The 259,950-nt window shown below is 36.4% G+C and overlaps 61 protein-coding genes, 1 long non-coding RNA gene, 1 other non-coding gene and 1 pseudogene across 76 annotated transcripts; 35 read left to right on the top strand and 29 right to left on the bottom strand.

The window, feature by feature from the left end:
* Positions 1–396: 396 nt before the first annotated feature.
* On the bottom strand, positions 397–4,200 carry LOC9309855 (protein TIC 40, chloroplastic). Its single transcript, XM_002871681.2, has 14 exons — positions 3,892–4,200; positions 3,524–3,641; positions 3,385–3,442; positions 3,257–3,274; positions 2,535–2,844; positions 2,309–2,415; positions 2,144–2,207; positions 1,611–1,695; positions 1,474–1,514; positions 1,263–1,308; positions 1,063–1,157; positions 870–973; positions 720–767; positions 397–631 (listed from the first exon to the last, which is right to left on the bottom strand). Exons 1-14 carry the CDS (start codon positions 4,085–4,087, stop codon positions 578–580), a joined length of 1,344 nt encoding a protein of 447 aa, XP_002871727.1. The 5' UTR covers positions 4,088–4,200; the 3' UTR covers positions 397–577.
* A 3,949-nt stretch (positions 4,201–8,149) lies between these two features.
* Positions 8,150–11,760, top strand: LOC9307796. Its single transcript, XM_021021664.1, has 12 exons — positions 8,150–8,363; positions 8,481–8,871; positions 8,960–9,023; positions 9,097–9,329; positions 9,420–9,453; positions 9,545–10,317; positions 10,414–10,462; positions 10,556–10,681; positions 10,765–10,869; positions 10,948–11,039; positions 11,111–11,264; positions 11,362–11,760. The coding sequence occupies exons 2-12, from the start codon at positions 8,717–8,719 to the stop codon at positions 11,638–11,640; spliced, it is 2,064 nt and encodes a 687-aa protein (XP_020877323.1). The 5' UTR covers positions 8,150–8,363; positions 8,481–8,716; the 3' UTR covers positions 11,641–11,760.
* Positions 11,761–15,297: 3,537 nt separating this feature from the next.
* On the bottom strand, positions 15,298–17,572 carry LOC9309854 (protein ODORANT1). Its single transcript, XM_002871680.2, has 3 exons — positions 17,204–17,572; positions 16,495–16,624; positions 15,298–16,148 (listed from the first exon to the last, which is right to left on the bottom strand). The coding sequence occupies exons 1-3, from the start codon at positions 17,334–17,336 to the stop codon at positions 15,449–15,451; spliced, it is 963 nt and encodes a 320-aa protein (XP_002871726.1). The 5' UTR covers positions 17,337–17,572; the 3' UTR covers positions 15,298–15,448.
* An 18,312-nt stretch (positions 17,573–35,884) lies between these two features.
* LOC9309853 (putative beta-glucosidase 2) lies at positions 35,885–38,717 on the top strand. 3 transcript variants are annotated; one of them, XM_002873739.2, is made up of 12 exons: positions 35,885–36,144; positions 36,238–36,301; positions 36,442–36,491; positions 36,583–36,658; positions 36,744–36,903; positions 37,001–37,241; positions 37,325–37,443; positions 37,516–37,739; positions 37,835–37,860; positions 37,980–38,067; positions 38,161–38,257; positions 38,345–38,717. In XM_002873739.2, the coding sequence occupies exons 1-12, from the start codon at positions 36,016–36,018 to the stop codon at positions 38,580–38,582; spliced, it is 1,512 nt and encodes a 503-aa protein (XP_002873785.1). In that variant the 5' UTR covers positions 35,885–36,015; the 3' UTR covers positions 38,583–38,717. The 3 variants fall into 3 exon arrangements, with proteins under 3 accessions (XP_002873785.1, XP_020877324.1, XP_020877325.1); XM_021021665.1 differs by having other exon boundaries at positions 36,238–36,303; positions 36,458–36,491; XM_021021666.1 differs by lacking the exons at positions 35,885–36,144; positions 36,238–36,301; positions 36,442–36,491; positions 36,583–36,658 and having other exon boundaries at positions 36,828–36,903; positions 37,006–37,241.
* A 684-nt stretch (positions 38,718–39,401) lies between these two features.
* Positions 39,402–42,777, top strand: LOC9307795 (glutamine synthetase cytosolic isozyme 1-4). 2 transcript variants are annotated; one of them, XM_021021673.1, is made up of 12 exons: positions 39,409–39,706; positions 39,949–39,988; positions 40,115–40,218; positions 40,316–40,364; positions 40,489–40,595; positions 41,344–41,431; positions 41,520–41,648; positions 41,747–41,821; positions 41,914–41,967; positions 42,066–42,103; positions 42,181–42,340; positions 42,452–42,777. In XM_021021673.1, exons 1-12 carry the CDS (start codon positions 39,633–39,635, stop codon positions 42,602–42,604), a joined length of 1,071 nt encoding a protein of 356 aa, XP_020877332.1. In that variant the 5' UTR covers positions 39,409–39,632; the 3' UTR covers positions 42,605–42,777. The 2 variants fall into 2 exon arrangements, with proteins under 2 accessions (XP_020877333.1, XP_020877332.1); XM_021021674.1 differs by lacking the exon at positions 42,181–42,340 and having other exon boundaries at positions 39,402–39,706; positions 42,503–42,563.
* Positions 42,778–51,105: 8,328 nt separating this feature from the next.
* Positions 51,106–51,554, bottom strand: LOC110227188. The gene is made up of 2 exons (XR_002330971.1): positions 51,401–51,554; positions 51,106–51,305 (listed from the first exon to the last, which is right to left on the bottom strand). It is a non-coding gene; the product is annotated as an uncharacterized LOC110227188 (long non-coding RNA).
* Positions 51,555–58,119: 6,565 nt separating this feature from the next.
* On the top strand, positions 58,120–63,127 carry LOC9307794 (transcription repressor KAN1). Of its 2 annotated transcripts, none has more exons than XM_021022419.1 (6): positions 58,120–59,517; positions 59,639–59,715; positions 60,663–60,708; positions 61,521–61,671; positions 62,305–62,413; positions 62,513–63,125. In XM_021022419.1, the coding sequence occupies exons 1-6, from the start codon at positions 58,761–58,763 to the stop codon at positions 62,612–62,614; spliced, it is 1,242 nt and encodes a 413-aa protein (XP_020878078.1). In that variant the 5' UTR covers positions 58,120–58,760; the 3' UTR covers positions 62,615–63,125. The 2 variants fall into 2 exon arrangements, with proteins under 2 accessions (XP_020878078.1, XP_020878077.1); XM_021022418.1 differs by having other exon boundaries at positions 58,121–59,517; positions 62,510–63,127.
* LOC9309851 lies at positions 63,120–64,613 on the bottom strand. The gene is made up of 3 exons (XM_021022420.1): positions 64,087–64,613; positions 63,605–63,842; positions 63,120–63,509 (listed from the first exon to the last, which is right to left on the bottom strand). Exons 1-3 carry the CDS (start codon positions 64,435–64,437, stop codon positions 63,352–63,354), a joined length of 747 nt encoding a protein of 248 aa, XP_020878079.1. The 5' UTR covers positions 64,438–64,613; the 3' UTR covers positions 63,120–63,351.
* A 584-nt stretch (positions 64,614–65,197) lies between these two features.
* Positions 65,198–67,551, bottom strand: LOC9307792 (zinc finger CCCH domain-containing protein 57). Its single transcript, XM_021022797.1, has 7 exons — positions 67,272–67,551; positions 67,009–67,169; positions 66,825–66,887; positions 66,583–66,702; positions 66,222–66,506; positions 65,815–66,129; positions 65,198–65,712 (listed from the first exon to the last, which is right to left on the bottom strand). The coding sequence occupies exons 1-7, from the start codon at positions 67,336–67,338 to the stop codon at positions 65,443–65,445; spliced, it is 1,281 nt and encodes a 426-aa protein (XP_020878456.1). The 5' UTR covers positions 67,339–67,551; the 3' UTR covers positions 65,198–65,442.
* Positions 67,552–67,990: 439 nt separating this feature from the next.
* On the bottom strand, positions 67,991–69,960 carry LOC9309850 (auxin efflux carrier component 5). Its single transcript, XM_002871676.2, has 5 exons — positions 69,126–69,960; positions 68,858–68,943; positions 68,607–68,764; positions 68,362–68,438; positions 67,991–68,270 (listed from the first exon to the last, which is right to left on the bottom strand). The coding sequence occupies exons 1-5, from the start codon at positions 69,788–69,790 to the stop codon at positions 68,198–68,200; spliced, it is 1,059 nt and encodes a 352-aa protein (XP_002871722.1). The 5' UTR covers positions 69,791–69,960; the 3' UTR covers positions 67,991–68,197.
* Positions 69,961–73,959: 3,999 nt separating this feature from the next.
* LOC9307791 lies at positions 73,960–76,958 on the top strand. The gene is made up of 8 exons (XM_002873735.2): positions 73,960–74,386; positions 74,469–74,560; positions 74,644–75,344; positions 75,534–75,604; positions 75,798–75,887; positions 75,977–76,150; positions 76,227–76,377; positions 76,638–76,958. The coding sequence occupies exons 1-8, from the start codon at positions 74,021–74,023 to the stop codon at positions 76,814–76,816; spliced, it is 1,824 nt and encodes a 607-aa protein (XP_002873781.1). The 5' UTR covers positions 73,960–74,020; the 3' UTR covers positions 76,817–76,958.
* Positions 76,959–76,985: 27 nt separating this feature from the next.
* Positions 76,986–78,949, bottom strand: LOC9309849 (probable UDP-arabinopyranose mutase 5). Its single transcript, XM_021023272.1, has 2 exons — positions 78,801–78,949; positions 76,986–78,334 (listed from the first exon to the last, which is right to left on the bottom strand). Exon 2 carries the CDS (start codon positions 78,260–78,262, stop codon positions 77,216–77,218), a length of 1,047 nt encoding a protein of 348 aa, XP_020878931.1. The 5' UTR covers positions 78,263–78,334; positions 78,801–78,949; the 3' UTR covers positions 76,986–77,215.
* A 330-nt stretch (positions 78,950–79,279) lies between these two features.
* On the bottom strand, positions 79,280–81,697 carry LOC110227762. Its single transcript, XM_021023271.1, has 2 exons — positions 81,496–81,697; positions 79,280–81,307 (listed from the first exon to the last, which is right to left on the bottom strand). The coding sequence occupies exon 2, from the start codon at positions 81,230–81,232 to the stop codon at positions 79,442–79,444; it is 1,791 nt and encodes a 596-aa protein (XP_020878930.1). The 5' UTR covers positions 81,233–81,307; positions 81,496–81,697; the 3' UTR covers positions 79,280–79,441.
* Positions 81,698–83,777: 2,080 nt separating this feature from the next.
* Positions 83,778–86,600, top strand: LOC9309848 (receptor-like kinase LIP1). The gene is made up of 5 exons (XM_002873734.2): positions 83,778–84,270; positions 84,412–84,581; positions 84,703–84,892; positions 84,981–85,375; positions 85,464–86,600. Exons 1-5 carry the CDS (start codon positions 84,156–84,158, stop codon positions 86,499–86,501), a joined length of 1,908 nt encoding a protein of 635 aa, XP_002873780.1. The 5' UTR covers positions 83,778–84,155; the 3' UTR covers positions 86,502–86,600.
* Positions 86,601–87,861: 1,261 nt separating this feature from the next.
* On the top strand, positions 87,862–88,703 carry LOC9309847 (CRIB domain-containing protein RIC4). Its single transcript, XM_002873733.2, has 3 exons — positions 87,862–88,032; positions 88,157–88,285; positions 88,370–88,703. The coding sequence occupies exons 1-3, from the start codon at positions 87,915–87,917 to the stop codon at positions 88,582–88,584; spliced, it is 462 nt and encodes a 153-aa protein (XP_002873779.1). The 5' UTR covers positions 87,862–87,914; the 3' UTR covers positions 88,585–88,703.
* Positions 88,704–88,768: 65 nt separating this feature from the next.
* On the top strand, positions 88,769–91,021 carry LOC9307790 (probable tyrosine-protein phosphatase At1g05000). 2 transcript variants are annotated; one of them, XM_021022634.1, is made up of 5 exons: positions 88,769–89,476; positions 89,743–89,836; positions 90,083–90,140; positions 90,227–90,270; positions 90,365–91,021. In XM_021022634.1, the coding sequence occupies exons 1-5, from the start codon at positions 89,331–89,333 to the stop codon at positions 90,632–90,634; spliced, it is 612 nt and encodes a 203-aa protein (XP_020878293.1). In that variant the 5' UTR covers positions 88,769–89,330; the 3' UTR covers positions 90,635–91,021. The 2 variants fall into 2 exon arrangements, with proteins under 2 accessions (XP_020878293.1, XP_020878294.1); XM_021022635.1 differs by lacking the exon at positions 90,083–90,140 and having other exon boundaries at positions 90,365–90,496.
* Positions 91,022–91,898: 877 nt separating this feature from the next.
* Positions 91,899–92,569, bottom strand: LOC9309846. Its single transcript, XM_002871674.2, has one exon. The coding sequence runs from the start codon at positions 92,402–92,404 to the stop codon at positions 92,090–92,092; it is 315 nt and encodes a 104-aa protein (XP_002871720.1). The 5' UTR covers positions 92,405–92,569; the 3' UTR covers positions 91,899–92,089.
* Positions 92,570–93,268: 699 nt separating this feature from the next.
* Positions 93,269–94,863, top strand: LOC9309845 (seipin-1). The gene is made up of 2 exons (XM_021022967.1): positions 93,269–93,875; positions 94,211–94,863. Exons 1-2 carry the CDS (start codon positions 93,354–93,356, stop codon positions 94,766–94,768), a joined length of 1,080 nt encoding a protein of 359 aa, XP_020878626.1. The 5' UTR covers positions 93,269–93,353; the 3' UTR covers positions 94,769–94,863.
* Positions 94,864–96,111: 1,248 nt separating this feature from the next.
* LOC9307789 (defensin-like protein 24) lies at positions 96,112–96,604 on the top strand. The gene is made up of 2 exons (XM_021022692.1): positions 96,112–96,221; positions 96,313–96,604. Exons 1-2 carry the CDS (start codon positions 96,164–96,166, stop codon positions 96,519–96,521), a joined length of 267 nt encoding a protein of 88 aa, XP_020878351.1. The 5' UTR covers positions 96,112–96,163; the 3' UTR covers positions 96,522–96,604.
* Positions 96,594–98,125, bottom strand: LOC9307788 (putative 4-hydroxy-4-methyl-2-oxoglutarate aldolase 2). 2 transcript variants are annotated; one of them, XM_021022691.1, is made up of 3 exons: positions 97,864–98,125; positions 97,461–97,656; positions 96,594–97,039 (listed from the first exon to the last, which is right to left on the bottom strand). In XM_021022691.1, the coding sequence occupies exons 2-3, from the start codon at positions 97,642–97,644 to the stop codon at positions 96,723–96,725; spliced, it is 501 nt and encodes a 166-aa protein (XP_020878350.1). In that variant the 5' UTR covers positions 97,645–97,656; positions 97,864–98,125; the 3' UTR covers positions 96,594–96,722. The 2 variants fall into 2 exon arrangements, with proteins under 2 accessions (XP_020878350.1, XP_020878349.1); XM_021022690.1 differs by having other exon boundaries at positions 96,598–97,039; positions 97,461–97,666; positions 97,864–98,091.
* Positions 98,126–98,189: 64 nt separating this feature from the next.
* Positions 98,190–100,100, bottom strand: LOC9307787 (isopentenyl-diphosphate Delta-isomerase I, chloroplastic). The gene is made up of 6 exons (XM_002871672.2): positions 99,841–100,100; positions 99,545–99,600; positions 99,225–99,316; positions 98,915–99,017; positions 98,685–98,822; positions 98,190–98,601 (listed from the first exon to the last, which is right to left on the bottom strand). The coding sequence occupies exons 1-6, from the start codon at positions 100,068–100,070 to the stop codon at positions 98,351–98,353; spliced, it is 870 nt and encodes a 289-aa protein (XP_002871718.1). The 5' UTR covers positions 100,071–100,100; the 3' UTR covers positions 98,190–98,350.
* A 2,344-nt stretch (positions 100,101–102,444) lies between these two features.
* LOC9309844 (pentatricopeptide repeat-containing protein At5g16420, mitochondrial) lies at positions 102,445–104,648 on the bottom strand. The gene is made up of 2 exons (XM_002871671.2): positions 102,850–104,648; positions 102,445–102,770 (listed from the first exon to the last, which is right to left on the bottom strand). Exon 1 carries the CDS (start codon positions 104,512–104,514, stop codon positions 102,913–102,915), a length of 1,602 nt encoding a protein of 533 aa, XP_002871717.1. The 5' UTR covers positions 104,515–104,648; the 3' UTR covers positions 102,445–102,770; positions 102,850–102,912.
* A 555-nt stretch (positions 104,649–105,203) lies between these two features.
* Positions 105,204–106,753, top strand: LOC9309843 ((Z)-3-hexen-1-ol acetyltransferase). Its single transcript, XM_021023887.1, is given in 6 exon segments — positions 105,204–105,734; positions 106,008–106,061; positions 106,063–106,089; positions 106,091–106,138; positions 106,140–106,184; positions 106,187–106,753. Coding segments are annotated over 6 exon segments (1,236 nt in total). The 5' UTR covers positions 105,204–105,239.
* Positions 106,754–107,731: 978 nt separating this feature from the next.
* LOC9309842 (thioredoxin F2, chloroplastic) lies at positions 107,732–109,471 on the top strand. Its single transcript, XM_002873728.2, has 3 exons — positions 107,732–108,210; positions 108,971–109,070; positions 109,148–109,471. The coding sequence occupies exons 1-3, from the start codon at positions 107,885–107,887 to the stop codon at positions 109,280–109,282; spliced, it is 561 nt and encodes a 186-aa protein (XP_002873774.1). The 5' UTR covers positions 107,732–107,884; the 3' UTR covers positions 109,283–109,471.
* A 1,487-nt stretch (positions 109,472–110,958) lies between these two features.
* On the top strand, positions 110,959–113,489 carry LOC9309841 (biotin carboxyl carrier protein of acetyl-CoA carboxylase 1, chloroplastic). The gene is made up of 7 exons (XM_002873727.2): positions 110,959–111,369; positions 111,665–111,709; positions 111,794–111,963; positions 112,036–112,357; positions 112,607–112,678; positions 112,949–113,014; positions 113,181–113,489. Exons 1-7 carry the CDS (start codon positions 111,220–111,222, stop codon positions 113,202–113,204), a joined length of 849 nt encoding a protein of 282 aa, XP_002873773.1. The 5' UTR covers positions 110,959–111,219; the 3' UTR covers positions 113,205–113,489.
* A 93-nt stretch (positions 113,490–113,582) lies between these two features.
* On the top strand, positions 113,583–114,975 carry LOC9309840. 2 transcript variants are annotated; one of them, XM_021022990.1, is made up of 2 exons: positions 113,583–114,190; positions 114,540–114,975. In XM_021022990.1, exons 1-2 carry the CDS (start codon positions 113,699–113,701, stop codon positions 114,603–114,605), a joined length of 558 nt encoding a protein of 185 aa, XP_020878649.1. In that variant the 5' UTR covers positions 113,583–113,698; the 3' UTR covers positions 114,606–114,975. The 2 variants fall into 2 exon arrangements, with proteins under 2 accessions (XP_020878649.1, XP_002873772.1); XM_002873726.2 differs by having other exon boundaries at positions 113,585–114,190; positions 114,507–114,975.
* A 431-nt stretch (positions 114,976–115,406) lies between these two features.
* TRNAS-AGA lies at positions 115,407–115,488 on the bottom strand. The gene has a single exon. It is a non-coding gene; the product is annotated as a tRNA-Ser (tRNA).
* A 349-nt stretch (positions 115,489–115,837) lies between these two features.
* LOC9309839 (probable acyl-activating enzyme 5, peroxisomal) lies at positions 115,838–117,748 on the top strand. The gene has a single exon (XM_021022988.1). The coding sequence runs from the start codon at positions 115,918–115,920 to the stop codon at positions 117,574–117,576; it is 1,659 nt and encodes a 552-aa protein (XP_020878647.1). The 5' UTR covers positions 115,838–115,917; the 3' UTR covers positions 117,577–117,748.
* A 375-nt stretch (positions 117,749–118,123) lies between these two features.
* LOC9307786 lies at positions 118,124–119,361 on the top strand. Its single transcript, XM_002873724.2, has 2 exons — positions 118,124–118,331; positions 118,448–119,361. Exons 1-2 carry the CDS (start codon positions 118,238–118,240, stop codon positions 119,200–119,202), a joined length of 849 nt encoding a protein of 282 aa, XP_002873770.1. The 5' UTR covers positions 118,124–118,237; the 3' UTR covers positions 119,203–119,361.
* LOC9309838 (O-acyltransferase WSD1) lies at positions 119,328–126,916 on the bottom strand. Its single transcript, XM_021022989.1, has 8 exons — positions 126,750–126,916; positions 121,554–121,574; positions 120,666–121,250; positions 120,506–120,572; positions 120,209–120,327; positions 119,909–120,118; positions 119,701–119,838; positions 119,328–119,622 (listed from the first exon to the last, which is right to left on the bottom strand). Exons 1-8 carry the CDS (start codon positions 126,900–126,902, stop codon positions 119,467–119,469), a joined length of 1,449 nt encoding a protein of 482 aa, XP_020878648.1. The 5' UTR covers positions 126,903–126,916; the 3' UTR covers positions 119,328–119,466.
* A 4,350-nt stretch (positions 126,917–131,266) lies between these two features.
* LOC9309837 (conserved oligomeric Golgi complex subunit 8) lies at positions 131,267–133,198 on the top strand. Of its 2 annotated transcripts, XM_021022462.1 has the most exons (3): positions 131,267–131,579; positions 131,790–132,574; positions 132,869–133,198. In XM_021022462.1, the coding sequence occupies exons 1-3, from the start codon at positions 131,483–131,485 to the stop codon at positions 133,076–133,078; spliced, it is 1,092 nt and encodes a 363-aa protein (XP_020878121.1). In that variant the 5' UTR covers positions 131,267–131,482; the 3' UTR covers positions 133,079–133,198. The 2 variants fall into 2 exon arrangements, with proteins under 2 accessions (XP_020878121.1, XP_020878120.1); XM_021022461.1 differs by having other exon boundaries at positions 131,282–131,579; positions 131,790–133,198.
* Positions 133,199–133,312: 114 nt separating this feature from the next.
* Positions 133,313–134,822, top strand: LOC9307785. Its single transcript, XM_002873722.2, has 2 exons — positions 133,313–133,925; positions 134,011–134,822. The coding sequence occupies exons 1-2, from the start codon at positions 133,808–133,810 to the stop codon at positions 134,619–134,621; spliced, it is 729 nt and encodes a 242-aa protein (XP_002873768.1). The 5' UTR covers positions 133,313–133,807; the 3' UTR covers positions 134,622–134,822.
* On the bottom strand, positions 134,517–136,355 carry LOC9309836 (FRIGIDA-like protein 1). Its single transcript, XM_021022460.1, has 2 exons — positions 134,893–136,355; positions 134,517–134,604 (listed from the first exon to the last, which is right to left on the bottom strand). Exon 1 carries the CDS (start codon positions 136,312–136,314, stop codon positions 134,911–134,913), a length of 1,404 nt encoding a protein of 467 aa, XP_020878119.1. The 5' UTR covers positions 136,315–136,355; the 3' UTR covers positions 134,517–134,604; positions 134,893–134,910.
* A 151-nt stretch (positions 136,356–136,506) lies between these two features.
* On the top strand, positions 136,507–138,371 carry LOC9307784 (ubiquitin carboxyl-terminal hydrolase). The gene is made up of 4 exons (XM_021022463.1): positions 136,507–136,690; positions 137,061–137,154; positions 137,245–137,347; positions 137,428–138,371. The coding sequence occupies exons 1-4, from the start codon at positions 136,660–136,662 to the stop codon at positions 138,202–138,204; spliced, it is 1,005 nt and encodes a 334-aa protein (XP_020878122.1). The 5' UTR covers positions 136,507–136,659; the 3' UTR covers positions 138,205–138,371.
* On the bottom strand, positions 138,330–142,839 carry LOC9307783 (conserved oligomeric Golgi complex subunit 1). 2 transcript variants are annotated; one of them, XM_021022457.1, is made up of 7 exons: positions 140,392–142,819; positions 139,914–140,105; positions 139,430–139,710; positions 139,101–139,280; positions 138,832–139,000; positions 138,590–138,746; positions 138,330–138,550 (listed from the first exon to the last, which is right to left on the bottom strand). In XM_021022457.1, exons 1-6 carry the CDS (start codon positions 142,624–142,626, stop codon positions 138,594–138,596), a joined length of 3,210 nt encoding a protein of 1,069 aa, XP_020878116.1. In that variant the 5' UTR covers positions 142,627–142,819; the 3' UTR covers positions 138,330–138,550; positions 138,590–138,593. The 2 variants fall into 2 exon arrangements, with proteins under 2 accessions (XP_020878116.1, XP_002871714.2); XM_002871668.2 differs by having other exon boundaries at positions 138,342–138,746; positions 140,392–142,839.
* Positions 142,840–142,927: 88 nt separating this feature from the next.
* On the bottom strand, positions 142,928–147,141 carry LOC9309835 (acetolactate synthase small subunit 1, chloroplastic). Its single transcript, XM_021022459.1, has 13 exons — positions 146,822–147,141; positions 145,996–146,209; positions 145,758–145,841; positions 145,292–145,360; positions 145,126–145,209; positions 144,513–144,668; positions 144,345–144,425; positions 144,126–144,230; positions 143,903–144,025; positions 143,660–143,812; positions 143,485–143,550; positions 143,290–143,381; positions 142,928–143,212 (listed from the first exon to the last, which is right to left on the bottom strand). Exons 1-12 carry the CDS (start codon positions 147,031–147,033, stop codon positions 143,298–143,300), a joined length of 1,431 nt encoding a protein of 476 aa, XP_020878118.1. The 5' UTR covers positions 147,034–147,141; the 3' UTR covers positions 142,928–143,212; positions 143,290–143,297.
* A 607-nt stretch (positions 147,142–147,748) lies between these two features.
* On the top strand, positions 147,749–149,216 carry LOC9309834 (annotated as a pseudogene).
* A 542-nt stretch (positions 149,217–149,758) lies between these two features.
* On the top strand, positions 149,759–158,151 carry LOC9307782 (trafficking protein particle complex subunit 8). 3 transcript variants are annotated; one of them, XM_021022229.1, is made up of 28 exons: positions 149,759–150,271; positions 150,368–150,462; positions 150,699–150,798; positions 150,953–151,057; positions 151,180–151,333; positions 151,435–151,555; positions 151,662–151,721; positions 151,848–151,928; positions 152,028–152,122; positions 152,207–152,357; positions 152,613–152,699; positions 152,873–152,992; positions 153,061–153,189; positions 153,271–153,368; positions 153,456–153,579; positions 153,723–153,830; positions 154,060–154,201; positions 154,660–154,770; positions 154,872–154,926; positions 155,021–155,096; positions 155,514–155,699; positions 155,775–155,885; positions 156,097–156,255; positions 156,344–156,502; positions 156,616–156,849; positions 156,934–157,104; positions 157,249–157,361; positions 157,441–158,151. In XM_021022229.1, exons 1-28 carry the CDS (start codon positions 150,109–150,111, stop codon positions 157,952–157,954), a joined length of 3,822 nt encoding a protein of 1,273 aa, XP_020877888.1. In that variant the 5' UTR covers positions 149,759–150,108; the 3' UTR covers positions 157,955–158,151. The 3 variants fall into 3 exon arrangements, with proteins under 3 accessions (XP_020877888.1, XP_020877887.1, XP_020877889.1); XM_021022228.1 differs by having other exon boundaries at positions 154,869–154,926; XM_021022230.1 differs by lacking the exons at positions 149,759–150,271; positions 150,368–150,462; positions 150,699–150,798; positions 150,953–151,057 and having other exon boundaries at positions 151,241–151,333; positions 151,670–151,721; positions 154,869–154,926; positions 157,441–158,092.
* A 487-nt stretch (positions 158,152–158,638) lies between these two features.
* Positions 158,639–165,009, bottom strand: LOC9307781 (sister chromatid cohesion 1 protein 4). Its single transcript, XM_002871666.2, has 16 exons — positions 164,717–165,009; positions 164,295–164,444; positions 163,862–164,123; positions 163,664–163,761; positions 163,529–163,578; positions 163,103–163,155; positions 162,552–162,651; positions 161,836–162,313; positions 161,337–161,756; positions 161,099–161,237; positions 160,707–160,843; positions 159,750–160,606; positions 159,641–159,674; positions 159,323–159,434; positions 159,093–159,222; positions 158,639–159,014 (listed from the first exon to the last, which is right to left on the bottom strand). Exons 2-16 carry the CDS (start codon positions 164,416–164,418, stop codon positions 158,916–158,918), a joined length of 3,093 nt encoding a protein of 1,030 aa, XP_002871712.1. The 5' UTR covers positions 164,419–164,444; positions 164,717–165,009; the 3' UTR covers positions 158,639–158,915.
* A 421-nt stretch (positions 165,010–165,430) lies between these two features.
* On the bottom strand, positions 165,431–170,302 carry LOC9307780 (splicing factor U2AF-associated protein 2). 2 transcript variants are annotated; one of them, XM_021023159.1, is made up of 15 exons: positions 170,042–170,302; positions 169,614–169,703; positions 169,191–169,325; positions 169,035–169,097; positions 168,738–168,958; positions 168,228–168,455; positions 167,723–167,815; positions 167,604–167,642; positions 167,428–167,514; positions 167,221–167,323; positions 167,001–167,081; positions 166,295–166,371; positions 166,127–166,207; positions 165,929–166,020; positions 165,431–165,826 (listed from the first exon to the last, which is right to left on the bottom strand). In XM_021023159.1, the coding sequence occupies exons 1-15, from the start codon at positions 170,082–170,084 to the stop codon at positions 165,700–165,702; spliced, it is 1,560 nt and encodes a 519-aa protein (XP_020878818.1). In that variant the 5' UTR covers positions 170,085–170,302; the 3' UTR covers positions 165,431–165,699. The 2 variants fall into 2 exon arrangements, with proteins under 2 accessions (XP_020878818.1, XP_020878819.1); XM_021023160.1 differs by having other exon boundaries at positions 165,443–165,826; positions 169,614–169,694; positions 170,042–170,232.
* Positions 170,303–170,438: 136 nt separating this feature from the next.
* On the top strand, positions 170,439–171,275 carry LOC110227522. Its single transcript, XM_021021916.1, has one exon. The coding sequence runs from the start codon at positions 170,564–170,566 to the stop codon at positions 171,113–171,115; it is 552 nt and encodes a 183-aa protein (XP_020877575.1). The 5' UTR covers positions 170,439–170,563; the 3' UTR covers positions 171,116–171,275.
* A 144-nt stretch (positions 171,276–171,419) lies between these two features.
* LOC9307779 (stearoyl-[acyl-carrier-protein] 9-desaturase 1, chloroplastic) lies at positions 171,420–174,538 on the bottom strand. Its single transcript, XM_002871664.2, has 4 exons — positions 174,189–174,538; positions 172,605–173,109; positions 172,066–172,506; positions 171,420–171,826 (listed from the first exon to the last, which is right to left on the bottom strand). The coding sequence occupies exons 1-4, from the start codon at positions 174,314–174,316 to the stop codon at positions 171,704–171,706; spliced, it is 1,197 nt and encodes a 398-aa protein (XP_002871710.1). The 5' UTR covers positions 174,317–174,538; the 3' UTR covers positions 171,420–171,703.
* Positions 174,539–175,521: 983 nt separating this feature from the next.
* On the bottom strand, positions 175,522–178,657 carry LOC9309833 (stearoyl-[acyl-carrier-protein] 9-desaturase 3, chloroplastic). Its single transcript, XM_021021915.1, has 3 exons — positions 178,111–178,657; positions 176,237–176,747; positions 175,522–176,146 (listed from the first exon to the last, which is right to left on the bottom strand). The coding sequence occupies exons 1-3, from the start codon at positions 178,218–178,220 to the stop codon at positions 175,577–175,579; spliced, it is 1,191 nt and encodes a 396-aa protein (XP_020877574.1). The 5' UTR covers positions 178,221–178,657; the 3' UTR covers positions 175,522–175,576.
* Positions 178,658–180,655: 1,998 nt separating this feature from the next.
* On the top strand, positions 180,656–183,397 carry LOC9307778. The gene is made up of 2 exons (XM_002873718.2): positions 180,656–181,876; positions 182,465–183,397. The coding sequence occupies exons 1-2, from the start codon at positions 181,074–181,076 to the stop codon at positions 183,075–183,077; spliced, it is 1,416 nt and encodes a 471-aa protein (XP_002873764.1). The 5' UTR covers positions 180,656–181,073; the 3' UTR covers positions 183,078–183,397.
* Positions 183,398–184,697: 1,300 nt separating this feature from the next.
* Positions 184,698–192,345, top strand: LOC9309831 (lisH domain and HEAT repeat-containing protein KIAA1468 homolog). Its single transcript, XM_021021914.1, has 20 exons — positions 184,698–185,287; positions 185,828–185,980; positions 186,379–186,557; positions 187,143–187,250; positions 187,600–187,770; positions 187,863–188,384; positions 188,613–188,687; positions 188,764–188,892; positions 188,983–189,057; positions 189,160–189,369; positions 189,501–189,653; positions 189,742–189,956; positions 190,069–190,186; positions 190,291–190,426; positions 190,514–190,715; positions 190,798–190,903; positions 190,987–191,127; positions 191,208–191,448; positions 191,539–191,968; positions 192,099–192,345. Exons 1-19 carry the CDS (start codon positions 185,089–185,091, stop codon positions 191,943–191,945), a joined length of 3,540 nt encoding a protein of 1,179 aa, XP_020877573.1. The 5' UTR covers positions 184,698–185,088; the 3' UTR covers positions 191,946–191,968; positions 192,099–192,345.
* A 279-nt stretch (positions 192,346–192,624) lies between these two features.
* Positions 192,625–193,483, top strand: LOC9309830. The gene is made up of 2 exons (XM_002873716.2): positions 192,625–192,646; positions 192,758–193,483. Exon 2 carries the CDS (start codon positions 192,834–192,836, stop codon positions 193,332–193,334), a length of 501 nt encoding a protein of 166 aa, XP_002873762.1. The 5' UTR covers positions 192,625–192,646; positions 192,758–192,833; the 3' UTR covers positions 193,335–193,483.
* A 4,294-nt stretch (positions 193,484–197,777) lies between these two features.
* On the top strand, positions 197,778–201,265 carry LOC9307777 (probable mannan synthase 11). Its single transcript, XM_021021449.1, has 9 exons — positions 197,778–198,292; positions 198,383–198,481; positions 198,798–199,050; positions 199,169–199,279; positions 199,642–199,778; positions 200,049–200,162; positions 200,387–200,586; positions 200,714–200,905; positions 200,996–201,265. The coding sequence occupies exons 1-9, from the start codon at positions 198,032–198,034 to the stop codon at positions 201,141–201,143; spliced, it is 1,515 nt and encodes a 504-aa protein (XP_020877108.1). The 5' UTR covers positions 197,778–198,031; the 3' UTR covers positions 201,144–201,265.
* Positions 201,266–201,957: 692 nt separating this feature from the next.
* Positions 201,958–205,228, bottom strand: LOC9307776 (chloroplastic group IIA intron splicing facilitator CRS1, chloroplastic). The gene is made up of 8 exons (XM_021023881.1): positions 205,224–205,228; positions 204,263–205,091; positions 203,838–204,183; positions 203,388–203,518; positions 202,949–203,293; positions 202,694–202,850; positions 202,296–202,591; positions 201,958–202,184 (listed from the first exon to the last, which is right to left on the bottom strand). Exons 1-8 carry the CDS (start codon positions 205,226–205,228, stop codon positions 202,098–202,100), a joined length of 2,196 nt encoding a protein of 731 aa, XP_020879540.1. The 3' UTR covers positions 201,958–202,097.
* On the bottom strand, positions 205,226–207,175 carry LOC9309829. Its single transcript, XM_002871660.2, has 2 exons — positions 206,436–207,175; positions 205,226–205,917 (listed from the first exon to the last, which is right to left on the bottom strand). Exons 1-2 carry the CDS (start codon positions 206,994–206,996, stop codon positions 205,258–205,260), a joined length of 1,221 nt encoding a protein of 406 aa, XP_002871706.1. The 5' UTR covers positions 206,997–207,175; the 3' UTR covers positions 205,226–205,257.
* Positions 207,176–208,510: 1,335 nt separating this feature from the next.
* LOC9307775 lies at positions 208,511–209,406 on the top strand. The gene is made up of 4 exons (XM_002873714.2): positions 208,511–208,700; positions 208,882–208,942; positions 209,016–209,157; positions 209,242–209,406. Exons 1-4 carry the CDS (start codon positions 208,536–208,538, stop codon positions 209,282–209,284), a joined length of 411 nt encoding a protein of 136 aa, XP_002873760.2. The 5' UTR covers positions 208,511–208,535; the 3' UTR covers positions 209,285–209,406.
* On the bottom strand, positions 209,282–212,478 carry LOC9309828 (plastidic glucose transporter 4). Its single transcript, XM_002871659.2, has 13 exons — positions 212,377–212,478; positions 211,721–212,097; positions 211,572–211,639; positions 211,322–211,454; positions 211,137–211,236; positions 210,939–211,051; positions 210,741–210,834; positions 210,512–210,665; positions 210,237–210,383; positions 210,088–210,161; positions 209,896–209,984; positions 209,698–209,812; positions 209,282–209,607 (listed from the first exon to the last, which is right to left on the bottom strand). Exons 2-13 carry the CDS (start codon positions 212,086–212,088, stop codon positions 209,425–209,427), a joined length of 1,638 nt encoding a protein of 545 aa, XP_002871705.1. The 5' UTR covers positions 212,089–212,097; positions 212,377–212,478; the 3' UTR covers positions 209,282–209,424.
* Positions 212,479–213,108: 630 nt separating this feature from the next.
* Positions 213,109–215,066, top strand: LOC9307774 (chloroplastic group IIB intron splicing facilitator CRS2-B, chloroplastic). The gene is made up of 8 exons (XM_021022879.1): positions 213,109–213,218; positions 213,659–213,851; positions 213,940–214,024; positions 214,108–214,175; positions 214,280–214,330; positions 214,406–214,479; positions 214,556–214,614; positions 214,700–215,066. The coding sequence occupies exons 2-8, from the start codon at positions 213,663–213,665 to the stop codon at positions 214,891–214,893; spliced, it is 720 nt and encodes a 239-aa protein (XP_020878538.1). The 5' UTR covers positions 213,109–213,218; positions 213,659–213,662; the 3' UTR covers positions 214,894–215,066.
* A 195-nt stretch (positions 215,067–215,261) lies between these two features.
* LOC9307773 (40S ribosomal protein S7-3) lies at positions 215,262–217,004 on the bottom strand. The gene is made up of 6 exons (XM_021022880.1): positions 216,889–217,004; positions 216,332–216,416; positions 216,161–216,234; positions 215,939–216,062; positions 215,659–215,841; positions 215,262–215,565 (listed from the first exon to the last, which is right to left on the bottom strand). The coding sequence occupies exons 2-6, from the start codon at positions 216,404–216,406 to the stop codon at positions 215,449–215,451; spliced, it is 573 nt and encodes a 190-aa protein (XP_020878539.1). The 5' UTR covers positions 216,407–216,416; positions 216,889–217,004; the 3' UTR covers positions 215,262–215,448.
* A 10,630-nt stretch (positions 217,005–227,634) lies between these two features.
* Positions 227,635–228,763, bottom strand: LOC110227155. The gene is made up of 3 exons (XM_021020518.1): positions 228,709–228,763; positions 228,328–228,631; positions 227,635–228,234 (listed from the first exon to the last, which is right to left on the bottom strand). The coding sequence occupies exons 2-3, from the start codon at positions 228,607–228,609 to the stop codon at positions 227,920–227,922; spliced, it is 597 nt and encodes a 198-aa protein (XP_020876177.1). The 5' UTR covers positions 228,610–228,631; positions 228,709–228,763; the 3' UTR covers positions 227,635–227,919.
* A 20-nt stretch (positions 228,764–228,783) lies between these two features.
* Positions 228,784–229,534, bottom strand: LOC110227900. The gene is made up of 5 exons (XM_021023878.1): positions 229,481–229,534; positions 229,274–229,398; positions 228,963–229,180; positions 228,829–228,881; positions 228,784–228,790 (listed from the first exon to the last, which is right to left on the bottom strand). Exons 2-5 carry the CDS (start codon positions 229,317–229,319, stop codon positions 228,784–228,786), a joined length of 324 nt encoding a protein of 107 aa, XP_020879537.1. The 5' UTR covers positions 229,320–229,398; positions 229,481–229,534.
* Positions 229,535–230,975: 1,441 nt separating this feature from the next.
* LOC9309827 (caffeoylshikimate esterase) lies at positions 230,976–233,474 on the bottom strand. Of its 2 annotated transcripts, none has more exons than XM_021023218.1 (9): positions 233,193–233,322; positions 232,789–232,976; positions 232,579–232,608; positions 232,353–232,479; positions 232,126–232,272; positions 231,916–232,046; positions 231,679–231,816; positions 231,487–231,585; positions 230,976–231,411 (listed from the first exon to the last, which is right to left on the bottom strand). In XM_021023218.1, exons 1-9 carry the CDS (start codon positions 233,236–233,238, stop codon positions 231,169–231,171), a joined length of 1,149 nt encoding a protein of 382 aa, XP_020878877.1. In that variant the 5' UTR covers positions 233,239–233,322; the 3' UTR covers positions 230,976–231,168. The 2 variants fall into 2 exon arrangements, with proteins under 2 accessions (XP_020878877.1, XP_020878878.1); XM_021023219.1 differs by lacking the exon at positions 233,193–233,322 and adding an exon at positions 233,390–233,474 and having other exon boundaries at positions 231,068–231,411.
* A 4,173-nt stretch (positions 233,475–237,647) lies between these two features.
* Positions 237,648–239,963, top strand: LOC9309826. The gene is made up of 4 exons (XM_021022776.1): positions 237,648–237,976; positions 238,561–238,739; positions 238,827–238,893; positions 239,067–239,963. The coding sequence occupies exons 2-4, from the start codon at positions 238,591–238,593 to the stop codon at positions 239,382–239,384; spliced, it is 534 nt and encodes a 177-aa protein (XP_020878435.1). The 5' UTR covers positions 237,648–237,976; positions 238,561–238,590; the 3' UTR covers positions 239,385–239,963.
* Positions 239,964–240,878: 915 nt separating this feature from the next.
* LOC9309825 lies at positions 240,879–243,126 on the top strand. Its single transcript, XM_002873711.2, has 4 exons — positions 240,879–241,711; positions 241,803–242,233; positions 242,633–242,782; positions 242,883–243,126. The coding sequence occupies exons 1-4, from the start codon at positions 241,144–241,146 to the stop codon at positions 243,030–243,032; spliced, it is 1,299 nt and encodes a 432-aa protein (XP_002873757.2). The 5' UTR covers positions 240,879–241,143; the 3' UTR covers positions 243,033–243,126.
* A 2,473-nt stretch (positions 243,127–245,599) lies between these two features.
* Positions 245,600–246,554, top strand: LOC9309824 (ubiquitin receptor RAD23c). Its single transcript, XM_021020671.1, has 4 exons — positions 245,600–245,679; positions 245,888–246,000; positions 246,081–246,165; positions 246,264–246,554. The coding sequence occupies exons 1-4, from the start codon at positions 245,668–245,670 to the stop codon at positions 246,366–246,368; spliced, it is 315 nt and encodes a 104-aa protein (XP_020876330.1). The 5' UTR covers positions 245,600–245,667; the 3' UTR covers positions 246,369–246,554.
* Positions 246,555–248,459: 1,905 nt separating this feature from the next.
* Positions 248,460–249,892, top strand: LOC9309823 (probable carboxylesterase 17). Its single transcript, XM_021020244.1, has one exon. The coding sequence runs from the start codon at positions 248,559–248,561 to the stop codon at positions 249,660–249,662; it is 1,104 nt and encodes a 367-aa protein (XP_020875903.1). The 5' UTR covers positions 248,460–248,558; the 3' UTR covers positions 249,663–249,892.
* A 1,158-nt stretch (positions 249,893–251,050) lies between these two features.
* On the top strand, positions 251,051–254,978 carry LOC9307771 (T-complex protein 1 subunit zeta 2). The gene is made up of 15 exons (XM_002873708.2): positions 251,051–251,299; positions 251,380–251,443; positions 251,853–251,988; positions 252,114–252,265; positions 252,355–252,402; positions 252,540–252,632; positions 252,818–252,924; positions 253,020–253,134; positions 253,214–253,297; positions 253,593–253,797; positions 253,894–253,988; positions 254,155–254,223; positions 254,316–254,423; positions 254,519–254,637; positions 254,728–254,978. The coding sequence occupies exons 1-15, from the start codon at positions 251,166–251,168 to the stop codon at positions 254,804–254,806; spliced, it is 1,608 nt and encodes a 535-aa protein (XP_002873754.1). The 5' UTR covers positions 251,051–251,165; the 3' UTR covers positions 254,807–254,978.
* LOC9309822 (COX assembly mitochondrial protein 2) lies at positions 254,971–256,236 on the bottom strand. The gene is made up of 3 exons (XM_021021573.1): positions 256,103–256,236; positions 255,649–255,796; positions 254,971–255,227 (listed from the first exon to the last, which is right to left on the bottom strand). The coding sequence occupies exons 1-3, from the start codon at positions 256,158–256,160 to the stop codon at positions 255,146–255,148; spliced, it is 288 nt and encodes a 95-aa protein (XP_020877232.1). The 5' UTR covers positions 256,161–256,236; the 3' UTR covers positions 254,971–255,145.
* Positions 256,231–257,388, top strand: LOC110227899. The gene is made up of 3 exons (XM_021023877.1): positions 256,231–256,241; positions 256,362–256,564; positions 256,883–257,388. Exons 1-3 carry the CDS (start codon positions 256,231–256,233, stop codon positions 257,296–257,298), a joined length of 630 nt encoding a protein of 209 aa, XP_020879536.1. The 3' UTR covers positions 257,299–257,388.
* Positions 257,389–257,485: 97 nt separating this feature from the next.
* On the top strand, positions 257,486–259,618 carry LOC9309821 (14-3-3-like protein GF14 upsilon). The gene is made up of 5 exons (XM_002873707.2): positions 257,486–257,596; positions 257,924–258,421; positions 258,509–258,631; positions 259,031–259,147; positions 259,266–259,618. Exons 1-5 carry the CDS (start codon positions 257,504–257,506, stop codon positions 259,347–259,349), a joined length of 915 nt encoding a protein of 304 aa, XP_002873753.2. The 5' UTR covers positions 257,486–257,503; the 3' UTR covers positions 259,350–259,618.
* The last annotated feature ends 332 nt before the right edge of the window (positions 259,619–259,950 follow it).

Here is a 259,950-nt window from a genome sequence, read left to right as displayed (position 1 = left end):
TGTTGAAGATAAATACCTTATGGATGTGGCTCTCCGTCCCGATGCATGGCCCTCTTTTAAGTCTCAGTCAGAGTCCCTTGCATTTGCACTCAGTCACATTCCTTTTTGGAAAATTCAGTTTGAAGAGAGAAGTGCTAACAAAGGAGCCTTCCTTATTGCTCAAAGTGTGACAAGAGAGGATCGTCGACAATCATACGTAGCTTCGGGCTACCCTTTTTGGTTACATGATTTGTTCAATGAAGAGATGTCTACTACTTAGTTGTGGTTGCTTTTGTATTCTCTTCAGTGTAGGTGATTGTCTTGGATCCTCATCTTTTTGATCGGATTGTAATCTGATTTCCTCAAGTTATCAATATATTGAATCATTCAGTCGAAAAAAAAAAAAAATCATAGTCATACTGAACAACACCAACGTCGTTTTACACGACTCGAATTCGCGATCGCGTTTAAGATTAACATGGTACACAATTCTCTGATCTGAACAAAACTGAAGATCCTTTTTTAAAAAAAACATAATTTTCTCCTACAAAAAGCTAAAGACAATGTGACATTTTTTATCCAAAAGACGTGAACTTTTTCAACCCGTCATTCCTGGGAAGAGCTGCGATATCTTGTTGAACACATCCATTACCTGCAATCAATGTATAACCTCAAATTTCTTACAAAAGTAATTGCCTTTTCAGGCAATCGAGAAACGGCAGAAGATCAAGTATTATTACCTCTTTGTCGTTTTGGTACTTCATGATGTTCATTGGGTTCTCTGAGCACTGCAACAACAACAAGAATCAAAATTGGTTTCTGTTTTGTATGAAGAAGGGAGCGAGATAAAATCAAAGCAATTCTCTGTTTCAGGTTAAAAGAAAACGTACCTCCATTAATGCTGCTTGGACTCTAGGATTCTGGAATGCCATGGCAACATCAGGGTTCTCCATGATCTTAGATATGACTTCTTCTGGAGTCAGTCCTATTTGATCTGTGATGTATGGTTTCGGTCAATGAGTATCATTCCTATTTAACGTCACAAAGATTTAAGTATAACCTTGGTAGGTAGAAATTGCTTACTGAATTGTTGCTTCACTTCAGGACTATTCAGGTCAAAATTCTTCAATGTATCTGTCATTCGCTTGTCCCATTCACCACTCCCACTCATATTATTCCTAAATCCATGAAAACAAACAAACAAGAGTATTTCTTTATTATTTAGTTTAGACATTCTTAAAAGCAATGGACTCGAATAAATTTGTTCATAAACTGGAGCTTACAACATGTCCTGTAGCTGTTGACGGTACTGAGGATTTTTAAGCATCCCTGCAAAATTCCAAGTGGAGACAATAACAATCAAACTCAATGTCAATTAGATCATTCTTTCAAGAGTGGGTAGGTAAAATATTTTTTATTATGACTAGTTCAAGTTTTCATGCAAAAATCCAAATTTGAAAATAAGCAAACAGGATTAAATATTAACAGACTTACATTTGAAAGTTTCTGGGTTTCTCATCTCCTCAGGCAAGTATCTGCATTTATACATGCAATGTTACACTAAGCAACCAGTTTTAAAGATCAACTTAATAGAAGCATTTAAAGACAATGCGATAGGGAAGGTGAGTTACGGGTAAACCATCTTCTGGACTGTTGGATCTTCCATCATTTTCTCTAAAGCTTCTACAGACAAACCCGCCCCTCCTTTCCCACCGCCTGTGTAAACAAGAGACAGACTAAGGATTCAGTTTTGAAACTTGGAAGAAGAAAAGAGAGACTATTATGTAAGCAGATGAGAAAAAAGGAATCATAACAAATGAGATATCGCTAGGCTAATATGCCAGTATACCAAAATCATATATCTGAAGAAACAATCCTTATGCACTGTTCTTTTACTGAGAAAATTATGTATACCTAATAAGCATTCCATACTGTTGCAAGTCTTATATGGTTATACCAATACATATCAACGACTAGAAGAAGGACACATGTAACAGAGTAGATCTTTTAGAAGCCAAGTCATTCCTCTTTATCACCAATTTAATATCTTCCTTTGTTTATAGTTGTTGGCATAGGCTATAAAATAAAATGAAAATCTCTAGCCTTAATCATGAATCAAGCACAGTGCTCTGATAGTGATGAAAAATGCAATCCATTAACTCACCCAAAGATTGAAAAACCTCTGAAGCAGTGGCACCATTTGCCGGACCAGCTCCATTTTGCAAAACCTTCACCCAAGGATCAATAAGGGAGCACAGAAACCTCCTAGTTTAGCAAAATCATGTCACGTTTTCAAATCTGTGCAAATAGAAAAGAAAACGAAACTTACATCCTCAAACAAGCGAGTTTCTTTGGGGGAACTAGTTTCAGAGACTTCAGCATAGTTGCTAAATGGGCTTTCTTTTGTGGTTTCCTCGGGTGAAATGTCTTCAAAGGCTGCATCCAAAATTAAATCAGCTTCCAAGTTAGAAGCTTACAAAATGAGAAAGGAAGAAAGTCAAAATTGAGGATACAAATGAAAAGAGGTTGATTTCTGAAACAGAAAAAGAATCTACCATAGTTCTTTTCTTCTTTCTTCTCTTTGCTTGCCTCTAAGACAACACTTGGCTTATCCACTTCTATATCCTTTGCAGGTGTAGGTTTCGGTTTAGTTGAAGGAGGTGTATCTACTTTTGTAGCCGTCACATCAACAGTTGCACCTGAAGACTGGGATTGAGATTGGAAGGGCGAGGAGGCAGGACTTGTTTGAGGAGGGAATGGAAACGGAAAAGGTGATCCTGATGGGAATCCAGGATTATTAAACTGGCTATTTTGCGTATTCATCTGGTTCATCATCGTCTTCATAGCTGTTTGCATTGCATATTTCTGAAATCAATGCAAAAAAATAATCCAGAGAGAGTAATAGCCAGTTAAAGAATAATGATAGAAAGCAATGAGAACTTGTGAAATATTTATCAATCAAATACTGGAGTTATGAAATGACTATAGGTCTGAATACCTGAATTGCATCACTAAAACCATAATGGTATGTAGGTTACCACCTATGAATCAAGTGACTACCCAAAAAAAAAAGAGGCAAATGTTCCATGCTTAAATATATGGTTCAAAAAGTGTGAGCAAACAGTGCACCTTGTTAAGATAAGGTGTCTAGTGAATAAAATTATCTCAGATACATGAGCACTATACACTAGAGATAACATGAAGCATAAAATCGTGGTTCTGCAAAAGACTAGCGAGAACCAAAGTCCCGCAAAACCACAGGGCCTAGTATTTGTACCTTTAAATTTGAAGTTACCTGCAATGCCATCAGAAAAAATAAAAGTCAGGCACTTATTAATAAATATTGAATCAAGAAAGAATATATTTATAGAGGAAAAACAATTAGGAAGGAATCTTGATACTCACCAATGAGAACAAAGCTGATAGCCCAACTCCAACACCAATCCAGAAAAGTGGTGATCCTCTACAAGAAAAAACTAGCAGGAATCAAACAATATACAAACTAAACACATTGTCGAAAACCAGGAAAATGATTGAAAATTACATGGTTGATGAAGATGGTGGTGGCACAGGCACACTAGGGGAAGCAACAGAAGTTGTCTGTTGATCACGACTCGATGAAAATATACTTGCAAAAGCTTTGCTTCTCTGTTTCACAACCACTGCAAATCGAACAGAAAATTAAAAGTCAACAATACTAACAATGAACGGCTTCTACAAGAATTCGAATTGCAGATTTCACAAAGTCTGGATTTTTTCAAAGAGATAAAGCAATTCATAAGCTCATCATTCACCAGTCGAAAAGGGTTCAAAATTTGAGTTTCAAATAGACAGATAAAAGTAAGAAACTGGAAAATTTCCCGCATTTTCTATCAAGAGTAATTGAGTGTCGAGTGGAATTTGCAAACTAACCGATTTCTCCAGTGTTATCAGGACGCGAAGAGGGAGATTGAGATTGAGCAGAAGCAGAGATTTTGGAGCAGCGGAGGACAATTCTAGGAGTCCGACGAGAAAACCCAGTAGGGTTTTTAAGCGAGGAAGTGAAATTGCATCCAATTAACAGCTTTGGAGAAGAAGCTGAGCAAGAAACTAGGGTTAGGTTCTCCATTTCTAATTGTTTCTTTGGAGAAAAAGAAACAGAAGAAGAAGAGCCTGAAACGATTCTGGTGAAGAGGAGGAAAGATATGATGAGGAAGAAGAAGAAGAATGAAAAACGAACAAGAGATTTTGGTCTAAAACCACCAGGTTTGAGTTACTTTTACTACTACTAGTCTTGGATCCAGTGTAGGTAAGTGTACTGAAACCTTTCATATATTAACAGGTGGCGATCTTATGACCGTCAAGATCAATGAACCGAGAGTGTGATGTGAGTGAGAAAGTCTTTCGTGGTTATTGCAAAAGCCACCCCTCCACCTTTGCTTTTTTGTTATGTTATAACCCGTATCTATTTTTTAGAATCAGTTTACACCTCGTTTTCTATCATAAAAGAAAATCATGATCTAGGTGATTCAGAGTTTCTCAAATACAGTATTGTGTTCTATTAGTTGTGTTTTTCGGATTGTCCAAAAAGTTGAATACACTGGCTACCAAACTTCTCCTAGTAGGGCCGACTCGAACCCAGGATGGGTGTGTAAGGGAAAACTGTCTTTACCACTAGACCATGGAACAGCTTTTGTACTAAAAGGCTGCCTCTAATATATAAAAAATATTTTGGCGCCTAAAGCCCTTGCTTCATGGGCTTTAGCCCAGGGCCGTCTCCTAGTCTCGGGACTCCGGAGAACCATAGGCTCTAGAATGCTTACCAAGGTTTGGGAAGATCCTTGGATTCCCACAATCCCAGCTAGAGTATTCTTGCCACAAGCAAATTTAAAAGATAGAACTCCTGAAGAACCCCCGCCCTCTTGGTAACTGCCCCACTTCCTCCCCTCATGATCTCGGAATGTCAGTTTGATGCTTCTTGGCATGGGGAAGCTTCCCTAAGTGGGCACGGATGGGTGTTAGTAGAACAAGATAAAGTTTGTCACCTAGGACTAAAGAGTGCTCGAAGAAGCCTATCACCGCTCCATGCGGAAGTCGACTCCCTGTTTTGGGCTATGGAATGTATGATCTCGATTGGCAACCCCTCGGGCGTCTTTGCATCCGATTGTTTCGACCTGATTTTCCTCCTTGATAACCAAGATGAGTGACCTACATTCACAGTAAAGTTGGCCTCTTTTCGGTTCCTTATTTGTTTTTTTTTCCGTCTTTTAACATTAGATTTATTCCTAGCAAGTTTAATTGTCGGGCTGATTGTTTAGCCAAAAAAACTTGGGCCCCTAAATAGCCTATTTTCCCATGTAAACTCGTCAATTCCTAATTGGAAATCCCTAGTGGAGAGTCTCTTTCCGAGGTATTGGATGAAAGACTATAATAGAATTCAGTTGGATAGAATTAGAGACGTAAGCTACAGATTTTTAAGGAATTATATAATTCTAACTATTGTAATTCTCAACATTTTAATAGAATTTACTAGAAATTATAAACCGAAACTTTTAAGAAAATAGAAAGAGAATGTCAAAAATCAATTGTATCTAACCCATCTATCCAATCTATACTATTCATCTTCTTCCTCTATTGGTTGGGTTCATAATCTGGTCATGAACAGAGGAGGCATCATCATCTCTCTTTCGTCACATAATTCTTACACTCCCTGATTCAATCCTCCCAGAGATAATTTTGTCTCCTTCAAAACATAATCGTACCTAGTTTCCGGCCACAGTATCGATGTCAGTCCCGGAGATGCTCCCACCTCCACCGTCAAGACGCTAACTGCACCATTCTCTGGTGAAAGTCTCCATGTCTCCCCCTAATTTCTCTGTTTCTAATTTCAATTTTGCTAACAGTCGAACCTATTTCTTCTCCGCAGTCTCCACTTCTCTAATCACACGTTTCAGAATCTGCAACGTTTCCTCCTTCTTCTTCGTCTCAGCACCACTCTCAATCCCTGCTAAGTTTTACAGATCGCATAGCTTCTCCGCTTTCCTCCCTAAATCCTCTCTGATCATTGCAGATTTCGAAACATCTCCATTGTATTCTTCTCGGAGTTCACGTCGATAACGAGAGCTATCGCCGCAGCTAATGGCGTCGAAGATGATTCTGCCCAATGACGATCCCAAACAGGCGTTACCGAAGGTGGAGGAAGAAGAAGAAGTGGAGGGTATACATGAAGGATGAGAGGATCGAGATACCAACGTTAGGCTTAATCGTGTAATTAGCAGTTTAGCCTTTCCATTAGATCGAGCAGACCCTTCCTTATACGAGCCATTTGAGACCCCTTCCAAATATCCATCCAAATCACACCTAAAAAGCTAAGAATTTGTTCTTTACATTTTGCACTAATATTTCTATTAAATTCTTGTCAAATGACATTGTCATACAAAACTACATATTATTGAATAACACTTGAATTTAATAGAATTACGAAATTGAAAAATTGAATAACGTTAGAATTTAAAAGAATTTATAAATTGACTAATTGAATAATACTAGAATCTAACATTTTATAAAATTCCGTCAAATTCATTCCCCCAATACCCCCCCCTTAATATAAATGGTGTTTGATAAAAATGAACATGTTCGAGAGATTTTTATGCCTGTAACGAAGAGAGTCTAGAACGTTTGCCAATTTAACAAAGTTCACACATATTTCATATTTGAACTAAGTTTTATTACACTAAACATTAATAAAGATACACTTTCATATAGTTTCTAACTATTTTTATGAAAGTGTATATAGTTTCTAAATATTTTTATGAAAGTGTAAAATGTTTCTCCTATGTCGTCAGATAACATCACTTCCGAGTTGGTAATAAAAAGTCAAGGCTCGTATGCAATTCGTACACCATCATCAAATTTGAAGAAACATGGATTATCCTGAGTCTCATTCATTCCCACAGTTCATTGTTCTGTCATATCCCATTAGGTAAAACACTGAATCATTTTTTCTTCTCCTTCTCTAAATTTAGTGAATTAAATGGTAACTCGATATCGTTGTAAGGAGAAACCCACTCTTGTTTGTAAACCAATCTTTAGAAATCAAAGACAATAACAATAATGAAGACAAAAAAAAAAAAAAAAACAGATTTCATAGCTGCTTCTCAGACAATGGGCACAAAGATTCCACATATGAGTGCATGAGAACATGGTAAGCTTCTTCAAGTTTTAAAATAAGAAAATATCTAACAAGATCTCTACACTGCTCTCTTCCTCGATCTAAAACAAATCCCCTTCAAGTATTTTAGATCGAAGTGTCATCAAGCAATACAGAGCTCAAGCTCTTTCTGTGGTTTAAATCAAGAAGAACCACACCATGTTCTCAGCCCATCTTTTCAGTGTGGTTAAAGCAATAAAATCATCATTGAGCAGCCAAAAACCAAACCAAAAAAATTCAATAAACAACAAATCTAGAAAACTGATTATGAGAAAAAAGCTGCTTCTCAGACAATGGCCAAGGTTGTCCACAGGAGCGAGCTTGAAAACGTGTATGTTCTTCAAGCGTCAAACCAGGAAAAATATCTATAAGAGCTCAACATTACTCTCTACCTTAATCTAAACCACAAAGGAGAAAAAAAAAAAAATCCCCTTCAAGCAACTTAGATCAAAGTGTCATCAAGAAACGCCGAGATCAAATCGAATCTTTCTCTAGTTTGAATCAAGAAGAGCAAGACCACATTCTCAAGTCCATCTTTTCAGTGTGGTTAAAGCAAAAAGAATCATCATAGAGCAGCAAAAAAAAAAAAACAAATTTCACAAAACCAAAGGTGTTAATTTGAGAAAAGGCTAACACTTTATCATAGAAAGTCGAAGATCTAAAACACCCAAACATAAAATCAGACATAAGTTGTCGAATCTCGAGAAAATGATAGAATCCACGGGAGAAAAAAAAATCCCAGAATTCCACATGTCCAGAGATTCCAAACCATCAATGAAGATGTTTGATTTCGCATCAGAACGTACGATTCTTTTAAGCTATACAAGAATGATAAGCTTAAAGACTCTTATCAGAAATCTGTTCCTTATATGCTACTTCTTAACCTAAAATTTCTTGGCAAAAATTTCGGATTTTAACAAAACAGAAAAATCGAATCTTTCTGGATATTCGTGATGATAGATAATCTTGCGGCGAAAGTCTTTTATTTATAGCTTAGGGTTTACATCGTTTTTATGGGCCTTTAGGTTCTATTTTTATTAGCCCATTAGCCCAAATAAAAGTACCTTTCTCTTCGCTGCTTCTTGGTTCCTCCCTGTTTTATTGATAAACAAAAAAAAAAAAAAAAACGATTTCTTTCTCAACTTGTCGATCAGTGAGAGCGTCTCAATTTCAGTGTTTCATCGAATTTGTAGAGGTAAGGTTTCCGTTTCTCTGGTTATGTTTCAATTCCGCTTTAAAACAAAACAAAAAAAAAAAAACTTTTTAAAAGTGAGTGAGTGACAAAAGCAAGCTTCTTCATGTTTATTACCAGGGTTTCGAGTTTCGACAATCTGAGATTCTCCTAGTGAATTAATGTCCAAAGGAGATTACTTTCGTCATTCTCCTAACCTTCTCAACAAACCCTTCTCTCTTATTATCTAGTTCGCTTTTGTAGTTATTATCTAGTTCGCTTTTCGAGTTAGGAAATTTTGGGAAATCGAAATCTCTATCATATCAAATTTCTTCAGTCTCCATGTACTTATTATCCTCTGTATTACACTGATCCGAATGTATAATAAGATGTGCCATGAACCTACCAACATCTCTTCGTCGGAGTCTGATTTTATATTCCCTGACGAAGACCACCTCCCCTTGACGTCACGCCGGAGTTTATTGCTATCGAGTGAAAGAGTCTCTCAACGTATCGCTGCTTCTGTACCTGCGTGAGTACTGTCTCTGGCTTACGTTTTTTTAAATTTCACTTTTCGTTTTTGTTTCACATACGTTTTCTTTTGTGTCTTCTGTTTGTAGATCGAATGTTGATAGTATCTTGAAAAGAGAAGGAGAAGAAGAAGAAAGCTGCGTCAATGAGCTGGTAATGAAGTCTTTCACTTTGTTACATTCAGTTTCACTTATTAAGTTTAGAGAACTGATTATGTTGTTTTCAGGGAGTAGTGTCAAATTGTGATGCTACGGAATCTGTAAACACAGAAATATTGGAATCTACGAGCATTGGTTGTAGTCAAGGTCTTAACGAGTCTGGAAACCTAAGACCACAGAACAACATTCTAGTATGCTGTAGTAATGCCGAAGAGAATTTCAAAAGAGTCGAAGAAACTGAAAGGAGTGATGATCTTGAACATCTCACACTGAAGGAGCGGCGCAAAATGCTTCTTGAAAGGTGTTTTATTGAATGGTTTTCCGCATCTTTTCAGTCACCTGCGTTCATTTAGTGTCTAATGGCTCTTATCTACCATACTTGTTGTTGCAGGGTGGCTATAAGGTTGCCAGAATCTAACCTAGAGGTAATCAAAGTGACAAGTTCCCTTGGGTTTTGAAGTTTTTTTTGTTTGGGATCTATTAGGGCTAACTAGGTATTTTGCATTACAAGTGCAGGATAATACTATAGATTGCGATGAAACTGATCTTTATAAAATAAAAGCTGAGATTTCATGCGAAAATGGGATAGCTTCGTCATCTGGGGTCCAATTCAGCGGCTTTCTAGAGAAAATCGATTCTGTCCTCTGTAAAAATTATAGTATAGGTTCAAAATCTGGAAGTCAGCTTAATGGAATTCAAGAGAGTGATATTCCAATTTCTCATGAACGGTCGTTTGGTTTGTCACCTGAAGCCAGTTTACCTGAGGTATCCAGTAGAGATGACGAACACTCTCCCTTAGGTAGCAACGAAAATCCGAGAAAAAGTGTGAAAAGAGTCAAAAGGAATCCTCCGCCTTTGAATGTGTATGAACTACAGTCTACTCAAGTTAAAGCTGATCCTTTGGGTGATTGTGTCATGGAGAACAATGACGAGAAAAACCCTGTTACCTCAGAGCAGATACCGGTCAAAATAGAGGTAGAAACGCATGGTGAAGCTCTTGATGAAAATGAGCTAGATTCTGTGAAATTGAGCTTTCGCTTGAATCGTTGTACATCTGCTCCGAAACCGTCTAGGTGTATGAAAAACGAGGCAGAGACCGCTAGTGAATTGGATGAAGATGAGATAGACCACATGAAATTAATTGATCGATTAAAGCTTCGATCTTTTCATGGTTCAGGTCATCATGAAGATCTTAATTCTCCGTCCTCAGGGTTTAGCTTCTGTACATCTGATGAATACGTTAAACCTTCAAGGGTATTTCGTCCTTGGAAGCATAAGAAAACCGCTACGTGAGTCTCTCTGCTGTATCCTTCGTATCGTGTGTCTGTATCTTTTGATTATCTCTGTTTCTTTTGTGATCTTATAATGTGAAATAACCATTACAGGGACTCAATTGAGACGGCTCTGGAGGAAGATGCTCCTGGTCTTTTGCAGGTATCATGGTTTTCTTCTCAAAAAATAGAATTTAATGGAACTTCTTCAAATTAGATTTCTTAAAGCACATATGTTTGTATCTGTTGTTTGTAGGTACTGATTCAACAAGGAGTATCAGTTGAAGAACTTAGGCTTTATGGGAACGAAGGTGGTGATGCTTCCTCAGATGATTCACTTCTCGACGAGAGTTTCTCGGAGCTCGAAGATGTGATCTCGCAGGTAAAACTATCCCTTTATTTTGCTGCAAAGTTAACTTTTTTCCGCTATGTGTCAAATGATTGAATCTTCTTGAAATTTATCAGCTTTTCTTCAAACGCGAGACGGGCACAAAACTTCTTAATTCAAGTTTCTCAAAAGTTTCAAGAACTAGCTATTGCTTGACCTGTCTGTTCTCCCTCATCGAACAGGTAAAAGTCCTCATACCCGTCTTCTCAGATATTTATACATTTCTCTTTCTTCCTAACTTGTTTCCTCTTGTTTTCAAGGCGCGGTATTTACAGTTCCGCAAATGGCCTGTTGAGTGGGGCTGGTGCCGCGATCTCCAGTCTTTCATATTTGTTTTCGAGAGACATAACCGGTAAATTAACTCTCTTCCCTTTGTCATTGCTACTAAACTGGAAATTTCATGGATCTTTTTGCTTGATACAGTATAGTAATGGAACGACCTGAATATGGCTACGCAACATACTTCTTCGAGCTCAGCAACACTGCATCAATCAGATGGCAGATCAAACGGTTAGTCTTGGCCATGAAACTAGCAAGCTGTGGCCGATATCAGCTGATTGAAAACAAGCCGTTACTGGTAAATTCTTCTCTCTCACCGGTTAATTTGATCCTTTATTCTTTTCTAAGGTTTATTATTCTGAACTCTCTATGTAATTCGGGGTGGGGATAACAAGGTAGGAGAAGATATGACTGAAGGCGAAGCAGAAGTGCTGATGAAGTACGGCTGGGTAGCAAACACGGGACTAGGGACGATGGTAAATTACCGCGATAGAGTCTACCATGACAGGAAGACTCAAAAACAGACATCAGTATGGAGATGTAAGATTTCTGAGCTTCTTGTCGATGGTTATAACAGTGGAACCATCGTCTCAACTTTCATTGCCCCCCATGATGATGATGATGTTGATGATGCCGGACTTGGGATGGGAGATGTTAAGCTTGAGCCTTATTGAAGCTGTGAATCTGTTATAGAGTCTTCAACTGTTGATTGTTTATTTACTTGGTCAACTAAATTTAATCGAACCATTAACTTCAATAAGCATGCTCAAAATTTTCCATGCTTTCTTTTATCACCACAAGCTCCAGATTTTGCTGCACTTGTCACTATAGTTTTGTCTAGTCGTGGTTAACTTTAGCGTATAAAAAACGAGCCCCGTGTAGGCAATATAGAGGATCTTACTTTGACGCGTGAGACAATAAAAAACTAATTTTTCTTTTTTTTTTGTTAGCCCAAAAATGAATGAAGATTTGATCCCATTTTGAGACTTTATCCATTTGTATTGGCATATCTATATCTAAAGATTCTTTTCAACCACGTTAAAAGATTAATACAAGTATACAACATTGTTTTCTCATAAACTAGAGTTAAATTCATATTTTTGATGTTATTTTAATAATAGTTAAGCACATAAAAATAAAGTATCGCAAAAGAGGTATTTTGTTTATTCATATTGATGAAAATCATAGAATGTATTACTATTAGGATTATGTATAAACACAAGAAACCACTTAATTACTACAGAATTTTTGTATCAATTGCACGAAGAAAGACTGAATAATTTATAGGAAATTTATATATATATCGTTGGGTAACTTTGTAAAAGCCAAAAGGGATTGTACTTTTGTTGTTAAGGGTGTAAAGTTTTAGCCAATGTGTCACAACAATAAGTAGGAGAACGAAACTATACTCATTCACCAACTTCAAATGTATTACAATCATTGTTGTCGTTACCAAATTTTCTTTTTCTATAATTCATTATAAAATATATATATCCACCAACCTAACAATTTATTATTTAAAAGTTTTAAGAAACTAATAAATTCCCTTATCTTCTTCTTTTCTCTTCTCTTTAGTCCATCATTCACAGTTCCACTATAATCTCTTTTGCTCTTCTTTGTGACAAGTCATGCCTAAGCAATGATCATATTTGTTATGAGAAAGGTTCATATACATGCACTCTTTTCTCCACTTTCTTTGTATTTTATAATTCTTATTTCCTTAAGAAAACATATTATACACTTTATGGTATAAAAGGCATTCATGGTTTTTTATTCAACCAAAAAAAAAATATCACTTTTCTACATTATTTTTCCAAAATATAATTAAAGTCATGTTTCATACGCATAATTTTTTTATAATTAGGATAATGTAACGGTTGTGGCCTTAATTTACGTAACTTTTGATAGATTTATAATTGTAATCGATGTTTAACTAGCGTCAGCAGCATATATATTAATTTCGATCATGAATTTGATCGGGGAAAAAAACTAATGTTATACTGTGATAACCAAAAGTACAAAATGTCGATCTTTCTTTATGAAAAGATGGTTTGGTGAAGGTAGTTACCACTTGTCTATCAATCCCATTCACGCGTGGTCCATTGTCTTAAACTTCATACACATACAAATACATAATTCACAACAGGACCGGTCATATGAGCACAGCCTTATGAAGAAGCCACCGCAGCCTCCAATTTATGGGGTCCTATATAAATATACTCTACATATTTGTTTCTTTACTAATAAAAGTAAGATTACAGGTTACGGCCACGTGTCTTTTTTGGATTTAAGGATTAGTCCACTTACAATCTTAACACTCAAATGTATGAAAATACTGGTTAAGGACAACAAACGCTACTAATAAAAAAAAACATGTTTAAAATATATTGAAATTATACATTGAAAAAGACAAGATAATGAAATTTACTTGACTAAAAAATATAATTTATTTCCAAATTTTAGATTTGCTTAAAAATATCGTATTATGACAAAAATATTTGTTATCTGTTACGTCAAGGTCAATCATCATATTTAATTGAAAATTTTAACATATTACAAAATATCATTTTACTATCAACAACAGACAACTTTTAGTACTTAATTGTTTTTGTTAAACCTTTTTTGGAAATTAATTGTTGTACAAACATATTCAAAACTAGGACATATGATTCTAGCTATATGCATTACAACAACAAAAAAATCCTAAATTTTGCAGTTGTTATCTATAAGAACATATTAGTTCTGACATGCAAATTAGTGATCTTAAGAACTTTCATCTTTTGAGTTTTCAGCTAATACACATATTAAGCTACCAATACCATATATTTAAACATATTTTTAACAACCACAAATTTGTTATTTTGAATATTTTTAAAAGACACCATTTTCTTTTTTATTTCGTGTAGCGACCTGCATATGTCACCATCGAGACAGACATGTGTTAAAGAAAAAAAGACACACATGTGTCCTCACCACTGTATGTAATATGTACGTAAGTATAGCTAATATGCATAAGTGTAGTGCGGACTGATACATGCGTGGGTCGGTGTATTTTCGTACTTTATGAAATATTTTTGATTAATCATATGATCACTTATGAAAATTATACCAAAACGACTATCTTTGAGTTTTACAGATCCGATTTTGGATAATCATTAGATGAAAAATTGATCCTACCTGAAATTATTTCCTACTCTTAATTTGTTCATAATTTAATTTTATAATAACGGACCAATCTAATTATATTGGGGAACATATATATGAATCGAATTAGCATATTCCTAGTATATAGTTTGGTAATTACATCTTTGTATCTAGGTCTAATCATTTGTATACTAGGAATATGCTAATTACATAGTAAGTCCATATATTCCTCAATAAATTAAAACAGCTTTAACCAGGTTCGGAATAAAATGTTAAAACGTTAATTAACGTGAACCATATAATCTTGGTTCCTTTTGAGTTCGGTATAGATTGGCAGCATCGTCTAAAAACATGATTATTATTCTTATTGCATATTTGCAGTGTGATTACAGATTTTTAGAAGGAACAACAAAAAACACGAAACATATATATGAAATGTAAGAAAACGAGTATAGACAAGTATGTGTCATAAGATAATAATCCAAAATGTATTTGCCACTCTTTTACCTTTTACATTCTTTTGTATCACATTATAGATCAAATTAAACCTTGTTAGTGACAGATCAACAGTATATTAATGCTAACCGCTAGAATATGAAAGTTCATATTTAAGTTTGTTGGAAAGAAAAGTATATTTATGCAGTGAGTGTAGGAGTTGATATCGATGGAGTGAGATTGAGAATATTAGGTAGGTGGAGTTTATTAATAAATCCTAAGAGATTTCAATCATGATTGTATTGTGACGTTGTTTTGTCGAAGTCTATCATATATAGCAATGGATTCATCACCATGACGCCATCATTGTATCATCATTTAGTATTTTCCACTTTTATCCGAATAATTTTACGTATCTATAAGCAAATTCCAACATTTTTTCTGTGTATAAGTGGAACTAAAGGTTGTTAAAAATGGGACTAATTAGGTAGTTAGTATATAAGTAGCCAAGAAAAATAAAAAGTTTTTTTGGATAAATCGTAAAAGCTTAAGATTTAAGAATTTCCATTATATAATCGTAAAAAGTTAAATGAAGCTGTTGATCTAATGGTTTTAGATTTTGGGCATAATTAATTTAAATTTGGAATGAAATTTAAGTAATATCAATTGGTATATATTAGGTTAAACTGTAATGGTGTTTTATACTGTATTATATTTTTCCTATGAAAATATTTCATCAGTGAATGAAAAAACAGAGAAACGAATGTCCACAGTTGCAATCTTTATTACATGTATTGTACATAATAATCCACTAAACTGCAACACCAAGGCCAAACCCAAATCCCCCACTTTAAGAACAAAGAAAAAAATCTACTTAAAAAAACATCAAGAAAAAACTGAAAGCTAGAGGAGATCAAATGTCCATGAATCTTGATCTAACACCATTCTTGAACATCCATTACCATTACCAACAAAACCATCATCATGGTCATTCATAAACATATCCAAGCTGCCCAAATCATTGATGTCCCACAAGTTTATCGTATCAACAGTGTTGTTGAACTTGCCGTCTTTGCTATTATTATCCCCCGACGAAAGCCACTTGAGGTCAAGAATCTCCATTTCATCAAAAAACTTGGAGAACTCATCACCCGGTACTACTGCTGATATACAAGACGAGGTAGAAGAGGAAGAGGAAGAAGGAGAAGTAAATTTACTAGTGTTGATATTGACGTTATCATCATTAGAATGATGATGATGAGAAGAAGAGATGTCGATCAAGATCTCATGTGGATTGAGCAATGGGACTTCATCAATGCAAAACCCATCACTAGAAACTGATGTGTTGTTCTTCTCCAAATCTTGCTCTTGTTCGCCTTTGGTTTGTTGATCTTCTTGATCTTGTTTTGGGTTCTTGTCATCATGAGGCCCGAAGCTTTTCTTGCTCCCTTGAGCTTGTTGTAAAGCTTCATGTTCCGAGAGAGGCTTATGGGTCAAAGGGTCAATACCCATCTTCCTTAGCTTTTTCTTTATGTGTGTATTCCAATGGTTCTTTATTTCATTATCAGTTCTTCCTGGTAGATGAGAGGCAATCTTTGACCATCTGCACACAAAAAAAAAAATTAAAGATTCAAAATCATACAAGCTAAAAAAATTTAACTAAAGATTTCGACTGTTCAGTCATTTTCATCAGACCAACTAAATTAAACTACTCGGTTTAAAAATATACGACTAAATAAATATGTGCAAGGTTATTTTTTGCCATGCGAAAGAAGAGATAAAGTTTGAGTTTTAGTGACTTTTGTGTTTCTCACATAACTTAAAAATATTGTAATCTAATATGGTCATAACTTTATATATAACTTATATTATGAGTTAGTTAGAATGTCATAGTTAAGGTAAGTAAATTGTTTGTAGAAATAATTGTTTTCAAGAGAAAGAGAATGAACCTATTGCCAAGTTGGGCATGGAGATCAATGACCATTTGTTCTTCATATTCTGATAAAAGGCCTCTTTTTAAATCAGGTCTTAAATAATTTATCCATCTTAATCTGCAGCTTTTGCCACACCTCAATAGTCCTGCATTTAGTTTATCAACCAATAAAAGTGATTAAATTAACGATCAAATTAATTGAAACTTAAACTATACAATTAAAATTGATTGGAAACCAAATAATAGCGTGTGAGGACCACGAAATTAAACACTGATTGTTTCAGCCAAACACTATGATTAACAATCTAATCATATGTTTTGAGTTTTTGAAGTCCGGACCATTCCAAAAAGTAAGGTAAAATTTATATGATTTTGCGTTGAAAATATTTATAAAATTAAAATTATATATGTTTAATATATATGATAACTAATGAACAAAAAAAAGGTAAATAAAATAGTAATCAGTAGGAGTGAGATTTTTTTTTTTTTTTTTTTTTGTCAACAATCAGTAGGAGTGAGATTATAACTGAAAAATCGGAAACTTGAAATAAACTTTTTTCAAAAGTGTCAAGAAATTAACTTTTTGGAAAAACAAAGAAAGTGGTATAGTTTTCGTCGGTATAAGAGAAAGGGTAAAGAAAAAGTGTTTGGTAAAACTGAAAATTTTGAACATTAACTATCCAAACAGTGTCGTTTTGAAGTTTAGAGAAAGAGTAAGAATAAACCAGAAAGCTTGGGAAGAGCTCTCCAACAGCAATGGCCATTGGTGAGGATGAAGTTGATGAGCTTCTTGTCTTCTTCAATAGTCCATGGCCCTTTCTTTAACCCTACTTTATCACAACATGGTTGCCTCCCCATCACTGTCTCTCTCTAAATATATCTACTTTATAGAGAGCTATGTTTAATTTTTTTTTTTTTTTTTTTTTTTTTTGAACAAAAGAGAGCTATGTTTAAATAAGTTACCTAATATACTTATAATGTTGTATTTCCAAGACTAAAGAAGCTACACAACAACCTATATATAGAGAGTGAGAGATGTCAAAACCATGTTTGTGGTTCGGGGACCTACATTTCTTCTCGTATCTTCTTTTAATTATAAATCTATCCAACCTCTTAATTAATTATTATTATTATCCAACCTCTTAATTAATTATTATTATTATCCAACCTCTTAATTTATATTTTCCATATTGTCATAAGATATTTTTATCGAAAATTAAATCATATATGATCGGATTTGTATCTACATAACATATTAATTGAAAACCCAGTAAATTGAAAAATGGCCGATACATAAGTATTTAAGATGATGCAATTAACTATGGATGCAATTTGTATAATTCTTTTATTAAAAGTCGTCCAATTTCTGTCTATACCTTAGAGAGAAAGAAAATAAAACACACACATTTATTTGAAAGTCAAATAATTTTCTTGCAACATTTTCGTGTCACTATTATTGGAGTGAAATTAAAACAAATAATATGAGATGTTATTTGTCATAATGGTATAAGAGAAACACCTCATCAGCCAATGTTGTCTTCTTCGCTTACTCAAATCTCATAATTGAAAAAATAAGAGTTCAGTTTTTCTCAAACAAGAAGAAATTACTTTTGTAATTAAGTATAATGTGATTGGCCGGCTTTTGTTAGCACTAAGTGGGTGGGTTTTGTATTGTTTGCTCGTTATTGTTGGTGGTGTGCCAACACAAACTTACGATACCCATGACGTCATCATAGTGTTACGTTTCCCAAAATATTAATCTTTCGATTGGTAAAGTTTAGGATCACGGAATAAAATAATGTAAAATGGAATGACATCATTGAGAAGCCCAAAATTATTCAAGTGCTAAGTTCGTAGAAATATATTTTATTATTCTTATTGTTAATTCTTGTAAAATTACAAGATGCATAAATGGTGTTTCCAAATTTTTTGATAAATATTAAAACCCAGTTAATTTTATATATTTTTGATAAATTTTGGACGATATCGCTGGGGGCTTCTATTGATTTCGATTTCTATACAAAAAAAATACGATATATATTTATTATTGAAAAAAAGAAAAACAAATAAGTGTCAACCATTGCAACAACTTGGGTCTTATTATCAGTAAAATGGTCCAGTTCAACAAAATGGCCAACATTTACAAAATGGCCCATAAATAAATTTAATATAGTTGGACCGGCCTGAAACTTAACTTACATATAAAACTCCAAGAAACTTAATATAGACTGATAGACATATAGTTGCTTTGTTTATTCAAAAAAAAAAAAAAAGACATATAGTTTGCTTTATTTTTCTTTTAAAAGAAAAGAGATATGGAAACTCAAAGGTAAGACAAAACCGATATGGAAAGAGATAAATAAACCTGACAACAACAATATGTCAAGAAATTTTCAATTGATACTATGTAAATCAATTGATGTTACATGAAATTAGTAGAGATCGTTAATTACAGTTTCTAGAGTGTTCTACAGAGTCATATTTATATGATTGTGATCTCATCTTTGTAAGGTAAGTGAAACAGAGAGTAATAATACAAAAGTTTCATCTTTGTATCTTCTTTCTTTGGCGCCTTTCTCTTTTACAGGTACAGAGGAGCTGTTCTCTGTCTTGTTCTGCTTTTGACTAATGGGCTTCACGTCTGGGCCTTTCACTTCTTGTGTTGATGGGTTTGTTTGGTAGCTCAAGCCTCAATCGATCGAACTTACAGCAGATTTTGAGTGAGTCGGGCCAGATCTTGAGTTCAAACGTTGCAAATAGACTCTACTTTGATTTTGGGCCCGAAAAGATGTATGTGTTTTGATCCGTAATTTCTCAAGACATTTGGAAAAAAAAAAAACAATTACTTTGCCTTATTGTTTTCTTTTTGTGGTTGTCAACAAATTTTATCAGTTTGTATTGTTGGCATAATCATTGGCATTGGAGGAGAAACCGCGTCCAATACTGCCTTAGTGAGGTTCCCATGTTCTATACCCTGTCGGTCTCAAACAAACTTATCATATTTTTCTCACAAACTAGTAATATAATTTATAAATCTCACGAGAAAATATTTCTCCAAACATAACTATTTTTATCCACATATATGCATCTTATTTATATGTTGATGCAATAAACTAAAATATTAATTTATTGGAAGCCCCTTTTTATTTCATGGACAACAATACTACTCAGTCTGCTGTCTACTCTACAAGCATTTTTCTTTATTCGATGAATGAGTAGCATAAATTGACGTTACAAAGTTTTTAAATGGTTTTTCTTATGTCATGCAATCTTTTTTTTCTTTTCGTGATATACTTTTTCCCACTTTCCATTCATATATTGAGAAATCTTTATGTAATTTAAATTTATATTTGCCGTGTGAGAATTGTTTTGTGATATTACTTAGCGTTTGCGTATTACCAATCATATTACACACTATCCGTTTTTAATAAGTTTAACTAATATTTTATATTTATGTCATCTTAAGTTTATAACCAAGTTGATGTTTGTTTCTTCATTCACATGCATACTCCTCTTAAAATGTTTAAAACAACTATGTCCACTGAAGTAGCGGAAGCTTTAAGGATAGAACTAGAGATCCGTTGATTCCTCGGAATACCGGAAAACTAGGGTTTCTCGGATCTGTTGATTCCTCGGAATACCAGAAACGAGAGAACGTGAGGAATTCGTTGATTCTCTGCGAATACCGAATCCTACGTCTTCTTATAATCGTTGAGATCTCTCGAGATATACCGAAAACAAGGATTAGAGAATACTCTTCTCTGAAAAGCTAAAAGCTCTTTAATTTTATTAATCAATCAACTGTCTACAAAAGGAGGCCTTAATGGCTTATTTATAATAAAACATAAGAAAACCCTAGAATATTCTAGAAACACTAAAAGATAAAGACTAAAATAAATAATATAATTAAAATATAAATAAATGGGAATTATCATAATTCTACGCTGCATCAGGTCTCGCCGGCCAAGAAAAGATTCGTCCTCGAATCTTGTAACTGCGCTGCATCAGCTCTCGCCGGCCAAGAAAGATTCGACCTCGAATCTTCAGCAGGGTTTTCAGCATTGGAGATCTTGGAAGATTCAGCTTTATCTCCATCTTTTGATTCTGTCCAATTTTTGCACGAACTGGATCTGACCCGAAATTTGCACGAATCTGATTTGACCCAGAATTTGCACGAATCAGATATGACCCGAAAATTGCACAGATCAGATCTTCAATGATTTCTGCAGGAAACCCGAATTTTGCACAGATCTGACTACGCCCGGATTTTGCACGAAGAGTATCTTGCCTGAATTCTGCACAGATTTTCTCGAACGCACCATCGCTGAACACAAAATCGACATGATCAATAACTAAGACATCATCATCTTCATAGATATCGTAGATAGGATCACCGTAGATTTCTCTGTAACCATCTTCAAACAAACTTTCTTCTGCAAAGGGATAAAAGTTACCACTCAACATGATCACCATAATCGTTCTTCGATTGAGAAATCAAAGAGACGCAGCTCTGATACCAACTGAAGTAGCGGAAGCTTTAAGGATAGAACTAGAGATCCGTTGATTCCTCGGAATACCGGAAAACTAGGGTTTCTCGGATCTATTGATTCCTCGGAATACCAGAAATGAGAGAACGTGAGGAATTCGTTGATTCTCCGCGAATACCGAATCCTACGTCTTCTTATAATCGTTGAGATCTCTTGAGATCTACCGAAAACAAGGATTAGAGAATACTCTTCTCTGAAAAGCTAAAAGCTCTTTAATTTTATTAATCAATCAACTGTCTACAAAAGGAGGCCTTAATGGCTTATTTATAATAAAACATAAGAAAACCCTAGAATATTCTAGAAACACTAAAAGATAAAGACTAAAATAAATAATATAATTAAAATATAAATAAATGGGAATTATCCTAATTCTACGCTGCATCAGGTCTCGCCGGCCAAGAAAGATTCGTCCTCGAATCTTGTAACTGCGCTGCATCAGCTCTCGCCGGCCAAGAAAGATTCGACCTCGAATCTTCAGCAGGGTTTTCAGCATTGGAGATCTTGGAAGATTCAGCTTTATCTCCATCTTTTGATTCTGCCCAATTTTTGCACGAACTGGATTTGACCCAAAATTTGCACGAATCTGATTTGACCCAGAATTGCACGAATCAGATATGACCCGAAAATTGCACAGATCAAATCTGTTGGTGTCGGATCCCGCACCAGAAGTACGAGACCAACCAAAGATTGCCACGTAGTCAAGATAATAGGCCTATAAAGAATGAAGCCCATCGGACCCAGGAGTCGAAGGGACGGTCGAAGTGGTTGTCACCACTTCGACCATCCGAAGTGATTACATTACGACATGAGTTCGATGAAGAAGGCATGGGTAAGATGGTTCAAGGATATTTGGGCCAGAAAGGCGAGGCCCGCGAAGGTCAGAGTCAACTCAAATTCAAACGTTGAGCATTAAAGTCGAAGAATCAAAACGGACACATTTAAGAGGGAATAATTGTACTTAATTATTCATTTTAATGACAATTCTCTATGTATAAATATAAAGGCCAATGGCCATGTAAAGGGGGACTTCCTCTCAAGAGAGAAAAATAATAGAGCAATTTTCGTATCAATTTATAAGTTTTTATATATTCATTTTTGTCCCTCAAGAATAAACTTTCCCACTTAACAAAAATACTTGAGTGTGTGAATCCGACATCCACATTTTGGCGCCGCCTGTGGGGAAATCAGGATTCTTGAGTGGTCAGATTTCTTCTTTTCTACATTTCCGAGATAAGCGACAATGTCCGGAGGAGACGCCGTTGAGACATCATTGGCCGAAACCCTCAAAGCTATGCAGCAAACCATGTTGGACATATCACAAAAGTTCTCGGATGTGGAGAAGGCCGTCGATACGTTGCAAACATCCCATGTATCTCTTAGTCAAAATTTCAATAATATACAAACTCGTGTTCGCTCTTTAAGTGCAGGAAACCCGGTGGGAACCCGAAGAGGGATATTCAACTCGCCAAGTTCCGCTGCACGAAATGAAACCAGCGGACAAACAACTCCCGGTGCTACTAATAATGTAGCTCAGACGTCGGAAGAAGAGACGCAGCTCGGGGATGAAGAACAACTTGCAGCTCAGTACGAGCAGGAGAACCTCGACCAGTTCGAGACCATGAGGAAAGTTAGCCAGGAATTAAAAGAAATGAAATCAAAATTTCATCAGGCTACAAGTTCGGAGCCAGACATCAATCGAGTCATTGAAGAAGCTAGGCGAACCCCTTTTATCCCGCGAATTGCAAGTTTGAGGATCAAAGATTCCCGGAAGCTCAAGTTGGACCCTTACAGCGGATTGGAGGATCCAAAAAGCTATCTTGCAGCCTTTCTGATCGCTGCAGGAAGAGTCGAGTTGGATGAAGCTGAAGAGGACGCAGGCTATTGCAAGCTGTTTTCGGAAAATCTATGTGGCCAAGCTCTAATGTGGTTCACCCAATTAGAGCCGGGTTCGATCAGCAATTTCGACGAACTATCAGCCGTATTCTTAAAACAATATTCTATCCTTATGGATAAAAGCGTCTCGGATGCCGATCTTTGGAACTTAACGCAAGGATCTAATGAGTCACTCCGAGTTTTCATCACCAAATTCAAAGGAGTGCTGTCAAAACTCCCAAGAATATCCCAGCAATCGGCTTTATCCGCCCTACGGAAAGGATTGCGACATGATTCAAGGTTTAAAGAAGACTTAATACTTCATAAACCAGACACAATTCATGATGCACTCTTCCGCGCAAACAATTGGATGGAGGTAGAAGACGAAAAAGAAAGTTTTGCCAAACGGAATAAACAAGAAAAGCCGGCAATCACCGTCCCTACCAAGAAGTTCGAGCCTAAAGAGAGCAAAGGACCAAGGAAGTTTGGGTCGCAACCCTTCAACAATTCCGTCGGGAAGCAATTCCAAGGAAAAGGAAGATCAAACACTTGGGTCCGTGATGAAAGTCTATATTGCGACATTCATAAAGTAACCGGACATTTAACCAAGGATTGCAGCGTTCTTAAAAAGCACCTCGCAGAGCTTTGGGCTAGTGGTGATCTTTCTAAATTCGATATAAAAGATTTTGTGAAGGAATACCACGAAGCAAAGGAAAACTCCAAAGATCAAGATTCCAAAAGACCAAGGTTATCCAACGAGGAAGAACCAAGAAGTTCGAAGGGGAGGATCAATGTGATTCTAGGAGGTTCCAGATTTTGCGGAGATTCAATAAGTTCCATCAAAAAACATAGACGAAATGTCTTACTCAAAGCAAGCTTGAGTGAAGAAATTGATTTTCAAGGTGCTTCAATATCATTTAACGAAGAAGAAACGCGGCATCTCGAAAGACCGCATGACGATGCTCTAGTCATTACTCTTGACGTCGCAAACTTCGAAGTATCAAGGATCCTTATAGATACAGGCAGTTCGGTCGACTTGATCTTTTTAAGTACTCTAGAAAAAATGGGAATCAGCCGAGGTGACATAGTAGGACCCCCATCTCCGTTAGTTGCATTCACAAGCGAGTCAGCCATGTCTCTCGGAACAATCAAGCTACCGGTCCTTGCCAAGAAGGTATCGAAGATCGTGGACTTCGTTGTCTTCGATAAGCCCGCTGCTTACAACATCATCCTCGGGACTCCCTGGATTTATCGGATGAAAGCAGTCCCCTCTACATATCATCAATGTATCAAATTTCCAACATCAAATGGGGTGGAAACAATTCGGGGAGATCAAGAAGCTTCACAGACTTGTTACTTAGCTAGCCACCGTATGAAGATTCAATAGCAATTAACGAAGCCCGCAAAAGAAGGACTAAAAACAAAGTTTCCTAGTGGGCAGAAGAAAGCGGATGTAGTAGTCGAAGTGGTACTGGAAGAAGACAAGCCGGACCGGAAAATTAGAATTGGAGCAACTTTGACTGGCCAAATAAAAGAAGCTTTGATCGAATTCTTAAGGAAAAACAAAGCATCATTTGCATGGTCAGCAGCGGACATGCCGGGCATAAATCCGAGTATAATTTGTCATGAACTAAACGTAGATCCAAGCTTCAAACCGGTGAAACAAAAAAGAAAAAAGCTTGGAGTGGAGCGGGCAAAAATAGTAAACGACGAAGTGGATAAACTCTTGAAGATAGGGTCCATAAGAGAAGTGCAATATCCGGAGTTGGTAGCAAACACTGTCGTTGTCAAGAAAAAGAATGGGAAAGATAGGGTTTGCATCGACTTTACAGACCTAAATAAAGCATGTCCCAAAGATAGTTTCCCGCTCCCGCATATAGATCGACTTGTAGAGTCCACCGCTGGAAATGAGCTGTTAACGTTCATGGACGCCTTCTCGGGTTATAATCAGATAATGATGAACCCCGACGATCAAGAAAAGACGTCATTTATCACAGATAGAGGTATCTACTGTTACAAGGTAATGCCTTTTGGTTTGAAAAATGCAGGAGCGACTTACCAACGGTTGGTGAACAAAATGTTTCACAATCACCTCGGGAAGACTATGGAAGTCTACATAGATGATATGTTGGTTAAATCGTTGAAGAAAGGAGATCATGTTAAGCACTTGGAGGAATGTTTTGATATTCTCAATAAATATCAAATGAAGCTGAACCCGGCGAAGTGCACATTTGGAGTCCCATCCGGGGAATTCCTTGGTTATATCGTGACAGAAAGAGGGATTGAAGCCAATCCAAATCAAATTAACGCCTTTCTAAACATGCCATCTCCGAAAAACTTCAAAGAAGTACAACGGTTGACTGGGCGGATTGCGGCCTTGAATCGTTTTATCTCGAGGTCAACAGATAAGTCGTTGCCTTTCTACCAAATTCTAAAAGGGAACAAAGGATTCCTTTGGGATGAGAAGTGTGAAGAAGCTTTTGGGCAGCTTAAGGCATACTTAACCACTCCACCTATACTGTCAAAACCGGAAGTGGATGAAAAACTCTACTTGTACGTTTCAGTTTCAAACCACGCGGTTAGTGGAGTCTTGGTTCAGGAAGACCGTGGGGAGCAAAAACCAATTTACTACGTGAGCAAGTCAATGACGGATCCGGAAACCAGATACACAATGATGGAAAAACTTGCACTCGCGGTGGTAACTTCGGCTCGGAAGCTGCGTCCATATTTTCAGTCCCATCCGGTTGAGGTATTAACTAACCAACCACTCAGAACAATACTTCATAGTCCAAGTCAATCCGGACGTTTGGCGAAATGGGCGGTGGAATTAAGCGAGTACGACATAGAGTTTAAAAGCCGGATCAGTATGAAGGCTCAGGTCTTAGCAGACTTCCTGACCGAACTACCAATACCTGGAACGATAGATCAACAGGAGAACCAAACTTGGAAATTACACGTAGATGGGTCTTCAACAAAGCAAGGATCCGGAGTGGGAATTAGGTTGGAATCTCCGACATCAGAAATTCTAGAACAATCATTCCGGTTGTTATTCAATGCCTCCAACAACGAGGCAGAATACGAAGCCCTTATTGCCGGACTTCGACTAGCACAAGGAGTTGGAGCTAAGGAAATATTGGCTTATTGCGATTCGCAATTAGTAGTTAACCAATTTAATGGAGACTATGAAGCCAAAGATTCAAGAATGGAAGCTTACCTCGAAGTGGTGAAGGATCTATCTAAAAATTTCTCGAAATTCGAGTTAATCCGCATACCTCGGGGAGAGAATACAACTGTAGATGCACTTGCCGCTTTGGCGTCAACATCAGATCCTGAGTTAAAGAGAGTTATTCCAGTAGAGTGCATCTCGGAGCGAAGCATTCAAGACAGCAAGGAAACCCTCGTCGTTACAAGGTCTCGAGCAGCGGCACGCGACCGTGGCGAACCAGAGATCGAGCCGCCACCCAACAAACGCAGGAAGTCAAAAGGATCAAATACATCTAACAAGGAACCCGTTGTCTTAGCTGAAGAAATGATTCCAGAAACGATGTTAGAAACCGAGCCATTACTCGAGGAAAATATTCTTGAACCACACGAACATCCCGAACCAGAGCCGCGGATATTTCACAAAGTTGATCAAATTCCGGCTAAAGACTGGGGGGCTGACTGGAGGGAGCCAATAAAGCAATACATCATGACAGGTGAGCTCCCAAAGAATAAATGGCAGGCCAGGAAAATGAAAGTCGTTAGCGCGAAATTTTGTCTGTCGAAGGATGCGTTATATAGACGAGGTGTCAGTGACCCTTACCTATTATGCATTTTTGGGCCCGAAGTCGAAATCGTCATGAGCGAAGTGCATGAAGGATTATGTGGGAGTCATTCATCAGGAAGAGCTATGGCTTTTAAAGTTAAAAGAATGGGGTATTTTTGGCCCACTATGATCACAGATTGTGTTAAGTTCGCCCAAAGATGCAAGCGCTGCCAACTCCATGCACCATTGATCCATCAACCGTCGGAATTATTCTCCTCCATTTCCGCCCCATACCCGTTTATGAGATGGTCAATGGACATCATTGGGCCATTGCACAAATCAACTCGAGGTGTACAGTACCTTTTAGTCCTTACGGACTACTTTTCAAAATGGATTGAAGCTGAGGCGTATGTTGGTATCAAGGATTCGGCGGTGAAGACCTTTATTTGGAAAAACATTATATGTCGACATGGAGTTCCATACGAAATAGTCACTGATAACGGGCCACAATTCATTTCACACGAGTTTGATGCTTTTTGTGCGGATTGGGGAATCAAAGTTAGTTATTCTACTCCACGATATCCGCAAGGGAACGGACAAGCCGAAGCCGCGAACAAGACGATATTAAGCAATCTCAAGAAACGCTTAAGTCATCTAAAGGGAGGATGGTATGAAGAACTCCAACCCGTCCTGTGGGCTTATCGTACAACCCCTAGGCGACCTACAGGAGAAACTCCATTCTCTTTGGTTTATGGCATGGAAGCGGTAGTACCAGCTGAACTCAATGTGCCCGGACTTCGTCGAACAGAAGCACCGTTAAATGAGGAAGAAAATTCAGCAATGCTTAACGATTCACTGGATACCATAAATGAAAGGCGTGATCAAGCTCTAATTCGGATCCAGAATTACCAACAGGCAGCAGCCCGGTATTACAATTCTAAAGTTAAAAGTAGGCCGTTCTTCGTGGGAGATTACGTATTAAGACGCGTCTTTGACAATAAAAAAGAAGAAGGTGCTGGGAAACTTGGTATTAATTGGGAGGGACCTTACATTATTACCGAGGTGGTTCGAAACGGCGTTTATAGGTTAAAAGACCTAGAAGACAATCCAGTCAAGCGACCTTGGAATGTGATCAACTTAAAGAAGTTTTATGTTTAGAAGCTACATGCATTGTTTATGTACATGAACTACGATTTGGCTTGATCCCGAAATGGGTACGTAGGCAGCTCGAAAACGAGTTCAGCTATTAATAAAGTTTTTGTTTTTTTTCTTTATTAAAGGAAGAAGGTTCGCCTATGCGAACATACAAGAAATTGGAAATAAAGCGTTTATTCAAAAAAAAAAGGCGAAGTGTCCCTCATCGTACACTTCGAACTACGAAATCCTCGTTGACGAGCAGAACACTTCAATTCCTTGACCCGCAAGATCGAGGATTGACATCATGCAGTCCGGAATTCGAGCAAAGTCAGAGATTCCAAGCTCAATCCATTCTCCGGGGTGAGATTCAAGGATGTGAAGATTTCTTGACACCGTAGTAAGCCTGCGTTGCATCCGGTTAATCCTCTTCCGAAGTCTCCTCTTTTCCGACATAAGCTTCCGGTGTTGAAGCTCGAGTGCCTCTATGAACGCCGTCGCCGTTCCTTGGTCTCTGATTGAGAGATCCCTGATCAAAGCACATGGGGCCCGGATCTGAGATCTTAAGAAGCCGCGAGGTGGAGGAGGCTGCCTGTTTGGCTCATTCGGAACATCTTCGCTCATCATTCCGATTCTGGAGAAGTCAGGCATAGATTCTGAACAGCGAAGATTGAACTCCATACCTGCTAAAATAAAAAGAGTGGTGAGGAGTAAAGGGAAATTGAGACTATAATTTATAGTAACGTCATATCCTTAGTGAGCTGCAGATTCTATCCTAGGAATGGAGTGATTCGCGGAGAAGATTAATCCCTAAAACCGATCCTGCATTAAAAATCGTATCACCAAGAATATTTTAAGGAAAGTTGCAAGTGTTTCCATAAATAAAAGGGGGCCGAAGCCCATTACGAGTTTTTTCAAAAAAAAAAAAAAAAAAAGAGAGCAGAATTAGGGAACATTTAAGGAAGGGGCTCAGGAACAGGCTCCTTCATCGCCGGTTTAACTTCCGAAGTGGACACCTTGTCCTTGGAGTTCACTTCGGAACGATCCCGAATGCGTTTCCGACAGTTGCTGGCCTCCTCCTCCAAATCTTCTTCCTCATTATCAGATGGAACGGGGAAGACCGGGGCGTTCACAGGACCCGGAACCCCCTTAGCACGGAGGTACATCCGAAGCATCCTCGGGATCTCAGCAACGGAGTCGAAATTCCGCCATTCCCACTGAAAGGGATCACTTTCCAAAGCCCTGATCTTCCTCTCCACCCGAGAAATACGAGCCTCGAGTGTCTAACTTTTGAGGCCCAGCCGTTGCCTCTCTTCACACAAGCGACGGTGCTTGTCGGCAACCTAGCATAAAGATGAATGAATAAGATGAAACAAAGAGTTTTTAATCAAAAAACTTCAAATACTTACCCTGTCAATGAAGTCGCAAGCCTCTTTTTTCTCCTTTGAAGGAAAGTGAAAGACGGCATGAGGGAAGAGAACGCCGGCCGGCTCAAAGCCGTCGCCGGACAAGAAGAGTGGGCTGCCGGGATCAACGGGGGCTACTGTTTCGCTTTCCATTCTTAAAATATTTCTCAAGTGAGACTCTAGAGTCATGTTTAATAAAGCCTAGAGGTAGGTAAGTCTTTATTTATAATGATTTAGGGTTTGTCTTGGAACTATAAATTCATTAATGGTAGCGTTTCCCAGTGGGTTAAACCATTTTTGGAAAATCGAGAAAATGCAATTATTGCATTAAAAGACGAGCCGTTTTCTTTAAGAAGGGAAAGAGCAACCGTCGCATTAACTGCAAAAGTTTCTAAGGCCCAAGCCTAACAAGTTTACCGAGTTGACTAAACCCGAAGTGGGGAACTCGCGTTAAGCCGAGCTCAGCTCTCGCATTCTAAAGAGAAAGGTCTGATCAGCCTACAAAAATCTCGAAAGCATTGCCACAAGGCCACAAAAGGTTAAAAACGGACTTTGCAAACCCGCATATAATTTTAACCAAACCCCCTTGGGTCACAACCTAGAAAGGTTTAAAAGCCTCCTCAGGCAAATATCTTGTTCAAAAGAAAATAAAGCCTCCTTAGGCAAAAATAAATTCGAGATTAAGTCTTAAAATAAAAAGGGACAATCCCCAATTTAAAGTGGACACAGCCACTACGGAGCGATCTCCACCTCGGGCTCCTGCTCAGCAATCAGAGTTTCATTCACCTCCTTGACTGGTGCTTGATCAGATGAAGCTCCCTGACCACCCTCCGCGGGACAACCAACCTCCGGAGTAACCTCCGATACCACAGGAGCTACGGGCGGGACAATGCCCTCCGTCTCACTTGAACCTGGAAATAATAATTCCAGTCAATCAGAGGTACAAGGTAAGAAAAAGTAAGCCTTAGGAGCCAAGCGTTACCTGCCCAGTCTAAACCCGATTCACTTATTGGAGGTGATTCAGTAAAGAATGCCTCGAAGTCAAGCGGGTTGAAGGCCGAAGTGGGAAGAGCTGCCAAGCGACTCCGTTTTTCAGAAAGGTTAGTCGACAGCTCGGTCCTTTCTTGCTCTTCGGAGAAATCTGCTTCATGGATTTGATCCAGCAGAATCAGGTTACTTTCGTGCTCCTTGATGTCTGACTCCAAGTCCGACCTAGCCTTCTCAATCTGCATGAATCGGATGGCCCCTTGGATCAACTCCATCCCGCGTCCCTTGACCTCTTTTCTGGCTTTTGATGCCGACCTCGCCAACTCAGAATCACGCAACTTGGCTAGCGCCTTGTATTTTGCGTCAAGCTCGATAAGCTGGTTGTTCAGGGTGTCGGCGGCTGATTCGGATTCATGAAGTCTACCCTGAACACCAGAAAGTTCGTCCTGGAGCTTGTAATTCCGGTCGTAGTAGTCTTGCAGCTCCCCCTTTACTTGCGCCAGCTCGGATGTTAACCTGTCGACCTTATCCTCCAGATCGTGCTTGGAGCCAGCAGAAGAATTAAGTTCAGTCTCAAGAGCTGAGAATTTCTTCTTCCACATATCAATCTCCTTCTCCCGTCCAATGACCAACCCTTCGTAATGTTCGACCATGTCGTTGAGTTCGCTATGAGCCTGGCGTCATACATGAACCCGGGATGGCGAGTCAGTTCGTAGAATGACAATACAATAAAAACAAAAAAAAAGGGGACGAAGAAAACGGAACTAACCCGAGATGAATGATAAGCGTGAAGCAAATAGCGTTCACGAATTGCAGGGCGCCATTTGTTGAAATCTGGCAAGATCGAACCCGAACGGGTCTTGAAGCATCGGAAGACGCTGCCTTCTGTCTCCATAGCTGCGAAGAATGAAGAATTGTGAAAAATGGAATTTTAATAAAGGCAAAAAGTTTAAGCATGTGTAAATCACCAAACCTGAAAGCGATTTGACTTGAGGGACAAGAGCAGGCTTCAGCCTCGAGGAAGCATCTCGAGATTCAGAATCTCCACTTTTAGGGGATGCACTCCGAGCAGTCTTTTCGCTGACGGGCTGGGAAGAAGAAGACATGTCAACAGGACGGGGAGGACCCATTGGTTCAGTAGGAGGGGAGGATCGAGGTGAACGGTCAGTCCGAGGCCTTGATTTCTCCCTTCGCGGAGACAAGTCATCACGGGACGACTTGTCCCTCTTCTTACGAACCAAATTCTTAAGAGGTTCGTTGCTAAAATCGTCTCGGGGAGGACGAGGAGAATCACGACGAGGAGACCGCTCTCTCCGAGGAGACCGCTCTCTCCGAGGAGAACGTTCGTCGCGGCGCTCACGGCGAGGTGTTAACCTATAAGCAGCAACAGATCTGGCCCCCTCGGAGCTGTTGTCATCAACCAGCAGGGTTCTGCTGTAATCTTTTTTGTCAATGGCTGTCGCAAGGAACGCCTTGTTTTCATCACAAGCCTCTGCTATCGGCTTGGAGAGCTTCTTACGCTGGGCAGCGAGGGCCCGAGCTGACATTCCCTGAGTGGGGGGAGGAGGCGGAAGACGATGAAGTAGATTGGGAGGACTCATCCTGAGTTTCCGGTTGGCCTCGACAAACCGGTCGAGGGTGAAAGAATTCCAAAGGGTTTTCCCTTCAAGGATTGTTTTGAAGAACTTGACAAATTCTTCGGTCGGGAGAGTTGGAGCGATGAAAGCTGCGAAATGAAACAACGAATTCGGTCAGTAAAAAATAATAATAAACAATAAAGGAATATGCGACCTAGTCTCTACCAGGTTTCGCAGACCACTTCGATGGGAGTACATCGGAAAGATTCCCAATCGAAGCGGGAGTTTTCTTAATTAGGAACCAAGGATGGTGCCAGTTCTCATCCTTGTTCGGGAGGTGCGAGATGACGTTTCTATTGGCATTTGGATACGCTGAGAAGTACCCAGTTTTCTTTGATGAACTCCTTACGCTTAGGAGTTCATTCAGCTCGGGGACTCCAATGACGTAGCCGGCCTCCGCCGCAACGGTTATAATCCCGAGGATGGTTCGGAGGAGATTGGGGGTTAATTGAGGTAAAGCGATCTCGAGAGCCGCCAAGAATCGAACTAGGGCTTCAGGAAGGGGGAAGGTCAATCCGCAGCCCTTGAAGTAAATTTCGTAGACGCAAAAATAGCCGGCACGGTGGTTCTCAGGAGATTCCGTAGGGTCAGCTATTTGCGCCTCCGCTATAATTCCAGGAGGAATTTGACAAAGCCCCTTCAATCGCTCAAGGGATTGAAGAGTACAGGTGGATTTGTAATGAGGACCGGCGATGTCGTTAGGACGAGTGCATTCGTCATTACTAGAACGCCTCTCGTCGTAAGACGGAGATTCAGGTCTTTCAGAGTCAGAAGACATCGAATAAAAATGAAAAATTCAAGATCCGGCGAAGAAAGATTTTTTGTGAAGAAGAAAAGAGAGAGTTTTTTGATTAAAGTACAAAAGAAAAAGAAGAGAGTAATGGTGAAAAGAAGTTACCTCAAGCTAATGATGAAACCGCCTCGGAAGTCGTGTGGGAAGTGGGAAGGTTTTCCCGTTTTAATAGTAATTAAACAATATACGGTCATAATGATGACAGATGTCACTCAGTTAAAAAAGGCTAATGCCGAAATTAAAGGAGTGATGAGATTTTCGGCGGGAAATCAGAAAGATTCTCGAGCGCAATCTTTGGCTATTTGAGCATTTAAAGTCCTCCGAATTGGAATAGTATTTCGAAGAACTTTGGGGGCTAATTGTTGGTGTCGGATCCCGCACCAGAAGTACGAGACCAACCAAAGATTGCCACGTAGTCAAGATAATAGGCCTATAAAGAATGAAGCCCATCGGACCCAGGAGTCGAAGGGACGGTCGAAGTGGTTGTCACCACTTCGACCATCCGAAGTGATTACATTGCGACATGAGTTCGATGAAGAAGGCATGGGTAAGATGGTTCAAGGATATTTGGGCCAGAAAGGCGAGGCCCGCGAAGGTCAGAGTCAACTCAAATTCAAACGTTGAGCATTAAAGTCGAAGATTCAAAACGGACACATTTAAGAGGGAATAATTGTACTTAATTATTCATTTTAATGACAATTCTCTATGTATAAATATAAAGGCCAATGGCCATGTAAAGGGGGACTTCCTCTCAAGAGAGAAAAATAATAGAGCAATTTTCGTATCAATTTATAAGTTTTTATATATTCATTTTTGTCCCTCAAGAATAAACTTTCCCACTTAACAAAAATACTTGAGTGTGTGAATCCGACATCCACAAAATCTTCAATGATTTCTGCAGGAAACCCGAATTTTGCGCAGATCTGACTACGCCCGGATTTTGCACGAAGAGTATCTTGCCTGAATTCTGCACAGATTTTCTCGAACCCACCATCGCTAAACACAAAATCGACATGATCAATAACTAAGACATCATCATCTTCATAGATATCGTAGATAGGATCACCATAGATTTCTCTGTAACCATCTTCAAACAAACTTTCTTCTGCAAAGGGATAAAAGTTACCACTCAACATGATCACCATAATCGTTCTTCGATTGAGAAATCAAAGAGACGCAGCTCTGATACCAACTGAAGTAGCGGAAGCTTTAAGGATAGAACTAGAGATCTGTTGATTCCTCGGAATACCGGAAAACTAGGGTTTCTCGGATCTGTTGATTCCTCGGAATACCAGAAACGAGAGAACGTGAGGAATTCGTTGATTCTCCGCGAATACCGAATCCTACGTCTTCTTATAATCGTTGAGATCTCTCGAGATCTACCGAAAACAAGGTTTAGAGAATACTCTTCTCTGAAAAGCTAAAAGCTCTTTAATTTTATTAATCAATCAACTGTCTACAAAAGGAGGCCTTAATGGCTTATTTATAATAAAACATAAGAAAACCCTAGAATATTCTAGAAACACTTGGCCTCCAAAAAAGGGAATTGGAAAGAAATCTCTTATCTCTTATCTCCCTAGTTCTACCAAAAATAAAGACTAAAATAAATAATATAATTAAAATATAAATAAATGGAAATTATCCTAATTTTACGCTGCATCATCGACCAAAAAACTCTCTGACCATGTATAAGTAAAACATGACCATCAAGTTGCCATCGCCAGAAAATTTGATATTTAATAACTGTCGATTTCAAAAGCTTTTTATTTTCGGATCTATACCACTAAACCAATAACTTATATATAATGTACTCCACTAATTATGGCATTCAAGTACGTCAAAAATAAAGCTCTCTATCATTGTATAAAAACAGTAAAATCCAGACTGTTCGGTAACCAATTATGTATAGTTGCATAATACATGATTTGAGTAATAGTTTTTGGTTCTAAAATGAATAATAGTTGGAAGATATGAACAAAATCAAATCTCGATTGATACAACAACCCGTCTGTCCAACTTGGTTATTAGTTTATTACTATTTTTAAAAAAAACAAGTTGGGACGATACGTGATGAGATGATTATGACTCTCCCACCAATGAAAATAAAGAGTTTCGAATTTTTATATATCGACATTTTAGAATAAGATAGAAAAAAGTGTTGACATTAATACAAAATAGCCCAGAGTCACGGCATCACGGTCACGGGAACATAATGACCCACCAACAATAACATGGTGGTCCGGTTCAACCCTGCTACTTCAGACTTTAAAATATATATTTTCAGAAAAAAATCGCTCTTTGCAGACTCATTTACACTACAAAAAATCTTAGACCACTTAACAAGAAAATAGTAATACTAGATCAAATATTGAAAATAATGAGAATCTTTTTAAGTGTGATTATTCTCTGTATACAATAATACAAGACTTTAACAAGAAAGAAAAATAATGTCGAAGACCATATTACATCCTCGCTGAAGATACTTTACTGGTGAGGCTAAAAAAGCAGGAATTTCACAATTAAGAAACTCAAAATTAAACCTTAAGAGTTTAAATGACTACGTATATAATTAATTATGTATGATATTTGTTTTACCATTTGTTACACGGAAATACATATATTTGTTAAACTATTTGACATTTTTTGTACATTAAGAAGTAATTTTAAAATATCCTAATATATCTTCTTTCTTGGACAAACATATGTCTATTATATATCTTATTCTCGGTTTAGCTAGTAAACGTACGAAGACTTCAGCCGTAATTGAGAATGTACAAAAATGAAAATGCAACGAGTTGCTTTATGTCACCAAATGCAACGACGACTGCATCAACTAGTTTTTTTGGTAGGCGACTGCATCAACTAGTTTATAGGACATGTCTAGATCATATTCACTTTATAGTACAATACTACAATGAAAATACTATTGTACATTAATATATTTGTTTAACCATTTGACTAAAAAATCTAGATAAATAAAATTAAGTAGTAGTACGATCGATGAAGAAAAAAAAAATTAAAACAAGAAATGGAGTAACTATATATATATATATATATTTTTTTTCCAGTAAGTAACTATTCTATACTCTTTAGTGGGGAACAATGGAACACCCGTCGGCAGAGAGATACATGGTCTTGGTTGCAAAACGTCTTGCAGTTTATGCCCATAGATTGGAATTGGACTATATTTTTGATAATTTTAAACGTGTTCCAATTGTAATTGGACCCTCTTTATATTTTATTCGTCCAAATGTGACTTTTTTGACATTATTTTTGAGGGTTTTTTTTTTTTTTAAATAAATGTTTCCGAGTTCTCCACACTAAACAGTAAACACAGCAGGGGGTAGGTTTGTGAAAGTCTTATTAGCTTAAATGGAGCGAACGAAGACAGACTGCGAGAGAACAGAGACGTAATGAGAGTGATATTGTCTGTGATTTACATTTTTCTGCTTCTTGCATTGTCTGGTAGATGCAGCGATGTTTATAGTAGGAGAGATTTCCCCGAAGGCTTCACTTTTGGATCTGCCACTTCTGCTTATCAGGTGAGAGAGCAAATTTTGTTATCAAAAAGAACAAAGTAAAACTTTTCGATTATTTTCTGAAATATCTTTGATTTGCTCTGCTTTCTCTCAAAGTGGGAAGGAGCTGTTGATGAAGATGGGAAAAAGCCTAGCGTTTGGGATACTTTCCTTCACTCTCGTAAACTTCTTTTGCTCTTTGGATTTTTTTTTTTTTTTGGAATTTAGTAAGATAACTCAAATTAATTAGTGTGTTTCTTGACTCTTAGTTGATATCCAATTTTGGTATGTTTTTTTTTTTTTTTTTTTTTTTTGTGATAGGTAACTTAGCAAACGGAGACATAGCTTGTGATGGGTACCACAAATACAAGGTTTTTGTTTTTTCTCTATCTCTCTATAGATGTTATTCACCAAACAAGAGTTGATTTACATCAAAACCTTTTTATTTTTCTCATTGTGCAGGAAGATGTGAAACTAATGGTGGAAACTGGCTTAGATGCATTCAGGTTCTCTATCTCTTGGTCTAGGCTTATACCAAGTAAGTCTTCTCAAACAAACATGCTCTTGTGTGTGTTTTTATTTTAACTTCAAAGGATCAAACTTTATAACATGAGCTCATCTAGATGGAAGAGGTCCTGTTAACCCAAAAGGTCTACAATTCTATAAGAACTTCATTCAACAACTTGTCAGCCATGGAATCGAACCACATGTTACATTGCACCACTACGATCTTCCTCAGTATCTCGAGGATGACTATGGAGGATGGATCAACCGCAGAATCATGTAAGCTAGCTATAACCAAAAGAAAACAAGAACGCGGCATTTACTTAATTACCTCTAGAGAAAAGTTGATAAAACTTGCTATTATTTGCCATTGCAGCAAAGACTTTACTGCTTATGCAGATGTTTGTTTCAGAGAGTTTGGGAACCACGTCAAATTCTGGACCACGATCAACGAGGCTAATGTATTCACTATCGGAGGTTACAACGATGGGACTTCCCCCCCTGGTCGTTGTTCTAACTGCTCATCAGGGAACTCGTCCACTGAAACATACATTGTAGGCCATAACTTGCTTCTTGCACACGCCTCTGTTTCAAGACTGTATAAGCAAAAGTACAAGGTTTATATAAGTATATTACATAACCTTATAATGGATGTGTGAATTGATCATGACTAACGAGCAACATGTTATACAATGTGCAGGATAAGCAAGGTGGTTCTGTAGGCTTTAGCTTATATGCATTTGAATTTGTTCCTTATACAAGCTCCTCTAAGGATGATGAAATTGCAATTCAAAGAGCCAAAGATTTCTTCTACGGCTGGTGAGTGTAGGCACATAAAAGTGATATTTTCAAATTGGGAAACATATCTAAGGCTTTAAACATATAACTTAGGATACTTGGGCCTCTTACATTTGGAGACTATCCCGTTGAAATGAAAAGAGCTGTGGGATCAAGACTGCCAATTTTCTCGAAGGAAGAATCTGAACTAGTTAAAGGCTCGTCTGACTTCATAGGGATCATGCACTATTTTCCAGCTTCTGTCAAAAACATAAAAATCGAACCTTCTCTTCCAAGAAACCCGGATTTCTACTCAGACATGGGGGTATCTTTGATTTGTAAGAATCAAACTCAAACCTCTTTTAAATAACAAAACAAACTCTTTTGCTCTTTTGTGTTTACTAATCATCTCTTTTCTGCTTGTGGGGGACAGATCTTGGGAATTTTTCAGGTTTCGGGGTAAGAGTTTTTTGAGGCTATCAAATTCAGATATTAAACTATTAATATTCCTTATACATTCAAACACACAAGTTTTCCCAATCATTCTTTCTGAGTTGTTTTGCTTTTGTTTGGACAAGTATGATATTGTTCCATGGGCTATGGAAAGTGTCCTGGAACATATTAAGCAGGCCTATGGCAATCCTCCTGTCTACATTCTTGAGAATGGTCTCCCTCTCTCTATTCTGATCTCTCCCCCTCTTGTTTTTTTTTTTTTTTTGTATAAGTCTTCTCAATTCTCTTGCCAATGCAAACGAATAGGTACACCTATGAAGCCAGACTTGCAGCTGCAACAGAAGGACACACGTAGGATTGAGTACTTGCGTGCTTACATTGGTGCTGTACTCAAAGCCGTTAGGTAATTAGTAAAGTGTTTCTTACTGTGATCTTCTCTCCTCTGCTCTTGTCTGTGTAATAAAGAAAAAAAAAACATTATTACGTGTAGGAATGGATCAGACACGAGAGGATACTTCGTATGGTCATTTATGGATTTGTACGAGTTACTAAGTGGATACGAGCTTAGTTTTGGATTATACTCTGTCAATTTCAGTGATCCTCATCGAAAGAGATCTCCCAAACTCTCTGCTCACTGGTACTCTGATTTTCTCAAAGGCAAAACCACTTTTTTTGGTTCCCAAGGCATCACACAATTGCATAGAACCTTCTCTTCTTCCTCGTTATAGTGAATTGCATTTCTGATGATTCCGACCCAGTTTGATAAAGTCCGGTTATGTAATGAATAAAAAATACCAAGTTTATGTTTACCTAAGAACAACAATCGTTTAATCTATTATAATTGTGAGAGATTCCTTAAAATAGTACAAGAATCTCTAAAAGATAAAAGTTTGGATCTCGAAATTAGTGGAAGCTTATTGCTCAGCACTCAAAATGTTTGAGCCCCACGACTTTGAGAAAATATTGGTCAAAAGTTATAAGTATCATAAATAAAATAAAATAAAAATCAGATTAAAAAATAATACTTGAAGAGAAAATTTCATAAGCAAACAAATAGGGTGTCCACAATAACCGGATTATCTTTTGATAAAAATAAACTAAATCTTGGACTTATTTTGTTTTCTTCCGATTTACATAAACTAGGTACTGTATATAAGAACGCACTCTTCCAAAATGCTCTAAAATATCTCAATTCCCCACTTAGGAAAAGAATTAGTGCACGAACCTAATTTATTTTAGTTCCCATATTAAACTCTCTCTCAAAAGATTCGTCAATTGTCCCGTTAGCTTTCCTATTTTCGATATAAATGATTCTAATCCATTTATTATTTCCGTTGGAATTTACATATTCCAACCAAAGTTTGGTAATTGTGTATTGAACGAGAACTAGGGTTAGGTGAAAAACTTTATACGGTGCTCGAACATCAGGTCAACATTTTATTTTTTATAACAAAATCATGTTTATTTATATGGAAACTAATGTGATAATAGAAAAACGGCAAAACAAAAAAAGATTCTGCAAATGATGTTAAGAAAAAAAAGATTCTGCAAATATAGAATCTTATAAAGCCAGAATCTCCTGATAATTCGCATTTCCAATAATAGCCCGATATTTTCGCATCCTCCGTTTTTTTTTACCAAAAACAATTTCCAAAGCATAGCAGCAAAGTCAAGCACACACCTACTACCCCCACCTCCCTCCCTATATATCAATACTCGCAGGAAACTCTTTAGTGTTACCAAAAAAAACGTCTATTATTCTTTCAGATTCCTACAAAATGTCTTCACTTGCAGATTTAATCAATCTCGATCTCTCCGATTCCACTGACCAGATCATCGCCGAGTACATATGGTTCGTAAATTTCTTCCTTGATCTCTGTCAATTTCAGCGTTTGAAGTTCAGTTTGCGTATTAAAAACATAGTATCTTTATGATTTTCATTTATAATAATAGATCAAAAAGTTTGCTTTGAGTTTGTGTTTGTGTCTAAAAAAAATATCATATTCTTGAGGTTTTTTCTTAAACATGAGTCAAAAGTTTAAACCTTTGTCTCATCTACTACGTTGAAAGATTTTGTGTGTGTTTGGTGAATAGGATTGGTGGATCGGGCTTGGATATGAGAAGCAAAGCAAGGGTAACTATAAAAATATAAATTTTACTTTTTTTTTGTTTTTTAAACAAAAAAAAAATGTTATTGCAGACTTTGTAAATGTTTTTTAAAAAGAGTTAAGAAAAGGAAATCATTATATTGTTATTGCAGACTTTGCCAGGACCAGTGAAGGATCCATCAGAGTTACCGAAATGGAACTACGACGGTTCAAGCACCGGCCAAGCTCCCGGCGATGACAGTGAAGTCATCATCTAGTACGTTTAAAATTTTAATTATCAATTAATAATTAATGAAATTTGTAAATCGTGAATTAATATTAGTTTGGGTTTTTTTTTGTTTTTGTTGTTTTAGCCCTCAAGCTATCTTCAAAGACCCCTTCAGAAGAGGCAACAACATCCTTGTAAATGAAATCTCAATAACACAATCTCTTTATGAAATTTTCTTTTAAACTCAATCCTTGTGTAGTTTTTAAATTTTGTTTAAATTTTTATATATTTTATTCTTGGGATTGATTTGGGTATTAGGTGATGTGTGACGCATATACACCGGCCGGAGAGCCGATTCCGACGAACAAAAGGCATGCGGCCGCTAAGATCTTTAGCGACCCTAGTGTTGTCGCCGAAGAAACATGGTAAATATTTTAAAATGAAATGATAATCTAATTATCGTTCCAAAACTATAGTTTTGCATAGTTTATATATTTCTTAGAACCAAAAATTATAAACATATAAACAATTTGACCTATATAATATAAGAATAAAACTGTCAACGTATTCGTTCGTCTGTCTCTGTACTAAGTACTTTAAAAATCGTACCTAAAATAAAATACAATAATGAATGGTATATATATTTTTTATGAAATGTAATGGTTTACCATCTTTTGAAGTATTTGTTTTTTTACCATTTAAAATATATTTTCAAAATTGTAAGTTTTTTTTTTTTCCGTCAAACACCATTTTATTAAGTAATCGGATGGAGACTTTCTTCTAAAGAGAGCCAATCTAGAGCCGATGTGCTTACATGGGAGAATAAAGAACCTCGTGCACTTGCCTTTTTTGCGAGGCAATCTGCAAAAGTTATAATTCTACTGTTAAGGTAGGCTATTCAGATGGGTTATCAAAGTGGAAATTAGCTCGGAGCAATCTGTGGCGAAGTCAAAACTCGTCTTGGATTCTGAGATGAGGCAGAAAATGTTTCCCTTAGTTGCACGATTTATGATTATCATGTGAACACTCCACCTAGATAAAGTTTTTTCTTACTAGGAAAAAGCGTTATACGATTGATCATGTGCGATAATATTTTCATGTTTGGTTTAATCGACTATTTATTTTTTTCAATATTATCAAGGTGTTTAAAAAAATTCAAATATTGAAATTCAGGTACGGAATTGAGCAAGAGTACACTTTGCTGCAAAAGGATATTAAGTGGCCGGTAGGTTGGCCGGTCGGCGGTTTCCCAGGTCCTCAGGTAAAGCTTTTTCCGGCGATCAATCTAAAAATTTATATCGACCTCAAAATCAAACTAAGAAAAAAAAGATCTTCCTCAACAAAAACAGGGACCGTACTACTGTGGAGTTGGAGCAGACAAAGCCTTTGGAAGAGCCATCGTAGATTCTCATTACAAAGCTTGTCTTTACGCCGGAATCGATGTCAGTGGCACTAACGGTGAAGTTATGCCCGGCCAGGTTTACTTTTACCCTTTTGTTCTTCTGATTCAATATCGAGTTTATCAATTTCAGAACAAGAAATCAAATCCTTGAAACTAATTTTGTGTGGGTTTCAGTGGGAGTTCCAAGTCGGTCCTACCGTTGGAATCGCTGCCGCTGATCAGGTCTGGGTCGCTCGTTACATCCTCGAGGTATATATACTCATGGCGATTCATACACACTTTCTCTCTGTTTCTTATATACCTCTGTTTTATGACTTTGTTTCTTGGATATGTGAAAACAGAGGATCACAGAATTGGCTGGAGTTGTTCTGTCTCTAGACCCTAAACCAATTCCGGTTTGTTTTCTTGTTTTCTACCAAACAGTAAAAAATAAACAAAAATATTTGGTACAGTAAAATTCACTCAATTACTCTGTTTTTGTTTTCTACTTCAGGGAGATTGGAATGGTGCAGGAGCACACACAAATTACAGGTCTGCTCTGGTTCTTGTTTTTATGATTCTTGCTCTGTGTTTTTGTTTTTTCTCAATTGGGATTTAGTTTTGTGCAGTACGAAGTCGATGAGAGAAGATGGAGGGTACGAGGTCATAAAGAAAGCGATAGAGAAGCTTGGATTGCGTCACAAGGAACACATTGCTGCTTATGGTGAAGGCAATGAGCGTCGTCTCACCGGAAAACATGAGACCGCCGATATCAACACTTTCTTATGGGTAAGAATCTTTACTAAACTCATAATAAGCCGCTTTTAAAACACAGCACCATTGTACAGTTTTCATATCACATGACCCTAAACCACAATCTAACTAAACCGGTTTATACAGGGTGTGGCAAACCGAGGGGCATCGATTAGGGTTGGGCGTGACACTGAGAAGGCTGGAAAAGGATACTTTGAAGATCGTAGGCCAGCTTCGAACATGGATCCTTACACTGTGACCTCCATGATTGCTGAATCCACAATCCTTTGGAAACCATGAAAGAAGAAACCTTGAGCTTCAAGGAATCTCTAATATCAGTTCATGTTCATTCATCTATGGTCTCTTTCTCATTCTGAAACAGTTCTCATGTGTTCTTTGTTTTAAATGTTTGATTTGAAGTTCTGGGAATAATGAACATGGACGTAATTTCAGACAACATTTACTTTCTTCTATTTCTAAATCTCTACAAAATTTTAGATTTTAGTTTTAGATTAGACCGGGACGTATGAACCGAATTTTAAACCAATTATTTTGACAGAAACCAAAACGAAATTTAAACGAAGTACAGTCCAACTGAATAAACGGAATTTAACCTAACTTCGTCGGTCGTCCTTTACCAAATTTTTGTCAAAAAAAAAATTATCCGATTAAAATTCAGTAAAAAACTCCACGAGTCAGAAAAAATGAATAATCCTAAAACACAGAATTTGGATTTCTATTGGGCTTCTCCGTTTACTAGTCGGCCTAAAAATCACACCAAGATACGTCCAAAAAATCGAATAACTGATTTTTGTTTTTAACACAGTATATCTATTGGGCCCAATTCGGTTTTATGGACTCAAATTTATAACCATACAATATAGAAAGCCTTTGCTATTTTGATACTTGGGAAAAAAATTCTTGAACCTAGCCTCTTAAGAGCAAGCCCAATGGGAGGGTTTTTAGAGTTTCTTAGGCCATGAATCCTTAAGAAAATTGCCCAAATCAAATTAAAAATATAAAATTTGGTAAGAAACGTACCTTAGTTTAGAATTGTTTTTGGTTTTAAGAGTTCATACGTGTCAACTTTCCATTGGTCTGTCTAATGAGAAAACAAATAATTGTTGAATTCACCATTTCGATTTCTCTCTCTGGTTTTGATTCTTCTTCGTCTTCTTCATCAACCTGTAGGAGACTCGTGTAGGTACGTACGTAGCTTTGAATCTCTTCTTGCGTAACCTAAAATCTTGTAGATTCCTCTTGAGAGTGAAGCATTCTCGAGTGAAGAAATCGCTTGTTTCTCTCGTTTTCTTTCTTCTGTACTGATTTCAACGCAAACAACAAGCAATAAGATCAAGATCTTACCTGAATCAATCACTACATAGAGCTATATATTTTGCTTTTGATTACGATTTTAGACTCAAACTTGTATTTGATTCAGCGACATTTGTTGTTGTCTTTTTGCTTTGTAGCATTGAGTTTAGCTTAGGATTGGCTTTTAATAGAGTTTCTATTTGAGTGGAATTATCATATAGAATTGATGTCTAGTTAGTGTTTGATGAAATTCCTCTGAGAGTGTGTAATAAGCTTTCTTCTTCAAGATTGGTAGATTTGATAAAGATTTTTTTGGTTTTTCAAGAATCTGTTAGTTTAATTGCTTGTGGTTGTAGATAAAATGTTACAGAATGCTTGATTGGCATGCTTCTATGAATGGCTTCGGGGAGGAGAGAAGGCCATGCTTGATTGGCATGCTTCTGTGACCAAAGATTCTACTAACAAGGACCAGAATCTACAAATGCAGTCTCCTCCATCACTTGAGGAACCAGATCCAAAGAGACAATTCTTTTTTTTTAAGAATCCACCTAATGACTCTACCATTGGACAAATAAAATTTTAAGGATTCATCAAAAACTCTTAACTTTAAAATTGTCATAGTTTATGATTAAAATATGTTTAAAGATCTTTTTAAGAACTCAACCATTGTTGTTGCTCTTATGAAGCTATATCAGTTGGTGATCTAGCTTGATTTTACAACGAATACCTCTCTCCAGGGACTTATGAATAAACTTTATATCGTGTTCGTCATTTTTTGCCTACGAAATTCATCAAAACCAATTAGTTTTGTATTATTAAATCCAACATATATAGAGTGTTTGGGCCCAATTCTATTCGGCTTCAAACAAAAAAGCTAGGATTGACTCTCTTTTTTCCCGTCAAGGATTTAGGGCAAGACTAAATTGGACAAGATTTATAAAAATTTTTGGGTCAGTTCTCTACTTTTTTGTTCATCGATTTTTTCTTTCTCAGATGTGTCTATGATTTATTTATTTTACACCAAACTCAAACACGAGTCGTGGCCCAGCTCAAATAAAACTTAGAAGCTCTAAACTACTTTGGGCTAAAACTTTTATTTTATTATCCACTAGTTAAGACTCGTCCTGTTGGTCCATGTTAAGATAAAGTCTCGTTTCGTCCATTATGGTTCCACAATATTGGATAGTTGATACTAGATTTTGGTTTTTTTAAATAAATTTTGATAAAAGGTTTTAAATCTACCCAGTTATATTTATTTAAAAAAAAAAACAATCTGCATGTAAAACTGTAAAAGATTGACATGCATGCATGATGCATGTTTACATGTATACACATATAGTTTGGAAGAAGCTCTGTGAATTCTTTGGGGGATTTAAACATTTTTTTTTTTTGTTAAAGATTTAAACATATATATCTAGAGAAAACAATAGTGGAAGTCGAAGAAGTAAATGCTTTGAGAGTTGAATTGAAACAAACGAGTCAGTAAAAGTTAGTATAAAGTTACTGTGGTATGTGTTGTGTCTAAATAGGACAATGCAATGCATGCATGCATTCGATTATCATTTAGTCATTATACCTTCATCATCTTGCAGCTTTTTTTTATAACTTTTGCTTTTTTTTTCCTTCCCTTGACTTTATCTTTTATTTTATTTTAATTTGTCAGATATAAGTGAGAACACAGAGGGGAAAAAAAGCTTTGGGAAAAGCACTTTGTTTATTGAATATTTACTTTTTTCTCTTCTACTTTTTAACAGCTTTAGAGAAAGAAAAACAAATTCCAACCCAATAATAACTTTTTCACTTATTATTAATTGCTCGCTCTCTCTCTATAAAATAAAAGAAAATAAAAATAAAATAAAGGAGCAATCATAAAGCAATCGATTACAAAATGATTTCATCACCTCTCACATCAAGCTATCTTTTATGCAATGGGCAGAAAAGTCCTGTGCCCTTCTGTCTCTTCACATTTATCACTCTTTTTACATTGAATTGCTCCTTTTCTTCCTCTCTCTTCTTGCTTTCTCTCTCTCAACCTTAAACTTACATCAATTAATTAAGATTTTGATCCATTTATGCTGACTTTGCGTATTGGAATTTTGAGATATTCCAACATTTATGTCAATTTTTTATATAGTGCCCACTTTTTAACATCTTGTGGAAAAGCTCATTTAGATTTCATACCTACTTAGAAAAATCCATATCAACGTACCCATAAATGTGATGGGTTTATAGATAGAGTTGTTATAAAAACTCTCATAAATCTGATGTGCTCATAGATTGTGTTTGTTGATGTATATATCGCCTTTCTTAATCTTTCATTTGCAAAACATGATTTAATAGTAGATTTTTTCTAATGCAATTTTTAAATATTATATATATAAATTCATGTCTAAATTTAACATAAATACTATATATATATATATATATATATATATATTTGTGATTTGTGATAATTCAAGTCAACATCATATTGGGCGTACATGACTAAAACATGTCCAATCACAACTGACTTAAGCCACCTGACTAATTGTAGAAGTGGACTAGTTCGAACAAAAAAACTTAGTTCACCGGATATTCAACTGAGAAGAAGCCAAGGTTCAATTTGCAAAGCAAGAACCAAATGACACGCCATCGATCCTGACCTTCAAAACGTGCCATGACTTTCTTTCAAACCAGAATCAAACTCAAGGCATACAGATTTACACTCATTTCCCAAATCAATTCGCTACATGAAAATACTTTCCCATATAAAAAATAAAATAAAATGTAATGTGGTTTTTAAACTGCAAATGTATACTCCATGGAAAATCCTTACACCCCACAACTTTATTCTTTTATGTTATATATATGAAAATTAAATCAGTTGTTAAATACATACGAAATAAATATAATTCAGCAATTCTTAATCTACAATCACATTCATAACAATCATTCATTAGGTTGTGGATGTATACGGTCCATGAGTAGTAACCAAATATTAACTTGAATCCAAAGTTAATAAATATAGAACCGAGACATGAGGCTGGAAGAATAATAAAAAAACCGGTATGGTTTGGAACCTAGTCGGTATGGTAAGTACAATATATGTATTATAGTTACGAAATGTTGGTGGGTGTCACAGTACATTCTTTGGTGTTGTGTGCTCTTTCACCCTCATAATATTCTAACTTTATATATTAATCATGATAATAATATATAGATATAGAGAATTTGACGTTACATATATATTCAACAAATTTTAATATAAAGATATGGACCCCCTTATGAACAATGTACATCACATCTCTCTCTCTATGACTGTTGTTGGTTAATGAGACAACTACAACACCTTCATGCCACATCTCATTCTTCCCCAATCTTCGGTCTTGTCCATTGCATTTGAACCAACCCATGGTACAATTTGCCAATTCCTGAGGCCCCATCTCGTTTTTTTTTTCCTTTCTATAGATTTATTCCTATAGAAGGGAAAACAATTGGCATACAGTGGCCGATTTGTGGTGAAATAAAGAATATAACAAGGATTTCTGTTCTTTTAAATATTGACATTAAGTTTGATGAAAATATATATTAACATTTCTTGATTAGTATCGAAATTTTGAGTAATCGGTATGATTATATATAGATTTTTTTTTTGCCAACTACAAATATAAATTTAATATTCAAAACTGAAAACCTAAAACGGAACTACGGGAGAGATTGTTTACAAATGAAATCGAACAACTTCTGAGTTTAATAACAAATTATATTTTATTTTCTATAAGCTAAGTGATAAGTAAATGTGCCTTTTAGACTTTAAATAGTAATCTTTGAAAAATTATATGTTGGAAGTACTACTGTTGGTTCCAATATTAAAACATTGAACCTCTTTTTTCCCAGTTTTAATATATCTCTCTAGCTATTGAATATGTTCAAAATTATTACTAGGCAGTGATCAAACTTTAAACAAAACTATATCTATACATCCAATGGATCATGATAACTTTTTAGTATATATATCTTATGTAGCTCCCAAATAGTATCACTAGAAAAATCTTCTTAATTTGAGTGTATTCTTTCTAATCAATTTTTTTTCTCACCCGGCTTAGCCGTGCAACGTGCAATTTCATTGTGTGATACTCCCTCTGTTTTCAAATAGTTGTCGTTTTAACTATATGCACACAAATTAAAAAACTATTAATGTTGTTAGTTTTTCAATATAAAAATATCATTAATTATTTACCTAAACATAATTTAACCAATAGTAAATCAAGTTGCATAATAAAAATAAATATAAAAAATAAAAAAGTAATAAATTTTGCATGGAAAACTGAAAACGACAACTAATTAAAAACAAAAAATTTTCTCTAAAACGACAACTATTCAAAAACGGAGGAGTAGGAAATATATGTAGCTTCTTCTTAGCTATAACTTTCCAAAATCTTTAAAAGGGATATTAATGTCAACCTTTTTCTTGCTTCCTTCTTTTTGAGATTGGAAGGGAATGAAATAATTTAATTCACAACTCTAGAAATTTTGCTATTTGCATATCATAAAGTGGTGGGTCCAAAATAACCCTAAGATTATATTTCAAAATGCGTAAAGCTTAAAAGTATTTTTTGGGTGTTTCTTTAAACATTATATGGAAGATTTTAGTATTCACTTTATTCTCCAATTAGAATGGCCACTTGAGAGTTGAGAGGGATATTTGTGCTCGGTGAGAGTGAAAGGAAAAGAAAAAAAAATGGAAAAAAAGTGAGAAAACATATTATATACTTCCTCCGTCCCACAAAAATAGATTTTTTAGAAATTTCATATTCTTTAAAAAATAATGTGTAATGACAATTTTAACTTTTTAACTTTTTAACATATTTTAAAATGTATATTATTTATTGTTATTTAATAAGGGTAAAATAGGTAAACTGTTTTAAATTTGACATTAGAAACACAAAACTTGTATCTTTGTGGGACAAATTTTTTTCTAAAAAATTCATCTATGTGGGACGGAGGGAGTATCATTGTTAATGAGACAATGATGAATAAATAACGTTGGGCTATTCCCATGTAAATACCAAAAACTAATTAATGCCCATTTTGAAAGTTTGTTTTCTTTGAAAAGCTTGACGCATAAGACAATACTCCCTCCGTTTCGTTTTAGTTGTCGTTTAAGGTTTTTTCACACAAATTAAGAAAACATTAAATTTTCTGTTTTACTCTTTATTAATATATTTTATAAAAAAATTTATTGGCCAAAACATTAAAATTGTAAGGATAAAACTGGAATTTTCACCAAACATTTGCATTGAAAACTTAAAACGACAACTATTATGAAACAAAATTTAAATCCTAAAACGACAACTAAACTGAAACGGAGGGAGTACTAATTTGTATCACCATGTTTTCATCAAATTAGTCTAATTAATACTTTTGAAATAAAGTATCTACAAGAACATTCTTTTCATTTCTTTTACTCTTATTTTTTACACTTCACTGTTTCTTAGGAATTATACTACAATCAAATAGTAGACCCACCCAATCATGATAATCTGTGAGTAATACACACAAAAAATGAGCACATATGAGTTATATATATAATAATAAATAGAAAATTAGAATTTTTATTTTCTAAATACATATTTTGAAAATTTTAATTATTATTTTTAGCTAAGTAAAAATCAGTACTAAAATTATTATGCAATGATTATATTATATATGTTCGTTAAGATACCACACAAGAAAACACTTTTGCAGGACGCTCCAATGGGGTCGATTATTTCTTATATATTCCTTAATCTTGATCTCTTTCCCTCTCTCAATTACAAAAATGAGCAAATGTTTATTTCAGTCCAAATTTTTTATTTTATTTTTTCTCTCTAATGTGTAGGACAATTTTTCCATAATGGTAACAGAATGCAAGAAACATATGGGTCCATTATAAAAGTTAAATTAATATTCAGCATACATATAGACAGAGGACAACAGCTGGTTTATTAGGCAGCTATAGGAGTCTTGCCTTTTGCCCTACTTGAATAATTTTCACTAATCACACTCTTTATTTATTTTTTCGATTTTTATAACCAGAAATTATTTTGGAATCGAAATTCGTTATGAATTTCAGATCTACAACTACAAAATAAATAATACGAACACAGTACTTAAAAATAAATGTACCCAAAAAACTAATGTCTGAACTTTACAGATAGAGCATATATAAACTATGCTTACTTTTTTTTTTTTTGAAAAAGAATAAACTATGCTTACTTAAGTGACAATATGTATTATGTATAACTTAAGTGGATTTTATTGATTGATTAATGGAATATATATAGCATCTAAAACTTTATGGAGTTTTTGTTTAATTCAAGTTTCAATCAAAAATGAAAATATAAATAACTGATTATTTTTAAATAATGCCATCATAGTTTTCTTTAAAGCTTAAATCGAGTTAAATCTTAAGCTTTAATTATGAGTGGTACTGTAATGGTTTAGTGATGCCTGATTTGTCAAATTTTGAAGTCATAAACCGGTTGTAGAAAGAATTCCAAATAACGGCTTCATTTTCAGACAAAAATAAGTATGGGTTTGCTGCGAATATTCTTTGTTTGCAAAAAATTCTTCATCTTCTACAAACCAAACCTTTTTAGTTTAAAAAAGAACAAACCTATATTAAAGATAAATTTTACAAATCTTTGTAATACTTAACTAGATTTTAACCCGCGGTACACCGCGGGTCGACTTTTTAACTAAAAAGTTTTAAATTTTAAGTTGTAATTATTTTGTTAATATTATTTGTTTTGTTTAGTGTTTAAGATTATATATTGAATTTTGATTATTATTTCTAGGATTTTAACCCGTGGTATATCTTTCGGTATTATTATCAAACTAAACCCGTCCCACCATATAACCCCGTCCCGTGAAATTAAACATCATTTTTTTTAATAACACATTTGTTTAGAAAACATATAATTCGAGTCAATTTAAAAGTTTGCTTTTAAGTGGTTCCATAGTATAAATATTTATAATTTTTATAGTGTTCAAATATTATTAATATTATAAACTTTTTATGGAATTAAATATTATAGATACTTTAAATATTATTAATTTATACTTCTTATAAGGTTAAAATATTTATAATATTTGAAACCTTATAAATAATAATAATCTAAAGCAACATATTATTCTTTAGACATAAATAATCTTTATATATTTGGTAATAATTTTTTGGGGGTTAATCTAATTTATAAATAAACATTATTTATTGCCAAAATGAGTTTGGTTTAAAATAAGTAATATAGCCAAATGAGTTTGTCAAATAACGAATAGTAACCATAATTTAACTAATCTACATTAAAATAAATATATTTAGAAAATGATTTACTCAAAAAATTGATAAATATAGATTAATCTATAAAGGTTATTTTATCACATGATTTTTTCATTTGATGGTAAACCACTAAATATTTTTTAGTAAACAAACCAAAGAAAATTTTCAAATCAATACTAAGAGCATCTCCAAATCAATATTAAGAAGCTACAACGGATTATGGTTAACCCTGCAAATATTTTCACACTCAAACATGAACCAATATACCAAAACAATAAAAATCAGAATCATTTCCTCATTTGTCCAAACACAAAAACATGTAGATTAAGGTAACGTAGAATGACCAGTTTCCGAATACACTGGGAAGCTCCTCAATTCAACGTGATGCTATCAAACATAAAGCCATAGAAAGATAAAGTGAGTGATTTATCAAAAAAAAAAAGAGATGTAAGTGATTCAAATCAAAGAAGAATAGGAAGAACCTTAGTCCAAGACATGTAGAAAATAAAGCAAATGATTTGCAGAGCTGAGGGACGGCGAGAGTGGAACCATGCACATTGATTTGATGACTAAATAACCTCACTTATATATAGAGAATAAGTAGTCCATTGATTTAGGTCTTGTTATGATACAATATTAACAAAAAAAAAAGATTTGATGAGTAATTGTTATCTTTAAGTTATATATTTCTGTAATTATTTTCCTAAAAAGTCTACAACAGTTATTAGGTTCTGTAATTGTTTTAGGAAATTATTTATTTTGCAATACATTTGTCGTTAGAAAGTTTTTAAAATAAAAGGAAATTATTGTTTTTATTTATTATTGCAATTAATGATGGATCTTTAATTATGAGAAATCATACCAAATATATTTGAAGATTACAGTAAATCATGGAATAGTTATTATCGAGATTTTTAAAGTAATTAGTTGGAGGAGATTTGAGGAAAGATCTTTAGAATAATATCTTTAATTAATTTTTTCAAATCTTAAAAATTAACTCCAATGGCATTGTTTGTAAATACATTCCAACTCCAGGATTTATTTGCTAAAAGTCATCCAAAAATGTATATATAGATTCAGGAAAGTTTCAAATTACAATAGAAGAAAAGAAGACAGTATGATTTAAGACAAGATGCAGATTTATATATACTACAAGTCTATAACGTAAGAAAAATAAATAAATAAATAATGATTTAAAAAAAATAGAATGTGTGACAAAGAGATATGAACGTCAACGGATTGGTAGAATCAACGGAGACTTTCATTCTCCGATATATTCCAAAAAGGTGTAAATTATTAATTTAGACAATATGGAACCTCACGTTCTGTTGGATCCATTTAATGCGTGCAGTGATAATTTATTTTAATTTTTATAATTACTAGTACTACACTACTACTATATAAAATCAGAAAAGTTAAAACAAAACAGCATTAATTGTTTAATTACTTGTCATATTGGATCTCTCTCACCGACGTACGTTCGTGTCCATGCATTAATATTATCACACGTTTAAGAGATCCATCTACTCTGCAATTTCTTCAGATTTAGTAATTATGCTTTTTCTTAATAATAAAGGAGAATTCTTGTATACAATATAATTATTCTCCATTATTTTTATTCTATATTTTGTTTAACCTTGATAGATCGAGTTTTAATTCAATTAACTAATCGTAAATAAACGATAAAGTAAATTATATAAAATATAAGACAGAATCCATAAATACCAACTATCAAACAAAAAGCTTATGATAATAGAGATTAGATTCTTCTTCTTTTTTTGACACAATGCCATTTCCATTAATAAAAACTTAAACCAAAACCGGTACAATGTATTGCACGGATAATTTTGCGATATAGCATCAGCTTCACGATTCATAGAGATTAAATAAATCCTAACTTTTAGAAAAGTAGAAGATAAACTCAGGATATCGTGGAGTATCCCGTATAATTTCTGTAAAAGATTACTAAATTGAGAGGTTTGTAAAACCCAAATAAGAGGCCAAAACTAAAAGTTGTAATTTTTTCAATCCCTATGAACACAATAAATCAAGTAAACTAGAAAACAAGAGAATAATAAAATAAACAACGATGAAACGTTTTAAAAGGCGTATTAGACATTAGAAACTTTGTTGTGATTCATGTATGTAAAAATAGATAAATCATCAAGAACTTTTCTAGAATTCAAATCATAGAATTTCACTAAAACAAATTTCCAAGTATTAACCTCTGTGCGTAAATATATGAATTCCAAATCGTAGTTTGAATGCAAGACAATAAATAAGCTACAGGTTCAGTAGTTCACAATAACATCAATTTTCATTTGCTAAGGAAAAATTGCTCATGTAGATTCTTTCATGCATTTAAACATGTCTTTATGTGTTACCACCTAGGATCTAAAGCTAGCTAGGTAACAATTCGATATCTAACACAAAGAAAAATTAAGATGAAGAAACCAAATGATATTTCTGTAAATCAAGATCTCAAACTATGAAAACTAATTAAATGACGTTCTTTCCCATCTTAATGTGATTTCACCGTTCCATTCCACATAAAACAAAATAAAAGTAATCTCCGTTACACAATTTCACAATGCTACTAATATTACTGTATTAGCAATGATATGATATGATTATCTATATGTATTCAAAGTAATTCAAGTTTCAAGCAACCATTAGAAAAAATGGTAATTCGGATGCTATCCGAATTTTGAATCACATTTTATAATATATTTTTTTGGGGCGAAAATCACATTTTATAATATTTGCAAGACTTGTTTATAAAGCTGAATACTAATAATGGAACTTAATATATTTTTCGTTAAATTCCAATCTACTGACAATAGTCAAAACCATTAAATTAATGCGAAATGCACGTAGCAAAAAGCATAGGGAAAAAAGATATAAACTTATAAAGACATACATGCAATATATATATATATATATATATATATGATGGACCTACATTGATTATATCTCTAAAGTTAGCAACTAATCAATGGAAGACACGTGGGTATTAATCTGGTAGGAAAATAATAGAGATCATGCTATTAAAAATATACTCCCTCTGTTCCTCAAAGTTTGATGTTTTAGTGTTTTAGGTCTGTTCCACAAAGATTGATTTTCTAATTTTTTATTTTATTTTTTATTAATTATTTTAAACAAATTGTAGATTTCAAGACGTAGTGATTACAAATAATTAACTGTTTTAGATTACTATTGGTTCATAGATTATAAAAAATAAATAGAAAGAAAAAATTATCAAATGATTGAATCATGATTATTTCTTAATATATGTGTAAACTCTAAAACATCAAACTTTCAGGAACAAAGGAAGTATATGTTTTTCTAAAGAAAGTTAAACTAATCTATTTTCATCAATTTTCTGTATGACCATTCATTGTGGCCTAGTTCCATATATAATACAAATATTTGGCATATCTCTGCCTTTTTGTACAAGGAATATCAATTTAACTTCTTATTAGACAAGTGGTCTGCTCTATTTTTTGTTTTCTTGCTCTTAGTCGTACGTGACTAATATGTTTTATATGTGCTTTGAACGTTTCTTTTGACATAATTTTAAATGGTTTTATTTAATTTGTTTATAACTTTATAAAGCTTATTACACTAGTCTTCAATAAAAAATTAGTTTTTATATGATGAACACAAGTGAAAAAGAGAAGAAGTCGAACAAATGTTTCCGTCCAAAATCTTAAATCATAAACTATGATATATTTCACTTAAAATCTATTTTATTGAAATTAATTTATATAATTACAAAATATTAATTATTTTCATATCAAATCATTCATGTAATGATATATTGATATTACAAATTTTAGTAAAATAATTATATCAAATGTTAAGTTTATTTAATTACAATTAATTACAAAAAATTTAAGTATATCAAAAGATTACTCTATAATGATAAAAAAAATTATTTTAAAAATTACTTGCACATATTTCATCATGGACAAAAAAGGCTAACACAAACAAATATACAACCGCCCGCGCCACCCCCCACCCCCACACACACATACACACATATATATATATATATATATATATCTACTAATATCATTTTTAAAATTTATTTAACATGTTTGATCTAATTGTTTAACCTTGAATTTTGTCACCGTAAAATTTCGAGAATTACCTAGTTTTTGGATAACCATATCATTTCGAAACAGAATACCGTATAATTGCTAAGTGACAATCAAAGCCGTAATATTCAAATTCGTCCTAACCCTGAAAAGTATTTTCATTCATTTACTTTGAAATCGTTTAAACAAATATTATGATAGTCTGTCTAAACCAAAACTCTTAAAAGATTTTTTTTTCTGGACAAACAAACTCCAAAAGACTAAGCCTGACTTTCTTGAGAAGGGAATTAGCGCGCAACGATAGTGACATCATAATTTTAACTATTATTCATAACAATTGCTTCCGTAAAACAAAACATTCAACTTTTAATAACTAGGACTATATATTTATCCGTTGCGAAATTTACTAAATTTTGGATTTTAGTCTGGACTCTGGAGTGATTTTGATAACGGAAAGAATAAAACATAAGAGCCAAAGTAAAGCTTATGTCCTTCGAGAAATTAATGGGGCACAGAATCCGATCAAACGTCAATAACTAAGCCAAAAATCAAGCTTCGTTGCTCTCTAGTTTCAATGTTCCTTTAATTAACTAAACAGAAAAAGGTTTAGTTCCCAATATAGCAATTCATGGATCAGCTAATAGTTTAATACTACTACTACTGTACTACTGTTAATTGATGACAATCCTTTGGGTGAGCCTAGGGGTTTAGAAAAAACACCAATTTTCGGAAGTATAAATGTAGCTCGTTGAGGGACAAAAAATAACTCGTTCAGAAAACGAAATTAAATATTGCTAGGTTTGGAATATAGGAGTTATTGAACTCAATTGCTTGTACTATTAACTAAAAATAAAAAGAAATTTAGTGTATCCTAGGAGTTTTACAAACCTAACTCAAATTTAGAAATGGACCTCGTTCAAAATTTATACAAGTATAGCTAGGGTTGTTATATTGTTTTTAATTAAAAGTGCTTTTTAAATAGATTCTTAATACCTTGTTTAACTCACATGCAGCAAAACGTCTAAAAACTGCAAGCATACTGTACAAGCTTTACTCTCCAATATTTATATTTATATCTTATAAGAAAAATATTACTGTACTATAATCAACGCATGAAATCTCATTTATTTTAATTTGCAGATATACACAGTCTTACAATTTATTATTCTTTTTATTTCAAGCATTTAAGATTTGTCGAGATGTATGTATTGATGGTCATGTGAGGAGAGAATAGTTAATTGTTTTCTTAGAAGACAATTCAAAGAAAAATATATAAGAGATATTAAAATGAGAAGGAATATTTGGGAGAATGAAAAGGGAATTAGAAGCAAATATTTAGGTTCTTTAGGGTTCACTTGTTTTTGTTTACTCAGGGAAACAAACAAAACCTACTTTCTGGCTGAATATTTTCTTAGGTCTAATATATATTTTAACTTCACGTATATTCGAAAAACATGCATGTTACGTTACAATAATTGATCGAATTCTTTATTTGACACTTGGTTATATGTACATACATACGGAGAGCTTTGTATTGTACACACGAATGCGTATATGTAGCTATGCTATGCGTATCATGGCATGTATATATATGTATGCATTTGAAGATAAAGGTACTTTGTAAGACAATACCTTTTTTTTTCTACCTTTGGGATGCATTCCAAATTAAAAGTGGGATAAAATAATAAAAGATTATTAGACGAACCAAAGGTATCCAATATTTAAATATTACTCCTTCCGTTTCATAATATAAGGTGTTTTGGATAAAAAAATTTGTTTCACAATATAAGTCGTTTTCGAGTTTCAATGCAAATTATATATTACTTTAATATTTTATGATTATTTTTATTATGCAGTCTCTTTTATGATTGGTTGAACTTTTAAAAAGTAAATCTTCTTAATCGGCGTGCTTTTACCTAAAACGACTTATATTATGAAACGGAGTGAGTATAAGACTTTATACATTTTTCATAATTTTAAATGTTCTTTTTCTATTAAAATTGATAAAATAGTAGATAGAGTCAACTCCATAGAATTTTGTAAAATTATGAACGAAAATGTGAAAATGCCGTGTACAAAGAAGATAAACATTAAACAATCTACGTAAATTTTATTTGAAAATACGTATTTTAAAGCGACATAGTACTTTGATTTGGCTCTAATTAATAGACAACACAAATCGGTCAAACAAGTAACCGGTGGATATAATAGTCACATCTCTACGAACTAAATGTCTATACGAGCTATTCATAAACTCAAGAACGTACTGATATTTAATGTATATTTATCTCTTTAGGTATAGTTGAACAATCTACGGTCAGAAACTTGAATTTGTTTGATTCCAAAATCGTATAAGAAATTATTATAATAAAGAAAAGATGTGAATAGAGTGAAGTGAGAAGCGAAGAGAGTGGGGGAGAAAATAAAAAAGGAGTCAGAGAGGAGACAGTCTCTTTCTCTCTCTCAACATATGTATCCCGTCGTCTCCGGGGTACCAAAATCAAAGCACTCAATTTTTTTATTTCAAAACTTTTTATTTATTTATTTTAGTTATACAGGTCTTGTGTTTGTTTTTTTCTTCTTGTTATTTATTGTTTTATTTATTTATTTAACTTTGGCTTTTGCTTTGACTATATAGATTAGATAGGACAGAAGAGAGCGACCCTTTATTCTCTCTCTCTCCTCTTGTACTCTTCTCCAATATTTTTAATTATTATTCTTCATGATAATCTGTGAACATTATTATTTTATAAATACCAAAGAAGGTTTTGATTTAGTATTCAAATTGCTAAGGTTTTAATGTTTGATCATAATAGTATTAATGTTTGCTCTAAAAAATGTATATTTTTCATCTATGAAAATGGCCGACTATTAATTAATTACAAAATTTATATTTGAAAATTTCATCTACTAAATTGATATAGAAAGTAGAAACCCAAATTTATTTTGTTATTATTCTTCCCTTTTTTTCAGTTTTGTTATTCTTCATTTTTTTATCTATGAAAATTAAACGAATAAATTAAATAATGACTTGGTAATTACTAGAACGAAAACAACTAATTTAACCTTAAAAATATTTTATTTTATATTGGTAGATGAGTTTACTTGGTGAAAGGTGAAAAAGACAAATATATAAATACCATCCCAAAACAAATAAAAAGCTTCCAATATTTGGAATATAGCGAATTACAATATTGCCCTTTCTCAACTATCGTTTTCCAAGATATACTCTCGAGGAACAACATCCCACACATACATACACATACATGTACATGAACACACATATCTCTCTCTTACCTGTTTTTAATTTTCCTGGATTTAGTTTTATTCCTTTTTTCTCTTCTGCCTTTGCTTCACAACACACATACCTCTCTCTCTCTCTCTCTCTCTCTCTCTCTGCGTCTTACTTTGAGCATGTTTGTTTCTTCAAGAAGATCATTACTCAACTTCTCTCTCTCTTCTTCTACTTCTTATAAGCTTCTCTTCAACTTCATCTCTTTCACTTTCTCCTTTCTTTGCGAGATATAGAGAGAGAAAGAGAACAAAAAAAAATCAAATCTTTCAGACACCCTTTTGACTTCTTTGCCCAAAGAATCCCTCTGCTTTCTTTTTCTCTTCTCCTTAGAGAAAATCATTTTAAATTCCGAAGCAAATTAAACCCTCAAGAGAAAAAACAAAAGAATAGTCATCATCATCATCATCAACTTCAGTGGCAGCAATAGCAAGAGAGGTTTCTTTAATTATGTCCATGGAAGGAGTTTTTCTAGAGAAAACCAAATCAAACACAACTACTACTCTCCCTGATCTATCTCTCCACATCAGTCTCCCAGATATTCATCAATACCATCACAATGAATCTTCCAAAGAATCTTCAAGAAGATCGTCCCAACCCGAACACAACAACCGATCATCGAACTTTGAACTCTCTTTATCTCATCATAACCACCCAACCACAAGAATCTTCCATTGTCCTGATCGAAGAACCCTTAATCTTCCTCATCAGCAGCATTACTACAACCCTATCATTAATGGTGGAAGTCTTCATCATCAAAGGGTCGATGAATCCGAGATTAGTGATCTCCACCGTCCAATTAGAGGCATCCCGGTCTATCACAACCGTTCATTCCCTTTCCACCAACAAAACTCTCCTTCTTCTTCTTTACCTTCTCTTGGAGGAGGAGACTTGGATCAAATCTCAATCTTAAACTCATCTTCCGGCTATAACAACGCTTACCGATCATTACAATCTTCCCCGAGGCTCAAAGGTGTTCCTTTGCATCATCATCATCATCATAATCACTATGGATCAGTCGTTGGATCTTCAGATTCGTCTTCTCCTCATCATCACAACCATCATCATCATCATCATGGGATGATCAGATCAAGATTCTTGCCTAAGATGCCGACAAAACGGAGCATGAGAGCTCCAAGGATGCGTTGGACAAGTAGCCTCCACGCGCGGTTTGTTCACGCTGTTGAGCTTCTAGGCGGTCATGAAAGTACATATTTATAAGCACACACATTTATATCATAATCGCATTCTAATGATCCTTCCCTTTTTCTTCAATTTCTTCTCAAAGTTTTTAATCTTTTTTATTCTTCTTGTTGTTGTGATTCTAGGAGCAACTCCAAAGTCGGTTCTTGAGCTCATGGATGTAAAAGACTTAACTTTAGCTCATGTGAAGAGCCATTTGCAGGTAAAATCTACACTCTACTTGAAATTAAATTGAACAAAAGAAAGTAGAATCAATCTTTATTTGTTAATTTTGGTTTATTTTCATCTTCTTAATTTCTTCCCCTCTTAGGAGTCTAGTTGAGTTCGTTCTTTTTTTTTTTTTTTTTGTGCACAAGTTAGTTCTTTTACCAATCAAGATTCTATAAGTAGGGATATTTCATAGTTTTCATCACCATCATATCACTCTCTCTACTCCTTTGCGTTGCACAAAAACAGCTGAATCAAGAAACAAGATTTTTATGTACGTATATATCATCAGGGCAATGAATAGAGCTCCAATTCTAATGTGCTACTTTTATTTTCTTGTTTTGTCTTTGCTTTAAGTTTAGTCATATTTTGGAAGAGATGGCACAATTGCCAAGAATATTGAAGCAGTTGAATGAATTTAAAGAGAGAAAAGAGAGAGTAGTTATAGCTTTAAGTGACTGTAACCTTTCAGAGAATTATTAAACAATTGAGAATTGAGATGATGTTATTTGGATTATCATTCTTTTTTTCTTTTTTAAACTAGGAAGAGGGGACAAAAGTAGTCATCATTACTCAATGATAATAATACAATCTTTCTACGTACTATTACTCAACCTTCTTTCAGACATCAACCTCGTGGTCTTAAATTTATAAATAAATAATTATATATACAGCATCAGTTCCAAGACAAACCCAGAAAACCACACATATGTACTACATATATATATTATTTATTTAATTATATAAAGTTCATATGTGTCTGCATATATGTCTCCAGCTTTGTCATCTGTATCACATTATACAAAAAAAAATAAAATAAAAAAAATTCTATTTAGTTTATAGGATCTTTTGTCCGTTTTATTTTTGTTTTCCTTTGTCTTTAATTAGATTTATGGTTTATTCTTAGTTTTAGAACTCTCATGCCTTTAATTTTATTTGCAGATGTATCGAACTGTTAAGACCACTAACAAGCCTGCTGCTTCATCTGGTACGTGTTATTCTTTTACACATATATGTTATGCAGATTCACATTTCTTTAGTATATATAGCTTTTTCTGCTTTATATATGCCAAAGAGATGGTACTTGTTTATAATAAGAAAGAGATACAATAAAGCTTAGGATTCGCCAACAAAATTTTATCAGAACTGGATGTCCAAAATAATTTTTGAATATAATGTTTATAATGAATTAATCCTCAATCAGAATTTGAATCTGTGAATCGATATTTGTATATTTGTAGAAATAGTTTAACGTAAAATTATATCCGTTATTTTTACTATTTGATTCTACTATTTAGTTCCACTATTTCTACTATTCTCTTTTCCCAAAATAATAAAAAACAAGCCCTAAGATATTGGTCAAGCTCAAGGCTTATCCTCTATTTCATTGAAACCCTAAAGTTGAGTGGTCAAGGTTCAAAGGAAACCAAACAAACATTTCTCCCCAATATTGTTAGTCTCTAAGAAAGCAAAACAAAAAATCAATTAAAGATTACATTATAAACGTGTAATCATATAGAAAAATCACTTCTTTATATTAATATGGATTTTTCTTTACGAAAATACAATTCATTTGTTTAGTTTTTTTATATGGCACAATTTCCTAGTTTTTAAAACTACTTTTTGGGACATATATTAGGTTGGTCAAACGAAATGCTGAAAAACATTTTAAGAAAAACAATTTCTTCACTGCATTGTCTTTTACCAAAAGCTTACAACAATGGCTCAATTTTAAATAAGAACCCTTATAGGGTAAAAAGAATTGAGACGAAAGTAAATAAAAGGTTAAAATATTTTCAGATGGGTCAGGCGAAGAAGAAATGGGCATAAATGGAAACGAAGTTCATCATCATCAATCATCGACGGATCAAAGGGCACAATCTGATGATACTTCTCTTCATCAAGAAATTGACATTTCTTCCACACAACCTCGTTGGAGTAACTCTTCACGGTACGTTTACGTATTATAACCTTATCATATATACGTACATGTATTAGTACACACACGATATGTATATTATAAACATTAGGTAAGATTGACGAACTTTGATATATGGTATGAGATTAATTAGGGTTCTCTCACCTAATTGTTCCTACTTCCTACCAAGTTCATATAACAATTTTTTGGTTCATCCCATATATCTATTTTCTTCTAACAAAAAAATAGTCTTTTTAGATGATATTTTAAGTTTGTTTTCGTTCAGTTTAAGGGAACAAATTAGAGTGGAAGTTTTGGTTACAATGAGATGAAATTGTTTAGGATTTAGATGATTTAAATATGTGTACCAAGTTTTTAATTATCATTTGGTTTGGGTTTTTAAGGTTCATCTAGAATAATCGAATTTTGTTCATATGCATGACATGTAGATTGTGGATCAAATAGTAACATGCAAAAATCGCCATTTGTATATCTAGTGATTTTCCCTAGCTTTTTTGGGCATTTGGATTTCAAAAAATACAACTATTATCAATTGTTACGGACGACGATTTAGTTAGCAAAATACCTGATAAAAAAAAAATCTATACATCAATAAATACATTTTTTCCTAATTAGTTTTCTTTCTTTTCTTAAATCATATAATAGAGAGACATGGCCATCAAGTAATAACTGCTCAAGCGACATAGATACAATGATCAGAACTTCATCAACATCGATGATCTCTCACTATCAAAGATCCAGCCTTCAAAATCAGGTACTAATAATTCTCATATACAGTAACCATATTTAGATAGATATATTAATTCTGTCTAAGTTTTTTGTTTCTTTAATCTAATTAACGCTAACTTAGCAGGAGCAAAGGTCGAATGATCAAGCAAAGAGGTGTGGAGATCTTAGTTGTAACAATCCAAGTTTGGAGTTTACATTAGGCAGACCAGATTGGCACGAGAAATGACTTTCTTGATCGATTTGGTTTTTAATATTTATATTGGCTTTTTTTGTTCTCTCTCTCCCTCTCTTTATATATATATATATATATATATATATACTCAGAAGCATGTATGCAGTATATATCCATGTGAAGATGAAATTCTCAGCGTAAAAGAAAAAGAACACGTAGAGAGTCAAGCTGTTCAAGAGTGTTGATTTTTGCACAGAGAGAGAGAGAGAGAGAGAGATAATCACTACCACAAGGAAGAAATTTGGAGGTTCTTCTTCTCAAGTTCCATTGATGATTTGATTATAAAGTGGATGATCAATGTATGAGTTTTTGTTTTGGGGGTTTTTTGTTTTCTGAGGTTGATCTGGTGTGATCATAAGTTATATAAGATCATCAAAATTTGGTGAAAGTTTGGATTTTTTTTGAAAGCCTCTTGGTGGGCTAGAGGGTTTCAAGTGTCTGTTGGTTTTTGGCAGCTGGAAATGTAGAGAGAGCGAGAGATCTGAATTGAGATTTCATATGTATACTGATCATTCTTAAGTACATAAAACACAAATGTATGCATACACAAATCCAAAAATCCGCAGACATTGATCACCAAATGTTTCAAGATGCATTTTGAAAGATTCTTATCGTTTTCTGCTTCTTCACACCAAAATCCTTAGATCATATATATATATATCAAGCTTCCATTAACAACAAACTTAGACCAAAACCCGGGTTTTATCTACAAACTCGGTAGAGACGGATTCTCAGTTGGATGATTCGATGTTTACCTCCCGGTCTTGGTGTTGATGACGACTGAAAGTGTTACCTGAAATGGCTGATCCCACCACTGAAACCGATTGTTTCGCCAACCGTAGGCTTCCTCTTGTTCCCAACCACACAACATAGAAAAACCCAATCCAACCTGATCCAATACCAAATTCATTTCGTTCTTCAATACACAAAGGAAGTAACTTGGAGTGTCATTTCAAAACAGAATCAGAGCAGAGTATAACCAACCTGAAGCTATTAAGACAGAAACGACAGCAGAAATTGTAGCGGTAGAGATGACAAATGCAGCAACGGATAAAGCTCCAATGTAAACACCAGTCAAGCAGAGAAAGAAGAGTGCCAAGAAGCCACCAGCAACAGCAAGTGAAATAAGAAGAGAAATGATGATAGCATTAGCTGTTGCAGCTACAAAGAAGAGTGTGAATACCACCAAAGCCATTGTTGTAAGAAGAACTATTGTTCCCATCTGCAACAACAATAACAAGATAATCACTAATCAATATAGTATGAGATACCCACGAAATTTGACTCAAATGGGTTCAATAAAGCACTAAACTTTTCATCAATGGTAAAGAGACACAGAACCAAGACGATTTAGGACACAAAATGTTAATTTACTTCAGGAAATCGAATTGAAGATAAAGGAAGGCTAAATTGAAGAAATTGTAGTCTCTAATTAGGTTCAATCATTGAAATCAAAATCCACTTACAGTGATTACAAGCAGAGCACGAAGGGAGCTGCCTCTACGAGTCCAGAGGAGAATCTCGCGTCCTGTTCTTTCAGAAGCTTCTCGAAGCTTGGGCCCATTTTCGGCGACGGAGTTTCTTACACGTTCAAGAAACGAAGACGACGCATCACCGGTTTTCGAATCTGGGAACAGAATCGAACCGATCGTGAGGCAAATTAAGGAATAGAGACTCTTCAAATCCTCATCCTTCTCCACAGAGTCAGGTTTACGATAACCATTCTTCGTTCCTCCGTTGACAATTTCACCGACATCATCGCCAGCGACAACGTCGGCGTAGGTTTTATTCTCCGTCTCGTCGTGATCTTGCGTCATTCTTGGAAATTAGAAACTAACCCACCAGTTGTTTCGATCGGATTTAGGAAGTAATAAGAGTAAGGAATAAAACTTGAGAGATATTTTAATAGATAGATAATATAATGGCGGACAAAACAGCTGTTTAGTTTTTGTTGAAGGAGAAATCGGGGACATGTGTAGCACCGACGTGGCTTTAAACCCCCGTTAACCGGAGTAGATAGATACAACGAGCGTGTGTAATCAACGCGCTACACATGCGAGTGGTTTATTGCTTTTCTTCTTCTTCTCATCATGTTTTTTTTATTGGGCCTTGTTAGGCTTTTTGAAAGGCCCGTTATATCAATATATTTTTTTATTTATCAAAACCTGCTAAACAACCCTCAGATTAATCAAATTTTGCATAATATTCCTCAAATTTATACAAAATAAACATCCAACTAACTATAATTTTGTGATATATTTTCACACAACAATGTTCTTGAAATTCAGAATTCACAAAACCTGCATAACAATGGTGTCTTTAGCAGAGGTTGTTTCAGCGAGTGTTGTGGGTGTTGCTTCTACGAAAAAGGAGACTAGGAGATTCCTGAGCTGTGTGGTGATGGCAGTCTCTTGTTGTAGAGATGATGAAGAAGGAGAAGGTGCATCATTGTTGTTGTAAGTGAAGACTAGATTAGGTCCTTGTATAGTTTCGACATTCTTGTCCTTGTCTCAGTAGCCATTGATGAAGAGATACACAGGCTTGTTTATTTATACAGCAAGTAATTTGACAAATACATACGAAAACCTTCTAAGGAAAAGGAAATCTCAACACTTTCCTTTTTCCTTGAATCCATATAGATTAGGATAAATGTTTTTTTCCTTTGTCTCTCGGCATTAATTTTCAATTGATTCGCCAATAGAAAATTACAACAAAAGGCGAATCAGATCAGAAGTTAATTTCTCATCTCTGTACATAAATGTTTACGAGATAAAACAAAACAAATGTTAAATGTTGTTCAAGACAGACAAAACAAACTGGTTTCAGTGTTGTGCATCAACAATGGTGTCTTTAGCAGAGGTTGTTTCAGAGACAGAAGAAGGGAGTGTTGTGGGTGTTGCTTCCACTGAAGAAGAGACTAGGAGATTCCTGAGCTGTGTGGTGATGGCAGTCTCTTGATGCAAAGATGATGAAGGAGAAGGAGATGCATCATTGTTGTTGTAAGTGAAGACTCGCATCGGGTGATCAAATTTACAGCTTGGACCAAACTTGCAGATCCCATACCGCGAATAGAACACGCACAGTGGCTCTCCCTGTTCCAAACCATCAACAACAATTTAACAAACCAGATAACTGACTGCCCACCTCTACTCTAGATGAGACTTTAGAGAATTTGAAGTCTTTTATTAACTTACCTGGCGTAAAGGGAGGCCAACAGAGCTTAAGGCACAATCAGGAGCAGGGGTTTGTCTGTCTCTAGGATGATGAAATTTGCAGACTGTTCCAAATTTGCAATCTCCTGTCTTCATGTAGAATTGGCATTCAGGTTGGCCTGGTCTTTCCGGGAATACATTCTCTCTAGGTAATGCATAGAACCCGAGCGGAACAGAGTTTCCTGAATGAAACCCGGATGAGAAGAGACCTCCTTGAGATCCTGAAGACTCTTTAGCGTCATTATGCTGTTGATTTCTGTAGTTCTGGTCACTTCCCGAGGGAGAAAGTGAACCGAGCTGACCATGAGAAAAAACAAGGCCCCAACCAAAATCAAAATTAAATCATAAAAAAGTTCATAATCTGATGGATAATTGAGGAAGAGGCTTACGCCGTAAGCATTCCACCCCTGAACGGATACAACACCACCTTGAGGCAGAATCAAAGAGGCGAAACTAGAAGGATCTTGCCAACGAGGAGGGTTTGCAACAAAAGATGTTCTCGGCCAAGAATAAGACTGTTGACCATCAGTTGGAGGTTGAAGAGCAGAGTAAACCGGAGAGCCACGAAGAGAAACCATCAAGTTGGTTGATTGAGTCTGAGGGTGATTGAATTTACAAGTCCCCCCAAATTTGCAGTGTCCAGTTCTCAAAAAGTAAGAGCAATCATCTTCGTTCTGCAAACAGACTCATGAGAAAGGCAAAATTTTACAAAGCAGTGATGAAGTTATAAAGAGTTAAAAAGGTACATACCGGACGTAGAGGATAGCCTAAGACATTAACTGATACTCTTCCATCATTCCCAGCTTTGTTCCTAGGATGATGAAACTTGCAAGTCACTCCGAATTTGCAGGTTCCTGTCTTCAGGTAAAACTGCACAGACACAACAACAAAAAGAAGTTTTGAGACAATGTGACAACAAGAAGACATAATTATGATTATAATAGAAGAAGCCTAATTCTGTTAATTCTGTTAGTAATTCGAAACAGAGTTACCTCACATTCAGGCTGACCAATTCTTTCAGGGTATTCTCCTTTAATCCTTGCTGTTGCTATAACCTAGAAATTGGATATGAGACTATTCATCAACTTGTAATCACACACGTCACACCCTCAAAGCTACAAACTTTGAGCCAACAAGAAACAGAGGAAAGCACAAACACAGAAACAGAATCAGTACCAGTTTCCGGTCGTGGGGATGATTGAATCGACAAGTAAAACCAAACCTACAAAGTCCAGTCCTTATGTAATAAGCACAATCTGGCTCTCCGTGACGTTCCGGATAAGACCCATCAAGACCCATTGCATCATCTGATCCCAAGTTCATTCGCCACATTGCATCTAAATTCACAAACCCAACCAAACCCACAACAAAAACTCAAGCTGAGATTTTTAAAGATTGAATCAGAAGATGAGACAGAGAGGGAAATAAAAGGATGGTACTTTGGTTAAGCAACGGGGAAAGAGAAGTGCTTTCCCGAGAAATGGGAACACTGGAATCAAAATCCATGGAGATGATGACGAACAATGGCTGCGTCCGTGAGTATTAAGCATTAAGACACGCCATAATTCTTCTCACTCTAGAGATTTTCCGACGGGAAATCCCATCGTTTCTCTTTCTCCCACGAATCGTCTTCCTCCGATTGTGGAGAGTTTAGAGGTAATGACAATGGAGGAAGACATAGAGAAACACGTCTAGAGAGAGAAAGCAGAAGAAAGTATAGCGTTCTCTTCTCTCCTCCACACAAACGAAAAAAAGAATAAGAGAGATTCGGGAAAAGAAATCGAATACGAAAAGACTAAATTACCCCGTAAATCTTCCCACCAAAATAGACGGTTGAGGATGAGGAATAATTTATTTATTTCATGAATTTCTTTTGGAGTAAAGTTAAACAACTTTGCCAATTTTGAATTGATTAATCTAGAATCAATTCTGTAACCCTTTTTTTTTTTTAAAGGTCCATTCTCTAACCTGAATTGTGAAATAGTCTTATTACGACAGTTTTTTACTTGACAAAAAATATTCTGGGGTTATAATTTGTAGTGTATTCCACACATAGTCCGAACACGATGTCCTTTCATTTGCAGAATTTTTACTTTTTCTAGTTTCTTGATACGTGTATCATATGTGAACAAAATATTAAATTATGTATATTACGGAATACATAAAATAGGTTAATTAGTTCAATAGGGTTTTCCATATCTTGAATACACTTCAAAATCTCCTTTATAGGAAAAAAACATAATTTGTTTTTTTCTCGGAAGTGTAAAAGAGATAACAAAAGAAAGAAGAAGAAAAAACTTGTGAAAGATGACCGAAGGTAACAGAGAGAGACATTGATAATATATAATCTAATTTATTAATTTAATCAATGAATAAACTCCAGTGCTGCGTAGTAAGCGACGAGCACAGGCAGAGAAACCAACATCCCGAATATCACCCTACATTTATCAAAAATTTTATTATCACATATAACCATTTAAAAAAAAAATAGACTGAAAACTTTTATATTCATTCTTAATTTGGACTTACGCTGTGCTTAGAACATCTGCATGTAATCCATATTCCTTAGCAAAAATGAACGAAGTGATCGATTGTGGCAAAGCAGCCTGTAATTAAATTTCATAAATATTAATGATCATTGAACTAAAAATTTAAAGTTTGTATCTATTGGATGAATGAAAGGAAATGATCTACTTTTTTTTGTAGTTTTTTTAATGGTGGGTATACAAACTTCAACAGAACTAGGATACAAAAGATAAAGTAGAATTGATGACCTGGATGATGGCAACGCGGAGGACATCGCCGTGGAGGCCAAGGGCAATAGAACCGATGGCCATGGCGGCGGGTCCGGCGATAAACTTCAAGACCATTCCCATCACAGTCAAGCTTGTTCCACATACTATCAACTTCTCTTGAAGTGCCATGAATATCCCTGCGTATATATGCATGTACTCACTCTTGTCTCAATACTGATACGTAATCTTTACGTATATATAGATACTTGCATGGACATAAATAAACGTACCCATATTGAACATGGCGGTTCCTGTTCCTGCTTTTGACATTATAAGAATCGATCCCTCTAATATGCCCGGCATCTCCAGATGCCATCTATTTTTCCATCAATCAATAGATTTTAGTCATGTTGATCATAGCTTATTTATACTGGTACGTTTTAATAATCAAAACCCTAAATCAGTTTGTTTTAAAAGCTGGTTTAAGACAAGAGTATATGAAAAAATAATCAAAACCCTAAACCCCAAATTCGCACTTAAAGATTCATTTTTACGTACCTGTTAGAAATAAGAGCCCATGCGATCCCAAGGATGCAAGAATAGCAATTTGGATTTGTTGCAAGCTTCAACCAAACGAGGGACATGACCTCAAGGAACGACTTCTCCTCTCCCACAACCACAATTTCTCTTTTTCCGTTTTCGATATTGATGCTGTCTACCTTTACGTCGCTGCTATAATTACTACTCGATCCAGCTTTTCTAAGCTCTAAGACAAACAACAAGAGTGTGAGCCACACGATGGCTTGAAATACCGAGGATTGAACCACGAGATCGACAGCCTGTTGTCCGTACATTGCCTTAGCCAATGGCACACCAACGACCAGAGAGTTGGTAAGAGTGCATAGAGAGAAACTAGTAATGGACCAACAATAGCTTCCTTTGTTGCTATATTTGGCCCAAAACGCTAAGACCGTGACTATGATGACCTTAGAGAGGACATCGGCAGCGATGAACCGGTAATTCATGTTGAATGGGTCGACATGGGCCGTGAACTCGATTGTGAAGAGCGGAAGGGTGAAATAGCAAACGAGCCGGTTTATAGCATCGCATTGATCACGAGTGAAGATGTTCCACCATTTCACAGAACCATAGCCTAAGATTAAGGCTACATATAGTGGAACCATTGCTTCGATTACCTTGTAAACATCTCCACAACTTATCATGGTTTTATTAGAAAAAGAAATGTTAATAGTTATAATAGAACTTAGTAGCTAGCAAACGAAAGGAAAAAAATGAAGCTTGTTAAGCTCTCCTTCGTAGATAGTAAATGTGTTAATACAGAGAAACCAACATGTTCATATTTATAGATACATTTTAAATTGTTTTATTTGTTGGAGAAAAAAAGATAGGTAGAAATATATGAGATATTCATGTGTAATATTCAAACAAAAGCAAAATTTAGGTTTAAACAATAGTATTTTTTTCTAAATGATATGTTACAGCCTTACAGGTATTTATAAATAATAAGGCTAAATTCCTATAGAATAGATGCAAGCATTTAAATTTGAGTATCTATATATTTAGATAAAAAGTTAAAATACAACCTCATATTTTTAGCCATTAGTTTAATTGAGAAATAAGAGAATTATCACTATCAATATAATTGACCAGACCGTGCCGTGGCATATGATTCTATTCCAACTGTTTCCTCTAAATATTGAGTGTAGTATTTGTGTATGACGTATAAGCATTTTCAATATTTGACTATACATTTATAAATATAAAAATAATTAATGGTAGTGTCGCAGAACAAAGAATGAGGATGCAGCTTTAGCACCATAACTATATAATCGTCTCTACCAATATATGTTTTTGGCTGTAACTCACAGCCACAACACATATATGAGCATAGACTTACCAACCATTTCACAAAATATATATATATACATACTAGATTAACCAAATAATACTTTTCCAATAACTTATTCGAATTTTCTTAATATATATATATATATATATATATATATATATATATATATATATATATGTATGTATTTATATATATTTCTTAATCTTCATCTTATATTAATTAACCACATTCATAAAATGGGAGCAGAGTAGCTAGTGCATGTAATATAAGTAAAGTGCATGGAATAATTTGTATATATGCCGAAATGAGTATTTGAGCCATACGCACCTGGCGATAGCAACCAATTTCATAACCGACAAAAATGAATTTCACTTACTTACCTAGTAATGATTTGAAGTTTCAATATTCATGGTTTAACAAAACATGATGGTTCTTGGAACATGTTAATAAATAGATAGATGGAGATCGAGTAAAGATAACTACTTTATATAATCCTTTCTTCGTCACAAATAACTTACTTTTATCTTAAACCATGTTTTTGTTGATTTTATGTTGTCCTGGTGGAAAAAATCATATCACCATGTCTGTTTCTTTATGTGAAAATCAAAACACCAGAGCTAGCTAGCCGAAAAACTATCATCATCATGAGGATTGAGGAAGCCATTCAAGAATTACGGAGATAATTGTACATCGTGCTTATGTCTTCTTTGCTAGACAGGAGAAATTTTTTATTTGCGTTCTGATCAACTCTTATACAATCACAAGAACACATATTGCTTTGCACAAAGAAAAAAAGAACACATATTACTAGGTGCAACATCATCATATTACCACTTTTTAATTCTATGATATATATTTGTTTTGTAACATATTCACCATTCACAAAGTTTTTTCTGTTACATATATTCATGATGAAAATTTATTTGACCTAATTACTAGAGAATCACGCAGAGGCATAACATGATCTGGAAAGCATATAATTAATATGTGATTTGATAATAACATTTCACGGAAATACCTGTCTTTACCAAAGATTTGGAACAAACAAACAAAAAAAATAAACAAAAATTAAAATCGGTGGATTAGAAATATGTGAAAACGTGGAGGATGCTTCTTCACTGGTGAAATTGAGGGATCATATATAAATATGAATAATAATGCTAGTAGAATAAGTTCTATTTATCACTTGATGACTACAACAAATTTAGCTATAATATGCTTTAAAACTTTTCTTCTGATGTGTTGATAATACAGTCGTGTTAATATCAAAAAGGTTTTTTTTTTTTTTTCTCTCATTCATTCATTCTTCATTCATCGTCCTTATTTTCATTATTCTTCTTCAATTATGTCAGAAATAGCTTGCACGATTTGAAAGTTTATTCCAAAGCCATCTTAATTGTTTGGACTTTTGACGTCAAATGTCTTTTTCGCAAACCACATAAATTTTATATTTGTTAAAACACTATATGTTGGGGGTTTATATTGTTCTTCCTAAATTAGAGGTCGAATTCAAGAGTAAATGAATCCAAGTACTTACTTTGGAGACTACAGGTGTAATAGGAGCAGTTACATATTATATACTATATAAAAATGTAATCATATGTTGTTAGATGTTACAAATCAAATCATAAGAAACAAAGTTAGAGGAAAGAATGTTTTAGTTTTGGTCGAAAAGATGTTCACCAATCACCATCAATCATTGAAGAATGAAGTTAAATAGTAGCTAAATAAAACGGATACATACTACAAAAATATCAGTATTACAAGAATTTTTAAATACAATTATATCAATATCCACCCACTAATCTTTCTTTCAAATTCCGTATTAAAAAAAAAACACAGAAACCAAGTGTTCTTGGTCTAGTGGTTGCCACTTGTAGAGGAGTTGCCCTGTTGGTCTAAGCCAGGGATTGATTCCCCGCAAACGCGCAATTGTTAGATCTCCACTTGGCCACATGGATATGAGCTCTTGCTTTCGGCCCATTTGCATACCCGGAGAAAGAGTCTATCTGTGGGCTGCACCTCTTCGAGGGGATTAGTCTGGGCCCCTCCATAGGTCTGGAATTCCCCTGAGTTAAAAAAAAAAAAAAAAAAAAAACAAACAGAACAATTTTTCTTAAAGGCATAATTGTTCTTTAGACTTATGAAAAGAGGAAACTCGATCCTCCTAGTGCAGGTGGAATAAATCCTCTGTTTGAAACGACTTCACTACTGTATTATTATTATTATTTTTCTTCTTAATTTATTTGTGGCTCGCAATAATCTGTTCCTTCGTTGCTTCGTCACTCAATATATGCTACAGCACCTACTTGTTGTACTCTTCTGCTTCACATCTCGTGTTTTTATTCTGGAAACATTCGTATTTTCAGAGAAGAGAAAGATGAAATAACAAGTTTTTAACCATGGAGAATGGAGAATGATTTACTTTTAGCATAAATTCTTCAGACGTATTAGCTGCATCACCACTCTTTGATGTGAACACAACTATACAAGTCTTAAGGTACACGCAAAATGTTATTCATTAATTCTAGTAAAATTACTATATACTTTAGAACTTGAAGGGTACACCATATCAACAGCTAAGGGCATCATCAATGGGGGATCATGTGAGGGTGTTCTTATAGAGAATATAATGTTAAAATAATGTAAGATCATGTGTTTAGATCTTTTGTTTAGAAGTTGATTAGTGGGAGAACATGTGTAAGATCTTAAGACTTAATAATATAATAATCTAAATTAAATTAAGATTTTACAATTATTAAAACATTTAAAAATAACATATAAATTGCATATGCCAAATTTATGAAAAACTGAAAATAAAAGTGAAAATACAATACTAAATATTTATGAAAAAAACATTAAAAATATAAATAACAATAAACAAACAAACATATTACTTAATAAAAGCACAAAAACATTTTATCTAATTAATACATAGTTTATTATCCAAATTTATTCCAAATATGTTGAATATTCCAACCAATGCCCAAATGCCACGTCACCCCGCAACACCCACAAGAACAGATCCAGGTCAAGAGCCTAGTTCCTGATCTTAAGCCCATTGACCCATTTTTTTAGATTTAAATAATGCTTAGATCAGGGGGGTGATCCCCCAATGCAGATGGTCTAAAGCGATAAAGATCAGGATCAGTATTTTTTAATGATCAACCTATTTCCAAGAATAAGGGGACTTGAGACAAGTTATGTGAACACTTCATATGTAATCATTGAAAAAATAAAATTAAAAGTAAAAACAGTGAAATAGGGAAAGCTCTCTTGTAGTTGAAAATTTGATTTTGACGGTTTGTTTGGTCTGGCGGGAAATTTTGATATATAAACCGAACCGGATAACATGAACCAGCCGGTTTTTAAATTTTGCTGGTTCTTGACCTTGACGAAGTCACTAACTTAACAGGCTGGTTCTGCTTCGTGGTCTGGTTCTTTAAAGCTGGACCAAATAATAATAAAAAAAAAACAATTAAAACTGAAATTCCTTTCTTGCCCCTTTTGTTCTTCTTCTCTCTCCTTGACTCTCTCTTCGTCTTCTTCGTTTCTTCGTTTCTTCGTTTCGAAGCTCTCTGTGATGGCGTGCCCTAGAAACTCCATAACATACAACGCCACGCGCTGCGCGTGCGGTATCGGTCAGCTGCTAAACCGGAGTTCCGGGAGCTGCGAGATCTTCGGTTGGCCGTCGACGATCTCAACGGACAAAGATGTTAACTACAGCGTAATATCATTCGCCGATAATTTATTCGCTTTCGATAGGATCCGTAAGTTCACGCAATCTCAAGCTGTTTTCTTAGAAGCCACGCTCGTGATGCTTCTCTCCTGGTTAGTCTTTTGCTTCTTCCTGAGATTCACCAAACTCGGCGATGGTCGTAATGTCTGGTTCAATCTCCGTTGGTGGATTACTCGCCTTGACGTCTTCTTCTCCACTAGACATTGGCTCGTTAGTGCCTTCTCTTCTCTCATCGCTTTTGTCTCCATGAATTGGTTCTTTTGAGTACCAATTAGGTTCTTGAATCTTGTAGGATGATCAACAAATTGTCAAGAAACGTAAAACAGAACTTGGTGGAACATTATCTGTTGCAAGCTGGATTGTTTTCATTGGATTATTCGCTGCGTGAGTTTGAAAATTTAGTGTTCTTGTTTGGTTTTTGTTTATGTAGAAAGTAGAAACTGACTTGCTTTTCAGTTTCTTCACAGGCTGCTTTATCAAATCATAACCAAGAGAACAATTGAAGTTCACAATGTGAGAGCTACTGGTTCTCCGGATTTGATCTCATTCGAGAACGATTTGGAGTTTAACATTACTGCTGTTTCTGATATGAGTTGCTCTAATTTACGCGGTATTGGGAATGTGGTCACTGGTAATCCCGGTTTCAGCGAGTTCAAAGTTGCTGCTCTTTCCAGTTTAGGAAGCTATGCTTGTAAGAATACAACTTCAGGGCCAACTGTGAATTTCAAGTGTACCAAATGTCGTCTCACCAGCGATTATATCTATATCTCGTGGCATTTCGTTGATCTTCCTGATTCGCCTGCCGCTGCTGTTGGATTTCAGTTTAACTTTACGTCTAAGAATGGAGATAACAAGAAGCATATGAGTTTTGTTAGTGGCACTCTGAGAAACGGAAGCATCCTTGATGAAAGTCCGGTTACTTTCCGTGGAACCGAAGGGAACATATTGAAGTTTAATCTGTTTCCTCGGATTTACCATCATTTGCATGATCTTAAGCTAATCCAACCTCTGTTTCACGAGTTTATCCCTGGCTCAGTTTACCGAGACACTACTCTGCTTCAGGCATCTATGGGAAGGTCAACAGATGGCATACTCAACACCACGTTGTTCATCAACTATCTGTCTGCTTATATTGTTGAGATCGACCATGAAAATATACTCGGTCCTGGTAAGTAAATTTACACCTTTTACTTTGTCAATCACTCAAGTCTTAGTAGTTAATTCTTATCATTGCACCGCGAAATGCAGGCCTGTGCATCGTTCCAGTATCTTGATTTAGTATGTGCAAGTAGAGAATGCTAGAGCAGCTTCAGTTATAACTTAAGCATCTTTTCCTTTTCTGATTGCTGTTTTACAGTTAGCTTCCTAGCCGATCTTGGTGGTTTGTATTGCATCAGTATTGGCATATTTTTCTACCTACTAGTGCAGGTTTGAAGCCTTTTCATCTTCTTTACTAAATGTTTACCTTTCTTCTCGTTCAATTTTCATATATTGGTATCCATGATCTATGAATATAAGAACGAGCATTAAGCATAATTAGCCAGTGTGTACTGTATCATTTGAAAATGTTCTTGTCTTTTCTAAGCATATCCTGATGGCTGTAAGTCGGCTCTTTAAATAGTGTGAGTATAGGATCAAGAAGCTGCGAAACGAAGATACCGTTTTCAGGAAGATAAGGAATCGTCGTAAAGCTCTAGATCACTGGGATAAAGTAATTGTTTTCCCCTTTTCTCTTTTTGATTTTTCTTCTTGCTATGGTCTCTTTTCTTATAAGTTGCTCATAGAATACTCCTCATTTAGCTGAGAAGATATGTTGCATACACATGGGATTGCAGCATATTGGTCGATGATGCCATCAAAACGACAAATTTATCAGGAATTTGTTGTTTAACGAGACCCTCAACATCTTCTAATAGCTCGGAACGTGGGCAATCGATCATGTCGAACAAGAAACCTAACTTAAGTATTGAGAAGGTAACTTAACTATCTATTTTTGGGTTCCCCATTCCTTTTTGACCCTTTGAGTTCTTAATTTTCTACTTTTATCCAGAATGTAATTCCACAACCTGCAAGTCTAGAAATGAGCTCTTTTGATTCGGCTTCTTCTCTGGCGCATGGAGATAATTTCTCAAATAAGAAGAGTACGACTCATCAAGTTTCTCATAGTGAAGACGATTCAATCCCTCCACCTCCTCCAATGGGTATGGCTTACTTATACCACTTTTTTTAATAAGTTGGCATTTCACATTGTTCCTATTGATCTATGATTCGGTAGCAGTAGCTGTGTCGTATCGTTTAGGTTTTTAGAAGTAGAAGTGAAAATATAGATGGTATCTAAATTGAGCTTATTTGAGGGGAATCATCGGTTGCAACAAGGGTCTAGAATCTAGAAATTCTTTGCTTTATAATACTAATATGATCTCAAACCTGAAACAACCAACCAGTACTGTTACTATTGCAGAGTTCACTGAAGGGTCTTCTGGTTCAGAAGTGGACGCAATGGACATCAAGAAGAAATTTCAACTTCTTTACGACTACAATGTATTGCTTAGGGAAAAACTTTTAGACATACAGTCTTTGCTTAATGCTTTGGCACCCAAAGCATCATCATCATCTTCAACCGCGGAACACGGTGCCTAGAACATGAGGTTGTCTGACATGTATTGTTTGTATACTCCCTGTATCTTCCACATTTATTGAACAAAAGGAATGACTAATGTTTGTTGTATCTTTGTGAATATACCAAGTTGCTAGTAGTAACACATTTTTGCTTTTGATTCTACAATATTTGAAAGCGAGCAAGAACCAGAAGAAAAAGCTAAGCAATAGATATTAAGATCGTCGAGTCAAAGCAGATGGGTTTTATCAGTCAAGGTTTGCATTATTGAAAGTCTCGAAAACATGCTTATAATTAGAAAAAATAAAGAGAAAATAAACATGAGGATACTAAAAGAAAGTAAACGACTTAGGTAAATCTCTGAGACACGATAATATGCTTAGAAATGATAAAGGAACTTAACCTCGAGAGATTGTTCAACTTCAAGAGCTAGAATTAACAGAATTCCAGAGCTGGATCCACTTAACCATAGCATCAGCAGCTTGCGTGAAGGCAGGATCATCTGAACCCAACTGCTCTTTCACCGCTTTAGCAAGCTCGATCACACAATCTTCAACTTTAAGTGCAGTCTCGGGCAATTTCAATGACTCGAAAAATGGAACACTTTTCTCCATCAGTTTCATTCCTTCCCATTTCTTCCTCAAACTCTCCACTGCATCTCCTCTCTCGTTTCTCCACACATAAGGCAGTCCGGTTTTCACACCATAACCCAAATGATCAGAGATATGTTTCAGACACATCCCACACCAAACATCTTCAAGTGTTTCCCATCTCACTTTCCCTTCTCCAGCCAATCTAAGAGCAGGCACCAAAGCTGGACCCACCAACTCACGGTTAAAAGCGATGTTGATTCCGCTTATGGGTAGCATAGCCTTGGCCGGGACAGTCATAACCGCATCAACATATGAAGTGTTCCTTTGCTCTGTCTTGAGAGCTTGTGTTGGAGCATCAAGATCAGCTAGATTAAGCCAAAGTCCACAAGATGCAGCACAAGGGACACCACTTCTGAGGCTGAAAGGGTATCCACGGACAAAATCCGCTCCCTCGCGATAAGGATCATAAAGGGTGTTGAAGAAGAGAGGCGTGGCAGGGTTCTCGAGGTTGGTCACGTGCTGAGTAACAGCATCCACTAGGAACCCCTTGGGATCTTTAGCAGGGACACAATCATCATCAATTGAGACAATGTACTTCTTTTTAGATATGAGATAACCGAAATATCTGCAAGAATAGCCAGAGAACATGGTGGAATTGGATGCGCCCACAACTTTTTCCATGTCAGTCTTTGAGTAGACATCTACATCAAAGCCTTCTGGTATGTTAAGTTCCTCCTTGAGCTCAGGATCTTTGACAACAATCAGATGGAATCCAGAGAAAAAGGGCCTCCAGCTGGTCAAAAACTGTGTAAGGTCAGCATTAAGAGCCCCAATGACAATGTCGACTTCATTCTTGTTTATCTCGGCCGAAGACATCTTCGATTTTCAACGATCTTCTAAACAGTATGAGAGATAACTTCTAGGCTGATCTTCAAAAGCTTTTTTCTTCTGCAGATACATAAAAACTAAAACTTTGTCAGGAAAACCTCCAAAGAGAATCAGTGTGAACCAATATTTACAAGATCAAATATTGAAACAAATTAAGGGCAAAAGCATCAGCCTTTTTAGATCACATCACTAGTTAATGATTATCAGAGAATCATAATCTAATCCAAACACACGATCTCCATAGCCTCAAAGCCTAATCAAGAGATCTACTTTTTCAGTCAACTGAGATCGCATGAACAGTACGGTCCAAAAAAACTGCTTTAGATTGAGATCAACAACCGGAGGATTAATAAAATAAGAAAGCGATTCAATCTACTGAGATCCTGTTATCAAGAAAAATCACATTTTGTTCAAAAAAAGAAGCAATCGAACAATACCCAAAAAGACTAAACGGATTAGCAGATCAAACAAAGCAATACCCACAAAATTATATAATCATCAATGGACAAGTTTGCGAGAGATTGACCTGATTCAAGCTTTGGAGAGAATCCGAGGTTTTTTCTTCAGAGGGATAAACAAAAATCGTGGGAATGCATTAGATTTATCGCGTTACTGTGGAATTGGTCCAAAAACGTTTCGCGCATTTGCTGCTGCGTCCCGCAATTCCCTCTTTGATCGTGCGTTTAAGTGTCCAAAGACTTCGAATTCTAATCAATCGTTCGAAACCAATCCAAACCGAAGATAACCGATCCGGTCTGAATTTCGATAAGTTTCAGCTTCGTTTATCAAAAGCAGACTGATACTAACCAAGTCAATATCCTTCGGTTCACCACAGAACCAAGCCTAACCCTTTGGTCTAGTTCAATCCAATTACCAGGTTTTTGATAACCGAAAGTGATGTTGTAATTCTGCGATTGTGTCATCAAAACCGAACTTAAGTCTTGGTTGTTGCAATATGACAATTTATAAACTGAATCAAGAACCCAAGAACCAAAAACCAGAAAACACCATGAAACTGAATCAATTTATTCAAAGCCAGGTTAAGTTAAGCCCATCATCTATTTTTTCCATTGAAGACAAGTCTCTACAAAAACAGTGCAATTTAAACATTACAAGTTACATTCGAAACAAGCAAGGTAAAAAGAAACACAGAAGAACCGTCTATCATCAAATGGGTTGTGTGCATTTCTTCTGAGAATGTCCAAGCAAATGACACCTTCCACATTGCACAATCCTCTTTGGTCTCTTCAAATTCTCAACCCGTACCACTTTCTTCTTCGGTCTACCCGGTGGTCTCCTCGTTTTTGGTGGTCGTATCCTCAAGCTCCCAACTCCTCCAACCTCTTCTCCTTCATCCTTCCACAAGCTCCTATCCGGAATCTCCCCAATCATCTGTGAATACGTCTGCTGATAGCTCGATACTGTGAAACACGGTTCTGCAAACAGATGCACATTCCGACCGCACGAGATCAGCGCTGCAGCCGCGTGAGCACACGGCAATCCGTAGATCTGCCAGCGACGGCATGAGCATACCCGTGTCCGTATATCCACTATGTTGGTTCTCTCTGTCGACACAATCTCAAACTCGACCTCGTTTGCTCGTAAAACTTGGTAACACCGTGCGTCTGCAACTGCTTCCGTTATACGTCTCTCTGCAGACGGCACGAGTATTGAGTTCCATCTCATGCTCAACTCACGGCGGTTATCGAACCAAGACGATATTTGATGCCGGATATGTTCCATCATCTGTATGATTGGGAGTTCATGGCATTCGAGAGCCCAATTGTATAATACCTCTGTGATCCCTAATCCGAAATGTCCATACCGCACGCCTTGGAAATATGCTACAGCCCAGAGATGAGGAGGGTAGAGTTCGAACCATGGAACAACATCTTGCGATATCTCAACCATTTCGCTAATTTTCGTTTCGAATTCCGCTGCTGTGAGCGCGTAAACCGCATTCCAGAAGATATTAACAAGCTTTGTGTTCTTGAATGTATCCCGGAAGTTTTCGCTAACATAACGGAGACAAAACCCATGGAAAGCAGTTGGGAAATGAGTTTCCACGGCTTCCACGATTGCGCTCTGTCTCTCAGAGAGTATCGTGAGCCTCGGCATGCTATCGGTATTCATCCCAAGAAGCTTCCTCAGCTCCGAGAGAAACCACGACCAGTTTTCATCGCTTTCATTATCGACAATCGCAATAGCCAAGGGAAACAAACCATCATCCGAATCAACAGCCGCAGCGCAGAGGATTGCACCCAAGTACTTCCCTTTAAGGTGTGCTCTATCCAATTCAAGAAGAGGCCTACAAGAACTAAAAAACCCAGAGATACATGCTCGATACGCAATAAACAACCGTTGGAAACAATTCTCGGGTCCCGAAGCAGAAACAGAAGCAAAACTCCCAGGATTGACTAACTTGATCTGCTCACAATACGCAGGAAGAAACCGGTACCCTTCCTCATAAGTCCCATGAAGTGCAGCCATACTTCGTTCTTTCCCACGCCAAGCCTGCATATAAGAAACCGCAACCCCATGCTCGTCACGTATATCCTGCAATATCTCCTTTGGTTTATACTGCGGATTATCTCTAATCCGTGCCTCTACCGATCTAGCAACCCAACCAACGGATGCTTGCTGATGATGGAGATCACGGACACCTTCACAAGTATGCTCACTGTTAAGCGTCCTAACCGTAAATGTCTGAACACCTGGACATTTAGCAGCATGGATACGCCACGGACAACCTTCTTTAGAGCATTTGGCTATGAATCGACTACGATCTGATTTCACAATACGAAGATCAAAATGCAGAGCGATAGCCAAATCTTTCAAAGTTCTTCTGCAAGTTTCCACATCGGGAAACTCTCTACCGACTGCTAAAACATGTTCTGTTGCTAAAATATCGTCGGAATCTAAAGTAATTAAAGCTCCATCGGCCATTAGGCATTGCATCTGGAAAGGGTTTCTTCGTCTTCTTGATTTTAATACAAAACACTTATCAGCATCTCACAAGAACAGACCTGGTACCTATTTGGAGAGACATAAAGAGGCAAAATCTCAGATCGGAACACTAATTCCATGCTTGGATCATAAGCCAATTAACAAAAAAAAAAGACCATCTTTTAGGAAATTAACAGAGACCCATTTCCAAATCAATAACATTTTCCAAAGATTTCAGACAATGAATTAAAAGGGAAATTAACAGACAGCGAAACCTTTCCGGAAATTGGAAAACTCGCTTGGTTTGTAGATGGAGACAGCAACAGCGATCGAATGAATCACGTTTGTTTCGGAGTGGGTGGCTAAACTCGGCGTCAAGCGACTGTAAATTTGAGCCGCTAGGGTTATCAGCGTCGGGGAGAGAAATTGCAGACGGCGACCAAAAAAAAATGAAAGACGGAAGAGAGATGGGAAAGTGGAAAAGATTAACAGCCACGTGTCGACTTTGAAATGGTTAATTTTCTTTTGTTGTATAGTAAGGATAACATTACATTAATGTTTAAAACTTAGGATAATATATATATATATATATACATTAATGTTTGAAAGGATTCATATCTCTTGTTTCGGTAACATGCATATCTAAAAATCATATGTATGTTTTATTAGAAAGTTAAAAAAGGAAACAAAAAATGTTTTGTTATAAATTTTTGTTTTCATCAATCAAGAAATAAATATGTATCTATACTATTAATTGGGAATCACTAGATAATAAAAAACCTTTAAGTTGTAGAATATTACATAGAATGTCATTGATTTTTTTTTTAATTTGAAGAAAGAAAAAACAATTGAAAAAATCAAAATTAAAATTAATAAATTAATAACTGCCTAATATTTTTGGAGATTGTTTAAAGAAGATTCCATAATAAATCAAGATATTTAATTCAAAAATATATATATGTAAACTTATTTATTTTGGTAATATATTATTAGATATTTCTGGAAACGACAATCTAATTTAATAACAAATTATTATTTAGTTTAGATTTTAAAAGATTTTCGTAACAAAACTATGCTAATTAATTCTGATTAAATCACATGAAAAATAAAAGATTTCAAATTTTATTTTCCAAATATAAAAAAACATTTAGTATATTTATCATATATAATCTAAACTAAATACTTTCATCCTTTTAAATATAGCATATTCAACTAATAAGTTTTGGATTTTAGATATGTAAATATCTAGAAAATATTTGTAGTATACATTAAAATATTTTTAAAAAAAACAGGTAGTTTTCAATATTTTAAATATATATTACTAAACTAAATTTGAGTTATATAAAAGAAAATATATTTTTGAAATGTATTATATTAGTTATTATATCTCCAAATAAGTTAATATATTTCTTACCAAAAAAAAAAAGTTTAATATATTTCAAATCAAATAAATTATTTTATTTCGTAACAAATTGTTACAAGCTTTTGGAATATACATTCTTCTAAATTTGATTATTTTCTTTTTAAAAAAATATTAAAATGTAATTTAAATATCATTATGCATACATCCACGTTGATTATCTCATAGTTAATCTAGAAAATCGATTCTTTAAACAATAGATGGAGATCTAAAAGTAAATTACTTCATGTTCTTATGATGTTTATCTCCTAATTTTACTAACCTCCTATGAATATCTTTATGGTTTTTGGTTTTAGGGTCAACACTAGATCACAAGTCGCTTATTGATCCATTCACAAAGAAAATATATTTCATAAACGTTATCATATATTTAATTTTGTATCTGTTAAACACATTTTAATCTCTCCTTTTTATTGTCTATTGGCCAAAGCAAGAGATTTGATTGTAAGGAATTCAAGACATAAAACTGTCTTCGTATGGATGTTTATCATGTTTGGTGCTTTAAATATTATATTCATTCATTTCCGGTTCTTCTTATTTTCTTATCATGTTTGATTCTAAACACTCTTTATAGAAGTTCTCTTTATTTATGTTCCTCAGTTAAGTATTTAAATTATACGGAATTGAGTTTTCTTTTCCAGGTTCAACATTTGATACAGTACATTATATTTTATATACTACAATATATATCAACAAAACAACAAAATAATCTATATTTACTAAAACTTTATTACAATACATTTCTTAAAATACGAAATCCCGCACGTACGTGCGGGTCATGATCTAGTGTATGTATTATTGTGGCTTAACAAAATTGTTATGGGCTTGTATGAAGAACAGTTGTTGATAAATGATTCAAAGGCCTCAAATGTCCCATCCTTACTTGTAGAGAGTGATGGATATTTTTGATAGAGCAATTTACACTTCTTATTCATGTTTGTAATCTCTATGAAGCGGATAAATCATTCTAACTAACTATACTTCTTTGAAAAAAATAAAAACTTAGAGCAAAGAAATACACATTTTTGATGTATTGGTTATAACTAAAGTTATTGAATATTAGAACAATAATAATGCAAACTCAATTGGACGATAATAAATGATATAACAAACTAAAACTAGAGTTAAAATTAGATCTAAGAAAATGGGGTAATAAGAATGGCTCTCCATGCTTTAGGGATTTGAACAAAGTAGCAAAACAACAAAAAATAGAATTCGTAAAAAAGAAGCAAAACAATTACCCCTTCTTCTCGGATGGATCATCGGAGAAGTTTCATTGTTCTTCATGTATTCTGATTGGCTTCAATTTGATCTCTTTTTCTTTCTCTCTCCTTTCGCTTCCTTCCTCTGTTTTGGCTTCTTTAACAATCTCCCAAAATACTCTTCCCTTTAACGTGGGTCCTTCAATCTTTTGAAGGACCCCGCCATTGTTAATCACCTTTCAAAAAAAAAAGATCCTTTTTTTGTTTTGGTTTTAGGCTTTTAGATTATTGAACAACACGAAATTGATTTTGAATGATAATCATGATGAATTGTTTTCCGTGTTTCACTTCACAAAAGAGCAGAAACCCTCCCTGTACGACGAACGATACTAACGAAAACGTTGAACACGACGAATTCAGACCACCTGGTAATAAAAAAAATTCATAATTTGAGTTCTCCGATTTGCTACAAATTTAGAAAAAAAATAAGATGTTAGCTTTCTTATCCAGCACTGTTGAATTTGAAAACCCATTTTCCAAAAAATGTTGTGGGGTTTGTTTGGTTTCAGTTGCTGCGACGACGAAACGAATTGAAGAAAGAGAAACAGAGCAAACGCCGTTGAAAACATTCAATTTCCGGGAGTTAGCGACGGCAACCAAGAATTTCCGGCAAGAATGTCTTTTAGGAGAAGGTGGATTCGGTAGGGTTTACAAAGGAACTCTTCAATCTACTGGCCAGGTCTGTTACCATTCCAAAAACCATCTCCAAAGTTCAAACCTTCCGATACATTTTTCATAGTAGAATTAGGACATTTATCGGAGATTTTCTTTGAAGTGTTTCTCTTGCTTTGTGAGTGTAGTTGGTAGCTGTAAAGCAGCTGGACAAGCATGGACTACATGGTAACAAAGAGTTTCAAGCTGAAGTCTTGTCATTGGCCAAACTCGAACACCCGAATCTTGTTAAGCTTATAGGATATTGTGCTGATGGCGATCAACGGCTTTTAGTCTTTGAGTATGTCTCTGGAGGTTCCCTTCAAGACCATCTTTACGGTATAATTGACCTTTCAAAACATTTCACTTTGTTAAAGGAGATACCTTTAGGCTTGGTTTAGAGGCTGATAATTGATTTGATATGTAGAACAAAAGCCAGGCCAGAAGCCGATGAATTGGATAACGAGGATGAAGATTGCGTTTGGTGCAGCGCAAGGATTGGATTACTTGCACGATAAAGTTAATCCACCGGTGATATACCGAGATTTGAAAGCTTCTAACATCTTGTTAGATGCTGAGTTTTACCCTAAGCTTTGTGATTTTGGTATGCATAATCTAGAGCCAGGAACATGTGATAGCTTGTTTCTTTCTTCTCGGGTTATGGATACTTATGGTTATTCCGCGCCTGAGTACACTCGAGGGGACGATCTCACTGTCAAGTCAGATGTTTATAGCTTCGGAGTTGTGTTGCTCGAACTCATCACCGGTAGAAGAGCTATTGACACCACTAAGCCTAATGATGAACAAAATCTAGTTGCTTGGGTAAAACTCATTAAACCCCACATCTCTTACTTCTCTATGAATCATCAAGTTGGGATCTTTAGAATGATATGTTTTGGGTTTTGCGCAGGCACAACCGATATTTAGAGAACCGAAAAGATACCCGGATATGGCAGATCCTCTTATGAGGAAAAACTTCTCAGAGAGAGGGTTAAATCAAGCAGTGGCAATAACATCAATGTGTCTACAAGAGGAACCAACTGCTCGTCCTTTAATAAGTGATGTAATGGTTGCTCTTAGCTTCCTTTCAATGTCTACAGAAGACGGTATTCCAACCACAGTTCCAATTTTATCCTTCAGGGACAAAAGCATGTCGATTGCTTTAAGCAGACACGGTTCTTGCTCTGTAACTCCATTTTGTCTTTCTCGGAAAGATGAAGACAAAAAATCCAGTTCTTCATCAGACTCAGAGGATGAAGAAGAAGAAAAAGAAGGAAAAGAAGAAAAAGAAGAAGAAGAATCAATGAGGAGTAAGAAAAAACAAGAGCAGGAAGAAACCGCTACGGATTCAGATGATGGGTCTGATTCAAACTCTGTAAAGGGTCAAGAAGAGGAACATTCTCAGTTAGAGAAAGCCAGAGAGTCTTGCAGCTCCTCCTCTGACTCTGGAAGTGGGAGAAGATCCATTGATGAAACAAACGCAACTGCACAGAGCTTGAAGATAAAGTACAGTTATAGCTCTGAGGAAGAAGATAACGAGAAGCTAAGCAGTAAAAGCAGCTCTACATCAAACGAAGAAAGCACTTTTTCGCGGTATGATAGCGATAGAGATCACGATGATTCATCAAGAAACACAAGCATGCGAATCAATAGTCTTGCTCATGATGATAATGAGGAAGACGAGGAGGAGAATCATGAAACTCGGAGCTATACAGATCACGATGATTCGCCAAGAAACACGAGCATGCGAATCAATAGTCTTGCTCATGATGATGATGAGGAAGACGAGGAGGAGAATCATGAAACTCGGCTTGAACACATTCATAGCTCGAAATCTGAAGACCAAAGTGTTTATTCAGATGATGATGCCGGCGAGGCAAGTGGTGAGTCGTCTTTGCATAGGATCGAAGCAGAGGAAGAAGAACACATTTCTTCTGATCATGATTAATCTTTTGCAACAAGAAAAAAATGTTTCAACTTTTCGTTTTGGAACAACCCAATTTGTCATATAAGTCTAATATACATATATAACATTTCTTTTGAGAAACTATGAAACTTAAAACAAAAAAATTATGTATATATCTTTACTACTGTATATTAGGAAGAAAATGTTTACAGTATATTATCTAACCATGTGTTTCCACATAATTTTCATTAAGCTTTAATAAACTTATTAGCTTAGAAATATAACAAGTCTACAAATGAGTGAATGGACTAGTTCAACAAAAAATACTCGTGATAAAAAAAAGCAAAAATATTTCATTTTCTATTTAAAATTTATATTCTCACTAATTAGTGAATATATAATATAAAGTCATAAATTGTATAACCTTTTTCTAAAATCTAAACCTGATAATATGTTATGTACTAGATGAAGTGTGAATGTGAATTTAGGAACGATTGAAATATATTTCTAGATTTGCTTGTATCGGTCTTTAGCAAAAAAAAAAGAATTGTGAACCAATTGAGAATGTTAATTATTGTGATGGCTAAGTATGCTAGTACTCAAAAATTTGACTGATCATAAAATCTACACAGATTGCAACTATATGTATTATTCATGATAAGTGTATAAAACTAATAAGAGACAAAATATATATATATATAAACAAGAAGTAAAATAGAAAGAAGGCCTTGGCTCGCCAAAATAAAAATAAAAAGAAGGGGTAGGCATCATATATCCATTTGATGATTATATTTTGCAAAATAAAAAGTTCAAAAAAATTAATAATATAGATTGCTTTGAGTCCAAGGGGAAGAACAACTAATGTACATTTTAATCATTTAAGCCATCATTATACGTTTGATCAAAAAGAAAAAAGGCATCATTATACATAGATTATAGAGTCTTTGAGTATTCATTATGAACTCCATCTAAAATTAAACTATTCTCCATATATTAAAACAAAAACACAAAACTAGAATTAAACTTTAACTATTGCGATGAAAAACGTGAAAAGACGAATGTGTAAGAGAGATCAAGATATGAATTAAAACTAATTTGCAAAAATATTGGTTAACATAATATGTGTAATATCAAATATATAGTGCAAATTATACGTCACAAAGAAAACAGTCTACCAAACAGTAGTTGAGCCCAAAAAAAAATTAAAGCTATCACTTTCTATTCTACCGCAACTTCATATACACACGTAAACATCATTGTAACTTCACAACAAAGTCAGCTAAACACATAACACGACCACTACCAAATTATATTCCAACAAAGATTACAAACAAAACAACAACAAAAAATACATCAAAACATTTGGTGGGTTGTCATTTTCATCGTATATATACATTTACACACATACTCTTATATATAAATATAAGTATTTTAAAAGGAAAGGCTTGGTAGAAAATGAGAGATAGAATGGAGAGACTTGTGGTGCTTCCTTTCTCCGTTGGATGTATCTCCGACTCAAGTGTTGCCGTTTTATCTCCTCTCTCAAAGCCTCATCATCATCACTCTCGTCAAGGTTCAATTCATTCCCTCTCTCTCTCTTCATATTTATCATGTATCTTCGATATACATATATGTATACATTGAATATTGATATATCATGTATCTTCTATTGTGATCTCTTTATGTGTTTTCAAAAGAGAGTCGTGATCAAGAGGAGGAAGATAACATGAAGAGTGTATTCAAGTTCCTTGCGCTTTCTAAACCCGAGATTTCTACCGGTATTAACCGGCTTTTCAAGAGCTTCAAGACCATTTCTCAACTCTTTGGTAATGTCTAATGTTATTTATTTATCGGTATGTTACGAAATGTTTCTTATTTTTCAACTCTTTGGTAATGTCTAATGTTTTTAGCTGACAAAGAAGAAGAGAACGAAGAAGTCGAGACATCAGGAATGGAGATAGGAGTTCCAACAAACGTAAAACATGTATCACACATCGGATGGGAAAGCGGTTTAACCGCGGCTACAGGTCCAGGTAAAGGATGGGAAGATCTCATACCACCGGAGTTGCTTGCAGCCGCTTCTACAAAAAAAGATGTTAATCCTCATCTTCATCCAACTTTGTAACTCACTCCCTCTATTTAAATTTTATTTGCTGTTTTGTTTACGATTCTAGACATATTTTGATACATATGGTGAAATTTTATCTATGATATATAATGTATGATGATATCATATGCCGTGTATATAATCGTTGTGGGTATATATATTATGTAAATATTTTGTATGTTAATCATAACTCATAAGATATGAAATTACCATACATTATCAACAATGATAAAGGTTAATCCAAATTAACTTCTAGAAACAGTTCCTAAACTAACAACGAATGAATTAATAGAAAATTCTAAAAATGGACTCTTCAGTCAAAATAGATTCGTAGGAAATTTTCCCAATCGGTTTTTAACGAAAAGCGAAGGATGTGACACGTGTCATAATCTGGTGAGAGATTACAGAGAAAAAACATTCCCTTAAAAACCTCAGAGGATCCAACAAGAACAATCTCTAATGGCGGTTTGAAGTTATTTTTTAAAGGTTTAACATTTTTTTCCAAATCCGCAGAAATCTCTACCAAAACACTCCTAAATCTTCGTCATCTTTTGTCTCTTTATAAAAAAGATTAAATAAAAAAAAAAAACCACTTGATGATTATCCCATAAACCATATAAACAAAAAACAAAAATTTGTTTTTTTGTTCAATCAATCTCTCTCTCTCTAGCGAAATTTAGATTTTGATTTTGGGGATTTTGCTCTCTCTTTGTTGCTCGTATCTTTCTGTTTCCCAATTGAGAGACGGAGGGAGAGAGAAATTGATGGGCTTAATCGTGGATGATAACGACGGAGAAGTTTTGATTCCGCCGCCGAATTTTTCGATGGTAGAAGACGGGATTTATCGATCTGGGTTTCCTCAGCTGGAGAATTTCGGATTCTTATCAACCCTAAATCTTCGATCCGTCATGTAAGATTCTCTCTTTTGTTTTTTCTCTTGTTGATTCTGAGGTATTTATTAAAAAAAAAAAAAAAAAAAAGAATCTTTTATTTAATTAAGCATCGTTGTCGTTGTTTATTTAGACAGATACCTTAAATTGCTTCACCACAACTTTCACTTTCATGGCTTATAACTACAATTTTTGTGGATAATTATATTTGTTGTTGAAATGTGACATACGCAGAAATATTTGATTACCAAAACGAGTTTTCTTTGTTGGGTTTATCTGGAAACAGTTATCTGTGTCCTGAACCATACCCTGAGGACAATCTCAAGTCTCTTCAATCCAACAACATTAAGCTTTTTCAGTTCGGGATTGAAGGCAAAACGGTATGGTTTTCTAACGTTTATGACTTAAAAACAGCAATTGTATTGAATCTTTTGAGTTCTTCTTCAAGAACATTTGACCCTCTCTTGTTCCTGTTTTAAGTCTCTTGTTGGCTTGTAGCATTTGGTTTGATGAATCTTATAAGAGCCTAAGAACATATAAATACTCTTTTCTTATGTAGTTTCTTTGAATCATGGTTATGTCTTTGATTTCTGAGTTTTGGATTGTTTTTACTTTTACGCCCATAGGATCCTCCAACTCCTATGCCAAAGGATACAGTGTTGAGTGCTCTTAGAGTACTAGTTGGTAAGGAACCAAAGAGAGACCCTTTGATGTCTTGTTAGCTTCTCCCTTTAGCTGTCTCATTAATTCGTCTGTTTGTTTGCTTACAGATGTTCGAAATCATCCAATTCTCATCCACTGTAAGCGCGGGAAGGTAACCAAACCAAACCCTTCTCGGGTTTAACAAGCTTTGGGTTGGGTTAAGAGATTGATTGAGTCTAATGGTGTGTTTCTGTGGCTCATTGCAGCATAGGACAGGTTGTCTTGTGGGATGCTTGAGGAAAGTGCAAAACTGGTGTTTGTCATCGGTTCTTGAGGAATACCAAAAGTGTGCGGGTTTGAAATGGAGACAAAGAGATTTAAGGTTCATAGAGGATTTCGATGTGCTCAGATTGAAGCAATGTCTATACAGCATTATCTATCAGTACAATGGGTATGGTCTCAAGAGAAGAAAGTTGCTGTATCAAGAAGAGAATGTTGTTCAAGAACAGCAAAAACCTCAAGCCACCAAAGGGTGAAGAAAGAGATTTGAAATCGGATTTTTTTTTGTTTCTCTTCTCCTTCTAGATTTTTAATTCTTTACATTTTGTCGTGTTGATGATGATGATTCTTTTGAGAATAGGATAGGTTTTAAAAACCTTGAAAAATAGAGGATTTGATTTGGTCTCTCTATCTTTTTTCTTTTTACAGTTAGAGAAATTTACAGATTGATTCTTAATTGTTGTTGTTCATAAGAAACTAGTAACAAATATGTCGCTTTTGTACTCTTAATTATATGATTGGATAAGTCAATAGAACTCAAAGTTTTTTTTTTTTCTCGTGGCCTTTTTTCACTTATTTGATTCGTGGGCCTTATACTGTAGAACCATCTCAGTTTATGACTTTATGGGCAATACTATAATCGATATTGTGGGCCTTTTGCATTATGAAAATATGGCGATATTGATAGCAAATAAGTTACACATACTGTATTATCGAATACATCCAATATCTTTGAGTTACACAATCTTATGCTCCACTATATTTTAGAGAAAACTGAATCCAGTAGACAAAACTGATTGAAATAAAAACGGAAATATCCAAGTATTTGCATTTCTCCCTAGTCCCTAGCATTTCAACCACTAGCAAGAAAAAAAAAGAAAAAGCTATATAGTATTGATTTTGATTGCTCAAGTTGTTGAAAGACTAAATACTCTGTAATCTGAGTCCAATTTCAATTTGATTTGGATTAGAAAAACCACATGTGCACCATGAAGCTGCACAAGCAAGCACAGTGGGAATTAGAATCTTTCTTTTTTAATGAGAAAAAGAAAAAAAGACAAGACTGCATATAACTTGTCCAGATGCTTTGAAGGCTTGAAAGCTTAAAAAGCAAAAGCCAGTTTATGCAATGACCACATATAACATACATGACATGTTTCTCTATGCTTTTAAGACACCAAATCAAAGTACGTAATCTCTTGTTCGGTTATAACATGAGTTGCATAAACTTTCACTCTTCCTCAAATGATTCCACTAAAAGTTTGGCTTACCTAACATGCCCAATCAGAAACAGAGACGCTGAGATTTAACATAAGCCTGTAAAGTTCCCGAACAATCATATAACTCAAAGAACAAAACCAAAACTCTTCAGTCTTAATGAGCTAACATGTCTGATCAAAAACAGAGATGCTGATTTTACGAGCAGCTTGAAATGATTCAGAACAACCAAAATCACCAAGATGAGAGAAACTGCAGCAAATGAACATAAAGTATCCAGAAACAAGAATCAAAAGAAACCCATAAGTTAGAAACAAACCATTTTATAAAGAAAATAAATATCAGTTACTTTTATATGATCATAACATAAAAATACGAAGATGGACATAAGCATCATCCATCATCAACGCAAGTTTATATTCTCACATCAAAACACCATTAAAAGACCACAAATTTCAAATCGAAATTCGATACAATCCCCAAACATCTTCACTTCACTTCTTAAGGCTTCCTCTGATCCCAGGCTTAGGCTTAGACGATTCAGCAGGAGCAGCTAAAGCCTCATGAAGATTCCTCGGCTCTTCATAAGTCAGCTTTGGATGCTTCGATTCATGATGGATCTGCATCGTCTTTAGATCCGGTACAGTGATCTTGCAGTGAGGACACTCGTATTTAGCGTGACCACCTTTCTCCTTACCGGTTCTATCGGCGAGCCCTGCCTTTCCTCCGCCGCGATTGGTCAACGCTGCATCGGCTTTTGCTTGGAGCTCCTTCGCTGTGTGCTTCTTTGGCTTTGCTTTGCCTGTCATCGTCGATGGCGGCGGCGGCTACGAGAAATGAGAAATTCGCAAGGTGGGGGAATTGAAAACCCTAACCCTAATTTTGTGATTGAGAGAGAAGGATTTGGGGGCTACGAGAGTTTCGATGCGAGATTATTTATCTTTAGTTAAAAAGTATTTAAATAAATAAAAAAGGAATTTTTATCCTATTTTGTGAAAAGGTCTTTATAGAGTGTAGTATGGTGCATATTAAGACTTTTGTTCCAATTTTCCTAATATATTCGTTCAAATCCACTAGCTTTATGCTTTTTATCACTTTATAAATTCAAACATAAAAATAGTAAATAATTTTATGACCAAAAAGTATGAATTTAAATAATAACATAATAGTACATTTTGTACATTCACACAACTAGAGTTTTTTTTGTTTCGTACATGATCTCTAATAGAAAATTAGAAACTTATCTTATTGCAAAGAATTTAAGATTTTAATCCATTAAGGTTTTGATTTTTTTTAGATTAATTATAATCCAGCTGCATTCTTTGGATTACTTATCTCTATTTTCCAGTATGAATTACACAAAAACAACTATCATATTTACTTTGTAACTATATATACTCTATAAGTTTAAAATTAATGTTGTTAATACGTTACATGATATATAACATATAAACATCGGTTAATGTAGATAAAAAGAGCTGAAAACTTGAACTAAAATCCAGATCCAACACTTCAGGATAAGCTAATTTACCCATACAAAAAGTTTCTTTCATTTTTAGATAATTCTGGTACATTCACAGATTCACTATGATCTCATTGCAGCAACGTGGCACTACTCAAGAACACGAAACAACACGTATCAGTTTTCTCATGCAGATGAAAAACATATTTTATATGACTCTATGACAGGGACGTTTATCTATTTCATCGATCATTTCATAAAACAGAAACCGTAAGAGAATCCTCCCAAACAAGACAATGAAACAACAGGACAACGAACTCAAAATCCCCGAACCATTACGAGCCGACTGGTTCATGGTTCTAGTTACCATCCAAGCTGATCTAATCTACAACGCACTCGTGGTATTATCCTCACCTTTCTTTCTCCTCTACCGCTCCTACCGCCGCGCAGTCGCTACTGTCTCCGCGGCGGAAAAAGCGGTTAAACGGGCTCCCTCCCGGATAGCGGGTGGTGCGGGGCGGGTTGTTAAGAGGACATGGTTTGGGATATTGGGTGCATGCCACGTGTCAATGGTGATGGTGTTGGCGTTGATTTTGGCGGTTGTTATCGGTGTTGGGATTGTGAGTTTGTATGTAGAAAAGCCGGTGGTTGTGAGAGACAGATTGTTCTTTGATTACACTGAAGAAAACCCAAGTGCGGTTTTTAGTTTTGATAAGAAGAAGAGATCGTTTAGTGTTCCTGTTGGTCATAACGTTCATGTCTCTTTGGTGCTTTGGATGCCTGAATCTGAAATTAATCGAAGAATTGGGGTGTTTCAGGTAAATGTAATTCTAATTAGTAACTTACTAGTTGAATCACCAAAATCAGATTTGATTACTAAATAAAGTTTATTGACTAGCTATAATCAAAAGAACTATACTGATCAACAACTTTTATGTTCAATCAAATTTTTTCTGTTAATGAATTTTGATGATTTCATTTAGCAGCTTTTTTTATTAATCACATGATTCTAAGAAATTGCAAATTATGTTCAAACTGTTATGGGATTCCGCAAGTTTTAATTAAAAAAAAATATATACCGTTATGTCTCTAATTAAAATCATATTGATAGCATTTTTTTTAGTTAAATTGGTCCATTGTCTTGTGTGAACAGTTGAAAGTAGAGCTTTTATCGTTGAAAGGTGAGACAATCGCGAGATCGAGCCAACCTTGTATGTTACGGTTCAGAAGCAAACCTATAAGACTTGCACGAACATTTGTGATGAGTGTTCCACTTATAGCCGGAATAGCAAACGAAGCACAAACAATGAGAATCGATGCATTAAAGCACCATGAGAAATGGCCAAGGACAAAAGCCGTGAGAGCGACTCTGATTCCGCGTGCACAAACTTGGACATTGCCTCAGCTATATGAAGCAGAAATCGTTTTAAACTCAAAACCGCCATGGACTAAACGAATGGCTTATAATTGGAAATGGACTCTTTGCGTCTGGACTTCAATGTATCTTTACGTCGCTATTTTAACAGCGTTTCTTTGGTATTTTAGACCGGTTTTGTTCCCTTACACTTCCTCAAGATTTACTGCAGAGAGCGAAAACTTAGAGATCGAAGTAGTTGAAGAAGAACAAGAAGTAATGGAAAGACGACGGAGGGAAAGAAGAAACCAGCCTCGTCAAAGAAGTTTTGCTACTACACAGAAAAGTTATACATAGTCACATAAATATTCTTCGTTTTTTGGGTCAAATTCTGCTCTGTAAGAAACTGGCAAATAGTAAATAACAAGAAACTCCAGAGAATTGTGAATACCTTTTACGGTTTAAAGTAGTGAGAAGAAGGTTGGCTAGTGGTTGCCACTTGTGGAGGAGTTACCCTGTTGGTCTAGGCCAGGGATCGATTCCCCGCAAGCGCGCAATTGCTAGATCTCCACTTGGTCACATGGATATGGGTTTTTGCTTTTGGCCCATTTGCATACCCGGAGAGAGAGTCTATTTGTGGGTTGCACCTCTCCCAGAGGATTAGTCTGGGCCCCTCCATAGGTCTGAGATTTCCTGAGTTGTCAAAAAAAAAAAAAAAAAAAAAGAAAAACAATTGGTTGACGAGAAACTATCACTGTGATTTCCTTGTTATTTTTCTTTCACTTCTTTTAACGATATTCTTCAATGTAATAACATCTTCATTGAGTTCTTGTTTGCCAACAATCTTTTGCTCACGGGGTACTCTGCTTTTATCTTAGCTGCCCAAAGCTGCTGACTTGCCAATTCCGCAGCTTCGGCTAGCTTATTATCTGCCATGATACTAAACAAAACTTGTGGCTCTGTCAGTTGTTTGTATCAGTCCCAATTTTAGTAATAGAACTAAAACAGAACAAAGCATAAACACTTGTACAAGTCTAGTGTACATGTTTTTGTTGCTTTTTGAAGTTCTTCCCCTGAATGTGTGTTAAAGACTTCCTCAATACCAAAAATGATGAATCTTATGTTATTCGATCTTGTGAATATTGGTTGCCTAATAAAATCTGGTGTTATTAGTTATAGTATTTGATAACATCTCCAAAAATCATCTAAAGTAATTAAACTGGGGGTTTGGAAAAAACACTTTTCTTGGAATTTATTTTATTTTTTTAATAATGATTTTAAGGTGTTCTAGAAGAATTCTTAAGCTAGAAATACAAATATGTAAATTTCATGGGGTTGATAGATTTAAGTTATATTAACAAATCAGTTCTTTAAATTCAACTAAAATCACCAAAATCATTTAATTAAAATCTATGAAAATTAATTAAAATCATTCAAAAATATTGATACTACAGTTACCTATCAAACTGGATACTTATTCTCTGTAAATGTGCTAATTAATGTCATTTCTATCAACAGAAAATTCTTTTGATATAATAAGATATCAAAGTATAAAACTTATCTTCATTACCCATTTTGAGTAACATATATTCTGGTGTTAAAATTGTATATATGTTGAAAATATTGGTTATCTATTTCCTTTCTAAGTTTCTAGCAAACAAGTGAATACTTGTGTATATATATCACACTTTCAACGTACAAATGATCTAAATCATAAACAAATCTTGTAGAGAATTGAAAGATAAAATAAAAATGGTCTCCTCAAAATTCGTTATTTTTGCTATCCTAGCTCTCTCTCTTCTACTGTCCGGTTAGTATTTATTCGTAAAATCCATTGTGTTGCATTCACTAGAAACTGGATAGATGATTGGTTATGATTTACGTGTGTTGTGTACTTGCAGGTACTGAAGCAAGAAAGACCGTGTGGCCTAGCAGCGAATTAGACCCAAAGTGTTGCAGCCCTCAGCCAGAATTTGGTAAATGTGAAACAAAAGAAGATGATCAAAAATGCACTCAGATGTGCCTTGATGGTTGTCCCACTAACAAAGGTGGTGGCTGCCAACCTATTACTGAAGCCCCTGGTGCTGTTTGTTCTTGTTACTGCGCTTAACTCTTCTTCTTGGCTTTATTGATTCATAAGTAAAAAAGTTTATTTTTGTATCCAGCTTCAATAATATGATACTTGATTCAAAACAGAAATTATTTTCCATTATAATTTATCAATCTCTGAAGTAAAAAGAAGAAGAACACAAACCAAGTTCTTTTTTTTTTTGTAACTGATCAAAGCCAAATACCAGACAATCCTTTTTTCTTAAACGGATAACTCAATTTGGGAGACAAGAATCCCATCAGTATCTGCATAAAGCCATTCTCCATCACAAATCCGAGTCCCTGCAATGTTAACCGGAACTCGTTGTTCTCCAAGTCCCTTTTTACTCGCCTTTATCGGATGAGAGGCCAAAGCTCTCACTCCGATATCACAACCGTTGATCTCATCGACGTCTCTGATGCATCCGTTCACAACGATTCCTGCCCATCCGTTGTTCTGAGCTTGAACCACGGGGTTACCTCCGAGTATTGCACATCGTTGACTCCCTCCACCATCCACCACAAGAACTCTACCGTTTCCTAATAACATCCAAAACATTTACAGAATCTTAGATGTGAGAATATGAAAAGTGAAAGAGATGATCTTGAATAATTAATAAGAGCCTGAAACTACTATTGCGAGGTTTCCCAAATCGATAACCCCTCGAACACTCCTAGTTAAAGAACTTTGAATCGTTCTCTCTAGTCTCTCCCATAGAAGGCTGATCTTGATACATGTAAATGAGCGAGATCAGCTCTGTTTTCTCAGATTAATACCCTTTTAATCATGAAAATGATCCATTTGCAAAGTGATAGATTACACACACTACGCCACTAACACAACTATGTCTTTATGTAATCATTAAACATGTAAAGTTCATAACTTGAGATCATATCTCTATAAGTCCATGCAAGTGAAATTTGTTCAAACCCATCGAAATTTTGAAAATAACTTGATTACCTTTCTCCTCGATGAATTGACGGATTAAGCCATTGTCTTCAAATACTTTGACAGTAACAACTGGTCCTGAAAATATTTGTCGACGGCCATAAATCTGGAAAATAGGTTGCAAAGCTCGTAGCTGACCACTCCGAATCAGCTCTTGATTCGCGTCACAAACTTCCGCAGTGGTTACAAACGCCATTTTCTTCGTTTCCTGTTCTCAGCTATGATCAAAAGATGAGACTTGAGAGTGGATCAATCAAAAGGCAAGAATTTTTTAAGTTATCAGATTTTCGATAGCTTGATGGCTATGATCACCGAATCTGTTTCTTATGTCATGGACAGTCGAACAAACCCAGAAGAAAAAGAATAAAACTTTTGAAAATATTTGTATGGAAGGGATCAGATCAAGTTTTGTTACCTGGATCAGACAAAATTCAGATGCAGAGAAACTCTCTTCACAGTCTGTTACTATTTCAGAGAAGAGAATAAGTGATTCTAAAGGAGATCAAAGTCCAAAACTTGCTCTCACTTCTCCATAATACAATTAAATTATTAATTTTTACTTTTTGAAAGAAGAAATCAGATCAGAGGTAGTGGTGAAGCTTAGAGCAAGGAATCATGAGATTACTACTTGATAACCTTGTGGTCTTTAATTTTACTTTCTCCACCTTCTTTTTTGTTCTGTTTTCAACGTGTGTTATTATGTTCTCCCTTTGCTTTTGTGAATTGTGCAACTCCACAAGTAAAAAGAACTCTTCCTTCTAAACCCGGATGAATCCAAGGGAAATAAAAAGCACAAAAAAAATCCTAGGAAGAGATTTTGTTGCCAGTTTTGTCTGAAATCAATAAAGTCTCATTTTTTAATTTTATTATGAGAAGGGGAAGATCCAAAACTTATGGAAAGTTTAGAGCTTGTGAATGGTTTTCATGTCTGCAGCTTCAATGAGGGTTCCTTTCTCAACATGTTCCCACCACTTCATCAAGAAATTGTCCACCACCAATCTAAACCATGGAGATAGTTTCACAGCTTCATCGCCTGCATCTGCTTTCTTCACCAGCTCCTTAAGCTCTTCCCTGCTCACATAGCTGATGTCAGCCACTTCATCCGGGTTTGGTTGAAGCTTCACATCCCGCACGATGAAAAGTAGATAGTCAACTGCAAGAAAGTCCACAGAGGTTCAAATCCTGAATTCAAAGGAGTTAAAAAGAGAAATGATCAAACATAGAAGGATTGTATACGTTCGTGCTCTCCCCATTTTCCATCAGAAGGTGCCTTATAAAGCATGCGTCCCAAGGGAGTGAACTCATCGACTGGTACATCTTCAGCCACTATCCCGAGCTCATCGAGAAGCTTCCTTTGTGCAGCATTTCTTACACCTGATAAGGAAAGATCAAATAGTGGAGATCAGTACTTGGTAGCTACTAACCGCTGAAAGATTCACGATGTTTCATAAAGCTTAAGCGCATACCAAGCACATTCTCTTCAATAAGCTCAGATTCACGGTAAAGAGGATGGCTGCAACAAGTGTTTGTCCACACAAGTGGGAAAGTAACCTTGGTTTTTGAGCGTTGCTGTCCATAAGAGAAGAAGAAAATTTCAGTAGGATGGTCACACAATCCGAAGCAAGCAAAGCCAAAACCCAACCAACCAATTTTTAATAAAGCTACGTGATTTTCAAGAGACTAGATGATCTGAATATAATGGTGAACAAAACTATTCGGATCATGGATTTCTAAACCTTGAGTCATCTTCACATCAAGGTGATCATAAGAGAATACCTGGAGAAGCAACTCATACTTGGAGTTGAATAAAAACACACTGAAAGCTCTGTGAAGCAAATTCTCAGCTTCAATCTTTTCCATCAGATGACCTGCAAGATCAAAAAATACGAGTCAGTCTTATCCTGGATCAACCAAATTTTGACACTATAGTAGAATGAAATCCCAACTAGATCACATTGAAACGGATTACTAAGACACATATTCGAAGGATACATGCACATGTGGTTCAATGACAAAACAAGAAATCGAATCCGGAAGCAGCTTTATATTGCCATCATTCTTCTCCGAGATATTGAATGAAGATCAAATTCACTTACAGTTATACTTAGTGTCATGGCCTACCACACGATCATTTTCATCAACGAGAATGCATCTGCGGAACAAAAAGAGAGATTGAATTGAACAAAAGCCATCATAAATACTAACTTCAGAACATCAAGCAGCCATCAAAATTTTAGAAAAGCTCAACATCTTCCACAAAACATATATCTTAGAAACATAGAGAGAGTGTCTCAGCTAAATTTGTCAGATAAAAGTAATAAACCCTAAATGTTGGTTCCTTAATAAAGCAAACCCAAATCAAAATCGAAGAAAAAGGAATCAAATTTCTCACTCGTCCTCAAACATGAGTCGTCTCTGAACAGCATCCATTCCGGCGTCGTTAGCATCGGTCATGGTGACGGCTGAGAAAGTGCGAAAAGACAGGTGAGACCTCGCCGGAGATCGGATCGGAGAATGACGGAGAGGGGCAAATCGGGAAGAGGAGGAAGAAGAAGAAGAGAGAGGAAGAAGGAGGGATCTGAGATGAAATGAAGGGAAGCTAAATAGTGAAGCAGTAGACATCTGGATGTGTCTTTGTTTCTGTTTTTTTTTGCCTTTTTGCTTATTATAACAACTCGTACGAAGTAGTTAAGTCCGTTTGACTCCGCTTTTACCGTCAGAGTTCGACTCCACTAAATTACGTTACTCTACGTAATAGAGATTAGTGATACTAGAGTTTTTACTATCAATTACCCTAATATACTTTCATGTCATTGCAGTATAAGAGGTTATCAATCCAATCAGGTGCTCTTACTATCAATCAAGATGTGATCAGAGATAACTAAGTCAAGCCAAGCAGAATATTGTTTTGTTATCTAGCAATACTAAGCGATCATGCATAAGCGATAAAACTACAGAACAGGAGTGATCATGCATAAAGAGAAAGAACTATCAATACTAAGCAGCAATAAGTAACAGGTAAGCAACAGGTAAAGAGATAAGTAAATCAAATGAGATAAAAGGTCCTGAGGATAGGGTAATTGATTATAGCAGTCTCCTTAATCTACTTAGGTGGTTAACAATCCAAACAGGCTATCCCTAGACAATAGATTCAACTACAGATCAATCCACTCTCGTGACAGAGATCCTCAAGCAATACCAGTTCCAGACCTAATCATCATTAGCGAAATCTAGCAAAGCAGGCAATAAGATTCAATCTAATATAGTCAATAAACATTCTAAACATCCAATCTCTTGGGCTAGAGTATGTAAATCTCTGGAGTAGTTGGTTCAGACATTTCATCGAACACCTGGTGGGTGTGGAAATGTCTGGGTTCAAATCCCAGTTGATCAGAAAGGAATAAGCACTAAGTACTACTAATCCAGAAGGGATTCAAGCAATTCTACACTTAACCACCTAAATAAACTAAGGATTCCACACCTAATATATCCCATCCTCAAGAACCCTAATCCACTACTCAGACATGCTCAAGAACACAAACCCAGAAAATTGCACAAACCCAGAAATCGCTAAAAACATCATATGTTATAGATCAGAGCAAGATAAACAACTTTGCAGAAGGAAATTATTGCAAAAACTCAAAGGATCAAAAGTAATTTGGATTACAAAAGTTTGCAGAAATATTGTTCAGAGGATAAAAACGAGATCCTTTGGGCAAAGCCCTAAGAGCTCTATTTATAGCAAAAGTAGAAAACCCTAGTACACAAAACGACAAAATAGAAAGTCGGTTTAGGGTCTACTCGAGCTGGTACTCGAGTGGCTTGGTCGAGTAGTCCATTCTTCAAAGGTTGCATCTTGCTCGGGTAAGTCTCTCAGGTCCAGTTCGAGTAGCCTGTTCGAGTAGGTAAGTCGAGTATGTCTTGGTCTTCTCTTCAGAAATCTGCTCGAGTACACTACTCTGGAACTGCTCTGGCACTGCTCTTGCACTGCTCTTGCTCTGCTCGAGTACACTGCTCTGGCTCTGCTCGAGTACACTGCTCGAGTACACTACTCTGGAACTGCTCTGGCACTGCTCTTGCACTGCTCTTGCTCTGCTCGAGTACACTGCTCTGGCTCTGCTCTTGCACTGCTCTGGCTCTGCTCGAGTACACTGCTTTGGCTCTGCTCCTTAGTACCTGAATGTACCAGATACAACTCCAAAATGCAAGAATGCATGCTATGCTAATGTAGAATACTCTAAGTATGCAAAGTGATGCAAAATGACTACAAATGACAGTAAATAAGAGTGAATACTAAGCTAAATGCATAGCAAATGTATGCTAAAAAGAGGTAAAATACAGAGATATCAACTCCCCCAAACTTAGCTTTTGCTTGCCCTCAAGCAAACAAATAGAACTAAGCTGGAGAAGAGGTTTGAAGGTTTATAATATGAACTAGGTTAATTTTCGCGCGATTATTTGAATTTTTGTACCGTTAATTTGTAAATATGGTTTAATTTCTGATCTCTACTTTAAAACTTTAGCCATCTCCTTCACATCTCAACCTAACTTCTGCCTTAATCAATTCAAGCAATCACCTCAGCAATTTGTATAGTAAATTAAAACAATTTTTCCATTTTGATCATTTTGAAGCTAACCATAACTAAAACTCTCAAAGACTTGGTATTTTTCATAAAAATCTATCCTTTTTAATAAATTAGTTAATTAGTGAATTTTGTTGTGAATCAGATTATATTACTTTGTTAAGGGATACATAATCATGAGATATAGCATAGTTTAAAATTTTAGAGTGATGATATGTGTCATTTAACTTTTAATTTGTCATAAAAATCCTATGTTTTTTAATAAATTAGTTATTTAGTAGATTTTTGTATGAATCAGATTATATACTTTGTTAAGAGATACATAATCATGGGATATAGTATAGTGTTTAAAATTTCGAGTGATACGTGTCATTTAACTCTTAACAATTATGATTCAAATTTACACCATGATCAATGAAATTTCAAATTTGTTTTCTAAAATATAGAGTAAACAAAAAAATCTGTTTTTTCCTAAATTAGTTACAATAATCTGATAATGTAATTTTGTAGAAAAAACATTATAAACATTATTGATATCAAACAGTAACAAATAGACTAGGGATGGACACAAGGCAAGTATCGTGGTGTTAGGTGAATTTGCGATTTGATTCGCTTTATACATCAATGTCAGCTGCTTGATTGCACGATAGCTTGAACTGGAACATGGATGCTGAATCTTAAGCGGCCTTGACTCGCTGGCTGCTTCTCTTCCCTTCAACTGCCACAAGAGCCTTTGGCCCTACATATAATATGTAGAAAAAACAATGCATCTAAAGGTCTCGAAAGCATAAAACCAAAGTCAAGAGTAAGATCGATACCTTGAGGACATCAACATCGATAAAGCCTTTTGAGCATTGAGTATTGATCATAGTCTTGGTTCTTCAAGAGACAGAAATTTCATGCAACAACTCTTTAAGAGCCAAAACCCCTTTATCTAGTTCACCAACAAACTTATTCAAGAAAAGTTCCCAAGACTCTTTATCAACTTTCCCATTCATAACAGCCATTGAAACAATCTTAATCGCATCCTCTTCTTTTCCTAACTTCTGCAACCCCTCGAACAATATCAAGAACGTTGTTTTGTTGGGAAAGCAACCACTCTCCAGCATCTCTTCAAGTACCCTGACTCCTTCTTTAACATTTCCGTTCTTGGACAAGCCTTCAATCAAAACGTTATATGTGAAAGCATTCGGCTTACATTTCCTCTCAAACATGTCGTCCCATAATCTACCCGCCTCTGTCAACTCACCCTTCTCGCACATTCCAGCAATTAACGTGTTGTACGTCAAAAGACTAGGGATCGAGCCTTTGTCAAACTCATCGAACAATTTCCTCGCTTCTGAAACTCTCCCTTCTTTGCAAAGCCAATGGATGAGAGTGCTCAGAAGCGCATTATCAGGCATACAATTGTTCTTCAACATTTTTCTCCACAGACCACATGCTTCATCTACCTTGTGATCTTCACACAACGCATCAATAACTTTACAACAAAGAGAAGAATCTGGCATAAAACTTCTGTCAAGCATTTCATCGAACATGTTACGTGCTTCCCCGGATTTCTTCTCCTTGCATAAAGCTCTGATCATAACTCCATAAGTTACTTCATTTGGCTCAATCTCGTTCTTTTCCATATCATCCATCACCGTAGCTGCCTCAGAGAATCTCCCTAACTTACAGTAACCATCCATGAGAACCGTGTAAGTGATCGCATCCGGATACCACCCACGATCCAACATCTCTTCCAAAACCCTCTTAGCCGATTCCATATCACCTCTAGCAACGTACCCACCTAAAATCGTAGTGTAAGTCACCAAATTTGGCACCAAACCCATTGCAGGAATTTCGTCGAGCACTTTATATGCACTTTCTATATCATTTTTCTTGCAGAGAGCTTTGACGAGTAGATTACAAGTGAAGATGTTCGGGGTGATTCCAAAAGACTCCTTACTGTTCTTAAACATGGCATGAACCAAATCGAATCTCTGATTCTGGATTAGAACGTTTAAGAGTGTGTTTAACGATCTAACGGAGCGTTTAACACCGAAATCAGGGATTCGAAGAAAGATCCTCATTGAAGATTCGTATCGACCAGCGAGACCGTAGTTTCGAAGCAAGTCGATGAAAAGATTCTCGCCGCATTTAATCGGCGGGTATGAATTCCGAAGATCCGCCATGAGAGACTCCACGGGATCGAAAGCACGAGCACGGGATAGTTTGAAGAGAATTGAGTGGTAAGTATCGTAATTATGAGTGAAACCAGGATGGGATTTACCGGCGTAGAGAAATATCTGGAGAGCGAGATCGATGTTCTGCTGTTGGGTGATCATTGAGACCAATCGCTTCGGGAATAGCCTCTGCGGCCACGGTTTGATCGTGGGCTTCTCCGTGCAGTATTGCTGGAGAGAAGCGGCGGAGGCGGAGAAGAGACGACGAGAAGCTATGAGTGGACGAAAGCGCGTGCCGTTCACGCGGGGAAGGAACATCGTTGTTGATTTTAGAGCAGCGGCGAATGAATGTACGGGACGAAGACGACGAAAGATGAATTTTAAATTTGCCGGTGGCTTTATTAACCGGAGACCCGGTTTTCTTCATGCCGGTTCGAGTATTTTTCGGTCTTATAAATCCAACATAACTTTTTCTTTTGGTTAAAGTTGATAAGTACATTGTTGGAAGTTGGAACAATTAATCCATTTAACTGTAATTTTTCTACTAGTTAATGAAACAAAATCAATTATTTCACCATGAAATTTCAAATTCAAAACATTTTTTCCTTCAATTTTAAATAAAGAATAACTTTTCTTCGTTCTCGAGTTATTTCGTTTATTTTCTCTTAATTTCTGGTTTTCTAAAAATTTTTTTTTTGTAAAACTGAATTTTATATATATCTATAAGTAAAAGAAACAAAAATAATATTTTTTTTCTCTTTCACATAGTTTGGTTGTAGAAACAACTAAATCAACATAGTTACAAGGATATTTTTGTTCTAAAAATACATAATTACTATTTTATGGAAGTTTTTTTTTGACTTTTGTCAAATCAAACCGTGAGAGACCAAGTCAATATCACACCAAACATAAAATTTCTTCTTTTTCTTTTGGTTAAAGTTGATATGATAAGTACATTGTTGGATTCTGGAGAAGGTATTTTCGGGCTCCTTTCCCTTTCGTGAACAATCAAAAGATAAAAAAAAAAAACAAAAAAACCAATAATGATCATTCACTCTTCTTCTTCTCTCCACGGCTCGAAGTTCTTGAACAGATTTAGATATCATAACCGATCTGTGACTAGATCCGAAGCACGTGGTTTCAACGTGACCACCACGAGGAAAGAGGTTGTAGTCGCGGCTCCTCCTCTTCTCTCTGTGCCGGAAAACCAGATCATCCCTCTTTCCAACCTCGACCTCCTTCTCCTTCCTGTCGACATCAACGTCTGCCTCTTCTACAAGAAACCACTTAATGACCTTACCAATAATGATGCTCTCAAAACGGCTTTGGCCGAGGCTCTCGCCTCCTAGTACGTTCTTGCTGGCGAGGTCGGGATCAATCCCACCACCGGAGAGCCCGAGATTCTTTGCAGTAACGGTGGTGTGGAGTTTTTGGAAGCCGCTGCTGACGTGTAGCTCTGAGAGCTTAACTTGTATGATCCTTATCAAAGTATTGCCAAGTTTGTTCCCATGAAAAAGCATGGAGTCTTTACTATTCAGGTAATAGAATAGTTAAGAAAGCTGGCTCCATGATATGTCTTAATCTGAATGGATTTTATTTTCAAAATAAAATATATACATGTTAAATAAGTTTTGGGATTCTAGTTCTGCATAAGAAACAAAATTGAAGTATCTATCTATACGCTGCATCTCACACCTTCAAAAATCACCTATATTCATTCATATATTTTTACTTATTCAGCTAAATAAGTAAAAACATAACTCTGTTTTTTTTTCTTTGCTGGTTGTTATTGTTTCAATTTGTCTGAATAGGTAACTGAACTGAAATGTGGGAGCTTAGTTGTGGGATGCACATTTGATCACCGGTACAACAGATGCTTATTCCATGAATATGGTTCCTCCTATCGTGGGCCGGGATCTCTCGAACCGATGTACCGATCTCTTTATGTTCCTTCGTTCAAAAGATCTCTGTTAGACCCACGACGACCTTTTTGATCATCGACTCATCAATAGACCAATTGTACATGCCTATAACGTCCTTGACCGTTCCACAAGAAATCACTAATCCAGATAATATCCTCACAAGCCGTATCTATTACATCAAAGCAGATGTCTTAGAAAAGCTTCAAACTCTGGCTAGCAATGGTAAGAGAACGAAACTGGAGTCTTTCAGCGCGTTTCTATGGAAACTCTTAGCTAAACACGCTGCAACAGATTCGGTACTCCTGACTAAAAACTCGAAACTTGGCATCGTTGTTGACGGAAGGAAGAAACTTATGGAGCAAGAAGAAAACTGCAATTACTTTGGGAATATCCTCTCGGTTCCATTTGGAGAGCAGAAAATCGATGACTTGATCCACAAGCCATTGTCTTGGGTGACTGACGAGGTTCACAAGTTACTGGAGAGTACAATGACCAAAGATCATTTCTTGAACTTGATCGATTGGATTGAGACTCGCCGTCCGATACCAGTTATATCAAGGATATACGGTACTGGATTCAACGATGGGCCTGCTTTCTGTAGGCCACGATTTCTACGACATGACAAAACTGAATAATTGCAATAGATAATGATAAAACCAGAAATAAATTACAACAACCGAAACCAATATTTGTTAAACAAAGAACGGTTTGTGCGGAGGCGAGACATTCTTTCCTTAATTCTTTAATTGCCCGTAGTGTGACGGCTTGACGCAATCAGAATCCCAGGATACAACCGCACCATCTTCTGATTTGCAACACTCAAAACCAGAAGCCTAACGAACTCTAGTAATGTGTGTACTCTCAGACTCGATAACTAGAGAAGAGAAGAAGAAGGAGATTGTGATCTTTTTGATCCATATGTCCATGAGATAAAAATGGAGAGATGAAGCCTTGGTTTTATAGTCCAAGCTCTCAACACTATAATGGAGCAATAAAGGTGAGAATGTTATTGTTATGAGAATGAATTCTCAACATCAATGTCATTGACTCCATCACCTTTAATTGTTGTGAATTAATTTTTGTTGTTACACAATTTATAATTCACATTAAAGGAGATAATTGTTGACTTAATCAACTTACACATTTGGGTAATTAACAATTATCATTTGGGTTATAAGCCCATTTCCCAAATCTCAAAATCTCAAACCTGGTCCGGCTCGACACGATACAACACGGCTCGGCACACATGCCTAGTTTGGATTTCTCCTTTAACTTCCGAAGTGCGACATTTGATCCTTTAGTTAAATTTCAAGCTATCCAAGCTAGCCATTTCGGACCTCCATTTCTCATTCAAACAAACTTCAACTTTGAAAGTTACCCGAAAAAGTAGTCCGGCGCAACTAATCAAAATAAATTATGGTCTCTGTTCAAAAACCAAAGTTATCGTCGATTCTTTGGCCATGCATTGTGTGGGGGGGGACATGATCGTCATTTGCAACAAATAATCCTCCGATTTATTCTACCCCTCGCGTCCATCGAACACCAAGACCAGAAAATACGTAAACACCCCCAAATGTCGTCATTCTTCGTTATCCATTCAAGGGTAATATTGACCTCACGGTAAGAAAATCCACAATATTTCACGGATAACGAAAATCCACAATATTTAACACACGGATAACGAATTTGGAAATCAAAAGTCGTCTCTCAGGGTGGTCCTTTGAAAGATCACACTACTGTTTTGGACTCGAGCTTCTTCTTCAACAATGCCTCTCTCTCTTCGACTCGCTCCATCTCCGACGTCTTTCCGTTACTCTCCGACTTCATCTACCGGCGCTGTCGGATTTCCCCCCGTGAAGCAGCACTGCCAGATCCCTAATTCCGGCGTCGCGACGAAAATCGGATTCTGTTCTGGTGGTGGTGGTGGTGTTTTAGATTCCGGGAAGAGGATTGGTTCCTATGTGGTGAGGTGTAGCTTAGAAACAGTGAATGTCAGTGTCGGCCAGGTGATGGAGGTTGATAAGGACACTTTCTGGCCAATTGTTAAAGCCGCCGGTGATAAGATTGTTGTCCTCGACATGTACACTCAGTGGTAACGTTTCGATCACTTCTTCTTATTGTTGGTGCGAAATTTTGAATTCCTTGATTGCAATCTCGTGTTTGGAACTACTTTGATTCCGTCAGATGTTCGCGGAATTGAAAATTTCAATGTGCCGTTTGTTTGAATTTTTCATTTGAGCATCGAATAGTTATCTTCTTGATAGGTTTTGGATCAGTCGTAGGAAATTAGGGTTTCAAGGTTGTTTACTGATTTGGGATTTCTCAGTTAAAATAATTTTGCTAAGTTGTTTGTTTACATGAGAACTTTGCTTTGGCTGATCCTCATGTCTTTAATTCTCAATTCCTAATTCTTGCTACAACATAATCACGTCCTGGTCTAACAATCTCCCTTGATTCTCTTGGCCTATTTTAAGCTCGTCTCGTCTATGAACCTCACATTGTGTGGCTTCCATAGTTTAGGGCTAGTATTTGATCACCTTGTTACTTTCAATTGTATTCAAAAGTGACAGCATTGTAAGTAACTAAGTATCACCCATAATCTTCACATTATGTTACAGCTCAGCTCTGTAGACATTCATTTTTTGTTTGTTAAAAATGTTGGATACAAAAGGATATGAAACTATGAATAGTAACACCTTCTGGAGGATTAGACCATGTACATTTAATAAATAAGCCAAGCTGTTCCAGTCATGGATGTTTGAGATGAGTTTACTAACATATGTTTTGTTTTGTTGTTGAGTGGAATCAAAGTTTGCCTTTTTTTTTTTAAATCCTCATTGGGTTTTCTGCAGGTGTGGTCCTTGCAAAGTGATTGCTCCCAAATACAAAGAGCTATCGGAGAAGTATCAGGACATGGTGTTTCTTAAGCTTGACTGCAACCAAGAAAACAAGGTTTGTTCTTGTTTTTGCGCGGAATGTGTCTTCATAATTATGTCACTTAAATCATAACGCAAAACTCTTGCTTGCAGCCATTGGCCAAGGAGCTAGGAATTAGAGTGGTTCCAACCTTTAAGATATTGAAGGACAACAAGGTAGTAAAGGAAGTGACCGGGGCAAAATATGAAGACTTACTTGCAGCCATTGAAGCAGCAAGGTCAGGCTGAGTCTCTCTCTATATCACTCATTATGTAAAGTATTAGGATCATACTCCATCCATGTTATTGGTTTGGTTCTATGTATGTAACTCTTTCTGTTCCCTTAACCGGAATCGGTGGTTAATTATATATGTATAAATGGTGGAAAGGTATGAAACGATGAGCTGAATTGTTTATGCATCATAAGTTCCTAACCAAGCAAATTGGCTATTTTTGATTGAGGTCACCCAATAGATTTAAATTCAGGGATTAAGATGGATTTTAATTTCGGGGGCCCGACTGTTGAAATAGATGCAGCTTGTTTATAGTTTGGCTTACATGTATGATTTTTGTGCTTTGTTTTCAATGGATGATCCAACTTCCAACTAGATTATTCATAAGTCATTTAGTTGTTCACCAAATCCAATCTGGCCTAATATTTAAATTTTAATACATTTGGCCTATGTATATTATTAGGCTAATGTATTTGGACCTATTCATATTTCGTAATAAAATTTGGGGATACCAACAACATAATTATCATTTGAATGCAATCTTTATGTAATAAACTAGGATATGACCCGCGGTGTACCGCGGGTTAATTATTTGATTTTTTTATTTTTATAAATTGATGAATTTATTGTGTATAATATTTTTTGTTGTATACCGCGGGTAACATGCGTTGTATCTAAAATAAAAAATTTTAAGTTGTATTTGTTTTGTTTAGTGTTTAAGATTGTATAATTGTATTTTGATTTGTTATTTATAGGATTTCACCTGTGGTATATTGTCTCGTATTAATATTGACCCAAACCCGTCCAACCATATAATCTAAAATGAAATTAAACATCATTTTGTTATTTTTTTAATAACACTTTTATTTAAATGTCATATAATTCGAGTTAATTTGAAAGTTGCTTTCAAATAGTTTCCATGTATATTTTTAAATTAGTGTGTGTTTTTGGACCAACCAGTAAAAACAATTTATAATTGTATCTTAAAATACTAATTAGGATTTCACCCGTGATATACTGTCTCAGTTTAGATAATTGTAAAAATTAAAGAAAGATCCGAATGACTCAATTTCGGGTCTGAATAAAATAACGACATGATTAAATGCTCAATTTGTTCTTAAAAATGTTAATATAGATTACACACATATTTTTATTCATCGATTGAGTAATATATGTCCGTTTTAAAAAATTTGAATTGTAACATATGCAGAAAAAAAAAACTAAAACTTACTAACTATTTATATATTTTATAATAATTTAAAATAATATAAATATAAGATCAAATAAAAGTGAAATAAGAATCATATATTTATGTTTAAATTAGGTAGAGAGGTTTTAGGAAATTAGTGCAAATTTGTTATATTAGCATTAAATCATCATATTTGATTTCTTTATCTATAAAAATCGTGGAGAATATACCATAAATAAAGCGTTTAAATATAGTAATTAGTTGAGAAAGTATATATATTTTAGATTTTATTAATTATTTTCGTTTTTTAATTTTGCCAAAATTTAAGGAAAGATCCGATTGAAGATTTCCGGGTCAAAATTAAACAAATTTGACCCGATTTGGGTACCCCAAAAACTGATGCAAAAATGTATAGTAGATATGTTTTCCTCCAAAGAAAATGTAATTTCCTAGATATGAATAGTCATTTAAATTCAGATGACCCGAAAAAAAGATAACAATTCATTTGAATTCTTCAAGGTAAAAATTAAAATACGATAGTCTACAAGGATTGGGGGTAATCGCAAATACAGAACAACAGATCAGAGTATGACACGTGGCGAAATCTGAAAGAGAGTTATAATGAAAGAGAAACGCGTTCCGAGTCCGACATCTTCTCTCTCTCTCTCTCTCTCTCTCTCCCTGAAGTGAACTGTTGTTGTGCTCTTTGGTTTCATCGAGAGAGAACCTAAACCCGATCTGAACCAATAACAAGAAGAAGAAGAATGGCGTCTTCGTCGTTCTCAGTCACGTCTCCGGCTGCTGCTTCCGTCTATGCAGTCACTCAAACCTCGTCGCACTTCCCAATCCCAAACCGCTCTCGCAGAGTTACTTTCCGTCTCTCTGCTAAGCCCAAGCTTCGCTTTCTCTCCAAGGTACACGATTCTTTCCCCGATTTAAGAGAAGATTTCGTGCAATGTGGTTTTTAGTTTTTCGAATTCTGGATAATTTCAATTTGTTTAGGTTTTTTTGGCTAATCTCCGTCGATTAGTGTTTATCTGCATCTTCCGATTTGATTCTCTCTGTATATATATGTTCAACGTCAATTAGAATTCAGAGTAAACGTTTTCCGTGAAGAATGATAAAATCCGATTTCCAGATTTATGTGTACAAATCGTGATTTGGCGATTTTTTCCATTAGTGATTTCCTTTTGATATATGAAATTGCAGCCTAGTCGCAGTAGCTACCCTGTGGTGAAGGCACAATCTAACAAGGTAAGCTCTTTTTTTAGTGATCTCTTTGAGAAAGTGTTTATCCAAAAACTTGTTCATTTCTGGACTCTCCTCCTGCCTTTAAAGGTTAGTACTGGTGCATCATCAAATGCTGCCAAAATTGATGGGCCATCAGCAGCTGAAGGAAAGGAGAAAACCTCGTCGAAGGACTCGTCTTCTTCTTCATCTTCTTCACCTGAATTAGCGACAGAAGAGTCTATTTCTGAGTTCCTTACCCAAGTAACAACTCTTGTCAAGTGAGTACAGTTTCTCTGTTCTATTACTCAATCATTTAAACCGTGATTTAATACTTTACCTCCATCATGTAGGCTTGTGGATTCGAGAGACATCGTTGAGTTGCAGTTGAAACAACTCGACTGTGAACTAGTCATTCGTAAAAAAGAAGCCTTACCTCAACCTCAAGCTCCTGCATCTTATGTTATGATGCAGCAACCAAATCAACCATCTTATGCACAACAAATGGCTCCTCCCCCTGCACCTGCTGCTGCCTCACCAGCCCCTTCTACGCCAGCCTCCCTGCCTCCACCATCCCCACCTTCTCCAGCCAAATCATCGCTTCCTACTGTTAAAAGCCCCATGGCTGGCACATTCTACCGTAGTCCTGCTCCTGGTGAACCACCCTTTATTAAGGTATGATATTTTCAAAATAACAAGAAAGTTAAGACATGCGCTTTTGGTTGAGACATCTTTTCATTTGGCAAAGTACACTCCCGGAATCTGTTATGTGCTTTATACATTTGAAAGAAGAAGATTGAAATCGATATAAAGTCAAATAACATAATACGAAATGGAATTGTCATATCTAGCAAATTTTGCAAATTCAGGTCTGCTGCATTTCACTGGTTGAATTCGTACCATATAACTTTCTTGGTGCTTCAGGTTGGAGACAAAGTGCAGAAGGGGCAAGTTCTATGCATTGTTGAAGCCATGAAGTTAATGAATGAAATAGAGGTGAGTTTCTAAATCATCTGAAAATGGACTAACATGTGAACTTTTTATCTACCCTAGCTATTTCGAATCATCTCTTACCAAATACTTACAGTAAATTACTATGCCGTTTCTCTGTTGAATCCCACTTAGCCATCTTCTTAAACTTCTATAATTTGCCTTGTAGATATATGACCAAACTCTTATTTTCACTTGTCAATTATATTTGGATGAATACTTGTGATTAACGTGTGCCATTGATTTGACTCTGAAACTTGAACTTGTTCTCCTCAGTCTGACCATACAGGAACCGTAGTCGATATTGTCGCAGAAGACGGCAAGCCTGTCAGCCTCGACACTGTAAGTTTACTAGTTCGCTCTCTCTTTACTTAAAAGGGAAAAACAACTTTCTCCAATTCAAAAACCGCATTTTGTGTGTTAGTTTATACGCTTTCATCACTTCAATTGAAAGGTTATATTCAAACCACTTTCTCTACTGATGTCGATGTTTTTTGCGATGTGACAGCCTCTGTTTGTGGTTCAACCATAGAATCGGCACCATGAGAAATGGAGAAAAGAAGCTCTACTAAAATCAATCTCTGTGCTTTGGTAAAACAATTTGCTGAGACTTCTAAAAATGTTTCCCCTTCGTTGTCACTGTTAAAGTCTGTTAGGTTTCTTAGTTTGGTGAGGAAGAATCAGTTATTAGTTTCTCTCTTTTCGTTAAAAAAAGATGAGACATTTTTTTGCATTAAATCTGTTTTTATTTCTTTCCTATGTAATACACGAACTCTTCTTGTTCTGTTGTTCTATTACAATTTTTCCAATTTCAGAATAGAAGCCCAACGTCAATATGGGCTTAAATAAGGGCCCAACACGAAAAAAGGAAAATATATGATAATTAATGAACAATTAAATTAATCTCTAGAAAGAAAGAAACGGATTGTTTGTTGACAGAGGCAACTTCAACCGCCTTTCTTCTTCTTCTTCCTCCTTATAGCAATCGAAAACGCTTTCTACTTTTTTCTTGCTTTTTTTAATTCAATGGGTACTACTAGTCGAGATCTCTTCTTCATCATCTTCGCTCTCTTCTCTTCGATTCTCTTCCTTCAGCTTTCCTCGTTACCGGATCCCTCGTTTTACGATTATCTCCGGGAAAGCAATCTTCCCGCCGGAATAGTTCCAAAAGGAGTTACTAATTTCTCGATCGACGTTAAAACGGGTCGTTTCACCGTCGCTCTTCCTGTTCCTTGCGATGCTAAATTCGAGAACCAGTTCCACTTCGATTATAACATCTCCGGCGTTCTCTCCGATGGACGGATCGGGAATTTATCTGGTGTGACGCAGAAGGAGCTGTTCTTGTGGTTTGCTGTTAAAGGAATACATGTGGATCCGGAGAGCTCTGGGTTAATTCACTTTGATGTCGGTGTTGCTGATAAGCAGCTTTCTCTCTCGCTCTTCGAGTCTCCTCGAGATTGCACTGCCGCGGAATCTCAACCTCGTGCGGTTGTTTTCTCTAGACCCCGTGATTTGGAGGTACGTTGTTGCAATTTCATGAGCTTGATTTTGTATTTGGGAAATTGCTACTTGCTAGTGTCATATAGCTAGGGTTTAGATTTTTCCCCAAATTTGTTTGAGTCAATAACTTTGTGAAAAAGGGTTTTATTCTTTAACCACAATTCTGAAGAAGAGGCGAGATTGTCTCTGTTCCTAGCTCATTGAATCTTGATGTAACTTCTTGAGTCGAAGAATCTTTGTATATGAATGTTTGGGTTTTGTTTTTGCTTGAAACTTGTTGCTGAAGTTTTGAAATCAGTGTTCTTACTCTGTTTCTTTAACTCTTACAATGCAGAAGCAATCTGAAGAAATCCAATCGACAAAGCAGAAGAAATCTGAAGATATCCAATCGATATTTGGACCACGAAGAAATCGCTGGACATTAGGATTTTGATTGACGCTTAGAAGGAAGTGCAAAGTCTTCTGGTATGGTGTGTCTTGTAAAAAAGTTTGGCTTGTAGTAGGTTTTTTTGTTTTATACCATATCCTATAGTATCAACAGCATAAGCTTTCAATGACTGCAATAGACAAGCTTAGGAGGCATGAATACTTGGTTACGGATTATTAGGGGTTAAGACATATATACATATATGATATATGCTTGTGGGTTTTCACCAGAAACTGTTGTGTTTTTGTTATCACATTCTTTTCTTGGTTTTTACTTGGTATAAGAAAGGATGTTGAGGATACATGAATCGTTTTATGTTATGGTTATTAACATGTATGGAAGATGATTTAGAGAAAATGAGATTTCGATTGTAGTAGAGAGACAGAGCAGATTAATCAATTAAATGATGAATCATGAATCCATCTTATAGCTCGCTAAATGCGTAAAGCTCTATAAACGTTGATTTGCTTTCATTTAGTTTTTTCATCAAAATTAGCTCAAACTTCCAAGAATCTTGCAAAATCGTAGTATAAAATCCAGAGAAATTTTTATACACGCCCCCAAACGCCTGACCCATGCGCGTTTCTGCTAAAAGGAGTGCAGTGTCATCATTATCCCTTTGGCATTTAATGATCGATGGATGACTCGTTCTTTTGAGCGTGGTTTACGTGGGACCTTAAATTCGTGAAGATAATAGACAACAGATGAAGAGAGAACAGAAAACGATAAGTGACCAAGTTTATGCGTCATTGATCACAACAACACGTGCGAATTGTGTACATATCTTAAAATATGCAATAAATAAAGCGTGAACGGCAGGATTCGAACCTGCGCGGGCAAAGCCCACATGATTTCTAGTCATGCCCGATAACCACTCCGGCACGTCCACTACATGTTGTCAATATCAGCTGCCCAATATCTATACACATCATCGTCGTAAATTCGTAAATCTTTAAAATCTTTATATTTCAAAATTTGTTAATTGTGGGAAAAAATGTTAAAGGATGGGTGAAAGTTAAAAAAATTACTCTTTATACGTAGATTTGACCAAAGACTATAGCACTGCTACAAAGTCAAATAAGTTTGTTAATTATTTTCATATATGGGAATGAATCGACATCTAACATGCCGATTGGCTTCAGATCTGTTTAAACCTTATCGCCATTGTCATCAGTCATCACCAAGGAATCCTAGATAATCACGAAACTCTTTTTTATTTTATTTTATGGATAACTATTTTTATTTAAAAGGAAATGAAACTAAAAAAAACCACAAAAAAAAAAAAAACAGTTTACCACCTCAAGAATTCTTCGAAGAGATGGAGGATATGAAGCCATGTGCCGCAAACTCGCCGCCGTTGACGCCGATAGGTTTCTTAGAGAGAGCCGCCACCGTTTACGGTGACTGTACCTCCATCGTTTACGGAAGTAACACCGTTTACACGTGGCGTGAAACAAACCTCCGTTGCCTCCGCGTCGCGTCTTCTCTGTCTTCAATCGGGATCGGCAGGTCCGACGTCGTCTCCGTTCTCTCTCCCAATACTCCGGCGATGTACGAGCTCCAGTTCGCTGTTCCCATGTCCGGCGCAATCCTCAACAACATCAACACACGCCTCGACGCACGCACCGTCTCTGTTCTTCTCCGTCACTGTGGATCTAAGCTTCTCTTCGTCGACGTCTTCTCCGTCGATCTTGCCGTCAAAGCGATCTCGATGATGACGACTGATCCACCGATTCTCGTCTTCATCGCTGATAAAGAAGAGGAAGGAGGCGATGCTGACGTGGCGGATCGTACCAAATTCAATTACACTTACGATGATCTGATCCAAAGAGGTGATCCGGGTTTCAAATGGATCCGACCCGAAAGTGAATGGGATCCGGTTGTGTTAAATTACACTTCCGGTACGACTTCGGCTCCTAAAGGAGTGGTACACTGCCACAGAGGAATTTTCGTAATGTCAATTGATTCTCTAATCGATTGGACCGTACCGAAAAACCCGGTTTACCTATGGACTCTACCGATATTTCACGCTAACGGGTGGAGTTATCCATGGGGAATCGCCGCCGTCGGAGGAACAAACGTCTGTTTGCGTAAATTCGACGCACCGTTAATCTACCGTCTGATCCGTGAGCACGGCGTTACACACATGTGTGGAGCTCCGGTGGTGCTCAACATGCTATCGGCGACTCAAGAATCTCAACCGTTGAACCGTCCCGTTAATATATTAACCGCCGGTGCTCCACCTCCAGCCGCCGTCCTCCTCCGAGCAGAATCAATCGGATTCGTGATCAGTCACGGTTACGGATTAACGGAAACCGCCGGATTAAACGTCTCATGCGCGTGGAAGCCACAGTGGAATCGTCTACCGGCGAGCGATCGAGCGAGGTTGAAGGCGCGGCAAGGAGTGAGAACCGTCGGATTTACAGAAATCGACGTGGTGGATACTGAATCAGGTTTGAGCGTAGAGAGAAACGGAGAAACCGTCGGAGAAATTGTTATGAGAGGAAGCTCGATCATGCTTGGTTACTTAAAAGATCCTATTGGAACAGAGAAAGCTTTAAAGAACGGGTGGTTTTACACCGGAGATGTTGGTGTGATTCACTCCGATGGATATTTAGAGATTAAAGATAGATCGAAAGATATTATTATAACGGGAGGTGAGAATGTGAGTAGTGTCGAGGTTGAAGCGGTTTTGTATACGAATCCGGCGGTGAGTGAAGTGGCGGTGGTGGCGAGACCTGATGCGTTTTGGGGAGAGACGCCGTGTGCGTTTGTGAGTTTGAAAAGTGGGTTGAGTCGGAGACCGACGGAGGAGGAGTTGATAGAGTATTGTAGGAAGAAGATGCCGAGGTATATGGTTCCTAAAACGGTGTCGTTTGTGGATGAGTTGCCTAAGACTTCGACGGGGAAAGTTATGAAGTTTGTACTTAGGGAGATTGCGAAGAAGATGGGTATGACGAGGTTGAGTCGGATGTAGAAATCAGAACATACGATTTGATAAGACTAAAAAGGCTTAAGTGTATGTGAACGTTTTTGATGTCTAATAAACAAAAGTGTTTGAAAACGGCCAGTGACCGTTTCCGTTGTTGAAGCCTAGTTTGTGTTGTGTAGTAACTTTGCTCATTCTCAATTTCTATTTTCTTCTCAAACATAACATTTCATATATTTATAACCTGGTATGGTGCAACCCAAGCCAAGAACCGGCTTTAGCCATAACTCGTAAGTATGCGATTGTCTAAGGTCTATTTTAGACCGTTTTCAATTTAGGGTTAAAATTTTATGGTTAGTCCTCGGTCAGGACTCAGGAGACCAAACCTAACAAAACAGAACTAAACAAACATCAAACTAACTAAAAAGAATACTATAAGTCCAACGCGTTAACACCGTGTCTTAAAAAGACACGTATCTCACAAGTTGCGTGCTATAATGTCTCATTTATTTGCTGTTTTTGTAATTAATTAATTTGATGACTGTTTTGAAGTTTCCATAGTTGGAAGCCATGTTATCTTACAAAAATTTGTAATATAAGTATAAAACAGATCCACGAAAAAGAGAAAATCAAGAAAACCCAACTCATTAAGCAAACTCGGATCAACTTCTCTTCTCTCTCTCTCTCGCTAAGAAAAGAAGTATAGAAGATGGGATTGTTCTCCCACAAGATCTCGAGAGATGATCTGAAACCAGGCGATCACATCTATTCATGGCGTAACGTTTATATCTACTCTCATCACGGTTCCATCTCTTTCTCTCTATCTCTTTACGCTCGATCTTAGATATTTTCTAGATTTTACCAAAGATCACATAAATTGGTTTTGCATAACGCGATTTCTCTGTTTGCAAATTTTCAGGAATCTACGTAGGAGATGAGAAAGTCATTCATTTCACTCGTGGAGGTGGTCTAGAATTCGGAACAGGAACAGTTTTGGACAAGATCATCGATATTTCAATACCAAATCATGGAAGAAGAGACAATAAGTGTCTTGATTGTGGAGATCAATCCAATCTCGGTGGTGTAATCTCTTCTTGTCTTGATTGTTTTCTCGCCGGAGGAAATCTTTATCTCTTCGAATACAGTGCCTCTCCGTCAATCTTTCTAGCTAAAAGAGGTGGTACATGCACGGTAGCATCTTCAGATCCTTGTGATGAAGTCATTTCTCGTGCAAAATTTCTTCTTTTGCAAAATGGGTTTGGTGAGTACGATCTTTTAGACAACAATTGTGAAGATTTTGCCATCTACTGCAGTACTGGTTTGTTTGTGTTATCGGTTGCTACCAAGTTTGGATGTAGTGGTCAAGCCAATTCTCTGTCTGCAGCTGGTGGTGTTGTTGCTTTGACTCTTAAGGTTTTAGGTGTGAAAAAGAAGAGTAGTGGTCATGAAGATGATTCTGTGGTTTCTGTTGTTAACCAGGTTATTTCTTCGACAGTTAAATATGTAGTTCCTGGTATCGGTGGTATGGCTTTGGCTGAATATGGTAATTACTGTATTGGTCGTCTGTTTTACGACATTGGTGTTAGAAAAGATGCGTGTAAGGTTTCTGTTGAAGAGCTTGTTGCATTTGTAGGAGCCAAGCAAAGCATATTGGAGAACAAGAAGTCTAGTTAGTTAGCACTTTGTTGTGCATTATGTATGTTTGATGAGTAATTGTTGAGTATGGAGAGAGTGAATTTGCTTTTTCTGCTTTGTTTGTATTGTGGAAACTTTATTTTAACTATTTGTAAAGTTGCAAATACAGTCAAAATAACATTATTGTTTCCAAGAAAATTGAACTGACCCTTACATTTTTTCTGACTCCAATATAGATATAGATGCTACAAAAACATTGAAAACACTTTATCACCAAACAAACTAATAGGCCTCTCATGCGCCTTAGAGTAATCCTCTTTCCCAAAGAACAGCTTTCATTGTTTTCAGTGATTCTTCCATATCATCAAAAATCTTGTGAGGATCCGGTATTACAGTAGGATCAACCGTTATCGTGATTGTCAGTTCCTCAGCATAACTTGTGTAATGTATCAACAATGCCTATCAAAAAAAAAACAAGAAACAATTAAAAAGAAAAGCTTACCGTTTAAACCAAATTACGCAACAAAAAAGACGTACATGTGAGTGTCCATAAGAGCTTGGATAAATGTAAGCGACAGGATGGCCATGGAAACTAATTTCTTCCATAGGGCCCATAACGTTCGAAACACATGTCGTTATGTTCATCAAGTGTTGATTGAATAATGATGTTGTTGCCTATAATTGACAAAAGTGTGTTATATATATACTGTCCATAAATATGCAAACAAATCTCAAATATGTTTACCTTAGCTCCTAACACTTTTAGGGATATTTTGATAAGAAAATACGTTAGAGCTGCTTGATAGGAGTGCTTCTTTCGAGCCATCATAGCTTTGGATTTTTTTAGATAAACCATTGGATCGGTTTCTAAACCAATCGATAACGGTAAAATAATAAAGCTAAAGTAATTTCCCCATCTGCATTTTGAATCCTTGACCATCATTTCTGCCAAAGGCTTTTATACAGAAAAAAGTAATATGTGCATAAATATTGTTTGTTGAGAATAAAGAGTTCAATTATATAATTTGAGGAGTATGTTTCTAACCTTGAACCCGATGTCTGACCTTAGGTTTACGGTACAACCTGCACGAAATCGTATTCCAACTGGAAGATTGTTTGGATATGAAGTCAATGCTCCATCCTCCTCACTATTCTTGGCTTGTTCTTCAAGAACAAGATATGCGTGTGAAACATAATATTAATTAGATATAGATCATATAAGCATCTTCTTTTCTTTGTATTAGAATCAACTTCTGGTTAAGATATTAATTATTGTAATTAAGTTAATCATTTGAACTCTTAATAATACATCTTATATAAATATATTGAGTTTAATGTTTACCGTATTGTCGGTTCAAATAGCTAGAAAGTGCGGCTTGTGTAATTCCGAGTAGAACATCGTTGATAGTCTAGCAGCATATGCAATAGAAAGCACACAGATCCATTAAAAAGGTAAGAGAAACCCTCAAGTGGGTTATGAATATAAATCACAAGTAACTTACCATGTTCATAACGTTCTTGATAAGTTTAATGTCATCTAGAGAGATATTTCGGTGATAAAATTTCTTTGGATTGCTCCTGACATTCGCACCGCCTTTTAGTGGCGTTTTTGTATCCTTTAGAAACAACACAGTCGCAAAAAGCAAGAACATATCTACCAATGTATTCCAAATCAGTCTCACTGTAGAACCAATGGTGAATATTGCCCTTAAGAACCAGCCATTTTTTTCAAGGCTATGTGACACTGTGCTTCGCCGCTTCACGGAAGGAATAGCAGTAGACAACATGTCTGGATTTGATGTTTTATTGGTACATGCGAGCACGAGGGAAATGAAGGACATTCCATCTGCCAACGCATGGTTAAATCTTATTACACCGACTGCTTCAGCATCTGAGGTTTTGACATTAAGAATGTGAATGTCCCACAAAGGTCTTGATCTATCAAGAGGAATCAATGTGAGACGTGAGATATAATCATCGACGAAGCTTTGTCCAATTTCACATATCTCTTCTGGATCTATGTATGGTACGATTACATGATCTTCTACATTGACTTTGGTCTCAATCCATTTTTCACCATTTTCAGACTATTAAGATAAGAAAGATGGAGACCAATATACTATGTCAAATCCCAAGTAGGATTTAAGCAAAATTTATACATATACAAAAACACAGCCGAAGACACAAACTATATAGGGATCAGGTAAAATAATTATCAAACATATAATTCATTTTTTAAAAATTAAGAATTCAATTTATTCATCTATACAGATATATATATATATATATATATACCTCTAAATCAGGTCATGGTAGAATGCATCACTTACAAGTGATCGAATATAACTATGTATAAAGAACATGTGCATGGTATATGTATAGGAGGGTACCAGTTTGCTGGAGAAACGAGGTGATGAGAGCGGAAGAGAAGAAGGAGAAAGGAGAAGGCCCATGAGGAATCGCAGGCCCAATCCGAAGTATGTCCAGTAGGTCCAACACTAAGTCAATTGACTTAGTCTTTGTTTCAGTTCAGTTTCAATAAGTATGGATCTTCCACGATTCCATTTCCTATCGTTTCCACGTTTGTAGGAGTTGTAACTCCACGTTTGTTTCAGTTTGTAATTTCCAGTTGTAAGGAGGTGTACTCCAAGTATTTATATCAATGAAAAACAAAACAATAGATAGTCTTAACTACCACCAAACAATCGTTTATCAATTCTAAGAACTAGAATTCTCTTGGCTTCTGAAGAGGGACCATTACTTGGTATCAGAGCACTTTTTTTTCTTTTAATCATTACGCTCCGACGTTCTAAGCGGAAGGGGAAGCATATCGTGTCTCCGGAGGAATCCGTCGAGCCGATGGCGACCAACAAGGAACGGTTGGAGGAGTTGGAGACGAGTCAAGGGATGATGCAAGACGAGTTACAGAAGATGAATGGGGCTATGATTGATCTGAAAGGAGATTTGAAGGACAAGTTCGCACGGTTGATGGAGGCGATGAGCAACCGTGACAGTGGCGGATCAGCGGGGTCACGAGGAAGCCGTAGAACAGAGGGGAACCAGGCGCGTGTACCTGGGTATCGGGAAGACGCCGACAATCCGTTTGCCATCAATACCAGTGCACCTGCGAGACCTGCAAAGCTGAAATTTCCAAGGTTCGCAGGAGGTGACCCAACCGAATGGATGAGCAAAGTAAACCAGTACTTTGAGTACCAAGAGATTCCACCGGAGCAGCTCGTGCGATTTACGTCATACCACCTCGATGGTATAGCCAATAGGTGGTGGCAAGCTACAGCTCGCGCCCTCCGCAACGACCGCATTCCAATCACATGGGATGTGTTCGAAAGAGAGCTATGAGAAAATTTCCACGAGGCATTAATGCAACTCCGACAGACTGGATCATTGAATGAGTATCAAGAAGAGTTTGAGAAACTCCAAAGCAACGTCCATGGATGGTCACAAGAGGCGTTGGTGGCGGCGTTCATGGGTGGCCTAAACTACTCTATCTCTGATAGCATTCGAATGTTCCAACCAAAGACACTACGAGAGGTGATTAATTATGCAAGAGTGAGAGATGGGCAACTTCATCGGCAGAGAAAGGAGTACCGAAAGCCGACGATGTCCTCCCGTTCCATCTCCACAACGACGGTGGCGGCGATTGAACCGCGACCACGAGAATCATCAAATCAGACCCCGAAGAAGTTGTCATGGGACGAGCTGCGGAGGAAGCGTAGTCTTGGTTTGTGTTTCAACTGCGACGAACGTTACACGCCGGGACACAAATGCAGGAAGCCGCAATCGTTACTCATAGAAGGTGATGAGACAGAGGAGGAAGAAACGGAGGAGGTTCAAGAGGTGGAGGAACCGGAAATCACATTGTAGTCTCTCACGGGCTGGGATTCACCTAAGACCATACGCATCCACACCGAGATTAACCGACAACCGCTGGTGGCCTTGATTGATAGTGGAGCGACACACAATTTCATAAGCGACAAAGCCGCCAATCGTTTGAATCTGAAGATCACTCGCACCAAACCGTTCAACGTGAGGGTCGCGGATGGGTATCCACTCCGGTGCGGCGGAGCATACCGGAAAGTGACGACGGAGATCGGCGGGGCTACCTTCGTGATCGACTTTTACGTCTTACCTCTCTCTGGTTTAGACGTCGTGTTGGGGATTCAGTGGTTGGAGCAATTGGGCCCAGTGTTATGTGATTGGAAGGCCCAGTTGTTGAAATTCACTTGGGCTGAGAGAGAAGTGGTTCTACGTGGGCTGCAACAGAAGAAAATATGCAAGGCCCACCCCAAAGAAATTAAAAAGGAGGTCAAGATGGGCCAGGCCTGCTTCACGTTGAGTATTGCTGCAGACCACACCACCGTATCTAAGACACCAGAGGAGATGCGACAGCTCTTACACCAGTTCGAAGACGTCTTTGCCGTGCCAACTAACCTACCACCGGAGCGCGAAATTGAGCATCACATCACTCTCAAAGAAGGTGCGGACCCGGTGAATGTCCGACCTTACCGTTATGCTCATTTTCAAAAGAAGGAAATCGAGAAGCAAGTTAAGGAAATGCTTGATTCTGGACTCATACGCCAAAGCTCGAGCCCTTTTTCATCTCCGGTTCTCTTGGTGAAGAAGAAGGATGGGTCTTGGAGATTTTGCACGGACTACCGGGCGTTAAACACCGCTACCATCAAAGACAGATTCCCGATTCCAACCGTGGAAGACATGTTAGACGAGCTCCACGGCGCCACCGTCTTTTCCAAACTCGACCTCACAGCGGGGTACCACCAGGTCCGAGTTCACCCACCTGACATCCACAAAACGGCATTCCGGACTCACAATGGTCATTACGAGTACATGGTAATGCCTTTCGGCTTGTGTAACGCGCCCTCTACATTTCAATCCTTGATGAATTCAATCTTTCGGGATTATCTACGCAAGTTCGTTCTCGTTTTCTTCGATGACATTCTTGTGTATAGCCGCTCATGGGAGGAACACTTAAAGCATGTTGAGATCGTGATGAACATTTTGCGGCAACAACGTCTATTCGTGAAGATGAAGAAATGTGAATTTGGAAAGGCGGAATTGGAGTATTTGGGACACATCATTTCAGGAGAGGGTGTGAAAGTGGATCAAGCAAAGATACTCGCGATGCTTGAATGGCCAGCGCCAACGACCGTGACCGAGCTGAGAGGTTTCCTTGGCCTAACCGGGTACTACAGCAAATTCGTAAAGGACTATGGTATTATTGCTAAACCTTTGACTGCTTTGTTGAAAAAGGGGAAGTTTGACTAGAATCCAGAAGCAGAAAAAGCATTTACGCAGCTCAAAACGGCAATGACGACAACTCCAACGCTCGCCATGCCCGATTTCGATGCTCCATTCATTATTCAAACAGATGCGTCGGGAGAGGGAATAGGGGCAGTACTAACGCAGCACGGCAAGCCACTAGCGTTCATGAGTCGGTCATTGGGAGTAACCAAGCAAAATTGGTCCACTTATGCACGTGAGATGCTCGCAATCGTCATTGCCATCCGGACATGGCGACCATATCTCCTTGGCAGGAAATTCACGATCCAAACTGATCAAAAGAGCTTACGGTTTCTGCTTGAGCAACGCATCCTTACGCCAGAACAACAAAAGTGGATGGGTAAGCTTGTGGGTTATGATTATGAGATTATCTATAGGCCCAGATCAACAAACGCAGTGGCGGATGCTCTGTCCCGTCGCAATGACAGTCCATGTCTTCTCGCCGTCTCCACCCAACAAGCTGCCATTTGGGAACAACTCCGACAGCTCCACACCATCGATCCCTACCTGTTGCATATTGGAAAGTTAGCAGACTCGGCTCCGGGGCAGCCGTATTCCCGACGCAACGGGTTGATCTGTTTCCGTAACCGCGTGGTAATCCCTCCACACTCATCGCTTATTACGGAATTGCTGCAGGAATACCATGATTCTTTGACAGGAGGACACTCGGGGGTTCTCCGCACCTTCAAACGGCTAGCGCAATAATTCTATTGGCCGGCGATGCACAAGACAGTCAAACACTATGTGGCCGCTTGCGATATTTGTCAAAGGGCTAAATCGGAGAGCATGTCCCCAGCAGGACTTCTACAACCACTTCCCATCCCGAATCAAGTCTGGGAGGACGTGTCGATGGATTTCGTAGACGGACTGCCTACCTCTAACCACCACACATCCATCATGGTGGTGGTTGACCGCCTATCCAAATCTGCTCACTTGGTGCCTCTAGCTCATCCGTACACCGCAAAATCAGTGGCTACCAAATTTGTGGATCACATTATCAAGCTTCACGGCATTCCGAAATCGATTGTAAGTGATAGAGATCCAGTTTTTGTAAGTCTGTTTTGGCAAGAACTGTGGAAATTGTTAGGAACAAGATTACGGATGTCATCGGCGTATCACCCGCAAACCGACGGCCAGACTGAAGTTGTGAACCGGATCATTGAGCAGTTCCTCCGCTGTTTTGTTTTGGACAGACCTAAGCAATGGAGTTATCTACTCCCATGGGCCGAATTTTGGTACAACACTACGTACCACTCTTCTACGGGTATGACACCTTTCAAAGCATTGTATGGTCGGGATCCTCCACAGCTCGCAGGATACACACCGGGTACAGCGACTGTTACCGAAGTCGATGCGCAGTTGATTGAACGTGACGCAATCCTAAACGATCTAAAGCAACACTTGCAGGCCTCTAACAACAGAATGAAGCAAGCAGCTGACGCTCATCGACGCGATGTCAATTTTGAGGTTGGTGACTGGGTCTTCTTACGTCTGCAACCTTATCGTCAGCACACTATTTTCCGACGCACGTCGCAGAAGCTATCAACACGGTACTTTGGTCCTTTTGAGATACTAGCTCGTGTTGGTCCAGTCGCGTATCGCCTTAAACTTCCGGAAGGTACGCGTGTTCACTCAGTCTTTCATGTGTCTCTCTTAAAGAAGCGGGTCGGGACAGACACACCTACTTCTGGTACACTTCCTCCTCTCCGTTCCAATGGCCAGCTCCGCCTGCAACCGGAGTTGATTCTGGAAATACGCTCTGCTTTTCGTGATGGCGAACAAGTTCGGGAAGTGCTGGTACAATGGCGAGACTTACCGCGTGAGGAGGCTACTTGGGAGGACTTTGATCAGCTCAAACGCAGTTTTCCGGCTACTGCGAACCTTGAGGACAAGGTTCATCTTGACGGGGGGAGTATTGATGAGAGCGGAAGAGAAGAAGGAGAAAGGAGAAGGCCCATGAGGAATCGCAGGCCCAATCCGAAGTATGTCCAGTAGGTCCAACACTAAGTCAATTGACTTAGTCTTTGTTTCAGTTCAGTTTCAATAAGTATGGATCTTCCACGATTCCATTTCCTATCGTTTCCACGTTTGTAGGAGTTGTAACTCCACGTTTGTTTCAGTTTGTAATTTCCAGTTGTAAGGAGGTGTACTCCAAGTATTTATATCAATGAAAAACAAAACAATAGATAGTCTTAACTACCACCAAACAATCGTTTATCAATTCTAAGAACTAGAATTCTCTTGGCTTCTGAAGAGGGACCATTACGAGGATGCTTGTAGACATTTTGCTTCAAAGCATCAAGAACAACGTCGGGATTAATTTTTGTTTTGAAACCAATGTTGATGAGGGCACATAAGTCTATGCCCGGTGATTGGAACACACGCGCCATCGGACTGAGCGGCTCCTCCTCATTTTTCTGCATTCTCTCCTTCCTCTTAGATGTGCATGTTTCTTCTCTCTCTCTCTCCAACGCTATTTATTAAGTTAATTTGTCTATAATGAATGTGACTTTTGTCGTTTGTTTCAAACTTTTTTGGTTTGGAATTAGCTAGTACTTAAAGTGGCTGTGTATGTTCCACATATTTTTCATATTTTTTAATGCGGGCGACTCTCATCAATAATGTCGTGAGGATAAGATAACTAGCAAATCACGTAATAAATGTGGTATGGTTTCATTTATCCGTTTGTATCCAATTTAGAACAATTTTTTTTTAGTTTTAGTTTATTTATCAAAATGTAGTTCCAAAAAGTTGTTACTAACAAGTTATTAACAAAACAACGATGGTCTCAATTTTATATATATGTTCGATTAGAAGTAATGGTCAAGCCAGTTCGATGTCTGCAAACTGCAGCTGGTGGTGTTGTTTCTTTGACACTTGAACCATAAAACTTTTATGGTTCATGTTGCAAACCAGGTTCTCTCTTCTACGATTATATGTGCATGGTTCCTGGTTTTGGTGGTATGGCTTTGACGGAATATGATAACTACTGTATTAGTCGCCTGTTTTACGACATTTGTGTTAGAAATGATGCTTGCAAGGTTTCTGTGAAAGAGCTCGTTGCATTTAGGAGCCAAGCAAGGCATATTGGAGAACAAAAAGTGTTTTTAGTTAGCACTTTCTTGTGCATTATGTATGTTAATTTGATGACTAATTGTTAAGTATGGAGAGAGTGATTTTGCTTTTCTGCTTTGTTTTTGTATTGAGCAAAATGCATTTTAACTTATATCTATGCAAAGTAGAAAATACAGTTAAAATGACATCATTATTTACAAGAAATTGATGTCACACAAAAAGAAAAAATTACAATAATTGAACACTTGTAGAGCTCTTCAAGCTTTCTCATTTGGCCACCGATTCTTGAAGGTATTGTTGTGAAGATTTTTGTTATCTCGAGAAGTACTTTCTAGTGCTAATATCCACACAAAGGTGAGAGATTGGTTCCCCACTGCTTTATCTGGACTACATTGCTACATTACTTAATAAAAAAATGTTTTTAGTGCAAAATAAATGGAAGGGCATTTTCTTTTCATAAATCTGAAAAACTTGAATTGAGAAATATAATTAGTCAATGACTGGACAAATTTATGATATTTAACTTTGTTTAATTAATAAAAAGTTGTCTTTCCACCGTTCCAAAAATTACTAATAACAGCGATTTGATAGTAACACATTTTTTAGCCAAAAGACATGGTGAATGGGTGAATGGGTGAATGGGTGAATGGGTGAATGGGTGAATGGGTGAATGGGTCAATGGAATTGTACAATCTCTTTCCTTATCGTAGGTGAAAGTGACGTTCGTGACTTGATGTTTGTTCCAAAGGGGTTTGGGTATGCTTTTGCTTAACGAGGAAGGAAACATGTTTTTATACTAAATTATAGCAATAGGTTATAGAAGGATCTAGAAGATAACAAGATTAATAACAATATATTGTACATTTATTATTTAGATATTCATATATTACATTCATCATAGTTTAGGAAACTCTTTTGCTATATATGTTTTCTTATTATTCACAAGAGGAGTACAATCACTTATATAGGAATTACAGAGGAAGATTCTAGACTACAGTAATTAGAGAGTTTCCATAAGAATGTCAATCAAATATTCTTGTGATAAATGAGTATCGTTGACACAGCCTCTCAAGATGGAGGTGCTCTAGCAACACCAATCTTGTCTTGCAGTTCAAGGAATCTTGCTCGTTGAAGTGGTTTTGTTAATGCATCGGCAAATTGATCTTTTGTGTTGATATGAGCAACACGGAGAGCGTCACTTTGAAAAAATATATATATATATATACAATATATTGTTATTAATCTTGTGATCTTCTAGATCCTTCTATATAGGAGTATATATTAATAAAAACATTCAAACTAAAATTAAATGTAACTAGATCATGATCCGCACGTACGTGCGGGGTTTCATATTTTAAAAAATTTCTAACAAATTTTAATTCAGTATAGATTATTTTGTTGTTTTTAACTTTTTATGATATATATTTTAGTATATTAGATCTGGATCCACATACGTGTAGAGATATTTTTATAGAAATCGTTATATAGATTTTAAAAATATAAAATATTTTGTTGTGTTAGTGAACTTCGTAATAGTATAAATATTATAAAGTTAGAGTAATGAACAAAATTCAGTTGCGTTAATGCATAATTATATTTTAAGATCCAGATTAATTTAGTTGCAAAAGTTAAATGGTGTTACATTTTTATTTTCTTAACTAATCTAAACAGTCCTAACAGTTTGATTACATATGTTAAATAGGATATGAATTTGATTTTAGTTTGGGTTATTTCATGTATATTAGCTAGGCGTAACTATTTTGGAACATAAAAATATACCGTCTGGTATCTGTCATAAATTCTTTGTCCCATAACCTGTCACGTATACGTAAAATAAAAATATTATGGTCTCATATCTGTCATAAATAGAGTATGTGTACCTGAAAACGTATGTGTGTAAACAAATTTATTTTATATAGTGCTCATAACCCGAACTCATGCCAGTTGGGTATTTAGTTTGATTTTTAATATATGTTTCCCTCCCATCTCGTCTCGTAATTTATATTTTCATTTTATTCCATTAAAATCATATTCCAAATTCTTGGTTGCTTACCTTTAAATACCATACAATATTACAATATATATTGTGAATTTTGCGGATTAATATGTATGATGTTAAAGTTACAAATATATTTTAACAAATTTATTAATGATTCTAGCTAAATTTTGTATATTTTTCTTTTCATTGTTTAATCATAATTAATTCAATTTTTGGGACTAAAATTAAAACTTGAGATACATCTATAAAAATGATATGTTATTGCTGCATAATTTGTTTTGAATGCAAAATATATAATTAGTTCACATTATTTCGAAAATTATGTGCAATATATTATGGATTTGTTCAAGGAAGATCCGGTTGAGAAGAAAAAAAAACACAAAATATTTCGAAATTAATATGTACAATCTTTTGTTTAGATATTTCTGAAACCTTCTCTAAACGAATGCCATAATGATAATTACTTTAAATTTATCATTTTTGAATTTATTTCATAGTAAATATAAATATTTGTTAATATCTAATATCGTTTTTTAGAAATTTTGAAATAAAATTTTGTTTTATATTTCAAAATTTGTGAAAATATTATAACAAAACTGAGTCTTAAATATTTGTATTTAATATTTTTACGAAATTTCAAATTCAATCTTAAAATCCTCCATTGATAAAACTTTTTAAACGATAGTGTTTTTAATTTTGAATTATAATGTTATTATTTTTCTTTTTATTTTTGATATGGAATAGTTTATTAGGATTGGTTTAGATAAAATTTTAGTTAGATATTAAATCTTAGTTTTTTAATTCTCATTGGTTAACAACTTTTTAGAAGAAAAAATTAAATTTTCGTCCATAATTAATATGAGAGAGAAAGTGAGTTTAATTTTTTGGAAACTAATAATTATTTTAAAGAATTTTAGTATTTTTTATTTAAATATATTATTTTGTTATTATTATTGTATCTTTAATGAATTTATTTAAAAACAAAAACTAATGACATTTTTGTAATACTTTACACTTTATAAGGTTATTTATGTTTGAGTGCTTCCCAATTAATAGTATAGATAATTAAAGAGCTAAAGTCAGTGTTCAAGAAAACGCTAGGCGCTAAGCGGGCAGTGACTCAGTGCCTAGCGCCTAGAACGCCTAATCGGGACCTAGGCGATTTTTTAGGCGGTTTAGACGTTTATAACATAATACATTATAAATATGATATTATATATAAAAGTTATATAAAATATTAATATAAAACTAAAAATTATGAAATTATAAACAAAAACTAGATAAAATATTTATTTATATTTATATTAAACAATATATGAATATTTATAACTATATATATATATATATAAATAAAACTCTAATTGAAATTGAAAAAATACATTAAACAAGATCTATGTAATTTTAGGCGGTCAAGACGGTTATCTAGGCGTCGAATGAGAGCCTAGCGCCTAGTCGGGGCCTAGGCGACCGCCTAGACCGCTTTTTAGAACAGAGGCTAAAGTTATTCCAGTGGAGTTAGGCCTGCCACTTTATTCTTGATCCGTACTTTTAAAAATTAAGAAAAGAGAATAGTTTGATTCTAAAAATTCGGTTTTATCACTGGCTAAAATTTTTCATTTTGAATTTTTTTTTTTGTTTTCATTTTGAACCTTTAAGCACAAAAATTTGCAAATAAAATTAACCAACATTTTCAAGGTATCACTCCAACTATCAAAATTGCAAAACAAACACACAAGTAATACTAATAAATAGTAGAAATAGCAATATAGTTTTGTGATTTCCTCAGAATTATGGAGGTATTTTCCATATTTTTCCTAAACTTGTTTAAATACCGACGAATAGAGTGTGAGTGTAGCTGAGCTCAGATATTGAGGTAAAAAGGAGTGGACATCCGAAGAAAAAACCTAAAACCGGATCTTGCTCTCGAGGATGATGGGATTACTCTCAAACCAAATCTCCAGAGAGACATTGAAGCCTGGAGATCACATCTACTCATGGCGTACCGCTTATATCTACTCTCACCACGGTACCACCATCTCTTTCTCTATCTCTAACTATTATGTAGATCCATTAACTCTTCTGGGTTTATCAAAGATTCCAATTTTGGGTTGTTCTCATTACACAGTTTCGTAGCAATACATGTACGATTCGTTACATTTTCAGCCAATTTTCATGTTCGATCTTAGTTAACTTCTGGGTTTATCAAAGATTCCAATTTTGGGTTTGCAATTCGCAGGAATCTATGTAGGCGATGAGAAGGTGATACATTTCACTCGTGGAGGTGGTCTGGAAACCGGAACCGGGACATTCGTGGACAAGTTCATCGCTAGTTCTGTTCCGAATCATGGAGGAGACAACAACCCGTGTCCTAAGTGTGGAGATCAATCCAAACGCGACGGTGTAATCTCTTCTTGCCTTGATTGCTTTCTCGCCGGAGGAAACCTCTATCTCTTCGAGTACGGTGTCTCTCCAGCTTTCTTTGTCGCAAAACAACGAGGAGGTACTTGCACAACAGCACCTTCAGATCCTCCTGAAGAAGTTATTTTCCGTGCGAAATTCCTCTTATTGCGAAACGCTTTCGGTGCTTACAATCTGTTTGAGAACAACTGTGAAGATTTTGCCATCTATTGCAAATCTGGTTTGGTTGTCATGTCAAATATCAAGTTGGGAAGTAGTGGTCAAGCCAATTCGGCGTCTATAGCAAGGGATGCTGTTTCTTCGCCATTGGGACTTCTTGGGGTGGTGAACGCTAGTGGTAGAGCAGCTTCGGTGGTTTCTTCAACACTTCGCAATTTTGGTGCTGCTTTTGGTGGTCTGGTGTTGGTAGGGGGGTATGGTAAGTATTGTATGGATTGTCTGTATTCTGACATTGGTATGAGATCCGATGTTACTAAGTTGACTGTGCAAGGGCTCGTTTCCATTATTGAACTCATGGAAGGCAGATCGGAGGACAACAAGTCAATTGTAGATCAGACTGAAGGCAGGGACTTACCACCGACCATTACTCACGTTCATGAGAAGTTGATCAATCATGAAGCTAAGCTCTTGTCTCCCACTATGCACTCTGCGCTTCCAGTCACGGCCAATGTCTCAACGCAACGCAACAACAACAATTCAAATCGCCATCACAACAACAACAGGAATCACTACAACAACAACAGCAATTCGTCTTCAAACTGGCAGCCATCATACAACAAAACAGAGCAGAGAGGTCCACGTCCTTATCTCGGGCGCTGTCAGATCTGCAGCGTACATGGTCACTCTGCGAGGAGATGTCCGCAACTTCAGGGTCGTGTCACTCACGTTCATGAGAAGTTGATCAATCATGAAGCTAAGCTCTTGTCTCCCACTATGCACTCTGCGCTTCCAGTCACGGCCAATGTCGCAACGCAACGCAACAACAACAATTCAAATCGCCATCACAACAACAACAACAACAACAACAACAACAACAACAGGAATCGCTACAACAACAACAGCAATTCGTCTTCAAATTGGAGGACAACAAGAAGTCTAGTTAGTTGACATTATTGATGTTTGTTTGATGACTAGTTGTTGAGTAAGACAGATTTTGCTTTTCTTCTTTGTTTGTTTGTGAAAACTGTATTTTAACTATTTGTCGAATGGTAATTACAGTTTTGGTAACATTAATTGTCCAAGAAATGAACTCTTCAAGACTTTAAGATTATGAAACAATACTGCAACAGAATCCAACCAAAGTCATATCGGTTGTTTAAATAAAACAGCAGTTCTTTGGTTTATGCTGCTTCAGAGGTGTTGTTTCGTTTTAAGAGCGACGCCGCTTCATTGAGCCGGAATCGATGAAACTGCTTCCACGAATTTGCCGTCGTAGAAGACGAATTCACTTTCATGGTGCTTTCTGAGCTATCAGTAAAGTCACCTAGTTGTTGTTGTGAAGTAGAGAGTCTGCGTCTGCTTTTGTTGAATAGTCCAACTCTATATTTTATGTTATGATGTATGGATATTGATCACAAGTATCATATTCAATAAACGAACTTTCGAAACTGTTTCTCTTGTCTTCCAGTGGAAGATTATGAAGTTCGTGCAGGGGGGATATAAGTTGTCCAAGATGGGAAGACTATGAAATGAAGTTTACTCTTATTTTAATACAACTTCTCCTTTTAAGAAGAAACATTCATCCACAGACGTAAAAAACAATATAGTTGACTTTACATTTTGGGTTTAAAATCACAACCATAACAGAGCTAGGAAGAGAGATAGCTAGTCAGCAAAATGGGATCCCACTTTCTAGAGAAGATGGGATTTATCTCCAACCAAATCTCCAGAGATAAACTCAAGGCAGGAGATCACATCTATTCATGGCGTAACGCTTATATCTACTCTCATCACGGTTCTATCTTTATCTCTCAATAACGTGACTTTTCTGTTTTGGATTGCATCAAAGATAATCATATATTTGATGATCCTCACCTCAGGAATATATATAGGCGATGAGAAAGTCATTCATTTCACTTGTGGAGGTGGTCTAGAAACTGGAACCGGGACCTTCTTGGACAAGATCCTCGTTAGTGTAATCCCGAATCATAAAGGAGACAATCCTTGTCCTAATTGTGGAGAGCGATCGAATGTCGATGGTGTAATCTCTTCATGCCTTGACTGCTTTCTCTCCGGAGGAAACATCTATCTCTTTGAGAACAGTGTCTCTCCAGCTGCATTTATTGCCAAACCTCGACGCGGCACATGCACAATAGCACCTTCGGATCCCTGTGATGAAGTCATTTCCCGCGCCAAATACCTCTTATTCCGGAATGGGTTTGGTGATTACCACGCTTTGGAAAATAATTGTGAAGATTTTGCAATATATTGTAAAACTAGCTTGCTGGTCGGAAAAAACTATGTGTTGGGAAGGGGAGGTCAAGCCAGCTCGGTTAGTGCAGCTGCGTGGCTTGCGCAACTTAGTCCTTTCGGCAGCAAAGCTATTCAGCTCTTTGCAGATATTGGTGTGAGAAAGGATGCTATTAGGGTGCCCGTGGAAAGCCTCGTTGCTCGCGCATATGCTACTGGTACCTCTAGAAATAGAAGTTGATAAGTTTGAAGACACAAGTCAACAGGCGGGAAAGCCAATTCGTTCGAAGAAACCAAATCATTGACTATATCTTGTTTCCATTTTAATAACGTTTCCAGAATGTAGGAAACATGATCAAACATTGTAGAAACACTCACTACTATTATTCTATATAAGCCAAAAAAGCAAAGAATAAAATTCCTCAGACATAGAGCTAGATTGATTTTGTACTTTCCATCAAGGCAAATATTTTACAAAGATACATTTACATTAAAGAGATTAAAGATCTTACCGGTCGAGATGCTGCTAGCTACTGAGAATAATAAGGTGGGTGGTATTGAGGCGGCAACACAAATCCAGTTTGCTGAGCATAGTAATGAGGTTGAGGAGTTGCAGCGGAACCAAAGAGCCCAGCTAATGGGTTCACAACAACACCAGAAAATGCTGAGGTCATAAGACCATAAGGGTTCAACTGTAAGCCATGATGACTATGCTCAGGCATTAGAACAGCTTCTGGTCTAGAAAGTAGCTGCTGACTTGGAGCTGGAACTTGCGTCCCATTGCAGTCACGCGTCCGTTTTTTCCCCTTTTGCTGTGGCTCTTGCTTGGGAGGGTTAGTGGCGTTGCGTTTCCTCAGTGCCTTATACTTCTCCAGCTCTTCTACACGCTCCTCAACTTTCTCCTGGGTAAACTCGGAATCAAGGTTTTGATCTTTGATGATTTTGATCGCTGCTTTCAAGGCACTGACTTCTTTATCAATGGCTTCGTTCTGCGACTTGGTAGAGTAGTTATCTTCCACGCAAACTCTAAGAGCAGCTTCTCTAGAGTCCTTAATGTAAGATTTCAAAACAGAGATTGGCTCGAATTCATCAGTCATCCCACACTCATACATGAATTTGACTGCCAAGATTGATTTGCCAGAATCCATGAGTTTCTTGATGAGTGTCCCGACTCTTTCCCTATCTAAACCAATCTTGTTACACACTGAAGTTGCTTGCTTATACTTAGCGATCATGAAAACGTAATCAGAAAGCTCCTCTGAGTTAAATTCTGATCCCAATTCAAAAGCTGCGACTAAATGCAGAAACACCAACGCCTCGAAAGGCTTAGTATCTATCTTCGTTTTCCAATCGTAAGCCAGTTTCTTCGCTCTATTTCTCGTATCAACAGTGATATTCGCATTACTCTCAATCAAAACTTCCATTAACAAAACGAAAACTCTCCTTGCATCGAATGATTTTCCCGATGACGACGGAGTGTGGTTCTGGTTCAAACCTTCGACTGCGTCCAAAACCATGGACGCCGGATCCGGAGAGTAACGAATCGCTGCAGAAACTTCTTGATTGAGAGGAGCGTCATCATCCCATTGAACAATCAAATACTTGCTCAAACCAATTCCGTCCATCTTCTCACACAACGCTCTCAACTCCGGCTCAACAACGGGTTGCTCCGATACCTCCTCCGACGAAGAAGTAGAAGTGTCGAGTCTGTACGAATCATCTTTCAAAGGAGCTGTAGATTGGAGGAGGCGGAAACGGTTAGCGAGGGAGGATTGGAGAGAGGAAAAGTGAGAATCGATCTCAGACCAGGAAAGAGATAAAGACGGTGAAAGGAGAGAGCGATGAGCTTGAAGATCGTCGAAAGCTTTCTTTAGCTTTTCTTTCTTCTCATCAATCTGATTTATCGCGGTGGCGATAGTCTCAGTCGTCGTCATTGTTTGAGCCCTAAGATTTCTTTTGATTTCTCCGGCGATTAAATATAGATAGCCGCATTAGAGTTGACATTATCGGTTCGGTTCGGTTCGGTTATTGTAATAAAACTAGGAATTGTTTTTCACTTGATTCTGGTTCGGTTTATTTCGGTATATTTAAATTCAAATGGTTTGGAGTTTGGATGATTCAATTTCGTTTCGATTCGGTTAGACAAAATCCAGACCACACCAGTCTAGTAGTCGTCTCTGGAGTCAGCAGCTCGTGGAGACGATGGAATCGAAGAGAGGAGATTAGCGAGTTTGAGAGAGAAACCCTAATCTCTTAATTCAGTCCCATTTTCACAGATCATGTCTTGGCTTCCTGTAGAATCTGATCCTGGTATATTTTCTCTCCTCCAATTTCGGGTTTTTTGTTGTTTTCTAGATTAATAAAGAGATGATGTGCGTAACGAGGTTTTGATAGTGGAGCACTAAAACCTGATTTATGTTTGGATTTTGTCAAATTAGAAGCCCAAAAATGTTGACAATAGTCTTCTTTGCATCTACAACACAGCGAACGAGGAGAGTGATACTTAGTGTGTGAGCATTGGAAAATAAAAGTAATGATGCTTTTTGATATTACATATCAACAATGGTGTTGGTCTTATACTAAGTGGATAGTGTCTCTCTCGATAGCCATCGCCATGTCGCTTTCTTGTTTGTTATTTTCTTCATTTTTATTCGTTTTCTGTATTATCTGTTGTTTATAGGTATTTTCACTGAGATTATACAACAGATGCAAGTGAAAGGTGTGCAGGTTGAGGAATTGTATTCCTTGGACTTTAATTCTCTTGATGAAATAAGGTAGTGTACTTGTTACTCTTTCATCTTTTCTTGTTCGAAGCACAAGAGAAAAAAAAACGTCAAATTTACCTCTGTCCTGAAAACTTGCAGACCTGTCTATGGATTGATATTGCTTTACAAGTGGCGTCCAGAAGAAAAGGAGAATCGTGTTGTTATCACAGAGCCAAACCCGAATTTCTTCTTTGCAAGCCAGGTCTTTCACTGCCACATTAGGTTTGTGACATACGGATTTGCCAATCATTACCTTTTTATAAACTATTGTGTTTCTTGCAGATAATCAACAATGCTTGTGCGACCCAAGCGATATTATCAGTCCTCATGAACTCTTCGAGTATTGATATTGGCTCAGAACTATCAGAACTGAAACAATTCGCCAAAGAATTCCCACCTGAACTGAAAGGTTTAGCCATCAGCAACAATGAGGCGATACGTGCAGCTCACAACACATTTGCCAGGTCTGACCCGTCTTCCACTATGGAAGAAGAAGAATTAGCTGCTGCGAAAAATCTAGACGAAGATGATGATGTGTATCATTACATCAGCTACTTACCTGTTGATGGTATCTTATATGAGCTCGATGGTCTTAAAGAAGGACCCATTAGTCTTGGACAGTGTCTGGGTGAGCCAGAAGGAACCGAGTGGCTCAGAATGGTCCAACCTGTAGTACAAGAGCGGATTGACTGGTATTCGCAGAATGAGATTCGCTTTAGTCTCTTAGCTGTAGTTAAGAACAGGAAAGAGATGTATGTAGCTGAACTGAAAGAGTATCAAAGAAAGCGAGAGAGGATTTTGCAGCAGTTAGGTGCTTTGCAAGCTGATAAATACGCTGAGAAAAGCAGTTATGAGGCTCTCGATAGGTCTCTTTCGGAAGTCAATATCGGGATAGAGACTGTTTCACAGAAGATTGTATTGGAGGAGGAGAAGTCTAAGAACTGGAAGAAAGAGAACATGAGAAGGAAACACAACTATGTCCCTTTCCTTTTCAATTTCCTCAAGATTCTTGCTGACAAGAAGAAGCTGAAACCTCTCATTGCTAAGCGTAATCCCTAAATCTACTTTGCCAGGATGTTAACTTGGTAGAAATCAGATGTGTTAGTGATCTGAATACCGTGGTTATATGTAGCAAAACTTTAACTTATTTCTCTGATCACTCAATGTGTGAGGCTTGATTGTAATTGGTCTGAGGATTTTGGTGAACCAAATCTTTTTTTACTTAATTACATGTTCCTTATATAAGAAGCATATAAGAAACAATAAATCAAAACCTATTACAAAACCTGTTCTCTTCGTTTTTGTAAAACTTGTATAGCAATGAAGATATCTCTAGTTTTTGGTTCATGTCTCAAATCAGCTGCTTCGTATCGTCTGTGTGAATCATAAACCGACAGCAGAAATTCGGGTTGAAAATGACAGTTCAGTCTCAAAACTGGTTATCATCATCACTCGGACCTAGTGTTTGTGAAAGAAGAGAGTAAACCGGCAGCTTGAGCCGGTAGTATATCGCCAAATGTCGACATAGCGGCTGCTGATCTGTCCTTGAATATTCCCACTTGTCCATCAGTTAATATTGATCCCAGTTTCAATGTGCTTTCCTGAAAAACAATTTGTACATGGTCTAAGATACTAAACCAGATTACAACATTGTCGCCATTAATTAATAAAAGACTAAACGTTTACCTGCATGAAAGACTTAAAAGCCACGCCGAAATTGGAATTTTCTTCCAAATCACTTGTTTGAGATTGCTCGCCGTTTGTAAATGCATTCCATGAGTTTCTTGACGAAGCACCATTTGATGTAACTGGTATAGAGACCTTATTTGTACTTCTAGAAGACAGAGCTGGAGCGCTACATTTGACCCAAAACGAAGACTTCTGATATCAGAAACTAGTTTCCCAAATTTAACAAAAGCTACAACAATGTTAGATGTAGAAAAAGAAGATCTAACCTTATGGGAAGGTATTTGAAGCGAGGAACTGTGGAACATGGCATGATGTTTGATTCTGAATTAGTTGATAGTTTCTGCGCAGTATCTGTGTACATTCGGTTTAGTTGCACAAAGAAACCAAAGAGTACAGCATGGCGTAGGTATGACTGCTTTTCGTTCTCCCAAAGATAAGGCTCGTACCTTTTTTGATATTCAAAATAATAGAATCAGAGTGTGATTGAGACAATAAAGAACAAGACGATATTCACAGGCCAGGAGCTTCTTAGAGCAGCCAAAATAGTAAAAGATAATATATGACGTAGGTAAAAAATAGGGATAAGATTTCTTACGTGAGCCAGTCTATGGGATCCAACTTTTGGGTTAGTTTGGAGGTCACTCCATCAATGCGACCTCTATTAACTAACTTTGTTTTCTGTTGGTCCTGCTTTCGCCTGTAAGCCGATCTATTCATTGTACTCTTTGGTGTCTCCATATTGATGCTTGTATCACCCCCAGAAAGAACGTCAGATGCAAATCTCAAATCCAGCAAAATTTGTAAAACTCCTTTCTCTGAAATTTGGGGTTCGTTGGCCTCCCTGGCAGATAAGAAATCCTCATAAATAATGGTGATCTGCATTGTACAATGGAAGGTTGAAATAATCATTCTTATAGGCAATCACTAGCTTGGATATGTTTTCTGATGAAAGTGAAAAAGTATTGAATAGGAAACAAAATTTATCAAACAGCTACGAACATTTTGAAGAGAAAATCTTTTCTTGCCAGAAATATCTCTGTCGTAGATGGAAAAAGAAGAAGTAATCAGAGATAACGCACCTTCTCCAACAGGCTTGAGGCAAATTTTTGCAAAATTGACTTATCCAGTACGTGACCTCCAATTCGATGAATTTCTTCTGATGCCCGACAGAGAAATGAAATCATATAGAGCGAAGGCAAGGATGGAAGTGATATCTTCAACTCAGATTGACTCTCGTCCTGCTCTTGCTTCACTATTGTCTCTTCCCATCCCTATATCATACTTCAAAGATGAGCAAGGACACTACAAAATTAACCTTGCATATGACTATTGAAATGTAAGAGGAAGTGTACACCCTTGCATTACAACTTCAAAGAATCAGAATGGTTCAGAATTGTCTCCATCCAAAAACACAGAATTTGAACACAGGACACAAACAAACTAACTACCTATGTAGATTTAGTCAGCTCTTTCTAAATCGATGCAGGAGAGACGGCTAAGCAGAACGAATTAAAAGACAAGAAAATGCAGACAAAGGATAAGGTCATATTTAGTTACCCTTAAAGGAGTTGTAGCAGACAATCCATCATCACTCCTAAGATCATGCAAGAGAATAGCTGAAAGCTCATCAGATAACCACTGTATCCACAATGTATGAGCCTTGATGCACAGATCTCGCATAGTTCTATTAAGCTCTTCAAATTTTGGACTTGTCTTCTCTTCCGCTCCCAGTAGTGCAGCAACAGCTAATGAAGTCTGCTTTCTAAGATCGGTATGGAATTGCTTTCCAGGGCTGTCGGCAGTGACTCCAGTATTCGAGCCAAATCTTGGTTGCCTCAACAAGGATGACAACTTATCAGAAACTGCAGTCATAGTTTCTCTACACCACAATCTTGGAGAACCGAGAATTAAGGGAACATGTTTTGAGTGGTTCAGCAATGCAAACAAAAGGCGTCCCATAAAAAGTGATTTCTCAACTATTATAGCAGGTGGAATTGCTTCACTGTCCTTGTTCTCTTTCTTCACGGCAGCACAGAGAAATTCAAGTTCTTTTTCTATATCTGCAAGAAGTGCAGACACACTGTCATAACACTTATTCTGCACGTATGGGGCAAGATCCTTTAACCTTGGACCTGCCTTTTCTGACTCGAAGAAGCTGAGGAGGTCTTCCAAAACACTCTGGCAGCGCCTATCAACTGCATCTCTCATTTGGCTAACTTCAGGACCAAAGTACGCAGTTAGACAACTTTGGAAGTCGCTTTCTTCAGGCGATGATTTATTTCCGGAAATAAGACCAAGTTTCTTTGCATTAGGCTCAATGAACCAGACACCACCACCTGTAGAAGGTCTGTTTAAGTATGCTTGGAAGTTGATCTTTTCACCAGTAATCTCGCTATAAGCATGTACAGAATCTGCTACATTGACAGCTTTAGCCAAATCCTCAAATCTGGAGTCAATAATAGATTTCATTCTTTCCACAAAGGCCTCCTCAAATATTTCATCCCATAGGTTCAAATCATCCCCCAGAACAAGCTCTCGGATTCTATTCCAAGGCAGCTCTACCTCAGACCCGAAAACACTTTTAAGCCAATCCAAACTACCCCTCAAGACATCTTTGCTATCCATGGTCTCCCTTATCAACTTTTCGGCTGATCCAAGCTCCGTGCCAGTAACTATAGCTTCAATCAAATGCTTCCCACTAACCTTACCGACAATCTGTCCACCGCATTCCCTCAACCAAGTCAGACAAGCCTTAGAAACGTCATTTTTATCAAGGATGACCATGACGGATTCCAGCTTATCTCTGAAGGATTTCCACAACCCAACCTCCTCCTCTGGATTCGGAATTCCACCAAACAGTTGAGAAGCTGGAGGGGTACTCAAGATTGTTTTATAAAATAGAGGCATGTCAGTCAAGGCTTGCAAGAAGAGTTCCCCAACCTGTCCCACTGTAACCTGAATCACACTTAACACATCACAAAACACCGAAACGACCTCACCGGCATCCTCACCAGTACAAGCATTCAACTTTTGCAGAATCCAAGTCTTCCTCGAGTCTAGAAACAAGTCAAGCACTTGCTCTGGATCAAGCTCATCAACCACCGAGACCGCAGTTAAGGCGTCCACGTAAGCTCCAAGTCCTAAACCCGGATCCAGAAGCCGCTCATGGCTCCTCTGCGAAATTTGAGCCTTGAAACTCTCCACTATCTGCCATTGGTGCTCCAAAAGTGGGAAATTCGCCAATAGCTTACTCTGATCCACCTCAGCTGCACCACCACCGCCACATCCCTCCAACTTGATCAGTCTCTGCTGCACATGCTGAGCACGCATGTACCTCCCCGCAGCCTCAAGAAACATCGACTCGTCAAGGCATCCCCAAATATTCTCCGGCGTATCCACCAAATACTTAACACGACAAGCGATCCCATAGACATTGACTCGTACTGGATTAAGGCTAGCAAGCTTAGGAGTTTCCGCTACAGAAGAAGAAGAAAGCGATCGAATGTTACCGTGGATCGAAGAAATATTGGCCGAGATCGACTCACAGAGCGACTTCATGTGAACAATCGAGTCAGCTGAGTCGATTAGATCACGGTACCTAGTCCCCACGAGTTGCCGAAGCTCCTCTTTCTTATCCTCGATGTTCTTCCTAGTCGCCGACTCCACATTTCGAATCTCCGACATTGGTTTCGTGCGAAACAGAGACTCAGCATCTCGTTGACCACCTCCGCTACTGCTGAGACTCACGGCGGCAGGCCGGTATTCCCCGGCGGAAGCTGATGACATTCTCATGGTTTCTCAAGCGTGGCTTCGTGCGTATTCTCTTCTAGCAATCCATCATAGCTTCCACTGACTGAAGAAGAAGAGAAACAACAACACAGATCTGATCGGATCTGGGATAGCTTTGCCTCAGATTCAGAAGTAGAATCCTCCAATTAAGATCTAATTTTTGAGTTTTTTTTTTTAGTTTCTGCCATTGCTGCGAAAGAAATTCACGACGAGAATTAAACGTTTGCTGAATATTACAACTTTGCCCCTGATTTGGTTCGCAAGGAAGGATTCTAAACCAAGTCCGGTCCGGTTATAGCTTAAATTGTTAAGTTTTATTGTTTTAAGATCGATTGGAGTATAGACTTGTATTACATACAAGTCTTTTGCTAGTAATACAACTGACAAACTGGTAACAACAGTGTTCTACATTTGAGAAAAGTATTCAAAACTAATTTAACGGAACAAACATTATTATTTATTTTTAGTTCACTAAACAGGTCCTCCTATAACAACAACTCGAAACGCCATGGCTTGTGAGGAAGCAATCAATCACAGAAAACAATGTGCAGTCCTTTTGACTAGTACACTGAAGCTTGCGGTAAGTCCTCTGCACAAGAAGATCCTTTCATATATAACGACAACAATGCATGATGCATCTGTGTGATTATTTAAGAGATTACTAACCTTCGGAACTACAAAGGAAGAGAGTATCCACGAAGATAAGTCGAATCCACTCCAGATTCTCTTACCAATGCCACTCTTCCTGTCCGAGCCACCTTCAATTTTCATCAACACAAACCATAAGAATGGCCAGACACAACATCGACCGTGTCTTTGTGAAGAGATTAGAGATAAATCAAGAAACTTTGTTTTTTAAACCTCGCAGAGTCCATAGGCCTCTAACTGCGTTTGTAGTGCAGACATTTTTCTGAGATCCCCTGTAACCTGCAAATGGAGGATTTCATCATCTACTAGAAGATCTCATCTCAAGCTTGAAATATCAGAAAGGTACAAGCTTTTTGTTGTAAAGTTCAGGGAGATATGATATCAGCACCTCAAGGGTGATAGTATGATCAGAGACATCAATGGCTTTAGCACGGAAAACTTGAGCAATATCGAGAACATCTCTCCTTGCAGAAGTATCAGCAGCTACTTTGATGAGCATCAGTTCTCGCTCCGCAAATGGCATGTGCGTTATATTTTGTATCTAGAAAACCCAATGAAAGGGAAACGTTACTAGACCTATAAATTTAGAATTAAAATCCAAGTACACTACGGTTTCAAACCATTTGCTCACCTCCTGAAGATCAATCAACTTCTGGAGCTGCCTAACCAATTTGTCTATATTTTCATCAGTTCCGGGGATAACTGTTGTTATCCGAGATAAGCCCTCTTTCTCAGCAGGACCAACAGCTAGACTCTAGAGCAATAGAAGCAACAACTTTCACATACTCTTGAGACAAAGGAGTAGTATGCATTCATATCGATGAAGCTAAAAGCAAGAGTGTGTGCATAATAACCTGGATGTTATAACCTCTCCTGGAGATAGCTCCAGTTATTAGATTGAGAACTCCGGGAACGTTGGCCACAAGTAAAGATAATGTGTGGGACCGGAGTCCGCTCGACTGCAATAAGGTAAACAGTTTTAGAGTTCACTTTGACCTCCAATTTCGCAGGATTTACTGGATCAAAAAGAAAAATATATAAAACGAATGCAGTATCCGAGAAACGTATCTTACATCTTCGTCGTAGACCATTCCCCAATGAGCGTCAAGGACCGGTTTGAAATCATTATAGGGTTCCACTGGATAAACGTCACCCTAAAATAAAGAATTAGCTAATGGCGATCAATCTACTAGTGCTTAGATATATACAGGAGAAAATAAATTAGCTCATTTTTCCTATACCCCCGGTGATGCATTGCCATTTCCAGTCAATGCTAGCTTTGTTTTCTCTGCAACAGTTTCATGAGATGATGATTCGTTTACAAGATGTGGGTATGATGCCGCTGAAAATCTCCAAAACGGAGCGGTTTCTCCCATCTTTTCCCGTCTCAGAGCAATCTAGAGTAGTAGACAACAACAGTTAGGAATAACAAAGCTGATTCTTAAAATTATTCATTATAGTCACTGAAACACAGAAATTGACTACATGAAAAAATTAACAATTCCACATTTGAGATTCATTAATTTAGTGAGTTTTTCTGTAAGAAGTAAACATGTCATTTAAAAGCTAAACTGGGAATATCATGTGACACTGGCTCTGCCGTTAGAGTGTCCTGAATTTTACCAAAGGAACTCGGGTCTGGGTATTCTAATTTCTGTGTGACATAATAGACGAAAAAAATTAAAAATAAAAAGGCTACAAGTGGCTACAAGTAATGATACATGTGAGTCCAACCGTTCAAACAAGCTTTTTCCAAGACAGAAGATGTAATTTGAAAACATTTAGAGCCAGATATTGTTGACAGTTAAGAATGATTTGAGCAAATAGTGGCTGCTTTTGAAATTGAAAAATTACCTTCCCTGTTCTTGCAATTTCTTTTATTCCAAACTTCTCTAAGTTTGTCGTTAGTGCAACCATTTTTCCTGGGTCTCCAGTTACCTACACAAAAAAAAAATGGGACTTATTGGAACCATTTTGACCATATGATCTGAGTATATATAAACTGAAGAAAAGGTCTGACCTCAATCGTTAGAGAGTGCTCTGAGGTATCCACGATTTTTGCTCTAAATATATCCACCAACCACATGATCTGCAGTACATGGAAACTTCATAAAAAACAGCTTTTTTATACATAGCTTCATCTAATCTATATCCTTGAGATTTTAATGTGAACTGATCAATCTTAAGAAGAAAAAAAACATTTGCTGTGACTCCATTAATAACAAGGAAGAAAACCTCTTTTCATCTATATTCATCTATATCCTTGAGATTTTAATGCGAATTGACTAATCATTATAAGATATAAAAGACTCTGTACTGTGACTCAATTAATCACAAGGAATAAAAGCTTCCTTTCATCCATATCCTTGATGTTTTTCAATGCGACTGCATCAATCATATCGGGAAAAAAAACAATTTTGACTTTGACCATCCATCCAATATTAATAAGAGTGTAGTTCATTCTTGCAAGATCAACTATTATTTACCTCTGAGCGGGTGCTTGGATCAGCGTTAAGTTTAATGAGCATCAATTCACGTTCTACATGGGGCTCCTTGGAGAGATCTTCCACCTGAAAAAACCATAATGAGTGCAAGCTAACAGTCATGATTCATGAAAGTATACATATCTCTTGTTGTGTGCTAAGCTCAGAAAAATGGAAGAAATTTTTAAACAAAGCAGTAAGTTATAGCGAAGACTAGAGTTAACAGAGAACAGCATAAAACCTTGATGACATTGACAAGCTTGTTAAGCTGTTCTACGACTTGTTGCAAGACTTTGTCTGTCCCAAGAACAACGATAGTAAACAGAGCCTTGTCTTCATTCAATCCCACGGCAAGGGACTCAATATTGTATCCCCTTCTAGCAAACACTCCAGCAATCCGGTTTATTATACCGCTCTCATCACCCACAAACACCGAGATGGTATGCCTCCTTACTCTGCAAATTGATTGGTGAGATATTCAGTAAGAGTGACGCATAAGTCAGAACACTTGATCAGAGTTGTATAACTGAAAACCCCAAAGAAAGAACTTGTTGACCAGATAAAACAAAACCTCAAGATGTTTACCAAATCCTCATACAAGTATTTCATATGATTAGGCCATTTTACTCAAGAGGATTATTGAAGTAGAACCAGAAATGGTATATCAAACGAAGAAGAACAGTATTGAGCTTAAAAAATTAAGTGGAACAATTTCAGTATTCGTGGAGAAAAAGAGGAAACAGAATCTTCTTTGATGTTGACCACACAGTTTCGATTCGAATACTAGGAAAAAGGAAGATCTACAATAAACCTGTAACGGAAAGCTTGAATTATTAGTATCACATTAATGTTGATACCATGCCAACGGAAACTGAATAAACAAAACACTTTTGAGCTAATCATAAGCTAATTAATTGCAGAAATTGGAAGCGAGGCAGAGAGAGAGAAGAAGAACCCATTTCGAATCAGAGAAAAACAAAAATGAAAGAAGACTCTTTTTTTTTTTTTGGTCTAAACCCACATTGACGAAATTAGCAAAGCTTTTTCACTTCTAACTGAAAACGCACCTATCACAAGCCGTCGGAGCTATAGACTGAGCAGTGGTGATGGCTTTATCGGTGGAAGCAGCAGAGAGAACAGTGGCATTCCTCATCTTCCTCCCGTCGATGATCGGAGTTACTTGCAGGGAGTTGGGGGTTTTCGCCGGAAAGCCATAAACTTTATTCTGATTCTGGAAGTAAGATGGGAATAGTGAAGCAGCAGTCGCCGTCGCCGCCATTGTTGGGAGAGTAATGGTGTGAGGCGGAAAACAGCAGAGAGAAGAAGAAGAGAGAAAGAGGGAAACTTTGGGTGAAAAAATAAGGGCACTTTTTGCTTGGCTGCGAGTGGAGGAGGAAATAAAGGTTACAGCAAAATATTTTAAACGTTTTTTAATATATTTACTGGTCTTTGTTTTTGTTTTTTGTTTTGTTGTTTTTTTTTTTTTTTGACATCTTTGGATCGATAATATCCGATCTATATCCAATCTTTATTACGTGGGTAAGGTGATTTATTGGAGTCGAACTCCGGTGGATAAGACGAAATCAAATAAATTTAACCATTTGACTAAAGACACATTTCTCAAAAAAAAAAAAAAAAAGACACATTTCTCTTGTTTTGTCGTCTTCTAGTCTTTGTTTTTCTAATTTTTATGAGGGACAACTTTTTTTTTAATATATTTACTATTGTGGTCTTTGTTTTTTGTTTTTTTTTTTTGGGACAAATCTAATGTGGTCTTTGTTTTAAGAAATTTATCAATGATTTAAAACCTGATGTGTGTTCGGGCCATGGGTCAGTCAACCTGGTCCGACCGGTTAGATGTTTTCTAAATTTGAATAGATATATTTAGAATAACTAAAAGATCTCAAATAAGTTAACAAACCATATGCAAAAAAAAAAAAGTGTATGCATTATTCGCATAAAATCCACTTAAATAAGAGATAGGGTTCGAAGAGGTTGCAGAGTTTAGTTAGGAGAAGGAAGATCTTTGTCGTGTGTCGTGTGGAGAAAGAAAGAGGGAATAAGAAGATAGATTTCCTCAAGGAAGGGTTGACTACAAAATAAGACTCTGTTATCTCTATTCATCAATTGCTATATACAAGACAAAAAATGTCGAGAAAACGTTGCATGAGGATGGAATCGCTGCTGCCCCACCATGTAGTAGAGCGAATCCTGGAGAGTCTTGAGGTGAATTCTCTGCTTCGATTCAAGGCTGTATCGAAGCAATGGAAATCGACAATTGAATCCCAATTCTTCCAAGGAAAACACTTGACGCATCGTCTCCAATCAGGAGATTCAGATGTTCTCATGGTGGCCGTACATAATGACGACCCCCTGCACGTGGAAACTCTAAAAACACTGGTGTTGGGTTCATCGTCATCGGTCAAGATCCCTACTCCTTGGGAGGAGAATGACAAGGATCGATACTACTTTGTTTCATATAATAGCTGTGACGGTCTCGTTTGTCTCTACCAACCCAAAGAACCGGGTTTTGTGGTCAACCCCACCACTAGATGGTATCGTCCGATCCTCTTCCTCTTAGCGAATATCAACATATCATGATCGACATAGGAGAAGTTTTCTACGTACTTAAACTCGGACTCTTTAGGCTTGGATTTGGTAAAGACATATTCACTGCAACATACAAGCCGGTTTGGCTATACACCTCTACAGAAATAGGCATAGAAGAAACCGCTACCACCTGCGAGGTTTTTGACTTTAGCACCAACGATTGGAGGGATGTCACTCCAGCTGCTCCTTATCGCGTTATCGCGATGGTTGATCCCCTCTTTGTAGATGGGTCGCTTCATTGGTTCACCGAGACCGAGTGCCAAGAAACCAAAGTTATATCTTTCGATCTTCACACCGAAGCTCATCTCTAAAGCTCCTTTTGTCAATTCCGATCCTTACGAGATCGTCATGTGCAATCTCGACAACCGCTTGTGCGTATCCGAGATGAAGTGGCCCACCCAAGTGATATGGTCGTTCCTCGTTCAATTCAGACAACAAGACATGGGACAAAATCATTCTATAGATATGGTAATAAATGTTGATAGGCGTAATAACCTAAGATTCGTTGTCGTGCCACTAGCAAGTTTGAAGAAGAAGAAGTTGTTGTGTCATGATCGTGTGCTATGTCCAAAACTGTTTACACATGACCCCGAAACCAAAGAAGATGATGTTGCTTTCTCGGCGGCTAATTCCATTGGACTTCCTGTTTGTTATTTCCCGAGTTTAATCTCTATTCTATAGATTTGATTAGTGCCAATGCATAATGTAACCTTTGCTTCTTCCATCAACTATATTTGTTTCTCCAAGTTTGCAACTTTTGAAGATGTGGTTCTGGGGTTACCTTGATTACTTGCTATTATGCTTTTTAGTTTACCTCACTACGTTGGAAGATGGCCTTTTTTTTCCTTCCTTGCTTCCCTTTATATAAATGATTACCAAAAGTGTCTTGAATTTTTTGGTGTTTGTAGCTAACCGTTTGTTAGATTTATGATTAGAAGATGCATTTTTTAATTTCTTAACTCATATTTCAAGTCCTCTTTTAAGACTCAAAAGGTCTCAAAGTTCAATGTTGGTCGAGTTAATAATATATGATGATTCCGACTCCTTTAGGTTTGCATTTCGAACATTTAAACAATTTTATGGTATAATACCAAGATCAAACGGGCTTATATATTTAGTCTCATTTTGACAATGGTCTTTCGATGATTTGAAGAACAAGTTTACAACACTTTGTAAGAAGAGAGCCAAGCATGATGCTACATGGCTAAAGAGAACAACTCATATTAACAAAAGAATGTTCTTCTTAGACTGGTATTAGTAGATAGTACACACGAGAACGAATTGAACATTGTCCCCACATTTTTGCTTCGTCTAAATATATATGGGCATGATTGCAATTTTTACCTAAATAAAAGGGCCAATTACATAAATTAAATAGAAAAAATTGGGTTTTTTTTTTTTTCCATGTAGCTCGAATCTTCTTTCTCCAAATCTCCAATCGAACCTTTGCCTACACCTCTCCCTCTACGTCGATCTGGATCCCGATCACGATCATCCAATCATTATCCGGTGAATTACGCCGTACTCATTGCTTTCTCTGTTCTACGTACTCCATCATTTACCGATATCTTTTTTCCTACCTACATCAAGTCCGGCAGCTGCCGACGACGGCGTCGTAGCTCCGATTGGCTTAAAAGTAGAGATCTAGGTTATTGAATCGCACCGCCTCCAAAATCTATCAGACCTGAAATCGGATTAGATACACAGTGAAGAGATTTGAGAGACTAGTTAGGCGAAAGGAAGAATGGTGGAGCCGGTGAACTCTTCGTTTGGGAAAATGCTATTGGAGGAAGTTAGTCCAGTGGTCATGGTTCTCTGTACGCCTCTTGTTGAAGAGACTTTCCTCAAGAATGGTCTATCCTTTGTGGAAACGCTCAAGCCATTCTGCAACTTTCGTAACATCGATGGTCAATTCCTTGATTTTGATTTTTAAGTGTCTATCTATGGTTTACTTCCCCAACCGTCTAATTTGAGGATTCGAATTGTGAAATTTTGCGGTGCAGTGCCTGTTCGGACATCAAGTGATCAGCTTTATCGGCTAAAGAAGTTTACATTGAGATTGTTTTATGCCTCCGATATCAGACAACCAAACGTAGAGGTGTGTATATTTGCTTTGAACAATTAGGGCACTTGATAACCAGTTCTTACTCAGCAATAGCGTGGATCACCTTTAACCGAACATATTGAAATCATTACCTGTTTTTACTAATAAGGCAAAGTGAAAGAAGATGGATTTGGGTTTAGGCGTATGCTTGTATTTGTTGTGGTAGAGGCTCCTCCATCATGCATGTTTGCTGTTGAGCTCAAGTTTTATTATGTTTACTTCATGGCTAGGTTGCAAAGCAACGGCTAGAACATGTTATTACTCAAGCTGGGGAGAAGGATTTTCAGGATTTGAAATTTGACCCTCCTCAAATTACTGATATACTCTCTAGTAAGTCACTACTCAAAATTATGTTTTTATGAGAAGCAGACAATGCCTTTATAAGTTTTTCTTAACATCGTGCACTAACAATTTTCAAATAACTGAGAAGGCGAATTCTCTAACTCGTTGCTTTTCCAATGTTGACGTATTTCGCTCCCTGCAGATCCAGAGTCTGAAATTGCACCCTCATGGTTTCAGTATTACAATAAAGAACTTATACGTACATTGTCGTTTTCAGACCACGAAGCTTTCGATCATCCTGTGGCTTGTAAGATATTAAATGGATTTAGAAAATCGTTGTTGTCTTCTCTCTTTAAACTAGGTCTACTGATCTATTATGTCTCATAGAGTTTTCTGTTGAGTACCAAATAATTCAAAATGTGCTTTCAGGTCTCTTGGTCGTTTCATCAAAAGACGAAGAACCTATAAATAAATTTGTAGATCTTTTCAACTCCAATAGATTACCTACTGATGGTACAATGGACCCAAATATTTTGAAGCATTACTTGTTGGTGCATGACAATCAAGATGCAACAACAGAGAGGTAGTTGTTTCTTGTTCCCTCATATATGATATGATTTTCATCATAAGTTTATGGGTGTCAAATGTAATGTTTTAGTTGAATGGATGCTATTTCTTCTGTAGAACGTCTAAAGTCCTGTCAGAGATGAGAAGTCAATTTGGAAGTAATGAATGCAACTTACTTTGCACTAATTCATCTAAAGAGGGGAACGTGGACCATCAGGCTAATCCCTGGGCTTCATTTGTACGTCACTCATCAGAACTTTTATGCAACATATTTTTCAAGTCTCATACATCAATCCATGTCAATTTTGTAAGTTCATTATGTTGATTATCATTTTTTCTGAAAGAAATCAAGTGTTTCGGCCGACAAACTTGGATGTGCTCTCACTGGTGACGATATTGTGGAGGTATTGTAAAAGGCTTCTGGCTGCTAGTTCTCTAGTATTATTCTCTTACTGATTAGATTCACACCTTTCAACAGTTTTTGAATGTTTTAACCTATGGTATTACTTTTCCTGGCATATTTGGAGCAGATCAAAGATCTGATGCAAGAGTTTGCTTCCAGGCATATTATTCCTTACATGGAGCAGAAAGTTCGAGAACTTAATCAACAGGTTAGCTTTAGATACTCTAACATGTCATCTGTGTGCTTTACTTAGGCTTCTGTTTTTCTCTTACCTTATCGTTTAGTTTGCATTTTGCTGTGTCACTAGATTTCTGCAACAAGGAAAGGTTTTAGAAACCAGATTAAAAACTTATGGTGGAGAAAAGGAAAAGGCGATGGTCCGGATGTGACCAAAGGTTCTATGTATGCTTTCTTGAACTCCTTGCTCCTTTTATGATTACCTTGACATAATTATAAGCTCTAATGAGTATGCTTCCACTTTTGAAGGTATACATATAGCTCCACCGAATCTCAAATTAGAATTTTGGGTGACTACGCCTTCATGTTGCATGATTATGAACTTGCATTGTCAAGCTATCGGTTAATATTAACAGATTACGATATCGATAAAGCATGGAAGCACTATGCTGGTGTTCAGGTAGCTTCACATCTTTGTAATTATGTTAATGTAGAGGTATTCCTGTGGCATGATTTGAAATTTAATATTCGTCTTGTATTTAGAAACTTAATAGTATAGGCTTGCCACGTTATCAAACTGCTTTGTGGTCTTTATTTTTCATTATTCTTCACTTTATGTCCTGTGGTTGCTTCAATAGTTCATCATCGATGGGCCATTGTTTTTTTTTTGCTAAAATTTGGGCGGACTACTCATCTTTTCATGCATGTTTGGAAGGAAATGATGGGACTTGCATATTTCATCTCAGACCAGTCAAAAAAGGAATCTGAGTATTGCATGGAAAGGGCCTTCAGCACTTATATGGTATGTCTTTATAACCCACTCTTTAATCGATAACGGTTCTTTTAGTGAATGATCATCAATTACTTGAATTGGTGTTTATTATAAGCAAAACGTGAAACTGAAATACTAAATGTTTAACATAAGTAAGTGACTCAGTTGTATGTGGTGAAACACGCTTTAAAAATTTCATGCAGAAACTTGGGAAGTCTGGCTTCCAAAATGCTCTGAGATGTGGGCTCTGGTGGGCAGAGATGCTAAAGGCTAGAGATCAGCACAAAGAAGCTGCTTCTGTTTACTTCCGCATATGTGGAGAGGTGCTTCTTTATATGCCTTCAGACCACACATTTTTTTTTTACAGTTGCTAACTTTTACTCATTTGCAGGAACCCTTGCACGCTGCAGTCATGTTGGAGCAAGCTTCTTACTGTTTCGTGTTAACTAAGCCAGCGATGCTACACAAGTATGGATTTCATCTAGTTCTCTCAGGAGACCACTATAAAAACTGTGATCAGGTACATGTCACTTTGCTGATAGAGCTCAAGCTTCGTACATGCTTTGCATTCTTAGGGACACATATTGTTTGCCTTTTCCAGGTTAACCATGCAATTCGCACATACAAAAGTGCAATCTCTGTTTATAAATCAACTACATGGAGCCATATCAAAGATCATATATATTTTCATATTGGACAGTAAGTTTTGAATATGGTGAATGTAAGTCTCGTAAGATGTGAAGTTTAGAAATTTGTGGTCTAAAACTTGCTATTTTATCTGTTCAGGTGGTATGCAATTGTTGGGATGCATGATGTTGCAGTTAGAAACATGCTCAAAGTACTGGACTGTGGCTACCAATCCAAGGCAACCCAAGAAATTTTTCTCAGGGACTTTTTCGACATTGTTAAGGTGTCTAGCCTATTCTTGCGCTTTTATACGCTCTACTGAAGCTGCTAAGAAAAAAAGATAGTGTTTCCAATAGTTACCTCTGGTCTCAATCCTTTGTTCTTTGTTTATAAAAAATTGTTTTTATTTTCATATTTATTTTGAAGAAAACTGGAATGAAGCATGAGGTGGTGGGACTTAAACTGCCAGTTATTAATATGTCGTCTCTTCAAGTTATATATGAAGACCATCGCACTTATGCATCTCAAGCTTCTGTAAGTTTCATATTCACTCTTTGGAAGTAGGTACATATTGCTCCCCATCATAATCTTCCTAGGATGTATACTCCATTATGAACAACATAATTGGCATCAGTATTGCTGGTTAAGATTTTTAGATTACTTGCAAAGAAAAATATTTGTGCATCATTCAATTGTTTATTTTTCATTGATGGTGCATTTACATCTCCTGAGTACCACTATGATTCACATGTCATATGGTCAGGCTCTTGTAGAGGAGAGCATCTGGCAATCACTGGAGGATGATATCATTCCATCATTAAATTCTGGCAAGTCAAACTGGCTGGAGTTACAGTCAAAGCTTCTGCCAAAGAAATACAAGGAATCAAATGTTTGTGTCGCTGGAGGTATGCAGGTTGTTGTTAGCTGCATTTACTGTATATCTGAATAAAACGCAATATTACTTACAGTTATCCTGCATATAATTTATACTTGAAGTCTGAAGGCTAAAACAATGCATTGCTAGTCCAGCTAAAGTAGGCACAGTTATGTCCAAAATCTGTTTTGCCTTATGGTGCCAGCAGCAGGATATTTCAATTTGATCTATGGTCTTGATATAACTCTTGAAAATGGATATCTTTGAAACGGCTAGCTTTGATACTTTTTATAGAGGAGATATGGAAAAGAGAGAGAGAGAGAGAGAGAGAGGGAGTATCATGTTTATTCATTTATGATATCATAGTATCTGTAAATATTATCACTTGTGCTTCTTCCAAGGAAGGGATTTTTTGGCAATACATTTCCATTCTGTTGGGGACATGATATTCTGGTGGATTCTTACTTACTTGTTCTTCACTGTTTTCAGAGTCGGTGAAAGTGGATCTGGAGTTTAAGAATCCGTTGCTAATTTCTACCTCCATAACAAGTGTGTCTCTAATCTGTGAACTTACCACAAATTCTGATGACCTAAAATTAGGTAAGCTGTTTCTGTTATTTGATGTTCACTTTATAACTTTGTTTACATCCTTCAGTTTGTATATGCAATTCTTATCTCCACATTTGGACTTTGTAAAGTAGATAATGAGCCAAGTAGCTCAAGCTTGGGTCCTGAGATTTCCACAGAACATAATCAGTAAGCAGCTAATTTCCTCAATCAGGTTTCTGTCAAATTTGTTGACCTATATTTGAATGATTAAGATGTGCCATGTATGTCAACAACACCACAGGGTTACAACCTCCGGTTTTTCTTCTTTCACGTTGTCTGAAGTGGATTTCACATTAGGTGGAGGCGAGAAAAATTTGGTGAGTCTGAATTAGATACTTAGATTGATTGATATGTTCTAATATTTAAAATCTTTCTCTACCTGAAAATTTTCATCTTGTGCATAAACATGTTTTATAAAATCTTGATGTTTCACTTGTAGTTGTTGGTCTTTACTCTGCTTAATCAGGATTTTGAATTGCATGTGTTTTCATTTCAGAAGACAATTATGAAATAATTGTTTGGTCAATTGTGCGTAGAAACTAATCAACAAGTCGTACTCTATTGATTGCCAAGTTACTGAAAGTAGGAGTCTATACCTCATTGCTACTAACCTTAATTAAAGACACTATGTTGAATTTCCTTGATCCCTGTATCTCCTTGGTGAAGTTCTGAGGTTTTATGTAGCCTGTAATTGTTTGTTACGTTTTACTTATTGTTTTGATTTTTTCTTCTAGGTGAGACTCACGGTTACCCCCAGTGAAGAAGGTATACTCAAAATTGTCGGTGTAAGGTGGGAGTTGTCTGGTTCCATTGTAGGTGTGCATTACTTCCAATCTGTGCCTGTAAAGGCAAAAACTGCGAGAGGAAGAAGGAAAAACAAACTTACACCCACTGATGCCTTGAAATTTTTAGTCATCAAGGTGCAAAATTTTCCTCTAGTTTAATTTCTTATGATTTGTTGAGACCTCTAAAGTTTAGAAATTTTGACTGTGCAGAGTCTACCCAGGCTTGAGGGTTCAATTGATCATCTGCCTGAGAAATTGTATGCTGGAGATCTACGTTATCTTGTTTTAGAGTTAAGAAATAAGTCAGAATCCCCAATAAAGGTAGTTTTCCTTTTCTGATCATTCATGTTCTCTACCGTTTTGCCAGTTAATTCATTTTGTTCTGCTATTGTGTGGATGTTACTTTTCTATGAATTTAGTTTGTTATGGTCTGGTTTATCATATTAATTTTTGATTGATGACCGGATAATCTAATGCGCTAAACTATCCACTGGATTGTTCTTGTGCTAACAAAGATTGTCTGTCCTCGTAGAATCTTAAAATGAAGATTAGCCATCCAAGATTTCTAAGTCCTGGAAATCATGAAGAAGAGCTGACAACCGAATTTCCAGATTGCTTAAAGAAGGGAGATGAACAAAATATTGTTCAGCATGAAACAAATAGAACAAGTAGTGTATTTGCATTTCCAAAGGTCTGTGGCAAACCTTTTCTTCAAGCCTCAAAGACGAATGTGCATGTTAGGGTATTCTAACATGGTTTTGAATGCTGATCTCTTTCAGGATGTATCACTGCAAGGAGACAGATCATTAAGGTGGCCTCTTTGGCTTCGAGCTGCCATCCCAGGAACGATATCTTTGTATTATACAATATACTATGAGATGGAAAATGTATCAAGCATCATGAAATACCGCACCCTAAGGATGCATTATACTTTGCAGGTGATGAATTTTTAGGCTGCATTTGTTTTTTTGTTAAGAATTTGATTATGGTATAGGCAGATTTGCATTGGCTAACAAGACTAACCATTTCTATATCGTACACTTTCATCTAGGTTTTACCGTCTCTACAGACCTCATTCGAAATCACCCCATCTCCATCAAGATTGCAAGAATTTCTTGTGCGTATGGATATCGTGAACCGTGCGAATTCAGGTTGTTTCCAAATTCACCAGTTGTCAACAGTTGGGTGCCGGTGGGGTATCTCATTGCTTCAGCCTGTTGATACAATCTTACCTTCCAAGTCTCTACTCGCTGGGCAAGCTTTATCTTGTTTCTTCATGATAAAGGTCGTTCATTAAATGCATTTCTAGTAGCTAGTTTGGTCTCTCTCTTTTTCAAGTCTGAAATTAGAATGTTGTTCAAACTTTCAGGATTGCAGAAAATCCGGGACTGAAGACGAGGAAATTATGTCCCTTCCTCCCAGCCAAACCGACGTAAAATTGTTTACTCAGGATGACGATGAAAAGCTTTTCGATATCGTTAGCTCACCTTTAGCAAGCTTCCATGATAGTGAAAGGTCATGTCAGGGACCCTCGGTTCAGGTAAGCAAAAATCCTCTTTCAGGGACATAAATCTTATTTGCTAGATTTTTTTGGAAATATACATCACTCTCTTAAACACAGTTTCACTTCACTGGTAACTTATTATCGGAGTTGTAGTTAACTCAAATTGGTATGATGAAACAGGTAAGTCCAAATACCGTTGACTTCATTCTAATCTCTCGCTTGGCAAAAAGCAGCAGTCCGTCAGTAGTTCCCGATTTACCAAAGATTTTGACTCACCATTCATGTCATAACAGGTAAAGTACCCGCAAAGATATATTTCTTCAGTTTTCCAACATATTGTCCACTTCTAATCCCATTGTTGTTCAATTACAGTATCAGAAGCTCGAGTCCGCTGTCGTGGTCACTAGACGGTCCCCAAACCATACACCACGACTTTTTGACCTCCTTGTGTGAAATAAAACTAAAGATGGTAATCAGAAACACATCTGAAGGATTATCATCTGTGACCATCAACACGAATGATTGTCTACCAGACGCAGCAGCACCTACTTCTTCCTCTGGAAACCAATCCGGGTGGCGCTATGTGCCAACCGTAACAGAGGAAATGAAACTAACTTCAGATGTCATGGGAAGCCGCCTGGGAAAACCGCCATCTTCCATGGAAAGCTCACCTCCATTCATATGGTCAGGTTTAAGTTCCACAAAGGTCCAAATCCAGCCATTATCCACAACCGAAATCCCGCTGCAGATATCAGTTTTCTCTCCAGGTATCTACGATCTGTCTTCATATAAACTTAACTGGGAGCTATCTGAGCATGAAAGTGCAACATCATCAGGGACATGCCAAGGTTATCCTTATTACCTTACTGTTCTTCAGTCTGAGTGAGCTTTTTATAGTTCTCTCTAATGGTTGGATGTCTCCATTATTAAGCATGAGAATGTTCTATTATGATGTGTCATTGTCCTCTGTGAATTCATTTTGCTGGTTTTTACGTCTGAATTTTTGAATTTTGATTGTAAGAAATGCTTCTAGTAGGAAAAAGATTAATTTATTTTACGCCGAAAGGAAAAAAGGGTTGAATCTTTTGTGGAGTAAAAATATATTCTGGCCTATTTAAGTTTTATACTTTATATTTTAATAGCGGAGTTAATTTATTTCGTTTATTTATAGATTGTGTGATTTATAAAAGAAAAAAATTTGAGAAATTGGAAATGCAGAACAAACTTGGATTTGATGAGGATTAAATGAGGTGGATACCGTATTATGTTTGTTCAGTAATTCTTCTCGTAAATTTAAACAAAGCCGGGTGTTTAACAAAAAAGTAAAATTAAAAATATGTCATTGTACAAACCAATATACTGAAAAATTGCCATTTCCTGTTTCAACGTAAGTTCGTGTATTTTTAATTCTAATAATGGGAAAAAGGATCATTTACTCTAAAACAAATTTGAGGAAACAATTTCACTTCACAAGAAGGTAGACTTTATCTTATATGAAAAGTACTATTTATCGAATAAAATGTTTCCTCAGAATGCTCAGGTTTCAATATCACAAACCTGACAACTCGGGTTATCCAAAGAAAATAAAATTAGCATCTCTCAAATTTAAACTTGGTGCTCATGGTTACACCAATATATAAACATACAACAACTCATATATATATATAAAGGTAAAAATAATGACAAACACCAATCTCCAGCTACTTAGATGGTCTACAACACCGTTGATACTATTACTACTACATTGCCTTAAAAAGGGAAGTGTATTAACTTTGGAGAAGTAGAATCATTTCGGATGATATTTTCGGATTGCACCAAACTACCTATCTAAGACTGATCTTCTCCATCTAGAAGATGGATTTGGTGAGTTTTGGTCGTGGTTTTATGATGATGCTTTCATAGGGCTTCGCTTGTTCAACTTGGATGTAATCTCTTGTTTTAAGAACCTGCAAAATTGGCAAAACAATAAGACAGCTTCAAGATCAGAGCTTTTTGTTTTGTTTAGGGTTGTGTTATGGACATACCAGGGTTTCGAAAAACATTCTCGATGCTTCTTTACGGGTTTTCCCAGCTAATAGTTTGTCTGCCACAAGAACATTCTTCCCATTCTCAGCTTCTTTATCAAATAACGTCTGGAGATACTTTGCCACAGCCCTATAAGTAAAGAGAAACAGAATTTTCACATAATTCAAGCCCATCACGTCTCTTACTGGGGAAGTTTATGGAATGTGGAAAAGTTAATAACTGTACAGACCTAGTACGAGAAGACCATCCACTGTTCTCTAGAAGACGAGTTTCGTCACCATATTGTATGTCATCGTCCTCATGATCTTCATCTACTTCATCATCATCCACGTTCAAAAACTCTAAAGACACAGAATGCAAGAAATTAATAAACAGAACAAATCACAGGAATAGCAGCATCTCGTATCCAAATTATGCTCCAGAGTTTAAGCTCGTTTAGTCCAGTTATAAACCAGGCTATGATGACCAGAGGAGTCCCATTGGTCAAATAAAGAGGATACAGACCATTTGGAAAGAAATTAATTGAAATTTGAAAAAAGCTTAGAACCTGTGTCATGTGCAACTTCCATGGTATCCATTTCCTACACCATAAGATAATAAGAGAGTCAGAGGCATGTCTTACTTCCATAAGGATATGACGCCACAAAGAAACTTACATCATTGTCTCCCATAAGACCATCACGAGAAGTATGTTCTCCATCTAGTGCACTTTGCATGTAAGCCTCATCATTAGACATCTCATTATGCGGTTCGTATTTGTTATAAGACTCTATCTCTGGATTCATCCCATCATTATTCGCTTCCACAAGAGGTTCATTGCAATTTTCCAAAGCCATGTTACTCAAATCACCAGCTTCTACGCATCCAGTTTCAGTGGAGCCAACTGTGTTATCGCATGGAGTCTGATCGTCTATCCCAATCTCGCTAACTTCAGCTGATGCATCCGTTTTCTTATCTTCATGTGGAAGTTCATCTTCAACTTTCAAGTCCGAGTCATTGAAAATGGGGTTGTTATCTATATCGCCTTCAGCAATTTCAATAACGTCCCTGCGACCTTTTTCATTAACATCCCCACAAACATCCTGACCCCCTTCTCCGTCATGGTTTTCATAGGATCCTTCCACCTGTAAATCCTCTACACTGTCAAGTTTTTCCTCAGACGGCATTTGACTGACATCGTCACTCACTACAAGATTCACTTCATCAGCAGCTCCATTGCCGTCCTTCAAAACTTCCAAGTCAGATATTTTTTCAGCAAGCTCATTATCATCTTTCATCTCTTCCTGTTGGTTTATGATTTGTTCCTCCTGTGGGTGAGTATGAGCTGTACCAGGTTGCTCCTCGGAATCATTAGGGTGAGGTTGAGGAGCAGAGTTTTCTTCCACGGCTGTAACAGAACATTCATTATCTTCCACCACTCCAACAGAAGCATGATGGTCATCATTCTCAATTATCATGATTCCTCTTAGATCATACGGCTCATTGTGCAGAGATACTAATTCCACTGACATACCTGAAAATCATTTAATAATATTACCTATGTAACTGCAGATTATAAGAACAATCAACAGAGCGTGTATACAACAGTCTACATTTTAGCGTCATGAACTTACCCGTGAATATTGGCTCCTTTAAGAGTCCATCCTCCAAAGCCTGCCTTTGAAGCATTACGATCTCAGGAATGGTGCAAGGTGCCTTCTTTCGCACCCGGCGTATATCTTCAGTGTTTGTCAGTTGTTGACGTATAATGCTAAACAGAAAAGTAGGTAACATCAGAAGAAAACAAATAGAAACTGAGATAAGGTAAAAGAAATACCACTCCAAGGTAATAAAAGTGTGAAACTTAAAAGAAGACCAAACTTCAATTACGGTAAAGAAAAAATCAGCATCCAGAAGTTTTTGGTCCAACGAATTCAAGATTCACACTAATTTACCATTGACTCTAGCTGCACTTGGAGCAATGAAATAAAAACTAAGGTATAAGAAAACAGTTAGATAAACATACTCGCCATGCAAGACCATAGGGTCATCCATCAAAACCTTCCTCTTTGTAGCAGTAGAGCGGGGAGCAGCTCGTAACCGTTTTGTAGATGCTGGTTCAAGCACAGGCGTAGGCCTCATCTTCAGAAAGGATGACTTTCCAACTGAAAAAAAAAAGTATATGATAATTGATCCATAAAGCTAGCTCAAAGAGCAATAGAATGTATAAAAGAACAGACAAAGGAACCAAAATAAACGGATACCTAAGATAGAAGACAACAAATCATCGTCATCAGGGACAGAATCTGCAGTTCTCTTTGACTGAATCAGTCCAACTGACTCCACAGAGTTCAAACTTTCTGCAGTTAGTGTGCTCTCAGTAAAAGTGCGTTTTTTCCCAGTAATGTTATTATTCCCCGCATCATCATTACATGTGCCAGGGTCTTCTTTATCTGGCGTAGATTCAACCATGAAATCATTTTCATCCCCCTGTCTGTTAGGTGCAACTAATACCTTCTCAGGTGCTGGCAAATCAGAATCAGTAAATCCAGTCAAATTTCCCAACTGTTCATCAGTTACGTGTGCATTATTCAGCTGCCCATCTGGTCTACTGTACGCTTGCTCATTTCCTTGTAAACTAGAATCTGTTTCCTGATTGACCTCAGTGGCAATGGCAAAATGATCTGGCAACAATAAAAATTATAAGAATAAGGCAGGCACTAAGATGTCGTATTAGGTTTGCAATTTTCTTTGCCAACAAACCTCGGTTCTCTTCTCCAGAAGATTCAAGTGGAGGAACAGCATCGGACTTATCAGTTACACCATTATTAACATTAGTTCCTGCCTCAGTCATTACTTGACCAGGATCCTCCATCTCGGTGGTGATGTGAGAACAACATGGAGATGTAACATGTACATGCTCTGCCCTCTCCTCCTCTGGCTCATTTTGTGTGTTGACATTTTCATCTATCTGTGACTTATCTACCTCCACAGGAGTAACTGCTGATTCTGGGGCATTATATTCAGAAGACAGGTCTTCCCCACGTTTATGCATCTCATTAGCATCCAGCTCCCCAGAGGCCTTTTTACCTTCTTCTGCATTCAGATCCTCTACCTCCATGTGATCATCGCATGCCAGCTGCTCTCTGACACTAGACGAGTTTGGCACCTCAACTAATCCAGGAGTCTGAGGAGCTTGAGCATCTTCGATGAACTCATTATTCATAGCAAGATCTTCAACCTATCAAAAAGAGAGATTCATAAGAAATACTGATAATAATACTATCCAATAGTCTTACCAGAAAAGTAAGCCAATAAATCTGTGTAAATAAAATTGTAAATTTGGAGTCTGTAATTGCATAGTACATTAAGACATAATGCACAGTAAAATATATCGAATTAAGCACTGTGACTCAGGTGACAATTATTAAGCAACTATATGTATGCACCTCGTGCTTTATGTCTATGATGCTACGCACCTGCTCTTCATTAAAATCCCTGGGCATGGCTTCAGAGACTCCTTCCATCGAATCCTTTATCCCGGGTGTTGCCGCATCCAGATACACATTGTGATCATTACTATCAACAAATAGAATATCTTCCATAAGTAAGACTTTTGATTGGCAACTTGCACGTCCAAATTATGCACCAAAGGTCCACATCCAAGAAGGATAAGACTCACAGAATTGCAGTTCTAATTAACAATTAAATTACAGAACAATCACAAAATCAAGGTATGAATGTCATGGAACTTTAAAAGCATGGTTACAAAGCTTGAAAACACACATTCAAGCGCCAAAACGCAAAGCTTTTTATCATTCAGTCAACTCGAGTTCTTCTCTCATGTGAAGCATTTAAAATCTATGATAACAATCTGAAGTAGCGTATGAAAACATATAAAAGATAATGAACAGCTCCAGAAAAGAAGATCAAGCTGGCACTTTGATAGTTAATTTGAGAGGTACCATAGTGAAGCAAAAATGCAATTATGCTACAAGGAATATAGCATAGATAATGAACAAAAACTAACCCAGGAACTCCCTCATCGTCGGATCCAATAACATCCTTATCCTGGAATACTGCCTGCACAACAGTAGAGGGATAATAAAAGATCACACCCAAAATTAAATAATAAGAGAGAAGTTCTGATTTCAAATACGCAAATCTTCACTAGGAAAAGAAAACATCAATATCATCCTGACCCTGCAACATGACTGCAACCTGACACTTGAAATTACAACCTTTTAACGGTCCAGGACTCTACAACTGAATGCCAATCAGAGCTTCCAGCTGCTGCGTCTACCCAAACGGTGGAGAGAAAGAACCCAAAATTTAAAAGCAAATGAAATCTACAGATAACCTCTTCATATTCATCTTTCTATATGGTTATCCTATTTCTTGTTCGAAAATGACTTGAACAAAGTAGAAATTTTCTGCTATATGAACACGAAAATACCTCATCAAGATCCAAAGCAGCTTGAGAAGTGTCACCATCACCAAATCGCTCTGGAAAGGTATAAAAATGAGTTTGCTTATTTAAGGCATAGGTATCTACAAACTAAAGACAAGTAAGTATGAAACAACCACTGACCATCTAATCCAAATTGTGACGTTGAGTATACAACACCATCCATGGTATCCTGAAGGGTGATCTGCTCTCTTGTACTAACATGATGATCGACGTAATTACTGCTAGACAGGAAAAACAAGGAGCAACAAATAAATAAATTATGCAAAATGGCTTAAGAGTGGAATACGAGTTTGAATATTAAAACATCAAGAAACCAACCCCTGAAAGATCTCATTGTCTGGAAGCTCAAAGTCATCAAGATCAAATGTCTCAGGCAACGTAATTGAGTGATATGGCGCTGTAGATTCTTCAGGGGGTAGGTCAACAGCAGCAGAGCGAAAAGCTTGCTTCACCTTAAGCAATGCCTCACTGCAATCATCGAAGAGGTAATTCACCTTTCTCGAATATATACGCACAACACCGAGCAGAAGATGACTAGACAATCGCAATGCAATTGGAGCTTCCGGAAAGAGAATAGAATCTACCCAGAAAAGAAATTGGTTATATTAGGAAATATTTTGAATGAACTAGTTTAGCCACATAACCACAGAAAAAGAAGGAAAATTTAGCTTCTGCTAACCCTAATGAGCTTAAAGTAGTGAGACCTGAATCAGAGGTTTTGAACACAAAAGCAAAAGTAGCAAATACTCACCAACGGAGACTCCAATATCAGTATCAGCGACCTGATTCTTTCGAAGCTTCCTCTCCAAATGGGCAGCAATCCATATTGTCCCAAGTGGCCCTTTCTTAGCTAATATAAACTGCGAATAAAACATTCCTCGTCCTCTAGACCAAATAAACCCTAAAAAAAAAGGAACCAACTTGTTAGAATTTCACCGTAAGAAATTGAGCTTCAAAAACTATTCAGATAAGTAAATCCCTTTCCGAACCAGTAACATACGAAGAAATCTTCAACCCAAAGATACGCCTAATGAAAAATTCAAAAAGTTTCCAAATTTCGACAACAGAATCCAAATTAGCTCAAACCGACAACAATTGCCACTAAGTAGAGAGTCCTAGACTACTTGGCGAGCTTTCGTAAGTAGAATACAGAGCAAAGGGTAGATCAATTACCGTGGAATTCACCAAGCTCAAACAAGTCCACACAGCTCGATTTGAACAGAGTCCTCGCGGAAACCCTAATTCGCAGAAACTTCGAAAAAGAACACCCAATTTGGGTAAAAGCAGAATCCTCTTTAAGACAAAACTCTTTCTTCTTGGAGATTCAGACACAACAACGAAAGAAAGCAGTAAAATTTGTGGAAATTGCGATATGCAAAATAAAAAGTTTCGAAATTTGGATCTTTGGTTGATTTTTGATTAAATGAGGGATTTGGTGCGGCAAAGGAACACATGTTTCGTGACATACGTCGTTCTCTCATTGGTTTACAGATCAGCGGGTCCCCCATAGCTTTAGATTTAGATCATTTTTTTCAACAATTTTGTTTTTGTCAACTAGCCCCAACAGTATTTAACTTCATTTAATTATTACTTGAAATATTTTTCCATTTTTTCAAAACATTTCAACTCGGCGGCTTCTTTGCCTCATTGCGGGAAATCTGAAAATAATTTCCAAAATTTTCATTAGAAATAAGAAAACAGAAAAATAAAGATTCTGTATTATTATTAGAGGTCTGACAACATTCTGCTGTAAAAACTGTGTAATTTAGGCCCAGACTACAATGCAAAGTATTTTGAACAAATGATGGATAAAAGTTGTTTTTTTCATGTGATGGTGTCACACAAAAAACTGATAACTATCATGATTTAACAAATAAGGAAAAAAAATATAGTGAAGCATAACTTTTTAATTTTATGATTTTTCAAATTTTTTTAGTAAAGGTTTTTTAGTAAACGAATATCAAAATACACTCGCAAGTGCAGTCTTATTCGTTAATTTTACTACAGGTAAATACTACTACTAGATTAAACCGGGCCTCTGGTTTGCCTTGGTCTGATTCGGATGTGTCTGTGCCTACTGATTTACATCAGAACCCTGAGTTTCCCAGAATAATCATCCAAAATCTTCCCGGCTTTAGATCATTGTGCTTTTGTTTTTACTCATCAGCTTCGAGTTCAGCTGAAAACTGATCTAACCGTTCGGCTTCCAAATCAAAATCCCTAACTGTAGCATGGTTAACTGATCCATCATCGAGGCTCGCATGTATCTGTCTCTTTGCATACCTGCATTCATCCAGAAACAGAACCACATGTAAGCAACAAATCAGACCCAAGACCGACTCTAATGGCAATTACATGGAAATGATGACTCAGGAGAGTTTGTACCATCGACCGTTCATTGCTTCTATACATTTCTGTGCATCTCTCCGATCCTTGAATCTTACAAGAACAACTCCCTGTGGATGATGCTCACAGACCTGTAAAACAAGAGATTCGATTGATACTCCAAAATAATCTCAACTTAGCAACAAAGCTATATGCATCACAACCACAAGCTTAAGATAAAAAGACACATCATATTACCTTCACTGAGTCAAACGGTCCATGCTTCAAACTCTCCTCTTTCACATCTTCCTCTAACTCAGCAACCAGATCCTCATCAGTCTACAAACAGAGTAAATGGTCGAGCTATGTAAGGTACTTTTAAAAATGGTAACATTTCTCATACTAACATATTGGACAAGACCCTACCCTCAACTCAGCTGGACTGAACATGTAGCGCAGAACAACCGTTGCAGGTATTGAGACCTTAGCATCATCTGTACCACCTACGTCAAGAAAATAGAGAAAATGCGATAAATATGCTTAGAATCCACTAGGAACAACTTCCAACTTCAACAACTAAAATGATAATTTCTTTATGATTTTAAATATGCTAAAAATCAACTAGGAATAATCAGAAAGAGATAATATCGACATGACTAAATGTTCCCTTTTGATCTCATGCTTCCGAAATGGCCACTGACCTAAATAAACATGATAGCGATGAAAAACTGGCTCAATAACAGGAAGTGCAACTTCATCGGTTTAGATATCACAAGTCATCAGAAAGAAGAAGACATGAATGATATCTTTGTAAGCCCTATATCGAGTTCCTAAATTCCCTTTTGTTTTGATAGTCATTGAAAGGTTTCCTTCCAAAATTGATTAGATTAGAGGTTTCTAGTGCAGTCTTTTTGCAAAGTACTGGTTAAGTTTAGAGAGTTCCATAAAGAATCTGGTGAAGCATAGAGAACTTATATACATCTTTCCCTAGTAAGAGAAATTATAACTTTAAAAATAAACTTTCCTATGGTTAGTACGGAAATGAATCTCTAGCATCTCCTTGCATCTTTCTCTATTCTGTGTCTCTCTAGAGATAAAGGTAAGTTTCTAGTACACAAAAGCGAAAACTTACCCCATCCAAGCAACTTTTGCTCGACCTTTTTAAGCTTCTTTTTCTTCTTGTTGTCGGTTTGCTTGGTTATGAATCTCTCCCCTGAGTGGAAAAAAAGAAACAGTAAAAGTCAATAAGAACCATTAGCAAAATATTGTCGAAACCAAAGCCACGGATGGGATGTTTTACATAACCCATAAACGAGTAAGATGTTATACATCAATTGTACAACAGTATTCACCTTTCTGCTCAAACTTAGCTCGAGAAACTGACATGAGGAGCTTGTCAGCAGGACGTAACGGAGCCCCATCTAAGATTTTAATTGCCAGATCCACTGAGGGCTCCTAACGAAAACGAAAAACAAATACACATGAAGAGAAAACAGAGACATAATTCAAGAATCATAACCTTATAAATCTCACGGAAGAATTTCAAGTATTGTCATTACCTTCATATACGTGATAAGAGCATCGCCTTTTAATTTTCCTGTCCCCTTGTCACTGTAAAGCTTTATCCGAGGCTTGCCAGTTTCATCCTGCAATGTTTATCAGACCCACATTGTTAGGGGAGCTTACACAAGATTCCAAAAAAACACGGAAAGAATCACAAGATAGTGAGATTTACCTCCTTAATTATGCCGCATTTAGAAAAAACTTCAGCTACCTGTAATTGATACCCTACTATCAGTCCATTTTAAAGCTTCAGATATTAACAATGGTTGAAAAAGTATGACCACAACTTACTTCCTCGAGGGTGACATCATCGGGCAACCCAGTAACATAAATATGTGGGTTGACTTTTAACTCAAACCACGAATCTGGAGGCTTGTTTGGTTCCTGAAAATGAATTTGAATCTTAGAAACGCTTGCAGAAATTTTCATGAGGAAATGCAACTTTTTTTCTTTGATTCATACAACACAAACAACCATTATTAGTAAATACAAAAAACGATGGTAAAAAGTATTCTGCTAGTCCTAATATAAGTATGATGTCTAAGAACAATTTGGTTTTTCTTTCCCCTTTACAATGTGCATATCGGTCAAAAGGTAATTTACCCACTACATTTCAGCAGCTAAAGAAAAATCAATACTCCCCAATCAAGAAAGCCAGTACTTACAGCTCAAGGTCGAGTCAAGTGAAAACAAACATGATTTGGTGAAAAAATGTGAAGTAACATGCATGACCTCGAGAAAGAGAAATGATGATTGTTACGAAACCGAAATGAAGACAAAAGACAAAAACAAAAACCTTCTTTTCAGTTTCTGGCTCTGGTAGCTTTCTCTTGCCGTTACTGTTTATTTCAGCTGTTTCATCAGAGCCATCTTCTTCTTTCTTACCAGCCACATCATCCTTAGCGGCATCCTTCTTATCAACAGAAGTATCAAGAATGTTAATTGTTGGAAATACTTCGTCTTCCTTAGCAAAGGTCATCTCTTCGAGTCCATACGGGTCAACGCTACCCAGTGGTGGATCGTCCTACAATAAACAGCATCAGCACTTAGGTTATAAAAAAGTTATGAGTAGGCTAGTTAGGTTTCCTGATAGTCAATTTTGATAAACACAGATAAGAATATTGGAGATAGTAATACTAATTGAGAATTTCTTCAGAAAAGGTAAAGCCAGGAGCCACCAAGCAAGATGACACATATAAATGATTCCACTCCCGACTTGGAAGTCCAGGTGGATAACCTGAATTCCCACTAAAATAGTAGAAACTGGGATAGAATGATTGATTTGGCGGACAAAACAAAGCCTCACCTGAGGAACCCATACTCTACGAGCTCTGTCCCATTTATATCTCGTTCCATCATCATCTGTGAACTCATCTTCGCCCTCAGGTGGTGAAGAAGCCCTTTCATGATCATCTTCGACAAGCTCAGTACCAGAGACAGAACCATTTTTCAACCTTTCAGCCTCCTCTTCTGCTTCTTTAATCTCTCTCTGCCATTTCTCAAATTCATCCTCAGTACTAGCAGAGGCTACAATAACAAAATACTGTGGTAAGCATTGCAAATTATAACATTGAAGATTTCATTTTCTATATAAATAACTAACCAGTATAATCTTGCTTCTCTTGCTCGGTTCCAGCATTAGATCCATTTACCAACCCAGATGCACCTAGTCAGATACCAGATAGTAAGTGCCCTGATATGGGATACTAGAAAAAATGCCAAGAATTCAATTATCTAGCAAGGGTGAAAAGGATCCTACCTACAGCCGGATAGACAATCTCAGCTCCGGATATCCTTGACATCAACTCGGGAATGGCAGATAGTGGTTGCCATTCGCTTCTTCCTTCAGCCCAGACAAGGGTAGTTTCTAGTAGGTAACCATTCCTGAAATGGTCTGCCCAGTCAAAGCAAACAAGTAAAGGTACAGGTCGGAAAACTGTCTTAAAACCATGCTATTGAATACTTGTTCAATCAAAATATTAGAAAGAAAAATTCATATCTAATTTTACAGCAGACACAATTTCAATACAGCTAGCCTTCTATTACAAGGATAAAAACAAATACGAAATACCTATAGATTCAATTTGTTTCTAACCCAGCTGTTCTAATCGAGTTTACGGACAGTCTATATGTCTTATGAACCTTACTACAACAAGGAAATCTGTTTACATGAAAGACTTACCACATAGCTCAGAGACAGTATATGGGCCCAGGTTCTGCTGATTTTCACCAAGAATGTACCAACCAAGATCAGTAGCTGCAACTGTTGCCCCTAGAATTAAGAAAATACAGATGATGAAGATGAGCATCCCAGAGCTCTAACAAAACAAATGTATAGATGTAACTATCGCCACAAAAAAGGCTTAGACTGATTTTAACCATGACACATATTACAAACAACGCATTGGTAAATCTCCATACGCCCAAATTTTTCATATTTGATCAATCTCCTCTAAACCCTAAGAACTCTCTCCCAATAAAAACAAATTCGATATCCCTCCCAACAAAACTTGTCCGATACCGCTACTTTTACAAGACACGCCACGCGAAAACACCAACGAAGAACGTAACTCGGAAATTTGAATAAGCGAGAGAAGAAGAAGGTTTCACCTGTCGCTGATGGTGGAAGCTGTAGATTATCAGAGTCGGACATTTTTGTTTCTCGTTAACCTTCAAAAAATCGCAAATTACTGTAAACGACAAAACCGACTAAAAGAGTGACGCGTTCGAGAGACGACGAAGAATGGCGGAAGCAGGAGGAAGACGGTAGAGGACCCTGACCTTGTTTGGATACAGAGGTAATCTTATCCTTGTCTCGGATAAACATGAACCAATATACGGCCCATTAGGCCCAGCTTACAATAATTATTAGTACTATTTTTTACTGAAATCATTGGGCCCACCTTATTAAATCAAACTAGCCGTTACAAAAACAGCCGTTCGAGATCCAAACAACGGTCATATTAGAAACTTTACCTTCTTCAATCTCTCTCTCTCTCTTCACTAGCTTCTACATAAACAAACTCGTTGTGCTCTTCTCAAATCCATAATTCACACTCTCTTCTTCTACTTCTGATCATCAGAGAAAACGAAACCCATTTCTCAAACTCCGAAAATTTCCAAAATATCATCATGGGTTTCATTTCTTCTTCATCACCAGTAGAAGAATCTCATTACCATACACACAAGATCTTCCTTTTCTCCAACTACATCCTTCTCGGCGCTGCTTCAAGCTGTATCTTCCTCACACTCTCTCTCCGTCTAATCCCTTCCATCTGTGGATTCCTCCTCATCCTCCTCCACGCCACCACAATCGCCGCCGCTGTCTCAGGCTGCGCCGCTGCTTCTTGCGGAAGAAACCGTTGGTACGCTGCTCACATGGTAGCCACTGTGCTCACAGCCATATTCCAAGGCTCTGTCTCTGTTCTCATCTTCACCAACACATCAAAATTCCTCGGGAGTCTTAAGTCCTATGTGCGTGAGGAAGATGCTGCTGTGATCTTGAAACTTGGTGGTGGGCTCTGTATTGTTATCTTTTGTCTTGACTGGATCGTTCTTGTGTGTGCTTTCTTCTTGAAGTACTATGCTTATGTCGATGTTGGTGATGGCGTTGCGATGAGGAGGACTGGTAAGGTTCAGAGTGAGGAGAATCCTAAGGATTGGCCATGGCCGTTCCAAGTTTAAAGCTAGTGTCTTTTTGTTTTGTGGTGAGAGTTGTTGAGTTGGATCAATATCAAATGTTGGTTTTATGGATCTGTTTCGGTGGGTATTATTGTGATTTGTTCATTTGTTTTTTGAGTGTTTGATGTAATTCGTCAATGATATATATAGTCCTTTCCTATGACTTGTCACTTCGTAGCGTTTCCTTAAGCGGATACACAAAGATGGGAACTTTGATGCATAACCATTTTATGGAGGAGGTGAGGTAATTACTCTGTCAACCATAAAGGAAACAAATTTGGAAGTAGAGGAACAAAACACAACTTAATACTTATAAATAAATCTTATTGGATTCAGAAAAAGCATTAGACAATTGGATACAATACTAGCAACAAATAGAGGAGCAGAAATAAATAAATAAAATCGTCAAAATAAAGCAAATTCTTTGGAGGAAGTCATTTAAGTGGTGATCCAAACAAAGCAAAGCCTAACACATACTTTCTCTACACACATTCCAACATAACAATCTTCTGGCCTCTTCATCATGGTGTTGGTGAAGATCTTTATAGCTCGCTTGGGATTGTAATATGGAAGCACATAACATTACTTCTTTTAAGCCCTGATCTTTCGACCAAATATCCAGCTGAATGGTATGTTTTTTGCAGCTTCTTTGCTTCTCCCTTGAGCCCTCTCTTCAAGTTTGCGGATCCTAGCAGGCAATCCACAGAGATAGTCCTGTTCGAAGCAATTAAAAAAAAAAGAAGCCATAAGTCAGAATTAAGAGTTAAGAACTCAGTTTCGAGTTTGTATCCAATTTGTAGCTAAACTATCACCAAGAGCACAAAAGAAGTTACAATGCAATCTAGATAGGATAGGATTTGTAAGTTCTTTAATGCAAGATGAGGTTTTTATAGAACAAACTCTCAAGTCAGAAACAGCAAACCGTAATGGTTTCATGGTTCTAATGTTGTTACCTGGGCCCTGTGCCCTTCACTAGAAAGGTCTGACAACTTCTCCACATTCCACCTTTGCACAAGAAATTGCAGTATATCAGCATAGTCTCTGGCAGTGTAGACACCAAGTCTCTGGGCCACGGACGAGAAGTGATCAAATAGATTATCATCACGACCATCGTACATCAAATGAGCAGGCATCGAGATCTTTTTCTTCATCATGTCAGCAAAGCCCACGATTGTGGTATCAGGATCAACTTCAAATAGCTTTTCTACAATCTTGGTGTAGGCGTGTTCATGGCGCCTCTCATCAGCAGCAATGGTGCCACAAATCTGAGCAAGTTTCAAGTCTCCAAGATCCCTTGCCAGTTTGGCAGTGTTTCCATGGGAGATGAATGTTGCTCTTTCTTGAAAAGAAGTATAGATGAATCCTAGGTAAGGATTGTTTTCAGTTTTTGGATCCTACAAAACAAAACAAAACAAAAAAACAATCAATACGACCAAAAAAACAGACTTGCTGGTTCAGCCTTTTTAAGAAAAGCTAGCCATCTTAAGCTTACCATTCCAGAACCAATGAGGTATTGAATAGTTTTTTCAATCTGTCTCATGTCTACTCGTCCAGACAGGTAAAGATACTTGTTAAGAAGATCACCATGTCTATTCTCTTCAGCAGTCCAGGCCCTTGTCCATACAGCCCAAGGAGTAGGACTTGCTCCAGTCTCATCTCTAACCCCGTCCAATGTATTAATCATAGTCTGATATGTCGGAAGTGCTTCCTCTGTGATCATATCACCAACAAGCACTACGAAGTAGTCATCAGAAAGCTCCTTACATCTTTCTCTTAACTCCTTAACTTGGTCATAGAATCCTTCTGACTCAGGTTCAGGGAGAAAATCTGTTGGCTGCCATGATTTCTCAACGGGTTTTAGATTAGTCAACAAGTTCTCATTAGCCCATCCTTCTAAGGACTTGAAAATCTCCAGCTTTTGTGGTGGCATTGAATATTTCACTTGACGATGAACCTCTCGAGGAGGGATATACGGTTTCCTTCCATTTGTATCCTCTCTGCAATTCCATTAAAGAAGATTCCAGAATGATTAATAGAATAAGAAACTTCAGAGACTGAAAATACTGTTATTAACACAACCACCAGAATTAGATGATAAGGTTTCGTGTTATTCAGGTAACCAACTTGCAAACAAGTTATAGTCTTTAAGACACCTCCAAAAAGGAGAGATAGCAACACGAGAATAATCAGTTTCTTGAAAGAAAAAGACAAGCTAATGCGTTATTCAATGTTCATCATAGATGATAGATAACAACAATGAAGGGCAATTGCAGTACAAGACAAAGCATACTCTAAATCAAAAATTCTTCTGACCAAAACAGTATCACCAAAATAACAAGCAACACAAGAAGAAACATTTTCAGACCTAACTTGACCAACTACAGTGCATATAAACACAGACATAGATGTATGCATATGCATAAACATAGAGTAAACCCAATATACCAAAAGTCAACAATATTAAAAAGCCTTAACCATTATCTTGTGGGATGTGATTTTATATAAAAAGACTTACACACTAGCAATAAATTAAGAAGGGACTGATGGGAACATTGTAGCCTGATAGGCCAACAACCAAATTAAATGATATTTTAATTCAAAAAATAGGGAACAATCCATGCATGCATATATGGAGAAGTGTCAAATAATTACAATTCACAAACTAGTGATTACAAATATTGATTTTTTACAAGAAAGACAAAGATTGCTAATTTCTCTATCAAATATTTAAAATAAAGCAAAAAATTAAGAGTTTTGCGATGTCAAACATGTCCATAGCTTCAGCAGAAAACAAACTGAATGGAGAATATGTAGGATAAAAGTAACTATAATGATCATTTTAAGAAATACGTGGAACAGAGCACACAAGCGTATGGATAAATCCAATGCTTTATCCTAACAAGCAATCGCAAAAACGAAATAAACATATTTGACAGAAATAGGAGATGATTGCATATAAAAATCAAATGTTAGATTAATGATCATCGATGCACAGACTTAAACCCCAGAAAAAGAAAGGGAAAAAATTTGGGGAAAAAAAAAAACAGAATTTCTCCAAATGAAGGGAGAAACTCACGAAGAGTCGGAACGAATAGTGGAAGCCATGGAAACTCTGGATGATTTGGAGCCATGAGAATGAGAAGAACGATGATAAACAGATGATGAGGAAGAGAACAAAGCGATCCGATCCATAGCCATAACCATTGTTTCTTCTCAACGAACAAAAAAAAAAAAAAAAAAGGAGAGATTTCAAAGAGACAAAACGAGAAAAAATTCGATGATAACAGAGTGAAATGTGTATTTAAGGGAAGGAAGCACAAAGCAAAATAAAGGAAACGATCAGTTTCAGAAAACTCTCTGGAACGTGATTATTTTAGCAAGTGTGCATTTATTGCATAAACGACTCTTTTTTTTTATGTCTCGAAAATGTCCCTCTTAGGTTTTTCTTATTACATCACTGCCATTTTCTTCACCTGTTTTGTCTATTTCTGTCAAAGAGACATAATAGGCCCATGGGCCGATGCAGCTTCAAACCCAAAATTGCTTGTCGTATTATTGTAATCATGCTGTCAAAGCAAAATCATATTACGCGACAAAGATCTTTAGTATGACGACGGTACAAAACAATACTGTCACTGAAATGTCGTCATAACTCATAACAATAAAAGCTTCTTATATCACACGAGTTTCCAGGATGTCATGACGGCTGCATGCAACTACAAAAAAACTCTTAATAGTTGTCATAGTGCTCCTCCATGCTTTGCAAATTGCAAGCAATAAGTGGGGTTCGAGGATATATATATATATATAGATGTGTCATCTTCGAAGGAGACTCTCAAGAGGTAGTGGGTCTATTTAGGCCCGGTTCAATAATATTAATTAAGGTCTCTGGGTAGGAAAAAAAAAAAAAAAACAGGAATAGACTCTGTCCGGTGGCACCTCGCTTAGAGCCGGGGCTGTATCTATTCAATGGTCGAAAGGGAAACCATCAAGGCATCAAGGAATCAATGGCTTACCGGTGTTCAAATTGAGATGGTCTATGTAATGATAATCGTGAAACCGACAAACTGGCTCGAATGGGATAGAAAGAAGATCAACATTGCATTGTTTATAATTATCCTCATTGTTGTTTCAAGACTATATATGATCAAACACTCTAAAAGACGGATGTAAATTAAACAAAACAAAAACAGTAAACGCTTCTTAATTAGTAAAATAAAACACTCTTACAATACTGAAAAATCAAACTTCAGGAGGAAAATATGAATTGAATGCATAAACCGATCATAAAACATGATATACATGCCCTATCCCACACAATCACATTAGTGAATATTGTACAACGAAAATGAGAGAGAAGCATATAAAACTGAAAGATAGTTTGGTTACTCAAATCCACAAGTCACATCTTGATCACAAACATAATTCCTTTATTTATTTATTTTTTTGTTATTCAAAATATCTCTATAGTTTAACATCTCTACCAAAAACCCAGCTAACCGAAATAGAAGGTTTTGACCCAAGTTTGACCCTATCATTAGCTCTTTCCTCTAACCTCTTGATCCTCTGCGGCAAGGTGCACAAGTAATCCTGTGCTCTCCTACCTTCACCTGATAACCCCAACCCCAAACTCTCCACCTTCCACCGCCGCAACAGAAACTCAAGTATCCCAGCGTAATCCGTCGCCGTATAAACTCCCATTCTCTGCGCCACGGCGGCGTAATGATCAAACAGATCGTTATCTCTTCCGTCGTGCATAAGATGAGCTGGCATTGTGATCCGTTTCCTCATCATACTCGCCAGTGCCTGAACAGATCCGTCGGGGTCGATCTCGAATAGCTTCTCCACTATCTTCGTGTACGCCGTCTCGTGACGCTTTTCGTCGGCGGCGATTGTGCCGCAGATCTTCGCGAGGGTAACATCGCCGTAGGTTGTGGCTAGCCTCGCCGTGTTGCCGTGAGAGATGAATGTTGCTCGCTCTTGGAATGACGTGTAGATGAATCCATAGTATGGATTGTTCTCAAATTTCGAATCCTAAAACATTGACCAAAAAAAATTATATTAAGAAAGTCAAATTTCATATAATATAATGCCAAAAAATGATATAAAATGTGGAATACTTACCATACCAGAACCAATGAGATATTGTATAGTCTTCTCAACATGTCGCATATCAACACGACCAGTTAGATAAAGATACTTGTTGAGTAAATCACCGTGACGGTTTTCTTCCGCCGTCCATGCTCTAATCCACACCGCCCACGGCGATAAACTCCCACCGGTTTCATCCTTAACGCCGTCAAGTGTGTTTAACGTCGTTTGATACGTTGGAAGTGCTTCTTCTGTGATCATATCTCCCACAAGAACTACAAAGTAATCGTCAGGTATCTCTTTTGTTCGTTCTCTGATCTCTTTTACTCGGTCGTAGAATTCGTCGTCGTTCTCTGGCGCAGGTAAAAAGTCTTGTGGTTGCCATGAATCTTCGACCGGTTTGAGATAGGGTAGTAGTTTGTGTTCTGCCCAATTCTCCATTGATTTGAAGATCTCAAGCTTCTCTTGTGGTATTGTGTGTGTTATTTGGTTATTTACTTCTTTGATAGGTCGAAAGTACTGATTGCATGTTTCGTTTTTTTCCCTATAAAAAAGGTAAAATATTAATATCAAACAGAAATGGGTCCTGTGTACGTGTTATAAACGATTTGCTATATCTTTTTAAGAGTACAAAACTATAAAAAGGGTTAATAGTACAATTACACTAAACTCTATATATATGTGGTGGTTACGTTGCTCTTTCGCAACATGTAATTTGACAAAAAAAAAACTCCCTTATAGTCACCGAGAAAAAGAAAAAGAAAGAAAGTCCATTGTATTTCTTTTTTTTTTTTAAGAATTAGGAAATGTAAAAGAAATCATTTTATTATAAAAAATGTATGTTGATGATATTGATTGGTCTATTAGTCCCATCGTTTTTATTTGAAGACGTTGTGTCACCATATCCAGATTGGAATTTTGGATGTTGTTGATGTGTATATTGATTTTAATATGTCAACTAACGTCTGTACAATTTTACCAAAACAAAACAAAAAAGCAACAACGTACGTTTGTTAAGTAATTTTGCATGGTGGGGTAAAATTGTGAAAAACAAACCAGCCTTTTTTTTTTTTTTTTTTTGGCAATCAACCCAGCCTTTTAAAAGTAGAATGGTACTTTGTCTGACAAAAAACAATTTACTTGATAAACGATTTAAGTCTCAGTATGATTGTATGAACCCAAAAAAAGAAAAAGAAACAAACTTAAAGTTCAACCATAAAATGATTAAAGTTTACTCAAATATTATCTGAAAGGGAATCAATTAATCAAACTTATCTCTCTATATAGGATCTTAAGGTCACCTAATGTCATGATCCGTGTGAAACCAATCACAAACTTATGCATACATACACACACACATAAAGTGTATATATAAAAAGTGTAGTGATTCTGCAATATAGAAAAGTTTTCAGGTGGACCAAAAAAGTTGATATTATGATATAATGGGATCAACGAAGATACATGGAATCCAATGTCTTTAAAACAGTATTATAGTCCCACTGGACATAGAAATTAGGAATGCTCATGTTAATAAACATTAAGACCTCCGATAATGAATAAACAAAATCTTGAAAACAAAATTATGACATAAAATAAATCTTTAAACTGTCAGTAAAAAACATAACTTTAAAGAAAGTGCATGCGAGATAGTTTTTTATTTATTTAATTGTCTTAAGAAAACGACGTAATTATAATTTAGATCCCGCTTAATCACATGATAAATAGAAGACAACGAAAACGCAGAATGATTTATGCTAATTAAAGAGCATATCTCTAATTTATGTTCATAATATATCTCTACTACTACTACTACTACAAAAAAAAAAAAAAAAAAAAAAAAAAAAAAACTAGATGAAAATCGAAGATCTATCATAAGTTAAAAAAGAAGAAAGCGAATAAATCGTTACCTAGCAGGGTTTGTGGTAACACATGAAACTCGAAGACGACGAGAAGGAGAAGATCCACGGCGAGGAGAAGTTATCATCGCCGGCGAGGTCAAAAGCAAAGCCATCGACATTTTCTCTCTTTCTCTCGCTCTCTCTCCGCGACAGATCTCTATGATTCTTTCTCTCTCTCTTGTACTTGTTGTTGTGCGTTACAAGGAGGAATATGTCTCTATATATATACAAGAAGAGTTGACTAGAGTTGGAATGTTCTCTCCCTCTCATTGATTTTTACGTCTGTAATTATACTAATCCTTGAGCAACCATAGACATCTGTTTATGTTTTAATTTATATATGTCATTAATTCGTTTGTTTTTTCTTTACTTGAAAGATTCATCTAATTTTCCTATTTATTTACTCCCGTAGAAAAAGCCATTTTTCTGTGGAGAATATATAGATAACTCCCGCAGAAAAAGCTAATTTTTTGTGAATAATAAAAGTTACATAATATTTTTTTTTGTTTAATTTGTTAAAGAGTACGTACTTAAACAACATTGATTATAAATCTCTGTAATTTATAACCCTTATCAATTTCTGATTGTTCGATATTTACTAGCTAGTAGCTAAAGGTAGTCGATACAAATCATTGTCTCATTAATTTAATAATCGTGCTACGTAATTCTGAAAAGAGAAACCTTCGTAGGCGTTTCCAAATTTTGGTTGTGTTACTTTTTTAAGAAAGTATATTTCTTGGAATATCTCATTAATTTATATGTGGATTTTAATTAAATTCATGATGTTTTAGTCTTATTGTTTTTAAGTAATATCTTCATTGGTTGTCTAGTCAAAACAATATTTTATGAGAATTTTCGAAATAAAATGATGGCGAGTGCTCCTTTTTCTTTCTTTTCATAAATGTACATTTAAAAAAAAAAAATTAAGTACATTTAAAACCAAAACTACGGAAAATTTGTTCTCATTTTTAGAAATAAGACACGAACAAAAACTGGAGACGTAAATAATATTTTTCTTCACAAGAAATGTCATGTTATATACTGAAAGAAAATTCACAAATCACAACAAGGTATCCTAATATTCTTCATAAACAGAAAGAGAGTAAAGTCGTAACAGACGGTCTATACCGGATGTTGCTCGAAAGTAAAGTTGTCGTAAAGCTAAGTTTGGTTTTTGTAACATTGAGTCACTAAATAATAAAAGTAAAAGAAAAGAAAAAGAGAAGTCACCAAATATCAAAACTTAATTAACGAACGTCATTGACCGCTATATCTCCCAAATTGTCACTTAATTAATTTTTAGTATTCCATTACCAATTGGCGGTCGCTCTACTCTTATAAGAGCCTACTACGTAATAATATCAAATGACATTTCTTGCACTTGAAAATTGAATAGTGAAGGAAATTTATTTAAATTGATTTTAAACATTATTGATCATGTAATGTTTGTTGAACATAAGAACAATTTTGATCCTCTTTTTAGGTAACTGGTGATTTTTAGTGTTATTTTCATTATGATTCTCTAACGAATAAGCGTTACATAAATTTTAATTTTAGATATACTATTTTTTGGGTAAGATGTTGGTATATAAAACGTTAAAGTGAAACGTATCTGAAACGTGTACAGAGAAAGAAATCGAATCTTTATTTTTCAAAATCGTGGGATAAATCTTTTTAAGTTTTGAAGATTAGTATAGGATTAATTTGAAAATTAGTATCGAAATTATGGAGAAAAAGATAGATGAATTCCACAACATGGTTGTAATATTTTACAATTAAACTTTAGTAAGTATTTTCCTACTATATTGTATGTTTATATATTCCATTATTAAAACAGTAATTCTAGATATTTAAAACACAGAAATTCGTCAGTTTTGGGGTAGAAAAATAGTAAGTTGCTTGGTGTTGATCTTACTTAATTTGTTAAATGTTCTTGTGGTATGCTATACATAACGAGCCAAGCCAAGTATCGACGTAACCAAATTTAGTTTTCGCATAAACAAACGGCAATTTAGAGCATGTACGTGGGAGAGGTTCTCTCAAAATATATTATTATAATATACATAAATTAGTTTAATTGTATAATTAAATTTTAAATAATATTTTTTTAAAAAACCAGTTACATGATGTTATCATGTGTGATATGAGTCTCTCAAAAAGTTTTCAAAAGTTCTCATGTGAGAACTCATGCTTATGTCTCTCTTACTTTTTATTATTTTAATTTTCTATATTTTTGAGAACACTTGTGAGAACTTCCTACCCTACATGCTCTTAGGGGTGTAAATTTTAACTGAACTGATGCCAAACAAACTGAGTTTAATATGATCCAACACAAACCAAACTCCAAGCAATTAGTAACTAAGTTTCATTTTATTATTTACCACTAACCCTAAATAAATTCATGAGTTTTCTAATCGTTAAAGTCACAGAAGGATTATTATGCTTTTATGAATAACCGAGTTTTTACATGCTCTCTTAATTGATTTGATATTTATAATATACTTTTTTGAACCGAATTTAACCGAACTAGCTATAAACCAAGTCAAGCTCAAACGAAACAAAACAGAAATCTAAAGTCAACCCCTAATCAGCACTATCAACCCAATATTGTATCAAATATTCAAATCCATAAAACGAAAGAATCAATTATGTTTGAACATTGAACTAATTAATATGTTTTCGAAACTGAACAAACAGAAATACTATCTCGGGTTGGGTTAAACCCGGTATTGGATTATTATTCACCCGACCCGGTTACAAACCCGTTTTAAAAGTCACGCGCTCGGGAATAACACGGGCCCACATTTTTATGCTCATACATTCAGTTTTAATGATAGCGTTACCGTCACAGCGAAGCTAAACAACTTCGATTCGACAAAAAAAAAAAAAACTCGCCGCTTATAAACGGCGTTTGCCCAAAAAAACAGGAAGAGCAGAAGTAAAAAAAAAAAACCCCAAAAAATTGCACCACCATGACCACCGTCTCCTCCGCTTCCCCCGCCGTAACGGAAGGCGCGAAGATTGTCACACCGAGCTTGAAGAAGAATGAAAGAAATGGAAAGATACGGGTGATGTGTAGGTATGGCGGTAGTATTCTCTCACTTCCGCAGACGAAATCGCCGCGATATGTAGGCGGAGATACTCGAATCGTCGCCGTTCCTCCCTCCGCGGAAACGAGCTTCGCTTCTCTTGTTAGCCACCTTACGGTTACGCTCGGAATCTCTTATCCTTTCAAGGTTAAGTATCAGCTTCCTGATCAGGAACTGGATTCGCTTATCTCCGTCGGGACAGATGAGGATGTTCAGATCATGATGGAAGAACACGGATATTTCCCCTCCGAGTCCTCGATTCCCCAATCGCGTATCCGATTGTTTCTTTTCCCATTGAAATCAGAAGCTGGTGCGAGTCAGGGAGATTCAGATCAGTGTAAAGTGGAGACTAATATCGATTGGCTTGGAATCGAAGAGTCTAAGCCTATTAGCGACGAGTTGACACAGCCGGTGCTTCAGCACCCTAAGACGGAGATGTGGTTCGTAGACGTGTTGAAGAGCGCGGAGATGTTGCAGAGTGGGCGAAATAATAGCGGAAGTAGCGGAAGTGGAGATGGCAACGGCGGGATTTGTGGACAGGAGTCGATGATGCTCGAGACCAATTCCTCCTTTGGCTCGACATCATCCTCGGTTTCTTCGAGCAATTTACCTCCGATGAAAAGCACCGGCGAGGACAACACAACGAATTCGCAGGTCAAATTTGCGCCAATAGAATCAGTGACAAGGTATTCTTCTGTGCTCTTAACTGTTTGATTTCACCATTTGATTCCTTTATCGAATAGTTTTAGGTATAAGCGTTCTAAAACTTCTTTACACAATTTGTTGTTGGGAGATGCAATGTGCTATGAGTTTTTGAATTGTTGAGCCAATGACACAGATGAATTTGGTAGTGTTGCAGAACGAGTTTAAATGTGGGGTGATATATAAGCTATGTCTTGAAGTAATGTTGGAAAAAAAAAACTGAATTCTTGGAATGATCCTGTTGTTGAATTAGGTTCTCTTCTTCATGTATATGATCTGTAAATGAGTTCATAGGCTTAGGCAATCTGTAGTTTGTGTTACCTTGGGTTATGGTAATTCCCAATTCAAATCAATGCGCTCGGGGATATGTTGTTCCTCGTTTGGTATTATTCAGCTACAGCTACGGATGTAATCTTCGTAGGCTATATTTATTCTAGTATTTGAAGTTGAGTTGTGTTCATAAAGATTGTATGTATTGGTAGAGAAGATGCCAGTCCTCTAAACCTCGTTTGGTTCAAATGCCATTTTGTAACTGTTAACCATTTTCCCCTAACTTCTTACTCTATGAACAGAAACAACAATACTGCAGTCACCCCAATCTCTTCTCACGAGCTACCATCACACTCACATGCTTTTGAGAACAAACCGTCTTCAAACTTGTATGAGGCTGAGCTAAACAGACCAGTTCCAATCCCAATTTCCGGGTATCCACCATTTATGAACCAAGCTCAACAACAACATATCCAAGTCATTTACACTGGACAACCTTTCATTACCGGAAACTCACCTATGACATTGCCTGCCACAGCATACCATCACACAAACCACATCCATTATCAGCTTCCGCCACAACCATACCCAATTTATTACATTCCAGTCGAGCAATACAGTTCGAGGCACGTTCAACCACCGCCTGTGAAACTGGGCACCGTTTTAAACTCTCACCAAGTTGATTCTCAGGTGGTCCGCACCAGCAGCCCTCTAGCACCAGAGTTTTCCTCGCAGGTTTATCCTCCATCCAATCCCGTTGATTCATCGGTACAAACATCAAGTGAAGCTACTCTTAGTACTACTTGCAGAGATGTTTTCATCTATAACACCGACGACGATGACAACAACGATATGGCTCATGCTCAGATTTACAAATCTCAGCCTCCAGCTCCCACATTACCGTCTCAGTATTAAACCATTATGCTGTCCGAAGCTTTCAGTCAGTTACACGCACACACGCACACAATGCTTGAGAGATCTTAGAACCCTTTCTCGTGTTACTGCACTTTCAGGTATTTGGTTGTACAGTTTTGTTTTGGTCTGCACACATATATACATGCTTCTGGTTTAATTCTCTTTCAGTCGAGGTGATCCTTGTTTCACCTTCTTTCAGTCCCTTTGTTGTCGTAACACTCTGAAGTTTACAGTAAAGAAATTTGTAATAGTGTTACTTCTTTTGTCCTTGTGAGTGGTGAGAATATTTTTATATTCATAAGCTGAACATATTACGACGATTTTATTGGTAATCTGCGGGATAGTTATGCTATGTATTTGAGGAATAAAACCCAAGTTGCGAGGAATGCATACAACGATAACCAAAACAAAGATAATAATAAACCAGTGAGCTTAAACGACGGGCCAATACGTTGGTTGCAGAGAGAGTTTAATAGGGCCACATGCTTAAGTTTATTAGGTGAGCCAGTTTATGTTCCTGAGCAGTGAGTTTGAAGAGAAGTTAAGTCATCAACCTCTGCTTTGATCTCTCTTTTGAGTTTTTCTTTGTACTCTTCAAATGTTCCTTGAAAGGAAAGTCACTGCTCCACCCAAATTTCACTCTTATCCTCTTTCTCAGAGACGCGAGATATGAGTCTCGAGTAGTGAGTCACCAACACAACAACTCCTTTGAACCCATATAGTGCATCCGCCAACGCATCTAGAGTCTGTATGTCCAAGTGATTTGTTGGCTTGTGAAGAAGCAAAATGTGTGGCTTCGACATTGAGATCGAGGCTAACACAAGCCTAGCCTTTTTCCCTCCAGAAAATTTCACAATTGGAGTTAAATGGTTATAAATTGATAGGCCAAACTTGCCCAGTTTCGCACGCACAGCCTCTTGTTTGCTATATCCCTCTTGGTCAGGATGCAGACGAAGAAGATACTGAACCGGTGTCTCCTCCATTTTTAACTGGTCAACAAAGTGCTGAGAGTACCTGCCGATCCTCAGCTTCTGGCTTCTTCTCACATCACCCTCAGTCGGATCTAAATCTCCCGCAACAAGATTCAAAACAAAAGAGTGGACTTTCCAGCTCCGTTAGGCCCAACTATCGCTACTCTTGTCCCCATATCTATACCTACATCAACATTGGAGAGCCTGAAATCTGGAATTTTGGGGTAGCAGAAGCTAACCTCAATCAACACTATAATCTCTCCACATTCTTGAAGCTTCTGGTGCTGTGCCTGTGCCCTCCTCATCGATCGTCTAGCAACAAAAAAGTAGGTTGCATAAAGAGAGCTCTAGCCAATGATATCCGCTTCCTCCAGCCACCAATGAGTTCACTGGTTGGACATTTTAGCAAGAATTTTGGAAGCCTGAGCTTCAGGACCATCTGAATTCATCATCATAAGACGAATTCTGCTGAACCGCAGCTTCCAGAGCTTCAACTTCTTTCTTTACCTTAGCCAACTCTTCATTGGCAGACACAACTGCATCCAGAGGAAGCGTTTCATCAGCGACCACCTCTTGCGGAGTAACTGCATCCAGAGGAATTCTTTTTCCTATTTTTGAAAAGCAATTCGGCCCAAAGCGCGATTTGTATCAATAATAAATACTGACCTTTCTTTTTGACTTTATAATTTACGAGCCCAATCTCAGCCCATTTTGACTGTGGTGGATTAATTAACATTAGATCTTGTGATGTGAACAGTCCACGTGTCCTTAGAACTTACTGTTTACACAATCTGGTTCAACTAATCCACGATGTACCATTACATTGTCACACGTGATTCCTACCGTCACTCCCTTCCGGTGAGATTCATCGGCGAGAACACCGACACGATCTGGTGAATCGAATTCGATCGCACGGCAGATCGAATCGAGAGAGGGATAGTTTGAATTCTCTTTCGGAATGCTCAGTGATATTGGAACGAAGGAGGTGTTTCCCCTGATTGGGTTTTAGGGGTTCCTGTGAAAGAATAAGAAAACAAAACATGGACGCGGAGCGATCGTCGTTGTGCAATTTTTTTGTCAACTTCCTGATGGAGGAGAACTACCTCTTGACGGCGTTTGAGCTTCTTCACGAGCTCCTCGACGATGGCCGCGATGCCCAAGCAATTCGTCTTAAGGAGTTCTTCTCCGATCCTGCCCGTTTCCCTCCTGATCAGATTTCTCGGTATAATTCAATTCGAGGTTCGCCAGTTCTTCGCCATTGCTTTTGTATCCGCCTCACATTGTTTTTTTGTTTGTTACCGAAATTTCTTGCTAAATCGTCCCTGTCAGTGTCGTTGAGCTGCTTTTTTTGTTTAGTGATCTCTTTGGGGATCTGTCCTATAATGTGAATAAAGTAGCTATCTTATTTGGTCTTACTTTATACGGAAAGCAGTTGAAAAGTGTTCAGGTTGGATCATGGACATGTTTTCAAAGTTGTGAAAAGCACAGTAGTTCATACAATGATGGAGAATTCTGAGAATGGTGGAGTCGTATTTTGTTCTGCATGCAATTTGATGTTCTTTTCATAGTCTAAGTTTAAAAAGCTATCATAATTGAAGGTTTCTTGAAGGGTGATTCTTCAGCTTGGTAAATGGGGTAATATTATGACCAAGAACAAACCCATGTCATATCTTGTGTCGCATTCTGAGGTTTTTGATTATATAGTATTTCGTTTAGCGTTAGACTTTCTTAGACAACATGGTTGATAGCGTAGCTAGTAATTGTTACCCTACAATGCAGTTGCGGATCCACAAAGTTTATTGGAGGAGAAAGAAGCATTAGCTGAGAAGTTAGCTATCAGCGAATATGAATTTCGTCTAGCTCAGGAGGATATTACAAGATTGAAAACTGAAGGACAGAAGAAATCTGATCCTTCGATTGACAAGTCAGAAGGTAATCCATTACTAAAAATTTTATTCTTCTCGTCTCGTAGTAAATCTTCTACTTAGATAAACGTGTATGCATAAACACTCAGTTCATGTTTTGTGCCATGAAGTCGGTAATTAGGTTTCAGAAACTTCAGTGATGATCTCAAGTGCAGACACTTGAATGTATCTAGATTTTTTCTCTGCAATAAGTAATTGTTAGTCTAGCTTCCCAGTTCCTGTGCGCCAGCCATTTCCTCTTTTCTTTCATTTTTCTCCATGGAGATATTTTCTGCTTAGGTATGCAATTGCAAGCATCATTTATATAATGCAAAGGAGTTTTTTCCTTTGTCATTTTCATCAGTGCCAGCATGGTAGCAACTTAAATCACCAAAATATGTCCTGATAGGGTTTGTTATTTCTCAGAGTTGGACTCGGATGAGTTTGGAGACAACAGGCCAGAGATTCAACGGAAAAAGAAAGATTTTTCCTTCACTGATATAGGGCCTTTGAAGAACAATGAACGTCGAGACTTAAACTGTGCAGTGAAAGAATATCTTCTTCTAGCAGGTTACAGGCTTACGGCTATGACATTTTATGAGGAGGTATAATTGTTTTATCTTTGATCTTCTGTTTTTCTGGTCTGATTGGCAAACCCCATTTTGGAATCTTGATTAGCCTCTTTTGTTTGTGCCTATTTTGTGGCGTCATTGCCACTCCATTTAAAGTTGTATTGAAGAATAACTAAAAACTAACGGGAGCTTTTTAGTAGCTTATTTCAATTTTTCGTTTTCCATTTCCATTTCTGTAACTATTTAGATTTGTATCTATCTATGGTGATTGGTGAAGCTGTCTATGACTTTTACTCTTCTGAAAATTGTTTTCTGTTACATTCAAAACCTTAAAAGGGGGAAGAAATCGATGTCTCTATTTTGGTAAACTAGTTTTCGGCTTTGTATATTCTTTCAGAAGCTGCTGACACTGTCTTTTGTTTGGGTTTGAGTTGATATATTTGTTAGGTTTTGGGTTAATTTTTCTATTTTTAATTTAGTTGATAGACCAAAACTAAGTTACATGTCTGAATAAACTCCAACTCTAGAAGGAGAAACAGAAGTGTCTGACCTATCGTCTGTGCAGGTATTGTATTTAGAGCAACTTCGTAAATATTATGTCCTATCTGTTTATCTCAGGTGACAGACCAGAACTTGGACGTTTGGCAGGACAGTCCAGCACATGTACCTGATGCCTTGCGCTATTATTACTATCAGTACCTCTCATCAACTTCAGAAGCAGCTGAGGTTACTTCCTGAAAGCTTAATGTGCATGTCAATACTTCAAATTGAACTGATGCTGTCAGAAAGATCAATACCTTGAAAATTAGATCTTTGACGTCATTGTCTTATACAGAACCAACTTCTCTCTCCTTTGCCCTCTGCATTCTTCCTTAGTTATTTTCTGAAACTTGATGCTATTTTGATTGTGGGGTGAATATGTAGAATGGGAGCTTGCTTTACGTGTAACTTTTTGTATTTGAGAATCATAGTTATATGTTGCACTTTGAGCATTTGCGAGGATAAAAATCTACCAGAGTGTTCTGTATGCATTTTGAATTTGAATTTCTCATGGTTCACTATTTCTTGGATGCAGGAGAAAATAGCCATGCTTCAGGAGAATGAATCATTGAAAAAGGAGATTGAGAGGCTAAACAAAGAAAAGGACGGACTACTTAAGAGCAAAGAAAATTTCGAAGAGCAAATCGGTGCTTTTAACAAGTCTACAGAATCACTTCAGAAGGATCTTTGGGACAGAGAAAAGCAGGTAGTCTTTTTTTATAGACTGGATTTCTTAAAGAAACGGGCTCTTTCATATTTCAAAATGTAAATACCTGAAATGACACTGATAGTATTCAGGTGCAAAGTTTGAAGCAATCCTCAGAGCATCAGAGGAGGAACCTCAATGACTGTAGGGCTGAGATCACTTCTCTTAAAATGCATATTGAAGGGTCTCGTGCTAGTCAATATGTGCCATCGAATGAAGGTGATCCTGTAAAATTACAATCGGAGGAACAGATAAGCACGCTGTCAGAGGAAGTTGCAAAACCAACAGTGGAAAAGGATGGTGGTTTGATTTCTGAAGTTTCTATATCGGATGAGAAAGGGCACATACAAACAGAAGACGATCTGGTGGTGGAAGAGGTTATGAATATTATTGCTGATCAAAGACAGGTGGCAGCAGAGGCCAGCAATATATCTATTGCCAACAATGGTACTTTAGAAAACCAGAAAGAAGTCTCAAACTATTTGTTAAGTTCATCAAACGGCAATTTCTCACCCAGAGACCTAGGAAGCATCTTGAAAGTGGATCCTGGAATTGGTCGTGGTTCTAACTCAAAATCAGACAATTCAAATGGTGAAGCTGCTTCTGAGGAAATGGCAAGTCTTGATCATGCTTTGGAGTACTTCCTCTTATATCGTGAATGTTCTGCTATTTTCACCTTTTCTTAATGATTTTGAATACTCTAAAAGCTCCTCTTTTGTCATCAGAAAAATGGTAGCAGCCAATATAGCTGTCTGCTTTCCTTTCGCTATACTTATGCTAATGTTGTGTCCACAAAATGTTATATGGGATGTTTGAATTTTCATTTTTCCATTCCTCTACAGGGTTTAGGAACGATTCAGATACTTGCAGATGCTTTGCCGAAGATTGTTCCGTATGTTCTGATAAACCATCGAGAGGTTTGAATTCTTTTTTCAATTTTACCAGCCAGGACAGTTGACGAAATATTAATTATCTGAGTTCTTTGACTGATAGGAACTCCTTCCCCTGATGATGTGTGCAATTGAGCGGCATCCAGTTAGCAGTACAAGAGATTCCTTGACTCATACATTGTTCAACCTGATCAAACGTCCAGATGAACAGCAGAGGCGGATTATTATGGATGTAGGTTACTGTATTAACTTTGCAGCTTTCATAACGTATGATAAAACTCTTTAAGATTTTGAGCGTGAGTCCTTTTACTGTTTATCTCAGGCATGTGTTAGCCTATCGAGGAATGTTGGGGAAATGAGAACAGAAACAGAATTGCTTCCACAGTGCTGGGAACAGGTGAATGCTACTCTTGCTTCTACAAGTTGTTTGTCTTCTCTTTGAACATTTTGTGATATTTTCTTGATATGAGTGATTACATGCTGGTTGTGTCTATTTCAGATAAATCACACATATGAAGAACGCAGGCTGCTAGTTGCTCAATCATGTGGGGAGCTTGCAGAATATGTCCGCCCTGAGATACGGGACTCTCTTATTTTATCTATCGTACAACAACTCATAGAAGATTCTGCTACCGTTGTTCGAGAGGCTGCCGCTCATAATCTGGCATTGCTGCTTCCACTATTTCCGAACACAGACAAATATTTCAAGGTCAGCCTCACTGAATTTGCAGCTTCAAAATAGGCTGATTACATAGGTTGGCATGAGACAACAGCATAGGCGTTCAGTTAATATTAATAAAACCAAATTGCTACAACACCAGCTTTCTGCTTGTTTATTAGGTCGAGGAGATGATGTTTCAGCTGATATGCGATCCGTCTGGCCTGGTGGTTGAAACTACATTGAAAGAACTACTTCCTGCAGTGATAAAATGGGGTAACAGGCTGGATCATATCTTGAGAGGTCTTCTCTCTCACACTTTGAGCTCTGCTCAGGTATAGACTCAATACATTATCCGTTTTTAAATTTGTAACTGAGAATGATTGTTTGGAATAGCTCATTTTAAGTTATTTTCATTTGCAGCACTGCCCACCCCTTTCTGGAGTTGAAGGGTCATTGGAGTCTCATCTGCGGGTCTTAGGTGAACGGGAGCGATGGAACATTGATGTCCTACTACGAATGCTCATGGAGTTGCTTCCAGCTATACACCAGAAGGCAATGACAACATGTCCTTTTTCTTCCATCTCAAAGTCAGAGGAATCTGCATTCTCTGTTTCCTTGCTTGAGATCTATGCCGAGTAAGCTTCTCAACCCCCTCAATCACTCTGGACAACAATAATTTCTTCAAGTTTCTGACATCTTCTTGTATGTAATTCTAATACGTCTTATCTGACTGGAAATTCTGTCCAGGGGACGTTCTGAGTGGCCTATGTTTGAATGGATGCATGTTGATTGCTTTGCTAACTTGTTGCAACTGGCATGCATGCTGCCCCAGAAGGAAGACCATTTGAGAAATAGGATAACAAAGGTATGATTTGTGTTGACAATTATTCTCTTATTATGTATTGATCTTGGGAGTAATTAAGTAATTATTTACACTAATCTTTAAAAATCCTCTGTGGTGGTTTCCAGTTTCTTTTGGCTGTATCTGAACGTTTTGGAAGTTCCTACCTAACTCACATTGAGTTACCTGTATTCTTGGTGGCCGCTGGAGATGATGAGGCTGATCTTCGATTCTTACCTTCTGCAATCCATCCAAGGATAAAAGGTTACTTAATTGCTGGATATATAGGCATATAGCGATACAAATTTTCTAAAAAAGGATCTGACATTGATTCTTATTTCCTTTCTTCAGGCCTGAAACCAAGAACTGCTGTAGCCAATAGACTTGCCACGCTTTGTATTCTACCGCTTCTGTTGGCAGGAGTTCTTGGTGCACCAAGTAAACGCGAAGAATTAACTATCTTCTTACGACAACTCTTAGTGGACAGCAAAACAAAGGAAAACCAGTCAGCGAAGCACAATAATGAGGTTTTGGATGCAGTTCGCTTCCTTTGGTGCGTTTGCTTTAGCTTCCATTGTTTATTATGGTTTCCTGAAGCTACTTGTTCTTACCAACGTACTCCTCAAACATTACAGCACATTTGAGGAACACCATAACATGATATTCGGAATTTTGTGGGAAATGGTCGTTGATTCCACTGCAGAACTCAAAATCAACGCTGCTAAGTTGTTAAAGACCATCGTAAGCTTCTCAACAACACGCGCACACTTTCACTTTTTTTCCCAATTTGTTTTGAGAAGCTTTGTTATTTACTTGTGCAACAGGTTCCATATATCGACGCAAAAGTTGCTTCTGCCAATGTTTTACCAGCCTTGATCACTCTTGGTTCAGACCAGAACCTGAATGTAAAATATGCAAGCATAGATGCATTTGGATCTGTAGCACAGCATTTCAAAATCGACATGGTAATAAGTCATAACAAACTCTCTAATTACTACGTAAAGATCTTTTCTTTTATGTGCTAATTAAATTGTATATGATGCAGATTGTTGATAAAATCCTAGTCCAGATGGATGCTTTTTTGGAAGATGGATCTCATGAGGCTATAATCGCAGTCATTCGTGCACTCTTAGTTGCTATTCCTCACACGACAGAACGACTTCGAGATTATCTTTTGTCCAAGATTTTACAACTTTCAGCAAGTCCAAGCTCTTCAACAGATGTAAATCGTCGGCGAGAAAGAGCTAACGCATTCTGTGAAGCCATTCGTGCACTCGATGCAACTGGTAAGAGTATCAAAATCATAACTTTCTTCATCTTCCATGTTTAAATGTTCCAAGTTTAACCTGATTTTGTTTTGAAATATGGTTCTGAAGATTTGTCTCAAACAAGTGTCAAAGAATACCTGCTTCCAGCGATTCAAAACCTACTGAAAGATCCAGATGCGCTAGATCCAGCTCACAAGGAAGCGTTAGAGATCATAATGAAGGAGAGATCAGGTGGGACATTTGAAGCAATCAGTAAAGCTATGGGTGCTCACTTGGGGATTGCATCATCCGTCACAAGCTTGTTTGGAGAAGGTGGCTTGTTGGGGAAGAAAGAAGCAACGGAAAGCACTGCGGTTGCACCGTCATCACCGACAGTTCAGGGACCTGAGTCACCAAAGGTTGTGGCTGCAGCGACTGAAGACACGAGATTCAGACGTATCATGAGAGGCAACTTCACTGAGATGCTAAGGAGTAAAGCCAAGAACCAAGATGAGACACAGCCACAAAATCACTAAACCATTAAATATATATAAACCAGGTTTTTAATTCATTTAATACTTCTACTGCATATATTCTTAATACACAGAGAAATAAAATCATGTTCTTTTGTTATTTAGCCTGCTTTATTTTTATCTCTCTTTTAGCTATTTTGTTTTTGTTTTTCTTAGGAAGGAGAGTGAGACTACACATCTATTCAAAAAATTTAGTAGCTGGAGCTAAGGGCAATTTTGTTCTATCTCATTTCCCCTTCGGTGATCTGTCTATAAATAATCTCTTTTTGTACGTAATGAAGTGTTTATTCATTCTCAAGTACTGTGAAGCATAGGAATAGAAAAAATGTTTCCATATATTGGTTAATGTTGTGTAGACATTTTCGATGAGACTGGAATTATTCAATTTACCAAGTTGTGACAAGAATCATGCACACTCAAAGCGCGTTATGTCAAAATCAAAATGGCTCAATTATTATTGTCCACATATTTTGGGCTTTTTCGTGAATGTGTGGGCCTTGCACGCGTGGTTAGGCTAAATGACAAATTGAGAGGGGGCCTCGTAAACATGCAATTAGACAAGTCCGGTGGAGATTATGGCTTATATACACGTGTCAGGTGCTTCCTAACATTTTTTTGGTTACGGCGCATGGAAAATATACTAGCAAAGTAGCGATTATTTAACTAACTTCTTTTTAATTGCAATTTGGTGAATTTTTAATAAGGTTTTTATACTATGTATTAAACAATTACTTAAAAATGATTATTATTACATACTATGAATACTTCACCGTTACTAAGTTGCTAACTTCTCGCATCTTCTATAAATGTGACAGAAAATAATAAAGTGAAGAAGAAAGAGCGATCGGACGGCGAATTCGCGATCGTCTCGATCCACCGTTGGATCTCACGATGTCACTCTCCGGTCTTCACAAATTCAAGCTCTTCGCCGCACATCGTAGCTTGGAAGCGTCTACCGCGGGGAATCCCACGATGAGTCCGACGAAGAGCCCTGTATTCAATCTCCGGCGACGCAAAACCCTGCGGATGTTGTTCGAAAAGAGCTCTGACTGTCGCAGACGGAATCTCCGTCAGATCCTCGAGGAATCGCCGGAATCAGATGGAAATTCCGGGAAAAAGAAGAGGGGAAACCACCGTGCTAGGCGTAAATTGAGAGAGCTCTTGGTCACAACGCCGTCGCCGCCGTTCCAAGGTAGAGAAGAGACATACGGAAATAGAGAAGAGGGTAGCGAGATTTCGCCGGTAACCGCCAGCTCCGTTGCTTCTAACGGTGACGGTAGAGAGTTGACGGCTCGACGATTCGGTTCGTCCGGTTCGGTTCAATCATTGCGGTTGAGGATTTTGAGAAAACCATGGCGACCAGTCTTGGTTTCTATTCCTGAACAACAATAAAACCTTTTTGTTCTTTTCTTTTTTTTTCTTCGTTTGATTTCCTTACGAATATATAAAATGTTGATGAGATCTTTAACTAGTTTTAAGATGTCATATTTTCGATGTCCGTTTTTTCGGTTCTTACTGCGATTATAATATTTGTAGACTAATATAACCTTTACTCTCTAGGATTTAGTTAATTTATTTAGAAGATTATGAATAAGAGCAAAAAAAGAACAAATGTTCGAGTTACGTTATTAAAAAAATACAAATAAAAGCATTGGATCTAGTGAATCTTTTGAAAGGAACAGGACAAACTTACCGCATGTGGTAAAATTATATTCTAATGATTTTTCTTGGCGTGTAACATAAATCTATATCTACTAAATCAACAGTCACTTTTACAATAACTGATACTCTCTTCATCTGACACGTGTCATAAGTTTTAATTTCTTATCTTTTACTTTTTTTGTTAAAGAGATCATTTTCTGATTAACACGTACACAAAATCTGACATGTCAAAACAACAAAATTAATATAATATATTTTATTTTATAATTTATTTGGGCAAAACAGTTTTCTTTTATCCTCAACTCCACGATCATTTCAAATTTCGATTAATACATTCCACAATTTTGTAAAAAAATAATAACAAACTTTGACAATTTTTCTCAACTGACTTCCACTTTCTTCTCCATGAAACGATTGATCAATGAAAAGAAGAAGATGGAGAAATTCTCAGAATATATTACAATTAAGGTACATCAATGTATTTAAACATTTAACTAAAAACTTTAATCTCAGTTTTTTATTCTGGATCACGAAAATGTCATCTCAATTTGAGATTTTAGGCTAACTACATGTTTTTGATATTATGTGATTTCTTAGAAGTTTTACATTCTGGTTAATCCAAATACATGAATTTAGATTGATGCCTTTGTTTCATTTCACCTATTTTGCTATTAATGGTACAAATTTTTTGTTCATTGTTCTTCTTCTTACCTACGTTTCATTCATGTCACTTATTATTGTTGTAACTAATATATTATTTTGTTGAGATCGTACACATAATGTAAATGTCACCTTATTATCTGCTATCTTATTATCAAAAACTCTGTAATTGTCTGACCAAATAAAACTCATTATTCTATTTCTTATATTATGTATTGATTTTGTAGATATAGATTTGTCCGCACATAGCGCGGACCGTAAACTAGTATCATATAATTTAGAAAAGGAGTTTTGGAATTTTCGCAACGGCTATTTAGAGTCAATAAAAATGATTTGGGATTTAGTTTGTGGATGGCAAAATGATAAAATAGGTAGTCATGAGAGGGAGCCACACGATTGCTTTTTCTTAAAGTTTGTCTTTTTTTTTTTGGTTCTGTCAAGTTATACAATGTTATTCTATTATGGGATTGGAAATAGTTATAGATGCAATCAACTATTCAACCGGTCAACTATAAAAAAATAATCGAAATTTAAGGAAAAATAGATTTGGTGTTGTTGAAAGGAGGAGCTTTTTTACAGCTGATGAAGAACCATTTATTGCTGACAAAAATATTAAGCCCTACATGAATATGGTATTTTTGCTACTATAAGAATAAGAAGTTATACAAAAAAAGATAGGACATTTTCTTACTATTATCCAAAATTTCGGATCTTAAGGAAAGTGCTTTGATATGTCGGTCATATACTCATAATCTATGGTTTGGCAAGAGCTTATAAAAGATGAGTTCTTGGAGCATATATACATGTTTTTAAAAAAACCTAAAATCTATATTTTCATCGAATTCAAAGGCGGAGGCAAAAGACCAAATTTTAGACAATTAACATCCATTCATTAGCAAAATTCAATTCACTGAAATCTGGAGCGGTTATAACCAAAACTTGCTAATCATTAAAATATAATTAATCGTATAATAATTATCTATAACTACCTACAAGATATAATTGAAACTGCTTCCTCTTATGTATTTCTTCTACGCATTTCGCATTCACATATCCGTTTCTAATGCAGCTATAGAGTCCACCCTCCCTCCCTTCTTCCTCTTTTTCGTTTTTTTTTTTTTTTTTGGCCCCAATATAACTCCCTGTAAAGTGTAAACATTGTAATTTTAGCATCTATATATTGTTCAATTATGACCTTAGCTCACGTTTCCTAATAGACCCATTAGCCCAAATATTAATGGGCCATAATTGTCTTGGTGCAAACACATGCCAGTCCTCCCCTGCTAATTTCCGTTTTCTAAGGTCTTGTCGAGGTTTTATTTACATTATTAGTCAGCCGTAATTAAAGAGCGTGAGTTACACTGCGAATAACTCTCTACTCGAGTCTTTTATTCTTTTGCCCAACAAAATTAAAAAAACCCTACTCGAGTCACGTTAAATAGTTGACATTTGCCACTTGCTTATGATAGGGACAAAGGTCAAGTGGGATATTTTTTTTCTCTATAGTGCGAAGACATTTTCCAAGTCTGACTTTTCTTTTCTTGCTTTATTCTCTTATTTCCCTCGTCTTGTAATGCCAGTATTCAAAGAGATTTGGATTAATTAAAAAAATGGAACACAGAAGTTGCAACAACCACGAGACGAATCAATGTAATACACACACACCATTGAAAGATAAACAAACACTCAGATTAGTCAGTCACTGAGCTTTGTAGTTTTGTGATAATATTTTACAAAGGAAAAAGAAAGAGGAGATAAGTTGTGGATCCTACAAACTACGGAGATAATTCCACTAATTAGGAAAGAATTGTTTTACTCAAAGCAATAAATCCATTTCGTCCTTATTGACCCAATCGTACCGGTTAACTCCGGTTACTTTCTCATCAGTTTGAGACATTAAAAAACATGTTTCCGTTCCAATGATTTGACTCTTTCCTACGAAACAACTAGGTCGAGAAAGATTACGGTTGCCATCTTAAATTTCACAGACAGATCATTAATTGTTTTTCTGCTCAAAATCACACTAGTAGTATTACTTTACTTAGTACAACTTCACAGTGGTCGTTTTTTTAATTCACATTGATTTTGTCGAGATTATGGTTGCCATTAACTAAGAGTTTGACATAACTAACAATTAATAAGGATCCCTTTTATTTACGTATAAAGAATCATTAGCAAGAAAAAAAAAAACCCCCAAAAAAATACTTCATCCGTTTCGTTTTAGTTGTCGTTTAAGGTTTTTTCACACAAATTAAGAAAAACATTAAATTTTATGTTTTACCCTTTATTAGTATATCTTATAAAAATTTTCATTGACCAAAACATTAAAACAATAGGGATAATACTAGAATTTTTACCAAACATTTGCATTGAAAATCTAAAACGACAACTATTACGAAACAAGAATTAAGTCATAAAACGACAACTAAAACGAAACAGAGGGAGTAGAAAGAGTGACAAAACTCAAAAATAAGTATACTATTTTATCATGTATTGGAAAACCATATATATATATATATATATATATATATCTATTTGATACTGAATTAATAAGAGCATGCACATAGTTGATACTCTATACAATTTTTATTATTAGTTTTAATGTTTGTTTATTGTTTGAGATTTTTTATGATACTGATAATAAATCTGTTTCTAGTGGTGAGACTGGTATCTGTATCATTAATTAAAAAAAATTATTTGCAAAATCGAAAAAAAAATATATAAAAACATAAGATTACAAAGGATAATATTACAATCCATAAAAACGTAGAATATACTTAAATAAAACATATCTTGTGGTCGAAGCAGGTAATTGGAGAAACTCATTGAACTTGTAATTATTTTGTCTGTCTTATATATAAATAGTAAAAAATTGAAAAACCCTACGATCGAAACCGTTCAGAGATATTGTTTGAGATGTTTGTAGATGTTTGTTCAGAGATATTGTTTGTCCGTGTTTGTGGTATTTCTGATCTTGTTATTGGTGTTCTCGCCATTATTGTTTAAGATAGTTGATTGCAGAGCCCTACGATCGAAGCCGTTCAGAGATATTAACGGCCATGATCAAACAAAGCCATTCAAAGATTTTTAATCTAAAAAAAAAAAAAACATTCACGGTCCAATGACATTCTGCTACATCATACGATACTAAATATCACAAGTATTAGTGGAGTGATACTGATCAGGCTAGTATCAGGTCCAATTATATGGTTTGGTCCATTAAAAAATTGTTTTTGGGCTAATGATACCAAGAAGAAATCACCAATCTGAAAGTTAAAAGATGACGTATATGTGCGTGATTGAATAGTACATAGACGATATACGATACCGATACAAGTAGGTATATGTAAGTATCACGTGGAAGTTATGAATAAAAATAGTGAGACTGAGTTAAAAAGTTAAAACATCGTTTGGTCCTTTTTCTCATCTTGTTGTTCCCACTAGCTATGATAATGTTCTAGATCAGGTCCACAAAATTTGGTAAAACGACGACGAATCAAAATAGAAACAAAAACTAAGACAAATTACTTAATATAACAAAAAAGGGAATCTCTGTAAAGTCAGACACTTATAGACAGAACAAGAAAAACCCATTTCTAAAATCCTCTCCTCTTCCTACAATAATTCTCACTCCCATTTCTTGGTTCTGAGAAGAATAGTTATATTTCTTTTGCTAGTGAATAATTTAGGATGCAGCTGCGACTTTCGAAAAGCTTGAAGCATATATTATATATAATGGAGTGAAGAGGATAGATAGATAATCAAGCATGAAAACTATGTGGTGGAGAGAAATGAGAAGTCTACTTATAGTTCCAATGTTCAGGTGTTTGGTGGCTATATGTTTGGTCATCTCACTGTTAGTTTTCGTTGAAAGTTTGTATATGAACATTGTAGTAATCTACGTCAAGTTGTTTAAACGCAAACCCGAGAAGATTTACAAATGGGAGGCAATGCAAGAGGACATGGAGCTCGGAAATCAAAACTTTCCCATGGTTCTTGTCCAAATCCCAATGTACAATGAACGAGAGGTATTTAATCATAGTTTTATGAATTGATCAGTTATTTTAATTTTATACTATATAGTGAACTAGTGATTTAAGTAAAGTTCTACTCCACAGGTGTTTCAGTTATCCATTGGTGCTGCTTGCAGACTCATATGGCCATTGGATCGACTAATCGTTCAAGTTTTAGATGATTCCACTGATCCCACCATCATGGTACATATATATATATTGATTGTTCTAAACGCATGCTTTTAATTACTAGTCAGAATATTTTATTTACAAAAATAAAAGGGAATTTTTTTTTTTTTTTTTCAATTAATTTTTTCTGTACGTTTGCCTTCACAAAATTCCAAATGATATTTGTTAAAAACGTGTAAATGTTTTGTTCTTGCTTGTAACCGCGATAATTTCATATGTAAACATTAAAAAATCTCTAAAAAAAAAATTTTAAGGTCAAGCGTCTAATGTGTAATTGCACACATTATTATTTATTTTTATTTTTTTGCCAAAAAAATGTGTGTAATTGCAGGAAATGGTGAACATAGAGTGTGGAAAATGGGCAACCAAAGGCATTAACATAAAATGTGAGAGGAGAGATAATAGAAATGGCTATAAGGCTGGAGCTCTTAAACAAGGTATGAGGCATAGTTACGTCAAAACATGCACATACATTGCAATCTTCGATGCCGACTTCCAGCCAGAGCCTGACTACCTACAACGGACTGTTCCATTTCTTATCCACAATTCCGAGCTCGCTCTTGTTCAAGCTCGATGGAAATTTGGTATGACTATTTGCGGTTAACACAAACAAAACACTTTCAATTTACTGTCAATTGGTTTTGACATAAAATATGCGTTTAGTCATAGTCATATGATTAAAGAAACTAATCCTTGGTATAGTGAATGCAAAGAAGTGCTTGATGACTAGGATGCAGGAGATGTCCCTCAATTACCATTTCACGGCAGAGCAAGAATCCGGATCCACTAGACATGCCTTCTTTGGCTTCAATGGTAGATGCACCCTTATCAACATTTGTTAATATACTTTATCCTGTGGTCGAAAAACTTCATATTTTATTTCTTAGATCCTCTAATTTTATTTTGCACAAAAAAAAAAAGATCCTCTAGTTTTTATATTCTATGTAGCTTCACTGTTTCTAACTAACAATTGCTAAAACAAGCCATATTTATTTGTATATGTGTTTTACAAAACCAGTTGATAATGAATGAATATACAAGTAGTTTTTCCAATAACAAGAAATTGTATACATTCAAATCCATCTTGTAATCTTCAAAATCTCTCATTAATATTTGTTTTTGGTATGCTACTCTGATATAGTTAAACTTTAAACAATACAATTGGACTTTTGCAGGGACTGCTGGTGTATGGAGACTGGCGGCGATGGAAGAAGCCGGTGGTTGGAAAGACCGAACCACCGTTGAAGACATGGACTTGGCCGTTCGTGTTGGTCTACATGGCTGGAAATTTGTCTTCGTCAATGATGTTGCGGTACTTTCAATTCTTTTGGACTATAACTAATTAATGTGTGTCCAAACGGACCAAACCTATCTGTAATTTAAAAGAACATCGTCTGAACCAGTCCAAATCTTAATTAATATTTGTCACATGTGTTGTTGCTGTGCACACACTTTATGCACAGTTGCACATGATTTAAATCCACAGGAAAGTGCAATAATATATTAACGTGTGGATATCAAATAAATAAGCTTTTAATCGTTTTTTATACTATATTTTAAAAATACATGATTGCGATTGTAGGTGAAAAGTGAGCTACCAAGCCAATTTAAGGCTTTCAGGTTCCAGCAACATCGATGGTCATGCGGTCCAGCTAATCTCTTCAGAAAAATGACTATGGAAATTATTCGCAATAAGGTACACTATTATTCATTCTATCTGACCAATAAAAACGAAAGATACATTTATTCTCTATCTTAATTTATTTCATTCTATGCACACCAACTTCTTTTTGTTGTCCATTATGAGAAACAAACACCCAATGTGAGGCATGCCAATTTAATTAAGTTTGTTCTATTGTTTTGATCTTAAATAATAATATAAAGTTGGTACTAATGAATTTGATTTGGTAATATGAACAGAGAGTGACGATTTGGAAGAAATTGTATGTGATCTACAGTTTCTTTTTCGTAAGGAAGATCATAGTCCATTTCTTCACTTTCTTCTTCTATTGTTTCATTCTTCCTATGAGCGTATTCTTTCCCGAAGTCAACATTCCGACTTGGTCAACTGTTTATTTTCCTTTTATGATCACTCTATTCAATGCCATTGCTACACCGCGGTTAGTACTATTTTCTAGCTATAACTTAACCTCAACTAACATGTGTTCATTTATTCATATAGTAGTAACTAGCTAGATTATAGTATACCATGTATTTATTATTTCAACTATATTGGTATGCATGTAGATCTTTTTACCTCGTGATTTTTTGGGTCTTGTTCGAGAATGTTATGGCTATGCATCGGACCAAAGGCACTTTCATCGGTTTACTTGAAGGAGGGAGAGTGAACGAATGGGTCGTCACCGAGAAGTTAGGAGATGCTCTCGAGACTAAGTTACTTCCCCAAGTCAGAAAACCTCGCTATGGGTTTCTCGACAGGTAATTAATCAAACAAATAGTATATTTGTTTTCTTCATATGATTCATCTCCAACATTAGTCAGCTTGTGAAAGAGTTTGTTTTGTTGCAGGATAAACTCAAAGGAGATGATGGTCGGGATATACATATTGTGTTGTGCCTCCTATAACCTTGTCTTTGGGAAGACATTGTTATATATTTATCTTTACATGCAGGCTCTTGCTTTTATTATTGCCGGAATTGGTTTTGTAGGAACTTGAAAAATGTCTTCTAATAGACATTTTGAGTTTCTAAGAATATGTAATTAGTAAATTATATCCGTTAGTATTCTCTCTCTTTTTTTTTTTTCAGATTTGAGAATAAGGTAGATTTCGTTGGAGAATCCATTTTTTAAACAAGAAAATAATTAATCATTTTTTCATGTTAAGTAGGTGAATCAATTTATTTAATACTCCCTCCGTTTACGAATAGTTGTCGTTTTAACTATATGCACACAAATTAAGAAACTATTAATGTTGTTAGTTTTCAATATAAAAATATCATTAATTATCTACCTAAACATAATTTAACCAATAGTAAATCAAGTTGCATAATAAAAATAAATATAAAAAATAAAAAAATAATAAATTTTGCATCGAAAACTGAAAACGACAACTAAATAAAAACAAAATTTTTTCTCTAAAACGACAACTATTCGAAAACGGAGGGAGTACGATGCTAATTCGTTGACGTCTTGATTTTATTGTTTGTACAATGTTAATATCGTTGTGGATGCCTTTAAACTTTAAAGCTTTAACTAGTCAATTAGCATATAGCGCCAAGCCAATCAATTATTCACTGCAAACTGCTTTTGGACCAAATTTTGCTTAGCATTCACGGTGCATTCATCTTTAATATGCTGGCTATTTCGACTATAAAAAGAAGAATAAAAGTTACATGATTGCCAAATTTAGTTAAATTTTCTTTTTTACCGAAGCTGCATTTATCAGGGTTTATAAGTATTTAACTATTTATTCAGAAAATGTGACATTACATAGTATATATATATAGTTTATATACATGCTAATCAGGCACTTAAAAAATGTTTTGAGTAAATTATAAAAATATACCACAGTAAAAGAAAAAGAATATGTGATTCAGTCAAGTAAATAAATTTGCCTTGGTAGGTAAACTTTTTCAGCTCTTCCTTGCAAATCATTTTGCATCAACCTAGCTCAGAAAGCAGAGTCTTGAAGATCTACCAAACTCAGCTTCAAATCTTCTATTACTCTCTCTCTCTGGTAAGCAAAGAACTTCAGTGACTGCCAATGAAAACAAAAAACAGATAAAAAATTAATTCAAATGAGATGCACAGCATTCTCTCAATCAAAAAAATGAAAGAAAGTGATTTCTTTGTCATTCATTTCACTTACACCGAGTCGCTGCATCGCAACAGATCTTTGTAACGCTTTTCTTTTTGTCAAAAGATTCTGTGCCATCAGTTTTGATGAAGGACGTTTGTAATTCTTGCCACGGTATATGAGTATTGCGTGTCCTTCTTTAAGTTTTTCGATTGAGATTAGTACTCCATTGCTCTCTGCTTCAAGTGATTTCGCTGTGTAGACAACTCTGGAGAAAATCTTCTGCATCGTGATCACTTTTGCTACCTCCCTGTGCTTCCAATGCTGATGTAGACCTTCCATTATACCAACAAAGACTCCTCTTCTACCTAAAAATGAAACAAATACAAAAATGAAATTTATGTAAATCAATCTCATAGCCAATGGATAAGGAATAAGAAGAAGACAAGAATGGATCCGGTTGCTCCTACCAAGAACTAAGCTGCTACTCATCTTCAGCCCTATTCTTCTCAAGCATTCTCTTTCTTCATTAGTAAATATCTCGATGTCATCATCTCGCTCCGATGGTTTCCACAAAGAATTCAATTTAAACAACTCCATTGTTGATTTCTCTATCTTTGATTTTAGCTGCAAACAAACAAAACGAAAATAAGCAATCCACGGACTTATATTACAGTAGGCGAAATATAAAACGAAGCAATTTTTGGAAGCTATAAAAGGCTTACAATGGAAAGCTTGTGTTCTTGGCTTTTGAGCTCCTTCTCTAGTCTTGCTTTCTCAGCTTCAGTCTCTAGGTTTCTCGTCTCCATTTCTCCGAATTTTCTTTGAAGTTCTTGAAACTCCAATAAAGTTCCACTTTTGCTTGTTTCCTTCAACTGTTTACCATCTGTTACCACCTCCAAGATTTCTATATCGCCCTCGCGCTTAGTTTCTTCAAAATGTTGGTATCCTCTGAGTAATCTCTCTCTGTCATCAACCAAATCTGTGACTTCATCAGAAAGGAAGTCCTTGCCTCTGTAAAGTATTATCAAGTATTTGTTGCGTAGTATCAGAACTCCTCCAGTAAGATGCTGAAAAAAATTGATAGAGCCCAAAAATGTCGCATCAGCCACATCGATATCGAATATATATAAAACAATTGGCCATAAGAAAAAAGAAATTTGCCTTTAGTTCATCTGCCATTTCCTCATTGTTTGTATTGAGAGCTCCCCATTTGATTGCAATCTTTGCAATAATACATTTCTCCCATAGCTTCACAATAGCGGAAGCTAAACCTTGAAGCCCATGGTTCCTCCCTTTGCAAATTAAGAAGAAGAGAAAAGACTGTTGAGAGCTCAAGGGAGAAAACCGCAAGCAAACACAATGAGAATGACGATAAGTAGTATACGCAAATGAAAAGAACAAAGATGGAGAATTTAAATATTAAATGTTGCAACTTCTGGAAAACAAGAGAACCATTTCTTGATCTATCTCTTCTCAAGATATAGTTTGAGCAAAATTCTTCATTATTTCATGATTTCCTCAGAAACATATGAATAGCTCTCCCTGAAGCTTAACTCTATATCACACACACAAAGAGTGAGGAAGACAGCTAAAGTAGTGAAGGCGAATTACCAAGGACAAAATGAAAAGGTAAAGCTTGAGCAATGTTTCTCAAGTAGGTAAGCTCTTCATCGCTTAACTTAGCTCTAGTGTTTGGTGGACAACGTCTAGATGGAGTCCTATATCCATTAACCACTTGAGGAAGCAAGTCAGCATCAACTGGAAACGGTCTTCTCATCCACCAATCCAGATATCGAGGTCCCAAACCATCCAATAACCTATCAGCTTCTCTCTCGTACAATGATGAGCTAATCTCATCTTGTCCAGAACGGGTTTCCTCTGATGAATAACTCGGTCCTCCTCGATAAACAACGAGAAATTCCTTCTTGCTTAACACAACCAAGCCTCCAGTCTTCATCTATTCTTGAAAACACGAGAAATCATTTCAGAGAAACATCAAGATTCCAACAAGTTTCAATAGATGAATGTAACCAAACCTCTATGATCTCTTGAGCTCGCTCCATGTTTCGACAAAGAGGAACATCAAATCTGACCATAGCAAGCTCCTTCAACTTCCAGATCAATCTAATCTCATTCACAACTGTCTCAGTAACACCTGCTTTTCTCACATTCACCCATTTTCTCATCTTCGAAGCTTCACGTCTCAATCTATTCAACAATCCTTCGTCGAGGATAAGCTCAGCCGTAGTCGGAACTCTCTCCTTCTTCATCCTCCGCATTATAAACCTCTCTTCTTCTCTATCCCATGGCATTTTCCCGCCAAATCTATCCTTGGACTCAATTTTCTCCGAAATTCGACCTAAATACTCGAATTCGCTCAAATCATCCATATGGGTTTCTTCCGAATCACTGCCTTCATCAAGCTTTTCAACATTACGCACGATTTTCTTCATCGCTTTCTTCCCCCTGACACCACTCTCTCTACGGTTCAACGCCTTAAACGTCTTCTCTTCAACTTTCCGTGGCTTGTTCCTCTTCTCAGTGTCGACAATTTCATCGGGTCGAAGCAAGAGAGGACCTTTCATCCATGGAGCAGTAGGAACCTTCATCGCAGCATCAGAGAGTCCTCGTTTTTCCCTAAATTGATCAAATTGGGGACTTTTGGCGGCATTTGAAGGGTTTTGATTAGGGTTTAAGGAGGAATTTATGATCAGAGATGGATAAGCTCGCGCCGAGAGGAGGAGAGAAGTTAGCATTTGATTAAAAGTCTGCAACTTTGGGTTTTCGCCCAAGTTACACGAGAGCAGAACAAAGAGCTCACTAACCGACAAAAATCGTGGATAAGATAATATATCTATTCCATTTCTCTCATTAAATTCCTAATTTTAATTTTCTACCATATAATTGAAATAAAATTTTATTATTATTATTGAATTTAAATTTATGTGGTTAGGGTACAACTGTAGTTCGAAGAAAAAAAATCTAAATTATTATCACTTCATAATATTTACTAATTGAAAAAAGAATGTAACTATGGACCAAATCCAAGAACTATTGGCGAAATTCTTAACAAAGGCTCTAATGTTTCGGCTGTAAATTTCCTCGCAAATAAAAAACACTTGGAAGTTGTAACATTCTCTCCACCACGGCCATAATAGACACACTCCTCCTTAAACCGGATTCGGTTAAGAAACTCATCGGTTATATCAGGCCAAATAAACCGGCCAGGATGTGGACCGGCTTTGGACCAATCAACCCACGTCAAGGTCCGGTTAGCGCTCATCTCCCCATGCAACATGTGAACAAGAGTTGGGATATAATGCTCGTCCATGTAACAAGGCGGTTTACAATGTTCATCGAATACTCTGTAGTAAACCGTGTCTGCGATAATATGAAGAGCAAGTTCTCTAGTTGTTTCAAACCATTGTGATCCTTTTCTCCAATGTGTGATGTTGATTTGTGGATACATTTTGTGATTGTAACGGCCTCTACCGGATTTTCTTGGGTCGTCGAACGAGCCAATGAAGCTGAGATTGGTGCCGGTTAAGTAATCGTAGATTGTTGTGAAATTGTAGAGTGGAATGCAAGAATCGGACAGGAGGACGAATCTTTGGTTCGATTCGTCTAGAAGTGCGTTGGCTAAGAGTCTTTTCTCTGCGTCTACCATTGATGATGTTCCCCAATATACCGGCTGTTTGACAATTTTTTCACAAACCAACATCAATATTATTGTTAATATAAAAAAAATTATTGTTAAAATAATCTAAAACTATTTATACAAATTGAAGCCTTTTTAAATTTGTAAGGTTTATTGAACCTAGAAATTTAATAACGTATAAAGCCTCGATTCCTACGACCTTTTCAGTTTATATCTACAAATTTTATATTGAGATGCATTTTGAAACTATTCTCTGTATTGTTCAAAATTTGAGAATAGTCTATATTGGAAGATTATTAACATGATTAAGACATGTATTTATGTTAGAATAATATCAAATGGGTTCATGCCTTAGTGGACCATTATGCAAGGGTCGAATCAAGATCAATACACGTGCCACGTGAAAAAACCAACCAGCTGTCAAATCCAAGAGATATGTTTGGAAAACTAGTGATATAATACTAATCATATATATATAGGGGTACCTAATTAAATAGGTTTAGTTAAGAAAAGAGAAAGAATAATTAACAAACTAAAGCTGTTATTATCACCTGGCTTGGGATTCTTCTTGAGTAGAAGATGGAAGTTTCTGGGAAAGAATCTTGAAAGGATGGATTAGTATGGACATATATGGAATAAAACCCTTCATGTCCTTCAAAGAACTTCTCCCACAAGCCAGCCAATGGGAGTCTGCCACCTGTCATGAACATGAAAGCCACCTTCACAACCATCTTCCCATCATTATTATGTCTCCTCCCTAACCATGATGACGATGATGATGTTGGTGATGATAATGACGAGACCTTGGTGAAGAGTTCTTGATCACTCATGTTGTGTTGAAGTGTTTTTAGTTGCAACTCTTGTTTGATGTCCATCGTTGTGGTATGGTTGAATAGTAATGTAGACCATAAGGGTTGTCGTTGTGTCGTCGTCGTAGACATGTGTACGGCTTTTAGTTGCAGACAAAGGAAGAGACCGACCGAGAAACCGAATACAAAGAAGAGTGAGCTTAAGACATAACTTCCCTTTTGTAAGAGAATAAATCTCAAGGGCTTTGAGATCATTGGGTACTGTTCTTCTTCTTTCTTGCTCTTATGATCTATAATGCCCATCGTAGAGATAGAGAGGGAGAGGGAGAGAAAGAGAGAGCTAGAGAGAGAGAAGTGTTGTTGTGATCGTTAAGTATTTTGCAACCCAGTAGTTATAAATGTGTTATTATTACAAGTTGTAAAAGAAAGAAAAAGACAAAACAAGGTATTTGGAGTGTATTGGACAACGTCAAAGAAGCTCTTGCAAGTTAAATGTATATTAATAGGTTAGACTTTGGAACGAAGACGTGGCCTGTTGACTTTTAGTTGTTCTCAGGTCAACATATGTATATAAAGATCATGTGTTAGATACAAAACTTAGGTTTTAGATCTTAACATCATGCGATTTGACAAAATTTTATCTTGCACATAGGACGAAGTATAGTAAGAGATTGCAATTTCAAGTAAGGGTGATATGTTGTCAAAATAAGCTAAGGGGTGAATGGGTGATGAATTCTTTAATTTAACTGAAATCAAGTTAGAGTGATATGTTGTCAAAATAAGCTTAGAGTGACATGTTGTCAAGATTGTCAAGATATGATTGTTTGAATATATGAATCGGACCAAATTTTATTTTAACCGAATCAAAATATTGCACACATTGGTGAGAGAGGTGGATATTTTTTTTTTGGGTGAGAGGTGGATGTAACCGAGCAGTTCTGTATATGAAAACCTATACTTGGATGATCTATTGGATTATTTATTTGTGTTTGGGTTCAATTTTGTCTAATTTTTCTTTCGAAATTCTACCTTAACCGAACTAAAACAATTAGCAAATTAAATTAACTCAAACCGAAATAATTATTAAAATGTTGCAATACGAAACAGAAGAGCGTGCAAAATGTTCGGTGCTGACCCACAAACCATGGAAAGGAACAAGATTTCATGCCTAACTTTAGGTGCACTTAAACGACACATTGCCAGAACTTTCCTCAATTTCATTTTTTTTTTGGTTGCTACATAGTCAAATATGAACTCTTAATTTGAATATAACAAAAATCGGTAATACATAATGTGGTAGTCTTTCGGAAAGAAAAATCCATTTTTTAAGTATTTCTGTGCGTTTTTACCGGAGCTAACCGGATCAGCCGATCGGGTATATAGAAAAATATATATATCGGTGATATAGAGGTTAAGCATTGTGGTCGTGATCGGCATACTAGATTAGTGGATTTAAAAAATCATAAGGTCTAATTAGTTTGCTTAGTCAAGGCACAAACGTAATTAAAGACGAAGCTTGAGAGTTTTACTTTCTACTCAAAGCTGTTAGACATAGCCCATTTATTTTCGTCACGATCTATGATGCAATAATTAAGATTTCAAATTAATATAGTAACTCACTAATGCCAAAACTTGCAAAATATTTGGGTGTAATTGATAGTTAAAGAAACTATTAGGTTAATTATGTATTAATTCAAAACATTCGGGTAGTTAGTTAAACACGCATATGCTTCCGGGGTAATTTCGGTATTTTCCCAAAATATCAAAGAAAAAAAAGGGAAAGGAAGGATCCGACGTCGTTTCTTATAATTCTCATTTCTCAAAGTTGTCGAAGAACCAGCGATGAACGCCGACGGAGAAGCCATGGCGACGACGAGGAGGACAAGCGAGGAAATCGACAGAGAAGCAGAGGAGAATCGCAAAGAAGCTTTATTAGCCTCTACACTATCTCTTCAACCCAATTTTAATCGTTCCAACGTCAGTCAGAAACAAATTTCGAAATTACAGGTCAGATTCTTCGCTTCGACTTTTAAAGTTTATGATTTTCAGATACCTCAATGAGGTTATAAACACACGATTTCGTATAATTATCTTGATTCGAATTTCTATTAACTGTTCAATCCAAAAAAAAAAAAAAAAAACAATATAAATTTGAAGCCATTTTGTTTATGTTTTGAGATTACTACAGGAGCTACACAAGAGACGTATGCAAATAAAAGCCAATACAAAGATTCATAAGAAACCTAAAGGTATATAGTTAGCTCTTGTTTGAGAATTCGCAGTTCATATCCACTAGACTAAAAGCTCTACACTGAAATGCAGCGAGCAAGAATTCTCAGATCAAAGATGGGGAAAGCTCTAACAAGTTGAAAGAATCAACTTCCTTTTCTTCTACCTTAGAAGAACAGAATCATAGTAAGACACTAGGCACAACACCAAAGAAGCCACAAAAACTGTTTTGGGGGTGAGCTTTTTTGCTTATTGTAGAATTCTTGAAAGTTATTGAGAAAACATTTGCTAATGTTTGTGCGCTTTTGTTTTGAAACAGGCTAGATACTAGGGAAAGGTGGGAAAGGAAAGCCAACATGTAGTGGTCATGAAACGATTTCTCGTTATTGATAACTTCGTCCATTGTACAATTTACCCAAGAGTAGTAGATTAGAAAACGACTCACAAGCTAAATGATGAAACAAAGTTGTTTTTATTTTGCTGATTTCTTTTTTGTTTAAATTCAAACTCCAGCTGTAAGAGCAAGCTCTATTTCCTCGAGTGATCGCCCTTTAGTCTCTACGACGTTTCCTGCAATGTATAGGACCGCAAGGACGCAGACTCCGGCAAAACCCAAGTAGACACTGCTGATTCCAAATCTAGTCACAACGCTTAAGAAGTATAGTCCAATCACAAAGTTTGATATCTGTTAGGGCAAAAGAGAGACAAAACATTAGAAACAGAGAGAAATAAACTCTGTTCTTAACCATACAACCTATAGAGATATGTATATTACCCAATGCATGCCAAGAGAAAGGGCGACTGCCTTAGCTCTGATTCGGGATGCAAATATCTCTGGAAGAAGAAGAGCTGGTACCGGGCCAGCACCAAGTGAGAATGACAGGACATATCTGGTTGTACACGCGAGCATAAGAGTCGGTCAAGGCCAATACAGAGAAACTAAAACAAAGTCTTCAAGAGGAGAATGACTTACAGGACTGTTCCAACAACGGCAAGGGTTCCAGAATATGCAGCAAGAGCCTTCCATGTGAAGGACAAGGAGAGCAACAACATCGACAAAGCCTTTTCAATACAAAATCACAAAATCTAAGTTAGCCCGGTTATGGTAATACTAATGCGAGTTGAGATTTTCGAATATGGCTTAGAATGATAATGAAACATGTACCATTCCACCAAAGCTTGTGAGTAAAAGACTTTTCCTTCCCATTTTGTCCATCAAGGATGAAGCAACAGCAGTTCCTGCGATCAGATTTTTATCGGGTTATTTGTTTGGCTATATTAAAACTAAAGGGGAACATATAAGAGCAAACGAACCAAAGACATTTGATGCTCCAACGAGAGCACTGGCTGCAACATCAGATTGGATTCCAGCGCTACGGAACACCGATGTAGAGTAGTACACAACTGCGTTTATCCCGGCTAACTGTTGAAACAAAAACAGAGCAGCACCTACGCTTACAACTACAACAAGAACACACAAGAAACTATGTTAATACAATACAATAAGACGTTTGAAAGGAATATCTTGGCTTAATCCGTCAGCTTTTATGATAAGCGAAACAATGTATCTCCAGCAAGTCGTGTGATACCTTTCCAGTAGCGGCTGCTGAATAGATCAAACCATCCTGCTTCTGGCTCTGAAGAACCTTGGCCAGAGGTTGATAAGTCACGCACTAGTTCAACAACTCTTTCTTTACCATACAGAGTTTTGATCGCCTTTTCAGCTTGAGAGACTTTTCCTTGCTGCAAAATTGATTTCCTTGAATTGTCAAAAATTAATCTCAGTTAAGTATGAGTTCTATTCCTGGTGGAAAGTACCTGAACGAGCCACCTTGGGCTTTCTGGAGAAAAAGCCATTCCTATGGCTAGTAGAACGGAAGGGATAACTGCAACACCAAACATCGTCCTCCACCTAGGAAACCATGAGATCAAAACTTATATGAACACATTATGCAACCCAAAAAAAATATATATATATGAATAGTATTCAGATTAATATAAGGGGATCCTACATACCATAGAGGGTTTGCTGCAAGGGGTAATCCAGCTATCAAGGCTGCAAGTATTCCTATACATATGAATAACTGGTTCACGGATCCGAGTGCTCCGCGGATTTCGGTTGGTGATATCTGACACCCATCATCACACGCTTCAGAAACATAACATATAAAATATCTAACATCTTAAGCTAAATGTGCACAGTATTTAAACAACCTCAGATATGTAAAGTGGTACAATGGCTGATGAGATTCCGATTCCAATTCCTGCGAGCAGACGTCCCACAATCATAGTCTGCACACTCTGAGCTGTTGCACTAAACAACCAAAAAAGAACCAATGCGTTAAAAGATAACTCAACTTCCCACCAATATAAGTATGAATTAGCACTTAAAACAATACCATAAGAAAGCTCCAATGGCAAGCGGGATAGCATCCAATTGAAAAGTTCTTGTTCGTCCAAATTTGTCAGCTAATGCACCTCCAGTGAATGAACCTACCGTTGCACCAGCAAGCAGAGCACTAACAATCCATCCTGCTCCGAAGCAATCAGAGAGAATACCAGTTATGAGTTTGGCTACTCATCAAAACACGAATCATTTTACCGTTATACGAACAGGGGGAGCAAGAGAAGTGGGGATCATATACTTGCCTTGTAAAACAGTATTCTCGGCGATCCCAAGATCCTTAGCAAGGTATTCAAGAGCACCATTGACTACCCTGATTCAATCCAAAGAAACACCATCATCAAAGAAACCATGATCACACCCCAAGAATAAAAAGGTGTAGTATTAGTCATACCCAAGATGATAACCAAAGAGTATAGCACCAAGACAAGCAACACCAACAAAAGGTAAAACAGTTCCAGAGCGTTTGCCTTCAGATCTCAGAGGTATAGCTTCTTCTGCATCTCCAGAGGAGGCTTGAGCTCTGACCGATCGAGCTTTGACCGAAGAGAAACTCATAACGCTCTGGATCCCGTTTTCAGCACGAGCAAGCTTAGCTCCCATGGCTTTAGAACCAGAACAGTAGAGTGGTCCGGTTGTGGCTATGCTCTTCTTATCAGCGAAGCGAATTCCGGTAGAAGTCGCCGATCTGTTAGAAGACAAGGTCCGTCTGTGAAACGCAAACGCGGCGTTTCCTTTAACCGCATACGTTGACGACTGCATTTTTTCTGACTTTTATAACCGTAATTGCGAAGAAACGAGAAAAATTAGGCAAAGAAAGAAAAAAAAAATCGCATTTATAACAAACAGAACTCAAAATAAGGGAAGTAAGAAACGATGAGGACACAACATCAATCAATTGCATTGATGGCGAACGAGCGAGAGAGAAAATGCTCTTCTCGATCGCGACTGGTTAACAAAAATCGTGATATACAAAGCGAAACTTAAGATTTGGGAAGAAAACGAACAACAAAGAGCAAAACCGATTTGGAGTGATAGTGAGAAAATTACCAGAGAAACTTCGGAGACTCCGCGATTAGAGAAGGGAGAGAGTAGTGTGGGCTTTGTACCAGAGAGATTGTGATTGCTGGGATTCCCCTGAGTTAAAAAAAAAAAAAAAAAAAAAAAAAAAAAAAATTTAAAAGGCCCAAAATTATAATTACGCAATTTTGTTTCCTTATATTGTTTGGCCTTTTTGTGTAAATAATTCATATTTATCCAAAAACCATAAGGAAAATCAAGTAGCAAATATCACGAATTTAATTCATGTGATGCATCTTTCAATTTTGTATTGATATTTTGGTAATATGTAGTACTACGAAAGTTTTAAATAAATAAATCAATATCTAAATCAAATTAAATGGCGTAATTATTAGGAAATGTAAATCAATAGTCAGAATTTTTTCCCCACAAAATGTATATTAACAGAAAATATTGGCGAAATATGTAAAATGCTAAAAGAAAAAGGGTAAGAAAAAATAAGTAAAAGAGGGGTACGTACGTAAGAGCCGCAGGATTGGCGATTTGGCAGCGCTGGATTTTCTGGATTAGATTTTGGATGACGTATAGCCGCACGTGGTATACTCACGTGCCGTCATCGAGAATGTGATGACGCATAAAACACATTTATCACAGTAACTTGGGCCACTATTATTTAGCCCATTCAATTTTTGTGGGCTAATATTAGTAATAAGCCCATTAACCCCAAAAATCTGACCAATTTCGAAGATCTTCGTCTCTGTCTGTCTCTCTCTCTCTCTCTCAAAACCTCACTCAGTAGTTCATCGTTCTATCTCGTTCCAACGTCTTCGCAAAGGTCAGCTAGAAATTTTCGAATCTCTCTAGAAGAAGAGGTAAGCTATTTTCTTTCTCACTTATCCTTCTTCTACTGAGAAGTTATACCATAATCTAAACCACAAAGACAAAATCTTGTAATCCTTGTAGCTCATTACTAATCTCTGATTCTCCATAAAATTTGCTGAGTCCTCTGTTCGATTACACTTAAGCTTCTTTTTTTGATCTGCGTTGTATCTCTCTTAATGGGTTTCATTAAGTTTTGATTCTCAGTGATTATATGATTTCGAATTTCATTATCTCGTGGAAAGCTTGTTATCGTAATGTGTTCGATGGTATATGAAGAAAAATGTATTCAATCTTAAATTTTCTATTCATTTCACTTTCAATAGTTCCTTGAAAAATGGTTAATTTTAGATATATGTTGATAATTTTGGTAGCATAAATCATAAATGACTAATAATGATAGATGATTGATTCCACTTCTTTGAATCAACAGTTCAATGCTCTGCCCAACGTATACACCAACTATTTACCACTTTCATACGCAAAAGCCGGTTTTTCGGAAACCGAGGTTTCGGGTTTGTTCATCTACTTCTACTGAGAATGACAGATTCAAAGTAGAGTACACTCCTTGGCTTATCGTTGGGTTGGGCAATCCAGGAAACAAGTATCATGGAACAAGACACAATGTAATAAAAAACAATCATTTTTGTAATTATTTGCTTTTAAAAGTTTGGTTTCTATCTCGGCAATGCTACAACTTTGTGTTGTTTTCAGGTTGGTTTCGAGATGATCGATGTGTTGGCTAGAAAAGAAGGGGTTTTGATGAACACGATACAGTCGAAAGCACTAATCGGAATAGGTTTTACTTCTCTCGCTCTCGGTTCTTCGGTTTGAAGCATAGTAAAACTGATGACTTTTTGGTTCTATGTATGATCAGTACAGGTGCTATTGAAGATGTACCTATCTTGCTGGTTAAACCTCAGACTTATATGAACTTCAGCGGCGAATCGGTTTGTATTTTCTGTCCACCAAACTTTTCTTATCATAACTTTGCAAAGATCAGCTGCATGATCAAATAATCCTCATACTTAAACTGTTCTGTTGTCGTTTAAAGGTTGGATCTTTAGCTTCACACTATCGAGTACCATTGCGCCACATTTTAATGGTAAGATTACTGACTTAAGTATCCCTATAAACCAGAACAATGTTCCGAGTAAACACTTTTGTTTCTCCCTCCTAGCTTTACGATGAGATGGCTTTACCAAATGGGGTTTTGAGACTTCAACCAAAAGGAGGTCAAGGCTATCATAACGGGTATGAATGTACCTCTTGAACATATAAGTGTGTTCTCTGATCTATTAACTGATGTCACCTTTTATATTTGTTACAGAGTGAAGAGTGTAATGGGGCATTTGGATGGTCGTCGAAACTTTCCTCGTTTAAGCATAGGTATGGTTTCGGTCTGGTTCGGGTTTAAAAGCGAGACTATCCTCTGTTTCTCTTTCAACTTTTATGTTTTGTTGACTTTTGTCAGGCATTGGTAAACCACCTGGAAACATGGATATGAAAGCTTTTCTTCTTCAGAAGTTTAGTCCATTGGAACGGAAACAGATCGACGAAGCACTCGAGCAAGGAAGTGAAGCTGTGAAGACTCTTGTGCTTAATGGCTTCAATCAAGGAATTTCGAGATTTAATCTTGTGCAGAAGTATAAATTCCACAATGTATAGAATGTGATTAGAATGATAAGTAAACAGATGCAAGCCTTTTGCTTTGATTTGCAATAAGCAACCATGTAGAGATTCAGATTGGTGTAGCATATTCATTTTATTGTGAGACAATCACTATATACTAGGTCTATGCACTTTTTAAATTTAATATAATTCAGTCTCGAGTTATTGCATATGGTTGCGACCGCACATACTCTGATTACACTATGAAGAGACTTCATAGACTCGTTGCAGAGCAAGATTATGTTCATAGACTCGTTGCAGAGCAAGATTATGTTCATAGATACTGACACTAACCAATAGTTGCAGTTGAATATAATTACACGTATTGAAGACACCTATCTCTTCTCAATGTGTTGCTTTTGAAATTTGGAATGAATCTGAAATTATAAAGAAGGTTTCAAAATTGAAAAGCACAAAAAGTAGTCATTGTAAATAAAACATTAAAGATTGTGAATAAGGAACTGAATCAAGAGAGTTTCCTTCATCCTAAATACCACAAAACAGAATAAAAAGCTCTCTTTCTCTATCCTGATGATTCATCATCATCTTCTTTCAAGCTTCGACTGGGTACTCAAAAACGACATCTTTGCCGGTAAGTTTACGGTACACACCCACCATAGTCTCGAGCTTGTATTCAGAGTTGTTCTTCTCCTTGGCATCCAAATAGACCTGTGACATAACAGTCAAAACAGAATGTAAAGGTGAGCTCAAAATCATTCAGAGAAAGATCTGAGTATAATCTCATAGTAAATGATATGATACCTTCATGATCTTGGAACCATCAAGACGGTACCGAGTACGCTTTCCAACAATCTCAGCGGGGAAAGCAACATCTTCAAGCATAGCTTCATGAACAGAGGTAAGAGTTCTGTTACGTGGCCTCTGAACAGCAGCACCCTTCTTAGGAGGACGCATGATCCTTCTTGTGGTAACAAAGATGACATCCTGTGAAAACAATGAGACAAAAGGCAGAATGTTTTAGACAGATTGTACTACTATTTACTTAGGCATTTACTAAAGAGAAATAAATTTATAAAATTACCTTTCCACTAAACTTCTTCTCAAGCTCTCTGACGAGGCGGGGATGAATCTTGCGGAAAGCTTTCCTCAATCTGAATGGGACGTAAATCACAACAGCTTTGCGGTTTCCGGAGATATCCATTTGACTGTAGAGAAAGAATAAAATATAAAATAAGTTTCCCTTCGAAAAAGGCTAATGCAACAATGGACTGAAAAGGAGTAGAAACAAAACGAAGAAACATACACAGCTTGGTTGATGTAGAGATCTTTCAACTCGCTTTTCAACTCCTGGTTAGTGTTCTCCAAATCAAACAAAGCCTGAGAAAGAAAATTCCAGCTATTCACGATGAACAATTCACAGAAGACTAATTTAAAGACAAAGAGTCAAAGACATAAGAGGAGGAGTTGTTAGTACCTGAGCAACTTGCTCCTCGCATTCTGTTGGCTCAGCATTCTTGTCCTTCTTGATCTTGTTCTGAGCGGAGAACATCTTCACAGATCTTGAATTGTAAGAAAAACGAAACAAGGAAAAGTGATGACTTTAGGCATAGGAACTTGCTACCATTAAATTTCAGGATACACATTCATAAAATCCATTAACAAAAACAGACGAGTAAATGTTTCCACTTTCCAGTATGTTCAAAGTTGAAGGCTTTATGGATCAAAAGGGAAAAAAAAAACACAGAGAGCCTCTCTCTCAGCTTTCTAGTTCTATTCAGTAGCAAGATATAAATTTTTAAATCGACATTGTCACATAGTCTACAGAGGCTTAAACTAAACTACAGTATCTTTCTCTTAAAGAGCAAAAACCCAGAATTAGACCAATTACAAGAGCTAAAATCTTACACCATTCCACACTAAAGTGAGCTACAAGATTTTAGACAAAACATCAGCATTTCCCCTCACGAAAAACAGAACAAACTAAAAAGACGGACCAGAGAGTAAGCGAAAGATAAACTCTTTGCGACTAACCGATTAGTGAAAACGGAAGCGAAATCTGCAAGAACGAAGAAGAACCCTAGATTGACAAAAAATGGTTTGCGGCTTCTCCTTCGCAGCACAGTTTCAGTAAAATCAGGTTTTAATGTTCGATGATTAGGGTTTCAAGGTACCACTGTTTCGAATGTGACCAAATCTGGGCCGTTTAAAGCCTATGATAAGCCCATTTATTCACAAACTCGTTTCTTTTATGTAACCCAGGAACACAAAATTGTAATCTCAAACTTGATATATATGTTTCGAGAAATGCTTGCTTTAATGCACCTAAAACTAGGATTTAACCCGCGGTATCCCGCGGGCGTAGATTTTGTGCGGTTTTCTTATTAAGTAGTTGATTATGTTTTATATACATAATTTATAAAATTGGTTTTTAAATTAAATCCTTTATAACTAATAATTGGTATTTTAATTGGTTGGTTGTTATTTAATACTTAGAATAATGTGATTTAATATATTTAAATAGGTGTATTAATTAAAAAATGGGTTTGGAATGTTAATATAAGTAAAAGTAGATATTAAAATGTGAAATAGTAAAAGTGGTGTAATTGTTTTTGTGATTATAAGTGTTCTTTTACTATATAGTTTTGAAGAGAATTTGTTTTTAGCATAACAAAGATTCTAACATTTATAAACAAATTTTAAAAAATTGAAGATAAAGTAAACAAATAAAATTAAATTATGTTTTTAAAAAATTAAAGACACATAAGGTGTGTATTAAAAAAAAAAAAAAAAAAAAAAAAAAAAAAAAAAAAAAAACATATGAGAACGATGATTCTCGTTCTCCACCGAAAGTTAACATCCATTGACATGCTTAAGCTTTACCGATGATATCGAAGAAGCTGATAATCAGATCATAAGCTCACATCAATAGACATGTTCTCTGCGCCAATTCTTCTTAATTTGTAAGCTTCATTCTAATTCAATTGAATTGTTTCAAGATAATTTAGATTCTGTGATCAATTACCTTTTTCAGATTTCATATAGGATTCGGATAAAGCACTTGAGATGATGAATTGGTTTCTGTTAGAAATCTGGGATAGGGGATCAGTGAAGAACAGAACCTGAATGAAACCACTTGCAGATCAAATTTTGCAAATCGACAACACTTAAAGCAATAATCGTTTCTATAAGGTTAGTTTTCTAAAACTTTTTCAGTTGTAGACATAAGTTCTTATTGTTGTTTGTCTCAATCGGAGTTATAATTGAACTAAGGTTTCTTGATTTTGTTGTCTAGAAATGAACTCTTAAACTTACACTACTGTAGTTGCAGAGAGTCTGATTATGTTTGGATTAAAATGACCATGGAAAGGAACTTGCTGTTCTAAAAAACAATACAAAACATCTACAAAGTTAAATAACAGAAGCAAAAAAACTAAAACTATTCTAATTCCTTAGGTTCTGAAAGATCTCTTTGAAGACGACATTCATTGTTTGACTCTGAGTTTTTCCTTCTTTATCCACAATAAGAACTTTCAAACCTTTTTTGGAAGTGACTCTTGATAAGGCAACATACAGCTGGCCATGAGAAAATACTGGTCTAGGAAGATAAATCCCTACCTCTTTAAGTGATTGTCCCTGGCTTTTGTTTATTGTCATTGCAAAAGCCACATATATTGGAAACTGTCTTCTCCTCATACGAAAAGGCAATTTGGTATCTGAAGGTGATATCTGAGATTTAGGGATTATCACTTTGTCTCCGATTCTATCTCCAGTAATCACTTTGGCTTCAAGTATATGATTACACATCTGCGTTATCTGCAATCTAGTACCATTACATAGACCATTTTTTGGATCAATATTCCTCAGTAACATAACCGGTGCACCAATCTTGAGACTGAGACTGTGATTTGGCAAACCAGAAAGCTTGATACTATTGAGGAAATCAGGTGTGAAGACAGGATTGTTCAATGAAGCACCATCCTGAGGATCAATATCGTCTGCACTTAAATAAGTCATTGCTTCACCTGTTTAGGGAAAATTTGTTAGATAAGTTTCTTATACATATACAGTTAAAGATTATAGTATTAAAACGTAATTCTTACCATTAAGTTTCTCAAGCATGATGTCGTTGATGGTGTTGACATCACTATTTCTTGGACACAATATAGCTCTCTCTTGAAAGAATTTAGGATCATTATTAGGCTGCAACAAATCCAATTCTCCGTAAACTGCTTTGATAATAGCTTCAATAGGATCATTTACATCTTTAATCAGTAAATCTTCTGGAATATCTATGAGAACTTCACCATCATTAGGCTCTGAAACTCTACCATCACCAACGGCCAAGAGCCAATCAGAAAACTCTTTAATTTTCTCTGCCTCATCTTTATCCAAATCATTAGCCATAAGACGCATGTTCTTTGTCAAAATGAGGACCTTGCAGTGTTCCCAGAGATAAGATGAATTTAATGCAGCTAAAACAATCTCTGCCCTACCAGCACCATGTATTACAGGGAGAACTTGTCTGAAATCACCTCCGAAAACAACAACTTTACCACCAAATGGCTTTCCATCGACATTTCCAATAACATCATTTAGACTTCTATCCAATGACTCAAAACAATAACGACTCATCATAGGAGCTTCATCCCATATGATAAGAGATGCTTCCTTAAGCATATTAGCAAGGTCTGAGTTAGGCACGATATGACATGTTGTGAAATCATCAGGATGAATAGGGATACCAAACCTAGAATGTGCAGTTCTACCACCTTCTAACAACAAAGAAGCAATCCCGCTAGACGCAACATTGACAGAAATCAAACCCCTCATTCGAACTGCGGCAGATAGAGTTTTCCACATAAAAGTTTTACCGGTTCCCCCAAATCCATAAACAAAGAAGACACCTCCACTGTTTTCTAAAACAGCACCAATGATCTCATCATAAATGCCTTTTTGCTCAGAAGTCATCTTATTAACCCACTCATCATGGTCTTCTCGCAACTTATCACGGTTATAGTTTTTCTCTTCTGTAATGAAACGGTTTGAATGATCTATACCTTCTTGAGTAGGTTTAGGCATGTCTTTGAAGTCTGTCAGAGTACTCCCATTACACAACAGCAAATCTTCTATCTCTTGAAGAGCATAATTTCTTTTCTCAGCATCAGTTAATACTAAATCTGGAGTAAAAAAGAAAAACACTATTTCATTATAACAGAAACGGAAAGCAAGCAAACCAACGGAAAAAAAATTGTATCTCAACAAACCTGGATTGTTGTACTGATTTCTTTTCTTTGTTTCGATGTCTTCCGTTAAAATTCCACAACACATTTCCCACACATACTCCGGTCTTGCAAGACATTTATCCAGAAGCATCATAGAAAAGAAATTACGAAGATGATCTCCAAAGAAAAATAAGCTTGCTTCCAATATACTATCAATATAAGCTTGATCGTCTGTTAGAATACCACGTGCCAAACATGCCTCCTTGTATGTCTCATACACAACATCTTTGTATGTTCTGATATCTTCATCACTCTTTGGACCAGTTACTATCCCAAGAAGGATCCTCATGTAATATTCTGGTTTCATTTTAATGGAGGCATAGTTTATTCTCCCTATACAGAAACCTCTTTCCCTAAGCTTCCACTGATTATTCTGTCCATCCCAAGTGAAATATTGAGGAATCTCTGCGTAAGTGAACTGTCTAGCAAACTCATTCTCCTTATTCAGATTAAGATAAGCCATAAACATAGAATCTTCATTTGCTTTTCTATCCAATAGTTCATCAATATTCTGGGTGCCATCGAAAAATAATGGTTGCTTTCCAGGAAGATGGTAAGAAAGCTTCATCACAGGTGTAGTCCTAAACTGGATGGGAAATTTGAATATCCTCCAAACAGCTTCAGAAGCTGAGACATACCTATTTATTAAGGGAAAAAATGTAAATTATTGCAAACTGAAAATATAAGACTGATATAGTAGATATATTCACTAAGGAATATTATATCATACCTGCAATCGAAGTAATCTTTGATTTCATCTTTACTTTTTTCTTTACTGCCAGTTGCTGATCCAGTCTCCGTATCAGTATTCTTGTCCTTAGGTTCAACAACGATAGCTACACGATCTTGTCCTTTGTTAATATACTTAAATAAGTATTTGATAGAACCGGATTGGTTACACCACTCAACGTTGATGTGAGCTCTATAACGCAATGATAAAAGGCGATTATACGGAACAACATAGCTGTTGTCACACTTAATACCACCTTTTTCAACAAAGTGCTGAGATTCCCGCCTTCTATATATTGGGTATCCGTCTTTACCAACTGTTGTTTGCTCAACCAATTTCTTAGGAAAAAACTTAGAACACTTGCCATCAACCATGCATGGTGAATCTTTGTTGGCCGCACCACATGGACCATGTATCATACACTCCTTTACAACCTCATATAACTTAGGATCCTTAGCTTTATCTGGAATCTCAGCAGAGATAATATTGTCAATGTCATCAGATGTTGGAAATTTGCAACTTTTATCCATGAATAAGAGTATATGAGCATGTGGTAGTCCTCTTTTCTGAAACTCCACTGTGTACATAGCTGCAAATAGCAATAACCATTTTAAACTCATATTCGTACAGTAACAGGCAATAAAATAAACAAACATAAAACATATAAAGAAGACAAAACAATTCATTACCAGAGACAGTTTTTCCTAGAAGATGGTCTTCTGTTAAATCTTTCATAAGAGAGTCAAGCTTCATCTTGAATATCCGACACACAACATCTGGTCTATCATCCGCATTAAGTTTACGCTCTTTACAATATCTAGTTATTTCTGGCCACTTGGGGTTACATGTAAATGTTATAAACAGGTCTGGGAAACCATACATTTTACACGTAGCCATAGCATCATAATAACTGTTCAACATATAGCGAGGTCCACCAGTAAAAGAAGATGGAATACGTATTGATTTACCTTGTTCACCCATGTTGGTGTTTCCAGCTTCTGAGGCAGCCTTAAGAGTAGAATAATTCTCACATCTCAGATTAGACTGGTTAAACTTAATATAGGACAGCCTGTTGGATTCCAGTGTTGTGTATCCATCTACCAAGAACTGTTGGAACAAACGCTTTGAACGTAGTAGTGTCTATGCTTCATCAAATCTCTCTTGTATTCTGAAAGCATACCACTGCCTCATACTTATACACTTGTTTGCTTGTTTTTCTGTCTTGCCTGTATATCCCTTTTCTATTCCTGGTCTAAATCCATCTTCACCATAAATAAATATGAGAGGATATTGCATTGGGACATAAGAAGGATGAACTTCGCTTATTCTTGAAAGCTGTCATGTTTTCTTATCTTGAACAATAATATCACGTGTAGGCATTTCAGGACGAAAATATCCGGGAATCAAAGCTGCAACTTCAGACGCTGTAGGGTTGGAATAAGTTCTTCCATCTTTTCCTACCCTATCACTAACAATCTTCATGTAGAACGGTTCACCATCATTACTATCCAACTTATCTTTTGCCATCCTGAAATTTTCAACGTAGGGATTGCAATCATCCAACAATTTGATGAGCTTTGCAATGAGGTCCTTTCTGACTTGATTCTTGACTGTTGTTTTCTTTGGATTTTTTCCCTTGCTACACTCACAGAAATTGAATGGATGCTAAATTAGTGAAAATACAATAAAATGTAATATAATACACAACTACAAATTAGTAATAAATAATATTAAATATATATGGTACCTCATGACAGTAGATCTGTTATCAACTTCATTCTCAGTATCAACAATATAAAGCTGTGAGAATTTAGCATAATCTCCTTCACCAGGAATCATACTACCAATCAAATGATAATTGGCTCCATGTAGTTGGAACTGGTTAGGACCTTTTCCCTGTGGATTAGATCTATCAACTTTACCGCCAAGGGAAGTCATACTGAATAACATGTTGTAAGCTCTGATATTCTCACGGAAATGCCTGCTTAGTGCATCATCCTTACTCAGCAATTCTCTAATTAACTCAGGTGCTTCTTTAAGAAATGGCAATTTAACTGCTCCCTGAAGACAGCAAAGAGAGAATTTTGGTTTCTTGTTTTTTCTTCTTTTGTTAACACGCTCATCATACCACATCATAGCACCACAGTATTGATATTTCCATTTTGGATCACTGTGATCTAAATAAGGAATGTCAATGAGGGCTTCTGAAAAAGAAATCAAATAAAGACAAATAAATAATTTTTTTATATGTAAACACTGACATTATGGACATATGAGTTTGGTTAATAGTAACATGTTTTTCTGTTTATGTGGTTAGATGCTCCTTTAGTATATTTTCTTCGTTTAAGACTAATTCCTTTTCTCCCTTTACTACATGTTCCCCTCTTATTCTGAACATGTATTACTTTATCTGTTTCAACTGATAATTCTGTTTCATATCCAGAACTGCTATCAGAACCCATATCTTCTTGACTATTCACATCATATTCCTGTTCTAGATCAGAAATTTCTTCTTCTGTTTGACAACAAACTTTTATTAGTATACATTAAAAATCAAAAGCCAAATATAAACTATATAGAAGATGATTACTACCTTCAAAAGGTGTGGAGTCAAATAAATTTACACGACAATCTTCCAAATTTGGAGTCTTCTTAGATTTTCTTTGTTTTGGTTGCTGTTCTGAATATTCAACTGTACAAATTGCATAAAATGGTAAATTTATGTCTTATGTCATATAAAGGTTTTGTTATTGATATTAATATTTGCAAATGAAATCAAATATATACTCACAGTTTGGTGTATAATTTTCTTTGTTTTGTGCAGAATATAATACACTGCTCCCAAGTGGCTCATGCCGTCTTCTTCTATCAGGTTTGTTTGATATGTCTCCTAACACCCTATTAGGTGTTCTCTTCTTAGCTGACTTTAAGGTCTGGGTTCCCGAATTAGACTGAATGATGGTGTCTAACCGAAAAACAAATAGATTTAGGACATATATATTATGTGAAATAAGCTGAATAATAAAATACAATATCAAAAACCAAACTTTAGTAAAAACTTACTTTTTGTAGCTTCTCTTCTTATGTCGGATAAAAAGGTATCTGCTCCAAGTTGAGCATAAGATTGACTTATTCTGACTGATGAAAGGTTTTGAACATTTTCATCAGCCAATGTTGCTGAAAATTGTGTATGAGTAATTATATGAGTAAGATAAAAAAGAGTATCTAACCAAAGCTGAAAAAAATGAAGCTATGTTGATAAAAACTGCTCACATTTGATTGCTTCGGATCTGATAGAACTTAGGAAATCCTTGCTGGCCATTGATGAGGTTGATTGTTTAATTGGTATATCTGTTAAATTTGATCCATCATTTATCAAACATTCACTAAGTTCTGCAGTATATAATAGGATACATTTAATACATAAGTCAGATTTATATATAAAAAAAAAAACACGAATATGTTAAAATGTACTATCAATATACCAGTTGAATTTATATATCCCTGGCATTGAGAGGAGTGAATAGATGCAGTAATTGGAACCGAGCATAAAGAGTATGGTTCTTGAGAAGACAATGATTGTCTAACACAAATAGGTGTTAGATATGAGTTCTCATCTAGTGAACCTAAAAAACAATTATAAAGAAGCAAATTGTACATTTAGAAAAACATAAAGCAAAACTGTAAACAGACATAAATTAGCAGAATGATCAATATAATGATTTACCTGTATCATTTACTGATAAATTTTTCCCTCTAGGACAAAGAGACTCTTCTAACACCACAGGTATCAAATTTGTTATGTCTGTAAATACCCTACCAAATATTGACTTCACAGGAACTGATGTCTGCTTTTCAGATGAATTAGGTTGTTGCAAATTACTTATAACTCTGGATTTAGGTGTAGAACACTTCCTCTTAGAAGATGGAGTTGCGTCAGTTAAACCTTTATCAACCAGTGAATTTCTTTTCTTCATTTAGAAAATGTTTCTGTGATCAAAATTGTTTCAAGGATTAGACGATTAAAAATGTAGGGTCTGATATCTTGCTAACAATAAAGTCTGTTTTGTTTAGAATCAATTAGATATTCTTGATATATTTTAATGCCAAAAAAGAATATTATCTCGTTGCTATATACCTTTAAAAAAGGAATCTATAATTAATTAGTTAAAGAAATCTTATTATTTTATTTCCTATTAACAGGTTATGATCAATAAGATGAGTAAGTCCCATTACGCAAGGAACAGATCACTTATCATACGGAAAGGTTAGTTATTAACAATTTGACAAACTTTTAATTGTATGTAGTAGTTGTAGTAAGTTACCATATAATGGTTAATGATAAATAAAGCTTCGTAACAATGCATTTTGTTCTAGAATAGTAAAACAAAAAGTTTTAGAAAATAGCTTGAATCTATCATGATATAGATAGAAGTATACGTAATAAAATAGAGTTTCACTTATTACATATGAACCCGGGTCATCAATTAGTGACCAAATGTTTGCATAAACAAAAACAAAAGAGTTCAATACTAAAACTGCAATAGGAAAACATCCAACAGAACATAATTAAACATAGGTCCTCCACCAAACAGCAATGAACATCTACTGGTTCTCTGCAACCACCTACATCAAGACATTGTCATCGTCAGCTCTTTGCTTCTCCATGAAATCATGACTGTGTAAATTCCACAAAGAGTGAGTGTAGAAACACAACAAAAGAAGGTAGTTTTTTTAATCATAAGCTAGAATTGAATCTTACATGTATCTTGGGACATCTACATCCGGAAACCTTAGGTTTAGGTAGAGATGGGAACAACCATGTTCACTCATTAAAACATTTGAACCTATATTCATGGATGAAAGTGATGTATAGTTAATAACAAATATAGACAGAAGTACTCTGTTTAGACTGATCAATACTCTTTTAGACTGACTAAATCCGCTAACTTGATACCTTTATATAAAAACATAAACACAAACACGATGATCAGATATGAACTGTAAGGAAAACCAAAATAAAACCAATAGAACCAAACAAATTTCCCGGATTTTAAAAAACAGAAGCAAATGTGGAAACTGTTGCCTTAAACCACTTATTGAAAACACAACTCCAAAAAGACAAAACACTGTTGGATGTCAACTACTTCATATTATTGTTCTTCTGCTTAACATCAGAACCCTTGAACTATAGACAAAACAAATTATCCTCATGAAAGTTCTATAGAAAAACTTACCAAAAACCTCTTGGATTCTCCAACCTCGGAGAACAGCGACTATAGGTTGGTAGTTGTAAGTAATCTTACTGATTTGTTGAGCATATTTGATTACAAACAACTCACAGCACCTACCAACAGCACAGCACTTGATCTCCTTACCCCTATAGTATGTTTGAACAAAACTTTTATGTAAAAAAAGAATTTCAGATTATATGAAAATAACAACACTGGATTTTACAAACTTAATTGAAGTCAAACTTACTCATAGTCAACTAACTTGAAAGCCACATATCTTGACTCATAATCTGTCCCTCCATTCTGACAGACATAAGGAAACCGTTTGATGGTAGTCACAGCCTTGACAACACCAATAGCATCTAAGGACATGATATTAAGATAAAAAAGAGTTCAGTAAGGTTTTTATAATCTAAAACTGTCTAAGATTACATAATCTCTTACCAGTCACAAACTCTTTTTCCTCTTCCTGTGCAAATTCAACAGTTTGTGGGAAAACAAAATCAAAAAAACTGTAAGGACATTCAACAGTAATAGGCCACATGGTAGTGTCTGCGATGCATTTGATTTCGACTGGGAAGCAAGAATATTTGGTTTTCTTCTCATCAGGACGCACAACCTCAAAGTCAGACATGCGATACCATAACCCTGGTTTCAATACAGCCAGGAAATTCCAGTGGTAATGGCGATTTGGAATGGTTGCATCGATCCTGTTTCCCTTTTGAAATCAAAAATTTTGGCATGAGTTTTAGCAAAACAAAGAAACATTCTATAAAAAAGAGCAAGAAACGTATAAGTCATAGAATTTTTTACCTTCTCGTCAGCCAATATCATTCTGATCTCTGTCCTCCAAGAAGAAGTAGGTTCTTTCCATAAACTTAATATCTTCACATGCACCAACCATCTAGTTGCATGAACATTCAAATCAGAAAGATAATGATGAGGTTCCATATTTAACAGAAACTTTTAGAATTGAGGAAAATGTTTTTAGATTTAGGGTTTCCCTGTGACTACTTCTCTGGAGATCTTGTTATATATTTATGAAGAGAAGTTCCTGTGAAGTTATATGAAACGTTTAATCCCAAAAAAAACAATAAAAGTTCAATATTATCTATAAGTGATGATTACATATGGACTGACATTAGCATTAAATTTGGAAAAGTAATAATAACAATGATTTGATATATTTAGAGTTTCCATACTTCTCTCACCAAGAAGATTTTTATTCTTTAAACCGTATATTTGTTATTAATTTCCTGAAATATTAATATATTTACTCTTTGTGTATTTGGTAAGAGGAGAATATTTGTATCTTACTCCATGAGAATAAACCGTAAAAATTACATATTTGATTCATTTTGACAGGATTAGGTGCATTAAGCTTATGGTGCAGTTGGAAAATACATGCTGAAGAATACCATAAAAGTAAGTCTTTTTTTACTATATATAAAAATGTAGCTTCTTGGAACATATCTTCTACATCATATATCGAATTAAGATGAAGGATTCAACTTAAAAACTTAAAGAACCAATAGGGAAAAAAACAAATGAAAAAACTTATAAAATTAAGAAAAAGTTCTTAGAGAAATATCAAACCAACATAATAAGAACACTGATGTATGTTTTCCAGTGATTAAAGAAACATTTAAAGAAACATTAAACAATAGATATGAACTGTAAGAAAAACCAATAGAAAAACCAATAAAACCAAATAACATTCCAAATTTTAGAAAACAGAAGCAAATGTGGAAACTGCTAACATAAACCACTTATTGAAAACACAAATCCAAAAAGAAAAAACATTGTTGGATGTCAACTACTTCATATTCTTGTTCTTCTGCTTAACATCAGAACCCTTGAGCTTGTCCAAATTGACTTTGTCTTCATCAGTGTTCTCTTCATGCTGCTTCACAGCAACACACTCGAGCTTGACTCCATCGACTTTATCTTCATTAGTCTTCACACCCTTCTCTTGCTTTATCTTCACAACGTTGATTGACTCAAGACAAAGTTTCTTAGTTGTAGAAGAATTATCAGCTGGTGACAGAGAACTGTCACTACTCCTCTTAGAAGATGGAGTAGTAGTCTCTGAAGGCTCTCCAGAGTAGGTAAGCAGCAGGCTCCCCTGAGTCTAAAACATAATAAGATTAGGATTGTTGATATATCGAATTCTTCTCAAATCATAGGGGGTAGGACCTCAGACAAAATTTATAATATTCCATACCTGATCAATTGAATCATCTGGTAGATCTTCCTCTCCAACACAATCATTAGCAAGAACTCTGGATACCTTATAAGTATCCAGTCCATTCCACACATTTTCATTCTCAACACAGACCAGATACTGGTATGTCTTACCAGTCAAATGTCTGATCGCATCAGGTAGGTTCTCTGGGTCCTCAAACTCATCGAAAGATCCATCAAGGAGACTGTTTGCTGGACAGCCAACAATCTCAGAAGCCATACTATCAAAAAGCATCAGCTTCATCTCACCAGTTGAATCCATTACTTTAACATGTAGCTTGTACCTGTTGAGTTCATTGTTACAATTAGACATTTCAGTAACAAATAAAACATTAATATATCAGTAGATTATGAACCATACCTTGCAACCACATTGCACACAGGTGATCGGCAAGAGTCACACCAGAATTGTGGCTTGAGAGTAGTTGTGACAACCTTAGACACTTTCTTATTGCATTTCCTACAGACAATATAATACCACGACCAATCTCTGTCAATATCATATATTGTACAGAGCACCTTAACCCTCCCAGTCTGAAAATAGGAACATTTAAAAGTTGGTTAGAATGCACCATGCAATCAAATTAGAATGTAAAAGAAAAAAAGAACTATTACATCAAACATCTCAGCGACTTCTTTGATGGTCTTCTTAGGAAACTGAAGATAGAAATCCCCTGTAGGCAGCTCGATCATTTCCTGCTTTGGTTTAGACTCAAGAAGAGTAAGAGCAAGCCCATCTTTTGGTAAACTTTCTTTGAAGGCAACAATCTCAGGGATGTCTGGATTGATCAAGATCTGAGATGTATTGAAAGCATTGGAGATACTCCTTACATCTAGAAAGCAAAACATAAAGAAAGTGTCATCAGCTAAATTTTTAAAAGATTTAAAAAAACTATAAGTATGATATTAATACCAAAACAAAATACCTTTGTAAGTCTTGATCTTAGCATATCTCACCAAACATATGACCATCTCACCAGCAGAAGCTTCACAGGCAGTGAAAACTTGTTCTGCAAATGAACCCCATAGAGTACAGGGTAGCCTTTCATCCCTAAATATTTTAATAGCAATAATAGATTCAAAAATAAGACTCTTTAATTTTAATGCAGATAGAACTAATGAATGAAACTTACGTATGATCCCTCAGTTCAAAATCAATCTTCTTAGTAGGTTTATTTTGCACGTCGATAGTCTCTATTTCACCAACATTCACGATTTGACCGACAACATCTTGAACCAAAAGAGAATAACAAAACGTCATTATATATTGCATAAAGGATTAGATGAAAATGAAAATATAGCTCATATGAAAATGTACCAATCAAGTAGTTCTGGTTAAGACCAGCAGTTAAAACATCATTGAAAGGAGTCAATGACAGGTAATAAGAATCAGACAATGGGTCCATCCTCACAACTCTTGTTTGGGCCATGAAGCCCATTTTGTAACGATGATCAGTTGCTTTGAACTGACCAGTTGCATAAGTCAATCCAAAGTTTTCAATAGCCTTCCACTCTCCTGGAACCATGAGCTTCTCAAAACAGTTGAGATGCTCTCTCTTCACAGACGCATGGATCTTCTTGCCCTACCATAGAAATAGAAATATATTAGTATATCATTAGACAACTTATTTTAATATATTGAACTAATATAGACATGACAAAGAATTCTTATTTTGACATCAGACAGAACCATGTCGAAAGTCTCACCAAACTTTGTGGTAAATGTCTTCCAGGTATGAAGGACACGGACCTGAACTCTCCAAGTGGTTTTGTATGGTTTGATGTCATCGAGGTAAGCAATTGCTTGAGCCATTTGTGATATCTAAATAAGAAGGATGCTAAGGTTAGAGGAATTTGAGTGATGGATTGGAAATGAGAATGACGTTGATATTTATAGCATTCTAGGATGCTAGGGTTTTTGGCTCCAATAATTTTAAAATCTAGGAGAATATCTTGGAGACAAAGCATAAAATCAAAGATACTATTAACAAAATATATTCGAATTTGGAATAGAATTGAATGATTGGCTATATTTAGATAAATGATGAATATTGTAGAGTTGGTTATGGTTAGGATTATATTTATGAGAGATAGTAATGTAGATTTTTTTGGGATTAGGCAATATATGATCAAATTTGCAGTTATTATGAGAGATAATTACATCGAATTTGCAATTATTATGATCGAATATGCTCATATTTAGATACCAAAAATGAACTAAATTTACAAAATAATTTGAATGGCTTAGATTGACTTATGTGGATGCTAAACCCGATTAAGAACTTGACTATGTGATTAAGAGTTAATTACTCCTAACCCACCCGAGTATTAACACGCGGATCTCATAAAGTTTAATGAAACTTTATGACCAAATTGCCCTTGTCGATTTTGATTAACAAAGAACAAAATCCAAAATTGAAATTGAAATTGAGGCTAAATTTGACCATTTTTCAATTTGTACTTCCCTTTTAATAATAAGGGGATTAAATCAAATATGAAAGTGTAGTCATTTTGTTAGTTTCATTTTGCTATAACGAGTACAAGTTGTGGTTTTAAACAACTTTCATTCTCGTGGATCATAATTCGATATTTGATTTTCAAAAATAACCACAAATTTACAAGTATGTAGATGATGATACAAAATTTGCAAACTACATTATGCAAAAGAAAATAATTTCTTTTACTCGGATTTACATGCTAGCTGCAACAATCCTGTGAAATCGATTGCAAATAATGACCATTTATTGCTTATTCGTTGAGAAATACTCTTCACTAGGTAAAATGTTTACCTAAAAACTAAAACATAACAAATGTTCATAACCTACATAGTAGTAACTAATGATCCCTCAGCTTGTAAGCTATGGTCGTCGAGCCACGAGATAATATCGGACAAGACACGGAGAATCATGTCGTCTGGTTCGCCTTCGAGCAGAGAATGATACGCATTTTCATACAAAATTATCTTCTTGTCTGGACTTTTCGCTTTCTCGTATAGCTCTCTGCTCACTGAAGGATCTGTCACTGTATCAGCTTCTCCATGTAGAATCAGTATCGGCAAGGACACCTGCAAAGATGAAACCAAGGAATGTTATTATTCTGATTCTGCTTTGATACTTTCGAGTCTTCTCATACTTTTTACCTCCTGCAATTGTTTTTCAATGTCCTGAGTTGTTCTAAGCATTTCTACTGCAGTGCGTAGCCTTGGTTTGCCACTGTAACAAATCATGTTGTATGGTGTCTGCAAATATTAAACAGGTGGTTTAGTAAGGAAATCGACTTCAGAAAAAAAAGAAAGTGATAAGTTCCTCAAATCTGTAATTTATGTTTTTACCATTTCCCTCTTCCTGATATCTCTAAACCCTGCTTCAGCTAAATCCTTTTGTGGAACCAACTTGTGTTTCGGTAGAACATTGGCTAGGCCGATCAAAATCTGTTTTAATACCGGTGGTGGAACCAAATCATCTGCAATCTAGAACAGATAGATATCTCATGTTAATGTTATGATTCGTAATCCGAGAGATTTGCTTAATGAGAATTCAAATAAGAACAAAGAAAAACAAGTCTTTACTTTGCACATTGGTGCTAGCAAGACTGCACCGGTCCATGCATTTGGTTGTTTGAGATGTATTTTGAGTGACACAGCTCCACCCATTGACTGTCCAAAGAGAAAGCTCGGTAGAGAACTAAACTCAGGATTCGCTGCAACCAAAAAGTTAAAAGTCTATCAGTACCTAAAACATGAGCCTTTCGTGAACCCAATGTGATTCGACCTTTTTACCTTTTATGTTGGAGTAATGCTCAATGACATCTTGAACAAGAAGATCAAAGCTAGGGATATAACCGTGCAAGCCCTCCGACAAGCCAAATCCCGGATAATCCATAGCGAAAACTCCATATCCCGACAATGCCAATCTCCTAGCAATCCCTGCATAAAGTTAGCTAAATCAAGCAACCCCATTTTCATAAAGAAACCATTGTCTTATAACAATAACAAAAGAAACATGCCTTCGAAGAAAAACGTGCAAGTATCTCCATAACCATGGCAGAAACAAACCAAAGCTCTAGGCTTAGAAGCTTCAGGAAGCCAGCTTTTAGAGAAAATCTCAACTCCTCTCGAATTCACCTCAAAAGACTACACAAAAATCATACATCATCACAAACAAAAATCAGTTGCTTCTAACTTTGATTCAAGAACAAATGAAACAACAAAACAAATCCTTCTCTTATATACCTCCTTTGTCTTAATCCCATTTTCTGGTGTCTGCAACATCACGGAAAAAAACAACACATTCAATAAAAAACAACAAATCTGAAACAAAGCTGAAGCAGAGTGGTCTAAAGTCTCAACCTTTCTTATACCCACTTCAACTGGAACAAAACTGGCCTAAAAAATCACCAATTCAAACGAATATATTCAATTTCATTTCATTTATTTTTTTACCTTGAAGAGGATATGATCGAGATTAAGCTGAATATCTTTCAAGGAATCACGAACACGACGACGCCCTGGAGCTTCGTCAATATTAACCTCCTTGAGTCGCCGGAGCTCCTCATTTTGATCCAGCGTCGCCGTCGGAGCCATCGATCTCCTTCTTTGCAACAACGAGCTTCTTCCTTTATCTACAAACCCTAGAGATAAAAAAGATTGTCCCTTTTGCAGATCAATCAAACTGATCCACGCAACAGCAAAATGTTATCTTCTAAAAAATCTTTTTTTTTCGTTTGAATTATTCTTAAAGATAACAACTTTTCTTTTTCCTCTGAAAAATAAAATAAATCTCAACTTTGAAAAAAAAAAAAAAAAGAATATGGATAATTGTGAATGAAATTAGTGACTATTGCTACCGTGTAAAGGACTGAAAAGCGTAAGCTTTGCTGATCTCAGAGCCATTAACAAATATTCTAAAAAGAATCATTCAGAATTTTGTATTCTAATAAGAAAAAACATCACCAAAATTGTTATTTTCCTACTTTTTTGTTTGTTTTTTATTATGGATAATACTACATGAAAGCCTTATAATGGTAGAAATCATTAGAATTACGCAATTATGATTAAGATGAAATGAGTTCTTGTCTTGATTAATGCTTTCATCGTGTGAACAATACTGTCGTGTCGGGTCTGAAAGCTTGAGATTGGATCCTCAAAATGATTCTGTGACTATATGCTAACGAGTCTGTGTCGTTAGATAGACGACAATCCATTAATGCGATGCCACGTGTAGATGATGAGTCAGGTCACGTGCATTTAGGTGAGGAGTTAGCATGATTTTTCTTTCAAAGGAGGTTAGGAAGGAAACCTCCTCATCTTCTATTTTTTTATATGGCTAGCTCAACAAACTAGATTTTCACATTTTTAAATAGTCTTCGTGAATTATTAAATAAAAATTACAAAAATAGAAACATCAGAAAAATTCATCGACTATGAATTTTATATTTTATATCAAAACCTTCTTTGCTATTTGGTTCTCAGACTTTTTTTTATAAAAAAAAATGAATGGTTCCAAAGTTAAATTATAAGCCACATCAATTCAACGGTTGATATAAGAATATATATAGCTCGGACTTTACTTTTTGTTTGGTGTTTTTCAGAAAATTCGAATGCTTCCAAGAGTAAATTACAAAGAAAAAAATTAAACATATTTGTGAGTGATACATGAAGAAGGTAAATATTGGGGTTGTATTCCAACCTTTGATACCGAGCCAGACTTTGAATACTTCGGAAAACACTCGAGGTCACCTCGAGGCAACATACAACTCACCTCGGGGAACATCCAAAGTCACCTCGGGACAACGTACTACTCACCTCGGGGAACACCCGAGATCACCTCGGAGCAACGTGCCAATCACCTCGGGGAATACCCGAGATCACCTCGGGACAACGTGCCTATCACCTCGGGGAATACCCGAGATCACCTCGGAGAGATCTGCCATCCAGCTCGGGTACCCGAGCCGATCCTCTCTGGGTATCCGAGCCAGTCATCTCCGGGTACCCGAGCCGGTCATCTCCGGGTATCCGAGCCAGTCATCTCGAGTTATCCTCTAGGCGCCTCGGCTCGGGTTGTATATCACACCGTCATCCTGCCCCGAGCCGAACACACCAGTCGTCCCCAAGCAACCTCCAAGCTACCCGAGGCGAAGTCATCATTCACCCGAGGCAAGGACTTGGTAAAATATTCACCTCCAAAGTATCATTTCTGAACAGGGTGGCATCATTTCCTAAGAAGAAGGATCATTTCCGATGTACTCGGAAATTAAAGGAAAGAATCTCCAAGGATCAATTCAAATCAGAAAATCTTCCAAAAGCTCCGAAAAATAAGGAAAGTATCATAATCCGCGATATTCTACGCCGAATTCAAGATAAATGGAAATCTTTCGAGAATATCGCTGGAGAGACGGTTTACCACCCCTATATAAAGCGACTCAAGACTCTCACAAAAGGGGCAAGCAAAAACGCTCTAGACTTCAGACTACAAACGCTCAAGCAAAAAGCTCCGACTCTCAAAAACAAACAAACACTTTTCTTTTTACGATCTAGTTCTTTGTACGATCAAAGCTATTCTTTTCATCAATAATATCAAGAACACCACCTTTGGTTACAATTTTTTCTGTTGTTCTTTGAGAATTCTCGCATATTGTATCCCTAAATAAAACCCTAGACAAATTTCGATTGTGTTAAGTTACGATTTTCACAGTAAAGAAAGATATATACATTTGAAAAGTACCTCCCAGCTAATTTATAATGGCAAAACAATGTGAAAGATTAACTTATTGTCCTAAACGAACAGACGAAGTGAAGTTTACAAGGTAGTAGCTTATTTGCTTTTTCTCAATTGATCAATTTTTTTTTATTTTTGTCATCCGAAATTACTTAAAACTCAAAAGAGGCATTTATGGGAAATGTTGTTTAGTTAAAGCTCAATTGATCAATTGTTTAAATAAGTTCTACGTAATAACTTTTGGGAATTTCTTTGAATCATAAATTACATTGAAGTGTCAATTTTTTTACATATTTTTCACAACTTATATCTGTCAAAAGTTCCTTAATATGAAGAAGGGTTTCTTTATTCTTAAGACTAAACAAAGCTCAGTCTAATAAAGTCTCATGGTGTCGACAAGCTAGTTGTTTACGACACTGTTGGTACATGAGTAGTTAACGAAACTCCTGACCGATATCAAACGTATTTAAGATTCAACTACTGAATTAAGTTTGAATTTTATAATCTAACCCCACCTCAAGGTATATGTCCTTATCATTATTTCTGGAAAAAGAAGTAAAATAATCAAATATACTAAAAATTTAAAACAATGCAATTGGCTTTATTCTTCCTTTGTTCAATGCGTAAATGGCTCGCATGTCTCTCCCACTGTCCCTTCTTTTCCTAAAACAAACAAAACATCTCTCTCTCTCCACAATTATAGCTTCTTAATTTTCAACATTTTCTCCACAATTATAGGCTTCTAGTTTTCTTTTGTTCTCCATCCGTTTGGCAAATATTTTTATTTTTTGTGACTTGTTTGCTTAACTTTTTTCTATTTATGGGTTTATTTCATACGTCTTTCTAAGTAGACATCAATTCTAATTAGACATCGATACGGAAAAGTTTAGATAGTAGAATATGTTGGGGTTCTATTAGAGGGCAAAGTTTTTTCAGTGATAGACAAAGATATTGAAGTCATAGAAGCAGTCCCAACGTAAGTGGTTTTAGACGTTATCTCAGTATTTTTAAACCAGAAAATCGGTCAGCAGCTAAGTAAAATGGAAAACAAATAACAAGATCGGATAAAGTTGCATCGAGTTATAAAAGACGACATTCACAAGGTATGCCACCACTTATGAGCTCCTTCGGTGAAAAAAAGAGAGAGATCACAAGGTTTTATCGTATAAACGAACATGATCTATGGCAAAAAAAAAAAAAGGAACATGGTTGAATTTTAGCTATAAAAAAAACGATGGTATTCATAGTTTATAGTTTCTCATACGTTCACAATATTTATTAATAAATTAATGTATGTATATACACAGTTAGATCAAGTCTCTTGTTTTAGATAGCGATACAATTCACTGGAATGTAATGTTAAAAAAAAATTAAAAATAATGATCCCATTCCCATCAATACAATTAGTCAACTATGATAGTATAGCTATTTGCTTATGTGGACACGTTTTCTATGGATTATGGAAGCCAGCAATTTTTTTTTTTTTAATGAATAATAAAGAAAACAACGGAGCCGATAAACAGTTTCTGGTCAAAATGTCAAACTTCACAATGAGAGCGCCACGCAAGCATGCGTTTTTAATACAGTAAACTTTTAACAAATAAAAGACAAAATAAAAATAGAATCTATAAAAATTTTAAGATCTACTAGAAAATAATAAAGTAAACCCTAGATACCCATGTGAATGTAGGCTTGTTAAAACTATAGTAATATTTAACATAGGGAATGGTAATAACAAAGATATATGTATATATGTTGTATGGAAACAGAAACGGAAACGTGGAAGCGAAACGTTTCGGAAACGGGAAACGATTTTTTTCTAAAATTAGGGATTGGAAACGTTTTGGAAACGTATACACATATATAGTATATATATATATATATATATATATATATATATAACATTGACATAAAACTATAAAAATAGTTTAATTAAACAATACAAGTCCAAAACATCAAATATTAAATAGGTTAATTAAAATTCTAAAAGAAAAAAAGATTAAAAGGTTCAAGTTCAAATATTTAATTTAGACCAACATTTTCATTCTCATTTTTATTAGTTTCATCGTAGATCATATAAAGATGCCTCCAAATCTAGTTTGTCGATAAAAAAAATCTTAAAATTCAGAATCTTCCAAAATTAGTGATATGTATTACTCTATAAATCTTAATCTTTTCAACTTTTATTTATTAAGTTTCCAAAGTCAATAAAAAAGATTCCATCGTGTTTCCAAACATAGATTTTTAGGAAACGCGTTTCCGTAACGTTTTTCGTGTTTCCGAAGAGTTTTCGTTTCGGAAACGGGAAACGGACCTCGAAGAGAGTTTCCATGCAACATTAATATTTGTTTCCCACATTACAAGAAGATGTTTCCATGGCTCCAATCAATATTATAGAAAAAATCTTATCATTTTCATTATTTTTAATTCATTGCCTTTTTTTAAATATACACTTAATTAGGTGCAATTTATTAGCTTTTTTACCAAACAAAATTATTAATTATGTGACATTATGCATAGAAGAATGATATCTGATGTAATTGAAAAGAAAAAAAAAAAAACAAAATCATTAGTTATGTTGACCAATAAATAAAGCGAAAGATAATTTATTTACAAAAAAATAATAAATGCATGAAAATGGGAATATTATTAAGCTGTCCACAAATATCACTATTACGACGGCGATAAAAAGCAATTTTCCAGTTTAATGTTAAAAATAAAAATAAATAAAAAAGCAAAAAATCCTAATTCAACCAAAACGTCATCGTTTCAAGTTGTCTTCAACCTCACCCACAGTTCTTCGGTCTCATCCTTTTATAAAATCCCTATTTCCTCTGACGATTTTTCGCCTCTCTCTCTCTCTCTCTCTCTCTCTCTCTCTCTCTCTCTCCTCTTCCGGAGATTTTTACTCAGGTACATCTCTCTCCTTCCTTCGTCTTCTTCTCTCAAGTTCCTCTCATGGCGGATTTTACAGATCGAAGTTACTTTTCTTCATTCACAATCATTTTTCATAGATGTTAGATCTGTGGTTCTTTTATTCTCATCGTTTTCGTTTTTGAGTCTCGGAGTTTTGGTTAAATTCGAGTCAAAACTTCTTTGTGTTGTTCTAATTTTTTAAAAAAATCTCTTATGAATTTTGAATTTTCTCGGATCTGGGTTTCGACTTTAGCCTATTCGGTCAAACATCATCGTTGGCTTTTCATCCGAAATTGGTTTCTGTGTTTTTTTCAAAAATCCTTATAATAGCCGATCTCTCTGAAACTTTGAATGATCTATTTTTTTTTCCTTCCTCTAAAGCGAAGTCATAAATCAAAGAGAAAAGCTCTGAATTCAGATCCGTTAGTTTTCTTCGTTTTCCTTGAGAGAATTTCTCAGATCTTATAAAGTAAACCCTAGTTTTTTTCTTCTTGTTGTTGGATTTTGAAATTAGATTCACCATCTTTGAATCGCTTGCTCTGTGATGGATCTGATCTGATCTGATCTGATTTTGATTACAGGCGTTCTTCTGTGGATCAAAGGTGAAGAAGATGAATCATTGCAACCTTCAGCAGAACGCCTTCATGACTCGTGAGGAGATGGTGGGATTTGATCGCAAGGATCTTGTTGTTTGTCCTAAGCCTCGACGTGTTGGTTTACTCGCCAACAACGTGATTCGGCCTCTCAGATTACATATGAGGTAATTAAACCATCCTCCTTTAGTTTTTGCTGTGATTAGAAACAATCATTTACACAAGTCCTTATAAAACTCTGTTTTCGATTGTAGTCAAGCTGCTGCTGATTTGTGTGATTCTAAAGCTGGTGCAGAGCTTTTGGAAATCATTCGTAGAAAGGTATGCTTTTGATCTTACATGAGTCACTTCAGGCTACAAGTTGTGATAGTCTTTGGTGCCCCTCTAGATTGTATTTTGATTACAATCTTTTGATCTGCCTCAAAAGCTTTCCTTGTTATGCTCTTTTATCTTAGTAGATTCTGATTCGTTATCCTTTGTTGTGATCTCTTTAGGAGGATAATGGAACAATAGGGCAGTTACTATCATCATCGCCACCATATTTTCCTGGTTCACCACCCAGCAGAGCGGCGAACCCATTAGCCCAAGATGCTCGTTTTCGAGATGAGAAACTCAATCCAGTCTCACCAAACTCTCCTTTCCTTCAGCCCAATTCGGCAACCGGTTTTCCGTCTCCATCTTCTTCATCATCATCGTCGTCCCGTGGCTGTGTTAGAATGAAATTTGGACTCAACTCGCCTGCAGTTAGAGTAGAAGGATTTGATTGCTTGAACCGTGACCGCCAAAACTCAAGCATCCCTGCCATGGCTTAGTAGACAAACAAAAGAACAAGTGTATATAGAGATTCCGGAATCGTTCACCAATGCCTAACAGAGGAGGATTTGATTACTACTGCTGCTGCTATTACTACTACCATTTTTGAAGTAAATGAATATGTTTTTGTTTTTCATCTTTTCCTAAGAGATCGAGAGGGAAGAGGAAGGAGGAAGGAGGAAGATGAAGATCAGTTACCGTCGCCGGTCACCGTTTTTTAACTGTTTTATTCAGGTTAGTGTTTGTATATAAAGATGCAGTATTTAAAAGAAGAGTCGAATCTATGTATTCGTTTGGTGTTTTTCTGGGTCGGGCGGATCTTTATTACTGTTATATATAACTAAGGGAGAAGATTAGAAGAAGCTGTAAAATTTTCTCGGGGAAAAAAAACTCTGGTTTCTATCTTCTCGTTGTAATATAGATAATCAATTTGGATTTATCTTCTATCAGAGAGTATCATCACCATTGTATATAGTAATGTTTAATTTTCTTCTTCTTGGTGACTTAGTTCTCTCTCACCTTTGTATATGTATTCTGGCGATCTGATACATCTAATTGAAACCTGCAAGTTTTTTTTAGCTTTTTTAACTATTCGTACATACAAAATTCAAAGTGATGGTGAAGATATTTTGTTGAGTACAAAAACCAGTAATCCTCGTGAATCGCCACCGTATTGCTATATCCTATAAATGTCCCATATGTATCACCTACACCATGCTATGTGTATTTACAAACACCTAGAGAATCTCTTGTTTATCCATCCACGGTATACATTTCGGGTCTGATGTGAATGATCCATCGCAAATGAGGTCTCTTCCAATTAACAGAGATGTTTCGACTTTCGATTCTAAGTTCCGGCCATCTTATACTCTTTGCTTGTAAAAATCAGTAATGTCAATGGTCCATGCATGTTTCGAATTTGCGACCTATGGTCATCTTCCTACAAATTACAAAGTCATTGGTGTGGCTGCTGGTCCATGCACGTTGTGATTTGGCAATGTCTTATGTGGATCATAATCTCATTCCTCGATTTCCATAAGCACCAAAACACCACAAAGGATAGTTAACTACGGCAATTGATAACCCTTTCACTCCATCCCCACCATAAGAATTCCCCTAAGATTGTCTACTAGGTCCAAAGTTTTGCAAGTATCCTATATGTGGAACCCCTTTAGTTTGTAACAATGTTGTTGTACCGAGAGCTCTTAACATAAATATTGGGTTATCAAATGTGAATCCCTTGAAGAAAAAACAACAACAAAAAACAAATGTGAATCCCTCTAGTTTTTTTTTTTTTTTTTTTTTTTTTTTTTTTTTTTTTATTATTTTTTTTTTATATCATTATTGGATCAATGTAAACCGTATATATATTGGTTTATCTAGTTTGGGATCAAATTCATAATTCCATTCGATAAAACCAAGGAAAAAAATGATATATTACAATGTAAATAGAACTCTAACGATTAAACTATGTTAACTACGTTGTCTTGTGATGACCATGAACCGCCACAAACTTACTATAACGACCATTATTAACCGCCAAAAAGTTTCTCTCTTTCTTCTCTTCTCTCTCCCTCTCGCGCCTCTCACTACAAAAACTTTGCCGATCGAACCGTAACAAGTCTCTTCCCTCACGCTCTGTTCTTCAAACTCTCAAGCATCGCACTGTGCTTGAGAGAGAGACTTTCTCCTCTTTTTTTTTGTTTCACCCTTAAAAAAAAAAGAGAGAGTAAGCAATTAAGTAGAGAAAAACAAAAAATGGCGGGCGATGATCCTAAGCCATCCGCTCCAAAAGACAACGGGTATGAAGATCTCTACAATGACCCATTTGATGGGTTCGGGGGATTTACGGACGAAGATCTAATAAATGTTATGTCAGACTTGAATCCTAATCTTATGGATATGTCTTTCACGGAACACACGTCTCCTCCTGTGTTTCCTACCTTACCATTAGATGTGGACGACACTCAGTTACTTCATGAATTAGATCTCTCGATCACCAACTACGACATCAAGGATGAGTTTGATAGTCTGTCTTGCGTGGATGATGGTTTTACCATCTCGTTGGACATGTATGACCAACCTAATGATGATCTGAACGACAACAATGATGTCCCAGGAGAGATTGGTAATGATAATGGTAAAAGCATTGTTGATGAAAGTACAAGACTTGAAGTGAGCACTCGAGTTTTCGGTGGTGCTAATGGTCCAGACTTTGAAATTGGTGGTTCATCAACAATACCTGTCCCGGTTACACCGACAATCTCTGATGGAGTTTACGTATGCGGTTGTTGTAAAATGCTTCGAGAATTAGTCCACCTCAAGAGTATAAACATCTATCATTAATATTTTGATATTTATTGAAATATGTTTTGGTTACAATTGATATTGGTTGTTTATATTCTTTGATTATATAGAAGAGGTGGAACGGAATACTCTTAACATCTTTGGAGGGATTGGTTTCTTTTGCCATGCGGTTCTTCTGACTGAACTCTTGTTTCCTGATTCTATGGAATGTCAACCTCAAACAATTCATCTAAAAGAATTAACGATGGAGGAAGTTAAAAAGTTCATAGAAGATTATTGCTCCCATAGAGTAGCAAGTGGGTTATCACTTGTGCGAGACACTAATGCTGCTTTCTATCAAGCAATGAGTGCCAACTTCATCTCTAACCAGTCAACGTCTATGTTGACAATACCATCACCCACTGATGTTCCAATGTCTTTGGTTTCGCCTGAAGAAGCTCGCCCTGTTCCACCCGCGCCGCCACATGTTGGACTGAGAGAACAATCTACCACCAAGTTGCCGAAACAAAGGGAAAAGCGAAAAACCCCTCTCGCTGCACAGGTTATATCTCTAATTTCTCAATTTATAACCACTTATAATAACACATGATCTGTTAGGATTACATGATACTTTCACTACAAGGAATCCTTTTAATAATAGAGAGAGTAAAATATATTTAGATTTTGGGTTGCAGACATGGTAATTGTAGTACAAGAAAGTCTTCTAGTAATCTGGTTATATAGAGAACAGTGACTGAACATTAAGACAGTTTATATTATCTTATTGTAGAATTATAACCACTAGTAATTCTTGAGCAAAGATGACAAGGTGTTTATTAGGGTTAGTATTTGTATTATGTGACTTGTGCTACAAGAAATTATTTTCATAGTAGGTTTTATTGAAGAAGGCACTAATCTTTGGTTTTGTGGTTCATTATCTATGTGCCGAGGACAAGAACAGAGAGAAAGGACAAAACAAATGACATTGAAGGATATTTGTCAGCTTTTTGATCTCCCAATTGAACAAGCGGCCAAGGAGATGAAAGTGTGTGTAACAGTTCTAAAAAAGATCTGTCGGAAAGGAAGCCTTAGGCGGTGGCCTCACCGCAAAGTAATTGAATCAAAACACTATAAACAAGTCTCACTTTTTTAGAAGTTGTTTTAGCTTTCTTTTTTAGTTTTAACAAGTTATCTGTTAAATTGATCTGTAGATAAAGAGTCTCCAGGCAAAAATCGAGGCATTGAAGACTTTGTTACTCACGGCAAAGGATGATGGAGTTAAGGCTCGTGCTGAAGCTGAGATAGAGAGGCTGCAGCGTCATATAGACAAGATTTGCAGTGACATACTCAAAAATATGTAATTTGTTTTTCATTCAAAATTCAAAGACTTGATACTACGTACATTTCATCGTTTCTTACGTTTAGATACACACACAGTTAGTTGAAAGTTAAATTTCTTGAAGGTTTCCAGCATAACAATAAATTTCTTGAAAAGTTAAAATAAAATACAACCACTCTTCTCTTTTTTTTTTTTTGTTCTGCTTACATCTGTTTTCGATCATATTGTTTGTTACACAAAGCTTATGGTAGAATGGGCTTCAAAATGAAAATATAAGCCCAATAGTGGCGCCATGTAGCCGTCAGGAAAATCGGTTACAAGAATTCAGTTAAGATATTAACACGTGTCAAATTCGTATTGGATTGTTAAGTGTTGTAAGAAATATTGAGGGACCGTATAAATTCTGCCATCTTCTTCGCTTTTCTCTTTCTCGCTTCTTCTCTTCTCTAATCTATAGTTTTCTACTAGGAAGTTTGTTACCGGCGGCGATTGATCGTAACAGATTCTCACCGGAGAATCGGTTTTGGGGAACTGGAATCATTTTCCTTTGGTGTGAAAGAAGATGAAGATAATTGTAAAAACTTTGAAGGGGACTCGCTTCGAGATCGAAGTTAAACCCAACGATTCGGTAAGGTTTCGTCGAACACTCGCGTTCCATATCTGACAAAGTTATTCGTTCTATTTCTTGTTCATTGTGGTGGAAGTTTGGTCAACGATTCTTTGATTGGCGGTAATTAGGGTTTTCTCTGTTAATCATTCGTTTCTTGATCTGTAAGTTTAGTCACTGTGGGTGATTTCTTAGAACGGCGTTACTATATTTTCTGAATTGACGATTCTTGAATGGTTTCTTCTCTTTTGTATTCTATTGGCAAATGGATTATTTATGTGAATTCTTGATTGTTAGTTTCCATGAGCTGATGGTTTGTTGCTTAGGTTGCTGAAGTGAAGAAGAAGGAAAAACGGTCTACCCCTCAGAAGTATTGACATCACGCCAGATAGAGCCCATTCTTTGACCTCGGTCCAGATGTCTATGAAATGGAAGTTTGACATCTACTTCCCCCGAATTGAAAGTTCAAAACTTATATCTCCCCAAAATCACAGTTCAAAACTTCATTACCCACATACACTGGTTTGTTGTTTACCAAACAACTATTAACCAGATTTAAACCAAAGACACCAACAAAATCACTAAACCAAACCAAAGACAACAACAAAATCACTAAACCAAACCAAAGACAACAACAAAATCACTAAACCAAACCAAATTTTTTTTTTGTTCACCATCGTTTTGTTCAGAGCTTGGTCGGAGCGTTACCATCGGGCGTGGGCAACTCAAAATAATTCCTTCCTCTAATTCTCTAAGTTTGGTGAAGATGAGATTCTTATATACACTTCTCTGCAGATGTTTCTCTACAATTTGTGACATCCCCCAAAACAAAATCAATTCACTTTACAAGAGTACTTGATTACACAAAGTTAAAAACAATAAACGAGATTGATGAGAAAACGAACTGAAGACCATGAGAAAGCTGGACATTGCGTACGACTGGGAAGACATGGCACCGAGGAGGAGAAGCATGGTTGCAATGGATGCTTCCGCAGCAGCTATTTGAAACGACAATGGCGGCGATTGATTTCATGGGCTGGACGAGCATAGAGATGTCCAAGAAGAGACCGGTGGTGATGTTGCTTTGACGTGAAGACAGTGGCAGCTTGACTCCGGCAACGACGAGGAGCAAATTATTTCTCCCTTGATTTGCAGTTGAGACTTCATATTGTGTTCTTCATTCTCACTGTCGATTCGACATGGGTTTTTCTCTTTGAATATTTTTTTACCTCATCTTGTTCAATCGAGGAAAAAAGCTCTCCTCCTCAAATCAATTTCGATCAATCCAATACCGATTCATGTCGCTAATCAAGTCCTCGAGCTTCACAAACCTCAAATCCTAACACCCAGACCCACGAATTAACCAACTCATTGGGGGATTTTAACATTCGAAGACATCAAAAAATTATATGAAGCATGTAATTTGATTTATGCAAATCTGGGTTTGCAATTTCTGAAATTTTGGATTTTATTACACAAAACAGTCAAATTTGAATGGAATTGGATCGTGAATAATCTAGTTTTGTTTCTCTGGGTCTTATTGATCTAATGAACAAATCACATATTTCTCTGGTTCATGTCGTCTTTATTCGACACGGGGAAAAAACGAGAAGAAGAAGACGCACGCATCAAAGAAGGTGAAGAATAAAAGTGTTTTTAGGTTAAATCCGGTTTTTGTTGTATTGGTTTAATTTGGTATTTTTAATTCGGTTTCGTATTGGGTTTATATGGACTTTTATGAGATTGAGTTTGTAAACCAATTAAACCCAGATTATGGAGAAATAGATGAAAATTTTAGATTCATGGAGAAATTGATGTTGAGCTTCTATTTCATGGACATGTAGACCGAGGTCAAAGAATGGGTTCTATCTGGCGTGATGTCAATACTTCTGAGGGGGAAATAGACCGTTTTTCCGAAGAAGAACATAGAGACTGTTCTGGGAGCTAGTGAATATCCTGCTGCACAACAAATTCTTATTCATAAAGGGAAAAAGCTTAGAGATGAAGCAACAATGGAAGAGTTTTTGAGAAAAGTGTTATTGCCATTATTATGATAACCAAGGTGCGTTAATTTGGGTTTAATTAGTAATGGAAGTTTGAGGTTTAGTGTTTAGCTGAGATTCTTGATTCTTGTACCTTTTGCATCTTGTGATTCTGAAATACTCTCTGTTTCTTAACAGTTTATACTTTGTGTTTGATGAGTGATGTAACAAACAAGTTAAAAGTGTTTAATTTGTTGAGTTTTTGGCTAATGATGAGTTTTGCTGCAGGGATGTCTAGAAGAGATGGGGAAGCAGCCTCCATCATACGAAGACCTAGTAGACCGGGAGGCGGCGATGATCTTATGCTCTATACTCCACGAGCCCACTGAAGAAATAGAGGGGTAAAAATTGTCTAATATGATTTAGAAACTAAGCTTTCTTTTACTCAACTTATTTGAATTTTTTTTATGGTATGATAAAGAGACAGTGGCAACGAATTGGCACAACCTGAAGAGGACTTGTTGCAACTCCAAGTCACAGCTGTGGATAATGAAGCAATCAAACGGGTTTGTTTTATTCATAAAAGCTTTTAATAGTCTCAGTATACTAATTTGGTAAATGAAAGTTTGATTGATTGTGTGCATATGTTTGGTTGGAAAAATAGCTGGAAGCGATGGGATTCGAGAGAAGGTTGGTGTTGGAGGCGTTCTTCGCTTGCAACAAGAACGAACAGTTGGCTGCAAACTATCTTCTCGATCACATCCAATAATAACATCCACTCTAAATCAAACTTGAGTGTTTTTTTTTCTTTTGGGGTCCTTAAGTGGTTACATGTTATGGACAATCAAATGTCTTGTTATGGTTACTTTTTGCTGTTTTACATAGTTGGGGTGATTGATTTGTAATTGTACCTACCTTTCGTTACAAAACTGAAGTTTTTACATATAACTCACTATAATCATTTCCAAAAAACACTACGAATTCAAGATTTTTGTTTGATGCTTTGTAGCTAATTCATATATATAAACTTGTAGTGGCTAAGAAAAAAAAAGTTCTTGTATATGTCGTCGATAAATAAACCAACTGTTTAGTTTTTTTGGCTATAAAACAAAGCATTTTCGAATATGAATATATTTCCACGAAACTACATTCTGTATTAATCTACAGTTTTACACGCCTTTTGTGTGTTTAATTTTTTAGGCAAAAATCATTTTCTCTGCCACGGTTAAGACAGGGGGGAAGAATAAGAGAAGTAAATATTCCTATCGAATGAAATATCCATTTGGTGCATTCAAAGAGAATATAAGAAAAGCTCGAATATTACCAAGATAAACTATATATAGTCAAAATTTGCACAAAAAACAAAAAAAAAAACTATAGTCTTTTTTTTTGTGCACCCAAAAAAAAAATTATAAAATCAAAATTACTTATCAGAAGATTTTTTCACACCGTTTTTTTTTTTTTTTTTTTTTTTGACAGCGATTTTTTCACACCGTTTTCGCCTTTTGCTAATATAGGAAACAATTGAGTTGTATACATAAATATTTATTCTTAGAAAAAAAGTATGAGGATTAGTGAATAAATCATAACTTGTATTAAGGTTAATGGTTAACATTTGTTTTCACTTTTCAATCAACACAATAACAATTTACAATGAAAAGATAAAACATACAAAAATGTAAAAGAGTATTCGAAGGGGAATATATCATAAGAATTTTAGAAGATTTGTGAATTGTACTTGCCCATAGAATCTTTGCCGACTTTATGTTCTTTTGACTTCTCTACTTCAGTTTATATAAAAAAAAAAAAAAACTTCCACACTGTTATTAATTATGCATGCATATAACTGAAGATTTCATTTGATGAGCCAAAGATTTTTCTTCCGTGGCTCCTAAAAGCTTTGTGTGGGTATAGAACTAACTATGCATCTCAAGAACTTAAAATCAATCATTATTCGCCCTCGATCGAGTAAAGTTAACATTTGATATCTAGTATCTACCTACATATAAAGAAACAACTTCAAATGGAAAATGTAAAGAAGAAAGAAAAAATTACAATATGAGAAATGATTAAATTTTGTGGTTTATATCCATTTGTCTTTTGGCTATTGGATAAATATGTAGATAAATATAGGGATATCAATCCAAAAACAGTATTGTTCGAAAAGGACAAACAATAGTCTTGAGTTCCACTTTGTAATGATACAACTAAGAAGTGATGGAACAACACGAATTGCTTGGGATCAAATCAACTTAAACTCAACTTACAATCATTTTACTATTCATAATACACGACTGGCAATAATTTTATTCTTTTAGCATACATTTATATTGAACCGTATTAATATAATATTCCTTGTAATTTGAAAATATGAAAAATCTCACGTGAAATATAATTCTTTTTTCTAATGTGAACACGTGAACTAGTGTGATATAGTAATCAATCCTGATTTTTAATCGGGCTTTTTGTGTTCTTTTTTTTTTATAGTCGTGGTGTATATTTTAAAATTGGGAATATTTAATAACTGAAACAAAATCTAAAATGGTGTATATTTATTTGCTACGATTGTAATAAAATTTTAATATACTTATAGTCTACATTCATATATATGCTAATAAAATTTTCTTTTTAAAACATATATACACTTTAAAGTTTAAACAAAAGAGACGTGGTTGACAAAAAAAAAAACACACTAGAGTCGTGATGTAATATGACGATTGACGGATATGAAGTAATGAAGATTCACCCACTTGATCTCATGCATGGATCGTTAATCTCATCTATACTATAGATGCCTTCAATGACAATAAAATCCGGCATTTTACAAGTACCGTAAATTAGTTTTGATTCCCAATTGAAATTCCAAATACTATATTTTAAAGTTTTTTACATATACTTTCCTATAAAGTATCTTAGATAAATATAGATATATACAAACTTCTCTATATAAAGAACTTCAATGAATCTCTCATCTCACTCAATCCAAACTCAACCAACAACGCTACACTTCATCATAAAAAATAAAAAACCAATGGCAACCATTTCCTTCCCTCACAACCACCAATCATCCGACAGCCGCCGTGGTGGATCCCACCACCACCGTCACGGCCCCGTCGTGGAAGAGATCGAAGGACTCATCAAAGTTTTCAACGACGGCTGCGTCGAAAGACCTCCCATAGTTCCCACCGTCTCACCCACCCTTCACCCATCTGCTAAAGCCACAGCCTTTGACATCAAACTATCCAACGACACATGGACACGTGTATACATCCCCGACGCCGCAGCAGCCTCGCCGTCCGTTACTCTCCCTCTCCTCGTTTACTTCCACGGCGGTGGCTTCTGCGTTGGCTCCGCAGCTTGGAGTTGCTACCATGACTTCTTGACCAGCCTCGCCGTTCAAGCCCGTTGCGTTGTCGTCTCCGTAAACTACCGTTTAGCCCCTGAACACCGTCTCCCGGCGGCGTACGACGACGGCGTTAACGTCGTCACGTGGCTAGTCAAGCAACAAATATCTAACGGTGGATATCCTTCTTGGGTGAGTAAGTGCAACCTCTCAAACGTTTACTTGGCCGGAGATAGCGCCGGAGCCAACATAGCTTACCAAGTCGCCGTCAGAATCACCGCCAGTGGCAAATACGTAAACACTCCAAACCTCAAGGGCATAATTCTCATCCACCCTTTCTTCGGCGGCGAATCAAGAACGTCCTCGGAGAAACAGCAACACCACTCCAAGTCATCGGCTCTAACTCTTTCTGCTTCCGACGCGTATTGGCGTCTAGCTCTACCACGTGGAGCGAGTAGAGACCATCCTTGGTGTAACCCTCTGGGGAGCTCGACGGCGGGAGCGGAGTTACCCACTACGATGGTGTTCATGGCGGAGTTTGATATACTAAAAGATAGAAACTTGGAGATGTGTAAAGTGATGAGAAGCCATGGGAAGAGAGTTGAAGGTATTGTTCATGGAGGTGTTGGTCACGCTTTTCATATTCTCGACAACTCGTCGGTGTCACGTGATCGAATCCACGACATGATGTGTCGTCTTCACAACTTCATACATCCATAATAATTCCCTAAAGACTTTCTTTCGCAACCTTTAATTGATTTTAAATGTTGGACGTGAAAATAATGATAAAAACTTAATATGTTTGTGTTTTGATTGTGGATTAAAGTAAGTTTTGCTTTGTAGTGTTTTTCAATGGATGTGATTAGTATAAATTAGTACGATTCCTCCTCTATTTGGATAAATTATGTAATTGTAATATATAATTATAAGCTTTTGGTTTGTGTTCTATAGATGGACTTGTACTTTTAAGTTATGTATCCAATGTTTGAATATAATTTTTGCTGTACTTAATTAGGAATCTTTTAGCTTGACTATTATAATTTTATTTATGAGAAATATACTTTTTTTTCTCAAAAAAACAATAATTTGACTTTGATGACTTTTGTTTTCTAGCACTATAATTGTTTTCATAGTTGACTTTGATGACTTTACCTTCGTGATAGAGACATATACAAGTATAAATGTTGTAATGGTCAACACATATACTATGTCACTACAATTGTTAAAATAACAGAGGTAAGTCATTAAAATTTCTAAATCTTGTACTAATAATTTAATCGTTTCCTTAAAATATGTGAGTGTTAGCTATTTTCATTGTAACAGTTACATGTACTTAGAAATTGTTTATCCACGAGGTTAGGTTTATGTACATTTCACTCGAAACACACTTTGGAATCGAGTCAAAAAAAAAAAAAAATACGAATTGACTCAGTTAATGGTCCTAAAACTCCCAAATGCATAAAAGAAGACGATATTTATTCTTCTTCTTCAACTTTTTGACTGGGCTTGTTCAATATGCAGTGTTTGGTACGAATCACTATATAACAAGAAAAAAAAAAAAGTTGGTATCAAGATCAGTAACTTAAATTCGATACGTGTGTGTAGTATATCCCAACCCATTTTGAATTATTTTAGTTCTGTTCGGTTATATATTACACATTTGCCTGGGATGTTTGAGTCCAATGATATAATTTCAGCTAATTCAATGTTTCATCTGAAAGATGTTTTAAGCATAGTCAAAATCAGTCAGTTGCTAACGAATTATATATTTGATGATGAATGACATGATTTTTTTGAATCTAAATAGTCTGCAAAACTAAATCTATCAAATTTTTGGAACACCATTATTTTACTACCTACCGTTGATTTTTTATTAAAAAAATAGATTTGGATCTAAATTTATATTATGTTAATTAAATATCTTTCTTCAAATGATAATCGGAATAATATATTTTTTTATTATTAGTAAAATGTTGAGGGATTTATGTTTTTAAAAGAATCAAATTATTATTATGTGGCTAAAAGTGTAAAACATAATGATAATGTGGGTAAAATTTGTAATTTACGTAAATATCGAAGTCTCTACACCGATTAGAGTCTCTCAACATCGGCTTCACTTTTAAAACCCAGAAGAAAGCCCTAAAAGCTCTCCCTCTCTCTCTCGCTCGCTCTCTAGTTCTGTCTCCAGTTATTCTCTTCGCGTCCTGAATCTGTACATCGAAAATGTCAGTGCGAGTTCTGAATCCTAATGCTGAGGTTCTCAACAAATCGGCGGCGCTTCATATGACCATCAACGCCGCCAAGGGTTTGCAAGATGTACTCAAGTCGAATCTCGGTCCTAAAGGAACAATCAAGATGTATTTATCTCCTTTTGATTTAATCTGATCTATGTTCATCATTATCTTCAAATTCCTTATTTGTTTCTCACTCGATGTAGGCTTGTTGGTGGTTCTGGGGATATTAAGCTTACCAAAGATGGGAACACGCTATTGAAGGAAATGGTGAGTCTGATCTAATTGAAAAAAAACCCTAGATCTTATTGATCTGTTAGGATCGAGCTCTGCCTTGCTTTTTTTAGTGTTGAATGGTGCTCATAAGCCCGTGACTTGTGTCATTTAGTAGTTAGATTCCAGGAGTGTTGAGAGATTCAAGTATGATTTGGTTCAGTGTAGCCTTCTTTCTGCAGGATAGATTAGGTTGAAAAATGAAGTTTTAGTGTTGTTTAGATGATCAATGTAGGATTCTGATTAGGTAAAAAAGTGTTTTGTCAGCATTGTGAATAGAGAAGAAAGACGAAGGCTTAAGGTAGTGCCAGATAACCTTTGGTGTTGATATGGGTTATTGGTATTGCTCCTTAACAAGTTATTTTGGTTCGATGTTGCTTACATGCTGATTTCCTTACTGTTGCAGCAAATTCAGAATCCAACCGCCATTATGATTGCAAGGACAGCTGTTGCACAGGATGACATAAGTGGTGATGGTACTACTTCCACCGTCATCTTCATTGGTGAGCTTATGAAACAGTCTGAACGCTGCATCGATGAAGGTAAGTCGCTAATTGTTTGCTGAACTTATGTACCTTATCTTACGTTAATTTGTAAGAGTTCGTTAGTATAAACTGGTATCTATTTTTGTAGCCAGAATCCTAATTAAGGTTTGTACATGTATCAGGTATGCATCCACGTGTCCTAGTTGATGGTTTCGAGATTGCTAAGAGAGCTACTCTTCAATTTCTTGACAACTTCAAGACTCCTGTTGTCATGGGTGATGAAGTTGATAAAGAGATCCTAAAAATGGTTGCAAGAACGACACTAAGAACAAAAGTATTCTTCATTGTATTATTATTATCTTTCTTTTCATTTGATTTTTCTTTTCGCTTTCTAATTTCGATTTAATCTGGTGGCTTGTGTAGTTGTACGAAGGCTTAGCTGATCAACTGACTGACATTGTCGTTAATTCGGTAAGTCAACCGTTCTCTAATGCAATCTCATTAATGCTTTTCATTTTTTTTTTCGCACAGATGAAGACTCATCTATACACCAATATTGGTTTTCAAGCTTGTTTGTCTTCTAATTATCTACTTTCCTCACATTACAGGTTCTCTGCATCCGAAAGCCTGAGGAAGCTATTGATCTGTTTATGGTGGAAATAATGCACATGCGTCACAAATTCGATGTTGACACACGATTGGTATGTCTTGATGTGTGTAATTTACTGTAAAATAGTTCCCTTGAAACCCTATAGGTTTATATTTGAAATACTTGCCAGTTTATATGTTTAGGTTATAGTATGGAATAAAATATTTTTTGCCGGTTATGATTAAATGCTTATATAGTTTTGGACCTGTTGCAAATACTGACTTAATTCTGAATTAGGTTGAGGGGCTTGTTCTGGATCATGGTTCGAGACACCCTGACATGAAACGACGTGCAGAAAATTGCCACATCCTAACTTGCAATGTGTCACTGGAGTATGAGAAGAGGTGTGTAATATAATTCTTTGATCAATTCGGTGAAAGGGAAATAAGAGCCTGTATGTTTCTGGCGATGTAGACTAATATTTCTTTTTATTTATCAGTGAAATCAATGCAGGATTTTTCTACTCTAATGCAGAGCAGAGGGAAGCAATGGTTACCGCAGAGAGGCGATCTGTTGATGAAAGAGTTAAGAAAATAATTGAGCTGAAGAAAAAGGTGGGACTGCGACCATTTCTCCCAGCTGTATTTTAAAACCGTGTAAAAAATACTAATACATGTTTTATTTCTTGTGCAGGTGTGTGGTGATAATGACAACTTTGTTGTCATCAATCAGAAGGGTATTGACCCACCATCATTGGATCTTCTTGCTAGAGAAGGGGTAAGCTACTTCTGTGTTCTCTTGCATCCAAACTAATGTTACAAATCGCTGAAATTGTTTTCATTCGATATTTAGGAAAAATAAGAAAGATACTAAGGAAGAATGTGTTATTAAGTGAATTGAAATTGACAATAATATTAAAAGAGTAGTTCCTTCGATATACAATAATCCATGGAGACGATTGGCAGACTTAGTTTTTAGTTCCGAGACACTAACTGAGCTTGTCTCTTCTTTTGGACCTAATTTCTCTTGTTTAGAAGTTGTTGAATCTAATTACCTTTCCTCATGTGTCCAGATTATTGGTCTTAGAAGAGCTAAGAGGAGGAATATGGAACGTTTAGTTTTGGCCTGTGGTGGAGAAGCTGTGAATTCTGTTGATGACTTGACCCCTGAGTCTCTTGGATGGGCTGGACTTGTCTATGAGCACGTTCTTGGGGAGGAAAAGTACACCTTTGTGGAGCAAGTGAAGAATCCTAATTCATGTACCATCCTCATAAAAGGTATTAGGACGACTTCTATGTCTTCAGTAACTTTTGAAGGTTCATTTGTTCTTGTATTAGTTTTGGTGTTCATTCATGATTTCTTGGGTTTTCTAGGGCCTAATGATCACACCATTGCTCAAATTAAGGACGCTGTTCGTGATGGTCTAAGATCGGTCAAGAACACCATAGAAGACGATTGTGTTGTGTTAGTAAGTACCTTACTATATCTTGAAGTATTTTGTTAACCTTGCTTTCTAATTCTCTGCAATGTCAAAGAGATTGTTAATTCGTGATTAAAACCATGGGTAAGGTTAGCATATAGACCTATTGTATATGTTCTGCGTTATGTTGATGTGCGGTTGTTTTTTTCTGTAGGGAGCAGGAGCTTTTGAAGTTGCAGCAAGGCAACACTTAATCAATGAAGTCAAGAAAACCGTTCAAGGGGTAAATTGATTTCACTTGTACTTTAATTCTCGCAACATTATTAAATGCATCTTAAATATTCCAAATTACTGATACTATCATGAACATTGTAGCGTGCCCAACTTGGCGTTGAAGCTTTTGCTAATGCTCTTCTCGTGGTGCCTAAGACACTTGCAGAAAATGCAGGTCTTGATACCCAGGATGTGATCATTTCTCTTACGGTATGCATTCATCTCTCTTATCATCTTCCGCAAACTGAAATCAATTGTGGAAGGAACAAAGATTTATAATTGCTCATTGTGATACGCTTATGCAGAGCGAGCATGACAAAGGGAACATTGTGGGGCTGGACCTTCAGGACGGTGAACCAATTGACCCGCAACTTGCTGGTATTTTTGATAACTACTCAGTGAAACGCCAACTTATCAATTCAGGGTAATGTTCGAACCAACCAACCAATTCTAATCAAAGTCTTGGGTTCCTGTTGAAGCCATTTCAATAACCGGCTATTTGTTTGCGTTGCAGGCCCGTGATTGCGTCACAATTGCTTTTGGTGGACGAAGTGATTCGTGCAGGAAGAAATATGAGGAAGCCTACTGCTTGAAGTCCTTTGCTTTTAACTCTATTTCTTCTTTCTAAGCACCTCAAATTTTTGTTTCTTGGTGTAAATCCTGAATGTTGTGAATGAAACCTTTGTTTTTTTCTGACGATGAGAAACATATTTGAATCTGATCTCTAGATTTAGTGGGTTTATGCAATCTGAGGAAAAATGGAAATCCAAAAATCTATTACTATTCTTGTTGTAGTGATTACTGAATACACCCTTATTTAAAAAAGGCCACAGTTTTACTTATAAACGGATCTGTTTGCCTTGTCCATAATGAACAAGAAACAAAGAGTCACACTACATTGGTCCGACACAAATCTTTTGTTCAACAAAAATTTATATGGCCGAGGACGAGACTTTACCCTCTTCTTGAAGCATATACTCTCTCTTCATTTCCTCCAAGACATTGTCATTGGTGCTGCAGAATCAAGAAAAAAAAATTCATGGTTAGCCAACAATTAAGCATCGCTCCAACGGGAGATTTCCCATCAGGGAGTCACAAAAAAAGAACTTGTGCACCACGAACAAACTCGATACTGACTGTGCTACACCGATCGAGAACATAGTTTTTACATCTCTCTTATCCAGTAACAAAGAATCACCCCCTTCTATAAGCTTATATTTGGTTACACATATACTAGCAAGGATACTTCATGACAAGGGTGATTATGCGTCTCCTAACCACAAGTTGTCTCATTTCATTATACCAGACTAACCAGTGAAGTGTATTAAGAAAAAAAATAATCAAAATCCGATGCTCCCATACGCAACAAAATCAATATACCTAACAGTGAAAACAAGATGATACCAAAGGAGCACTAAAAAGATGAAAAACTTACAATTGATGGAGGCAAGTGTTGAGCTCTTTAGCTTGCTTACGACATGTCCATACCACAGAAAATGTTCTTCCTGTTGCGCATTGAGCATACTTTGAGACATACTGATCACATTCCATCAATGCCTTTGCCTTCATCTTGCTTCGCAGCGCTATTAACAGAAGTATACATAATCAATCACAAAAAGACCATCTCCACTATTACAACTTCAACAAAAATTTTAAGCTCAATTCAGAGATAAACGTAGAAGCAATTCACACACTCTATCAATGAGAGCTGCTAGAATCAGAAGCAAAAAATGGAGGTACTTCCAAGGGTTTATGAAAACCCGAATCCTCAATCTAGCTTAAAGGGTATCGATATGGTTGATCTCATTTTCGAGGCAATCAAAAATCATTTGGGGGTTTAGGGTTTTAAAACATAGCGAGATGAAAAAGTCACAACATTGTTAAATTACCTTCTTCGACCTTCTTCTTCACGTGATTCTCACGAGCTTGCTCCACATAGCTCCCCATTGTCGGAACCTTTGAGCTTTTCCGGCTTTCTCCGATCAAATCGATCAAAAGCGGGTAAAAGGGACTAAAAATGGGTTCAGGGCAAAGGGTAAATCCGTCAAACTTACCTTGTATTAACATTTTAGCCCCTTAATATTTTTATATTATATACTTGACCTCATAACTAATGATTTCTCACATTTCACCCACGTAAATTAAAAGTTACGGGCCAAAAATTAAACATTTCTGGTGGCGACTTCTTCATAATGCCCTTCCAGTTGCAGAGACTTTGGCTCACAGGCACTTACGGGTCTCACAAGAATGCTTATTCTGCGGTGAAGCAAGAGAGTCTGTTTCTCATATCTTTTTCCAATGTCGTGTGGCAAAAGAAATTTGGGAGTTATCGCCGGTTCACATTGTTGCAGGTCAGTTCACTGATGATCAGTCTCTATTAGACCATATCCAGACCCTTTTATCTAATGCCAAGCATCAAGCCAATACCAGTCATCTCTTCTCTTTTATTGGATGGCGCATATGGAAGGCCAGAAATGACATGCTTTACAATAATAGGAGAGTGGCTATCCCGCATATTATACATCAAGCTATTGTTGATCTTCGTCTGTGGACAGAATCTCAACAAAACATTGCCCCTCTTAGGCTGCAGTCTATGCAAACTAACAAGACAGCGCCGAAAACATTTCAGGAGGTGCTTTCTCATGTCCCTTCTCTTTGTTGTTGTACAGATGCCTCTTGGATAAATCAAGATAGTAAAATTGGTGTTGGGTGGACGCTACATGACTCGCATGGCCGATTTATACTTCAAGGAAGTGCATCTTTAGAACCAACTCAATCAGTCCTTGAAGCAGAAGCTCTTGCGCTTAGGGAAGCTTTGATTCATCTAAAGCGGCTCAACTACCAGAATGTCACATTTTGTGGAGACTCTTACTCTTTATATGGATATCTGGAAGGCAATATGCAAAAGAAGTTTCAGATCAGGGGACCAAGCGAAATTCAAGCTTATCTGCAGGATATTTCAAAGTTAGCCCATGTTTCTTACCAATTCCGTTTCATTAATAGAGCAGCTAATGTTTTAGCTGATACCTTAGCCAGAGAAGCACGTATTAATGATTCTCCATATGTTATCTCATGGGTTCTATAGTTGTAAGGCATAAACTGTAGTATATGGCTGTGTAAACTCTACTTTCTTTAATGAAATTTAAGGTTGACAAAAAAAAAAAAAATTAAAAGTTACGGACGAAGTTTCGAAATCCAGAAATTAAGTCAAGTCAATAGGTTACCACGTGTCGTCTTTTAGTTGGGTGATTTCTCTCTCTCTCTCTCTCTCTTTACTCTTTTCCAATTTAATGGTCACGGGACCGTCTCCCCCAAATTTCTCACTTCCTCTCATTTCGCTTCGAAATTCGAAAGCCCTAATTCCAAAATTCCCAGTTCTCAAGGTACGGATCCGATCTTCGTTGCTCATACTTGGACAATGATTTTTTTTTGCTTCTCGCATTCTGCGTTTCTTGTTGATATGTTGTTGATCTTCGCGTTTTGGTCGTCACTTCAAGATCTGTAGGATTCAGAGTTCGTTCTATCGATTTTGGATAGATCTAGCAGTGTAAATCGTTTGTAATAGTCTGTTCTTTGAGTGCTTGGATTGATTTTGTTAGAGATGATTGTTATCGCTTCTCTTAAATGCAAGATTGTTGCAGCATTACTGAGTTTTAGTTCGTGTACTTTTTGTTTATTCCTGCTGCTTTATATTTTCTTGTTGAAAACAGGTTTATCAAAAGAGTATTATTGCAAAGATGTCCCGGGAAGAGAATGTGTACTTGGCCAAGTTAGCCGAGCAAGCTGAGCGTTACGAGGAAATGGTTGAGTTCATGGAGAAAGTTGCTAAGACCGTGGACACTGAGGAACTTACTGTTGAAGAGAGGAATCTCTTGTCTGTTGCTTACAAGAACGTGATTGGTGCTAGGAGGGCTTCTTGGAGGATTATCTCTTCCATTGAGCAGAAGGAAGATAGCAGGGGTAACAGTGATCACGTTTCGATTATCAAGGATTACAGAGGCAAGATTGAAACTGAGCTCAGCAAGATTTGCGATGGCATTTTGAACCTTCTCGAGGCTCATCTCATTCCTGCTGCTTCTTTGGCTGAGTCCAAAGTGTTTTACCTCAAGATGAAGGGAGATTATCATCGGTACCTTGCTGAATTCAAGACTGGTGCTGAGAGGAAAGAAGCTGCTGAGAGCACTCTTGTGGCCTACAAGTCTGCTCAGGTTATCATCTTGTTTCTTCTTGTTAACCCTATAGAGTGCTAAGATAACATGTTGACTCACGCTATTGGTGTTTGTCTTTTTATGTAGGATATTGCTCTTGCTGATTTGCCTCCCACTCACCCGATCAGACTGGGGCTTGCTCTTAACTTCTCTGTTTTCTACTATGAGATTCTCAACTCATCTGATCGTGCGTGTAGTCTCGCAAAGCAGGTCTGTGTTACTTTCTCATTTGTTATATGGTTTATGCTATGCTTTCTGTTATTAACTAACAAACCTATAGTCCAACTGTTCTGCTTGATAAAACTTAAGCACATGAGAGGTTCTTTTTTATATATATCTTCATAATGTGGCAAAAACGTGTTATGTAGTTTACTTGTTACAATTTCCATGTGGGTAGACTTTTCATATGATCTAGTAATGGTTTGCAGATTGCTTATCATTGCCTGACCGATAGGACTGTAGTTAATTTTTATGATGGGCAGAATTGGGAAACTAGGTCCTGCGAATGTTTCCATACACTAGTGAAATTTGGACAAGCTTTACATTCTGATTCTAGTTTGATTCAAGTACCTTTTTGTTTAGTTAAAAATATGATTTTCATGGTGGTAGGCTTTTGATGAGGCAATCTCTGAGCTAGACACATTGGGAGAGGAATCATACAAGGACAGTACATTGATCATGCAGCTTCTGCGTGACAATCTCACCCTCTGGACTTCTGACCTCAATGTACTTGTCTCTTCTTGCACTCTTCATTGTTAGCAATCTCTTAGTGATTGCATCATGCAATTAAGTAAGATTCTTGTTGATTTGCGCATAACACTTGTGGCTAATATCTTATCTCCAGGACGAAACTAGTGATGATATCAAGGAAGCCCCCAAAGAGGTGCAGAAAGATGAGGAACAAGCCCAACCACCACCTTCGCAGTGATGAGATCAGGTCCATGGAATGATTTGCAAGAAGAAATGTATGGATTGGTTGTGTGTTTTTAAACAGAAAAAAACCTTGTAGTTTTCTTAAACAAGAGTTTGTAGTAGTAATTGTAGCTGCAGGATTTGATTCTATCCATGGATTAAAAGTCAAAACTCTTGTGTGCTTCTCTCTCTCTCTCACATGTTTTTGTTGTTGTTGCCCGTTTCACTATTAGACTGCATTTGCATTACATGGTCCGGTCTAAAAGAGGAAAACTTTATTCTCTTCTCTGATTGGAGTTTAGTCTTTTGGTTTATGCTTCTCTTGGTGAATGATCCCGTAAGGGAAATTGTTTAAGATATGAGAGTGTTGTTCAATTAAACGAAATATAAACGCAATTTCACAGCTTTAAACGAAACATAAAGCCTCTCGGTTTGGATTGATTGGAACAACCATTGTCTGTTTACCCCGTAAAGTTGTGTAGGCAACATATAATTGGAATAACAAATCATAAACCCTCCATGGCCATAAGTTAAAAAGTTTGATTAATTTATTTATAAAAGATTGTAATTACGTGGGGGGGGGGGGGGGGGGGGGGGTTATAAACTCTCTTAAAAAA

Source organism: Arabidopsis lyrata (genome assembly GCF_000004255.2).
Source record: "Arabidopsis lyrata subsp. lyrata unplaced genomic scaffold ARALYscaffold_6, whole genome shotgun sequence".
NCBI classification, from domain to species: Eukaryota; Viridiplantae; Streptophyta; class Magnoliopsida; order Brassicales; family Brassicaceae; genus Arabidopsis; species Arabidopsis lyrata.
Note: the sequence above shows the minus strand (reverse complement) of the source record. Positions and strands in the feature narration are given on the sequence as shown.

What these genes read in the sequence shown, in the direction of transcription:
- LOC9309850 (XM_002871676.2), bottom strand. Translation starts at nt 69,790, where the DNA reads ATGATAAGTTGTGGAGATGTTTACAAGGTAATCGAAGCAATGGTTCCA. An exon ending in TGGGCTCTTATTTCTAACAG is followed by an intron (nt 68,944 to 69,125) that starts GTACGTAAAAAT and finishes ATGGAAAAATAG; the next exon opens with ATGGCATCTGGAGATGCCGG. An exon ending in AACCGCCATGTTCAATATGG is followed by an intron (nt 68,765 to 68,857) that starts GTACGTTTATTT and finishes ATATATACGCAG; the next exon opens with GGATATTCATGGCACTTCAA.
- LOC9307788 (XM_021022691.1), bottom strand. Translation starts at nt 97,644, where the DNA reads ATGGCGTTTGTAACCACTGCGGAAGTTTGTGACGCGAATCAAGAGCTG. An exon ending in TCAATTCATCGAGGAGAAAG is followed by an intron (nt 97,040 to 97,460) that starts GTAATCAAGTTA and finishes GGATGTTATTAG; the next exon opens with GAAACGGTAGAGTTCTTGTG.
- LOC9309830 (XM_002873716.2), top strand. Translation starts at nt 192,834, where the DNA reads ATGTCACTCTCCGGTCTTCACAAATTCAAGCTCTTCGCCGCACATCGT.
- LOC9309831 (XM_021021914.1), top strand. Translation starts at nt 185,089, where the DNA reads ATGGACGCGGAGCGATCGTCGTTGTGCAATTTTTTTGTCAACTTCCTG. An exon ending in TTGCTTGAGATCTATGCCGA is followed by an intron (nt 189,957 to 190,068) that starts GTAAGCTTCTCA and finishes AATTCTGTCCAG; the next exon opens with GGGACGTTCTGAGTGGCCTA. An exon ending in GATGCAGTTCGCTTCCTTTG is followed by an intron (nt 190,716 to 190,797) that starts GTGCGTTTGCTT and finishes CAAACATTACAG; the next exon opens with CACATTTGAGGAACACCATA.
- LOC9309829 (XM_002871660.2), bottom strand. Translation starts at nt 206,996, where the DNA reads ATGGGCATTATAGATCATAAGAGCAAGAAAGAAGAAGAACAGTACCCA. An exon ending in CAAGAAGAATCCCAAGCCAG is followed by an intron (nt 205,918 to 206,435) that starts GTGATAATAACA and finishes ATTGTCAAACAG; the next exon opens with CCGGTATATTGGGGAACATC.
- LOC9309848 (XM_002873734.2), top strand. Translation starts at nt 84,156, where the DNA reads ATGATAATCATGATGAATTGTTTTCCGTGTTTCACTTCACAAAAGAGC. An exon ending in CTCTTCAATCTACTGGCCAG is followed by an intron (nt 84,582 to 84,702) that starts GTCTGTTACCAT and finishes TTGTGAGTGTAG; the next exon opens with TTGGTAGCTGTAAAGCAGCT. An exon ending in CCTTCAAGACCATCTTTACG is followed by an intron (nt 84,893 to 84,980) that starts GTATAATTGACC and finishes TTTGATATGTAG; the next exon opens with AACAAAAGCCAGGCCAGAAG.
- LOC9309846 (XM_002871674.2), bottom strand. Translation starts at nt 92,404, where the DNA reads ATGACAGGCAAAGCAAAGCCAAAGAAGCACACAGCGAAGGAGCTCCAA.
- LOC9309824 (XM_021020671.1), top strand. An exon ending in CCCACTGAAGAAATAGAGGG is followed by an intron (nt 246,001 to 246,080) that starts GTAAAAATTGTC and finishes GGTATGATAAAG; the next exon opens with AGACAGTGGCAACGAATTGG. An exon ending in ATAATGAAGCAATCAAACGG is followed by an intron (nt 246,166 to 246,263) that starts GTTTGTTTTATT and finishes TTGGAAAAATAG; the next exon opens with CTGGAAGCGATGGGATTCGA.
- LOC110227899 (XM_021023877.1), top strand. An exon ending in GCCGGTTCACATTGTTGCAG is followed by an intron (nt 256,565 to 256,882) that starts GTCAGTTCACTG and finishes GTTGTTGTACAG; the next exon opens with ATGCCTCTTGGATAAATCAA.
- LOC9309841 (XM_002873727.2), top strand. Translation starts at nt 111,220, where the DNA reads ATGGCGTCTTCGTCGTTCTCAGTCACGTCTCCGGCTGCTGCTTCCGTC. An exon ending in CAAGTAACAACTCTTGTCAA is followed by an intron (nt 111,964 to 112,035) that starts GTGAGTACAGTT and finishes TCCATCATGTAG; the next exon opens with GCTTGTGGATTCGAGAGACA. An exon ending in GTGAACCACCCTTTATTAAG is followed by an intron (nt 112,358 to 112,606) that starts GTATGATATTTT and finishes TTGGTGCTTCAG; the next exon opens with GTTGGAGACAAAGTGCAGAA.
- LOC9309854 (XM_002871680.2), bottom strand. Translation starts at nt 17,336, where the DNA reads ATGGGGAGGCAACCATGTTGTGATAAAGTAGGGTTAAAGAAAGGGCCA. An exon ending in AGCTCTTCCCAAGCTTTCTG is followed by an intron (nt 16,625 to 17,203) that starts GTTTATTCTTAC and finishes AACTAAATGCAG; the next exon opens with GACTATTGAGGTGTGGCAAA. An exon ending in CATGCCCAACTTGGCAATAG is followed by an intron (nt 16,149 to 16,494) that starts GTTCATTCTCTT and finishes TTTTGTGTGCAG; the next exon opens with ATGGTCAAAGATTGCCTCTC.
- LOC9307774 (XM_021022879.1), top strand. Translation starts at nt 213,663, where the DNA reads ATGCTCTGCCCAACGTATACACCAACTATTTACCACTTTCATACGCAA. An exon ending in GAAAGCACTAATCGGAATAG is followed by an intron (nt 214,025 to 214,107) that starts GTTTTACTTCTC and finishes TGATCAGTACAG; the next exon opens with GTGCTATTGAAGATGTACCT. An exon ending in CATTGCGCCACATTTTAATG is followed by an intron (nt 214,331 to 214,405) that starts GTAAGATTACTG and finishes TCTCCCTCCTAG; the next exon opens with CTTTACGATGAGATGGCTTT.
- LOC9309847 (XM_002873733.2), top strand. Translation starts at nt 87,915, where the DNA reads ATGAGAGATAGAATGGAGAGACTTGTGGTGCTTCCTTTCTCCGTTGGA. An exon ending in TCATCATCACTCTCGTCAAG is followed by an intron (nt 88,033 to 88,156) that starts GTTCAATTCATT and finishes TGTTTTCAAAAG; the next exon opens with AGAGTCGTGATCAAGAGGAG. An exon ending in GACCATTTCTCAACTCTTTG is followed by an intron (nt 88,286 to 88,369) that starts GTAATGTCTAAT and finishes TAATGTTTTTAG; the next exon opens with CTGACAAAGAAGAAGAGAAC.
- LOC9309828 (XM_002871659.2), bottom strand. Translation starts at nt 212,088, where the DNA reads ATGCAGTCGTCAACGTATGCGGTTAAAGGAAACGCCGCGTTTGCGTTT. An exon ending in CTCTTTGGTTATCATCTTGG is followed by an intron (nt 211,640 to 211,720) that starts GTATGACTAATA and finishes GGATTGAATCAG; the next exon opens with GGTAGTCAATGGTGCTCTTG. An exon ending in TACCACTTTACATATCTGAG is followed by an intron (nt 211,052 to 211,136) that starts GTTGTTTAAATA and finishes GATGGGTGTCAG; the next exon opens with ATATCACCAACCGAAATCCG.
- LOC110227900 (XM_021023878.1), bottom strand. Translation starts at nt 229,319, where the DNA reads ATGGTCATATGTTTGGTGAGATATGCTAAGATCAAGACTTACAAAG. An exon ending in TAAGATCAAGACTTACAAAG is followed by an intron (nt 229,181 to 229,273) that starts GTATTTTGTTTT and finishes TTTGCTTTCTAG; the next exon opens with ATGTAAGGAGTATCTCCAAT. An exon ending in AAGTCGCTGAGATGTTTGAT is followed by an intron (nt 228,882 to 228,962) that starts GTAATAGTTCTT and finishes TCCTATTTTCAG; the next exon opens with ACTGGGAGGGTTAAGGTGCT.
- LOC9309839 (XM_021022988.1), top strand. Translation starts at nt 115,918, where the DNA reads ATGGAGGATATGAAGCCATGTGCCGCAAACTCGCCGCCGTTGACGCCG.
- LOC9307791 (XM_002873735.2), top strand. Translation starts at nt 74,021, where the DNA reads ATGGCGTGCCCTAGAAACTCCATAACATACAACGCCACGCGCTGCGCG. An exon ending in TGAAAATATACTCGGTCCTG is followed by an intron (nt 75,345 to 75,533) that starts GTAAGTAAATTT and finishes GCTGTTTTACAG; the next exon opens with TTAGCTTCCTAGCCGATCTT. An exon ending in CCCTCCACCTCCTCCAATGG is followed by an intron (nt 76,378 to 76,637) that starts GTATGGCTTACT and finishes TTACTATTGCAG; the next exon opens with AGTTCACTGAAGGGTCTTCT.
- LOC9309827 (XM_021023218.1), bottom strand. Translation starts at nt 233,238, where the DNA reads ATGGCTCTGAGATCAGCAAAGCTTACGCTTTTCAGTCCTTTACACG. An exon ending in GCTTTTCAGTCCTTTACACG is followed by an intron (nt 232,977 to 233,192) that starts GTAGCAATAGTC and finishes TTTTATCTCTAG; the next exon opens with GGTTTGTAGATAAAGGAAGA. An exon ending in ATGGGATTAAGACAAAGGAG is followed by an intron (nt 232,480 to 232,578) that starts GTATATAAGAGA and finishes ATTTTTGTGTAG; the next exon opens with TCTTTTGAGGTGAATTCGAG.
- LOC9309845 (XM_021022967.1), top strand. Translation starts at nt 93,354, where the DNA reads ATGAAACAACAGGACAACGAACTCAAAATCCCCGAACCATTACGAGCC. An exon ending in GAAGAATTGGGGTGTTTCAG is followed by an intron (nt 93,876 to 94,210) that starts GTAAATGTAATT and finishes TTGTGTGAACAG; the next exon opens with TTGAAAGTAGAGCTTTTATC.
- LOC9309821 (XM_002873707.2), top strand. Translation starts at nt 257,504, where the DNA reads ATGGTCACGGGACCGTCTCCCCCAAATTTCTCACTTCCTCTCATTTCG. An exon ending in CGTGTAGTCTCGCAAAGCAG is followed by an intron (nt 258,632 to 259,030) that starts GTCTGTGTTACT and finishes TCATGGTGGTAG; the next exon opens with GCTTTTGATGAGGCAATCTC. An exon ending in TCTGGACTTCTGACCTCAAT is followed by an intron (nt 259,148 to 259,265) that starts GTACTTGTCTCT and finishes TCTTATCTCCAG; the next exon opens with GACGAAACTAGTGATGATAT.
- LOC9309851 (XM_021022420.1), bottom strand. Translation starts at nt 64,437, where the DNA reads ATGACGCAAGATCACGACGAGACGGAGAATAAAACCTACGCCGACGTT. An exon ending in GTGCTCTGCTTGTAATCACT is followed by an intron (nt 63,843 to 64,086) that starts GTAAGTGGATTT and finishes TTGTTGTTGCAG; the next exon opens with ATGGGAACAATAGTTCTTCT. An exon ending in TTCTGTCTTAATAGCTTCAG is followed by an intron (nt 63,510 to 63,604) that starts GTTGGTTATACT and finishes GTATTGGATCAG; the next exon opens with GTTGGATTGGGTTTTTCTAT.
- LOC9307771 (XM_002873708.2), top strand. Translation starts at nt 251,166, where the DNA reads ATGTCAGTGCGAGTTCTGAATCCTAATGCTGAGGTTCTCAACAAATCG. An exon ending in CCTAAAGGAACAATCAAGAT is followed by an intron (nt 251,300 to 251,379) that starts GTATTTATCTCC and finishes CACTCGATGTAG; the next exon opens with GCTTGTTGGTGGTTCTGGGG. An exon ending in TGAACGCTGCATCGATGAAG is followed by an intron (nt 251,989 to 252,113) that starts GTAAGTCGCTAA and finishes TACATGTATCAG; the next exon opens with GTATGCATCCACGTGTCCTA.
- LOC110227762 (XM_021023271.1), bottom strand. Translation starts at nt 81,232, where the DNA reads ATGCAATGCCTAATGGCCGATGGAGCTTTAATTACTTTAGATTCCGAC.
- LOC9307782 (XM_021022228.1), top strand. Translation starts at nt 150,109, where the DNA reads ATGGTGGAGCCGGTGAACTCTTCGTTTGGGAAAATGCTATTGGAGGAA. An exon ending in AGCACTATGCTGGTGTTCAG is followed by an intron (nt 152,358 to 152,612) that starts GTAGCTTCACAT and finishes CATGTTTGGAAG; the next exon opens with GAAATGATGGGACTTGCATA. An exon ending in ATATATTTTCATATTGGACA is followed by an intron (nt 153,369 to 153,455) that starts GTAAGTTTTGAA and finishes TTATCTGTTCAG; the next exon opens with GTGGTATGCAATTGTTGGGA.
- LOC9307786 (XM_002873724.2), top strand. Translation starts at nt 118,238, where the DNA reads ATGGGATTGTTCTCCCACAAGATCTCGAGAGATGATCTGAAACCAGGC. An exon ending in TTATATCTACTCTCATCACG is followed by an intron (nt 118,332 to 118,447) that starts GTTCCATCTCTT and finishes GCAAATTTTCAG; the next exon opens with GAATCTACGTAGGAGATGAG.
- LOC9307775 (XM_002873714.2), top strand. Translation starts at nt 208,536, where the DNA reads ATGAACGCCGACGGAGAAGCCATGGCGACGACGAGGAGGACAAGCGAG. An exon ending in AACAAATTTCGAAATTACAG is followed by an intron (nt 208,701 to 208,881) that starts GTCAGATTCTTC and finishes AGATTACTACAG; the next exon opens with GAGCTACACAAGAGACGTAT. An exon ending in GATTCATAAGAAACCTAAAG is followed by an intron (nt 208,943 to 209,015) that starts GTATATAGTTAG and finishes ACTGAAATGCAG; the next exon opens with CGAGCAAGAATTCTCAGATC.
- LOC9307783 (XM_002871668.2), bottom strand. Translation starts at nt 142,626, where the DNA reads ATGAGAATGTCATCAGCTTCCGCCGGGGAATACCGGCCTGCCGCCGTG. An exon ending in CCTCAAGCCTGTTGGAGAAG is followed by an intron (nt 139,711 to 139,913) that starts GTGCGTTATCTC and finishes TGTACAATGCAG; the next exon opens with ATCACCATTATTTATGAGGA. An exon ending in GATCCCATAGACTGGCTCAC is followed by an intron (nt 139,281 to 139,429) that starts GTAAGAAATCTT and finishes ATATCAAAAAAG; the next exon opens with GTACGAGCCTTATCTTTGGG.
- LOC9309838 (XM_021022989.1), bottom strand. Translation starts at nt 126,902, where the DNA reads ATGCAGAAAAATGAGGAGGAGCCGCTCAGTCCGATGGCGCGTGTGTTC. An exon ending in TCAAGAACGTTATGAACATG is followed by an intron (nt 120,573 to 120,665) that starts GTAAGTTACTTG and finishes ATATGCTGCTAG; the next exon opens with ACTATCAACGATGTTCTACT. An exon ending in GCTCTTATGGACACTCACAT is followed by an intron (nt 119,623 to 119,700) that starts GTACGTCTTTTT and finishes TTTTTTTGATAG; the next exon opens with GCATTGTTGATACATTACAC.
- LOC9309844 (XM_002871671.2), bottom strand. Translation starts at nt 104,514, where the DNA reads ATGTTCCTTCCCCGCGTGAACGGCACGCGCTTTCGTCCACTCATAGCT.
- LOC9309853 (XM_002873739.2), top strand. Translation starts at nt 36,016, where the DNA reads ATGAGAGTGATATTGTCTGTGATTTACATTTTTCTGCTTCTTGCATTG. An exon ending in ATGGGTACCACAAATACAAG is followed by an intron (nt 36,492 to 36,582) that starts GTTTTTGTTTTT and finishes CTCATTGTGCAG; the next exon opens with GAAGATGTGAAACTAATGGT. An exon ending in TGTATAAGCAAAAGTACAAG is followed by an intron (nt 37,242 to 37,324) that starts GTTTATATAAGT and finishes TACAATGTGCAG; the next exon opens with GATAAGCAAGGTGGTTCTGT.
- LOC9309849 (XM_021023272.1), bottom strand. Translation starts at nt 78,262, where the DNA reads ATGTCTTCGGCCGAGATAAACAAGAATGAAGTCGACATTGTCATTGGG.
- LOC9309825 (XM_002873711.2), top strand. Translation starts at nt 241,144, where the DNA reads ATGGCGGGCGATGATCCTAAGCCATCCGCTCCAAAAGACAACGGGTAT. An exon ending in AGAATTAGTCCACCTCAAGA is followed by an intron (nt 241,712 to 241,802) that starts GTATAAACATCT and finishes TTGATTATATAG; the next exon opens with AAGAGGTGGAACGGAATACT. An exon ending in GGCGGTGGCCTCACCGCAAA is followed by an intron (nt 242,783 to 242,882) that starts GTAATTGAATCA and finishes ATTGATCTGTAG; the next exon opens with ATAAAGAGTCTCCAGGCAAA.
- LOC9307790 (XM_021022634.1), top strand. Translation starts at nt 89,331, where the DNA reads ATGGGCTTAATCGTGGATGATAACGACGGAGAAGTTTTGATTCCGCCG. An exon ending in TGCTCTTAGAGTACTAGTTG is followed by an intron (nt 90,141 to 90,226) that starts GTAAGGAACCAA and finishes GTTTGCTTACAG; the next exon opens with ATGTTCGAAATCATCCAATT. An exon ending in TCCACTGTAAGCGCGGGAAG is followed by an intron (nt 90,271 to 90,364) that starts GTAACCAAACCA and finishes GGCTCATTGCAG; the next exon opens with CATAGGACAGGTTGTCTTGT.
- LOC9309822 (XM_021021573.1), bottom strand. Translation starts at nt 256,160, where the DNA reads ATGGGGAGCTATGTGGAGCAAGCTCGTGAGAATCACGTGAAGAAGAAG. An exon ending in GAAGAAGAAGGTCGAAGAAG is followed by an intron (nt 255,797 to 256,102) that starts GTAATTTAACAA and finishes TTCTGTTAATAG; the next exon opens with CGCTGCGAAGCAAGATGAAG. An exon ending in AACACTTGCCTCCATCAATT is followed by an intron (nt 255,228 to 255,648) that starts GTAAGTTTTTCA and finishes TTGATTCTGCAG; the next exon opens with CACCAATGACAATGTCTTGG.
- LOC9307792 (XM_021022797.1), bottom strand. Translation starts at nt 67,338, where the DNA reads ATGGATTTTGATTCCAGTGTTCCCATTTCTCGGGAAAGCACTTCTCTT. An exon ending in ATCCCCACGACCGGAAACTG is followed by an intron (nt 66,888 to 67,008) that starts GTACTGATTCTG and finishes TCCAATTTCTAG; the next exon opens with GTTATAGCAACAGCAAGGAT. An exon ending in TAGGCTATCCTCTACGTCCG is followed by an intron (nt 66,507 to 66,582) that starts GTATGTACCTTT and finishes GTCTGTTTGCAG; the next exon opens with AACGAAGATGATTGCTCTTA.
- LOC9309836 (XM_021022460.1), bottom strand. Translation starts at nt 136,314, where the DNA reads ATGACGACGACTGAGACTATCGCCACCGCGATAAATCAGATTGATGAG.
- LOC9307781 (XM_002871666.2), bottom strand. Translation starts at nt 164,418, where the DNA reads ATGTTTTATTCGCAGTTTATATTAGCTAAGAAAGGGCCACTTGGGACA. An exon ending in GGGATTTTAATGAAGAGCAG is followed by an intron (nt 162,314 to 162,551) that starts GTGCGTAGCATC and finishes TCTTTTTGATAG; the next exon opens with GTTGAAGATCTTGCTATGAA. An exon ending in CCTATGGTCTTGCATGGCGA is followed by an intron (nt 160,844 to 161,098) that starts GTATGTTTATCT and finishes TTTTCTGTTTAG; the next exon opens with CATTATACGTCAACAACTGA.
- LOC9309833 (XM_021021915.1), bottom strand. Translation starts at nt 178,220, where the DNA reads ATGTCGATGGCTTTGCTTTTGACCTCGCCGGCGATGATAACTTCTCCT. An exon ending in GTTACCACAAACCCTGCTAG is followed by an intron (nt 176,748 to 178,110) that starts GTAACGATTTAT and finishes CCTTTTTTATAG; the next exon opens with GGAAAAAAACGAAACATGCA. An exon ending in ATCTCATTGGTTCTGGTATG is followed by an intron (nt 176,147 to 176,236) that starts GTAAGTATTCCA and finishes TCAATGTTTTAG; the next exon opens with GATTCGAAATTTGAGAACAA.
- LOC9307789 (XM_021022692.1), top strand. Translation starts at nt 96,164, where the DNA reads ATGGTCTCCTCAAAATTCGTTATTTTTGCTATCCTAGCTCTCTCTCTT. An exon ending in TCTCTCTCTTCTACTGTCCG is followed by an intron (nt 96,222 to 96,312) that starts GTTAGTATTTAT and finishes GTGTACTTGCAG; the next exon opens with GTACTGAAGCAAGAAAGACC.
- LOC9309842 (XM_002873728.2), top strand. Translation starts at nt 107,885, where the DNA reads ATGCCTCTCTCTCTTCGACTCGCTCCATCTCCGACGTCTTTCCGTTAC. An exon ending in CTCGACATGTACACTCAGTG is followed by an intron (nt 108,211 to 108,970) that starts GTAACGTTTCGA and finishes GGTTTTCTGCAG; the next exon opens with GTGTGGTCCTTGCAAAGTGA. An exon ending in ACTGCAACCAAGAAAACAAG is followed by an intron (nt 109,071 to 109,147) that starts GTTTGTTCTTGT and finishes TCTTGCTTGCAG; the next exon opens with CCATTGGCCAAGGAGCTAGG.
- LOC9307777 (XM_021021449.1), top strand. Translation starts at nt 198,032, where the DNA reads ATGAAAACTATGTGGTGGAGAGAAATGAGAAGTCTACTTATAGTTCCA. An exon ending in AATGCCATTGCTACACCGCG is followed by an intron (nt 200,587 to 200,713) that starts GTTAGTACTATT and finishes GTATGCATGTAG; the next exon opens with ATCTTTTTACCTCGTGATTT. An exon ending in CGCTATGGGTTTCTCGACAG is followed by an intron (nt 200,906 to 200,995) that starts GTAATTAATCAA and finishes GTTTTGTTGCAG; the next exon opens with GATAAACTCAAAGGAGATGA.
- LOC9307796 (XM_021021664.1), top strand. Translation starts at nt 8,717, where the DNA reads ATGTATAATAAGATGTGCCATGAACCTACCAACATCTCTTCGTCGGAG. An exon ending in ATCGCTGCTTCTGTACCTGC is followed by an intron (nt 8,872 to 8,959) that starts GTGAGTACTGTC and finishes TTCTGTTTGTAG; the next exon opens with ATCGAATGTTGATAGTATCT. An exon ending in AAGCATAAGAAAACCGCTAC is followed by an intron (nt 10,318 to 10,413) that starts GTGAGTCTCTCT and finishes TAACCATTACAG; the next exon opens with GGACTCAATTGAGACGGCTC.
- LOC9307778 (XM_002873718.2), top strand. Translation starts at nt 181,074, where the DNA reads ATGACCACCGTCTCCTCCGCTTCCCCCGCCGTAACGGAAGGCGCGAAG. An exon ending in CCAATAGAATCAGTGACAAG is followed by an intron (nt 181,877 to 182,464) that starts GTATTCTTCTGT and finishes CTCTATGAACAG; the next exon opens with AAACAACAATACTGCAGTCA.
- LOC9307773 (XM_021022880.1), bottom strand. Translation starts at nt 216,406, where the DNA reads ATGTTCTCCGCTCAGAACAAGATCAAGAAGGACAAGAATGCTGAGCCA. An exon ending in GCGAGGAGCAAGTTGCTCAG is followed by an intron (nt 216,235 to 216,331) that starts GTACTAACAACT and finishes TTTCTTTCTCAG; the next exon opens with GCTTTGTTTGATTTGGAGAA. An exon ending in ATGGTTCCAAGATCATGAAG is followed by an intron (nt 215,566 to 215,658) that starts GTATCATATCAT and finishes GTTATGTCACAG; the next exon opens with GTCTATTTGGATGCCAAGGA.
- LOC9307780 (XM_021023159.1), bottom strand. Translation starts at nt 170,084, where the DNA reads ATGTCCGACTCTGATAATCTACAGCTTCCACCATCAGCGACAG. An exon ending in AGAGAAGCAAGATTATACTG is followed by an intron (nt 168,959 to 169,034) that starts GTTAGTTATTTA and finishes TTGTTATTGTAG; the next exon opens with CCTCTGCTAGTACTGAGGAT. An exon ending in GCAAAAGTTGCTTGGATGGG is followed by an intron (nt 166,372 to 167,000) that starts GTAAGTTTTCGC and finishes TTCTTGACGTAG; the next exon opens with GTGGTACAGATGATGCTAAG.
- LOC9307795 (XM_021021673.1), top strand. Translation starts at nt 39,633, where the DNA reads ATGTCTTCACTTGCAGATTTAATCAATCTCGATCTCTCCGATTCCACT. An exon ending in GTTGTCGCCGAAGAAACATG is followed by an intron (nt 40,596 to 41,343) that starts GTAAATATTTTA and finishes ATTGAAATTCAG; the next exon opens with GTACGGAATTGAGCAAGAGT. An exon ending in TCGCTCGTTACATCCTCGAG is followed by an intron (nt 41,822 to 41,913) that starts GTATATATACTC and finishes ATGTGAAAACAG; the next exon opens with AGGATCACAGAATTGGCTGG.
- LOC9309855 (XM_002871681.2), bottom strand. Translation starts at nt 4,087, where the DNA reads ATGGAGAACCTAACCCTAGTTTCTTGCTCAGCTTCTTCTCCAAAGCTG. An exon ending in CCACCATCTTCATCAACCAT is followed by an intron (nt 3,443 to 3,523) that starts GTAATTTTCAAT and finishes TTTTTCTTGTAG; the next exon opens with AGGATCACCACTTTTCTGGA. An exon ending in CAACAGCTACAGGACATGTT is followed by an intron (nt 1,158 to 1,262) that starts GTAAGCTCCAGT and finishes TCATGGATTTAG; the next exon opens with GAATAATATGAGTGGGAGTG.
- LOC110227522 (XM_021021916.1), top strand. Translation starts at nt 170,564, where the DNA reads ATGGGTTTCATTTCTTCTTCATCACCAGTAGAAGAATCTCATTACCAT.
- LOC9309840 (XM_002873726.2), top strand. Translation starts at nt 113,699, where the DNA reads ATGGGTACTACTAGTCGAGATCTCTTCTTCATCATCTTCGCTCTCTTC. An exon ending in CTAGACCCCGTGATTTGGAG is followed by an intron (nt 114,191 to 114,506) that starts GTACGTTGTTGC and finishes CTTACAATGCAG; the next exon opens with AAGCAATCTGAAGAAATCCA.
- LOC9309837 (XM_021022461.1), top strand. Translation starts at nt 131,483, where the DNA reads ATGATGGGATTACTCTCAAACCAAATCTCCAGAGAGACATTGAAGCCT. An exon ending in TTATATCTACTCTCACCACG is followed by an intron (nt 131,580 to 131,789) that starts GTACCACCATCT and finishes TGCAATTCGCAG; the next exon opens with GAATCTATGTAGGCGATGAG.
- LOC9309835 (XM_021022459.1), bottom strand. Translation starts at nt 147,033, where the DNA reads ATGGCGGCGACGGCGACTGCTGCTTCACTATTCCCATCTTACTTCCAG. An exon ending in GGAGAGGTTATAACATCCAG is followed by an intron (nt 144,026 to 144,125) that starts GTTATTATGCAC and finishes CTATTGCTCTAG; the next exon opens with AGTCTAGCTGTTGGTCCTGC. An exon ending in AGGCCTATGGACTCTGCGAG is followed by an intron (nt 143,382 to 143,484) that starts GTTTAAAAAACA and finishes TGAAAATTGAAG; the next exon opens with GTGGCTCGGACAGGAAGAGT.
- LOC9309826 (XM_021022776.1), top strand. Translation starts at nt 238,591, where the DNA reads ATGAATCATTGCAACCTTCAGCAGAACGCCTTCATGACTCGTGAGGAG. An exon ending in CCTCTCAGATTACATATGAG is followed by an intron (nt 238,740 to 238,826) that starts GTAATTAAACCA and finishes TTTCGATTGTAG; the next exon opens with TCAAGCTGCTGCTGATTTGT. An exon ending in TGGAAATCATTCGTAGAAAG is followed by an intron (nt 238,894 to 239,066) that starts GTATGCTTTTGA and finishes TGATCTCTTTAG; the next exon opens with GAGGATAATGGAACAATAGG.
- LOC9307776 (XM_021023881.1), bottom strand. An exon ending in GAGCTCAAGAGATCATAGAG is followed by an intron (nt 204,184 to 204,262) that starts GTTTGGTTACAT and finishes TTTCAAGAATAG; the next exon opens with ATGAAGACTGGAGGCTTGGT. An exon ending in AAGAACACAAGCTTTCCATT is followed by an intron (nt 202,851 to 202,948) that starts GTAAGCCTTTTA and finishes GTTTGTTTGCAG; the next exon opens with CTAAAATCAAAGATAGAGAA.
- LOC9307779 (XM_002871664.2), bottom strand. Translation starts at nt 174,316, where the DNA reads ATGGTTATGGCTATGGATCGGATCGCTTTGTTCTCTTCCTCATCATCT. An exon ending in ACTATTCGTTCCGACTCTTC is followed by an intron (nt 173,110 to 174,188) that starts GTGAGTTTCTCC and finishes ATGGAATTGCAG; the next exon opens with AGAGGATACAAATGGAAGGA. An exon ending in ACCTCATTGGTTCTGGAATG is followed by an intron (nt 172,507 to 172,604) that starts GTAAGCTTAAGA and finishes TTTGTTTTGTAG; the next exon opens with GATCCAAAAACTGAAAACAA.
- LOC110227155 (XM_021020518.1), bottom strand. Translation starts at nt 228,609, where the DNA reads ATGGATTCAACTGGTGAGATGAAGCTGATGCTTTTTGATAGTATGGCT. An exon ending in CAGATGATTCAATTGATCAG is followed by an intron (nt 228,235 to 228,327) that starts GTATGGAATATT and finishes ATTATGTTTTAG; the next exon opens with ACTCAGGGGAGCCTGCTGCT.
- LOC9307794 (XM_021022418.1), top strand. Translation starts at nt 58,761, where the DNA reads ATGTCCATGGAAGGAGTTTTTCTAGAGAAAACCAAATCAAACACAACT. An exon ending in CAAGCCTGCTGCTTCATCTG is followed by an intron (nt 60,709 to 61,520) that starts GTACGTGTTATT and finishes AAATATTTTCAG; the next exon opens with ATGGGTCAGGCGAAGAAGAA. An exon ending in GATCCAGCCTTCAAAATCAG is followed by an intron (nt 62,414 to 62,509) that starts GTACTAATAATT and finishes ACGCTAACTTAG; the next exon opens with CAGGAGCAAAGGTCGAATGA.
- LOC9307787 (XM_002871672.2), bottom strand. Translation starts at nt 100,070, where the DNA reads ATGTCTACTGCTTCACTATTTAGCTTCCCTTCATTTCATCTCAGATCC. An exon ending in CGACTCATGTTTGAGGACGA is followed by an intron (nt 99,601 to 99,840) that starts GTGAGAAATTTG and finishes TTTGTTCCGCAG; the next exon opens with ATGCATTCTCGTTGATGAAA. An exon ending in TATTGAAGAGAATGTGCTTG is followed by an intron (nt 98,823 to 98,914) that starts GTATGCGCTTAA and finishes TTTCCTTATCAG; the next exon opens with GTGTAAGAAATGCTGCACAA.
- LOC9309823 (XM_021020244.1), top strand. Translation starts at nt 248,559, where the DNA reads ATGAATCTCTCATCTCACTCAATCCAAACTCAACCAACAACGCTACAC.
- LOC9307784 (XM_021022463.1), top strand. Translation starts at nt 136,660, where the DNA reads ATGTCTTGGCTTCCTGTAGAATCTGATCCTG. An exon ending in TCCTGTAGAATCTGATCCTG is followed by an intron (nt 136,691 to 137,060) that starts GTATATTTTCTC and finishes TGTTGTTTATAG; the next exon opens with GTATTTTCACTGAGATTATA. An exon ending in AATTCTCTTGATGAAATAAG is followed by an intron (nt 137,155 to 137,244) that starts GTAGTGTACTTG and finishes GAAAACTTGCAG; the next exon opens with ACCTGTCTATGGATTGATAT.
- LOC9307785 (XM_002873722.2), top strand. Translation starts at nt 133,808, where the DNA reads ATGGGATCCCACTTTCTAGAGAAGATGGGATTTATCTCCAACCAAATC. An exon ending in TTATATCTACTCTCATCACG is followed by an intron (nt 133,926 to 134,010) that starts GTTCTATCTTTA and finishes TCCTCACCTCAG; the next exon opens with GAATATATATAGGCGATGAG.